Here is a 288,358-nt window from a genome sequence, read left to right as displayed (position 1 = left end):
GAAGTGACCTTAGCTATTATCCAGTTTGTACCTCTTAATATGTGTTTGTTTTTGGTGAGTCGTTTCAGTTGTGTCCGACTCTTTGTGACCCCATTTGGGATTTTCTTGACAAAGATACTAGAGTGGTTTGCCATTTCTTTCTTCTTGTTTCTCTCATTTTATAAATGAAGAAACTGAGGCAAACAGCATTAAGTGACTTGCCCATGTTCTATTCACTGTACCACAAAGCTGCCCCTTAATATATGTATGATAGGACAAAGTTGTCCTGGGACTGAATTGGCACTAGCTTCTGTTACTTGGCTTCTGGTTCATTCAGCCAGGTGTAGTCTGGACCTCTCAGACTTGGTGGGAGCCCAAGATCATGCCAAGTGTCATGCTCTGATGACTCATCAACCAGACATGTTTCCAGATGGAGATAGAGGAGGAGAATCTTAGCCAGAGAAGCTAAGTGACCCTATATCCCTGTTGTACATCCAAGCTGACTTAGGGCAAAGTAAATTGCCTTTGCTAAATGTTCAGTGACTTGTGAGTGCCTCGTTTTGTCTCAACATTGGACTTGAACTAGGAAGGTGTTGTTGGAATTATACCTACAATAATGTATTTATATACATTCATACACATATGCTTACACAGATATATATATATACATATATATGATGTATATAGCATATATATTATATTTTGTTTGCTTGAGGGTTATTAATTTAGTGTTATGAGAAACTTCTTTCGCCTAATGCAGGTCAATACCTTCTCTGCAACTTATAATCTTAGAGAGTTATTTGGGGGCAGTGAGAGGTTACAACTTACCCAATGTTGTACAGCCATTTCCCCCATGGGTGCCTTAATATTAGATGATCTTGGCATGTATAAAGCCCTATTACATGAATATTATTCTCTTGGTCCCTATTTTGATTGGCATTCATTTATACATGTATTTCCATATTTCCTTGAATTCTTCATATATGTCATTTCTGATTGTACAATAATATTCCATTGCATTCATGTATTATGTTTTTTTAGCCATTCCTCAATTAATGAGCTACCATTAAATGTTGCTATAAATATTTTAATACTTATAGGACCTTTATTTCTTGTTGACTTCCCAGTTGTATTTTAGTGGGATTGTTGGGTCAAATGGGTATATATGGCATATATTCCTTTACTTGTATAATTCCAAATTGAAAGCCAGAGTGGTCAGACCATTACAGCTCCACCAACAGTGCCCCAGTGAGTCTATCTTCCCATATTCCCTCCAATATTGATTGTTCCCATCTTTTGTAATATATTTGCCAATTTTCATGGTGTGTGATGAAAGCATAGAATTATTTTAATTTGCTTTCCTCTTACTATTAGTGATTTGGGACACATTTTTCATGTGGTCAATTATCATCTGCAAATCTTTTTTTTTTTTTGGGCAGGGCAATTGGGGTTAAGTGACTTGCCCAAGGTCACACAGCTAGTATATGTGTCAAGTGTCTGAGGCCAGATTTGAACACAGGTCCTCCTGACTCCAGAGCCGGTGCTCTACTCACTGCACCACCTAGCTGCCCCTACAGTCTGCAAATCTTTTGAAAACTTTGTTTCTATTCTTTGTCCACCTATTGATTGGGGAATGATTCTTAGTGTTATAAATTTTTGTCAGTTCCCTGTATATTTTGAATATCAAACTTTTATCAGTGATACTTTATGCAGAGGTTTTACTACTCTGCCATTTCTCTTCTAATTATGTCTCCACTGGTTTTATTCATACAAAAGCTTTTTAATAATATGTAGACAAAATTGTCTATTTTATCTTTTATGCTTTCTTCTATCTCTTATGCGATTAAGAATCTCTTCTCCCAACCCCCAAAAGGGATGGCACTTCCAGACTTCAAATTGTGTTACAAAGTATATAACCTATTTGGTACTGATTTAAAAATAGAAAATTATGGCAATAGGTGAGTAAGAAGAAATAGAAATAATTACCTCAATAATGCAGTATTTGGTAGACCTGAAAACATAAATTATCTAGGAAAGAACTTTCTATTTGACAAGAATGCTAGGAAATGGAAGGCAGTCAGGCAGCAATTAGGTTTAGACCAACATATTACATCAAATACCATGATAAACTCAAAAGGGATCTATGACCTGAATATAAAAATCATATCATTTTTAAAATTTGGGAAAAAACCAGATCAAGTAACTTTCACACCTATGAGTAGGGAATGAATTCTTAACCAAACCAACATTAAAGGATATTATGAAAAATAAAGTCATTTCAATTATATGAAATTGAAAAGGTTTTATATGTGCAAAATTGATGCAACTAAAATAAGGAGAGCAACTGATTAAGAAAACGTCTTTGTATCCAATAGCTTTAATACATTTCTGATATTCGAAATAGATAGATATCTAACAGAAATATGTAGGACCAAAAGTTAGTCCCCAAGAGAGAAGCGGGCAAAAGATATGAACAGTCTTTGAAAGAACTGTCAACTAACAATTTCATGATAGATCGCTTCCAACCACTAATAATAAGAGAAATAGAAATCAAAAGAACTCTGGGGGTCTACTTCATGACAAGCAAATTATCAAAGATCATAAAGGATGGAAACAGCAAATTATGGACAGACAAGATCATTAAATGCATTGTTGGTGATGCTATGAATTATTTCAAACATTCTGGAAAACAGTTTGAAATTACTCAAAGAAAGTGTCTAAAGTGTCCAAACCTATCAATTTAGAGATTCCACTGCTAGGCATATAACCCAAAGAGATTAATGTTAAAATAACATATATCACATCTATATTATGGTATGTATATGTGTACACATATGTGTATATATGTATTCCATATATACTAATATATACTAGCAGCCCTTTTCTGGTAAAAGTTTAAAAAAAACAACCCTGAAAAAAGTAGATATTTACTCCTTAGGGGAATGGCTAAATAAATTATAGTATAGGAATGGAATGGAATGTTAGTATGCTGTTAAAAAGTGTGAATGTGATGAATATTTAGTAGCATAGGAAGACATATGAATTGATGCAAAGAAGTAAGCAGAAGCAGGAAAACAATATATAGTTTAATTTCAAACATGTAAAAGGAATGAACAAGAAAATAATTGAACTTCATTTAGTGAAATTACAACGTCTAACCTTATCTCCAGTGACATAAGTATACATACTCCCCTGCTTCTTTGAAGAGGTGGGGATGATAAGTGTGGAATATTACAGATAATGTTAGACTGTTACAATTATTGGAGGGTTTTGCTGAACTGTTTTCCCCCCTCTTTTATATGCAATGAAATAAGTGATAGTTCTGTGGAGTGGAAGGGGAAGAATAAGTTGGAAATACATGTGATGTAAAAACAAACTGATTTAAAAAAATTCCCCCAACTTATATTTGTCAAAGGTGGTTGATCTTTTTTAAATTAAATTTATTCGTTTATTTTTAGTTTTCTACATTCACTTTTATAAGATTTTGATTTCTAATTTTTTTCCTTTCCCTCTTCTCCTTCCTCCCCAAGACAGCATGCAATCTGATATAGGCTATACATGTACGATCATATTAAACATCATTTATACGATCTTTCATGTCTAAATTCTGTATTTTGGGGAACTTATTATGGTATATGGTATAATATACTAATCTAAACCTAATTTCTGCCAACTTGCTTTCCAGTTTTTCCAGCAATTCTTGTGAAAAAGGGAGTGCTAACCCCTCATAATTTTTGTTCTAGAGTTTGTTAAAAAGTGGACTGTTTTTGATTGCTCCTGTTTCTTGCTTATCTATTTTGGGACTGACGTACTTCTTTGGTTTTTGAGCTATTACCAAATAATTTTGATAACTAATACTTTATAACATATTTTGAGGTCTGATCATTCTAAGTCCCTTTGATTCATACCTTTTCTCATTATTTACTTTGAGATTCTAGACCTTGTGTTCTTCCAAATTAACTTTGTTGTCATTTGGTCTAGTTCTAAAAAAATATGCCTTTAGTAATTTGATTAGTATGTAGTACTAAATCAATACATTAATTTAAGAAGTAGTGCAGTTTTTGTTATTTTCATATACCTCAATATCGAACAGTGAATATCTCTCCAATTATTTGTCTTTCTTTATTTATGTGTAACTTAGTCTCCAGTTAAGCCTGGGGTAGTTTTGCTTGTGGTTGCATATGCAGAGGAAGCTGTAACTACAAAGCAGTTGTAGATGATGAAGATGCTGCAGGATACCTGCCATAAGAGACATGTGAATTGGTTCCCATCACTTTTAGGAAGAGCTCCAGGAAGGTGGTGAGAAGAGAAAGACCTTGAATGGTGGACGGCATCCCTCTGAGCTACTCCATACACGTTCCTTGACTTCTGGGGCCTACAATTTTAGAGACTGAGAGAAGACCACCCTTCGATGTGATCATTTATTCTTTCTTTACTTGAACTAAGATTTTTTCTCACTCCCAGATGAAGAGCTTTTTGACTCTCGTGTATTTTCTGTTACATTCTAATCTGTATATCCTCCAAGTTTTGTTTGCTATTTTGCTTGGATAAATTGGCTACTTGTTATTTATAATGGTCTTTTATATAGTTAGAGTTTTGTGGGGAGGGGCTGAGCTGATGAACATGAGATAAAAGTTACCTTCCTCCTGAAGAAGGATCATGGGAATAGCTTTTCTTCTGAACCTGAACTCATTCCCACACCAGGGATGTTAGACTGAGGCAGATAGATATAATTCTAGCTCGGGAGCCCAGAGGCTAAATTACTTGCCTGTGTTCCCAAATGGCTTGCAGACTATTCATTTACAGAGTTCCTCCAACATAAGGCTACACTTATATGCATATGTGCATGCATGGGGAAGCTAGGTTGCACAGTGGATAGAGCATGTGTATGCATGGGGATTCTAAGTTGCACAGTGGATAATGCCTGGAATCAGGAAAACTCATCCTCCTGAGTTCAAATTTGGCCTCAGACACTTACTAGCTGTGTGACCCTGGGCAAGTCATTTAACCCTGTTTGTCTTAGTTTTCTCATCTGTAAAATGAAATGGGGAAGGAAATGGCAAACTAGTCCAAGATCTTTGCCAAGAAAACTCCAAATGGGGGCACGAAGAGTGGTACATGACAGAACAACAACAACAATGCATATAAAGATATATTTTGTTGTTGCTCAGTCATTTCTCTTTAGTGTCTGGCTACATATGCATATATGTATGTAGATATATGTGTATATATGACACATATTTTTACATGCAGGCTCATAATCTAACATCTGTAATTGGTATTTTGTAGATATATTTCAATAAATGCTGTGTGGGTCTTGACAGATTAAGTACCAGATATGTCATGTATTTTGGAACTATTTGGAACTGAATTAACTTTTTCCTGTCTTTTTTTAGGAATAGAAATGAAATGTTGGTGATTTTTGTGGATTTATTTTGAACTCTACAACCTTGCTCTATCTGTTAATCATCTCAGTTTCTTTACTGATTCTCTGGCATTTTCTAAATATAACATCCTATCATCTTCAAATAGGGTTAACTTTGTCTCCTCTTCTCACCTTTGATTTTGTTTTCTTGTTTTGTTTCTAAGGCCAGCAAAGTCAAACAGTGAAGAGAGGCCATTTCCTTCCCTTTTCTGTCTTTATACTGCAAGCAGTGATAGCCCTTGGTTTTAAATATGTGTTATTGATCATATTAAAGATCTCTCTGGAAAAATTCCTCAACTGAGAGAAATGAGACTTTTTGGGAGAGGCATGTCTATCAACAGGGGTCCAATGACTGTGGGTCAAAGATAGGAGGCTGATCCAAAAGCAAAGAGATTTAACACTATGGAAGATTGATATCTGGATGATAGCATTTCAGCTTCTTAGGGTACAGATTGGGTTTCATAACTTTTCAGGCTTGCTTAAAGTATGCTGCCAACCAATGATATTCCAGTGCAATAAAGTAAAGCATTTCACAAGATAGAGAGGTGTGGAGAAAGAGGGGGGATTAGCCAAGGGAGAAAAGGGGAATATTTGGAATACAACTGGCAGGATTTATTATCAGAATAAGAAAACATTCTCTTTTCAAGGACAGGAAAGAAGAGGAAGAGATAAATATATTTCTAAATATGAAAGAAGTCCTTGCAGACAAAACTGCAGGGTCTCTTATCCAAGGACCTCAAGCAGTTGTTAAAGCAGTGAATGATAGATGATCTACTTACTGTATCCTTGCGTAGGGACTGTGGACTTTCTCATGTTAGGCCATCATGTGGTTGGGGGATTAGTCCATCAAGCTCTTGCAACATAATTGTGGTTCCTATTTTGCCCCAGAGGTCTATCCACCAAAATATAAATAGGAACGGTAGGAATACAACTACAAAACACTCTCTACAGAAATGAAGACAGACCTAAATCATTGAAGAAGTATTAATTTCTTAATTAGGTAGGCTATGCCAGTACTTATTAAATGCCATACCAACCAAAGTACCAAAGGATTACTTTATAGAGCTAGGATAAATAATAATAAAATTCATCCAGAAGAACAAAAAGTCAAGAATTTTAAGAGAAATATAGAAGAAATAGGACTTAAGATGGCATAGTAGGACTAGATATCAAACTACACTACAAAGTAGTAATCTTCAAAATGGTTTGGTGTTACTTAAAAAATTGAGAGCTTGATAAGTGAAACAGATCAGATATACAAAATATAGAAGACAGGAAACATAAAAATATAATATTTGATATACCCAAAGACCTCAATTCTTAGAATAAGGACTTACTATTTGACAAAAACTTCTGGAAAAACTGGAAAGCAGTCTGGCAGAAATTAGGTATGTTCTAGCACTTCATACTATGGTATAAAGAAATCTTATACCAATGTAAGCTCCAAGTGGTTACAGGATAGATGTGAAAGGTCAGAAAATAAATAGAGGAGCAGAGAAGAAAATGTCTTTTGCAACTATGGATAGGGAAAGAGTTCATGATCAAACAAGGAATAGAGAAAACCACAGAAGACAAAAGGAACAATTTTGATTACATAAAATTTAAAAGTTTTTGTGCAAACAAAACCAATAAAGTTATAATTAGAAGGAAACGGTTATGTCAATAAAATCTTTGCAGAAAGTTTCTCTGTGAAAGGTCCCATATCTAAGAGATATAAGGAACTAATTCAAATTGATAGGAACAAGAGCCTTTCACCAACAGTTAACTGGTCAAAGGATATGAGTATGTAATTTTCAAAGGAAGAAATTAGAGCTATCAATAAGCATTAGTCATATTAAGGAAGGGCCCTTTTATAGTTTCAAACGTAAGCACTGCTTTTTTTTGTTAGTACTTTTTGTTATCTTTGAGGTTTATATGATTATGTTAATTTTCCTCTAGTGCTAAATCATTCTTTCATCCTTGGTATAAACATAACTTAGACTATTCCATTTTTGAACTATTTGGATTCTCAGAAAGTCTTCCCTTAAGTTAAAATCAGTATCTCTACAAATTCCAGTCATTAATCCTAATTCTACCCTCTGGAGCCAAATCTATCCATGCACAAACACATACACACCTTCATATACATAAACATGCATATATATTATTATTTATGATATTATAATAGTATTTTCATAAAAATATTTTTCCCTTTTTCATGACAAACCTACAATTGGTGGAAGATAAAAATCATGTACTCCTCAAAGTTCTCCCTTACCTTCTCCAGGCTAAACATCCTTAACTTCTTTGATCATTCACCATATGAAATGGTTTGGAGATATCCTTACCGTCACCAGCTCTCGGCTGGAAAACTCCCATTTATCATCATTCCACCATCATGTGGTATTCTGAACTGAATATGATATTCCAAATGTAGTCTTATAAGTCCACAGAGTCGTAGGACTTATCAATCAGTCAATAAACATTTGTCAAGTGCCTACTATGTGCCAGGAATTTAGTAGGTATAACAACAACGTTCTAGCAGCTACTGTGGCTGCTACAACAACAGCACACAGGAAGGCTGCCAGCACAGATTCTTTGATCTGCTTTTCTAAGGAAAGCAACTTTAAGGGGTTAACAATCTCAGTTTAATCAAACAGATATATATTATTTACTTAGTTCAGGGGGAAATGATCAGCACTCTGAACTTCAGGGCAAATACAAACAGAAATTACAAATATCACAGACCTTGTCTGATCAAATCACAATTCATAGTTACCAGAGAAACACCACCCATCTGGGTTACAAAGCCGGGGTGGGGGCAGCTTCAATGGCTTGCCCAGAGTCTCATCACCCACATTCTTTCAATGAGTGTACCCCCAAAAGTCAAATGCTAACCTTCCTGTACATATACCCTGTTCAGGACCCTGAGGGCTCAAGGCTCACCATTTAGGGTGTGGGAAAGCTCTGGAATCACCAATACCATATCATATACATTGTTTCCAATCAATGACTCTCCATTGTCTTAGTGCTGAGAAACACTGGAAGACAAAAGATCCCACTTTACCTGCCCCAAACAAAGGCCAAACTCATCAAAGGCACTTAAGAGAAGAGCAGCAAAAAATTGTGTCCTGATTACCATCATAGTAGGGAATACAAAAAGACAGTCTGTCCTCAAGGAACTTATAATCTAACGGGTAAGACAATATGCAAACAAATATATACAAAGCAAACTATATATTAGATAAATAGGAAATAATTAATGAAGGGAAAGTATTGGAAGTAAGAGGGGTTGTGGAAGGCTTCCTGTAGAAGGTAGAATTTTAGTTGAGACTTAAAAGAAGTCCATTCATATGTCAACCTATGGGTGCATTTAGTAGTATTAAGGACTGCCAGTGACTTGATTTTACAGATGAGTGAACTGAGACTTGAAGAGATTACAATCAAATGAGACATATACAAACACTTTGAAAAACTTAAAATGCTATGTAAATATTTGCTGTTGTTGTTAAGCACGTTCTTATTTACCTGGAAAGTACTTGTTTGTTTTACTGGGATGTGGCCACTGAGCATGCTACAGCTTGTTGGAGCCAGAGGCGAAAGTTGGGTGACAGGTGGCCACCCAAAAGTGGATGAGCAGCCTGGAAAGGGCTCAGCAAATCCTTATACCAGAGGTTCTGGTCCTCCTTGAACATTCCAGATCTTTTGGACTCCAGCTCCATCTTTCTTCCCTTGGACTCCATGATCTTTCAAAGATCACTAACGTTGTCCCAGTGATCATATCTGCCAGTACTCTCTGTATTCAAGAATGTGGTTCCTGAGGGCTGGGTGAGTTGAATTAATCAAAGGCAGCTATTATCTCCTTACTTATCTTGGACATCCACTCCCAGACCACCATTTTTGTTCTGTGCTTTCTACCACAAAGATGATTTTTCTTGACAGAGAAGGCAGAAGCAAAGTTAAGAATTGAGCAGCTCTGCCTTTTCTCTGCCATTAGTGATCATTATCCCATCCACACTAAGAAACAGTCCTATCCCTTCTTTGATTCTCTTTTACCTTTTTAAAATGAATTTTTTTATTGATAAATTTTGTTTTTACCTCACCTTTTTTTTTCCAGTATAGCTCTCCCCTGGCCCTCTTTTTTCCAAAGCATTCAGTATAATAAAAAAGAAAAAAAAAGCAGTTCAACAAAACCATTCGATGCATCAACCAAATCCAATATTATATGCAATGTTTCCCCGATATAGATTTTTAAAAACTAAGCAAATCACTTTCTGTTAACTGTCAGATGATTTATGGGCAGTGATATGCTGGTAAATTTATAACTATCAGCTTGAGTGGGAAGTGATATATGCAGGACACACTTTAAAGTTAATTTGAATGACTTTCATTTTTCTCCACTTTCTTAAGTCTAGATAAACAACAAAACAATATATTAAACCCTGATTTATAACATTTGTCACCTTCTGAGGTGAAAATGTTCACGGTGAAAATTTAACAATTAAGCTGGCAGTTCCAGCATACCACTGCCTACAAGTGTCTCATTTTTTTTTTCCAATATCAAATCTAAACTACCAGGGGATTGGCCTGAGTCAGGCCTAATGTAGAGTGTCCAAAATTTGAGGAATGGCCAAACAAGTCACAACACATGAATTTAATGGCATGTATTGTTGATCAAATGATATATATATGTATATGTATGTATGTATGTATATACATATATATGCATATGTTTATGTATGTATATGCATATATATACAGAGAGAGAGAGAGAGAGAGAGAGAGAGAGAGACAGAATAGTTGTTTAGTCATTTTAGTTGTGTCTAACTTTTTGTGACTCCATTTGGATTTTCTTGTCAAAGGTGTTGGAATGGTTTGCTATTTCCTTCTCCAGCTCATTTTATAGATGAGGAAACTGAGGTAAACAGGGTTAAGTGACTTGCCCAGACAAAGTGTCTGAGGCCAGAATTGAACTCAGGAAGATGGAGTCTTCCTGATTCCAGACTTGGCACTCTATCCACTTTGCTACAGACTGCCCTGCATGTGTGTGTGTGTGTGTGTGTATACACACACACATACATATATCATTATATAGTGCTTTGAAAACCTTAAAGTGCTATATAAATCTTAGCTATTATTGTAATCTAAAAAACAACAAACTTGACGGATTTTCAAAGATACGATAATAGGGAGTGATATGGCAAAGAAAGAACCAAAAGAACAATGTAAATATTGATTATTACTATATAGTTAAAGACAATAATAGCAAAAAACCAAGTTACATACACAAATAAGGTTGAGAGAAAGTGTTAGATGGAAAAGAAAAAGAGATCTAGGACAGAACTTTGAGGTATATCTACAGGGTTTTTTTTTTCCTTCACATTATCTCTGCTGTATTTTTATTTAGTTTGTTAAACATTTCCCAATTACATTTTACTTTTTCCAATTGTACGTAAAACAATAAAACATTCCTTTTTTTTTTTTTAACAATTTTGAGTTCTGAAGTAAGAATGGAGCCAAGATGGCAAAGCAAAAGCAGGGATTCACCTGAACTCTCCCAAGCTCTCCTCCAAACAACTTTAAAATAACACCTCAAAATGAATTCTGGAGCAGCAGAACCAATGAAAGGTTAGAGTGAAACAATTTTCCAGTCCTTGACAACTGAGAAGTCGACAAGAAAGGTCTCATTGGGGTGAAAGTGGAGCACAGACCAGCACAGGCCACAGGCGCATCCCTGGCAAACCAGCAGAGGGCTTTGGGGGTGAATGATTCAGCAGAGGCAGTTTTCAGAACTCTCAACCCACAGAAAGTAAAGGGTTTGGACAGCTGGTCAGAAGGTGATTACTACGCCATACCATTACTGTGGACCATATTGTCCATAGGGTTTTTTTGTTTGTTTGTTTGGATTTTTTTGGCAAAAATACTGGAGTAGTTTGCCATTTCCTTCTTCAGTGGATGAAGGCAAACAGAGGTTAAGTGACTTTCTTAAGGTCACACAGCTAATAAGTGTCTGAGACCAAATTTGAATACAGATTTTCCTGACTCCAGGCCCAATGCTCTATCTACCGAGCCACCTAGCTGCCCCAGGGTTCTAGGATTACAGAAAGATCTAATTCGAGTTGACATAGATCTAATTGAATATGTGGTTTAGCACAATTTCTGTCAACCTATAAAAGAAAAAAATTTTAAACTAACTCAACTGAGCTAAGCTGTTACTACTGCTTCTGTAAATAAAATCTCTGCTGCTTAATAGAATAGAAAACACAATCTATAGAAAATAGATAAGAGAGATGACTGCTTCACCAGGTAGGAGGATAGAAGCAAGGTGATTAGCCTTAGGGAGGAATGGAGATGTCTTTTCTTTTTTCTTCTATGAACAGAGGGAAGAAGAGGGAAGGCAGTGATCCAGAGGTCTGAAGAATAGAAGAGAGTTGAGGGAGTGTACGTTGGATGGTTTGAATCTCCTCGGTCCCGTGGGAGATCAGGTCATCTTCTATAAGTGTGGGGATTAGGGATATAGATACAATCAAATATGTATGTATAAAATCAAGTGAGCAGAACAGGAGAACATTGCGTGTAGTAACAGCGACATTGTGCAATGATCAGCTATCACTAACTTAGCTTTCCTTTGCAAGACAATGATCCAAGACAATTCCAAAGGATGCATGATGGAAAATGCTATCCACCTCCAGAGAAAGCACTAATATAGTCTAAATGCAGATTGCAGCATGTTATTTTCATTTTCTTTATTTTTTGTGGGTTTTTCCTTTTGGTCTGTTTTTTCTTTTACAACATCACTAATATGGAAATATGTTTTATATGATTGCATATATATATATATATATTATACACACACACACACACACACATATATTAAACCTATATCAAATTGCTTACCATTTTAGGGAGAAGGGAGGTAAAAGAGGGAGGGAGAAAATTTGGAACTCAAAATTTTAAAAAAAGAATGCTAAAATTGTCTTTACATGTATTGGAAAAATATATTACATATGTATATGTACACACACATATGCTATGTATTATATCATGTATCAATAAGCATTTATTAACTGACTATTATGTTGCAAGTACTAGGACAGAAATACAAAGAATGAACGAATCCCTCCATGTAAAGAGCTTACATTGTAGCAAGGGAATTAAATAAATATAGTTCACATATAAGTATATATAGAATGAATACAAAGTCATTAATTACAAGGTAATTATTGAGGAGGATGTAGTTAATTACAAGGTAGTTATTAGGGAGGAAGTGGTTAATTACAGGGTAGTAATGAGGGAGGGTACTAGAAAATGGGGCGAGGGGGATCAGATCGGGCTTCCTGAAGAAGGTGGTGCCTGAGTTGCTAGAAGAGAGGAGGGATTAGATGAGGCAGCATGGAGTAGTAGTTATAGGACCGGTCCTGTACTCAGTAAGACTCGCGTTCAAGTCCTGCCCTTGACACATACTGGCCATTCAACCATGGGGCAGTCTTTAACATCTCAGTTCCTCAGATGACTCTCTAGGAAGCAGAGGGAGTTTCCACACCAAGACACTACCCACATTGATGAAATCACTGGTCCAGAAAAAACACAAAACAAAAAAATCATTACTATAAGAAAATTATCAGTTTCTTAAAATCGATTTTTCTTTCAAGAAATTCTTTTTAAGGATTTGTTGAGTTTTTATTCGTTCTATAGGCTCTCCCCCATTGGAAGGCAACTCCAATTTTTAATGTGAATCAATTTGAAAATATCATCCGCTTAATAGAATTCATTTCACAGCTGTCTTTGCAAGCATCGGCACTTAGAACAGCCCTTTGCACGTACGGAGACGTTCAAAAAATGCTTGCTGAATTGTTGGGTGCCTCTGATGAAATGAGGTAACGCTGAAAGTAATTGGACACGTTCTCCACCAGGTGGCAGACGCTCCACAGCAACAGAACAAACAGATATTTGAGCCTTCATTGTTTTTCACCGTTCTGGACGTCAACCTGTCGAGAAGCCAGGAGGAATGAAAAGCATATTTGAGGAAACCACAAGTATCTTGGCAGCAGGCTGAGTGCTTTGGATCTTTTAAATGGAAGCTGTATTTAGGGCAACGAGGAAACAAGAAACAAGCAATTATTAAGTGCTTACTCATCATGCACAAGGCACTGTACTGAGCACCGGGGTTTAAGACAGAACGGGAAAAAAAGGCTTTGACTTACAAACTCACCTATTACTCATCAATTTCAGAAACATACAAAAATCCACCAGTGAAACTTTAGGCTTAATTTTTCTGGAAGCATCTAAATGTCAAGATGGACTTTTAAAATCGATTTGGATAACAAAGTGACATTTTTCCTATAAGAAAATTAACTTTCCACTCATTAATCCATGTAGTAATAGGAAGATCATTACACATTTATGTAGAGAGCCTTATCATTTTAAAAACACTATCCTCACTACATTTTTCCGCTAGAATGTAAGTTCCTTAAATACAGGGACTATTTTTACCTTTCTTTGTATCTCCAGTGCGTGGCACAATTCCTGGAACATAATAAGTATTTCATAAATGCTTGCTGATTCATTTATTCATTGATCAAACATTCTGGTGAAGTCATATAATTGTCCTTCTTCTTACAGAAGAGGATATAGAAGCAGACAGAGATTAAGTGACTTGGCCAGTTACATAGGTAGTAAGTTGCAAACACTTGGACATAGGCCTTTCAATTACAGTGTTGTTAATTTTTTTAAAAACACTAGAAGAAGCAGAATTTCAGAATACTTTAAAGGACAAAACTGTGTCAATTGATGTGGTGCATTTGCACAAACTGGAGATCAAAGAATGAACATTTTTATTTCAAGGTAAAAATATATCTGCTTGTAATTATTTGTCTTTATGGTATATTTGTACAAAGAGGAGAAATTGTATCAAATTAGAGTAAAATTACAGAAAAAAAATTCATGTGTTAGTTGACACAGTTGACTCTCCTGGTTTTGCTGATGCTGGTTTTGCCAGTGGATGAACAATGATAATTTCACAAAATAATCCGTCCCCTCTCCCTCCTAATCATTGGTAAGTCTCTAGGGAAAGGGATGGGTATGGGTCTTGGATTTCATTGGTATATGGAACACCTGATGAGGAAATACCTTCTACCAACACAGCAGTGAGCATTTATTTAGAGAGTTTCTTATGAACTAAGGTTAAGTGACTTGCCCAGGCTCACAGAGCCAAGTAAGTGTCAGAGGCAGGCCTTGAATCCAGCTCCCAGGCCAGCTCTCAGCTCACAGTGACACCCTGCCTAACCACCTGCCCAGCTGTTGACCAGTTATTTGGAGCAAATGAATAGTGACAGGCTTAACAGGATGGCTCCATTGGGATGTAGCAGATGTGCCTAGAGAAACATTAGTACAATAAAATATAATCTTCCCACTGAGTTTAGTTTCTGCTTTTCAATGTTCTCAGAATTTCTTCAACCCTTTCCTCTGTGGCCTGTCCATCTTCACAACTGCAGTGTGTCCCAGATAATCTGAGTCAATTGACTTAGAAAAGTAAGCATAGGGGATTGATCGGAGGAGCTGTGCGATCAATTTGATGTGTTTAGTGGATATGAGCCTTTGTTTGGGACTTTGATTACATCTCTCTGCAGAGGGGTGGGAAAACAACTTGGGGAGAATTCAGAATGTCTCCTGACCAGCAGGAAGGAAGGATTTGATTGACTCAGGCTATCATGTATCTAAGTTGTGTGTGTGTGTGTGTGTGTGTGTGTGTGTGTGTGTCTTAGGCTTATAAAATGGAGCTTTTGTTGTCTACCCAATTCAAACTTTTTTCCTCTTTTTCACTTCTCCTTCCATTTTTCAGAGAACAGACAAGAAAGCAGCAGAGTTAATAGCAGACCCAAGAAACTAGGTTAGTTGGGGGAAGGGTTCCTCAGCGGGAATGATTGCCTGGAGGTAGAGGCAGAGGGGAGGCAGTGTTCCATGCCGCCTGAGAGATGGGCTCTCTTCTATGAAGCTTGAGAGAAGAGTTCGTGCACCCCACATTCCTGGACTCTATGTGCCCTGGACCCACATTGTAGAGACAGTGGGGCAGGTGCTCATGCTCTTAGCCTCATGACTCCAGGTGAGACAAATGTTGTGACCAATAAGTGGGGAGTCCCTAAACCCCAAATCTTCAGAAAGATAAAGGGAGCTGCTGGAAGGTGTCAGCCTTCAAGTTGCCTTGCTAGTAACCCCAAGTTTGAGATTTTGCCCAAACCAATCCAGTTATGGCAGGGCTTTTTATTTTTAAAAATTCTTATTGATATCCTTTCTTTTTATATTAAATTTCTTCCTGTCTCTCACCTTCCCCATATAATAAAAAAAAACTTTTTAAAGAAAAAAGGAAAAACAAAAAGAGAAAAATTCTAAAAACCTTATCAATATATTTTAAAAATGTGAAAATATATGCAATGCTCCACTCCCCTGGACCTCCCACCTCTGCAAAGGAGTCAGAGAGGGGGACCGAGAGAAGTCATCTCATGTCTCTTCTTTGGGGTCATGCTTGTTCTTCATAATTTTGCAACATTCATTTTTTAAAATTACATTGTGGTTGTTCTTTCAATTTATATTGTTGTAGCTATTGTGTTTGTTGTTTCCTTGCCTCTGCTTACTTCAATTTGTATCAGTTCATATATGCCTTTCCATGCTTCTCTGTGTTCACCATATTCATCATTTTTTGTAGCACAGTATACATTCCATTTCTTTCCTCTACCACAATTTGTTTAACCATTTCCCAATCAATGGACATCTTCTCCATTTCCAGTTCTTTGCTACCACAAAAAATGCTGCTATAAATACTATGGTGTATATGGAGACTTCCTTCTTAGCAATGATCTCTTTGGTTTATATACCTAGTAGCAGAATCTCTGAGTTGAAGGGTATAAACATTTTAATCACTTTATTTGCCTAATTCTAGAGCAAAGGTTTTTAACCTTTTGGGGTGTGCCATAGACTGCTTTGGTAGTCTAGTGAAGCCTATGGATCCCTTCTCAGGACAATACTTTGATTTCTACATTCATAACAGAAGGAAATGTTAAATTTCAACTAGAGGTTAGTGAAAATAAAGATGCAATTTTTTTTTTTTACCAACCAGTTCAAGGACCCCTGAACTCTATTCATGGACCCTTGATCAGCAACCCTAATTTTAAAGAAAGAAGGGAAATTCCTTGGTGGTTCCAGCTTCTTGGAGAAAAAGAATGATCTTGGAATCCAGACTTCTATAGAAATAAAGGGATTTCTTGGGCAGTGCCAATTTCTTGAAGAAAAAGAGGATCATGCATGTGGCCCCCAGAGCTGGGAAGATTAGCGAGAGACTAAAGGCGTGATATGAGGGAGCAAAAAACTCAGTTTTGATCTCTATTATTGCAAGTTATTCAGACAGCACAAGTCTGATAGCATATTTTTTCCTTCCATTCTGGACTTTCCAAAGAAGTTCAAACTACAGGGTGGTACTATAAATTTAGAGCAGATGTTTTTATCTTTTTTTGTGTGTCTTGGTCCTCTTTGGCAGTGAGCCTATGGACTCTTCAGAATAATATTTTCAAATGTATAAAATAACACACATAAGATTACAAAGGAAACCAACTATATTGAAATATGGTTATCAATTTTAAAAAAGTTCACAGACCCTCACCCCCCACCCCCCAGGTTAAGAACCCTACAGGGTTGCAGCAGTCCTAGCAGTAAGGTTAAACTCCTGGAGAAGGAGAATTCTATTGCCTATTTATGGGCTATGACCACCATGAAAGTCATTGAAGATTATAAATATAAGACTGGTGCAATGGACAAAGAAATACTATGAAACTTAATAAGATACTCCAGATTAAAAATCAATGTATCCTTTGATAATCTGTGATTTCAATGCAAAATTTGGAATAGGTGAGGACTGTGAGCAACATATTGGAAAATATAAATCAGGAATAATAAATGAGAAAGGTTAAAGGGTTGTGGAATATAAAGAAGTCATGCCTATACATCATGAAAATTTTCTTTGAGAAAATGATCAGAAGGCACTGGATATAGTGAACACAAAGTAACATCACAGGAAATGAAATTGATTGTGTTTTAACAGGCAAAAACCAATGCATTATTAATGTGAGACTCATTCTAGAACCAACTGTGTACAGTCAGATCACCAACTTGTTAGAACAAAAATTGAAACTAGTATAAAACTAGAAGAAAAAATTAAAACAACTCAATCTTTTTTATGAGTTTTTAATGTCAAAATTTGGATATGAACAGAAGAAAAGATATAGAGACAGACTACATAAACTTCACACTGAAATTTAACCAATGTAACTCAATTACCATAATAAGGAGACCAAAGAGTCTAAGAAATGTTTTAGTTAGCAAACATGACTTTCTTTTTACCAAATGGAGAGAGATCCAGACAAGGGTAATGCCAGTTTAGGATATCAAGTCAACTGTAACATCTTACAACAAAGGATGAAAGAACTTTATGAGCTGCATCCCCCTCATGAAACAGAGAGAAGTAGTGAAGGATAAAATCACTATAAAGAAAGTTTGGTGGGAGATACAGCTATTTAAATTATCACAAGAGCATTTAAAGATAAAATTGAAGGAAGAAAATAGACAGAAGAAAAACAGAAAAGACTTGCAAAGATTTTAAAATTTATATGACACACAGTTTTCACCATTGAGAACACTGTGGCCACTACATTTATACTTAAAAATAATCTTGGGGGTGCTTAAAGAAAGTAGAAAAGGCACTGAAGTAAAGAAAGATGGCAGAAGCAGATAGATAGAACTAATTGCATATAAAGGTGACCTGTGCTGGAGGCAATACAGTTTTGAGGGCTTCAAGGGATTGAATCACAAATTATCTGAAGGAAAGGATATGGGGGAAATCCTGAGCCTTAATGCTGTTAAAAAGTTAATATTTTTAAAATTAAGTTAATACTTAATACTGTTAAAAAATACCATCCATGAGAAAATAACTACTGACCTCTACACTTACGTTCCCATCTATATACAATTTTATGAAAATAATCAGCGACACATAGGCCTTTGAAGATTATATTAGTAGAGAAGTATGTTCTGTCATTCTAGTTGTGTCCAACTCTGTATGACCCTATTTGAGATTTTTTTTTAGCAAAGATACTGGAGTGGTTTGCTGTTTCCTTCTCTAGCTCATTTTGCAGATGAGGAAACTGAGGCAAACAGCAGTTAAATGACTTGCCTAGAGTCACAGGGCTAGTAAGTGTCTGAGGTCAGGTTTGAACTCGAGTTTTTCTAATTCTTGACCTGGTGCTTTATCCACTGAGCCACCTAGCTGCCTTAGCAGAGAAGAGGCAGGTTTTCAAAAAATGATATTCCACAGTAGACCACACCTTTACCATCACATAATTGACTGAAAGATATAAAGAAAACATGATCCCATTGTACTCATTGTTTATAAAAGGCATTTGATTTGGTACATCAAAATGCTACTTTGAAGATTCTATTCCAACCAGGTATCTCTCATCCATACATCAAAATTATATAAGATACTTTAAAAGATGTGACAACCAATCCGATGATCCTCTGATCATCAATATTAGGTAAGACATTAAGACATATGCCTGCCAAAGTGTTTGTGACTGTCATGGAGGCAAACCTGTTCAGAGATCAAGTTGAAGAGGGATTTGTTCTGGGTGATAAGGTCCTCCAGATTCTCCTACTTGTGGGTGATAGCATGCTGGTTGTGTCAAGCCTCCTGGTTGTTGCAGAGCCTCCTGGAAGGAATATGTAACCACTCAAAAGTTTGGCCTAACCATCTACACAGGAATAAAAGTGGAATGAAGAATGCCTATTGTTCAGATTCAGATTATGACACCCAGTGAGATGGAAAACCTACAGAATTGATCCATCAGTATATAGGTCTTGGAGTGATACTGTAATAGGACAATGAGTCGAACCCAGAATTAAACAGCAGAGGGAAACTGGGCCTAAATGCTTTCAGGAAACTACAGTGCTCCGTTAGTAACTCCACATTTCTCCCTGAAGCAAGACTCAGCTTTTTAATGTCAAAATTCTGCCATGTTGTATGGCTGTGAATCATAGAATGTGACACTCTCTGAAGAATTAAAAATAAGTGCCACTGAGAAGGCAAAGGAAAGGCGCGTTGAGAGGTTTTGAGGAGGCTGTGACATATAACAACAGATAAGGAGCTTCAAAGAAGTGGATTAAAGGATATCATCAAAGAAATACATGATTAAACAATATCATCTGGGCATATGGCAAGAACAAAGAATAACCAATACCCAGCATACCTGGGCTCCCATGGTATTCTTGTAATGTCAGGAAAAAAGTAAGGAAGGTCCCTAGCATATTGTGTGAATCCTTTGTAAGAGCATGTGGACAAGAGTTGTGGTGGATACATGAGCAATTGCACTTTGCATCATTGCAGAGAGCATCCATGTTGATGTGAACATATTCATTTAAGTAGTAGAGTTTGGGTAATAGTGCTAAGACAGCCAGGTGGCACAACAAATAGAGAGCTAAGCTTGGAGTCAGGAGGACCTAGGTTCAAATCTGGTCTTAGGTACTTACTAGCTGTGTGACCCTGGGCAAGTAATTTAACCTCCGTTTGCCTCAGTTTCCTAAAGTGGGGATGATTATAATAGCATCTACCTTCCAGGGTTGTTGTGAAGATCTAACGAGATAATATTTGTAAAGCGCTTAGCAAAGTGCCTTGCACATAGTGCTGTGTAAATGTTAAGTTGTTATTATTAGTGTGAGCCTTTAATATTGTTTTTCATTTTCTGTGGGATGACTGTCCCATACCTGATATATATTATTACCTTGAGTGCTTATAAAGGGTACCTTTTGGTGCTATATTATATTTGGTGCTATATTATTACCTCGGGTGCTTATAAAGGGTGCCTAGGATACCTTTTGCTCACATCTGGTTAGACCTAAGACGCAAGCTATATTTGAGATTTCCAAGAGACATCTCTGGGTAGGGGCAATGAGATATAATTTTGGAAGGGTGTCCTTAAGATTGGATTCAGTCCATGTATACCCAGGGATTGAGTGTGTTATATAAGACCATATGTTATATAAGACCAAAAGTGTTCTGTGACTTAAGGCTCAACAAAGGGAGCCAGAAGAAAACAGAATATAATAGAAAGAGAATTGATGACTTCCGATCTAATTCTGACTGCCACTAATTGGGTGTATGGTCTAGGGTAGGGCTTCTTAAACTTTTTCCACTCTCGACCACTTTTCGCTTGAGAAATTTTTACACAACCCCAGGTATGTAGGTATATAAAATAGGTATACAAATCAAACATTTACTGATAATAAATCATAAAGAAACTTATTTTAAAATAACCCTTTGGTGTACATATAATTTACCATTTATTAAAGACAAAAGCAAATTGCTAATGAGATGGATATACCTGTTTATTTTTACATAAAGAATTAAATCTTGGTGAAATATTTGATACTGATATTTTGGTCATTGTGCATTCAGAAACCTTTTACTGCTGCCAGATTTTTCGCAACCCCCACATTCAGTTATGTGATCCTACATGGGGTCATGACCCACAACTTAAGAAGCTCTGGTCTAGGGTAAATTATTTAACCACTCTGGCCTTTGAACAATAATCCTGACCCTCTCCCCATTTCCCACCCCTAGGGTGTACCCTTCCATTTAAGGTGCTAATTGGCACCTTTCACACTCTACTCACACTCACCCTGATGGGGGCACTGGATTCAACAATATTGGTTCTTCTTCAAAACAAAAACATGGTAAGTCACCTACCTCAAACTAGGCCTTCTCAATAGGAATTACAAAACTGTGGGAACAGATAGTTGAATAAGCCTGCTGCAGAATTGGCCACAGACCAGGGAACATTTGCTGAAAGCAAATGAATGACTCCAAAAACAGTGGGAGTCAGTCATCCTGCCAACCAGTAATTCAGTGAGTTCCTCAGATTTGTCCATGGGTGAGCAAAGGATCTCCCAGGGTTTTTGGCACAATCCAAAATGCTTCAATAAGTCGATCAATAAGCAATATTAAGTGCCTTCTATGTCTCTGGCACAGCACGAGGTGCTAGAGATACAAATTTTAAAAAAAGAAAATCTCTGCTCTCAGGAAGTTTATATTTTATCATAGGTGACAACACTTGCATATAAAAATATACAGAATAAATATGAAATAAATTTGCAGTAGTTAGAAGCAGAAGGCATTGAGAGAAGTGAAGATGAGGAAAAGGTTGAATTTGGAACTATGCAATACCCCACTATTTGGTCTATAAACCCAAAGAGATCAAAGAAAGAAGAAAAAGACTGATATGTTCAAAAATATTCATAGTAGCTCTTTTTGTGGTGGCAAAGAAATGAAAACCAAGGAAATGTCCATCAACTGAGGAATGGCTAAACAAGTTATAACATATGCATATAGCAGAATATTATTGTGCTATAAGAAATGATGAAAGAGATGGTTTCAGAGAGCTGTGAGAAGACTTCTTTGAACTGATGCAGAGTGAAGTAAGCACAATCTATACAAAAACAACATTGAAAGAATCAAGAACTTTGATCGATGTAACCAAATCAAAATGGAACCAAATCATAACCCACAATTCCAGATGACTGATGATGAAACATGTTATTCACATCCTGACAGAAAGGTGATGAGATCAGAGTACAGACTGAAACATACGTTTTTTGGACATGGCTAATGTAAAAATTTGTTTTGCTTCATATGTACATTTGTTATAAGAGTTCTGTTTTTTCTTTTATTTTTCAATAGATGAAGAGAAGGTAGGTGAGAGGAAGAGAAAATAATGTTCATTAATTTGGAAATTTTTAAAATTAATTTTTTTTGAAAAGTAGTAGTGCTTGAGCTGTCTTTAAGGAGGTGGGGGATTCTATGAGGCAGAGATGAGGGAGGTGTGCATTCTAAGCATCAGGGATCACTAGTGCAAAAATATGGAAATGGGAGATGGAGTGTATGTGTGTGTGTGAAGTGTATATGAAGTGTGTGAGTGTATGTGAAGATCAGAGAAAAGGCCAGTTTAGCTTGATTGTAGGGCATTTGGAAGGGGGTATAACGTACAAGGAGGCTGGAAAGGTAGGTTGAGGCAAGATTATAAAGAACATTTTATTCATGGAGTCTACTATGAATGTCCCATAGCCTGGACCAAGGTGTCCTTTGTCTTGTTCTAACAGCAGTACCACCATCACCACCTTTCTTCCCTCTCAGAAGCTTTATCTATTTTATATATATGTATACATATAATATATATGTATGTATGTGTGTGTATGTGTCTTCCTGACTCCAAGTCCCATGCTAACAGATCGAGTTGTCTTACACATAGGAGGCACTTAATAAAGCCCTGTTGTAGTTACCTTAATTAGAGCAAGGAGTTATGGTTCTGTCACAACTTCAAAATCTGAAACGTTATAACCATCTAGGACCAAAGCCTCCTACCCCCTGGTATTCAGCCTGACCCAGCAATGATAGTTTTTCACCAATCTGGGCCTCAGGAAGGAGAGATGGGAGTGTCATTTAATTTGATCCAGGTGCAGGAAAGCAATGAAAATAATGGATAGAAGAAGGCCTTCCAGGCCCATTGTCACCTGTATGAACACTGGGTTGTGCATTTGGCTTAAACAGAACTGCTATAGCTTGTCAAATAGACATGAATATCATATTTCAAGAACCGCTGAGCCAAGAAGCAGTTGTTAATCTTCCTAGCATCCTGCTTTACTCATGGAACCCTGCCCAGCACAGTGAATTTATATGGCCTGTGATCCAGGGCCCCAACCAGGACTAGCTATTTGCTAAGTTGGAGGAACGCTCATCTCTGAAGGAAGAAAGGGAATTCCCTGTGTACCTAAGGGGCCAAGGGGGAACACGTCCAGTTCCACTTACAACAAAGAAGCTGTATTGGAGGAGGAACAGTGAAAAACCTACAATGTTTGTTAAGCTTACTAAGAGACAACTCCTGCTTCAGCCCTAGGTTTTCTGCCCTGTCATCACCTTTCATAGAATTGTTGCACAATCCCCACACATTCCATTGTAATCTCAAATCTTCAAATGGATTTGCAGTCTTTTAGATTTAGGTTTAGGTGATGCTTCCAGTGACATAGGTCATAGCTATCCATGTCCACCCATCCTCCTGTGTAACCATATTGTCCCAAAAGTTCACCCTAGGGAGTCCACCCAACATGCTAGAGGCCTTCCTTGTTTTATCCTGACAGCACAAAGAATGAGCACAGCCCTCTGACTGTCTACCTGTTGTCCCTCACTCTTTCCATGTGACCTGCCCATCTTCTCTTGCAGTCATACAACTTCTTCATGATGTCCTTGAGTCTTTTTTCTTCTTCGAAGTTCCTCACCGGCTCTATGTGTCAGCCTGTTCACTCCCATCATGCACCTTTCCATTGCCTTCTGTGTGAGACTCATCTTTAGTTCTTTGGTGGCTGTGGTTTTTTATGTCTTATTGCCATTTGGCAGCATGGGTAAAATGTCAGTTTTGAAAAGATGGGCCTTTGCTTTGATTTCCATTGGACACCAGAGGTATAGCACAAGAAACTCAAGCAAGAATTTATCCCCGACCCTTATGAACAATTCATCTTGCCAACCCCCTCATTTTACACATGAGGAAACAAAGACCTAGGGAGTTGTTTTTATATCACTTTCATATCTGAATATAGCCCTCTCCTATGCCCTACTCAGTGAGCTATCCTTTATAACAAAGAATAAAAAAGGAGGAAAAAAAAGCAAATTAGCAAAACCAATCCACACATCAACTACGTCTGATAGTATATGCAGTCAAAAACTCTATTTTCAAAAACGAGTGAAATGTATATTGCTATTAATTCCTCCCAACAATGCTCTGCAATACTATCATTTTTATTTTTCAAGTAGGGCAGCTTGGGTTCTTACCCAAATTCACACAAGTAAGTAGCAGAGTCTAGGTTCAAACTCAAGATCTCAGACTTCAAATCCAATTTACTTTCTTTCCACTTTGCCATGGGGCAAAATTATCACGAGTGGAGAAGGAGGGAAGAGAGAGAAGACATTGTATAATTCTATGATTTTAATGACAGTTCTTGGAGAATCATCGCTATGTTAATGGATGGCACAGAGAGAGAGAGAGAGAGACAGACAGACAGACAGAGAGAGACCGAGAGACAGAGACAGACAGAAAGAGACAGAGAAACAGAGACAGAAAGAAAGAAGAGGACAAGCGAGGAGAAGACAAGAAAAGAGAGTGGAAGGGAGGAAGAGAGAGAAAGAAGAGGAGAAAAAGAGGGAGGAAAGGAGGCAGAGGGAGAGAGACAGAGAGAGGATAAGGAGAGTGGCTTCTCACAAGTCTCTGTTACCTTCTTAACGCAATCATCCTGCTCCAGGCATGTGACCTCATAGGAAATAGAATCATAGGAAATTATTTTAGATCCACTCTTGGGACTAGAGACTCTTGAAAAATATAGCACTTTTCCACATGCCTATTATATCATACTTTAAAGTTTGCAAACTTTTTACATATATTATCTCACTTGATGTTTGTAACAAACCTATGAAGTAAATATTTAGAAGTATGGTTATCTCCACTTTACAGATGAGGAAACTGAGGCTTAGAGAGTTAGGAAGACTTCCCCACAGTCATAAAGTCAATATTTGTGAGAGATAGGTTTTGATCTCAGGTGTCTACTGACTCCAAGTCACTTTTCTAATAATTTCAAATAACAGCCAGCACACTGCCTCTAACAATTGAGGATTATTATTTCAGCTAATAATTCAAAATTATTCAAAGTATCATTCAATATACTTTATTGTTGTGAACCCACTGATTACTGAGTTAAACATATGGACCCTTTTCCCACCCAGCATGATTCCTTCTTGGAGGCGAGGAGAGGGACAATCATTCAGTCCCACTATTTTGCCAGTTCTGGTGTCGGGCTGTTCCACAGCCTGAGATGCTGTCCAGATGCCTTCCACAAAACCTACAGAGATGAGAAAATCTTTGCAGTCAATCATCTTCTCCTAAAATTAGTGCTATTTCCAAGGTAACTGCTTCAGCACAGATAGGACACATCACGAGTAGAGAGCAGTGACGAAGGATTTCAGGCAGGGAGTGGAAGGAAGAGAAAACATGACAGAAAATCGAATGCTTGCTTTTTATGTATGAGAGACACATCCTGACTCTACCATTTTCTCAGTCTTTGAACTTGAGTTAGTTACTTAACCCTGAGTGGCCCCTTTTGAAAAATCAGAATAATAACATCTCAGAAGGTTATTATGAGGAATTAATAACAAAAGAGATTTAATAGTTTTTTTTTGAAAACAGAGTAGTGTATTGCTTATATTGTCAGACACACTGGCTATGTTGGTTGGTTTTGTTGATGTGATTTTTTCATCTTTTCTTTTTTTATTCTTTTTTATAAGGGATGACTCACCAAGTAGGACACAGGAGAGAGCTATATTAAGAAATGGAAACGATATCAAAACAAAAACAAATCATTACATTTTTTAAAAGAAAGAAAATATAGTTGTAATCCTTGGACTACATAGACTCCCAAACCAGATACACTGTAGATTTTTTAAAAGAAAGAAAATATGGTTATAATCCTTGGACTACATAGACTCCCAAACCAGATATACTGTAGATTTTTTAAAAGAAAGAAAATATGGTTATAATCCTTGGACTACAAAGACTCCCAAACCAGATATACTGTAGAACTTACAAAAAAAGAACACTTATTTTAGTGTTTCTGCAGTAAAAATTTGTCAGATAAAATTGCTGACTTTCCACTACATTTTGTGGGGTATATATCTGGATACAACATGTCAAATAATACGTATGATTCTCAAAACAATGACCTCAGCTTTTCCTGAGCATTTTATAATGACTTCCCAGTGTTGATATTCAATTCCTCAAAAGCTTCATCTATGAATGCAAACTGGTGTTCATTACCGTAGCACTCCACATCTCCATGGTCTTTTTTTTTTTGCTACCACCCAATCTATTTTCCTTCCCTGATCTATGATCCCGGGGAAATCATTTGAATGCCTGGGTTAAAGCCAGGTGAAATGTTATCCAGTGGTCTGCATCTCCTACTTATTTCCCAGAAGGCATGTAGAAGACATGAGCTTCCAGCCTCTGTAATGTGGGCTTGCTGTCTGAAAGCACCACTGGGGGCTGAACATGAGTGATAGGAAATGTGTTTTGATAGTTGCCTTCTCTTCAGGGAGCTGAGGGCTCTCTGTAAAATCATTTTAGGGGAAAAAAATGTCATTTTTGAAGATCGAGTCATTCCTCCCCCAAGGGATGAAGAAAGTAACATATTTTGCCTTCCCTGTGTTCAGGATTCTTTTAAAAAGAATATTCAGGTTTTGCCTGCTTCTGTTGGAGGAAGCTTGTGGCCATTTAAACCAGGTCTCTATCCTGTGAAGAGGGTTGCAGGTTATTCGCAGAATTTGGGCTATGGGTCTGGGATACCTTCGTTGAAGGCATTCCCCAATGGAATGCTTCCCGGTGTTCTATCCTTGAGCAGTGTCTGCTACTATCTCCCAAGAGTGAAACACAAAAGTTTCTGTTTTTTCCCCCAACCAAAAAAAGTGCAATAATAGACAACACATGTGCTACGCCTAACTGAAAGAGGCATAGAGACCTGGTCTTGGAACCCAGATCCAAGCCACATATCATGGCTATATGACCCTGGGTGATGCTCCAGGCAAATTCTCTACAAGCTTAATTTTAGAGAAAGTGACAAAAGGCATGTTAGAATTTCCTACATTAGTGAAATCATGGGCCCAATCCCTCTCCCTGTCCCAGGTATATTGTACATTAAAAAATACACTATCTTATATCAAAGAAGATTCAAATGGTAAATATGGGGAGAGTTATGGATCAGATGGGAGAATCAACATGGTCCAGGACTGGGTGACATCTTTCCTAAAGGCATTCTCCAGGCATGACCAGTTATTGGCAATCACCCTTTACCTCTCTGGCCTCCATCAGCACCATCATTACCCCGGGATCTCTGTCTTATCTTTTTCCCTTTCATATTCTTCATTCTCTATGAGGGTCTCATGGCAAGGAAGAAACTCATGAGACTTTCCAAAACCTAAAAACCTTGGGATCAATTTCCCCTTTATTTCTCTTTATACTCTCTCTCCCCCCTACTGAACAGTACAAACCCTCCATGAGATATTTAAAATACAATACGACTACTTTGTCACAGCGTGAGGACATCTTGAGTCACACTCTCTGCCAGTTGGAACTCTGGATGATTATTCATTGAGTGCATCTTAATGAAGATTAGTAAAACACGGGTTAACAACACAGACTTTATTTTATTTCTTGGTTTCGTTGTAACCCACATAGAGCTTGCTCTTAATTTTCCTGGTCACTATATAAATAAGACCTGTCATATTTCTTGTTTCTCTGTTTTGTCTTTGAGGTCAAACTGCACTCCTGGGAAGCCCCTGACCTGAATATGCTTCTCTGGTCTTCCACTGACAAAAATATATCTTCACTAGGCTTTCTTCCTGAGTCACATAAACCTAGGTCAGCAACTCTAATCCACAGCTCCCTGCCAAGATTTTCCTAACTGGTTCTTCTTCCTAGTCTTCTTGCAGGGATCAAATCAACCTGCTTTCTCAGCACCAGTCTTTCAAACAGTTACTTTGGTTCTTTTCATTTCAAGCCCCGACCAGTTCATACATTCAGGTTCTAGTGTAAAGACCCAAACTATCCACCCCTCCTGGCTTCATTGTCCTCATCTTCTTTACATATGCTTATATCTTAGCCAGAGAGACATATACTTAGTCATTGAATCATAGAATGTTAGAGCTCGAAGAAACCTTAGAAAGCACCTAGTTTAATACTTTTTTCCTCCTTTATATGCATATTTCACAGAAGGAGTTTTCTGTGCAATTCCAAGCCAATCTGGATTATTTGGGACTCTTCCTCAGTCCACCTCCACCAACACCCATGGAAATTTCATTTTTGGTGTTAACTATGGAGAAAGATTTTTTTCTTTTTAAAAATGTTTTTGGGTTTTAAAACAGCCCTTTATTTCACCCCACTGAAGCAGCTAGTGGCATAGTATTGCACCTGGAATCAAGAAGACCTGAATTCAAATTTAGCTTCAGATACTAGCTGTGTGCCTCTGGGCAAACTTGTGTTTGCCTCAGTTTCTTCAATTGTAAAATTGGACCTACCTCCAAAGGTTGTTTAGCACAGTGCCAGCACATATTAGGGGCTATACAAGTTGCCTCGTCTGTAAAATGAGCTGGAGAAGGAAATGGCAAGCCACTCCAGTATCTTTGCCAAGAAAACCCCAAATGGGATCACAATGAGTTGGACATGACCAAAGTAGCTGGACAACAATAACAACAAAATCCTTATTCCCTTCCCTTCTCCCACAGAAAATGCAGAGTCAAACAACAAATATTTATTAAGTGCTTACTGTGTGCCCTTTGTGCTAGGCACTGAGGATACAAGTGCAATGAATGAAGCAAGACATTCTCTCAAGGAATTTAAATTCTAACAGAGGAGACAAGAGATGCACACACAAACACACACACACACACATATATACACAAATATATATTTGTACTGGATAAATATAAAGAGAATAAATACAAAATAGGCAATATGAGAGGGAGTTAGCGGCTGAGGTGATCAGGACAGATTTTCCAAACAGAAAATGGTGCTTAAGATGCATCTAGGAAGGAAGGAAGAGATTCTATGAAGTAAAGGTTAGGAGGCACGGAGACAATAGATGGAATGTTGTGTGAGGAACAAAGCAAAGGCCAGTTTTTGCTGGACCAAAGGGTGAAGAAAAAGGAATAATGTACAGTGACACTGAAAAAAATAATTTTTATTATTGTAGCTAGTATTGATGTAAGACTATGTGCCAGACCACTGTGCTAAGCATTTGATAATTATTATCTCACTTGAGCAATATAACAACTCTGTGAGATAAGTGTGGTCATTATCTCCATTTTATAACTGAGGAAACTGAGGCAGGCAGACTCAGTGGCCTGTCTTAATTATTAATTATTCAGTGGAGATAGAAAAATTAGTATATATCTTGGAATCATCAGCATAGAGATAATAATTAAACTCATGGGACCTGATGAGGTCACCAAGAAAGGGAGTATGTAGTTAGAAGAGGAGGGGGCTGATGACATTGCCTTAGGAAATACCCACAGTTAAGGACCCTGATACGGGTGATGAACCAGCAAAGGAGACTGAAGAATGGGTAGATAGGTAGAAAAAGAATCAAGCGAGAATAGTGGCATAAAACCCAGTGGGGAGAAAGAATCAAAAAGAAAAGAATGATCAACGGTGTTGAATATTGCAGATAGGTCTAGAAGGATGAAGACCATCAGATCTGGCCAGAAGGGGCCATAGGTCATTTGCGAAGGAGCAATTTCAGTAGAGTAATGAGATTAGAATGAGTTAAGAAGGTCTGAGGACTGAGTAAAGGAGAGGAAGTAAAGGTAGGGAGTGTAATTAACCTTTCCAAGGAAGATCTTATTTAAGGTGATAAGATTTAGAAGAAATTATACCTCTTTTGCTTTTATAATAGCCAAGCTTTTAATATATTTATTTGTGCATATGTCTTATCCCTATTAGTATTTTTAAATCTTGGCAGGGAAGGGTGGGGGAAGCCTACACTATTTTTCATCTTTGGATTTCTAGTAACCGCTAATAATAAATAATAATAATGGGTTTGTAAAATACTTTATAAATATTATCTCATTTGATCCTCACAACAACCCTGTAATGTAGGTGCTATTCTTTTCCCCAGTTGAAGAAGACAGAGGTTAAGGGACTTGTCCAGGTTCACACAACTAGTAAGGGTCTGAGGCTGAATTTGAATTCAAGTCTTCCTGTTCCCAGGTCCAATTCTGTACCACCTAGCTGCCGTTGGACTCTGCCCACAGTAGACACTTAGTAAATGATTTATTTATTTATTTACAATTCAGCAAACATTATTTTTTTTTAAACTCTTACCATGTATAGGACCCCATGCTAGGTAGTGGGCAAGATAAAAGTTTAGATAAGGCCTGGTCCCTCCCAAAGCTCATAGTCTAATAAAAGCATATGAGATGTATAGATGACTATAATACAAAATGATACATAATTAATTATGTGAGAAATATAGGTACCATACGAAGTCTGAGAGAGAAGACAATTGACAGCTGGCGGATCAGGAAGGTCTTCCTGGAGGAAGTGGCATTTGATTTGGGCCTTAAAGGATTAGTAGGAATTCTATAGGCTGACATCCCTTACCATCTATAGAAAGGATCACAACATATAACAAAGATTAAGATCTCTTATTTTTTAACTATGACAAGAAGAAATCCATCTCTTCCTACTCATCCTGTGTCATTTTTAGCCATTTCAATTTATTAGTTCCCTACAGAGAATCTATGCAGTATTTTAGAAGCCTTCCTTTAGGCCTGGAGTTCTCAACCTGGGTCGTGGTCCTCTTCAAGAACAAAGAACAAACACAACAACAAGAAAAACAACAACAGTCTTATTTGCTCTCTCTTTTTTTTTTCTCTCTCTCCTTTTTTGGTTTTGTTTCCTCTTTCTCATGATTCATTCCATTGGTCATGGATCCCCATAAAGACCTTGGATAGATTTCTGGGGGAGAGGGGTCAGTGAAGTTGGATAGGGAAAAATTACATCTTTTTTTTCCCCACTACACTGTAACTGAAAGTCAGTATTTCTCCTAATTCTCCTAACGTAGGCAACAAAATCTCATTTTGAGACGGAGTCTGTAAGCTTTATTGGATTGTGAAAAGGGTCCAAGACACACACACACACACACAAGATCAATAACCGTTGTACTGAGTCTTTCAATATTCTTTGAATACTAGTGAAGCACTAATTTACCCTTCCTATATGATCATACCAACCATTCTTGGCCAGATACTTCACATGCTTTTCCTTATACTAGAGTTTCTTTAGTAAAAATGCTTCATCCAGTTCACACTGACAATGCGTCTCTTTTTTGTTTTTGTAATCACCCATAATTTCTCTTCTGTGGAGACAGTAGCATTCCATGACTTATTGGCATGTAGGTAGCACAACGGAGAGAGCTCTAGGCCTGGAGTCATTGAGACCCGACTTTAAATCCACCCACAGACAGTAACCGGCTGTGTGACCTTGAATTGCCTGGGTGACGTCTGATTGCCTCAGTTTCTTCAAATGTAAAATCATAAGAGCACCTACCTACCAGGGTTGTTGTGAGGTTGTTGAGATAATATTTGTAAAACACTTAGCACAGTGCCTGGCACACAGTAGGGACTATATAAATACTTATTCCTTTTACCTAAAGCTGTTTGGCGTAACTGGAAAAACCTTTTTTTTTTTTGGACTGGACCTATGCTTCCATTGATGAAGAAATCTCCTGGTGGGAGAACATTGTCCATAATTACAGCAACACTGCGATGACCAACTTTGATAGACTTAGCTGTTCTCAGCAATACAATGATCGAAGACAATTCCAAAAAGACTCATGATGGAAAATGCTATCCACATCCAGAGAAAGAACTGTGAAGTCTGAATGCAGATCGAGGTATACTACTTTCTCTCTCTTTTTCTTTCTCATGAGTTTTCCCTTTTGTTCTGATTCTTCTATCACAACATAACTAATGTAGAAATATGTTTAATATGATTGTACATGTTTAGCCTATATCAGATTGCATGCTGTCTTGGGGAGCGGGGAGAGAAGGGAGGCAGAAAAATTTGGAACTCAAATTCTTATAAAAGTAAATGTTGATGACGAAACAGGAAAATGATAAATGCTGGAGAGGATGTGGGAAAGCTGGAATACCATTACATTGTTGATGGAGTTGTGAACGGATTTAGCCATTCTAGAGAGCAATTTGGAACTATGCCCAAAGGGCTATAAAAATGGGCATACCCTTTGACTCAGCAATACCACTTCTAGGGCTGTATCACAAGGAGATCACAGAAGTAGGAAAGGGACCCATAGGTACAAAAATATTTATAGCAGCTCTTTTTGTGGTAGCAAAGAATTGGAAATCAAGGGAATGCTCATCAATTGTGGAATGGCTAAACAAGTTGTGGTATATTAGTGGAATGAAATACTATTGTGCTATTAGAAATGGGGAAGATACGGACTTCATAATAATCTGGAAAGACCTACATTATCTGATGCTGAGTGAGGGGAGCAGAACCAGGAGAACATTGCACACAACCACAGACATACTGCTGCTGTGATGACTAACTTTGCTAGACTCGGCTCTTCTCAACAATATAAGGTTCAAAGACAGCTCCAAAGGACTCATGATGGAAAGAGCTATCTACATCCAGAGAAAGAACTACAGAGTCTGAATGCAGATTGAGGCAAACTATTTACTCTCTCTTTTTCTCTTCTTTTCTTTTTGGTTTTGTTTCTTCTTTCTCATGATTCATTCCATTGGTCATAATTCTTCTTTGCAACTTGACTATTACGTAAATAAGTTTAGTGTGAAGGTATATGTAGAACATATATCGGCTTCCATATCATCTTGGGGGGGAGGGGGAGGGGAGGGAGGGGAAGAAAATTTGGAACTCAAAAGCTTGTGGAACTGAGTGCTGTAAACTAAAAATAATAAATGTAATTAAAATACAAAAAAAAGTGAATGTTGAAAACTAAAAATAAACAAACAAATAAATAAATAAATTTTTAAAAAAGAAATCTCCATGAAGGTACTACCACTATAGTTCAGCAATACATAGTCTTAAAGAGTTTCCTGGTAACCTGAGAAATTAAATGATTCAGTGTCAAACAGTTAGTGTTTATGTCAGAAGTGGGACTTGAACCCAGGTTTTTGTGATTCCGTGGCTAGCTCTGGGAGAAGACTGGCGTTAATTATTTTTAGTGAAATAGATACACCCATGAAATAAGCAAACAAGGCAAAGTACCCAGGACTTTATGGATTTTATAAACTGGGGGTTTTAAATTCCATTAACGTCTTTTTTACTACCTCATTAGTTCCTATCTCTGTAAAATTTTATGCTTTGCTTAAAGCATTCGATTCAATCACTTCGGAAGCCACCCCTGACCTTCCACCTGTCACTGTGAGTTATTTCATTTATCCTATTTCTCATTAGATAAGCATATGTAGAGACAAATGAACTGTTCTCAGAATGAACTATTGGACTACTGTCAACATCTTATATTAATTCTTACGAGATTTTTTTACTGATTAAATTCATAAAGACCATTTGAAATTTTATTATTGAGGCATCATTTAGGAAAAAAGAATTCACATGTCCCTCCCTTTCCCAAGCTCCCAGATTTGATGAGAATTCTGTTTCTAACAGGAGTCAGCATTACCTAGACTTATTCAGTATCACTGTGTGCATTCTTGGGGCCAATTGTGTTAAAGGAGAAAATGGAACTGAGGTTTGGGAATAATTTTTTCTGCTGTGAGGTTTATGGCCAGTCCATTTACATGGATTTGATTTTTTTGGTTAGATTTTTCAAAGAGAACTCAATGCAATGAAAGATCTCTTGGAATAACATGGCATTTTAAAATCCATTAATAGCAGCAAATAAATATCTTTGACAGGAATTTTGCTGCATTCCATTTTTATCCACCTAGGTTAGCTAATTAAAAGATGTGTGTATAACAGTTTGCCCTATATGTCAAAAAACTTTGTAAGATAGATGAAACCCTCCAACATTCATCCTTTCCTTTAGAAAACAAACTTCTCTTTGCTTGAGAGGAAACTCCGGTAATCATAAATCTTGCACCCAAGTTTAGTTATTATTCTATAAACTTAAAGTTGCAGCAGCTAGATGGCACAATGATAGAGTGCTGGGCCTGGAGTCAGAAAGACCTGAGCTCAAATTTGGCCACAGACATTTACTAGCAGTGTGACTCTAGGCAAGTCACTTAACTCCTCACTTTCCTTATCTGTAAATTAAACTGGAGAAGGAAATGGCAAATCACTCTAGTATCTTTCCAAGAACACCCAAAAAGGCAGTCACAAAGAGTCAGACATGAATGAAAACAACCGAACAAAAAAATTTAAAGTTATTACTTCAAATTTTCATTTCTCTCTAGAAGAACATCTCAAATGGTCTCGCATACCATTTTTAAATCTTACCTTCACTTCAAATTTAACATGGCAGCCATTGTGTTCCTTTCTCCATTTCTCATCCCTGTCAAACTCTTTTCTGCCACTCACATTCAGAACCAGAGTGTAACAACCACCACCACCACCACAACAACAACAACTAGCAGTCATGTAGAACTTTAGGATTCACAAAGCTTATGCCTCTCGGTTTCTGTTATATGTTGGAGTGAGTTGCCCCATGGTGTCAAGGTCCTAAGGATCTTCAAAGATTTGAATACTTTTAGGGCTCTTACTGGAAAATCTGGATAGTAGGTGTTAAAGGGAGAAAAGAGAAAATAAAACCAAAAAGAAAAAAGAAAACACAGAGAACAAGAACAAAAAATTTTGGCAAGCTCCCTGAAGAAGTCACCATAAAGCAAAAGAAGAAAAAATACATGGAGGAAAACACAGGTCAGAAATCCTAGGCTTTTCCTCTCCCCTTTGGAAGAATGGAATCTCAGATCTCAACAATCATTTCCATCTGATTAATGAGGCCAAATCATCATGGTTTACAGCAAATATCCTGGTGTAAGGGGAAAACGATGAGCAGAAACAGCTTCAGGGACATCAGGATCTCAGCGTTGATGATGATGTCTCTGGCATAGTGTAATATCAATTAAGTTGGGTGTCTTTGATTGAGTCTTATTAGGTGCTAAGCCCCAGGCCCAAACCCATATCTATTAGGTGCTAAGCCTATGAAGACCTCAGAGTCCTAAGGGGAGTTGCTAAGACCAGAGCCAATAGTAAGAGCCTAAGTTCTGGTCACTCACATGATGCTTGATGATGGCTAAAGAGTGCATAAAAAGAGAGAACAGAGCTATTTGCTTAGGGCTCTCACTCTTGGTGGTGAGTTGATGCGGAGATGCTGAGCAGCTGTATTTAAGAGCCCTCCAGCCTTGTAAACCCGGATGTTCAGACTTTGTTAAACTCTGGTAACTATGCATTGAGATTTGAATCAGACAGGGTCTGTCTGTTGATGTTTGTAATTTGTTTGTATTTGCTCTGAAGTCCAGGGTGCTGGCTTTTCCCCCTGAACTAAGTGAATGATATTTGTATGCTGGATTAAAGTAAGCTTCTTAATCCCTTAACATTGCTTTCCTTAGTAAAGCAGATCAAAAGAACCTGGGCTTGCAGCATTCTGTTTGCTGGTTGTTGTTGGTTTCACGCAGCCACAGTAGCTGCTAGCAATATTGTTGAAACACATAATTTACAATTCCTCATGATATTGCAGGATTCTCTCTATGAAGTAGCTTAGAGGTTATAATCCTCTTGTGTGCAACCTGTCTTGGGATCTCAGTTGATACTGAGGCTCTCCCCAGTACTCAATGGTCCTGGATTCACCCACCAAAACTTATTCACCCCTGAGAACCATATCAAAGGGACCAATTCTTTGCCCCCTTAGAGACTTCTGTGGGGTGGCATTCACCTTCTTCCACAGCAGCCAAATAAGGACTCACCCTCACCTTCAGCTAGTAATTTAGAATTGCCACCAAGTCAGCTAGGAGATTCTCTTTCTTTTAAGTATGCATTTATAGTTATGAAGTAATAATTTTACCTCTTTTATGCTGTTAGAAAGCAAAGCATTTTACCTTTTGGAATGTGGTGGAGAAGAGGTTCTTTTATTTAAGAAGATAAACATTTTATGTGTGTGTGTGTGTGTGTGTGTGTACGTATATAAGTATATGTGTGTATAGCAGTATAATCTTCTACTATAACCAGCCTGTCTTCCATCATTCTTAGTTCACCATCTCTTCCCTTTATCTAGCTCCAGCTTCTTTACCAACCATTCTTTCCCTGACTAACAGCCAATTTTTCTCCCTACCATCACTTATTGAATATTTCTGCTTGTGCATCTTCCTCCCCTTCCTCCCATCCCAGAGCTGATCAAGTGGACATTTCCTTCTTTTTATTTCATGTGCTTTTACTTTTTTGGTTGATTCTGATTAATGAAAATAAAAGTTTCTAAATGTAAATTTTATAAGGTGTTCTAAAGAAAAACAAACTGCATACTTGATTATTGAAGAAAAAAGCAAATCATCTCCCAACACCATCTTTTGGTTTCCAAGCCCTTTCTGGGAAGGAGCTGTCTGAATTATCCCAGAGAAAAGGAAATCTTTCAACTGAGGGGTGGCTAAGGTATTTTTCTAGAGCATATAGAGTCCTCTGAGGGGGAAAAGACCTTGGGACCAAGGCAATTCTGCACTGGAAAAGCAATAAGGAAGGTCTAAAGAGTATAAGGCAGAAATACATTGAAAAGCAATCATTTTTTACCGGTAAGTTTTCTTGGAATCTGGATCCAAGAAATTGCTCAACCAAAGAGCTTTCCCCTTCCTAGGGTGGTGTTGATGCATCACAGATGTGGCTTCTGAAAAGTTGTACACGTGTACACATGATCTACACAGCACATAGCTGATGATGCAGCTGTTTGTTAGCAGTGGCAACATCTTGCCCTGAGATGGGAGAATGCCATTTTGCCAATCAGGGGCAGGTTGAAGGCCATTTAACTTAAGTAGTTACTCCAAGTGGCACAAAGAGCCCATCTGGACAACAAAAGCTACATTCTCCTTAGAGCAATCATATAGTTCTATGCCCAACACAACATAGTATCACCATCCCGATATCCAGATTGTCAATGGATCTACTCCTCTGTCATTTTTGGTTCAAAGACAAAGATGACAATTATTATTCTTCAAAATGAGAATTAACTCAACCGATAACTACTTTGTTAAGAACTTAGTTTTTAACAGTGTTTAATAATAAATCAAATACATCGCAGTCATGCAGAAAAAATTGTAGCCAGAAAGGAGAATAAAGCTAAGGATAATGATAGGGTGGTGACATATGCAAACACAGAGATAAGATGCTGGGAACAGAAAAGATGGTTGCAACTTTCAGTGAAATTTTCTCCAGGAAGACAGAACAGAACAATAAAGATATATTTCCCAGAGTCCCATTGGGTTAGTTTTGCTTGGGGGTGTTTTGGAACTCTTAGGCATAAAAATGGTTTCTGAGCCTTTTAGCCCTCAAAAAAAAAAGAGTTCTAAAAAAAATAACTAAGTAATGGTGACAAATGTCCTCTAATCTCCCCTCTAAGACAGAGAAAGAAACGAAGCACAAATGACCTCACTCCAAACAAAAGGCAATGAGAAAGAAGAAGGGGGGAGGGAGACCCTAGATGATACATAGATGGTAAGGAGATGGTATATAGACAGCATCCTGACCCTTTACTTTTCCATGGTAGGTAGATATGTCTCCTTATCATGTGTATGTGAGAGAAAATAAAGATATCATTGACACGCTTTACTTTTCCATGATAGGGAGAAATATCGCCCTATCATAATGAGTGTATATATGGATGGATGGATGGATAGATGGATACAGGATGTTCCAGAACTCTTAGTGTAGTTTTGAGCTATTAAAGCTTAAGACTTTTGGGACAATCTCTGGGTACACCCACCCCACATGTTTATACATATATATGCAAAAATACAAATATACCCACACATGCACATATGTAAACTAAGATATACAGATACATAGAAATATCATATGTATATATGTGGGATTTTTTGCTCTAATGTATCTGTTTCTATTCCAGTATTTTTTGTCTTGCAAACAGGTGCTTTTCTACATATGCAAGTTAGATAGCTGAACAAAAGAGTATTCATTACAGAGGACTCAGGCAACTCTTCAAAGACCAGCTAAATTTACTGTGGAAGCCAGATAAAAGGACACCTGTGGGTACCTATTGTAAACTGTGTTCTGCCAAATGTTGATTTGGAAATTGCAAACTGATCTTATATAACATTTCTGGGCCTTCTTTCCTTTATACTATTTTAATCCTGAGCAAAGTTTGCTTCCAGGACTGTTAATTCCTGCAATATGTCTTCCAGTAATTCAATGACAATTCATAGTCATGTCTGTGGTCAAGAGCAGATTGCCCCTTTCAAGACAGGGAAACAATAGAAAACTTTAGAAAAGTCTTGCTATCACCTGCATGAGGCCATTTCTCCAGTCTTTCCCACTGTTCCTATGTATTCCCCCATTATTATGGCTTCAGCATGTTTTTTATTATCAGTTTGGTAAATAGTCTTCTAATATTTCCCAATGCTTTACTTGTCCCAATGGATTAAAAAAACACTTAAAATACATATTCTTAAGGAGTTTATAATCTGAGTTTAAAGGTAGCACATATACCTCTAAAACAACTCTAGAACATGACAAAATGCAAACAACTAAATGAGGATGTGTGGTACAGAGTAGTCAAAAGTGCTGAAGGATTTCGAATAGTAGAAAGAATCACATAAGAGGTTATTCAGAAAGGGTCCTTGGAAGACGTGAATTTTACATTTATCCTTCTGTCAACTCAGAAATTCCTACAAATTAAGACATATAATCTCAATTTCCAAAGGTTCATTAACTAAACAAGAGTCTTTTAACTAAGAAGCAACATCAAATCTAGTACACAAATATCTACATTCATTCATTCATATTATCAGTGTCTAGGAAGAGAAGATGCAGAAATAGAGTCTTTCAAGTTTAAGGAAAGTGCTTATCAGGTATAAACATGAGCACACAGGCCAAGTATAGTTCTGTAGCAAAGAGATTAATGTTTGCTCAGGTGAAGCTGGTTGTAGAAAACTACATGCTTCTAGAGGCTGCTATTAGTGTTACGGTCAAATGCGTTTTGACTAAGTGAAAGCTCACTTTGTAGGGGGCAGCTAGAGCTATGTGCAAAGAGTATGGTGAAGTTGGAGCAGATGTATTAACACACACCTACCATGGCACATTTTTTAGGTTATAGTGTAGGCAGAAGGCAAATGCACAGAGATGGCAACTGTTTAGCCCAGAACCATGGACAGCTATTTCCAAGTCTTTCCTAACTTCGGTGAATGAAATCTGCCTCTTAGATAAGGTAGCTTTAGGTCCTCTTCTAATGCTGGTAATCTCAAGACCAACTGCCTTAGTTCTGAAGAAGCCAAATAAAAGTGTCATCATCACTGTAGAACATTTATGATACAGGACTTCAAAACTAGAGGACGGTCAGCACTTATGATAGTCTTGGATTCCTATTTCCCTTCATTCTTATTTCTGAGTTGATGTCACTCCTTGGGCTTTCCTTCCGATGGGATTTGTAATCCAGTGAATTGGATTACAGTGAATCCAGTGTCTATCTGTGTTCAATCAATCACTCAAGCAACTGAGTATTGATTAAGTGCCTCCTCTCTGCCAAAGAGAGGAGGAATCCCTTTTTCTCTTGTTGGTCTGTGGGCAGTGGGAATAAGGCAGAGGTGTGACTTCAATCTTCTCAAGTCATTGTAGGAACATCCTATGATGAAATCTGGCCTGAGCTCTGCTGCCTTAGTAGAGTCAGTCTGAGGCTTTCTTTTTCCTTACCATAGGGGGTAGGTATTTTTAGGTATGTGTATCCACCCAGTTCATACATGCCAGCTGAATTCAAAGAGTTAAATCCTGATGAGAAGCAGAGGGTCAGGTCTGAAACATACTTGAAATTTCTGCTGTGACTTTAGAAGTCTGATTCATGCAATCATAAACCACGCATGAGTCCAGAAGACTGGAATCACACCACCTGCCTCCTGCCAGTAAAGTGACAGACTTTGAATCCAGGATGAGACATGCATTTTTGGACACAGCAAATGTGGGAATTTGTTTTGCCAAACTCTGCATGTTTACTGTGAGGATTTTGATTTTTGTTTTTCTTTTCCATTGTTCCTTTGGGTAGAGCAGAGCGAGCAGTGGGAGGGAGAAAGTAATGCTTGTAAAAATAAATTAATATGTAAAAATAAGAAACAATTTCTGCTGTGAGTATGCATGGGTGCTGGCATGGTCTCAGGCTGGATAAGAGTCATCCTTTGCCATTATAAATGCTTCTCAGGCTTCATAGAGTCTTTTTCTTTATCTCAGTGAGGTTATTTTGTGCAACTTTTATCCCTTTTCAAGTATCCTGGCAACTTAGTGATGTTTCCCAACAAACATTAAGAACACACTTAACACAGTTCTTGCTTCAGTGGGATTAGTTAATTCCATTAATGTAATAAACTACTATATTCATATGACATGACAACAATTCATTAGTGATTTATTAATGCAACCTTTACTTTATTATAGTTATTAATATATCAGGTTTTAAAAACTTTTTCTTATTTTTTCAACTAAGAAGCCTTTAATGCATGAGTTATTAAATCATTTCTCTGCTAAAGTCTGACTCTGATGCTTCATTATGGAGCAAAGGTGACCTTGGGTTCCCAAAGCCTATGCCAGTAGCGCATACAAAACCAGAAAGGTCTTTAATAAAGTACCAAAAAGGATTATGGGTCTCTCATCCAAATACTATGTAGCTGTTAGGATAGGCTCATCACCTGGGGAATAGCCCATCAGAGGGTACATTCATTCATTCATTCATTCATTCATTCATTTTTACCTCAGCAATGCATGAAGACAACCTTCTAAGACAGGCAAGGGGTTGTAACCTACACTGGTGGATGGGGAACCCAGATATATATATGAAACCATATATCCATGAGGTTCTAGAGATTTATTCTTACTTACAGCATTTGAAAGAGGTGGCATACTTGGACAGGCAAAGATGACATGGGAGTGTGCTTCAGGAAGAAAAGAAATGGTGAACAAGATATAAAAGTTGAGGTAAGATAGGCATATGTGGTAGATGATAAGTACATGATCTGACTAGAGACTAAGGATGTGTGCTGCTTGAGAGAGACAAGGGAGGGCCTAGAGTGGCCTAGTTCCAGCTCTCTGGTAGCCTGGAGGATATGTCTGTAGAGGATGGGATAAATTTGATGACTTAAAGTATAGAAATCAGAGTACATGACAGCCTAAGGAACATGGACTATACTTCCATAAACTTCCCAATCCTTGATTTAAGAAAGATTTTTTGTTATAATTAATTAGTATCTATATAATATTTTATTTTTTCACAATGCCTTTTTTGGGAGACCAAATCTGTGATCTCTTTGGCATAGAGACCTCTCAATGAAGAAACTCCCTTCATCAATTCAGATCTGCAATTGTTTGATGACATATAATTTTAGACAGTTACTTGGTGGCACTGAAAGCTTAAGGTACTTGCTGAGAGTCACTTAGCCAGTAGATTTTAGGGGCAGGATTTGAATCCAGTTCTTACTGACTTCAGAACTGATTCCCAATCCATTATGCCTGGCTGCCTTATGCCAATATGGGAATTTTTTTTTGCATATTTGTTACAACAATTTTGTTTTTAATTTTTTCCCACCGGTTGGGGGTGGGGAAGGGAGAAAAAAATGCTTGCTAACTCAAAAGATTAAAATTAAATTCTATTAGTGCCAGGCATTTGTAGACTCTAACATTAACCTTAAAGAAGGTAAGATGCTAAATAGGAATAATAATATAAATGTATAGAAGTGGGAATTATGTTAAGTGCTGGAAAAAATAGCTTTTGTAAAAAAAACAACTTAAAATCATGCTACGTCAAAATAATTCATACACATTAGGCATTTTAGATGTGGTAGGGAACCTAAAAATATGATGAAACATAATAGTAAGAGCTTAAAAGAAAAAAAATTTAAGTGGAGAGATTAAAATGAAAAAACAATTCTGGCAAAAGTTAAGGGGTGTGTGTATGTGTGTGTGTGTGTGTGTGTGTGTGTGTGTGTGTGTAAAATACAGACTGTCCTGGAAGTCTTGGTGTTTTAAGCCTTAGTAACTACGTAACTATTAAACTATTAAAGCTTAGCTTAAATAATAGCTTTAATAATTACTAAAGCTTAAAACTGCACCAAGACTTTTGGGACACCCTGTATATGCCTACTACTTAAGCTATGTGTAATAAAATGGGAAATAACAAATCATATAGAATTAAAAACCAGCAAAGGCATCAAGAGGATAAAAGAAGAAAATTTGTGAAATTCAGGATTTAGGAATAAGCTAGACAAACAAGCTGCCATGGGTATTTCTAGTCTAATTTCTAGGGAGAATCTAATTGATTACCAATTTATAAATTTTGCTAATAATTTCCTCTTTTCCAATTGTGTGCCTGTATATTTTCCCCCCAGGGAGTTCTCCTCCAAATCCGAGACTAATCATTGGTATGGAGAGATGCGATTACAGTTATTATTTCTCTGGCTAGATAGGCAGTAATGCTGAAGAAATAACATGTTTGAGCTTCAAGCTTCTAATCATCTGTGTTTTCTCTCCCCCCCACAATATCCCCAAGGGTTGGAACTCAAATGAAAAAGCTATGTAATTGGATTCTTGTAGCACAGACATGTTTTCTTGTATCTCCTCAGAGAGATTTACTAAAAATTTTCCACAGAAAAACAGAATAGAGATAGGAAGATTAAAAGGACAAAATGATGATAGAAGTTGACATTTCCAACGTGTGGTTCTTATAGTTAAATTAAGACTCTGGATTGAGTGTGTCATATTATCCTCGACTCCCCAACCTAACAGGGTACTATGTCTCTTTTTTGAAAGGGTATGCTAGTTTCCCTTTAAAAAGAGAAGCATAAAGATATTTCACTTCCACATAAGGGAACTTTATTTCTACTAGTGTTTAAAAAGAATTATGAAATATCCTTAGCTTATAAAATGTATTTGTTTGAAAAGTTTATTTATAAATTAGTTGTGCAGAACTGGAAACACTTTTTCCCAAAGACATAATCTCATAAATTGTGGTTATGTCCCATGCCAGTCTCCAGCTTCTAATTATTGGGAAGAGTCAGGCCCAATTTACATTTGTAAGAATAAAAAGTCACTTGAAGCAGCTAAGGGGTGGTGAGTTCAAATTTCTGGTTGGCTATCTACTGCATCTGGAAGTCATTTGGTAAGTCATTTACCTCTTGGTAAGTCAGTTACTTCTCTAGGTCTCAGTTTTCTCATTTATAAAATGGGGAGGTTGGGATAGATGATCTATGATCTTATGATGTTAAGAAACATCAAAGTCAATTTGCCTCTACTATATACATATATACATATATAGTGTGTGTATATATGTATATATATACACAAATACATGCACACACACACACACACACACACACATACACACACACCTTTTCTCCACTCACACAGTCACCATCTTAGCTCAGATCCTCATCAACTCTCACACAGACTATTCAAGTAGCCTTCTTTGTTTGCCTGTGGAGGCAATCAACAACCAGAGTTAAGTGACTTGTCTAGGGTCACACAGTATCTGAGGCAAGATTTGAACTCAGGTTTTCCTGACTCCAGGGCCAGTGCTCTATCCACTGCACCACCTATCTGCCCCTTGAAGTAGTCTCTTAATTATATTCTCTGCCTCAAGTCTCTCTGTGCACAGCTGCCAAAATGATTTTTCCAAAGCAAAGGTCCAATTATGTTACCTTTTGATCAATGAACCCCAATTTCTTCCTGTCACAACTAGAATAAAATATAACCCCAACCCCATTTGGCATTTAAAGCTTTTTGGCCTTTTCCTATTTTTTTCGGTCTCCTTACAATTTACTGCCCTCCACCCACTCTACAATCTAGAAGAGTCTAGACAGTGTGTCTCAGTCTATTGTCTCAGACATATTGGCAAACTTACTGTTCCCACACACAGGATGCTCTTAGATCTCGTTGCCATGCCCTTGTCTCTGTCAGGCTGTCTCCCAGGCCTGAAAAGCTCCCTCATCTCTGTCTTTCACAATTTCTGGCTTCCTTTAAGACTTATCTCAAGCACTACCTTCTGCAGGAGGCCTCTCCCAAGACCCCTGGATGATAGAGCTTTCTCCTCCAAGGCCATCTTCCATTTACTCTGTTATGTATCTTGTATGTACCTGTGGTAGTAGCAACACCTGTTGCATAAGCAGGCTGGGTTGGTCCTTTAAGGGGACTCAGAGACCATTTTGTTCCTTTGCTCCTTAAGATATAAAGGACCCAGCCCAGGAAAGGCTGAATCCAGTAACTTCCTCTCTTGCTTCTCTCAGGAATGCTTTTCTGCCTATTTATGGTGTTGACTCTCTAGGAGAAACTAAGGAGTATTCTCTTAACCTTGTATCCTTTTTAATTGATTCTTTAATTCTTAATAAAGTTGGTCTTAATTTTTTATGCTCTGAGTGCTTTTTCCATTTTAAACTTTGAACCTGCATTAGGCTTTGCCTATAATAGAACTTATGTATGTTCATGTTGTTTCCCCCATTAGAATCTAAGATTGTTGAGGGCATGGATATATTCAAGATTACATTCAAATTCTATAAGGATAACAGCGATAACCCTGTTGTGGAGCAATAGACTCCCCCTACTTAACACATGCACTCTCAAGCCCCAATCTGTGTGCTTCCATTTGCACAAACCAGCCAATCACAAAGATGACACTTTTTAGATCTTAAATATTAACACTTACTTTGCAAAAAAAGGCAAAAGGTACAAAATAACAAATTAACCCTCATATTAAAGCAAATGCAGGAATAACAAATACATTACAACACATAAACCTGGGACAAACTTTCTCACCAATGCATTCAGTATCTATAGGGGAGAGTGGGCACACACAGAAACCTGAAAGGGAAGCCCACAAAGGAGAAAACCCATGTACACAGAGTAATTCATAACTCTGGACTATAGGCTTTGATATCATTGGTCCATTCAGAAACATCTGCTAACTGCTTGTCTGCTGGTCCTTACCACTCTCCAGCCAGGCAAATCCTTTCCCATTTTTAAAAAAGTTTTGTTGATGTGTTTAGTTTTTACATTACAATATGAGAGCTCTCATTTAACAAGATAGAACAAATAAGCAAAACTAACAACAAAATGCAACATTTAACAACTGTGGTAGTCCCCACACCTCTCTACTTTTAAAGTAATTTTTAATGAACAGAAACCTATTTTCTCTCCCTCTCACCCTTAACCCACTGGAAAAAAAGAGAAACTTTAAAAAAAATTCTTGTAACCAATATTAGTAGTTAAGCAAAACAAATGACATCTTTGGCTGAATACAAAAACATATAGGTCTCATTCAGTACCCCAAATCTATAACTTCTCTGTGAGGGAATATGTAGTATACTTTAGCATGTCCTCTAAAATCTTGGATAGTCTTTATATTTATCATAGTTCTTAGATCTTTCCAAGTTATTTTAAATGTTGTATATTTAAAAAGTTGTTATGGTATATAAATTATTCTGGTTCTGCTGATTTCACTCTTCATCAGTTTATAAGTCTTCAAAATTATTGATTTTTATAATATTACTTTTGATATGTAATAATAGCTTTAATTGACAGTATTTTTTATCATAAATTAAATGTATCATATTACTTTTAATTAATACAGTATAACTTTTTTCTTTTGGTTCTGTTCACTTCCCTCTGTGTCAGTTTGTATAAGTCTTTCCAAACCTTCTTGAAATCATCTATTTCTTCCTTTCTTATAGTACAACGGTGTCCCATCACATTCATATTCATTCATATGTAGTTTATTCAGCCATTCCTCAATTGACATGCATCTCCTTTTACTTTTTAATTTTTTACCACCACAGAAATAAATGTTTGTACACATCGGACCTTTTTCCATTTCTTTTATTACTTTTTGGTATAGACTTAGCAGGGGTATAACTGGGTTAGAGGGCATACACTCTTTAGTAGCTTTTTTTGTGTAATCATAAATTGCTTTCCAGAATGGTTGCACTTTCACACATCCGTCAACAGTGCATCAACGTGACTGTTTTCCCATAGCCTCTCCAATATTTATCTTTTTCTTTTATGGTCATCTTTCCCACTCTGATTTGAGGCAGAAATCTTGAAATTGCTTTAATTTGAATTTCTCTAATTGGCGATTTCAAGAATTTTTTTCATATGGCTAAGTTTTTTTCCCTTGAGAACTACCTATTCATATCCTTAGACCATTTATGAATGGGGAATAGCTCTTATTCTTATAAATTTAAATCAGTTCTTTATATATCTTGGAATTGAGACTTTTATCAGAGAAACACCTTAGAAAGATTTTTCCTAATTAATTATTTCACTTTTAAAACATTAGCTTTATTGGATTTGTTTGTGCAAAACTTTTAAAAATTTTATGAAATCAAAATTATCTATTTTATCTTATGTGATCCTCCTTAACTCTTGTTTAGTCATTCTGTCCCTTCTATTCTCAAACCAATGAATCATTTAAAAGGCCTGTCTTTCTTTTTGCTTGTACTTGTATTCCCAGCACTTAACACATATTAAGCACATATTAAGTGCTTAATAAATCCTTCCTTCCTTCTTTAAATCCTCCCTCCCTCCCTCTCTTCATTCCTTCCTTCCTAGTACTTTTGCCACCATTCTTAAGAGGACATTGAAAAAATGTCACCATTGAATTGGCTAGCAGTTTTCTTTAACCTAGAGAACTGCAAAGGTCATGGAGCTGGTTTTCTCTGGGTACTACTTACAAGCCTAGACAATTATTTACTCTCAGGATGTTGCAGATCCTTGACCAGATCTTGACAACTTTTCCTTTATATTAAAATAACTGCAAAAATGTTTTCCCTTCTTATGTTTAATCCAACAATTGTTTCTGTTTTGGCCAGAAACCTGATTGATTTTTTTAAAGGTAAAAAAGGCCATTCTTTGATTCATTTCTTACCTAGCCTTAATCACTGAATGGGCATTGCCTCTGTCAAACTGAGACCTTGGACAGACCTTAATTTAAGAAGGCTAAGGTCTATCTTTAATAGGAATGTATACGTAGAGCCTATATCAGAGTGCAGGCTGTCTTGGAAATGGAGGGAAAGGGGAGGGGAAGAAAATTTAAAACTTATGGAAGTGAATATTGAAGACTAAAGATAAATAAATTAACCAATAAGAAAGCCAAGGTCTCCCACTACTTCTGGGACCATCTCCAGTTGTCCTGATTTATATCTGGCCACTGGACCCAGATGGCTCTGGAGGGAAACGTGGGGCTGGTGACTCTGCACAGCCCTCCCTCACTTAAATCCAATTCACTTGCAAGTCATGGCATCACTTTCCTGATGCCCTGGTACTCTTCAAGAACAAAGGACAAACAACAACATCCTCAAACCTCTGAAAGGGGTAGCAAAGAGCAACAGGAACTTCAGGGAGGTCTCACCTCTATTAAACTCTAGGTGGCACTAAAGAACTATAGCTAGAATTAAAGCTCTCCCAGCAAGATTAAATCTTTAGCCAATCAGAAACTAACAGCCAAGGGAATATGGAACATGGTGTGCATACCTAAAAAAGAGCATCAAATACCGATATTTGATGTCTGGTAGATGGATATAATTGTAGCCCAATACCGCTTTTGGGAGATGAGCATGAAGGAACAAGCATTCAGCCACAATCCTCCTTTTGCTCCCTCCAGTGAAGATAGAAATCAGAGTCTCTTTCAGAGATGGGATGAGTCAGATCCCAGATCAACTATCTATCTATCCAGGCCACACTTGGGCCAGACTTTATATTTGATGGCTATCGATCAATTACCTCCTTTTGAGCCAAAGGTTCTGTATCTATGTTCATTAGACCCATTTTTACATAAAAAAGTGAAGTTAACGTGAGGACATTTATCAGGATTACCCAGGCCCCCAAGACATTCATCTAAATAGGGGTTTTTAACCTAGGGTCCATAGACCCACAAGGGATCCATGACTAGATTTCAGGAGGTTATGAATTTGGATAAGAAAAAAAAAATCACATCTTTGTTTCAACATATTTAGTTTCTTTTGCAATGCTATGTATTTTATTTCATGTGCTTAAAAAAACATCATTCTGAGAAGGGGTCCATAGACTTCACCAGATTGCCTAAAGGGTCTGTGACACACATGAAAGGGTTAAGAATCCCTGAATAAAAGGCTGGTTAAAAGCAGGCCAAGTGTTTTAGGCTTAATGATCTAAATAGCTATTTTAGCCAGCCTCCTTACTTTGTTACCTGGGAAAGGCTTCCTCCTCTTTAGAAGGATTTTTATAATGCCATTCCCTACTATCAGATTATGATATCGGATTCTGCTGTATCAAGCTCATTCTCTGAAGAGGCACAGAAGATTTCAGTAATTTTTTATTTATGTTGGCCATATATATATATATATATATATATATATATATATATATATATATATATAAGTTACATGCACAGAATTTACTTAACACAGCATCTCATATTTCCTTGCCTATTTTACTACTTAGGTTTCCACCTCTGGCATAAGAAGGAAATCAAGAAAAAAAAATGTTTTCCCAGAATAATTCCCTTTCCCCAGCCATCACTACTCCCTAGCCCTTGGAAACTGCCAACAGGGAGTTAGCTTAACCAAATAATATTCCCTCCTTGCCAAGACAGACAAAAGAATTCAAATTAAAGACTTCTTGACAGTAACTGGATGAGAAGGAGGTGAAAGCTAGCCAGTGCCCACTCGTCTCTCTCTCTCTCCCCACCAGCAGCTGCTTCTCATCCCATATGTTGATCTCCTTGGCCACCACAGGCCAAGGATTTATGTTTGGTAGGCCCTCCAGCAACACTGCACCAAACCCTAGGTGGGAGTTACCAGCAGTGGGAATTGCAGCAACGTCAACTTCCTCAAATTTCTTCCCTTTATGTCACAGGGACAAAGCAGTGCAATAGATAAGAGTGCTGGCCATGAACGCCTTGGTTCACCTCTGGCCTTGGACACATATTATGATCCTGAGCAAGTCACTTAATGCCTTAGTGCCCCTAGGCAACTCTTTAAGATAAAAATTCTTCCCAATTACCTCAACACCCCCCCCCCCAAACAAACAAATAAACCAATAAAGATAAAAGATTTTTAATCTTTTTTGTGTCTTGGACCCCTTGGGAAGTCTGGGAATACCTAGGAATTTCCCAGAATGATGTTTTTAAATGAATAAAATAAATTATACAGGATTGCAAATGAAATTAGTTGTAAATAGAGATTTTCCCCCCTCATTCAAGTCCATAGACCCCATGAAATGCGTCCATAGACCCCCTGAAGTATGACTACAGATACTTTGGAGGTCCATGAACTTCAGGTTAAGAATCCCCACTCAAGGACCATAATCTACAGAGAAATTGCTGACTTGGGTTGGTAGAAGGCATTTCCTCAGTTGGAATAAAATTACAGACCTAGTCGCTATTCTTATATTATGTGTGCCCTGTGATCTAATAATAATAATAGCTAAAATTTATATGATACTTTAGGGTTTGCAAAGTCCTTCACATGTGTTACTGCATTTGATCCTTACAACAACCCCGATAAACAGATACTCTTATTATCCCCATTTTCCATAAGAGGAAACTGAGTCTAAGAGGTTAAGTGACTTGCCCAGGGTCACACAGCAAGTGTCTGAGGTCTTTCTGATTCTAGGTCCAGTGCTTTATCCATTGTACCACCTAGCTGGCTCTATGTAGCAGACATCCCCCATTGCCTTTTCCTAGAATAGGACCAGGAGGAGTTCATAGATACTGCATAAGACAAGACAGCGTTTGAGCATCTAGCTTTCCATCTTCTCTCAGTACGAAGGAAGGAGAGCTGCAGCACCAGAATCAAGTCCATCGCCTGATCCCTTTATGCAGTCTCTCCAAGATTGGGAACCATCCAATTAGTCAACAAGCATTTTGTTAAGCATTTACTATGTGCCAGGTTTTGTGCTAAGCTCCAGGGACACTGCTTGGAGCTATACACTTGGCCTGATCCAAATCTATTGTTTCTATCACCATTTTTCTATGTATGAGGCCCAGAGCAGCCTCATTTACTATAGATTCTGTCCCTGATTCCAATTCTCTCCTCTCTCTAACCAAGCACCCAATGTACCCACCCTCACTACAAATGCCAGCCCTGTGCCTGCAGTGCCCTTTTTAATGTTTCCTGGCTCAAACTCTGAAAACACCACCAATTTTATAGCTATGTTTAGACGCCCTTAACAAGGCCCCTGAAGTTGCAAGCAGTTGTGACTCCAGTAACTTCCTCCCAGAGGGCTACTTCTTTTCCCCCTCTTAGTCTCAGGGTTCCCAGGTCCTGCCACTTGGCTTTAAAGCCCTAACCTAGCCAGGAATTTAGCAAGCAAGGAAGCAAATAAATAAATAAATAGATAGATAGATAGATGGATAGATAGATAGATAAATAAATAAAAGCAAAACCAAAACAAACACTAAGTTATAAACACCACATTTCAATAACCTGAAAAACATACCCTTTGGTTAGCAGCCACTTGTCGCTTGAGCTTGCTACAGGCCCAATTCCAGGTGGCACTTTCTGAAGGAAATAAAGAATTGTTGAAAAAAAAAGTTTAGGATATGTAGATTCCAAGGAATGTTAGCACTGCTTAACATTATCATGTTTTTTAGGACAGAGAATTTGCAAGATTAACAAAGTCACCAATGCCAATGGACTAAGATGAAACCCAGTGTTCACACTCATCCCCTGGGTGGTATAGTAGATAGCATAGTGGACATTGTGCTAGGAAGACCTGAGTGCAAATCTTGCCCCTGACATTTGCTAACCACATGACTTTGGACAAGTCATTCAACCTCAGCTTTCTTCCTTCCTTCCTTCCTTCCTTCCTCCCTCCCTCCTCCCTCCATCCCTCTTTCTTCCTTTCTTCCTTCCTTCCTTTTTTTCTTTCTTTCCTTCTTTCTTTCTCTCCCTCTTTCTTTCTCTTTCCTTCCTTCTTTCTTTCTCTCTCTCTTTCTTTCCTTCTTTCTTTCTTTCTCTCTCCCTCTCTCTTTCTTTCTCGTCTTTTCTTCTTTCTTTTATCTTCTTTCTCTCTCCCATTCTCTCTTCCTTTCTTTCTCACCTCCTCTTTCTTCCTTCACTTCCTTTGCCTTCTTTCTCTCCTCCTTTCTTTCTTTCCTTCTTTCTTTCTTTCTCTCTTTCCTTCCTTCCTTTTTTCTTTCTCTCCCTCTCTCTCTCTCTCTCTCTCTCTTTCTCTCTCTCTCTCTCTTTCTTTCTTTCGTGAGGCAATTGGGGTTAAGTGACTTGCCCAAGGTTACACAGCTAGTAAGTGTTATGTCTGAGGCTGGATTTGAACTTAGGTCCTCCTGACTCCAGGGCCATGCTCTATCCACTGGCACACCTACTTGGCTTCAGTTTTCTTATTGGTAACAGCATCTACTTCACAGGGTTGCTATGAAGATGTAGTGTTTTACAAGTCTCAAAGCACAGTAGATATTTTATTATTATTTTACCTTCAGTATACCTTCATGTGCCATTTTGAAGTTAATTCCCATTCCACCCCAAAATATCCCTGACAAAGGGTTGATAAGCTATGCATGTATGCAGCATATGACAGAGAAATTATTTATCATTAGACTTAAAACCTTTATTCATAATTTATAATTAATGATAAACTATTATAATGAATATAATGAATTCTAATTGAGTTAAGGTTTAACTTATTATCATAGGACAAGGGAGCTTTCTTTCTACCTAACAAAGCTTTACAGAATAATGATGTAACCTTTGGGCACAAGCTCTCAAGACCCAAGGGGCTGAGGAACACACACACCTCAGAGAAACCTTTCAAATGAACCAGCTCAAAATTAAAATTCCTTTAAGAAAACCTGGCTTTCAATTCAGTCTATAATAATTCACATTTCAATAGCATTTTCTTCACACCAAACTTGCAAGGGAAGTAATACAATGATTATTTTCGTCCCTATTTTACAAATAAGGAAACCAAGCCACAGAGGAATTAAGGTGACTTGCTTATAGCAAACTAGCTAGTCAGTGTCATAGAGCGGATTTAACCCCAGATTTCTTCTCCCAAGTTCTCCCAAATTCAGTGCTCTTCCCCATACTGCCTAAACCATTTGAACAAAAAGGCAAAATGAGATGCAACAAATCATTCAATTCAACAAATATTTAGGAGAGGCAGTATGGCATAGTAGCAAGACTCAGGCTATTAAGATCATAGATTTCACCCAGGAAGGAACCTTAGTGGCCATTTAGTCCAGTCCCCTCATTTGATACATGAGGAACTGAGACATGGAGAGCTTAAGTGGCTTGTCCATGGTCACATAGGTAGTAAGTGGATGAACTGATACTCAAACTCTGGCTGTTTGACTCTCAAATTAGTGGTGTTTCCACTGTCTGGAGACCTGCATTCATAACTGATCTCTGACACTAGGCATTTAACTATAGGCAAGTCACCTACCTCTCTAAGCTTGTTACCTAATCTGTAAAATGATAGTAATGAGATGAATGAAAAGCCTGACAGTTTCTGAGTAATTAATAATCAACATATTGGTTAGGCTAGCTAATAATATATTGATGATCAGTAGTTTCTCTTGGAAAACCAAAGACCCCTCTAATGGACATACTGAATGCTTTAAATACTGTTGTAAAAGGCGGTGACCCTGACAAGAGAAATCAGTTCTGATTGGTGGACATTAATGAGAAATGGGCTAGAAGTCTGTAGAGAACGTGGCTTGATCGGGAGACTCAGCCGCCTCCAGCAATCTCGATAGGGAACTCCATCTTCATTCAGATTACTCTGGTCGGTTTTCTTATTCCTGAACTGGGTTACCCTAAATTCCAGTGGAGGGGGTACAAGGACAGGGGCTCATTGCCTTAGGGCAAGAATTCACCTAGATTAGATTCTGTTTATACTTTGAATGGAAGCAAGGTCTCCTAGTTGGGTGGAGTCCAAGATCAAAGAGCACGTTCCCCAAGGGTTAGAGACATCTCATCAATCAGCCATGTCCTTCAGAAATTGACTAACTGACCCACAGGGGCTGGGCCCTAAATGAGGAAATAAAGGAGAAAAAAACCTGGATCCTAGATTAATAATTGGTTATTAATTGGTAATTAATTGGTATGTATTAATTTATAATTAATGTAATAGCGAAATAATAATTTAATAATGCACCACTAGCTGCTGTTGTGGAGAAAGGAATTTTTAAACCCTAAAGTGATATATAAATGCTATCGATACTTATTAAGCACCTATTATGAGTGATGCTTTGGTGTGGGCTGTTGGATGTTGGATTTAAGCTACCCGATTGTTTCACCTTTGTTTTTAGGATCAGAAATTGAAACAAACACCAGAATAACCTTTGTGGGTCACAGTTATCTTTCTTAATCCATCCCTTTATGTAATCCCATGGTTTTAGAGGAAAAAAAAAATAGTGCAGAGAAGAGCACAGCTCTAAAAATAGGACAGCTCTAAAATTTGCCTGGAGAGGCTCACCCCTCCATCTTACAGCAGATTTTTGTGTTTATGGCCCCTTTGCTTTTTTCAGGAGAATATAAATTCCAGTGAAATTACCCCTACTGCTACAATTCCCCAAAAGTGGTCTATCAATTTCGTTGATTCCTATGCTGGCAATTGTCATTTGGCAAAGCCCAGTGTCTCCTCCTGGAACAATCCTTCTCTAAAGCCGTCCCCTGGCGCTTTAACTCATAAAGGGCAGATCCATAAATGACAGAGTCACCACCAAGATTACAGATAGTCGAGCAAACGGGAATATCAGAGAGGCTAAGACTTGAATTGGCCAAGAGAACGAGCAGACTGGTAGCAAAACAAAGTGTTCAGAGAGAAAAGAAACAAACTGTGGTGGAGTGGAGAGGGCATGGGAGTTGGAGTCACGAAGATGTGGATTCAAACTTGCTAGCTGTGTGATTCTGAAGAAGTCACGTTGCCTCCGTGAGAGTCATTTTCCTCATGTGTAAAATGAGGGAATTGGTTTCAGCCTCTACAATCCCTTCCGGCTTCAAATCTTTGAGCCTATGATTTTATGAATGTCTCCAAGATATCATGGATGCATACACGATAAAAAAAAAATCACCCCGAGAATCATACTGAGCCTAAGACCTATTGTGCCCCCAGGGATCTTGGTATACAGAGGCTGCATTGGATTATCAATGAAGATCTGTGTGCCAGCTGTGACATGAAAGTCTCTATCTAGGCTATTTATGATCAGAGGCAGGTTACATAGCAAGAGTATGGGATCTCTCTGAGTTTTGTACTGGTGTCCATAGATAAGATGGGGAAACCCTTCAAGGTATTGAGAGGATCCTCTGTAGATTACCAAAAGGATATGGACAATAATAGCATAGTATAAGAAGGTATAAGTAGGTTAAAATCTACACCAATGGTGGGAATACCCACACTAAGAAGATCACCAGATCGTTGAAATATTTAAAACTTGACCTTGGTCTGTGTCACCCCAACCTACATTTGTCAAGTCCCTTTGTCATGTATCAGAAAAAGAGAGATTAATGGATGAAACAGGGGTGACCAGGATTGGCCAATGACAGTTGAGTCTGATGAACATGTATAACATGACCTGACTAATACAATTCCCATATGGATTTGAGCATGTGCAGGTATCGTGTCTAGTTGGCTTATCAGGAGAAGAGATGGAGCCCTCTAGGTGGAGAAGAAAAGAAGCTTTCTTATTTGTTGCTGAGATTGTCGTCACTGTTGTTCAGCTCTGCCTGACTCTTTGTGACCCCATTTGGGGTTTTCTTGGCAAAGATACTAGAGTGGTTTACTATTTCCTTCTCCAGTTGATTTTATAGATGAGTAATTGAGGCAAACAGGGTCAAGTGACTCACCCAGCGTAATATAGCTAGTAAGCGTCTGAGGCCAGGCCAGATTTGAACTCATGAAGAGGAGCATTCCTGACTTTAGGGCCAGCACTCTATCCACTATGTCACCTACTTGCCCTGGCTGCAGAGATAGAACTAAGCATATATTCAGGCCAAGGCATTTCTTTTTCTTCCCTGGTTGTGATTGAGGGAAGCCTTGCTATAAGATGGATAGAGAGAGATGCTTCAGGCCAGGTTCATAGTGAGTGGCTATGAATATAAATCTCTCTTCTTGCCTCTTTGCATTTGTTCTTCCTTTGCTCTTAGGTAAAAAGAGTATAAAACTAGGGTGCAACCTTGTGAGCTTCAGAAGATTAGAAAAGCAAGCAAACCAAAGGTTTGAGAGGAAAAGAAGAAATGCTTTGACTAGTTAGTGACTTCTGAATGGATGTCCTGTTCTATTCAGCAGCCAATCAGAAGGCTCCTCTTCTTTAAGCTGAGCAGAAATAATACCTGTGAAGGCTCAAGTCCACAAGCAGAACAGAGCAAACTGAACATGTTCTTAAGGACTGGGCTCTTGTCAACCAGTCCTAGCCATCCCCATTCCCCAAAGTTCTGAGGTGGAGGGAAGGAGAGTATTAGTATGGGTTTATGTGATGGGGAGATAGACAAGTAAGAGTGTAGAAAGCTAGTGTTCAATGCAGCCATCAGGAGGGCTACCTGGCCCTGACCCCGTGGTTGGAGTAGATTTAAACCAGTCAGAGCCAGTCTTGTGGTTTCTCTGGAAACTCCCTGTTGCTGCACCTGGAGCCCACTGCGCTGACTAGATATCTCCACTCTCCGAACCTCCCCAGCATTCTCATGGGACTTTTGGCTATTTTGAAAAACAACTTGCGCAACAGCTTCAAGAGGCTATACCTTCCATGAGACTCCTTCCCTGCTGAAGTGTATTTAAACTGCCACCACTTCTGCCTCTCCCAGGCACTCCAGTACTTTGTTGCTTCCAGAATTGCAATTCCCTTGCCTTGATTAAAGACTCTTGTTGCTACTTTGGCAGTCCTCTTTATTTCAGGTTGACACTAGGAAAAACCAAACCTAAGGGAACAAGCATGAATATAAACCACACCTCAAGTGAAAAGAAGACCAGGAGGGTGGCCGAATCAGATTGGACAAATGTCAGAAGATCCAGGACAGAATGCAGAAGAAAAAAAGACACAAAATAGTTTGAAGTGCATAAAACTCAGGGGATCCTGAGGAAGACAAATTGTCAAGTGACCAGGATCCCAGACCTACAGCTTCCTTTTGAAGAAGAGCTTGGCTCTCCTTCTTCCCTTGGGATCCTAAAGAAGCCATTCCACTAGACTCTGGAAATAGAAATCTAAGAATGAAGATACCACTAGCAGCAATACCTCAACTGTCATAGTATCATAGATCTTCATTTGGAAAGGATCTCAGAAATGCTTCATTATATAGGGGAGGAGACCAAAGACCTACTGAGCTTAAGTGACTTGTCTGATGCAATTCCCATGTAGACTTGAGCATGTGCAGGTATTGTTTCTGGTTGGCTTATCAACAGAGGAGACAGAGCCCTCTATTTGGTAAAGAAGAGAGCCTTCTGATTGGCTGCTGAGATGGAACTGGGTATGCATTCAGAGGCACCAATAGAACCACCCAGGGAGTCTCAAAGCTCAATGCTTGGTGACAAGCCAGTGATTTGACACAAACTCTACAGCCAGGGCCAGACAATAGAAGTAAACAAGATGATTTTTAGACAAATAGGAAGATTACAGTGAAAAACTTAACAAGGCTATACTTAGACATTTCCTTTGGGTGAATAGAGGACTTTGCGTCAGAAATATAAACAAAAGATTTCACCATCATTTTATAGCATTATGTCCCAGTTATTTATTTATAAAATCTAATGGATCATTTCTTGTTATAATAAAGGGGGCAGGGTTAGACACTGAACCTGTGATGCTGTTGGCACAGGGATTTCCCAGATGAGGAAACTCCCTCTACCATTACTGGTCAGCACCTTTTTCTGCAACTTAAAAGTCATGGAGAGATTTGCCTAAAGTAGAGAGGTCAAACACAGGGACTGAGGCCCTTATGAGACCCACAACATTTCTGTGGGCCAAACTAGATTAAAATGTAATTGGGAAACATTTAACAAAATTTGAAAAAATATAATAAAGCATAGAAAATACTACATTTTAAAACCCATTCAATATGTAGCCTGCAAAGATCTTTATGTATAGATTAGCAGCCTCCTCCCCCTTCCTCTCTCCCTTCCTGTTTGAGTTTGATACCACTAATCTAGAGAACAGAGAGAGTAAGAGACCTAAGACAGAGTCATATAGCTGGTATGTTGCAGAGACAGGACTTGAATCCTTCTTCTAAGGTCTTCTAAGGCCAGCTCTCTCTATATTCTATTATGCTTCCTGACCTAAAGTCAGAGGAAAACTATTAGTTCATGATGGTTTATGTGGGTTGTCATGATGTCCCTGAAGAGTATAGCCTTCTAAATGCTAAAAGAGATAGATCTGAACAACCCAGGTGCTCGTTTGAGAAAAATGAGAGACGATGAATATTTTTTATTGCTCTTTCAACCCAGGAAGCTATAAATTTTAGCTGTAAATTATATTGTAGAACTCCCACGTAGGATTTTTAAAAAACATGGCCCAGTGATTGTCGATGCAAGAACTAAAATTTTTCTTTAGGGGCTACAAATTTTTTTTTCTTTCCTTCTCCTGGGCTAAGAACGAACTCTAGGACAAGAAACAAAGGCACAGGATTAAATTAGAACTGAGAGACATGACTGGATCAGTTTTAGATGGCGTGTATCTCATCCCATTTTTATTCTTTTGACCTTCTCTGGTTTTCTTTTAAGAAAAGTCAATGTCCCAGATTTGGGGGTAGGGTGAGAAGTAAGAAGTAGAAAAAGGCTGCCAGGGAAAAAATGCCAAAAGCAAAATGTTGAAAGCTTTCCTGGGGTTTGTGTAGCCTTTGGCCCAGATTTTCCCATAAAATAATATTGAAGTAAGAGGAAACCTCTCTGGGTTTTCTTTCTTTTGTCATGGGAAGGAAGAAAACATGCCCACTATGTGAGGAGTACTTTGATAATCACTTTACAAATATTATTTTATTTAATCCTCAAAATAAACCTGGGAGATTGATGCTATTATTTTCCCATTTTACAGATGAGGAAAGTCAGTGAGGCAAGTTAAGTGGTTTGCCTAAGGCCACAGTTGGTAAGTGCCAACTTCGAGTTGGATTTGAACTCAGGTCTTGCCACCTCTCACCCGGTGCTCAATCCACTGTGTGGCCTAGTTGCTATATGGCCTGGCTACACTCATCTATCTTTTCTGATTTCCTACTTGATAAGATAGAATGAAAATTTATAGATGGAGCCAGTGACCACGAATGGAGGAATCATCTTCGTATTTGTCCCTACAATGAGTTTCTGGAATAAAGATAGGGTAGGATATCAGTGAGATCTATAATGCTAGAGTGTCAATGGGTTTTTTCCCCCTTGTTAAATGTTTTATTGATTTTTTTCTTCTTACATCATTGTCACTTCCCAATGACTCTGCCCTTCACCCATGGAGCCCTTCCTAGTAAGTAAATATAATCAAGGAAAAAAAAACCCATCAGTCATGTCTGAAAATACATGCCTCATTCAACACAAATAGTCCACCATCTCCTTTCTCAGAGATGGGAGGCATGCTTCACTGTCGGCTTCTGAAGTCCTTACGGATTCCCTGCAGTCATTAGACTAAAGTCTTTTTGTGTTTTCTTCAGCAAAGTAAAAAGTGAAGACCAATAACTGGAATTAGAGGACCTGGGTTCAAATCATACCTATGATAATACCCCAGTGACCTTGGGTAAGTTACTTAGATTCTCTAAATCTTAGTTTCCTCATCCATAAAATGAACAGTTTGGGCAGGATGACCTCTGAAGCCCCCTTCAGCTTGAAATCTATGAATATGATTGTAGTCATCATGTGAATCAAGCTTTGGTTTCTTCTTACTTCACTCTGCATCAGTTCATACAAGTCTTTCCAGGTTTCTCTGAATTCATCATAGCCATCATCCAGAGGAGAAATCCTGGTAGAAAGGGAGCCCACCATTCCTGAGACTACAAACACCAATGACAGGGGCTGAATGAAAACTCTGGGAACAGCAGCACACCCAGAAGCCAATGGGCTTCTAGTCCACTCTCACAGCTATTGTACAAGAGAGAAATTCTTGTATAGTTATGATTTGGTAACTACCTCTGCAGGTACTGCAGCCCCTGCCTCCTAGGAACCATTGCTGCTGTAGACCTAGAAAACAAAGTTTTTCTTGCCAAAGTTCTTGGCACTCTCAATTGATTCAGCACCTGGAATTTATAGGTTTTGTCAGAGAAAATGATACTAAAGAAGATACATTATCATCTGTTTTTCACTAGACCCAAAGGGCTGCTAAATTCAGTCTTTTGTCTGACTAGCAGCTGAAATCTCCCATTTGTGTTATTTCCCTCCACTAGAATATGTGCTCCCAGAGAGCAAGGACTCCCATCTTTCTATTTGTATCTCCATCCCTTAGCACTGTGCTTTGTAAATAAATGTTTTGTCATTCACTCACTTAATTCTATTAGCACAATAATGTTTTTATATTTGGGTACCATATTTTGAATATTTTGCTATCACAAAAACAAAAACAAAAAAGGCTTCTACAAATGTATTTGTGTATCAGGGTCCTCTGAAATCCTTGAGGTATATGCTTGCTAGTTGCGTTGCTTAGTCAAAGGTCTGTGGACTCTCTTGGTGAAACAGTTGGTGATCTGAAAATAGACTAAGTGATGAGATGCCCTCATTTTTATCACCAGAGTCTCATTCTTCATCTTTCAATTCCAACCGTGTGTGGGTCCTAGAAAAGTCCCAAATATTGACGTTTTGCCAGAGGCAGTTCAATTTTAGCAAATGAATTCCTCTTGGAAAAGCTGCAAGAAGGAAGAAAGAGCTGGAGAAATTTTTTTAGTGTTGTGTTACCTCTTCTTTCTCTCTCCTTCACAGTTTCTGACCCTTCTATGCCTCCTTTCATGTTTTCTTTTCTTCTACCTCTTCCCTATACCTCATTCCCTGTTTTTCTCCTCTCTTTCGTTGTTTTCTAATTTTCTTCTTCTTTCCTTCCTTTTCTTACACATTCGCCTTTTCTAGCTTTTCTGAATCTTTTTTTTTTGGAAGGGGAAAGGCAGGGCAATTGGAGTTAAGTGACTTGCCCAAGATCACACAACTAGTAAGTGTATCAAGTGTCTGAGGCCAGATTTGAACTCAGGTCCTCCTGATTCCAGGGCCAGTGTTCTACTCACTGTGCCACCTAGCCGCTCCAGCTTTTCTGAATCTTAAGACCATTAATATAGAGCTAGAATTTCTTTTTGCCCTTACTCTGCCTCCAGGCCCAACCCTCTTCTTACTGCTTCACTACCACCTCCCCCTCTTCCTTCTTTTCTTCAATCAATCAACAAGCATTTATTAAGAGCTTCCTTCATGCCAGGCACTGTGCTAAGCCTGGGGATTAAAAAAATAGACAAAAACCCAGATCCTTCCCTCAAGAAGCTCTCATTTTAACAGAGAAGACATTATGAAAATAATTATGTACATAAAAGATTTTTGTTGCTGTTCAGTCATGTCAGACTCTTTGTGACTCCATCTGGGGTTTTCTTGGCAAAGATATTGGAGTGGTTTGCCATTTCCTTCTCCAGTTCATTTGACAGATGAGGAAACTGAGGCAAACAGGGTTAGATGATTTGCCCAGGGTCACACAGCTAGTAAGGGTCTGAGGCAAGATTTGAGGAGTCTTCCTGACTTTGGACCCAGGACTCCATCCACTGCAGTACCTAGTTGCCCCACATAAAAGATATATAGTGTCAATGGAATATAATCTGAGGAGGAAGACACTGGGGGGGGGGGATTGGGGGACCAGAAAAAGCAGAAGGTAAGATTTAAATGGATTCTTTGAGGAAGCCAGGAAAGCTGAGAGGCAGAAGTGAGGATGGGAAGCATTTCAGGCATGGAAACAATCAGTTAGGAGACAGAGGGTCATGTGTGAGGAATAGCAAGAAATCATATCTTGCTGGATGGTAGAATGAATGGAGAAGCATAAAAAGTAAGAAGTCTGGAAAGGTAGGAAAGGGGCAGTTTGTTAAAGTCATTAAAATGCCAAACGGAAGGTTTTCTACTTGGTCCTGGAGGTATTATGGAATCACTGGAGTTTACTGAGTAGAGGGGTAACATGGTCAGATTTGCACTTCAGGAAAATCACTTCCCCTTCCTTTCGTTAGATGATTTGAAATATGATTATTTTCCTCTAGAATAGCTCTCTTCAGGCTCTGTTCAGTAGGTCCCAATGGCTCTGTGAACTTTACAGATTTCTATAAAGAAAATATTTGTAAATACAGAAAAATGCACCTTCTTTGCCATCTCCTACCTACACCAAGGCTGCAACCACACCTGGGATGCAATGCACCATAGCCGTGAGTGGCTGGGACATCCTCACAGCTTCAGTGCCTACTCACTCTGTGCCTTGTGGCTAAGGGATCTTCCACAAGAGATTATGGTGTCATGCAGATATGGGTTTGATCCTGGCGACCTCAACTCCTAGAAGGGTCAAGTTATCTATCAGATTACAGTCTGGAGTAACTTATATCATTAAGGCAAGATTCATGACCTTGAGGATGACCATGAACATACCTGAATGGTTCGGAATCATAAAGTATGAAAAACTCTCTATGTAGAAGGCAGAAGAAGTATAACTCTTATTTAGACTCCAGAGGATCAAATCTGAGAACCAATACTCCCAATTCAATATAGTAGCAATTACATTCCAAAACCAGTAAGGCCACCTCAATGTAGTAACAAGGAAATTATAACACAGTATTATAGCAAGGAACCAAGTCACCCTGTAACCTTCCTCCCTGCTAGGACCTAGGAATCCTAACTCTCTGCTCAGCATTCTCTTCTGCAGCTCTGCCGATGCTGGTTTTCTCAATGTCTGCTCTTCAGCACCCTCTTGATTGATGTCTGCTGCTCTCAATTCTGCTGTTCTCAGTTCTGCTCCTCTTCAGTTCTGCTGCTCTTCAACTCTGTTCCTCTTCAGTTCTCTTCCTCTTCAATTCTGTATTGTCTCACACTCTGGGCTCTCCTTTTACATGGTCCTAGCCGGCATCTGATTGGCTTGAACTTAGGCCTCTGATTGGCTGAATTTATGATTGACTAGAATTCAGTACATATACTGTTGTTGACTCTGGTCTTAGCAACTCCCCTTAGGGTCCTGAGGGCTTCACGCCCACATTGGCTTAAGCACTTAGTAAGTAGGGGCTTTAGGCCTACTTACAAACAAAGATAAAATCAAGCTTTCCCATCTAGGCCCACCTGAGGCCTATTGAATGGGTAAAGAAGATCTTTGATCACATTAATACTACATAACTCTAGGGAGATCTCTAAAAGAAAGCTCATATCTGGGATCTCTTCCCACAATGGAACCTGATGTACAATACAGGGATCAGCTAGTTGATTTCTTTGATCGCATAAAAATGTGCAAGATGAAAAGAACTCTCCCTTCCCCACATGCCCCCAAGGTAAAGACCTTTTGTAGGACTACTGAAGAGTAGTCACAGTCATCTAAAGTGAACAGCTCACAGGCATTATGGAAGGTTGGCAAGGTACAGATCTGCCTGGTCATGCCATGGTTTAAGTCTTTCATGTGTAAGATGATCCTGTTGATTATGTTCTTCTCCAAGAACCATGCTGTTAAGAAAACTTTCTTCCTCTGACAATCAGCACTTGACTCTGAAACTCAGGATCTTTTTAACCAACTTAACAGTTTCTATCCTTTCCTTTGACTACTTTCTAAGCCCTGATATACTGCTCAGAGAAACATCTTTTCATCATTTTCTCCAATCCTCACTGTCCTTCACTACTTTCTTGCTTGACTTTTTGCACATTCTCTTCTTCTTGGTCCCTTTCTCTGACTATCCATGTCATATATCTGGGACCACAAAACAAGGGAAAGAGTTCTTCACCAACGTGTCTCAATTTTTGATTCAGAAAATGTAGTCACCTGGCCAAAAGGTCGTGGGCCCTATTAAGAGAGTTGAGCAAGACTCTCACATTTATATTTCTATTAGCCATATCTTCCTACATATTTTCCATATGGTGTAGTAATTTTTTTTAAATTTTAAAAGTCTTGGTGCAGTTTTAAATTATTAAAGCTGTAAACTAATGAAGCTTAAAACATTACTAAGACTTTTGGAATATGCTGACACTCATAAATCTATCATAAAAAAAAGGAGGGGTCCTAATCTCAAAGCCAGCAGGTCTGGGATGGAGTCTCCTAGTCCTGCAATCTACTAGCAATGTGGCCTTGGGCAAGTCACTTGATCTCTTAGAGCAGGGGTGGGGAACCTACACCTGTGGCCTGAGGCCACACATGGCCCTCTAGATCCTCAAGTGTGGCCCTGTGACTGAATCCAAACTTCACAGAACAAATCCCCTTAATAAATTTGTTCTGTGAAGTTTGGATAAAAGGATTTGTTCTGTGAAGTTTGGATTCAGACATAGGGCCTCACTTGAGGACCTAGAGGGCCACGTGTGGCCTCGGGGCCACAGGTTCCCCACCCCTGTCTTACAGTGTCAATTACCTTGTCTGTAAGATGAGAATAACAGTAATTGCCGTGCCTACTTTTAAAAGGGTTGTCTTGAGGACAGCTCCAGATAGTCACGAATTTTCCACTTGCTATCTTTTTTGTAACAAATATAACACCATTATAACATCTATATATTTAACAGTGTTGCCAAATACATTTTCATTGAAGATACAAATGGAACAAGAATGAAAGAAAGCAAACATCTAAGTACAATTGCTCTCCTTTCTCACTAAGTCTTAGTTACCAATAACTTCACAGAATGCCAGAATGTTAGAAGTACAAAGGACTTCAGAAATCTAGTCCAATCTTTTTATTTGACAGAGAAGGAAACTTAAGATCCAGAAAGGTCATGCAGCTACTACATGAGAAAAATTTGGCTTTTCTTATCTTGGTCTCTCAAGTCAAAATCCAGTGTTTTTTTCACTATATTACACTTCCTTCTCACTCTCCTAATTTAATCCACAGACTTGAATTAGAATGATTTTTAAATAGTTTACTTTGCTTATATTACTATTTTGCCCAAGCCCTTTCTATAATATGTGCACAGTTCTAGAGCTCTGTTATTTCCATTGGTATCAGAATCCCTTTAGCTTTTGTCCTTTCTAGCAGAAGAGACCTAACTGCCTGCTTATGAGCTAATCAAAGAGCAGGTGTTAGTTAACTTTAATAATGCTCCATCTGTTCAGGGTTCATGCAATCTGTTCCTGACAGGGCAGAAGCAGAATGAACTGGAAAAAGCCACATAAGGCATCTTTTCTCTGACAATGTGAAATCCATAGAACTTTTCCCAATCAAAAGTTCTCCTGCAAATGTATTTTTTTGGAAGATAAATGAAATAACCCACCTTAGCATTTTGCCACCACTGAATACAGTTTGAAATTTTCATAAAGTGGCTGTCTTCAACCAAGTTTGACTCTAGCAGCCAGTTCACTCACATAGACACAGAGAAGAAGGGGGAAGAGAGGGAATGATCATTTAATAATAATATTCAGGTACCTGTTGTGTGCCAGGCACCGTGCTAAATGCTTTGCAAATATTATCTCATTTGATCCATACAACAATATTGTGAGGCAAACTTTGCCATTATCATTTCTATTTGACAGTTGAGGAAGTAGGTAAGTCACTTGTCTAGGGTCACACAAGTAATAAGTGACTGAGGCTAAGTTTGAACTCAGGTCTTCCTAACCTAGCACCCTATCCATTGTCACTTTGCTACCTTTAGGGAGAGATGCAAAAGTGTTTTAGGATTTTGTTTAAAGTTCTTGTTTTCTGATGTTAATAGGTGAGAGTCTCGGACAATTTTTTTTTGTTGGAAATGCAGACTAAATTGTTTTAGAAAGGCCTTATCATAGACTTGACTATAATGTCATAGAAGGCTGATATGCAAGCTGCAGTTGCTAGAGTACACAAGGGAGAAACACAGATGTCACTCAGTTCCTGAGGCTATCTTCCCACATATCAGCATATACGTCAAGAATGTGTTTTAGTTTCCTTTTTTCTTCCTCCCCAGATCCCATGATTTCACCTCACTCACACATACATGCTTTCATCCTTTCCTTCAGGCTCTGATAATGAGGTGGCCCTTCTCTTTGCCAAAGCCAATCCCTTTACTTATGCTCTTGATCCCATCCCACCCTCTCTTCTCTAGCAGATTTTCCCCACGCTTCTCTTTGCTCAGTCCCTTGTCAACCCTTTTTAATCTGGCTTCCAATCTTACTGTTTAACTGAAATAGTTCTCTCCAAAGTTACCAGTGATCTCGACTTCCAAATCTCATGGTCTTTCTCACTTGTCACCATCACCCTATCTCTCGCTTTTGACATTACTGACAGCCTTTTCCTGCCAGAAATACTCTCCTCTGGGTTTTATCTCTTTGTTCTTTTCCTATTTGTCTCGATGCTCCTTCTCAGTGTCCACTGATGCCTTATCAACCATATCATACCCCTATCTACAGGTGTTCCTGGACCCCCTGGGCCTTCTTTTCTTTCTGAACATTGTCTCTCTCTTGATGACCTCATCAGCTACCAACACTTTAGTCATCATCTTTATACCGGTGACTCACAGATCTACATATCCAGCTGTAATCTTGCCCACGAACTTCAGTCACTCACCACCAACCAAATTAAGTGACTTGCCTATTGGACGTATTTGCTCTAGTCATCCCAAAGACAATGAGTACAAATCAGATCTCATTATTTCTACATTTCCAACACACCTCCACACTAAATTGCCCTGTTGAATACACCACCATCCTTCTAGTCTCCCAGGCTCTAATATTAGCATTAATATTAATAAATTAATATGTTTATAATAGCATTAATGACTCCATGATGTTGCTCACCCCATATATTCAATCAGTTGTCAAATCTTGCCATTTCCAGAAAATCACTCAAATCTGACCACTTTTCTCCACTTTTTACAACTACTACCTTACCTTAAGCTCTCATCACCTCTTGACTAGATTATTGCAACAGCTTCCTAAGTATTCTCCTTGCCTGAAGCCTCTCTCCCCCCTCCAGTCCATCCTACATACAGCTGCCAAGTAATTTTCCTTAAGCACAGAGCTGATCATGTGATTTCCCTACTCTACCAACTCCCAGAATAGTCTTTTGCCTCTAGGATAATATATAAATTGCTCTGTTAAGCTTTTAAAGCCAGCCAACCCCACCCTCCCAACCTTTCCAGACTCATTGGCCATTACTCTCCTCCCACATCCAGTGAGCCAACCAAACCGCTATTCTTTCTGTTCCTCACACTGGGCCCTTGTTTGGGGCTGGGTATGACTCAGATCAATCTCCTGGTAGTTTAAATTCAAAATGAGACACTTGTGAGTCATTCAATAGTTAACAAAAGAGATTCACTTAGACATAGCAGTAGAAAGCTATTCAGCTAGAATAGGCATTGAGGACACTTTGAATGGATCCAGCTGAGTGAAGCTCCCTTGCATGAGTTACCCATGGTGATCAACCAGCCAAGCATCAAAACTATTCTTCCTGACTACTTTGTACTGAGGTGATGAAGAAGGAAACAGGCAGGAAAGGTAGATATCAAGCATTTATTTTTATTGTTGGTGTTGTTCAGTTGTGTCTGACTCTTCGTGACCCCATTTGGGTTTTCTTGGCAAAGATACTGGAGTGGTGTGCCATTTCTATCTCCAGATTATTTTACAGATGAGGAAACTGAGGCAAACAGGATTAAGTGACTTTCCCGGGGTCACATAGTTAGCCAGTGTCTGAAGCTGAATTTGAACTTGGGTCTTTCTGACTCTAGGCAGGAAGTTCTCTTTCCTTTTCCACCTAGCTGTCTCTAAGCATTTATTAAGTGCCTACTCTATATGCCAGGCACTGTGCTAAGTACTTTACAAATATCATTTCATTTGATCCTGGTAGTTGCTATAGTTATTCCCATTTGACAACTGAGGAAACTGAGGCAGATGGGGTTTAAGTGACTTGCCCAGGGTCATACAGCTAGTAAGTGTCGGGTCTGCATTTGAACTTTGGTCTTCCTGACTCTCAGCCCAGTGCTCTATCTACTAAGCCACATAGCTGCCACTAATAGTCTGAGCCTCAAGTCCCCTGAGCCAACCAAGTATCTCAATGCCTTTCAAAGAAAAACTGCTCTAACTTGCATGAGGGTATGTGTTAGGATACTACTTCCATCCCAGCTTGTTGTTGAGTCATTTTTCAGTCATGTCTTACTTTTCGTGGGCCCTTTTGGGGTTTCTTGGCAAAGATACTGGAGTGATTTGACATTTCCTGCTCCAGCTCATTTTACAGATGTGGAAACTGAGGCAAACAGGATTAAGTGACTTGAATTCAGAAAATGAGTTTTCCTGGCTCCAGGCCTGGTGCTCAATCCACTACCCAACCTAGCTGGCACATAATAGGTGCTTAATAAATGTCTATGGATTGATTTGTAAAACAGAGGGGACAAACAAGATTATCTTTCAGTTTATTATCAGTTCTCAAATGCTATGATTGTATGATTGACCTTACCTGCATAGTTCCTCACTTTAATTCTATAATAATCTGGATAAAAGCTGACCTGTACATGGCAAATTTGAAGTAGAATAGAAAAGGAAAGCCTGTAGTTTCCTTCTGGTCTCTGAGGCAGTGTTGTCCATGGCCCAACAAGATAGTAGGCAGGAAAGGGGTGGGGTAGATATCCCAGATTAGCTCATTCATTCACATCAGGTTTGAATTGGAAAGGCAAACAGAAAATCGACACAGTATGGTAGTGAAAAGGCCAGCTACAAGTCGCAATCTAGGGACTAGCCAAAGGTCCTTTCAATGGTCATTCAACATGAAACACTACACAAAAAAGTTGAACTCAAAGTGGGCCCCAAGACTGGGTTGGATGTCAAGAGGCAAATGGGGCTAGGAGTTGTCAGGGCTATAATCCCACCTTTTCTCCATAACCTTTACAGTGGCAGATGGCTGAAGCCTAAACCTCCAATATATTGTAAAGTGATTTTCTAATCAACTATTCTAGATTTAATTGATAAAGTCATATGCCATGAAAAATAACAATTAAAAGACAACAAAAGCCTCATAGAATGGCTGGCATGTCATGCAAGAGTTGGTCCTATTTCTCCCAAGAGCATAATAAAGTATTTTTAAAACTATATTTGATTTAATTCTTCTCCTTGGGTGAACATAAACATTCCACCCCACATTAATATAAATTAACTACATATTTGGAGAGGGAAAGAGATCCATTATATTGAGCGATATATCCATGGCTCCTATCACCATAAATGTTAAGAGACCATTTACTCACTAAAGATATAAAAAGATGAATCGGTTTAAAAGTGAAGGTTAAATTTCTTTAAATTAGATTCTTGGACTTGAAATATTGAACATTTATGGACTAAAATGGATTGTATAGTGCACATTTAAAAGCAGATTTTTTTGTAAGGTCCATAGAACTTTAAATGCTACATAATTTCCAACAGCATTACTTCCTGTAATTCATGTCAACCCTGTAAGTGATGATGAAAGAATGGGCTTTTCAGACAGCTTCCTTCTAAGAATGAAATTTGCTTAATTAGCAATGAAAACCATGGATCAGAACCACAGTGATGGGCTCCCACAGGTCGGGTTGAGTCTTGGGAGACTGAATTCCTCAGTGAGCAAATTAAAAATGGCAATATGGTGGTGATGAGTTAAAAAACGTGGAAGACTAGGCTCCTGGTTAGTGAGAAAGCCACATCATCATTTTTATTGTGCCCAGGCAGATATGTGAAGCCTTGAGGCCACGTGTGGCCTTCTAGGTCCTCGGGTGCAGGCTTTTGACTGAGTCCAAGTTTTACAGAACAAATCCTTTTATTAAGGGGATTTGTTCTGTGAAGTTTGGATTCAGTCAAAGGGCCACTCTTGAGGACCTAGAGGGCTACATGTGGCCTTGAGGCCACAGGTTCCCCACCCCTGGCTCAGAGCAAGTTTAGGCTTCATAAAGTAACTAGTTATGATTATGATTACTTGGTAGATTTAAATGCTCTGTTATTCATTATTAAATAAAAAAAAACCGAGCCTTAGGCAATAAAATCATTTGCTTACAAAATCCTGTAGCACCTGAGTTCAGCTAGTCAGTTTTCTTGCAAGGATCAGAATACCAATAGGCATTCAAACACAGAATAAGTTTATTAAGAGGAATGTAAAGATTAAAAAAAGCAGGCAGCTAGATGGCACGGTGAATAGAGCAAGGGACCTGGAATCAGGAAACCTGAATTCAAATCTGGCCTCAAACGCATACTAGCTGTATGACTCTGGAAAAGTCACTTAACCATGTTTGCCTCAGTTTCCTCATCTGTAAAATGAGCTGCAAAAGGAAATGGCAAACTGCTCCAGTATCTATGCCAAGAGAACCCCATATGTGGTCAAAAAAAGTTGGATGTGACTGAGACAAATGAATAACAACTACAAAGACTAGAAAAGGTATTTGACTACTATAGGGGCTTGGTTAGCAAAGAATGGTGTTATGGGCCAGGATACTAATGGGAACTGAGGATAAACACTCCCATAACATCAATCAAGGTTGTTGCCCCCCCATCCCCCCTACTAGGGCAGTGCTACCTGAGACTGTTTTCCTCCAGAATCTCCTGCTCTGAGCTTCTCATACGTAAGTGTCTTGGGCATGCAGCATCATGGGAAAGGGTTCTATAAGTAGCTTGAGTCCTCATCCAGATCACATACAAGGAAGGTAGAAACTCGTTTGAATTGTTTTAGAGGACAAGAGTTTGTTTGCTGTACTCATTATAGGTTCCCAAAGTAGCTGATACTGTCCCCTTGAGGGTGCTAGAATGATCCAGGGGGGCAATAGTAACTTTGGGTACAACTGGGGAGTGTTGAATAAAAAATAAGGGGGCAGTGGAAGCATAAGGAAAGAAGAGAAGACAAGGAAATTTTGAAAAATCATTCATACATGTTTCATCTGTTGTATAACAGAGTTAAAGTCATAGTGATTACATTATTTCCAAATAAACACACAAAATGCAAATTATAACCCATCAGTGGTCAAGACTACCATCAGGTCTTAACAAGCAAGTGTTGGCAGGTGAGTGTATCGCACATTGTTGGGAAGTCCAGCATGCATCAGCAGGAATATATGTGTGTAAGGACTTGTTTACAGTACAATACCATATTGATTACAATACGATACCATATGATTCAATATTGTGTCATCAAAATTTCAATGCAGGAAAAACCCCACAAATTTATAATAAATTATTAAATTTAAGATGTGTCATTTAAAAAATTATATATTTTTTGAGATGATGAAAATTTCAAAAACTTGTTAAAGGGTTAAAGAAAGAAAATTTTCAGGGGGGCACTTTAAAATGTTTTTAAAAAGGGGGCAGTAGGCCAAATAAATTTGGGAACCTCCGGTTGTCAGGTTAAGTTCCAGGTAAAAAGAGGAGGGGAAAGAGGGAATGAACATTTATATAGTGCCTGCTTTGTGACAAATAGTATTTCGTTTGATCCTCACAACAACCTTGTCAGGTGGGTGCGGTTATTACTCCTGTTTTATAGTTGAGGAAACTGAGGCAAACAGGGTTAAGTGACTTGCCCAGGGTTGCACAGCCAGCAAGTATATGAAGCTGAATTTGGACTCAGGAAGATGAATCTGCTTGGCTCCAGGCCTGGTGCTCTAGCCACTGTGAGACCTAGATGCCCATGTTATACCCTTCTTACAGATGAATAAACTAAGGTTCACAGAAACTGACCGACTTCTCTAGCTAATAATTCTCAGAGCTCAGCCTTTAAACCAGGTCTTTTGACGCCAAGACCAATATACCAGTGTAACATGTGCCCTCTTATGAAGGAGTTAATATAACTTTCACCCATGGCTCCCAAGAAGTTTTTAATGTAAGCAAATTATTTTATTACCTAAGGCCCAGCCTTTGTATTTAATAATGAATAATAGAACATTTAAGCCATCAAGTAATTGTAATCATAAATGGTTACTTTATGAGGCCTAAACTTGCTCTAGGCACAATAAAAATGAAGGTGTGGTTTTCCCACTAACCAAGATCCTAGTCTTCCTTCCACATTTTAAACTCGTTGCCACTATGTTGCCATTGACAATTTTCTCATTAAGGAATAACAAATCAAGAAATACTGTACAGAAGACCCTGGAGTCAGAAAGACCTGAGTTCAAATCCAGCCTCAGATACTTGACACTTAGTAGTTGTGTGACCCTGGTAAGTCATTTAACCCTAATTGCCACCACCACCCCCCCCTCCCCGCAAAAAAGAAATAATCAAAAAATTGAGGGCTTGGGAAAATGATAATGATTATGGTAATGATGAAGATATATCAATGAAATATTCAAATAATCTTAATTTAGTATATTATGTAAAGTTACTTGAGAGACAGTGTGGCATAGTAGATAGAGAGGCTGGTCTTGGAACCAGGAAAGTCTGAATTCAAATCATCCCTTTGACACAGCCTGACTGTGTGCCCCTGCACATGTCACAACCTCTCAGTGCCCCTAGACAACTCTTCAAGAATATAAGTTGTAGAACAGGTACAGATCAGCATTGGTGGGGGGAGTTTCCTCACCTGGAAGTCCCCTATAGCAGCAAAATCACAACCCCAGCCCCTTGTTTTTATCCCTATAAAGTTACCTCCAAATGCATGAATATGAGAGTTTCTCACTCAAAACTAGAAGTTTTAGAAATAACTACAAACAATTGAAACTGAAATACAGTAGATTAAAAATAACTCCCAAAGCCCGCCCTTTGTGGGTCAGAGCTAACTGCTGAGCACACTGTAATTATGCTACAGTAAATGAGTTACAGCCTGGGCTAATAATACCATTCCAAGTCCTCAAAAGCTGTAATTACCCAGATAGACTATATGCTTGGCAGGATTTTCAGTATTGGGGAGTCTGCTGTCAAGTCATACATCTGGCAGAGTGAAAAGTCCAACTTGGAGGTTATTCCAATCAGTTCAGAGGAATCAATTTGGAGCTTTGTGATTTAAGATAGAATAAATCATATGCCCAAGCTCAGTGAAAACAATTACAGCTAAAAGCATAAATATGGTAGATACTTTCCAAACACTTGATCTCATTCCTCTAGGACCAACATTTATATAAATTCACAATGTGATGTCTGAGACTGCCTCCAATAGCAGCTGTGTCTCATTGAGCTGAATGGCAAGGAGCGTGGAGCCGCAGCATCCCTGGCATCCAGGAGAATGAAATGTATTGTCCAAGGCTGCTGAATTTAATAAACCCTGAGGGTTTATCCCTGACTTAGCACTTTGACTCAGGTTTAACTCATTCCACAAACTTTTTGTGAAGATTTTACACCAGCCCAACAAACAAAGTATTAAACTTTGGCTATTCACTTAGCTTATTTAGACCTCAGTTTCCTCATCTGTAAAATGAATATATTGACTAGATGGCCTCTTTCAATTCCAGAGCTATCATTCTATGACTCTCTTGCTCCTAAGGGCATGAGTTGATCTCTAACAGTTTGGACCTGTTGCTCTGTATTGATAAAATGTTTGTCTCTGATGTACTAGTACTGTTGGCAAAGTCTTATCATCACTGCACATATTTCTCAAATAGCCAAGCCTACCATGGAGTCCAACAGGGTGGTCCACCTGATAAGCCTTGGTTTTTGGATGTGGTCACGTAGGACAGGGTATACTTCAGTTGTTCATGGAATTGTAGATTTTGAGCTGGACCATCTATAATTTGATCTGACATTTTTCTGCCCTGCATAAAGATGGTTGTTATTAATTTTTCTCTGCTATTATATTTATTCATCAACATTCCCCCTAAAAATCATATATCCAAGTAGAAATAGAGATAAGACTTCCCTAAGAAAATACTCCAATTTTCAATTTTTTTGTTAGATTGACATTCTTTTATAAAATCTCATTGTCATACCACTCCCCCAAAATAAAATGCTCCCTTGTAACAAATTAGTGCAAACAAAACAAATCAACTCATCATTAGTGTCTGAAAACTATATTCCATGTATGAACTATGGCCAATAAGGGAATTTGTTTTGCTTGACTATGGACATTTATTTCAATGGTTTTGCTTTTGTTTCACTTTTTTTTTCTCCCATGGGAAAGGTATAAGGGAGAGAAAATAAATGCTTGTTAAATAAAAATTAAATTAAAAAAAGTATGCCTCATTCCACACCATTAATCTACCACTTCTCTCCTTTTCTTCCTCTTCTTCTTCTTCTTCTTCTTCTTCTTCTTCTTCTTCTTCTTCTTCTTCTTCTTCTTCTTCTTCTTCTTCTTCTTCTTCTTCTTCTTCTTCTTCTTCTCTTCTTCTGAAGTCTTGATTGGTCACTGACTACAGGGTGTCCCTAAAGTCTGGACACATAGGCAAAAATGCATATTTTGAAATATTTGGAATATTAACAGACCTTAGCCCCCTTGACTTCTTTTTCTGGGGTGTGCTAAAGAAGAAGGTGTACTCAATGAAAATCACAGATGCAACACACTTGACTGAACACATAAAGAATGAATGTGCTAAAATTGAGTTATTGCATCGAGTTCATGTTAATCTTGCAAAGCCCATCAACCTTTGCATCACAAATGATGGAAATCATGTTGAAGATGTTATTTGTTAACATTCCAATTAAATAAAATGTTGCTGAAAATTTCATTCATTTCTTGAAAATATGCATTTTTTCCTATGTGTCCAGACTTTAGGACCACCTTGTAGATAGACTAGAGTTCTGAAGTCTTTAAACATTATTTTTCCTTACATCATTGAGACCATTGGATAAACTGTCTTCCTGATTCTGCTTGCTTCATTCCATATCAGTTCACAGACATCTACCCAAATTTCTCTGAATTCTTAATATTTGTTTCTTAAAGATGCCATAATCTTCCATTGCATCATATCACAATGTGTTTAGTCATTTCCCAATTGATGGGCATCTACTTTGTTTTCAAAACTTTGTTTCTACAAAAAGTGATTCTGTAATGGTTTTTATTTATTTTCCATCTTTCCCTAGGGCAGTAGATAATATCTTGTATACTGCCCTTACCCTACACCCAGGAGAATACAAATATAACAGAATATACCCATGCATGCTAAAATGTTTATAACAGGTCTTGTTGTGATGGCAAAAAACCCCCAAACTCAATAAAACTATGAGGGGTGCCCATCAGTTGGAGAATGGTTAAAAAAATTATGATGTACCAATGTCACAGAATAATATTGTGCTGTAAGAAATAATAAAGGTTTCATAGAAACTTGGAAGGCTTGTATGAATTGATGCAGAGTGAAATAAGCAGAACCAGGAGAACAATTTACAAACACTACGAAAACAAACAATTTAGAAAGACTTAAAAATCTAATTAATGCAATAAGTAATTATAATTTCAGAGACATTAGGCTACCCACCTCCTTAAAGCGAAATAATAGGCTCAAGATACAGTGTGAGGCATATTTTTGAATGTTGCAGTGCAAGAATTTGTTTTCTTAATTATTCATATTTATTGCAAAGGTTTTATTTTTCCTTTTTTTCAAATGGGGAGGGAGGTGAGAGGGAAAATGTTGTCCAAAAAGACATAGAAGGATAAAACCGTCATTTAAACTTTTTTAACACATAAAAGAAAACAGAAGGAAGGTCAGAGAAAGGAATTACAGACAAGTAGGATGGCTTTAAAAGATACATTCAATTTATTTTATATTTAAAAAGAAAAGCAATATAAACATAATAGAGACTTGCAGTTTCATTTTACAATCTTTTTTTCCTGTCCTACTATGCATGTAGAAACTCTTTTATTTGGTGTTTATTGAGTTCAGAATAAAAAAAATTAAGTAAAATTTATATCCTGCCTACATTAATGTTGGCAATTAAGTACCACAGGTATAGGAAACCTTGCCCTCTCCTTCAATATGAGTCCTTCTTTATAGTTCCTTTGGGTATCTTCAATTCCTTATTTCCTTTATCTTTCTTTGTTTCTTATTAATGTTCTTTTTAAAAACCCAACCTTAAATGCAAAAAAATATTTCATTATACACAGCAGAACCCAAAACGAAGATTCTATAGGAAGCTGGGAATCTACATTTCATACTACTTTTTAAACAGCATTTAATAAATTCTACATGTTACTTTCCAAACTAGCACCTCTTAATTCCAGTGCTTTGCCTTTGTTAATCCTTTCCTATTTGTCCTACATATAGTTTGCTTTATATATATATATATATATATATATACATATATATATATATATGTATATATATATATATATATATACATATTTGTTTGCATGTTGTCTCCCCTATTAAACTCTAAGTTCCTTGGTAGTAGGGATTGTCTTTTGTCTTTTTTTGTATCCCTAGTGCTTAGCACATTGCCTGACACATAGTAGGCACTTAATAAATGTTAATTGAATTGAATTAAAAACTGCCCTGTTTGTCCCTGCTTCCTTTCAAATTCCCTTCTTTTTTGCTCCCATGCAATTAAAAAATATTACCATGGCCTTTTTTTTTTTTTTTTAAAAAGCCTTCCCCACTCCATTAAAAACCAAGAGAAAGAGGGGAGAAAAACTCCTTGCAAAAAATAAGCATGGTCAACCAAAACAAATCCACATAGTGGCTGTGTCCAAAAATGCATGTCTTTGCATTTTGTGTCTATCATCTATCTGGCAATGAATAATGTGCTTCATTATAGGTCCTCTGGAGATAGACATGGTTGGTCATTGTATTAGTCAGAGTTCTAAAATCTTTCAACATTGCTTTTCTTTATAATAAGTTCTTTTTTCTTTTTAAAAATTGTTCTTCTGGTTCTGCTCATTTCACTCTGCATTAGCTCATACTATCTGAAATTCCCTGAAATAATGTCATATGGTTCAATAATGTTCCATTACATTCATTTACCATAATTTGTTCAGTCATTCCCCAGTTGTCTAAGAGACAATCTCAGACTCCTTTTCTTTTTTGGTCTACCTTTTAATCCTTCCCCTCTTCCTCTCTTCCTCCCTCCCTCCAGCCTTACCTTTCATGACAAGCTTTCAACAAAGATCTCTATGGTGGTGCCCCAGGTCTATAAGTCCAAGTTAGTCAAGTGCTAATCTTGGATTCTGGTGCAGACAAACTCTTGGCAAGTGATTTCTTGGACTGTGTAGGTCGTGCTGAAATCCTCAAACCAAAGTATTAGATGCTTTACAGGCATTTGTTTCCCAAGGCATCTAGTTTTCTAGCAAATGTTTTGGGGGATTTCCAGCTTTCATAACCATATGTCTGCACCGAAGCCTTGTCCAAATTTATTCTCACGTGGCATAACTTTGTTTTGGACAAACTGTGCATTTCAAAGAATGCTGGGAATATTTTGATGTTATTTGTCTTCAGGAGTCTTAGCTGGGCTTCTCAAAAATGACTCAAAATTATAAGACAAAACTGAGCTCACACGAGTGACCTACCCAACAGGACTTTTCGCATCCTGCCTCTGATATTTGTGCTTTCCCCAAATTTACGTGATCATTTTTTTTATATATGTGATTTTTACTGACTTATCCCTGCTTGAAAAGAGAGGAGTAAGAGAGAGTTACAGAGAAAAAGAATCACATAAAATAATATTGTCTTCTATTTTCTAAGAAAAAAAAGCAGTATAAAGATTTTTTGTATTTTCTATGCAGCATACTCCTGGAAAACACATCTTTAGTAGTCTGTCATGAAGTAGATTGAGTACTTGAGTATAAGCAATAGTGTTCGTCTGCTCAAATATGTTTAATGTCCTAGGTAAGAACCATCAACTGAGCAAGCAGACAAAGGTGACCAGAAGTATAGTTTATTGGGAAACTTCAAATAAGCAGAGTTCTAAGACGTAAAGCAGTAAATAGTGAAGACCGCCTGTATCAACAAATTAAAGAAACTAACGGACACAGTAGTGAGGGCTTCAGCTGAGGCCATGTCAATCAATCAAACAACTAGCACGTATAAACACCTATATGTACCTAGCACTGTGCTAAACACTGGGGGTATAAAGAAAGGTAAAAGACAGTGCTCTCAAGGAGCTCACTGTCTAAGGGAAAATTTGAAAACATGCCAGAAGCCATTCAAAAGCACAATATGCAAATTCCCATGATACTGGAGCATTCTTCAGTTGCCTCTCATGGTGAAATGGAGATAATCGGCTTATTTTGGGTTCTGCTATGTGTATTGAGGTACTTTTATGTATGTGTTTAAGCCTACCATGTTAAGGTCCTCAAATATAAGCTATTCCACACAAGACCAGGAAAATTAAATATTATCTTCTGTCTTAGGCCAGCCCTGGCTGCAGCATAACCTAATGACTATTTTGCTCAGGACTAAAAAGATTAAAAAATATACCTAAAAACAAAACCAATTATTAATGTAGTTTGGAGCTCTTTAGGAACTGTTGAACAGAAAGTAACCTACATAGGTCTGTTGGGCTGAGAAAAGGCTGAGTAAGAATATTTAGGCCCAAGGGAGGCCTAGTGGATATAATAAAAATGTTTCTTTAATTGATAGTTTCTATTTTGACACAGAAGCAGTTAGATGGCTCAGTGGATAGAGCTCTAGTCCTGGAGTCAAGAATACAGAGAAACAAGGAAAGACGTATATGATCTGATGCAAAGTAAGCAGAGTGAAGAAAACTATTCCCAATGACTACAAAAATACAATGAATAACCACAAAACGATCAAAAGTGAATGTTACAAAGTTACAAAGAACAAGTATGGTCCCTAAGAAGAGCTCTCACGCCATTCCTTTGCAGAGGTGGGAGGTCAATGGGTATAAAACGTTACATATGTTTTCAGATTTTTTCAATGTATTAATCTAAACAGTTTTGCTGATTTTTTTTCTTTTTCCTTTTTATCCCTTTTAAAATGCATTATTTGTTATATGGGGTGGCTTTCTGGGAAGGAGGGGGGAAGGGATACTGGTAGAAATTTTGGTGAGGCAAAAACGGAAGATATCAATAAAAATTTATTTAAAAAATAAAAACAGTGGGTTTTGCCTTTAATAAAAAGTTACCATATTTGTTATTTGCTACTAAAACCCTACTCTGATAACTTACTATGGCAGGGAGATGACCAGACTTTGTGGGGAAGTTGTACCCTAAGTTTGTCTAATTAGCTGTGCTTCTGAAGTGGGAGCTCCTGATCTGGTCAGATATATGGATATGATAGGTACATAGAGATATAGATACATGAAAGATGTGATAGGTATAGATAACTATTTTAATGTAATTGGTTTCCTTCGTAATCCTACGTATTTAAAAACATTCTAAGGAGTCCATAGACTTCATTAGACTGCTATAGAGGTCCATTACAACATTAAGGGATCTTGTGCTAGAGAAATTGACATCCCCATAAAGGCTACTGGGCAGATTAAACTTTGCCAACATGAAGAAAATCTAAGACGGAAAAATGTCCCTAGGTTAAAGAATGCTGTTCTTAGGCAGGATAATATAAAGTACGTGCCAGACCTATAGTACTTATTCAGAAAATGTTCCATTAACTTGGTCTTTGGGTCCCAGTAGCCATATCTTCATCAATCTCCTAACTTTGTATTTTCCTCTCCAAGCATTGTACTACTTACCCCCCACCCTACATCTTTCAACTCTGTACCATCCCCAAGTTATTCTTTGTCTCAGTCTAGGTGTAAGACTATAAATTGGCCATCCGTACTCCACATCAGAGGAGAAGATGATTGTGAGACTGGTATCTGTGTTCTGACTCCCCACTGTGGGCACAAATAATAAAAATGTCTTGATTAAACCAGGAATATACAGAATACAAAATTAATGCTTTAGCATATGACAATGGAGAAAAAACTTTTTTAGGTCCTTCCAAGCTGGAATGGTTTTGAGCATAAGCCTGTTAACAGACTGTTTCTGTTATTTGAGGACCAGCAGAGCTAAACACAGAGAAGCTAATCATTGAAACTGTTGGCCAAGGTAATACTTGTTAAGACCTGGCAGAGAGGCAACTAGGTGGCTAAGTGGATGGAGTGCTGTGCCTAGAGTCAGGAAGACTTCATCTTCCTGAGTTCAAATCTGGCCTCAGACACTTACTAGTTGTGTGACCCTGGAAAAGTCATTTAACCCTGTTTGCCTCAGTTTCTTTATCTGTAAAATGAGCTGGAGAAGAAAATGCCAAACCACTCCAGTATCTTTCCCAAGAAAACCCCAAATAGGATCATAAAGCAGTCACAACCTTGTTTTTCTCACTTTCCTCATCTTTAAAATTAACTAGAAAAGGAAATGGCAAATTATTCCAGTATCTTTGCCTAGAAAATCCCAAATGTGGTCATGAAGAGTCAGACATGACTGAATTACCCCAAGAGGTGTAATACATTTTTTCCAGCCAGAACCAGTGATGATGATCATGTGTGGAAGGCTTATGATCTGTATGGAAAAGTAACTACACTGATGAAAACACATATTCTTGAAGTATTTTATCATACCTTTTGGAAATTAAAGTGTTCCCTTAATTACTATGCTATTCATATCCTCAATCAATCAATCAATATTTATTATGTGCCAGACACTTTGCTAAGTGCTGTGTGCCTATCCTATCCAGAGTGGGCAAGGGAGAAGCCTTAACCTACTGTAAGGGTTTTTAAACTGGAGTCCATGACCATTTCTTAAAAATAAATGATAACTGTATTTTAATATAATTAGTTTCCTCTATACTCTTATGTATTTTATTCTATGCATTTAAAAAACATTATTCTGAAAAAGGGTCCAGAGTTTTTGCCAGAGTACCAAAGGGATTTGTGAAACAAATAAGTTGATAAACCCTGATCTGGCAGATTTACATCATGAGAATGTCTTCAGAATGTTCTGAGGCAGTAAAGTGACCTGATTAAGTGGATGCTACAATGTCACCCACCCTCTGCAACAGTGGGATCTGAAATGTCACCTCATCACATTGGCTAGAGGATCATCAATTTCATCTGATGCTATAACTTCCTTTGTTACTTGGGGACAGGATGGCATGGGCAAGAGAAATAAAAATGGCGTTAATTTAAGCAATTTGGTGGGGGCTGAAACAAATCCAGGCTGACTTCTCCACATGATCTAGGGGCATATTTCACACCTGTTGGTAGAAAGCCTCTTTGATTAGAGAAGAAATTTCACAGTTGAATTATTTGAAGAGTAACAGCTCTGACTCCCAAGGGCAGCAGACTAGAATTGTGTTGAATGTCAACAGATGTTGGCAGCAAATCAGTTGTAAGCTTTTAGCACTCAGCATCTGTTGGAATTTTGTTCTTTCCCCTTCTTCCCAGGTTCTTTCACCTGCATGGTTCATTTAACTGTTGATGACAGTAAACAAGAATTCACCGTATAAGGGAGGCAGCAACTCCTAATGGAAAGAGTATTGGCTCGGGAGTCAGAAGACCTGCATTCAGATTCTGTCTCCAGTGCTTCCTTCCCATAGGATTTTGGACAAGTCACTTAACCTCCATGTTCCCTCATCTGTAAAAGGATAAGGTCGAACTCTGAATTCCCTCCCAGCTCTCTTTATATGACCTATGACAGGGGTTCTTAACCTGGGGGCCTTGAACTTTTTTTTAGTTTTATTTAATTTTATTTACTTTTTGTTACATTTTAAGTTCTGAATTATCTTTCTCCCTCTACCCCCACCCTGCACTAGAGAAGGCCACCATTTCACACACACACACACACACACACACACATGCACGCACACACACAGGCACATGCATACCCACATGCACACACAAACATGTATATGTACATGTGTTATGTTGTATAATATTATATATACATGTAAAACCATACTATGAATACTTCTATTTATCAGTTCTTCCTCTGGAGGTGGGTAGGTCCTTTGTGGTCAATTTGAGTTTTTATAATACTGAGAATAACTTAGTTGTTCACAGTAATTCTTCGAACAACATTGCTGTTACTGCATACAATGTTCTCTTGGTTCTACTCATTTCACTCCTCATTATTTCATGCAAGTCTATCCATGTTTTTCTAAGATAGCCTGCTCAACATTTCTTGCAGGCTCTTTTAAAAAAATATTTTGATTAGTCTTTCAAGATAATTGATTCCCTTTGTAATCCTTCATATTTTAACTTAAACATTTAACAAAGTTATTCTGAGAAGTGGTCCATAGGTTTCACCAGACTGCTAAAGGGGCCCATGGCACAAAAGCTTCAGAACCCTAAATCTAGGAGATGGCTACTGAGATCCTGGCAGACTCTAGATCAACGATCCTGAGAGCCTTTTTAATGATGCACTAATTATTTTCTTATATCTGAGAGGAGGAGAGTTCTATTAGTGGTCAGAACTTTTGGCACTGAATGAACACTAAACGTCATTCAGGACATTTAGCTCTGAATGAATACTTCATATCCCTCAGGGTAGTAAAGCAAAAATAAGAGTTATTTTTACCATTTCTGAAAACTTTACTTTTAGAATCCCTTAGAATTTAAGATGACTGTTTTTGGCCATTACTGCTAATAATAGCTACATTTTCTATACAAAAATCCTGCGAGATAGCTTGTGCAAGTAATGTCCCCACTTTACAGATGAGGATATTGCAGATTTGGAGAAATTAAATGACTTGTCCCTAGTCACCTAACTAGTAAATATTGATGCTTGGATTTGTTTTATGATGAACCCACCTTTTGTTATGCTACAATCAGTGCTTTTTCTATAACACCATCCTCTGTCTTTAGAGGAATCATTAATAACCCCTCCAGCTTCCAGGTCCCACGAAGGCCTTTTCTTATTTTTTGATTCATTTCATATTTAAGTCTGTCTCTGGTGAATTTTCAGGGTCCTTTATTCATTACCACTTATTTCTCCTATTAGAGAAGACCATCATTTTTTTAGGACTTTTCCACACTAACAACTGGTACAATATATTTAACAGTCAATAAAGAATTTCCTTTAAGAGGTACAACTTTTGCAAGTTTCCTCAGAGTATAATACTCACTCTTAAAGACCATAGAATTAAAAACACAAAAAAGAGAGAAATGAAATGTGTTTGTATGGCAAAATCCAACACTCAACTGATATGGAACTAACTCAAGGCTGAGAAACCAACTCAGTTCATTTTCATTGTCAAGGTCAGACTGCTGAGTCAGTCTAGTGTCAGTAGTAGAAGCACAGGCATACACAACCATTGCTGTCACAAAATGAAAACTTCAAAATCATTCCTTGTCCCAAGTAATTTGCATATGTCTATGACAACCCTAAGTCTGTTTCTTCATCTGTACATCAGGGAAGTTGGACTAGAAGGGAATCTGTAGACAGGAAAAATTGTTACCCAATACCCTAATATTTTAAGTAAGTGCCACAAAGCCAGGATGTTCACATCATTACATAAAAATTATAAAGCTTATATTCCTAAAGAAATGAAGGTCTGCCCTAGGAGGAGAAATAAGCAATAATGAATGCAGGACCCTAAAAATTCACCGGAGATAAACTTAAATATGAAATTAGTCAGGGAAATAATATTTTACTGTCAGAGAACTTTGTGGTATATTAGTTGTAATTTTCCATCTCAATGTTCCCTGGATGACTTGAATAAGTAGTTTCTACCAGGTTTGGTTTTCCCTCGGTACATTTAGAGCTGTTGCTATTCACAGTGAATAAAAAAAATCATGCAATAGACAAAATTTGTGAACAGAACCCACAGCTTCCCTCTTTTGTTTATTTTTTTTCCTCTTAATGGAGTCTCTTTTCTCCTGTGTAATCCATCAAAACATATTGGGTATCATGGATGTCTTATATACCCTTAGTGTAAAATTTAAGTCAACAATTTAAGCCTCTTCTATGGGTCTTGACATTTTCTTTCCCTGCGTGATGAAAGGCCTTGTCTACTGCTAAATCAATTTCAGCCATCAGGTCTGGGGTAGTTATTTCAAAGGGGTGAAAGACCCATCCCCAAATCATAGCACCCTGAAGCTGCCTGGTATAGGAGCAAATGAGAAAATATGTGTAAAGCACCATGTAAATCTTAACAACAACAAATCTTAAAGCACTACTTAAAATGCTAGCTATTACTACATTGGAAAAGACACTGGTCTGAGAGTCAGAGGACCTGGATTCCAATCCTTGCTCTGCAACTTACTATCTGTGTGAAGGGGGGCAAGGCATTTAATCTCTCTGGGTCTTAGCTCCTCATCTACAAAATCATGGGGTTGGACCACATGGTGTCTGGGGTCCCCTCCAGCTCTAAATGTTGGTTTGAATCTTGGCTTGGACACTTAGCAGTATAACTGGGACAACTACTTTACCTGGCTGAGCCCTCCAGCTTGCTAATGTCCTTCTCACACCACAGTGACCAGAAATGAACATGATATTCCAAAGGAGGTCTGACAAGGACAGGGTACAATGGGACTATTTGCTTCCCTCTTCCTGGAAGCTGTACCCTCCTCCCCCCTCCAATTTAGTCCAAGATTGCATTAGCTTTTTCGTCTGTCACATCATATTTCTGACTTATATTGAGCTTACAATGCACTAAAATCCCCAGATCTTTTTGGAACAATTGCTTGAGGGACAGGATAAAACATAATGATTTTTTGACAGCATTAAACTGGAGGTAGGTAAGGGTCCCAGACTAATAATAGAATTTTAGTACCATTTGGGACCTTAGGGATCATCTAGTCCAACTTACTTGTTTTCCAGATGAGGAAACTGATACCTAAGATAGAAAAATAACTGGCCCAACCTGATGGACCTAGTGAATGGAAAGACTAGGATTTGAGTCAGGGTTTCTGACCTTAAATTGAATACTATTCCTGCAGTGTGCATATGCACACTTAAAATAATAAATACATGGCAACAGATCAGCAAGTGAACAGAGTATATCACTGTTAATATAAGTTCTGCTGAGGTTTTCACCCACCTTCCTACTGATTTCCTTATAGTTTCCTGGACTCTGGGGAATAAACTAAACCTTTCCAACAACCTTGCATCTTGACCTTTCTGTTCCTTCTCTGATGAACCAACTTCAATGGGAATCTTCAAATTTGAACTCTATCATAATCTGGACAAAGTCTGTCTTGTGACTACTGCAGCAAATGGAAGCCAGGTCTGGTAGGGCTCCTTGACAACCATTCAGTAAAAATGTTCGTTATCACATGGATTAAGATGAACAGTATTAAAGTAAAACAATAAACTTTTTAAAATTACATTGATTACTTAATTTGCCATTCTTGATATTTTCATAGTCTATGAAAAAAGTGCGGTGCCAAGCATAGATACTAGTAAAACACAGTTTTAAAGAATTTTCTGGGGTACTGAGCAATTAAGTGACTTGGCCATGATCACACAGCTAGTAGGTATTTAGAGGGAGAAACTAAACCTGCCTTCTTCTTAAGGCAGACTTACTAGCCACTGTGCCAAACTGATTATTAGGTTTTTACTCTGTGGAAAATATTTGGGGTGACTGTACTATTTCTTCCCATTCTGGGGAAATGCTGTGACTGAGTGGTGTCCATGGTGCTGATTGAACTTTCCAGTTTGGGAAGGAAATAAGAAAATCCAAGAAGTTTCTTGTTAGCATGGAGGAGGGAAAGCTAGGTGGCAGACTCTGCTAGCCCTTCTCTACACTCTGGCTAGGGCTGCAAATGAGTGGTATTCTTGGAACTGACTAAACCCTCTGGTTTGGTGGAAAACAGGGAGAATCTATGAAATCCCTTTTGTATATGGGGACTAAAGAGTCAAGCAGAATCACATGTAAACAAGCCAAGATCAAGAACTGGGGCAGATAAGGTGTGGATCTCAAAGAAACAGAGGTGTCTAAAGAAGGAGCAGGATCAAAATCAGAATTAGAAGAGCCAGTGAGGGCCAGGAAAAAGTTACAGGTGTCAAAACATGTTTTGTAGTCACACTCAAGATAGTTAACAAATATAGCAGCATAGATTTAGAGCTGGAAGGTACCTTAGAGACTGTCAAGTCCAACTTTCTCATTTTACAGATGAGAAACCTGAGACACAGCGTGATTAAATGAGATCACACAGATAATAAACAGCAGAGCTGGAATTTGAATCTAGGTCCTCTGATTCTAAACCTATCTCTCTTTCCACTGTGCTACAAAAGGTATCTTTCAACTTAATTTGCTTCACTCAGTATTACTGTGAATCTCTATATGTAGTCACATAGTCCTGCCTTTCCATACCTCCTGAGCACAGGTGAGGAACTTTTGCTGATGCTACAGTTTTTTTCCCATAGCTCCCATCGAATCATGGTGGAATTGGACAGTGACAATGGATGCCACCATTCAAAGACCTTGGCTTGGGTATGTGAACTTCAAATGTTGATTTTTGTATTTTATATTTAATTCTGTAACTCTGTTCTGTATTTGATGTAAAACCCCAAGCCTCTTCTCCAAGTAAAAAAGTGCTTGAGTTCAAAAATTCAGTCTTTCTCAGAGTTAGATGAAAAAGCTTTAAACTTTTGCACAATCATTTTAGTTAAAGAGAAATTCTGAGCTTGAATTTAGAAGCACAAGCTCTCAGAAAATATTCTAATTCTATGGGAATGTTATCTCAGCAACACCTTTAAATTACTCCTGCCTAAGGAAGCTTATTCTTTTGTATAACTTCAGTTTCTGAGAAACTGAATATCTGTGTGCCATCCTTGAGAAATAGACGAGCTGTCCTTGTCCCATCTTAAGGCCCCATCCTTGTAAATTTTAGTTAGTCCCAGGCACCTATGAGTCTGGTGCTCCTTCCTGCTATTAATATGTAACCAGTCATGTTGCCCTCAGCCCTATGATGTTGCCAACTTCATAACAAATAATAAGATGTCCTTACTTTGTTCTTTGTGCTATACCTATACAAAAAGAGTTTCATCTCCAATTCTAGATCTTTTGGCTATTTGAGGCTGTTAAAAGATATCATTTATTGGTTGGTAGTGCCCTTGCTGATAAACCATTACCTTATTTGGAGAAACTTGACTCAGTTTACCTTTTTGTTAAATTTCAATCACAATTAAGGGTGAAGTAATAACTATGAAGAAAAAATTAGCTAAGAACTCATAAATTTAGCTTAGTGATCATCTAGTAATCCTCTGAGGAAGTTGAAACACAGAGAAGCTGATCTGGAATTAGAACCCAGGACTTCTCATTTCTGCCACACAACACTGCCATTGAACCTTCCTAATTGTGGAGGAACTGGGTATTACAAGAGAAAAAAATATAACAGCTGAAGACACAGCCATCTGGCTATTTCATTCCTGGATCTCACTGTGTCTATAGACTTGCCAGAGATTTCCAAGAGCTTCTGTTCTGCTCTCCACCCTGACTCTCTGCAGTTCCTACTTCAGCTGATCAGCTTCCAGAGTCTCATACACAAATGAGAAGTAACTAGTGCCAGAGAACTATACAAATGCTGTCTTTCTTAAACTAAAAATACCAACCCAATTATTTTAACAGGTAAAACATTGTGTCAAAATGTTTTATGCACCAGGAAAAAAAATGTTACTTAATGGAAAAGAGACAACATTTTTGGTAGTAAAAAATAAAATATCTATAAAAACAACATACCATCGTTTGCTACATAGCTTCTCCGAAGCCAGAATCTCAGCTCCTTTTTGCAAATCGCTTTAGGTGCCATAATCAAAATAGAGACCAATTGAAAATATTTTCCCATTTTCCCATTTCCCAGTTTGAATTTCCATTAAGTAGGAAATCAGAACTGAAAAAAAAGAAATCTTCCTAGCTCCTAAAATTTGTTATTGGTTTACTTATTTAAGGGAGGAATTGTAAATATGAGAGCTTTACAACTTAGTAAGATATGAAATGCTGTTTTCTTAAACTAGATCTCCTTATCTAGCCCAGGCTGGAAGTGCAGTGGCCACTTGCATGTCAGATTCCAGTACTGATTGGCATGGGAGCTTTGACTCATTCCATTTCCAACTGGGCTAGGAAAACCCTCCTTAAGCAGACTGGTGGCTTCCTGCTTCCAGGGGCTTATCAAACTAGTGCTGGACTTAGTATAGACATCAGATTTGCTTAGTCCTAGCATAGCTCAAAGCCCCCAAACCGAAATGATCCACCAGCTTTGGCTTCCCTAGCAGCAAGATTACAGGCATGGATACCACACATAGCAAAATGCCATCTTTTAAGCAGTATGGCACAATGGAAAGAGCTCTGGCTTTGAAGATAAAACACTTGGTTGAAGTTCCCCATGTGACTTTGAGCAAACCACTTTTAGCTATCAGGTCTCAGTTTCCTCAACTGTGAAGTGAGCAAGAGGTCTAGAAGACATCTAAGATCCCTTCTATAATCCTAAATATTGAAGTTATCCATTAGAACATGAACTCCTTGTAGGAAAGGACTGTGTTTTTATCTTTCTTTGTATCCCCATCACTTAGCACAGTGCCTAACATGTAATAAGTGCTTAATAAATGTTTGTTGAGTGAATAAGTGAAATACAATGGACTCATCAAAAGAAGCTGCATCAGTAGAAAAGCAAGCTTAAAATGACATATGTAAAGCCTTTGACCATTCAGGTAAAGCGAGAGTTAAGCAATTCCATAGCAGATTTGATCATTGCTAAATCTAGGTTTACAATACCTGGCACACAATAGGTGGTTAAATGATTTTTGGTGGATTGATTGTTAACAACTAATCTGGACAATTTAGAAAAAGACATTCTTGTCTCAATAGCATTTTAAAAATTCCAAATTATCCATGCATTCATAGATAATTCTCAGAGCTGGAAGGCACATGAAAGGTTATCTAGTCCAACTCACATCTGAAAAATAATTTCTTCTGCAATGTTGCTGACAACTGGTCCTCCATAAAACCTCAGACAAATAGACTTGACCAGAGAAAATAGGCATATTTTTTGAGCAAAAAGTGCCCCAAAGACACTGACTTGGAAACCTTACAGTACCTTGAAGGTCTCAATGCTTCTGAAAACCCTTGAAGTTTTTCCCTTATCCAGACTCCCTGACTCTCCCTCCTCTTGGTACTGCTGCATTGACCCATATAAACCTGCCTTTTTATCAATCTTCGGATATTTTCTGAGGGGACAGCCCTTTTATTAGGAAGTAGTCAGCACCTTGGCTAGAGGTAGCAACGGGCAGAATGCTAAGATTAGCAGAAAATAATGGGACCAGTGAAGCTCCTGTTGAGATAGCTCAGGGAGGCAGTGCTATGGGCTATATTTGAGTAGGAAAGGCTGTTATAAATTTCTAATAGATTTAACTTTGATGGCCAGTTTTTGAGCTTTTAGTGAGTTTGGCTTGACCATGGAAGGAGAATAAGACCCAGGTGAATCCCTGGGGCTTAGGACGTACACTGCATGCTGTATTGTCTGGGTTTCTAAAGGGGAAATTTCCCTTATGTGGGCACGTGTTTGTGTCTGTGACTTCCCCATGTACTTATCAGTTGGGATACAGCCAGGAGAAAATGCATATATGTTTGTATCCCTTCCCAAAATGTGTGCTATGCTCAGGCAGTGCTTGATAATCATCTTCATGTCACAAGGGATCAATTTACTGGTAAAGGTAAGACAGCCTTAGTTGTATTTCATCCTTAATGCATATCCATCCCATTTGCTCTGAGCCTGCCCTATCACCATAAAGGTATGTTTGAGAATCCAGGTATAACATTAGGGCTCTAAGATTTATTTTCTAAGTAACATTATAATTTAACATATGCTAACTCATTAATGGGGCAGCTAGGTGGTGCAGTAGATAGAGTGCTGGGCCTGGAGTCAGGAAGATCTGAGCTCAAATCTGACGTGACCCTGAGAAAGTCATTTAACCCTTATTTGCTTCAGTTCCTCATCTGTAAAATGAGAGCACACTGGAGAAGGAAATGTCAACCCATTTCAGAATCTTTGCCAAGAAAACCCCTTGGACAAAAGTCCATGGGGTCATGTAGAATTGGACATAACTGTATGACTGAACAGCAACAATACATTAATGGTCACTGGTAGCTTAATGGACTACCTTTCTAATGTGATACCTTTGTATCTGTTTTTTGTTTGCTTTTGTACCTCCAGAGTTGCAAACTTGATGGGTAGGGCTGATTTGTGTTCGGGCTTTGAAGTCCTTTCTAGTTCCTTTTTTCCCCCAGACCATGCTTCAGCGACTGCCACCATCACTGTATCTGGGTCCTAGTTTTGGCTTCACAAACAAAACACAGAAATTATTGCCTTTTTATCTGCCTCACAGGGCTATCGTCAGGAAAATGTGCTGTGAACCATAAAGCACCACATGAATTCTTTATTATTTGCCCCTTTTTTTCCTTCTAATATTGTGAGCCAACTACTTTGTCTGGGTGGAAGGTGATATATTCCCTTGTATTTTTGCATATGGCATGTTTCACTGGGTCCTTATCAGAGATAGCTTCCACCTGCCATTGTAGGCGAAAGTTTTATGTATAAAAATTATTTTCCTGCTTAATTCAGACATGTCTTTTGTACAATCTTTTATAATTGTCTAATTTTTCTCTGTAACAAAAATATAGTTGCTATTACTCAATAAAATATTATCAGGCAAATTAAAATTTCAAATTATAGGTAACTAACAGTGATGTTTCATAATAAAAATTAATTGTAGTCAATTCTGTGAAAAAATTTGAAAAAATGTCCTTTTAGACAGACATACAAGGAGGTATATGCCTCATCTATTAAACTGTGTGTGTACCAATTGCTACTATTTATGATAGCAATATTATATGCATAGTTACATGTTATGTATCTATACATATATATATATATATATAGCAATAATATAAACTTATACTTTAGCTGCTTTAAAGCTACGGAATTCAAAGGAAGGCCCCTTCCACGGCCTTGCACAGAAAGTGTGATGGACAGAGAACTGAATTACAAACTTGCATATTAAGTATGCAATAGTATTATGCCTAAAAAAAACCAATGTACATACCTTAATTAAAAAATCCTTTATTGCTAAAAAAAAATGTTAATCATCATCTTAGCCTTCAGAGAGTCAAAATCTTTTTGCTGGTGGAGGGTCTCGCCTTGATGTTATTGGCTGTTCACTGATCAAGGTGGTGGTTGCTGAAGGTTGGATGGCTGTGGCAATTTCTTAAAATAAGACTATAATGAAGTATGCCACAGAGATTGACTCTTCCCTTCACTTGAACACTTAGTGGCCATTGTAGGGTTATTGATTGGCCTACTTTCAATATTGCTGTGTCTTGGGGAATAGGGAGGCCCAAGCAGAAGGAGAGAGATGGAGTCTGTGGAGCAGTCAGGATACACGCAACATTGATTAAGTTTACCATCTTATGTGGGTACAATTCACAATGCCCCCAAAACTATTACAATAGTCACATCAAAGATCAGTGATCATAGATCACCGTAACAGATGTAATAATGATGGGAAAGTTTGAAATATTGTGAGAATTACCAAAACGTGTCACAGTGACATGATATCAGCAGATGCTGATGTAATGAATGATGCTGATAGACTTATTCAACACAGGGTTGCCATAAACCTTCAATTTGTAAAAAAAAAAGAAAAAAAATGCATTATCTGCAAAATGCAATAAAGTGAAGTACAGTAAAAGGAGGTCTCCCTGTAGCTAAATCATATATGTAGAAGTGTCTGAGTCTAAATATGAACAGGGATCCTCTGCCTCCAAAGTCGTCCTTTCCATTGTGCCGTGCAACATTCTTAAGATTTAACTCGATGTTTATTTCACCGTTATATACTGACACTCATTCAGCAAGACAAATGTCTTTTTAGATGAAATAAAAGAGAACTCTATAGTGAGTTTCAGCTAGATTCATATTTATTTTTTGAATTTGTATAACATCACAGTATCATGGGAATTTAAGAGACAGTAGTGGCATTGTGGACAGAAGGCTGGGCCTGGAGCAAAAAAGACCTAAATTCCATGTTTTGAACTGCTCCTAGCTCATAGTGACCATGGACAAGAAACTTAACCTCTCAGTATCCCAGTGAACTTTCCAATACTACAAGTTCCGGACAAGTTGCTCCTCTGCATAAGTGGGAAAGGTTTTCCCACACTGATGAAATCGCAGGGCTAGACCAAAGATTTAAAAATCAAAGACGTTTATTCTCTCTACGACCGTATTCATATTCTTCTCTCTCTATAGAATGTCCTCCCTCATGGTCACAGGTGCCAAAAACATGGCATGGGCCACTGGCAACACTCCTGAGTACAACTGACTCAGATAAAAATATAATTGGGAGGGGCAGCTAGGTGGTGCAGTGAGTAGAGCACCAGCCCTGGAGCCAGGAGGACCTGAGTTCAAATGCAGCCCCAGACACTTGACACACTTACTAGCTGTGTGACCTTGGGCAAGTCACTTAACCCCCAATTGCCCTGCCTTCCCCCCTTCAAAAAAGAAAAGAAAAATGTAATTGGGAAATATTTAATACAATAAATAGAACATAGATAATGTTAACATGTGATTTTCTAATCAGTATGTGATGTAAGGTTAGGTAGCCCCATTTCTATTTGAGTTTGACACTACTGCTCATAGCCACCCCCAATATCCAATAAGAAGAAATTACTCCCATTATGTTCACATTATTTATTATAACATATATTTATAACTATATTTTAAAATTTTGTGATATTGTAACATTTTATCATTTTTACTATTTTACTATATAAATTATAATGAGGAAAGAAGAGGAGCAAAGTTCTACGGGAATATGGAGTAATTTCTTCTTGTTGGAGAGTGGGGGTGGCCATGATCAGTGTAAGGGGGCTATTTAACCTTACATAAGGATCCCTGCTGGGCTACATATTGGCTTAGAAAACCACATCTAAATATATTATAAACATTAATAAATATTAATAGATTTATATGAACATAACATCAATGTATAATTATTATATGTACATGTATATATGGGCACTTAGGTGGCCCAGTGGATAAAGCACTAGGCTGGAAATCAGGAAGACTCCTCTTCCTGAGTTCAAATCTGGCCTCAGCACTTAATAGCTGTGTGACCCTGGGCAAGTCACTCAACCCTGCTTGCCTCAGTTTACTTCTCTGTAAAATGAACTGGAGAAGGAAACAATAAACCACCCAGTAATCTTTGCCAAGAAGACTCCCAAAAGGCAGTCACAAAGAGTCAGACATGACTGAAACAACTGAACAAGAACAAATACACATATATGTCATCTCCCTAATAAGCTCCTTTTCAAATGTACCAATCTAAGACAAGTAGACCCCATGCACTTTCAAATATACCAGTTATGAAGAGGTTAGGTAAGGATGAATACAGGGGTGCTAAAATCCCTTTGGTGTTCAGAGGCTAAACTTAGGGATTCCCCCATTATTCTAGTATTTTTCTCTTCATATTCACCTTCTTCCCTCTAGGGGCAAGATTTCCTAATCTGTGGTTTGTGAACAACTTCTTTCTCTTCTTCTTCTTCTTCTTCCTCTTCCTCTTCCTCTTCCTCTTCCTCTTCCTCTTCCTCTTCCTCTTCCTCTTCTTCTTCTTCTTCTTCTTCTTCTTCTTCTTCTTCTTCTTCTTCTTCTTCTTCTTCTTCTTCTTCTTCTCCTCCTCCTCCTCCTCCTCCTCCTCCTCCTCCTCCTCCTACATATTATATAACTGCATTTCAATATAATTGGCATCCTTTATATCCCATGTCCTTTATACATTTAAAAAAAATCATTCTGAGAAGGGGTCCAGAGGCTTTGCCAGACTGCCAAAGGTAGTCATGACTTGAAAAAGATTGAGAACCCCAGGGCTAGAGAAAGGGAAATCCCTTTCCCCGGATATAGTTTTGATGGAATCCTAATAAAGCTGCCCCCAGCCTCAATATTCTAACTTCCTTATAGGCCCCACTGAACAGAAGGTGCACTGCCCCTACCTAGCCACTCACCCCCCACACATACACTCAGTATCCTAACTTCTTCTTCATGTATGCCTCATTACTCACTAGAACCCATATGGACCACAAATCTGCCTCTTTCTTAATGTCTAGTCTTGCCAAACCATACAGATGAAGTCTAATTCATTCCTTCTCATGACGGCCCTGCAAAAATATTTGGAAATAGCTATAATATTCTCCCTAAGTTTTCCCTGGAATAAATGTCTCCAGTTTCTTTAACTCTCTTTCGCAGGGCATGGTTTTTAGTCTCCTCCCTATTTTGATTCCCCGCCTGTGGTTGCACTCCAATATTCCTCTTAACATATGGCAGCTGAACACAACACTCCAAATATGTTCCCACTAACAAAGACATTATAGTATCTAATACTAATATTAGCTAATAATAGCAGTTAGCATTTGTATAATGCTTTGAAGTCTGCAAATTGCTTTACATATATTTTCTCATTTGATCCTTGCTAGGGAGGTAAGTACCGTTATTAACCCTTTTTTACAGATGAGGAATCTGAGGCAGATGAAGGCTAAGTGACTTACCTAGGGCCACACAGCTACTAAGTGTCCAAGGCAGAATTTGAGCTTGAGTCTTCCTGATTTTAAGTCTAACAACCAATCTACTGTGCCACCTGCCTGCCCATTACAGTGGGACTTTTCCTTCCCTTGCTCTAGGATACTATGATGTATTAATAGAACCAACAAATGCATTTATTTTTGTGGCAGTCACATTGCACTATTGATTCATGTTGAGTTTGCAATCAGACAAAACCTACTGGTCTTTTTCGTGTGAATAGCTCTCTAATCAGGTCTCCCCATTCCTCTCCTTGTTTAATTGTCCTTTTGGGATGTCAACGTAGACCTTTTCATTTATCTCTATTCAATTCCATCTCATTCGATTCCACCTGTCATTCCACTCTGTTGAAATGCCTTTGAATGCCAATTCTGTCTTCCAATATATTAGTTATCCTGCCTAGCTTTGCAAAATGGCACTATGATAATACAGTGAAAACCTCTCTCAAGGTTGACCTTGATTGATTCTATCAACATTCCTTAGGTGTGGCTGTCCAACCAGTTATAGATCCAGCTGTCTATTATAGCTGTAACCTGTGCCCCAAGGCCTTCACATCCTGGGCTACAATGAACCTAGTACTTTTAATGAGACCTTAAAATATACCATGTACTTCAACTTTTGGTTTCAAAACTCCCTTTAGCTAAGCACAAATAGAATGCAAATTGGGAAAGGAGGAGGCTTAGACTCTGGGTTAAAGCTAACAGAAGGTTTTAAAAATCACCATCAAGTTAGAAAAAAAATTAGAGCCATAAAAATCACCATCAAATTGAATCAAAAAGCAAGTCAACAAAGAAGCTTATTGACCATTAACCAGTGTAGGTAGGAAATAGCAGGTTCTAATTTTGGTACAATGATTAATTAGCTTTGTAATCTTATGCATAAATGACACCTTTTCTCAAGGTTTCATTCATAAATTCAAAGTGGAGGGCTAGATGATCTCTCAGGTAGGTCCGTTCCAATTTTAACATTTTTTCTTAATCTGCCTGGAGGCCAAACACTTTGGGATGAGCAAGAGCAGGAAAAAATGATCTCAAGAGTCTATGCCCCCAATTAGGTTGGGGAAAGGAGGCAAGAGCTCTTCTATTAAAAGATAATTAAAGATTTAAATAATAATTAATAATATAATAAAATATATTTATATATATAAATATCAAAATAATAAAAGAGATGTCACAGAGAAGATACTCCACACATATTCAACCAAACATTGCCTGTTTTAGACAAGGGGAATTTAACATAGATTTTTAGGGCAGTGAAAAACAGTTTAAACAGATATTTAAACTAGAATTGTATTTGAAAAGTCCTAATCTTTAAAATCTTCTAGCTAGATACATGATGGTCCTAGGTTAAAAAAATTTATTGGATTTTTGTGGATATCTTTGTTTTTCCTACATTTCCCATGGTAATCTTTCCCCTTTGCCTCTCCCAGAGATCCAACCTAATAACTAAGTTTTCTTTTTAACATAAGGGTGTGGAAATCTGCAAAATCAATCAATACACTGGTTCTTGTTTGGCTTGTCCTGGGACCTGAGTCCCTATCACTGGGCTACTCCTGGGGAGGGAGATGAAAAGAGGTAAACAGTATATGTATTTGTCAGGTTTCAGTGAGGGAGCAAAACAGGAACATAACCTCCAAGAGGGAGCAGAAAAAGAGGTAGATGGTGGTAGGAGGAGCAAGTCTTTAGCAATGTCTTCTGTAGCTGTTGACCACAAGATTGCTTTTGTTCACACAGTCAACTCCAAAAAGGAATACATTAAAATGATAAGAGCAACTCTTTTAGCTCTATTCTCTGTCTCTCTGGCTTAGATTCTTCTCTCCATCACACTAGAACCCTTGTGATAACTTCCTTACCAATTGTTCATGTTCAACAAAGCCATGTCATGGTATGTTTTCGAGGAAATTTATAGAGAAGTAGGGGGCTATGGGCATAGATTGTTGCATAGACTGTCAGACTCAGTCATTGCTTAAACTTTTCTTTGTTATAAGGGAGGGTTCAATGTGTGGCCAAGTTGGAAATAATTGCAATGTTAAAAAAAGGCATTTATGAAACTACAGAAGTAAAAAAAACAAAATTAAAAGTGTTTCATAGAAGGTAAAGACAGAAAGGAAGGATGAAAGAAAGAATGAATGGAAGGAAGGAAGAAAAAAAAGAAAGATAGGCTTTGCAAAAGCTTGCTTGTGTTGAACTGGAGAGTTGACTGACAAGAAATGGACTGAAAGGGGGCAGATGAGATGGTGCCCAGGAAAGCTGGTAGAGAGACATAATAAGGGAGTAAAATCTGAGCAAAGGATATTGTTTATTAAAGAAACTGAAAAGGTAAAAAGAGGAACCTGGAAGAGTTCACATTAGTCATGGAGGTATCAAGAGCACTTTGGGGAAGTTAAGTTTAAAGTTCCTTCTTTGAGTGCAGGAAATCAGGCGAGGGTGCTGAGAACCCAGCTAGAAGATGCTAAGACCCATCTCCTCACTATTGTGTAAATTGGACCTTGAGAGTGGTTGAGGCAACTCCATGTTTTCCCTTCAGGCTATTCAGGTATTTGGGGCAAGGGAACATAAGACACCTCCAAAATGGGCCAAGCCTCCTGAGGAAATAGGTAATCTCTTTAAGGTTGAGGAAAATTACCCATGCCAAGGTGGGACCAACCATCTCCCACTGCCTTGTCTTCCCAAGTACACCACCTGACCTTCTCAGGTGAAGACTCCCAGAACTTGGCAACACTACCAACTTTATCATTTTCCCTCTTATCTGATCTTAAACCATTTGTGGTTCTCACCCTTGTATTGATGCAGTCTTGGTCCTAAAGCCCATTGGTATGAGACTCCCCATTGATGGAGATAAATGTCCTGCCTTGCATGTGTGTGTGTGTGTGTTGGGGAGGAGGGATGGGCAGGGTGGGCAGAGCAGAGTTGGAGAGAGCCAGAGAACTCTACCCTTCTTCAGTCTTGTTTGAGACAGTTTTCAAGTAGCTGAATTTCTTCAGATTTCAGTTTCTGGCTTCCAGCTTTGAGAGTAAAGATGGAAGAGGCCAATCCCACTTCATATTTAAGGGAGCAGATAGATGTAATTCTAGCCTTGTGGTCTCTGACCCCAACTTTCTGCTTCCCATCCTAGCAGAAATTAGAGTCTCCCTTGGAGAAGGGTGGAGAAAGCAGAGGCTAGAGACATCTATTCTGTCTCCCTTAGAGTCACACAATGACACCCACATGCTACATGTGGAGGGACAGGCCTTTGAAACACATGGGACCTTTCTACACTGACTTTATAATTTTCTAACTAGTTGAGTCTTTTTTTCTCTGGTGAATCACACTCTTGTCAGACAACCCCCTTCCCTCCCAGGCCAAGTAGTCATCAAGTCATACAATCACCAGTCCCCCATCATACCACCCATTTGACCACAGCCCACTCAGAGGAACTGAAATCAGCAGCACCTGTGCACCAAGGGACCCAGCCCAACCCAGCCTAGCTGAAGGAATGCCAATACTCTTGGGGTGGGGTCTAGGGTTCCAAGATGTACAGTTCTGTTTTGCATTTGGGTGGGGTTGGGAGCAGAAGCCAAAGAAGACCTAACGAGAGGAATCAGGCAAATGTTACATGACTTGCCCAACGTCACACAACTAGTTAGCATCTGAAGCAGGATTTGAAACTAGGTCTTCCTGATGTTGGGTCCAGTGCTCTATCCACTAGGTCATGCATTTATTTGCCTTTCTGTATGCAGTTTGTTTACTGAGATTCTTTGCTCTGGTAGTTTCTTGCTAAGTGTCAGGCTAAGAGTGACAGGCCAGATGATTCACTCTGGAGGAGAAAACAAAATAGCATAAGGGGAAGGGCTGGGTTTCCAAGGCTACCACCTAAAGAAGAAACTCTTTTAGATAGCAGGAGTGTAATACAGTGGAAAGAGTGTTAAGTCAGAGGACCTGGGTGTGAATTGCGCTTTTCATTCTTACCACCCACGCAAAAATGGTCAAGCCACTCATCTCCCTATGCTTCAGTTGCCACATTTTTCAAATACATAAGTTGAACCAGGCAGCCTCTGAGGTCTTTTTCCACTGTAGATCTATGATTTGTGACTCCTGAGATAGGGACAAAGATTAGACCTGCGGTTTCATTGGTGTAAAGAACCCTCAGATGAGGAAAACCTTGCCACCATTGCATTTCAACAACTGAAATTTCTGCCATTCATAGTCTTGGTGACTTCCTGAGCAATGGGAGGTTATGACTTGCCCAAGGTCACATAGGCAATGTGTGTGTATGTCAGAGGTTAGATCTGAGCCCAGGTCTTCCTTGGCTCTCTATCCAACTATACCACACTCCCTCTCTTCAGTATTATATTGCTATAATTAATTCAGAAATAGGTTTTCATAGAGGTTGGCTGTAGAGAGTTGGAAGGGATTAGTCCTTGGGGTCAAGGGAGAAGACGTCATGAGAGCGGAAAGAGAAAGGTTGGTGTAAAGTACTTTACAATTTTTTCTAGGACTCAACTTCTACAGTTCTGCTTTTGCTAACAACTCTTCCTGCCTTCACTTTCACCTTCATCCAATTTATCCTTCCCATTATTGCCAGACCACTCTGCTTTTTGTATAGATTTGCATGGAACTTTTGAGCCTCAAACCCTTCAGCAACTTCCTAACCTTTGAGGAAAGCTCCAACACCTTGGCATTGTATCCTAGGTCTTCTCTGATTTGACTCCCACACATGCCTTTACTGCCCACAACATACTCCACACTCCAGCCAAGGGTCACTTGCTATCTCCTGTATGTACTCTATATGCTATAGTCTGATCAACTCTGCCCACCCAGGGACGCCAAAAATTGTTTCAGTTTCATGACGTGTTGTGGTGGAACTGTCTCAAAGAATTCAGAGTCAGACCACCTCTAATCCAAGTATAGGCGTTTATTAAGATTGATGCCTCTCATGAAGCAGGCTAAGTTTCAAGAGGAACCAGCAGCTTCAGAGAAAGCAAGACGGATTTTTATAGAGTAAAGATGCAATTATATAACAGAAATTATGAATATTAAAAAGGCAGGAGGGGTTTGTTAAGGGATTAGGTAACAGGGGAGGGGTCCCAGCCACAGTGGAACTGCTCATGTGATTACCCACAAATATATGCAGAAAAACCTATTGGCGGGGTATGTACGTATGACAATGATATTATAATAAGCCTCTCTACATCATAAATTCACTCTAGGTTAGTTCTTTACTATTACTGCACAGGTGCCTACTTAGGGAAAGTCCCTTCTATTGTTTTGGGGTCCACATCTTGTTTGGGCATCCTGGTGGTGCTGCTTTCTGATTATCTGAGTATTGTGGTCCTGCCTGAGACTAGATGGATGTGGTTGTGGTTGAGTGCATGGACACACCTGCTGCTTCTATGGGAAATATGAGGAATGGGTCTGGGGGCAGTGACTAAATAGAGGCAGTGGCTGGGATGCCATGACATGGACATGCCTGCTGTTCTGTGAGAAATATGACTTCATGGACACACCTGTTGTTCTAGTGAGTAATGAGGCGTATATGAAGAAGTTTCCCTTTCTCTAGCCCTGGGGTTCTTAATCTTTTATAACAATTCTAGCTCTTCAAAAGTGGAATGCTCTGCATTAATAGAGAGTGACTTTCCCTTCATTGGAAATACTCAGGCTGAACATCTAGGACTACTGCCATACTGGAATCTTAGAAAAATTCCCAGAGACATAGACCTATACAATTCCTCTCAGGTCTATGATTCTATAAAGAATGAAGATTAAAATGGTTTCAAAGAGATGTGGGAAGACTTGTATGAATTGATTCAGAGTGAAGTGAGCAGAACATTCTGAACAATAAACTCTGTTAATAATTGGCAACATCTCTTTGTTTCTTGATTCCTTATCCGAAAAATGAGAAGATTGGTCTATATTAGGGGTTGTAATCCTTTTTTATGTCATAGACCCCTTTGGTAGTCTACTGAAACTTAGGGGTCCCTTCTGGGTATAATGTTTATTTCCTGTGTTCATCACTGAACAGAAATTTCAGTTAGAGGTTAATGAAATAACAGATCAACTTTATTTCTCATCTAGTTCTCAGACTTTTGGAATTTATCTATAGACCTGTTGGGCATCCATGCACCACAGCTAAAGAATCTTCGGACTACATGATGTCAGAGGTTTGCTAAAGCTCTAAGTCCCATCATTCCATGCTTCGATAGACAAAAGAAAAAACAGTGTGCTACCTATTTCAGATTGACCAACTGTTCATTTTTCCTTTCCAGAGAGGCACCAAAGTAGAATGGAAAGACCACTAGGTCTGGAGTCAGAGAATGTGGGTAGAAATCCTGCCCCTGTTGCTTATATGTCTGGGTGAACTTGTGAAACCTTTCTGGGCCTTAGTGTCATTGCCTGGAAAAGTGGGAGTTCAGGCTAGGCAGTTTCCAAGGTTCCTTTTAAACTCAGCTAATATGTTTGACAAATGTCGAGTCAGTAATTTATCCATGGGGTACATGAGTTTTTGCATCATGTATCTTACGTAGGAATTAAGTGGTTTGCCCAGGGTCATATAACTAGTATCAGAGACAAGTTTGGGGTGTATATTGAAGTGGGGAAGGAGAACAGGGAATAAGGAGAGGGGGAAGGGAACAGGATTTTATATAGTGCCTACTTTGTGCTTTATAAATCTCACCTGATCCTTACAACAAACCCATGAGGTAGATGCTATTACTTTCCCTGTTTTATGATTAAGGAAACTGAGGCAAACAGAGGTTAAATGATTTATCCACAGTCACAGCACTAGTATGTATCTAAGTCAGGGTTTAAAATCAGCTTTTCCTGAGTCTAGGCTCAGTGCTCTATCCACTGTAGTGTTGTTTGATATGGACCTAATCTTCTTGATTCCAAGCCTAGGGCACCATCTACTATTCTAGGCTTTCTCTATTCATATCCGTGAAGTAGGCAGGATATATGTATATAAAGTACTATTAGCTCCCCAAACTTGGAGAAATACCTTGAGTGTGGATATGGTGATGGTGGACAGGTAGGTGGCACCATATTGCATAGAGTGCTGGGCCTGGAGTCAGAAAGATTCTGAGTTCAAATCTGGCCTCAGACACTAACTAGCTGTGTGACCCTGGGCAAGTCACTTAACCCTGTTTACCTCAATTTCCTCATCTACAAAATGAGCTGGAGAAGGAAATGGCAAAGCACTCCAGTAGCTCTGCAAAAGAAAACCCCAAATGGGGTCATAGCCAGACACAACTGAAAAATGACTGAATAATAAAAACATGCCCTACCCATCTACCTTTGATGATGTAAATGTAATGATATAAAATACCCAAGTATTTCCTTTTCTATTCCTTCTTTAAATCATTCAGTGATTGGGAAAGAAAATATCTATTTTTTAAAAAAGAAATGGCCAAGCTTTGTCCAAAGTTGAGGAAAGAAAAAAACTTCACTTTGCTTTTCATAAAGCTTTGGGTTGTGTGCTCCAATTTACAATTGTTTCCTTCCTGAAATTTTGTCCAACCTTTGAACTTGGAAAGTTAAGAGGAAAAAATCTGTTGTTGCTGGAAGAGTATGATCTGAATAGACCTAACAGTGTCCTCTTTTTCCAAAAGTATGTAAACTAGTTTACACAATCAGGCACTCAGTTGTTTGGCGTAACACAGTATCTGTTCCTAATAGAGAAAGAAAGGCTGGACAACAATGTTGGGGAGATATAGCTAGACAATGCAATAGCTAAGAAAAAGAAATGGGCTTTGGGTGGAATGTAGGGTAGATTTCTTGTGGGGGAATGGTGTGACATGGCAGCCCAAACTGTTGGAGATGTTAAAGTGGATGGAGTATCCAAACACAGTCATGGAGAGTCATTCTGTCTGATGAAAAAATTGTTTTCTCCTCTCCCTGCCTCAAAGACACAAAAGAAAGGAGAGGAGAAGTGGAGAGGGAGGGGGAAAAACAGGAATGGAGAGGAGAGATGAGGCAACGGGGCTATTGGGTGGACTGGTTAAAAATCTTTATGTAGGATTTGTATTGATGTGCAAAAAATAAGAAAAAAAAGTATTCCTTTTCTGATATGAAAATGAATCATGGAATAGGAAAAGAAAATTTATTTTCTTAAATAAATATAAAAATATATCTTAAAGATATAAAATATGAAGTTTTAAATTAAAAAACTCAAATTAAATCAAAACAAATAAAATTCATATATATCATATTACTATAATTAACATTGTAGTAAATGTGCACAAGATGCAAACTTGCAAATTGCAACACTCTTATAATGCAACATTTAAATTTAACTACTCAAAAAATGCAACAACTTTTCATTTTTAGGAGAATGCTAAATTTTTATAATTTTGACTTAATATCTTATTTATTTGAAAAATAATTAAAATAAAAATATTTTTCAAGCAGATTGTATTTCTGTAAAATGTGTATATGGGTCATTTAACTTTTTGTAATTAAAGAATTACTAAGATTTTTAGATATTTTATTATAATAAAATTATATCCAAAATTCCCAAATTGTAACTTTATTCATTAAAAAAGCAACATTTTTCAAAACAATCAATTCAGGAAACTTTAACTCCTCCTAATGAGATGAAACTACATTGTCATACTGTCAAAGTTCAGGAGTGGATATTGATATGGAGACAGAAATATTTAATACATGGCACAAGGACACAAGCTATTAATTATTCAGAATAATGCATGTGTGGAAACATGAAATACATATAAATTATACATATTAGAATTTACATATTATAATATATTAGAATTCATATATAAAAATTCCATCAAAATATAATTATATTTTATTTTTAATCTGCAATTAGCAGTTCAGTTGATTAAGGATATCTATGCAGATGATTCTCAGATTTATTTCTCCTTCCCTAACCTCTCTCCTAACCTCCAGTCTCGCCATTCCAACTGCCTATTGGACATCTCGAACTGAATCTAGATATCTTACATTCAAAATATCCAAATCTAAACTCATTATTTTTCCTCGCAATCCCTCCCTTCTTTGTAACTTCCCTATTACTGTTGGGGGTGAGGGGTGTCATCTACAGTCATCCTGATCTATATCTGGCCCCTGGGCCCAGATGGCTCCAGAAGAGAAAGAGAGACTGGTGATCTTGCACAGCCCTCCTTCACTCAAATCCAATTCACTTTCAAGTCATGGCATCCATCCTGTTCCTGATGTCATGGTCCTCTTAGAGAATGAAGGACAAACAACATTACTGTCAAGGGACCTGCCATCCTCCCAGTCACTCAAACTCACAAGCTCTTCACTCTTTCTCCTCCAATAGCCAATCTGTTGTCAAGTGCTGTTCATTCTAGCTTTGTAATGTCACTCCTAACTCCCCTTCTTTGAAGTTGCCACCACCCTGGTACAACACCTAGCCTGAACTATTGCAATAGCCTTCTGATTGGTCTCCCTTCTCCATTCCATCCTCTGCTCATCTATCAAAGTGATCTTCCTAAAGTGAAGGACTGATCCTGTCACACACCCCATTCAATAAGCCCTTTAGTGGTTCCCTATTATATCTAGGATCAAATATAAAATTCTCTGTTTGGCTTTTATAGCCCTTTATATCCTGGTCCCTTCCTACCTTCCTAGTGTTCTTACATCTTACAACTCCACTCCCACGTATATTTCAATCCAGAGACACTGGCTTCCTCATTATTCCTCTCACAAGACATTCCTTCTCCTGATTGCGATTTTTATTGTAATGTTTTCCCTCCTTGTCTCTACCTCCTGACTTCCCTGGCTTCCTTCAAGTCCCTTCAAGTCTCAACTAAAACACTGAAACTTTTCCTAATGTCCCTCTAAATCTCTAAATGCTAGTGGCTTCCTTCTAAGGTTTCTCTCTCTCTCTCTCTCTCTCTCTCTCTCTCTCTCTCTCTCTCTCTCTCTCTCTTTCTGTCTCCATATGTACATATAGGTACATATAATTTATATGTACACAGTCATTTGCATGTTTTTCCTCCATTAGAAATTGAAAGCATGGACTATTTTTGCTTTTCTTTTTATAGTCAGCGCTTAGCACAGTGGGCACTTAATGTTTGTTGATGACTTGACTCTATTGACAAATGACTGACAGAATTTTGTATATGATTATTTTCTTTGAAAGATGCCAATCTTATAATGTTTGTAATGAACAAGTCATGAAACTACTGAGAAATACAAAAACATGTATATCAGGCCTCAGCCCCTTTCTGGACTGCTGAGCCCCAGTAATTTGTACCAGCTCTCCCTCACCATCGTCCTTGTTGGCCCTAGCATCCATAAAGAGAGATGTAGTGGTCTTGCTGTATTCTGCCATAATCAAGCTGCCTTTGGAGAGTATATTCAGTTCTGGGCACCACATTGGGGAAGGATCATTGGTGGGCTGATGGGTATCCAGGGAGAGTGAGCAGAAGGTAAGGATTAAAGAGCATGATATGATAAAAGTGTCTTTTGAAGGAATTGGGGACATTTGGTATAGAGGAGAAAAGACTTGATGGGGTTATAGCAACAGCTGTTAAGTGCTTGAGGGGATATCACACAGTGGATAGACTGGACTTGTACTTGTTAAGTCCAGAGGGTAGAACTGTAAATAATATATAGAAGGTACAGAGAGGCAGACTTCATTTTGTTGTCAGGAAAAACTTTTGAACCATTGTAGCTATCCAGAAGTGGCTACCTCAGGAAGGATCTTCCTTATGAGAATATCCCCTTCTAGGGTAAGCCTGGAGGAATACTTACTGGGGATGCTATGGAGAGAATGCTTGGTTGGGTTATAGACTAGACTAGATGGCCTCTGATGTGCTTTCCAACTCTGAGATTCTATGAAATTATCTTGTGCGTATGTGTGTGTGTGCGTGTGTGTGTGTGTGTGTGTGTGTGTGTGTGTGTGTGGTTTGTCCTTCATTCTCGAAGAGGATGACACACCTTGCAATTGACTTTGGTTTGAATGAGGGAGGGCTGTGCAAAGTCACCAGCCTCAGGTGCAAATGAGAAGACTAGATTTAAAAATTTAGCACAAGGGGGAATTCATTTATTACCCTTTTCTGCTTTTAAAAAAATTATTCTTCAATTGCAAAAGAACACACAATATGAGGAAGTTATTAGAACCAGAAGAAAAATATATGTAATGACCACCCTGGAATGGAAAAGAACATTGAAATCTTCAGAATTCTGAGGAATTCAGTGGCCAGTCACAACTTGAAAGGACTGATGGAAAGGTATCATACCTCCTGCCTCTTGGGTGAAAGGAAATATGGGTAGAATCAGGAACACACTTTCCAATATAGTCCATGTACTGCTTTGCTTTGCTCAACTGTAGCTTTTATTATGGGGAAGCTAGGTGGCGCCATAGTGGATAGAGTGCCAGGCCTGGAGTCAGGAAGACTCATCTTCCTGAGTTCCAATCCAGTCTCAGATAGTTACTAGCTGTGTGACCACGGACAAGCCACCTAATTAAGCTTGTTTACCTCAGTTCCTCATCTATAAAATGAGCTAGAGCAGGAAATAGCTAACCATTCCAGAATCTTTGCCAAGAAGACCCTAAATGGGGTCATGAAGAGTTGGATACAACTGAAATGACTGAACAACAACAACAAAGGTGGTGCAGTGGATAGAGTGCCAGGCCTTGGGTAAGGAAGACTCATCTTCCTGAATTCAAATCTGACCTCCAAACACTAGCTGTATGGCTCTGGGCAAGTCACTTAACCCTGTTTGCTTCATTTTCTCACCTGGAAAATAAATTAGAGAAGGAAATGGCAGTTCCTGGCACATAGTAGGCACTTGATAAATGCTTGTAGATTACTTAATTGATTGATTTGTTACAAGAGTGGGTTCATTGGGTGGGGGTGGGGGAGAGAGGAATGAGAAGAGAGCCATTGGGTAGTGACTGTGATATAAAAAAAAACAGAAAGAAAAAGTCATCAACAAAATATTTGAAAAGAAAAGTATATGCAGGAGATGTTCTGTACTGTTCTTTTGCATCTTGGTATTATACTGTATACTCATTTATACTATATTTTAAAGAGCAATTATGCACACAGTTGTTAAGTGCTTGTGCCCTGCTCACTCAGCATGTAAAAACTTCAAATTACAGCCCATTAAGGTGTCAGTGGGAAAAGGAACATTCCAAAAATAAGATGATTTTTAAAAGCACATTAGAAAGTGACTAACCTCTACTTTACCTGTGGGTATAGGCTTATTTTCCCTCAGATGAATCTTTCTCAGCACCTCTTGTTAATCAGTTCAATTAAACAAACATTAAATTAAATGCCTATTAAATACTGGGCATTGCTAGGCACTAGGGTAGACAAAGATAAAACAAATAATAATCCTTGCTCTCAAGGAACTTGCATTCTGAATCAAACTTATCTATAACTTTAAAACTTTTATAACTATAAAAGTGAGTCAACAGCAATTCTTTTTTTGGTAATTATTTCATGTTTATTGCCACTTTAAAAAGCTTTTCTTCCAGGAATGCTCTCTCTCTCTCTCTCTCTCTCTCTCTCTCTCTCTCTCTTTCTCTCTCTCTCTCCATATACATAAATACATATATATATATAAAATATTTTATTATTTATCCAATTTTTTAACTTTTTAAAAAAGTTTTGAGTTTCAAATTCTATCCTTCCCTCCCCGAGATGGTAAGCAATCCAATATAGGTTATAAGCATGGTTATGAAGTAGGCAAAGAAACTTCACTGTACTTAAAGGCATCATAGGTAATAAACAATATCAATACTTAATATATATGAAATGAATAGCATAGAATCTAAGGATGTTAAGGAAAAGTTACTTTAATTACCTGAAGAAATATCAAAATTATAATTACTGGAGGCCTCAACTCTTCTTCCATTGATTCATATGTCTAGCCTCAATTCTTTGATTAGGACTTTGTACCAGGGACAGGCTCTGCTCTCTCTCAAATTTTCGAATGGGTGGCATGGGCCCAATTTGGCCCTGTCCCCTCTGTAGTATGGATGATGATGGATTTTCAATCCTGAATAGGTACCAAGTAATAGACTTCATCCTTTGCCTCAGTTTTTTTCTTAGTTTCCTGGTGGTACACTGTGGGGACTGGTCTTGGTTCGCCTCCATCTCCTTTTCCTTGAAAAATTCCCAATTGGGAGTTGGTTTCATCCCCTCCTAGAGTCCTAAGTATCTCCATCTGATTGTTAGAAACCAACCTGAATTCAGTCCTCCAACACACAGGTACCCAGTAATGTGATGGCCCTGTCTTCTTCTGTGGTTCCCAGTATTCTAAAGGTTAAACAGCCAGGCTTTTGTCTCCACTCACAGTGATCTCTAGGGATTGGTTCTCCCTCCACTTCTGTTCTGACAGGACAGGATTAGGATTTGGCTTCCAGCCTGATTACTGAGATTTCACAGGCTTGTGAACTCCCAGGAGTTCGCTGTTCAGAGCCCTTACTGATGGCTTCAGGTCCATTTATCAGAGCTTGTGCTGGCCTCCTTGGCAGGAGGCCCCTGCCCAGCCCTGGCCAGTCTCAAACATGTTTACTGGAGCACTGACTTCCCTAGCATGACTCGTGGTTTCTTTTTTAGATAGTTCTGAAGTGGATGAAGGAATTTACTTGTGTTTCCCTTTGGTTTTCTTTATCATCGTTCTATCTAGGGTCTTTTTCAGATATTTATTGGGTGGGGTGTGGGAGAAGAGGGGCTCCTCTACAATCTTTCATATCATTCTCATAACCAAAAGTTTGTGCACCATACATTTTTAATAAGTACTTATTGAATAAATGAATAAACAACATGATTTCTAGGGGCTTTTGATTCACTTTGGGTTATAAATCTCTCCCTACTTAAAATTTCTCCTGCTTATCAACTCGAGCTGGTTTGAGAGTACTATTACAAATTGCATCCAAAGTGGTTTGGGTTCCTCTAGGGATACGTCTCTTGTCTCTGCACAGACTCACCTGGTTTTCTAAGCTTCTATCCATGCTGTTAACATTAATCATGTAAGATAGCTACCTTCTTACATAAGGGGAATATGTACCTCCTTATGGCCAAGAAGACTAATAAAAAGTCTGGTTTTTCCTACTTAAGAGAGACTGAAGGATGATAAAAGGCACAAGCTGAGGTGGACTAGGATGCCCTAGAATGTTGGAGGCCAGGGGAAGAGTAGAGGTGTCTGGGAGAGGAGACATGTCATTGCCAGCCAGTGTAGACTAAAGGATGCTGCTGCCTGGAACTAAATATAATCATGAGCACTTGGAACATTGTCTGGCTCTCTGATCCACCTAAGGAGTAATCTGCCTAGATGGAATTGGGTGGTTTCCCTAACTGTGGCTGTTACTGGGATTTGGTGAATTTACCTCCTCTCCACTTAACTCACCTTAACTACCTCTATTGCTGTCTAGACAGCTGGTATTGCTTAACTTTGCAAGTTTCCTGCTCTCTTTAAACCTTGATTTATTTGCTGTCTTTACTTTTCAATGGATTTCTTCTCCAGATAGAGAGAAGTTGGTTTTCACTGCATTCTCAGTGAGTGTTTGCTATAAATGCATGGAATACAAAATGGAGGAAGGATGAAAGAAAGTCCATGGACTAAGATCCCAAGACTTAACCTTGAGTCGGTATAGAAGTTCACATTCTTTCTTCCTTTCTCTCTGACTCTCTGTCTCTTTTCTCTCTGTTGTCTGTCTCAGAAGCAAATGAACATCAGCAAATGAAAGAACAATGAGCATAAAAGTAAGAGTAAAGGTCATTTGGATATTTGCAGAAGCAGAAATTGGCTTTTTTTGATTGGGAAGGAGGGAGCAGCAAAACTCTGAAGGAGTGGGGCAGTTAATGAGTGATGCCCTTAGCCCCAGTGAAAAGACAGGAGAATGAGGGAGCTATTTCACTGTCCATGGCTGTCAGTTTGGGGCAGTCTTTTCACATAACAATGAGTTCATCACCACCAGCAGCAGAAATAGCCATAGATATAGGCTCATCATAGTCTATCAGAAGGGAAAAACTGGAGAGCAAAACATCAGAATCTCCTTTCTGCGTACACAGTCCCTAAATGGAAGACATACTCTCCAACCACGAGCTAATGAACTCTCAGCCGGGACTCTTCCTCTTATAACTCCTAACTCCCAGAAACTTCCCAAAATAGCCCCAGAAGTCTCAGTTTCAAAATGTCACTAGCTGATGGATTCCAGGAAAGCCTTTTTCATCTTAGGTGGCAATACACTTTTACATATAAGCATTAGCTTTTACAATTTTTCCTAGAGTATGTGAATATTTACCTCAACTCTCAACCACATTTTGCACATTTAAACATAACCATGGCCTCAATAGTCAGCTAAGTGCTATAGTGCATAGAGTATCAAAGGTTGAAAACTTCAAAGTGCTATAGAAATGTTAGATATTAAAACAAAACAAAACAAAAAAGCCAGGCATGATAGTGCAAACCTGTAATCCCTGCTTTGGGGAGGCCAAAGCTAGTGGTGCCCTGGAACTCAGGCGTTCCAACTGAAATGTGCCCCACTAAGTCCAGTACCAATATGGTGAGCCCCTGTGAGCAGAGAAAGGGGGAGCTACCTAGGCTATCTAAGAAGGGATGAACAGTCCCAGGTTAGAAATGGAATAGGGTTGTAATGGAATACTATTGTGCTGTAAGAAATGGGGAAGATACAGACTTCATAATAACCTGGAAGGACCTACATGATCTGATGCTGAGTGGGGGGAGCAGATCCGGGAGAACACTGTACACAGCCACAGACATATTGATTCTGTGATGACTAACTTTGATAGACTTGGCTCTTCTCAGCAATACAAGGCTCAGAGACAGCTCCAAAGGACTCATGATGAAGAGAGCTGGCTACATCCACAGAAAGAACTGTGGACTCTGAATGCAGATTGAGGCAAACTATTTGCGCTCTTTTTTTTTCTCTTCTTTTTTGGTTTTGTTTCTTCTTTCTCATGATTCATTCCGTTGGTCATAACTCTTCTTTATAACCTGACTATTGTGTAAATAAGTTTAATGCGAAGATATATATAGAATCTATATCAGACTACATGCTGTCTTGGGGAGGAGGGGGGAGGGGAGGGAAGGTAAAAAAATTTGAAAGTCAAGAATATGTAGAACTGAGTGTTATAAACTAAAAAAAAAAAAGAAAGAAACGGAATAGGGCAAAACTTCTGTGCTGATCAGCAGATGGATTGGGCCAGTGAGTGGCCACTAGTATTCCAGCCTGGGCAAGATCGGGACATCCAGGCTTTAAAAAAAATTCCTTGAGTCAAGGAGATCTGAATTCAAACCCTCTGTTAGAAGTTTACTAGCTGCCCAAGCCCAGGCAAATTATTTAACCTCTGTGTGCCTCAGTTTCCTCATCTGTGAAATGGGGATGATAAAAGCACCTACCTCACAGGGTTGTTGTGAGAATCAAGTTAACGCCATATATGTAAAGTGCTTTACTAACATTAGTGTTATATCAATGGCAACTATTATGTTACTATTATATCTAGACGTGAGTGGATAGGAATCTAGAATCATCATCCTTCTGACAAAGATTAAAGGCTTTTGGAGTTTCCTGAGCACAAACAGGGCACAGTACTCTTCCTATGATACATTTCAATAAATATTGTTGGCTGTCATCTATGTTAGAATATGCTTAAATACGGCCTGAAGGAGCTTCACTAAGTAATTTTCTAGATCGTAAGCTCCATGAGGGCAAAGCATAATGTCTTAGTTTTTAAAAATCTTCCAACCACCTATCAAAGTACACCTGGCTTAGTGAGCACTTAGAAATATCTACTGAATGGAACGGAATGAAGGAATTAGGTAACCAGGTGCCTCAGGGGATAACGCATGGGACTGGGAGTCAGGAAGTCCTGACTCAGAAACTTACTGGCTGTTTGACCCTGAGCATATCACTTAACCTTGCTGTGACTCAGTTTTCTCATCTGTAAAATGGAGATGATAATAACACCTATCTCCCAGGGTTTCTGTGAAGGTAAAATGAGATAATTTTTATAAAGTATTTTGCAAATCTTAAAGTGCTACATAAGTGCTAGCTACTGTTATTACCATCACTGCTACGATTATTGGCAGCTAGGTGACACAGTGGATAAGGCACTGGACCTAGATTCAGAAAAATCTGAGTTCAAATCCCACATCAGACACAGCCTGGGTGACCTTGGATAAGTCACTTAACCTATCTGCCTCAGTTTCCTCATTTTTAAATGGGGATAATAATAGTACCTACCCACAGGGTTGTCATGAGGATAAAATGACATATTTGTAAAGTACTTTGTAAGCCGTTAATGTGCTATATATATTTTAGCTGCTATCATCATTGTCGTCTCATAGGAAAAGACTGAGTTATACAATTGTTATGAACTTAATCAATTTGAGGCACACTGGGGACCACAAAAACTCAATGCATTAGAAGCTGAAGAAACTCTTATCATCACGGTGCAGTGGAAAGGTGAGTGGATTTGTGGTCATGAGGTATTGGTTCAAATCTCAGCCTTCGTTTGAATCTCAACTGTGCCCATTTCAATTAATAAGTTAACAAGTATTTATTAAGAGCCTTCTATATTCCAGATATTGGGCTAAGCTCTGAGAACGTATGTACAAAGAATGAGTAATGCCTACTCTCAATAAGCTTACCTTCTAATGGGAGAGAAAATAAGTACCTATGAAAGTATATCCAGCATAAATATAAAGTGAATAAATACAAATATGTAATAAAATCTAGTACCTATTATGTGCCAGGCACTGTGTTAAGTGCTTTATTAATTATTATCTCATTTGACCCTCACAACAACCCTGAGAGGTAGGTGCTCTTATTATCCCCGTTTTGCAGTTAGGGAAACTGAGTCATAGGGTAAGTGACTTGCCCAGAGTCACATAGGTAGTAAGCGTTTGAGGCGGGATTTGAACTCAAGTCTCCCTGACTCCAGGCCCAGCTTTCTATCTACTGTGACACCTTGCTGCCTATTAACAGGTGTGTATATTATATTGTATAATATATGATAAAATAAAATATAAAATATTCTATATATGTAATATATTATGTATAGTATAGCTTCTATACTCATGTAATATATACTCTATATAATATATTATATACGTATGTAATACACACACAGAGAATGGTTCAATACAAGGTAATTTAGGAGGGAGAATCAGGAAAGGCTTCATGAAGATGTTGCCTAAGCTGCATTTTAAGGGAAGAGAAATCATCTATCGGGCAGAGGTAACGGGAGAATGTTTTGTCAGACTCATAGGGTGGCCACAACCAAGCTACTGGAGATCGGAGATGGAATGTTATGCGTATGAGGAACAGATGGGGATGAAGGATAGAGAAGGAAAGGCAGAGGGAGCCTCAAATGAGGCTGCAAAAGATTGTTTAGGTCTGGGTTTAGGGCTTGCAAAGCTAAATAGAGTTTTGTTTTGTTTTATATTTTAAATCCTAGAGTCAGGGGCAGCTAGATGGCCCACTGGATAGAGCACCAACCCTGGAGTCAGGAGGACCTGAGTTCAAATTTGGCCTCAGATACTTATTAGCCAGGTGACCCTGGGCAAGTCACTTAACCCCAATTGCCTCCCCACAAACAAACAAACAAAAACTTAGAGGCAATAGGAACCCACTGAAGTTGGCTGAGTAGGGGAGGTCATACAGTCAGGTCCATATTTAAGAAGGATTCCATTGACAACAATACGGAGGATGGTGGATAGAGACTTGAGTCAGCTGTTGAAATAACCTAGGCAAGAGAAGATGAGGTAGAGGGTGGAGACTAAGGTGGTAGATGTGTGAATGGGGAAGAGGAGTCTGATCTAAGAGATCACAAAGATATAGACATGGTGTCTAATTGTATTGGCAGTATGAAGAAGAGTGAGGAATGGAAGATGATGAACCTGGAAGACTGTCTCCTACCTTCAGTTTTCTTATCTGAAATGAGAGACGTGTTGCTACTTATGTTACCTTCTACAAGTCTCTTATCCTTTCCATACCTTAGTTTCACATCTTTTAATGAGGGAGTTGGATAAGTGGCCTGTGGAGTCCCATCCTGCTTTAAAAATATGATCCAATTATGTACTCCTAGGCTAAAATTTTGACTCATTGAAGTGTATAATTAATCACATTCATAGTTCAAAAGACACTAGGCACATTTAATTAAGGTCAGAAAGTTGAATTGTCATGCTATTCAATTTAGGCCCCACAATTAAGCTGAATTGAATTATGTAAAAAAAAAACAAAACGTGATACACATTTGAGAATATGGCAGTTTAATAGTTGGTAATCTGAAGGGGGACTATGAAATAAATGCCACATTGATTTAGCCCAGCGTTCCATTTAGTTCATTATGTTCTATGAGATTTCATGCAGAACAAAATATAAAAGAATGCAGACTTCATTAAGACAATAGTTTAACAATAAAACTTTGGCTTAAAGAGAGCAGTAGTTTGTTGAAAAGAGGATGCTAGACTCAGGAGAGACTAGGTTCAGATATTGATTTTAACCCTTTTTAGCAACGTAACCACACCACATAACTTCTCTAAGCCTCAGTTTTCCAATCTGTAAAATGAAAAAACAATTATTGTAGGACTATATTGTTCTAATAAGGTTCTAGGAATCAAATAATAATGTAATGTATTAGGCCATTTAAAGACCTAACATCCAAGATGTAAAAAGTTGTTTATAAATAAGAGCCATTCCCCAAGGGATAAGTGGTTGAAGGACATGAACAGATATTTGCAAATGAAGAGAATATAAGCTATCAGCAACCATATGAAAAAATACTCCAAGTCACTAATAATGAGAGAAAAGTAAATCAAAACAATTCTGAGGTTCTATCTGATACACATCAGATTTGCAAAGACAACACAAGGGGAAAATAGAACTACGGAGAAGGCAATCACATGTATTGTTGATGGAGTTTTAAATTGGTTTGACCATTCTGGAAAAGAATTTAGAAACATAGCACAAAAATCACTAAATTATACATGTACTTAGATCCATAGAGACTACTGTTAGAAATTCCAAGAAACTGGGATAAATGTCTGTATAGAAATAAACTTCTGTATAGAAATTCCAGAAACTGGAATAAATGTGGTATTCTATCTGAACCTCTCCCTAAGAAGGAACCACCTGAAGATAAGGGGAGACCTCAGCTTTGATCTGGGTTAGGTTTCTTATTCCAACTCATTCCTTTGCCCTGGACAGAGAAGGATCTTTCAAGCATTGAGAATGCTAGATTTCCCAACCTCCCAGAGGTATTTCAAGATTAACAACATCTGCATCATAGGAAGCCAAGTAAAAATTGGACTCATGGAACCCAGCAAAGAAATCATACCATGCCTAAGGTATGCATATGTATATATATGCATATACATATATGAGCATCCCACAAATCAGGGAAAAGAATGTCCAGCAACCAAAAAGGGGTGAGCCTCTGTGGAACATGTATTCTCTTGAGCCTATTCTCCCCTGGACTCTGTATGTACTTATGAGAGTGTGAGTTACAGATCTTTTTCTTGAGGGAGGCATGTTTTACACCAACTATTCTTTTTTTTTGGAGGGAGGAAGGCAGGGCAATTGGGGTCAAGTGACTTGCCCAAGGTCACACAGTTAGTAAGTATGTCAAGTGTCTGAGGCCGCATTTGAACTCAGGTCCTCCTGACTCCAAGGCCGGTGCTCTACTTACTGTGCTGCCTAGCTGCCCCAACACCAACTATTCTTACTGCACCACTTTAGTAAATAACACTTTACAAAAGTTTTCAATCTATATCCTCCCTCCTCTCAGCAAGGATATCAAGGACAGAGGGAAAGGCCTATGTAAGAATAGTTATAGTGTTTTTTTTTTTGTGTGTGGCAGCAAAGAACTGGAAGTTAAATAAGTGCCTACCAATCGGGGAATGGGTGAACAAATTATTATATGCGAATGCAGTGGAATTTTGTGGTTGCATAAGAAAAGAGAAGTATGACAGATTCAGAGAAAAATGCAAAGACTTGCATGAACTGATACAGAATGAAGACAGCAGAACCAGGAAAACAGTTCATACCATCTACCACACAAACCAAAAGGGAGAAACTAACAAAAATCAATAACTGAACATGACTTCAGAAGACTGATGATGAAGTGGATGTACTTCCTGATAGAGAAGTAATAGACTAAAGATAATAACAATAATAATAATAATAATAGCTAGCATTTACTCTGTGCCAGACGCTATGCTAAGTGCTTTACGAGTATCGTCTCATCTGATCCTCACAACAACCCCAGGAGGTAGGTGCTATTATTCTCTATTTTACGGATGAGGAAATAGAGACAGAGTTTAAGTGACTTGCCCAGGGTCACACAGTTAGTATGCAGCTAGTAAATGTCTGAGGTGGAAGGGTTTGACTTCAGGCCCAGCGCTCTATCTACTGTGTCACCTAGGTGCCTAAGGAATGCTGCTGGGGTAAGCCTGATGCTAGCATCCTGTCAGTTTAGGTTCGATTTGGGGACTTAGTGGGTTATTAGCAAGTTTTTGAAAAGTTAACAAAAAGAGGTGTATTTAGCTCTTACTAGGATGTGTAGCAAAGATACAATGATACAGTTTCTATAGGAATGGCCTCCTTTGTTTCATATGGAAATGGATCTGCTCAGTGGGAAGGATGTGATGACTTGCATGGTCTTCAGATATGCATCATGTTGAAGGGAGCCCCAGCTTCATGTAGGTGGGACTTTTTATGCCCGCAGGTGACCAGAAAGCTATGTGAAGAAAGGGACAGCTTTGCTGCCTTCTAGGATTAACTAACCCCTGTGGCTGAGAAATAGGGAAGCTATTCTCAGATACAGTCAATATCTTGATTTGTTTTTCTTATTAAACATATTGGTTATCAGAAAGAATTTCTATTTAGGGAAGGTGGGTTGGTGGGCAATAATAAATCTGGGGGAAAGAGTATTATTAAAACATTATAAAAGGTAAACAGAGGGAACAGCAGGACAATACAGAAGGGGTCGAAATAGAACAATTTATTACTAACTAAAATATGTATATGCATATATATACATATGCATATATAAAATGCTTTTTAATATTAGAAGTTCATATTTTCTTGTTCCTCCATATTCTTTATGTCAAGAGAAGGTGTTGATCAGCATTTGTAGAGAAAGGTTTTGCATTGAGAGCTCTCTACCCACCAGGCAATTCTCTAAGTTAAGACCATAGGTTACAGAGGAGATGCTAGCTTGCATTGGTAGAGGGAATTTCCTCACATGGGAAATCCTTCTACCAATGAAACCTCATGTCTAACCCCAGTCGTTATCTGTTTCGTTGTTGTTAAGTCGTTTCAGTTCTATCTGACTCTTTGTGACCCTAGGCGAGGTTTTCTTGGCAAAGATACTAGAGTGGTTTGCCATTTCCTTCTCCAACGCATTTTATAAATGAGGAAACTGAGGCAAACGAGGTTAAGTGACTTGTCCAGGGCTGCACACCTAGTAAGTGTCTGAAGGCAGATTTTAATTAAGGAAGATGAGTCTTCCTGACTCCAGGCCCTGTACTCTATCCACTGTGACACCTAGTTGCCCCTATCCCTACCTGTTACTTTTGATAATAATGATAGCTAACATTTATATAGAGTGTTAAGGTTTGCAAAGAGCTTCACACATGTTATCTCATTTTCCCATTTTATGGTGGAAAAAATTTACATGCAAGTTGCATGTAGAACACTATACCTTGCTGAGAATTTTACCTTTCTGTGAAAATATTGGCTGAGATTGTCTAACCTAGAATGCAAAGGAACACAGTCCACTCTTGTGAAACTGAGGGACATAATTTCCCAATGCTAGGTAGCAAGGGCCATAATATAACAGGGATATTCAGCAGATTATGGCAACAAATGGAATCATGGTTGGTTATTAAGTGTGGAAGTTATATGTTCAGACCTGCACCTAAGAAAAAACATTTTGGTAGTTGGAAGATGGATTGAGGAGGGGAGACACTGGAGATACAGAGACCAAGTAGGAGGCCACTGCAACAGTACAGGTGGAAAGCAATGAGAGCCTGTACTAGATGCCCTTTTTCACGTGCCACATTGTCCAGGTCAGCTGTTGAATGCATCACTGTAGAACAGCTGGGTTTTAAATTATTCACCAAATTAGACCCTAAGTATACTGTAGTGCATTTCCCCAAACTCACCTAGTTTCTAAGTGTAAAACAGGAGAAAGGGACAGAAAGGGACTTGTGTAAGGGCAAGCAAAGTGGGACTTTTTACTGTTTTTTGGGGTGCTTCTCAGAATTAAGGCAATCAAGTGCCTTTGATTGAGGCTTACCTTTGTTTGTAGGAAGGCCCATACCCTTTTGGTAATGAGGTCACTAGAAGTATGAAGCCCTTGGGCCCTGAAAAAGAGTGTATATACCCAGAGGATAGCCACTGAACTCAGAATCGAGAACTCTCAGAACTGTGAGAGGTGAGGTTGTGCTTTGGGGGCTCACTCATTGGAAGAGTGTTGGTGTGGAGACTCTGGGTAGTCGTTAAATGAATGATATATATATATATATACACATACATATATACACACATATATACACACACACACACATACACACACACACACACACACACATATATATATATATATATACATATATATATGTTTAATTAAAGTGAGATTGTAAACCTCTTTCCTTAGAAAAGCAAATCAAAGGCCCTGTGCTAGCAGCCCTCCTATGCGCTGGTGTTATTGGTCTTACATAGCCACAGTAGCAGCAAGTAGCATTGTTGTTACAACTTGATACACTACGATATCTACCACTAAAGGAAGGAGTTGGGATATTTCTAGGTAGAACATATGTCAAGATCACCTATAGCTGAGTCAACCTGCTCATATTATTAGCAGATGACAGACAGGTTCCGGGACCATAAAGTTCAGGGGTGGAAAGCACTTCAGAAGTAATAAGGTTCAATAACTTTGTTTTACTGAGAAGGAACCTGAAGCTCATAAAGGGAAAGCAACGAGCCTTCCTATGCCAGCTGGAGGAACAATGATATAGAACTGGATCTTGAGTCAGGAGGATCTCAGTTCAATTCTAGCCTCAGACACTTAACCAGCTGTGTGATCTTGGGCAAAGTCACTTAATCTGTCTGCCTCAGTTTCCTCATTTGTATAATGGGGATGATAATAATAGCATCTACCCCCCAGCACTGTGGTGAAGATAAAAATTAAATATATATAATATACATATATAGTGTTTTGTAAAACTTAAAGCGATATATAAATGCTATTATTATTAGCCTGAGATCACCCAGGAAATAAGTAGCAAAATCAGTATTCAAACCTGGATCCTCTGACTCCAAATTTAATATTCTAGTCACTACAGTGCATTCTATCTCCAAGAATTTCCACAGAAAATATAAAAGATAGAATCTAAACTAAATAGCATTTGAACCTGATGCCCTCTAATGCCTTATACCAAAACCATAATTAGTATGGAACCACTTGGGACTTTGCCCCAGGGCACCAATCTGGGTGCTGGGAATCTCTTGGGGGAGAGTGCTTCCTCTTTATTTTGGTTCTCCTTACTACCTACAATAACCACCTTTGTTCTCCCACCAGCTTAGAACTGACACAGGCAGACTATCCTCTGCTCCCCTACTTCCTACAGTTCCCCACCTTATACCACTCAATTGAATTTGGCCCCAGGGTACCAGAATTCCCAGCATATATATTATACCACTGTCCCTATTCTTTTGAAAAAAGCCATGTCAGGAATTTCCTGAAACTGGCAGCAGTGTTCTGACGTTTAATGCAGGACCCAGTAAGGAATTACCTGGCAAAGCAGAAGAGAAAATTGTAAAAACAAATAGCATGATTGAATTAAGGAAGAGATCACTTTAAGCTTAAAATGAGAAAGCACTTTCTGACAATAAGGATTATTTCAGTAGAAAGGACCCCCTGAGGAAAATAATAGAAAGAACAGAAACTAGGAAAAAATTAAAAACTGGTTTCTGTCAAATATATCAGCAGCCATATTTTTCCCTTCCACAATAATACTGAATCATCTCTGATTTAGATTCTTAGCCTACACAATCTAATAAGAAAGAGTTATGGCATAGAAATGATCATGAGTCATAGAGTTCTTTGATAAGAGAGTTTCTAAAAGAAAATACCGTATGTTAGTAAAATCACATTATTAAAATGTTATGAATCACTATTTATCCATCAATCATGTAATGGTCAAATGGGAATTTACCAGGCAATCTGTGGACCATCAAGAATTAGATGTTTTTCAAAGAACTAATTAAATACTAACAATTCCGAAAATGATATATTTATACAACAGCTAATTGACCATGGTTCTAACATGTGCTGGTTTAAACAAGAGCCAGCTGATTATGCATCAGTGACTAGACAACAAATATACAATTTAGCTGTAACAAAGCTGGCACTTTTCAATTATGTCACTGATCCAATGTCAAATATGCTGATTACTGAGATGACAGAATATTGTATCCAGAAAGAAAGATGTTGTTTCAATGGATGGGCTACATAGAATTTTTCATTTATCTAAAACTTTCATTTTTTTTTTCCAATTTTTCCTCTACCACTCTTATCTTTTTCTTTAATGCTTCCAGGAATTTTTGTTGGGCTTGGGTCCAATTAGCATCTTTCTTTGAGGCTTTGGTTATAGGTATTTTCACATTGTTGTCTTCTGAATTTGTGTCTTGGTCTCCTCTTCTACTGCAGTAGCTTCATATAGTCAAGTTCTTTGTTGTTGTTGTTTGTTCATTTTTATTTTAGCCTATTTCTTGATTTTGAACATTAGAGCCCAGAAATAATATTTCAAGAAATTGTCAAGGAAAATTACCCTGATACTTTAGATCCAGAGGGTAAAATAAAAATGGAAAGAATCCACTGATGGGGGGGGGGGAGTGGAGCCAAGATGGCAGCTGGAAAGCAGGGACTTGCGTGAGCTCCATGCCATGTCCCTCCAAATACCTATGAAAAATGGCTCTGAACAAATTCTAGAACTGCAGAATCCACAAAATAGCAGAGGGAAGCAGGGCTCCAGCCCAGGACAGCCTGGATGGTCACTGGGCATGGAGCTGGGGGTGGCGGCAGGACCAACTAGTCCAGGAGCCGGGTGGAACGGGCCCTAGCACCCTGAATCAGAGAGCTGCGGCAGTTACCAGACTTCTTAACCCACAAACACCAAAGACAACAGAGAAGGTTAGTGGGAAAAGCTGCTGGGACAGAGTAGAAGGAGTTCGAGGTTCGGCGGCCGCCCCAGGGGCAGCGGGGGAGGTGCAGCTACAGAACTACAGCTGCAGTTGCTTCCAGCCCCAGGCCCACCTGGTGGGAGGAATTAAGTGGCAGATCAGAGCAGGAGTGCACAGCCTGCTTAAGATCCCAGTCAGGATCTGGCTGCGTTCTTGGGGAAGGAGGAGTATTAGTGTGGCAGAGCTGGCTGTATAGAAATAGCTCTGAAAACAACAGTGCACCCCCTCAAGCTCAGAACAAAGTACTCTTTACTCAACAAGCAGTCATACCCTGACAAAAAACTCAAGGGTCAAGTAAGTTGGCTGGGAACATGGCCAGGCATCGAAAACGCTCTCAGATTCAGACTCAGACTTTGGAATCTTTCTTTGGTGACAAAGAAGACCAAAATATACAGCCTGAAGAAGTCAACAAAGTCATAGAGCCTACATCAAAAGCCTCCAAGAAAAACATGAACTGGTCTCAGGCCATAGAAGAGCTCAAAAAGGATTTGGAAAAGCAAGTTAGAGAATTAGAGGAAAAATTGGGAAGAGAAATGAGAAGGATGTGAGAAAACCATGAAAAACAAGTCAATGACTTGCTAAAGGAGACCCAAAAAAATATTGAAAAAATACTGAAGAAAACAACACCTTAAAAAATAGACTAACTCAAATGGCAAAAGAGCTCCAAAAAGCCAATGAGGAGAAGAATGCCTTGAAAGGCAGAATTAGCCAAATGGAAAAGGAGTTCCAAAAGACCACTGAAGAAAATACTACCTTAAAAATGAGATTGGAGCAAGTGGAAGCTAGTGACTTGATGAGAAATCAAGATATTATAAAACAGAACCAAAGGAATGAAGAAGTAGAAGACAATGTGAAATATCTCATTGGAAAAACCACTGACCTGGAAAATAGATCCAGGAGAGATAATTTAAAAATTATTGGACTACCTGAAAGCCATGATCAAAAAAAGAGCCTAGATATCATATTTCAAGAAATTATCAAGGAGAACTGCCCTGATATTCTAGAGCCAAAGGGTAAAATAGAAATTGAAAGAATCCACAGATTGCCTCCTCAAAAAGATCCCAAAAAGAAAACTCCTAGGAATATTGTCACCAAATTCCAGAGCTCCCAGATCAAGGAGAAAATACTGCAAGCAGCCAGAAAGAAACAATTCGAGTATTGTGGAAAAACAATCAGGATAACACAGGATCTAGCAGCTTCCACATTAAGGGATCGAAGGGCTTGGAATACGATATTCTGGAGGTCAGTGGAGCTAGGATTAAAACCAAGAATCACCTACCCAGCAAAACTGAGTATCATGCTCCAAGGCAAAATATGGACTTTCAATAAAATAGAGGACTTTCAAGCTTTCTCAGTGAAAAGACCAGAGCTGAATAGAAAATTTGACTTTCAAACACAAGAATCAAGAGAAGCATGAAAAGGTAAACAGGAAAGAGAAATCATAAGGGACTTACTAAAGTTGAACTGTTTTGTTTGCATTCCTACATGGAAAGATGATGTGTATGATTCATGAGACCTCAGTATTAGAGTAGCTGAAATGAATATGCATGTATATGTGTGTATGCAAATATACATATGTGTGTATGCATGTATATATGTAGGTGTACATATACATATATAGACAGAGGGCACAGGGTGAGTTGAATATGAAGGCATGATATGTAAAAATATAAAATCAAATTAAGGGATAAGAGAGGAATATATTGAGAGAGGGAGAAAGGGAGAGATAGAATGGGGTAAATCATCTCACATAAAAGTGGCAAGAAAAAGCGGTTCTCTAGGATGGGAAGAGGGGGCAGGTGAGGAGGAATGAGTAAATCTTGCTCTCATCGGATTTGACCTGAGGAGGGAATACCATACACACTCAATTGGGTATCTTACCCCACAGGAAAGAATGAGGAAGAAGATAAAAAAGGGGGGACAATAGAAGGGAGGGAAGACAGGGGATGAGGTAATCAAAAACAAACACTTTTGAAAAGGGATAGGGTCAAGGGAGAAAATTCAATAAAGGGGGATAGGTTAGGAAGGAGCAAAATATAGTTAGTCTTTCACAACATGAGTATTGTGGAAGGGTTTTACATAATGATCTGCATGTGGCCTATGCTGAATTGCTTGCCTTCTTAGGGAGGGTGGGTGGGGAGGGAAGAGGTGAGAGAATTTGGAACTCAAAGTTTTCAAAACAGATGTTCAAAAACAAACAAAAAATGATTTTTACATGTAACTAGGAAATAAGATATACAGGCAATGGGGTGTAGAAATTTATCTTGCCCTACAAGAGAAGAAGGGAAAGGGGGATGGGAGGGGAGTGGGGTGACAGAAGGAAGGGCTGACTGGGGAACAGAGCAACCAGAATATACACCATCTTGGAGTGGGTAGGAGGGTAGAAATGGGGAGAAAATTCGTAATTCAAAGTCTTGTGAAAATCAATGCTGATAGCTAAATATATTAAATAAATTAATAAAAAAAAAAAGAAAAAAGAATCTACCAATCACCTACTGAAAGACATCTCCAGACGAAAACTCCTAGGAATATCATAGCCAAATTCCAGTGCTCCCATGTCAAGGAGGAAATACTGCAAGCAGCCAAAAAGAAACAGTTCAAATATCATGGAGCCACAGTCAGGATCACGCAAGATTTAGCAGCTTCCATGTTAAAAGGTGAAGGCTTGGAATATGGTATTTCAAAATGCAAAGGAGTTAAGATTACAATTGAAAATAACCTACCCAGCAAAACTGAGCATAATCTTTCAGGGGAATATATATTTAATGAAACAGAGGACACTCAAGCATTTCTAATGAAGAGATCAGAACTGAATAGAAAATTTGACTTTCAAATATAAGACTTCAGAGAAGCATTATGAGGTGAAAGAGAAAACATGAGATTCAATAAAGTTAAATTGTTTGCATTCCTATGTGGGAAGATGACATATGTAATTCCTAAGAACTTTCTCATTTCTAGGGCAGTTAGAAGCAATCTACATAGACAGAGGGCACAGGTGTAAGTCAATTATTTTGAGATGATCTCAAAAAAATGAAGGGATGAGAAAGAGGGATGCACTGAGAGAAGGGGAAAGGGTGAGAGAGAGTGGGAAAAATTATCTCACATAAAAGAAGTGTGAAAGAAAAAATTTTTACAGTAGAGAGGGAGATGGGGGGGTGGCAATGCTTGAATTTTACCTTCATTAGAATTGGTTCAAAGAGGGAAGAATATATTTACATATATACTAACATCCACACACACGCACACACACACATATACACATATAAATACATGTCCATATACCTACATTACATAGATACACTCAGTTGGGTATAGAAATCTACGTTACCCACCAGGGAAATAGTATGGGAAGGGGATAAGAAAAAGGGGAGGGGATGATAAAAGAGAGGGCAGATTAAGGGAGATAGTAGTCAGATGAAAAACATAAACAGAAGAAAATGTATGGAAGGAAATGCACAATTAGTAATCATAACTGTGAATGTGAATGAGATGAGCCTACCCATAATCCATTGCAGAATGGATTAGAAACAAAAAAGCAACAATATGTTGTTTACAAGACACACACTCGAAACCAAAAAACACACACACAAGTTAAAATAAGGAGCTGGAGCAGAATTTATTATGCTTCAGCTGAAGTAAAAAAGGCAGGGTTAGCAATCATGATCACAAAGCAAAAGCAAAAACAGAATTAATTAAAAGACAATGGGGAGGGGGGCAGCTAGGTGGCCCAGTGAGTAGAGCACCGGCCCTGGAATCAGGACCTGAGTTCGAATGTGACCTCAGACAGTTGACATACTTACTAGCTGTGTAACCTTGGGCAAGTCACTTAACCCCAATTGCCCTGCCTTTCCCCCTCCAAAAAAACAAAACAAAAAGATAATCAGGGAAACCACAAATAAAGTAATAGCAAAACTTTTCATAATGAGTTTCTTTGATAAAGACCTCTTTTCTCAAATATATAGGGGACTGAGTCAGATTTATAAAAGTAAGAGCCATTTCCCTAACTGATAAATTGTCAAGGGATATGAACAAGTAGTTTTCAGAAGAAATCAAAACTATACAGTCATATGAAAAAGTGTGCAAAATCACTATTGATTAGAGAAATGCAAATTTAAAAAATATACATATATACATATGAAACAATACACTATATACTTCTATATATCAGCTCTTTCTCTGGATGTGAATAGCATCTTCCTTCATAAGTCGGCTGTAGTTAATTTGCTCAGAATAGCTCAGTTATTCATTACTCTTTGAACAATATTGCTGTTACTGTATACAACGTTCTGTTGGTTCTGCCTGTTTCACTCTTCATTATTCCACGCAACACTTTCCAAATTTTAAATCAACCTGCTCATCATTCATACAATGCAGTAGTATTCCATCACAATCATATATAGCCACAACTTATTCAGCCATTCCCCAATTGACAGGCATCCCTTCAATTTCCAGTTCTTTTCCACCATAAAGAGAGCTGCTATATTTTTATATTATTATATATTACATCTAATATATATGTATATAATTATTATAAATATCTTTTCCTTTTTCCCTGATCACCTTGGGAAACAGACCTAATAGAGGTATTGCTAGGTCAAAGGGTATACACAGTTTTATAACTCTTTGGGCATAATTCCAGACTGCTCTCCAAAATCAAAGAGCAATTCACAGTTCTACTAACAGTATATTATTTTCCCACATCTTTCCACATTCACTCCAACATTTGTCATTTTCCTCTTCAGTCATTGATAGGTATACTCCCAGGTATTTTATATTGTGTATGGTTATTTTAAATGAAGTATCTCTTACTATCTCTTCTTGTGGGCTTTGCTGGTGATATATAGAAATGCTGATGACGTATGCAGGTTTATTTTATATCCTGCTACTTTGCTAAAATTATTTCAATTAACTTTTTAGTTGAATCTCTAGGATTTTCCAAGTATACCATCATATTGTCTGCAAAAAGAGATAGTTTTGTTTCTTCATTGGCCATTCTGATTCCTTCAATTTCTTTTGCTTCTCTTATTACTATTGCTAATGTTTCTAGTACAATACTGAATAATATTAGTGATAATGGGCCACCTCAAATGCTCTTGCTCCCTGTGGTCCCTGACAGCAAGCTTCGGCTTGCTCCTCTGCCCTGGAACCAGAACCAGGGACTCTGCTCTCCTGAGAGTGACCGCAACCAGCCGGCCCTCCACCCCTCTGCCAAGGCTCATCTTCCTTACCTGCAGCCACAGCCTGGGATCCGGTCTGGTTATTGGGCCCTGGCCCCAAGTCTAGAGGGTCCTTCCATCTTCCCCTCAGCAGTGGGCCACCCATACCCTCCATGGAGTGAAAGTTCCCAAGAAGAGGCTGCCCCTAGACCCAACTGCCCCCAGGGCTTGCTGTTTATTGACCACGCAGCTTCTGCTCAGAATTATCTGTACTTCACTCAGGCCAGGCTTCCACCCCATAGGTCAGATCTTTCTTAACATCCACTCAAGTTGTCTTAGGCTGGATGACCACTTTACCCTGACTTTTAATTATTTATGTTGCTCTAAAATTCACTGTAAGGCATTATTTGAAGTTATTTGGGGCAAGGTTGGAGGTGCAGGATTTGAGAGAATCAGTTCCAGTATTACTCTGACCTCTTCCCATAATTCCTTTCATTTCCTTTTTTTTTTTTAACCAGGTACTAAACTCCTGCATTAGACAGCAATCATCCCCATTAGATTGTAAACTCCTTGAGAGCTGGGACTGTCTGTCTTTTGCTTGTTTTTTGTATCCCCAGCACTTAGCACAGTTCTTGGCACATAGTAGGCACTTAAATGTTTATGGATTGAGTGATAGCAGATGAGGGGAGTGTCGTAGCTGTACTTTTGCTAGATACTGCCAAAGTATTTGATAAGTTATCTTATACTATTGTTATGGAATGGATGTAGTGATGTGGACTAGATAGTCTTACAACAAGGTGTATTCACTATTGCTTGAATGTCCTGATCCAAGCCGAATCTTTAAGGACTCTGGGGTGACTCAGCCCTGGAGATCTCCAGGGTAGAGCTCTGTTTGACAATTTTATCAGTGACTTGGATTAAGGCATATATGGCCTTTATCCAAACTTTCCAAATTTGCAGTTGTCACAAAGCTGAGAGGGATGCCTTAATGACAGGCAGAATTCACAAGGATCTTAGACTAGCATTGCTTTGAATCTATTCAGACAAAACTCAACAGGGAAAAATAGTCTTATACTTGGGTTTCAGAAGTCAATGTCACAAATACAGGATGGGAGAAGCATGGCCAGATGACATTTTTTTTTCTGATAAAGATCTGAGGCTTTTTGTGGATTGTCAGCTCAATAAGAGCGAGCAGTGTAACAAAAAGGTAATGCAATCTTGAGCTATATTAAAGGAGGAATCACTTCCAAGAATAAGGAGACGACAGTTTCTCTCTATTCTGCCTTGGTCAGACCACAAGAGCCCAGGTACAACAGCATTCTCCAGACCACCAGCCATGTTTCTGGACAGAGATCAGGGAAGCAACCCTTTTGGAGAATGAGACTTGGCAGCCACAGCTACTAAGACGAAGAAAAAAAGTTCTGACCACCAAAGTCTTCAGCACTGTTAAATGACTGAACATAATAAAACCAACATGGTTTTATTAAAGGAAATGGCATGAAAGAAAACATACTACCAACTACTTTGCTGTTGTACTGTAAAGACTACAAGGCCTTTCCATCTAACTCACAGCTGAAATCTACTGTATAAGGAGTCCCAAAATTCTTAGTGTACTTTAAAGATTTAATATCCTTTTCCTTCCTTTCTTCTCTCCCTATTCTTTTTTCTTCCTTCCTTTTTCCTTCCCCCTTCCCTTCTTTTGTCTTCCTTCCTTCCTTCCTTCCTCCCTCCTTTCCTTCCTGCTCCTTTCCTTCCTCCTTACTGAGAGGTGAATGCAGAGTGGGACGCATTTTGGGACATACATATGGTCAATATGGGAATTTGTTTTGCTTACCTTTGCATGTTTTAAAAAGGTTTTATTTTTATTTTCCTTTTTATCTTTTCTTTTTTCTCATTTTTTCTTTCATCCTCCCTTGCTCCTTTTCCATCCTTCCTCTCTCCATCTCTCCCTCCCTTTTATCCTCCTTCCCTCCCTCTTTCTTTCTTGGCAGGTACCCCCCACCTCCTTTTTAGCCTTCTTTCATATATCATTGTCCCCCATTACATAATGTAAGCTCCTTGAGGGTGGGGGCTGTCTTTCTGATTATTTTTATATTCCCAGCCCTTAGCCCAGTACCTGGCACATATTAAATGGCTTAATAAACGCTTGTTGACTTGACTAATGGGTTGGACTAGATAGCCTCTGGGGTCCCTTCCAGTTCTACAGTTCTTTGATTCTGAGATTCTATAATGGCCTCATTGGGTTGCAGAGGTGATGGTCTGGTCTGGGTTGTGGAGGTGACAGTCTGGGTTTCTAAAGGCTAAAAAAGCATGTTTCTGTTTTTGTTTCTCTAAACACGAATATCCTTCCAGTGATGCTATGTGGGAATGAATTACAGAAAACCATTATCTTAAAAGGATCATCGTGTTTCTACATGGTTGGTGTGCATAGGCTTCCAGGATATTGTTAAGGATGTCTTGCCCGTAAGAAGCAGCATAAAACACATTTGGGGAAATGCAAAGGAGTTTGAGCTGGCCACATAGCAAGAGGGAAGGATGACAGCCCAGGTATTAAACTGGTATCCACAAAATGAACAGGAACAAGGTTCCTGATGGATTGGGTAAATGCTATATTAAGAACTTAAGGAAAGATGTGGACCAGGAGAAGAATGTCCAGACAGGTTGTAACTTGTACCAAGGATGAAAGTACCTAAGCCTGTGAGATTACAGATCCATTGAAATATTTATTAAAGTACACTGATAATATATAAGCTTTCTAAAAATAAGGACATTTTATCTATTTTAAGCCCTTTTTAAAAGGATTGTGATTATATTTCAAATTTCTTCAGGTAAATTGTTTCTTAGTAATTTTTTCCCATAATGAAAATCTAAGCTGATGTTTATAGACATTCTAAAAAAGCCCAACAACTCTGTGTCACCACTAACCTTTGATGGCTTTAAGAAACCAGAGGTAGGTAGGTTATAAATTGTTCCTTCCTGTAATTAAGTCATTTCCTCCACTAAACAGCAAGCTAGGCAAGCCCTTACTGTAGTACTTTCTCTAGTCCCAGGCTCCACAATTTTAAGGAAACCTAAAAGTATGGATGAGGACTTGAAGGAGAATGCAAAATGATTAAAGGATCTATTAGAATTTTTACAAGACCTATTTGAATTTAAAGAACTGAGATGATGATACAGTAATTAGCTTGGGGCCACTTAGTCTGTGTAAGGACCAGGGTTGTATACAGGAACTTTGTACTAATGGGGCCCCATAAATTGTTATGGGGCACATAAAAATGCGAACACGAAAGAATACTTTGATCTGAAATGTCTTCTATGGTTTTAACTGGTGATTTTGTTTTGGCTGCTTGGACTGAATTCAACATTCATAAGGTAACATTCTTTATTACTGGTATGAGTTTCCTGACCCATGAGGGTCCCTGTACCAATAAAACCATAGATCCAGATCCTAACCCTATATACACACATATTCTCAACCTCAATAATTGTCACTAGCCCTTTACCTTCACTAAGAATATATGCATACTTTTCCTTTTAGTTACTCTAGTATCTTTCACTTGAGAGACCATTTCTTGCTTATTTTTTTTTTACCACCCCTAGTTCCTTACTATAGCTCATTGCATAGTGAGCTCTTTAATGATGAAGAAATGAAAGCATAGGTTCCACAATCCCCCCTCCCCAGATAAATCAAGGAATTTCAGCACCTCATGCAAATTCAGCTGAGAATTCTTGGGGTGGGGAGAGGAGTGGCAAGCCTTGACCGCTGCTACTACGGTGTCAATCACTGAAGTTCCAGGGAATCCTGTGTTCATAAATCAACATTTATTAAGCTCCTACCAGGAGTGTCAGGGACTGTGCTAAACACTGGGGCTACAAAGGAAGGCAAAAGATAGTCCTTGCTCTCAAGAAGCCCACAGTCTAATGGGGAAGACAATATAGAAACAACCTATGTACAGTGTGGCACAGACCTTTTGTCCACCTGGGGTGGAAGTGGTAGGACCTGGTGAGGAGGGGGAAAGAGTGGAGGCTTAGAATGGAGCAAGAGGGCAGGGTCAGAGGTCCTGAAATATGTCAAAGTTGTAAGTGGAGGAATAAAACATGTTTAATTGAGATAACAGGGTAGCAAACCTGCCACCCTGGGCGATGCCCCACCTGTAGACTCAGGAAAAGGTTCTCATACTTAAGAAAAGGCAGAGGGAGTCACATTAGTTATGGACATCTGGTTATTCCATGCAGGCTACCCTCCCCAATCTGAGCAAGGAAAACCACTTCCTTCTGGCTGTTTCGCCTTTCATGCAACGAATCACAAAGGAAGGGGGCAAGGACATTAGGAGCTGCTTTGGAAACTGGTCTAGCTCAATCTGGCTTTGTTTACTGGATAAGATCCCAGGGTGGGACTTAGCCTGTGTTTCAGTTCAGCCTAATCGGGAGGAAATAGCTTAAGAGCAGGATTGCAAAGACATTGAAATTCTGACATTACTAGGATCCTTTAAGAGGAAGTGGCAGTTTCAACAATTTTCTGTCATTATATTAACAATTTTCTGTCAAACGGAAGGGAGTGAACCCAAATGTCATCATCCTGGGGTAAGGGCCTAAAGCGGTTTCTCCCACTTCCTCCAAATATGTCACTTTTTTTCATTTGTACTCTCTCTCACCTTTGGTTACTTTCACCCATCTCTCACTTTGGTTACTTTCACTCTTGCGTAACCCTAGAACTATCAAGCTGGAAGAGATAACCAAGTTCATAGTACTGATCATAGCCAAAAGGGACCACAAAGGTTAAACAGTCCAGTGGGATCAAACTGAACTAGAAAACAGGGGGGAGAGAACTAAACTGCACAAAAAGATCCCTGGGAGCAGCATATTGACTTAATTTTAAATTATATTATCTAGGTTTTATTGTTTTTTTTTAAATCTTCTTAAAGATTTCCCAATTACATTTTAATCTGGTTCCTGCCAGTGTTGTGGGCCACGTATGGCCCTCCAGCTGCATGTTTGACTACTCTGCCCTAGTCCAATGCCCTCCTTTCACACATGAGGAAACAGTTAATTCAAGTCTACACTTTCCCCCAAGTACAGGGAAAGTGTCCAGCAATATGGCCAGCTAGTGACAGATATAAGTCTAGAACTCAAGTGTCTTGGGTTCTACTCTAGTGGGGACCCTACATACTCAGTGCCTTCTTTCTCTCCATCCTCCATTCCTGAACTATCCTACCTTGGGCTTTTCTGTGCTCCCTCTCAACTCCTCTACCCAAAAAATCAATAAAGGAATAAACAATAGTAAGTAAAAAATGTTAAAATAAAAATGAACCGTGAAAATGACATCTTACCATGTTTACATTTGCCACAGAGCAGAAGTTCACAAAGACAGTCTTTGTTTAATTCTGTCTGGTTTGATTGATCATCCAAAAAACATTTATTACGCACCTACTCTGTGCCAGGAATTGTGTTAAGCACAGGGAATACAAAAAAAAAGAGTTAAAAGAAAGCCCCTGCCTTCAAGGAGCTTCCAATCTAAATGGATTAGTAACATAAATTATAAAAAGCATCAAAGTTGAAACAAGGTTGAGGCAAAAGAGGTATTAGCTTTAGGAATGTAAAGCTAAGGGCACAGAATACAAATGAAACATGTACTTACTATCCCCATAAACATATTATCTCATTAGGATGGGGGGAAGCCACACTTTTATATTCTTTACTTGGTGGTGAAATTAGCTATGTACAGTGTTGTTTCCTATTTACTAGTTACGCACTAATTAGGTGGTAGAATGCTTAGAGTGCAGAGCCTGGAGACAGGAAGACATGAGTTCAAATTTAGCTTCAGACACTGCGTGAACCTGGGCAAATTTCTCAGTTTCCGCATCTATAAAATGAGCTGGAGAAGGAAATGACAAACCACTCCCATATCTTTGCCAAGAAAATCCCAACACAATTGAAACGACAGAACAACAACAAAGGATTAATTTGAGAAGTATGGAAGTATAGGGGCTACACAGTCTGCCACGAAGTTGGGAAGACCTGTTTTAAATCTAACCCTAATGAATCCTAGCTGGTCACCCTCGAATTTAGGAAAACTTCGTTTTAAGTTCTACCTGGATAAATCCTACCTGGGTAAATGGCTCAGTGGCTCCAGAGAGCTAACAGAAGTGCAGATATTTATGGATGGAGGGAATTTCCATACTGTGAATTCCCTACACCTATGAAATCACTGTTCCAAGTTTTTTTTTTAACAAGTTGATATGCTCTTAATAGGAGTATTAATAAAAATGTCCCATCAGCAGCCGTTTACCAACCGTTTTTGAAATCCTTAAATCCCTTTTTCAGTGCCCTGGGAGATTTTATCTTAAGTCCACCGCAGCTCTAATTCCATTTAAGGCTTATGGTTTCAGTTTTGCAATCACTTCCTCGGTTCTATTAAAAGGTAGCAGATGTAGAGGGCTGTTGTAGCTCAGGACAAAAAGCTTTCTAGATTTAAACGTATTTGATGCACATGGTAACTGCAAAACCAGGGCAGGTGACCACCATTTCCTAGGCTTTTTTACTTTTTTTTTTTTTTTTTTTTGCAGAACCGTTCTGGGTGGTGGTTCTCGGCCAGGCTCTAGGAGAGGCCTGGAGGTTTGGCTCCCGCTGGGGATGTTCGGACAATGTCACCTACGGCCGGAAGACAGCCCCCACCCCAGGGCGCCTGAGTCAGCAGCAGCGTTAGCCGGGTGCGGAGCGCGGGGGTGGCCTGGGGCTCCCCAGCAGCCGGAGGGTGACCTCTGCACCCCGGGCTTCCGACGCCCTCAGGGCGGGCCGGTCAAGGTCGGCGCTGCTAGTTTTCTAGGTCAAAGTCATTTTCTCGCGCTGCGTGCCCGCCCCTGCGGGGCTACGGGCGGGGCCATTCGGCGTAGCCTGCGGGCGCCCAAATCCTAAAGGGCACACCTAGATAGACTGACAGACAGACACGCGTACACACACGCACAAGTACAAACACACCCTCCGGCGCAGTGCAGCACCTGCCCGCACGCCCGAACTCCAAACCCCGGCAACTAAGCAAGAGGAGAGGGTGGGGGAAGGAGGTGAAAGCGACCGCTGCGCACCGCGGCGCATGCGTAGAGCGCGGGGAGCCCTCCGCGCCGGGCGAGGCTAGGGGGCACGTCACGCAGGGGGGTGGGGGGGGGGAACGGGGGAAGGGAGCGAAGGGGGCGCGAGGCAGGCGCGCGGCGTCCTCGGAGGCTCGCGCCCGCCCTCCCCTCCGCTCCGCGCGCCTCGCGCGCCCCGCGAGGGTGAAACGCTTTCTCCCGGCATGCAGCGGGGGGAGGGATTTAACACCAAGATGGCGGACAGCCCGGATGAGTACGAGAAAGAAGCGGGCTGTGTCCCCATTCTCCATCCCGAGGTGAGGAGCCGCGCCGAGGCGGGGGGTTGGGTAAGGGGGAGAGGCCCGGGCCCGTCTCCCCCGTAGCTTCCCCCGTAGCCTCCCCCTCCCTGAAGCTTCTCTCTTCCCGGGCACTGTGTGAGCTGCTGTGTGCGGCGGGGCGCTGGTCCTGGAGGAGGAGGAGGAGGCGGAGGAAGGAGGGGGAGGCCCGGGCCCGAGGGAGGGAGGGAGTGGGGCGGCTCGGACTGACGGGGGTGGGGGGAGCTGGGGAGGGGAGCCCTGGTCGAGGCGGGGAGGGGGAGGGGGAGAGATGTGGGAGGGGGGCGGGCCTGCTGTTGACAGCGGCGGCCGCTGAAGCCCCTTCGGGGAGGGAGGGGGAGGAGGAGGAAGAAGAAGAAGCAGAAGCTGCGCCTCGGGCTTTGGCTTTTCCTCTCTAGGCAGAATGACAGCCAGACTCTCTGGATGGAGGGAGGAGGGAGGAGGGAGCATCATGAGCTTCGCAGGATCCCCCCTCCCCCTTTTGGACCGGTTATTCTCCATCTATTAGGTAGGGAGGTGTAAATGAGTCAAGTCAACAAGCATTTATTAAGCGCCTACGGTGTACCAGGCGCTGGAGGTGCAAAGAAAAGACAGAAACACCTTCCCTGGCCTCAAGGGCAACAAGCATTTGTTAGGCACCTACTATATACCAGATGTTGGGGGTACAAAGACGAAAATAGCATCCCTGCCCTCAAGGTCAACATGCATTTATTAGGAGCCTGGGTGTTGTATGCCGGTGGCCAGGCACTGCTGTATGTATGCTGAGGGCTAAATGTTCAAAGAAGGGCAGAAAAACACCTTTCTAGCCCTCAGGCCTAACAGGCATTTATTAAGGGGCACTGTACTAAGGGGTAGTGGGATCCTAAGGAGGCAAGGAAAACTACAACAGTTCCTGCCTTGGAGGAGCTTTTGAAAACTTGGGGGGTCGGCTACCCGGGCTTGAGGAAGCACCCTTTTTCGGAGACCTGCCACATGTTTCTCAGATCTTCTTCCCCCTGTGAGCGATCTGCTCCTACACCCTCCCCTTAAGCACTTGTTCATTTCTGAGTCTTGTGGCTGAGTAATAGATGGCACTCATATAGCCTCGAAGGTTGACAGAGCATTGGCCATAGATCATCTCATTTTTGGTCCTCATAGCAAACCAGTGAGGTGTAACAACAATATTAATAACAATTATAGCTTTCATTTACATAGAATTTGGGAGCAGCTAGGTGGTACAGTGGATAGAGTTGCCTGTCCTGAAGTCAGGAAGACTCATCTTCCTAGGTTCAGATCTGGTTTCAGACACTTACTAGTTGTGTGACCATGGGCTTAACCTTACTCTTTGCCTCAGTTTCCTCACCAGTGAGAGCAAATGGCACACTACAGTATCTCTGCCAAGAAAGCCCCAAATGGGGTCACAGAATCGGTCACAACTGAAAAATCACTCCACGTCTTATGTAGAACTAAGATATATTTCGTTTGATCCTCGCAGCAATCCTGGGAGGTAGCAATAATACTAGCTGGCATTTATATGAGGCTTTTACATTTGTAAAACTTTTGACATTCTTGGTAGAGACTTAGTAAGCTGGACTATTTTGGGGGGAAGGGAGCAACTATAGGTAAAGTTTCTGTGTTTTATTGTCTGAAAAAACTTTAAAATCTGGGGATTTTTATATTAGAATAGTTTCATTGGTCTCTAAATTTTGGTCTATGGAAACTTTCATTCTAGTCCAATTCTGCAAATATTAAAAGCCTACTATGTGCAGAATGCCTGTGCTAGGTAGGTGTTAAGGATGTCACTCTTATGCGCTAAGAGCTTACTTTGTAGTCAATTAAATTAAAACAGCATTTATATGCCAAGTACTGGGAAAGGATAAGCCTTCAGTTGAGTTAAATGTTTAGGGCCATTATCTATTCAGTGTTATCTCCGGGTATAGAAACTCTCTCTTCCCTTGCAGACCTACAGCTCATCTGCAATTGACAGTCTTTAAGAGTTGCCTTGAGCTCTGAGTAGTTAAGTGACTTGCCCTGTCACATAGAGAAGAGTTTCCCTCTGTGGTGAGACTTGTATTCAGGCCTTCCTGGCTCAAAGGCAGGCCCAAGATGCCATATTCACACACATTCCTGTTGTTTTCTAGTAGAATGCAAACTCCTGAGATGGGACTGTTTCATTTTTTCCCCCATTATGTCATTAGAGATTATTGCTGTGCTTTGCATGCAGTAGGTGCTTAACAAGTATTTGGAGTTTGATCTCAAACAGGGATGACTTGTTCTTTGTGAACAAATGAAAATGACAGTAGAAGTTTCTGTCATGCTTTAAGCTTTGCAAAATATCTTAATCTTATTTGATCCTAGCCACACCTTGGTGAGATAGGTTCTACAAATAGTATTCTCATTTTACAGATAAGGAAACTGAGTCTCAGAGATGTTAAATAACTTGCATAATTAGTGAGATTTGAACCCAAGTCACTTATGACTCCAAATGCAACATTCTTTTCAGTTTCTTAATGTTATAATTTAATGTTTAAAATTTTCAAATAGTGAGCATAGTTCTTTATTAAAAGATGGTCTTTCAGCATTTCCTTGTGTTCTTTTAAAAAAATAAGATTGCTAATAAATTATGGAAAAGCCAGTAGATTCTGTGTATCTGAATTTTAGCTAGGCATCTGACAGTCTTTTGTAATATTGTTGTGGACAAGCATCAGATGTGGGCACCGGATGATAGTATTATTATGTGGATTCATAGCTGGTAAAATGACTTTCATCAAAATATTGATCAAGAGATGTCAAGAGAGAGGGAAAGTTCTGTTGCTGTAAATAGGACCCTTTCTTGGCTCCTGGCCTTGGTGAGCATTTTGTCAGTGACTTGAACGAAGACATAGGAGAGATACTTATCAAAACTGGTAGGGATAGCTAATGTGTTGGATGACAATGTGGATTCAAAAAACTATCAGGAAACTGAAACAAGGCCATACTGAACTAGACTGATTCATGCAACTAGCATTTATTGCCTACCATGTGCCACTACATACAAACAGAAAAATGGTCCTTGTCTTCAGGAAGCTTCCGATATATGGAAGGGAAACATAGAAAACTAAATTCAAAATAAATACACAGCAATGTCTGGTGAGAGGACACTGGCCACAGTGGGAATTAGGATTGACTTGTAGCATTAGATAACATTTGATCTAAGATTTGCAGGAAGCTAGGAGTTTGAGGTGGAAGTGGAGTAGGACCTTGTCATTGTCATTGGTCCTTCATTTTCGTAGAGGACCAGTGACTTCGCTGGTGATGTCTTCACTTGCACAGGATTGGATTTAAGAGTCTGACACAACTGAAACAGCTGAATAAAACAACAAAAGGGACCTCATTACGTTCATCGTATTCCCAGTAAATACACTCATGACCCTGGGCGAGTCATTTAACTTCTCTATACTTGAGATTTTTTTCCTCTGTAAAATGAGGTGATTGGACTTGAAGGTCTCTAAGTTTCCTCCCAGCTCTAAAATTCATATTTTTATCCTATGTAAGTTTGTATTTGAGTCCTGAAAGCAAGAGGGATGCTTGAAGAGGGGCAGACTTTTGTTGTAAGAATATTAATTTGACAGATATGTGGGGAATGAATTGAAGAGGAGCAACGTGTGGAAACAGGCAGCCTAACTAGGAGGATTTTGCACTAGTCCAGGCAAGAGGTTATTGGGGCCCAAACCAGGCTGTGTGAGTAGAGAGGAGGAGATGGATGTAAGATGCAATGTGGAATTAGAATCGACAAGACTTGTTAACTGTTTGGCTGTGATTGGTGAGAGAGAGAGGTAAAAGTTAAAGATGACATTGGCATCTTCCATGAAGATGAGGGGTACAATTTAGGGCATATAATGTGTTCTGTTTTTGGACATGTTTATTTTGAGATCCAGTTGGAGATGCCCAAATGACAGCTGGTTATATGACTTACATTCAGGAGAGATATAGTTTGGATATATAGATATGAGTGTTTTTCATAGAGATGGTAGGTGAACCTAATGGATCTGGTAAGATTAGCAATAGAGAATGTAGAGCTCTAGAGAATAGAGATAAATGTAAAGGACTGCATTTAGGTTTCCCAAGTCTATAGTGCAAGTACAAGATGGGGGAGGACTAGTTAGATAATAACAGTTTGTGTGTGTGGGAAAAAACCTTAAAGATTTTAGTTGATGGTAGGATGAGGTTAAATCAGTATGAGTCAGGTTGGATTAGAAGAACTATAATGTTTAGAGCAAGGGAAATAACGATTGACTTTTGAACTATACCAGAAAACATACGGCATTTAATATCAAAGTGCCTCACTAGCAAACTGGACTGTGTCTACAGATACTCAGTCATGATATTGAGGGGTTCTGATACCTTGTTCTGTGGAATCACTAAAACAAACAAACAAACCTCTGGGATGTTTAGGCTGAATAATTATCATTTGTGTCAACGGGCTGTCTCTAGTGGAGTTCATAGAGAGTTGGCCTTCGAAGGAAGACTTACCCAGGTTTAAGTCTTGGCTCTGACATGTACTGGTTGTTTGAACTTGGGGAAACTCCTTAACCTCTCTGGTGCTACCAAGTAACTCTCTTAAGTTGTTGATCTTTGTTAGAGGTATTTTCCTCGCTTGAAATCATAAGTTTGGTCCCCAAAAAATTGATCATGAATAGAGAAATGGATGGGTCCTTAGATGCCATATTGTTCAGCCCCCTTATTTTACATAGTAGGAAACAGAGGCCCAGAGAGATTAAGGTGTTTGGCCAAGGTTACACAGGTAGTGATGGGGCAAGATTTGAACCCAGGTCCTATGACTTCATTGCTAGTGCTCTTTCCTCTGTGATGATTACATGATTTTAATTGCTCCTTTGATTATAGGTAGTGTTGTTCTCTCCACTTTACAAGTTAGGAAACTGAGGCCCACACAAGAAATAAGCAAGTGTCAAAGTTGTGACTCAGAAGTAGACTCTGACTACAGTCATCACAGTTGTCTTACTAAAGCACAGAGACCCAAAGGATAGGCTTAATAGGATAGAATTGTCTTAAAGTATTTGAAGGGCTGTCATGTAGAAGAGGAATGAGACCTGTTCTGGACTGTGGATTCACTGAGTGTCCAGACTGCATTTTTTAAAAATTATTTTCATTTTTAGTCTACAACATTCAGTTCCATAGGTTTTTGGGTTCCAAAATTTCTCTCTCTCCCTCCTCCGCCCAAGACAGCATATGATCCATTGTAGCTTCTGCATTTACCTTCACATTGAACTTATTTACATGATAGCCCAGTTGTAAAGAAGAATTATAACCAATGGAATGAATCATGAGAATGGAGAAATGAAACCAAAAAAGAAGGAACAAGAAAAAAATAAAAAAAGAGAGCAAATAGTTTGCCTCCATCTATATTCAGACTCCATAATTCTTTTTCTGGATGTTCATAGCTTTTTCTGTCATGAGTCTTTTGGGCCTGTCTTTGAACCTTGTATTCATGAGAGGAATCAAGTCTATCAAAGTTAGTCCTTATAGATACCATGTGTCTGTAGTTGTGTATATTGATCTCCTGGTTCTGCTCCCATCATGCAGCATCAGTTCATATGAGTCTTTCCAGGTTATAGTGAAGTCCATCTGCTCTTCATTTCTTATAGCACAGTAGTATTCCATTACATTCATATACAACAATTTGTTTAGCCATTCCCCAATTGATGGGCATCCCCTTGATTTCCAATTCTTTGCCATCACAAAAAGAGCTGCTATAAATGTTTTTGTACATATGGGTCCCTTTCCCACTTGTGTGATCTCTTTGGGATACAACCCTAGAAGTGGTATTGCTGGATCAAAGGGTATACACATTTTTATAGCCCTTTGGGCATATTTTCAAATTGCTCTCCAGAGTGACTGGATCAGTTCACGACTCCACCAACAATGTAGCAGTGTTCCAGTTTTCCCACATACTCTCCAGCATTTATAATCATTTTCCTGTTTTGTCATGTTAGTCAGTCTGACAGGAGAGATGTGGTACCTAAGAGTTGTTTTGATTTGCATTTCTCTAATCAGTAGTGATTTAGAGTATTTTTTCATATGCCTATAGATATCTTTAATTTCTTCCCCTGAAAATTGCCTATTCATATCCTTTGACCATTTCTCAATTGGGGAATGACTTGTATTCCTATAAATTTGGTTCAGTTCCCTGTATATTTTAGATATGAGACCTTTATTGGAGACACTGTTTGTAAAGATTTTCTTCCAATTTTCTGCTGCTCTCCTAATCTTTGTTGCATTGGCCTTGTTTATACAAAACCTTTTCAATTCAACATAGTCATAATTATCCATTTTGCATTTTGTAACGCTCTCTATCTCTTGTTGGATCACGAATTCTTCCCTTTCCCATAAATCTGACAGGTAAACTATTCCTTGTTCTCCCCAGACTGCATTTTATCTAAACTTTCTAGCTCTTCCTAGCATACAATTCTCCATTTACATTAAGTACTTAAGAAGTTGGTTGAATTGACAGCTTGGCATATTCAGTGAGGAGAACACTTGGATTTGAGTCCCTGCTTTGTCATTTACTAGCTATGGGATCCTGATAGATCTCCTCTAATTTCACAGTGATCATAATATGATTTCTCTGGGCTTCAGTTTCTCCATCTATAAAAATGGCTTTGGAGCTGGGAATTGGGTTCAGATCCTAGCTCTGCCACTTACCACCTCAGTGATGACTTTGGTCAAGTAACTTCCCCTCTCCAGTCTCAGTTCTTATCTATAAAGTGAGGGGAGTGAACTAGACGGCCTTTAAGGATCCTTCCAGCTCCAAATCTGTAACTAATAAGTTTGAGCTCAGGATAATCAATCAACCCTTTAATTGTCTTTCTGAGGAGTTAATAAAGAAAACAAGAATCTGGACATGAAGTACAAAGAGGTGATAGTTGAACTCATCCAATCTGATAACATCACCAGGAGAGAATGTTAGAGAGAATAGGGATAAATGTTGGATGGAACATTAGTTAAAACTTGGTAGCTGTTTTGCATTCCTCTTTGGCTTACAGAAGTTTGTTAATGAGTAAAAAAGATCAAGGACAGCTAACTATAAAATACTTTACTCAATAAAGTCTAATCACTGTTGTAGAGATGACATTTCCTTACTGCCCTTCTAACATTGGGTCAGGAGGAGGCGTGGGTGGATTCTTTCCTCCTTGTTGCCAGAGTCAGAGCCAATCTCTCTTCTTTGTTGCACTTGTACTCTGATCCTCAGGTCATCCTCATTTTTTTTTCCTGTAGTAATAAACGTAGTTTTTTTTCCCACCCCATCGCTTTCCCTCATACTTGAGAACCTCAATATGCACATTTTTATGGTACTCATTGTCGTTGTAGTAGTTGTCTCAATTTTCAGGGAAGAAAAACACTACTATATACTTGCCTTTTTGAGAAAAAATTTAATAATTTTCATGATACTATGAAAATGTAGCTTTAAGTTTTTGTCTTAAGAGAATAATATTATAATAATATCTAACATTTATATAGAGCTTACTATGTAAATGGATAAATATGCAAACCAGCTGTATCAGTGGGTTTTTTAACTACTACATTAGTATACAACTTAACATCAAAAGTTGTTCTTAAAACCTATGCATTTTAAGAAATAGTTTTCCTTCTTTTCTCTCTCCTTCTTACCAGCTTACTTACATCCTAACTAGCTGAGAGTTGGGGAGTTGAGGCTGCTAGTGTGTGCAGGACAGTCTGAAACAAATAAGTTAGTCTCTACTCTAATTTTGTTTGAGAAACAGAAATCCAGATGGACTGGGGAAATATTTTATCTTTTCATGAACATTTGCTTTTCTCTGGATCTGTATAGATTTATTATTTTTTTTTCCTTTGTATTCACTTATCTGTATACATATTGTGCCCCCCAGTAGTAGAAGTTAGGAGCTGTGACACTTTTATAATTGTTATCCTTAGTGATTAGAATGGTATATGTAGTAGGCACTTAAATTTGTAGTAGACTTGTTGATTGATAGACTGAGTTCTTGGAGGCCATGCCAAAGGAGTTAGAATCTCTGGCTGCTCCTACTAAATTGGAACAGTTTCAGTTACAAATCCAGTGATAGACTATGAGCCTGTTTTCCAAGGGACAGCATATCTACCTCTAGAGAGGCTTATTAACAGGGTAAACATGGGTGACATTTTCTTCTTTACTAATTTATAGGGAATATATATTGGAAAATTTTACAGACCCTTGAAATATTAAAGTATGGGTTCCTTTATCATCTCTACACAGACTACTCCTGTGTTTGTATGTCCAATTTTAGTATCTCTCCAGAGCTCCTGTTTCACATCCCTAGCTACTAATTGGACATTTGAACTGGCTATCCCACTCAACAGGTTAAAACAGAACTCAATTTCTTTTCCCTAAACTCTCCTCTTCCAAACTTTCTACCCAGGTTTGCAGCTTTGGAGTCGTTTTCATTTCACTCTCCCTCATCCCACACACAAAATCATTTACAATGTCTTGTCAGTTTATATATCTTGCATCCTTTCCCCTTTACCCACATGACTGCCACCCTCGTAATCACTCTCCTGGACTATCACATTAGCCTTCCAAATGGTATTCCCACTCAGATCTCTTTGCTTCTCTAATCTATCTTTCACACAGATGCCAAAGTGATTTTTTTCTGAAGCACAGATCTGACTATCTTCAACTCAAACTCTGTGGTTCCCTATTACCTCTTATTCTGATTTACATTTAAAGCTCTTTATGAATTGACTCCTGTCTTTTCCAGCCTTGTTACAAATTACACATCTTAATTGGAGCCAAACTGGATTTCTCTCTGTCAAACAGCATTCCAACTTTTGTCTCCCTTCATACAGCGGTCCCCTCATGCCTGGAATCTATTTCCTCTTCACCTCTGCCTCTTAGAATCTTTACTTATCTTTAAAGATCACTTCAAAAGCAACTTCATACATAATAAGCCTTTCCTGATAGTCCCAGCTGCTGATGCAGAGTTCATGGGTCTAGAGCTAGAAAGTGCTTCAGAGGCCATCTAAATCAATCTCCTCACTTTATAAAAAAGGAATCTGAAACTCACAAGAACTGACGGACTTGCTTAAGGTTACATAGGTGGTAAGCATCAATAATTGGGTTTAAATTTTAGTCCTCTAATACCAAAACCAACTCTGTGCATTGTACTGTTGTACACTAAAATGTATGTTTGTTTTGTATGGAGACAATGTGACATATTGTGCAGAAAGTCATCCTTCAAGGAAGAAGACCTGGGTTCAATACCCACCTCTAACAAATAATGGTTGTAAGATGCTGGGCAAATCACTTAATCTTTTAGTGCTCCCCACAGCTCTGACAAATGTAAGCTCTAGATCAGGGGCAGATCTGTGTTGGTAAAGAGAGCATTTCCCTAACAGAAGTTCTCTATACCAGGGAAATGACAGGTCTTTTTTTATACACATATTCACATATTGTCTACTGTGGTAGAAAGTAAGTTCCTTGAGGGCATAGACCAGGGGGTGGGGAAGTTGTGGGCCTTGAGGCCACATGTGGCCTTCTAGGCCCTTGGGTTCGGCCTTTTGACTGAGTCCAAGTTTTACAGAACAAATCCTTAATTAAAGGGATTTTTTTTTGTGAAGTTTGGATTCAGTCAAATGACCGCACTTGAGGACTTGAAGGCCTTGAGGCCGCAGGTTCCCCACCCTTGGCGTAGACTGTTTTGTTTTTGTTAGTCTACAAGTATTTATTAAGCATTTATTACGTGCCAGGCATTGTGCTGAATGCTGGAGATATAAAGATGGGTAAAAACATTGTCTCTACCATTATGGAGCTCACATTCTAATGAGGGAGATGATATGTAAGTAATTATGTGCATATAAAATATTTACAAAGTGGATGGAAAGTAAATTCAGCAGGAAGGTATTAGTAGTGGAGGAAGCTAGATAAGGTGTAGTAGAAGGAAGGAAACTTCAGGTTAGGAGAGTGGGATAGCCAGTGCAAAGCTTTGGAGTCAGGAAGTGAAGTGTGGAATATTAAGTAGGCCTGTTTAGCTTGATAGTACAGTTCTTCATGGAGGAGAGTAAAGGTTAAGAACACTGTAAAGGTAGGAAGGCGCCATGTTGTGAAGAACTGTAAATGGCCAATCAGAAAAATTCGTATTTGGTCCTGGAGGTAGTAGAGAGCCCTGGAATTTATTGAGTAGAGGAGTGGCATGGTTATATCTGCACTTTGGTAGCTAAGTGGAATATGGATTAGAGTGAGGATATGAGACTAATCAGAAGACTATTGCAGCAGTCCAGGAAGAGGTGATGAGAGCCTGCCCCGTGGCTGTGTGAATGGAGAGAAGAGGTTGAATAGTAGGGATGTTCTGGGAGTAGAAATAAAATTTGACAAATTGATTATGTGGGATGACAGAGTCACTGAGGCAGTAAGCTTGGGTGACCTTCAGGAACATGATGGTGCCCTCAACACCAGTAGGAAATTTGGGAAAGGGAGAGGATTTGAGGGGAAAGGTACTATGCTCTGTTTAGGACATGTGGGGTTTGAGATGCCAGTGGGACTTTCTCTTTGAGATGTGCAAAAAGCATAATGATGATGTGGGAATGTAGCTCAGGAGAGATACTGTGGCTGAATATGTTACTATGAATCATCTTCAAAGAGAGATTGCTGATGACATCACTCAATTTTGAGAGTATAGAGCAGGGGTTCTTAGCCTTTTTTGTATGGATTCCTTTGACAGTCTAGTGAAGCCTATGGACCCCATCCCAGAGTAATATTTTTTAAGCGCATAAAATAAATGAGATTATAGAGGAAGCCATTTATATTGAAATAAATGCAGGTTCACTAACTGCAGGTTTAGAACCCCTAGCATAGAGGGAGAAGAGGTGACAGCCCAGGACAAAGCCTTGGGAGACACCAACATTTTACAGGCATGATTTGAATCCAGCAAAGAAGATAAAGAACCTGTAGTCTTACAGATAGATGGAGAACCAGAAGAGAGCAATGTCTTGAAAGCCTAGAGAGAAGAAAATATCCAGGAAGAGTGGGTGATCAGAAGTTTCAGAAAGGTGAAGAAGGGGAATTGAGAAGAGGTCATTAGATTTGACAGTTAAGACATTATTGGTGATTTTGGAGAGAACAGTTTGAGTTGAATGCTGAGGAGTCTGAAGCCAGATTGGAGAGGATATAGAATACAGGAAGTGGAGGCACCGAGTCTAGATGATCTCAAGGAGTTTAGCTGAGGAAAGAATTAAAGGATGATAGCTAGTTGGGATAGTAGAATCAAACAAGGGCTTTTTTTTTTAAATAGGGGAGACATGGAAATGTTTGTAGTCAAGAAAGGAGCCAGTGAAGATTAAGGGAAGACAGAAGATTAGAGAGAGAGAGGTGGGGATGGTAGTGGGGGTAATATGCTGAAGAAGATAGGAGGGGATGGGGTCAAGGGTACAGACAAGGGATACCCTTTGATCAGAGACAGGAATGAAGGAGGAAAGAATGTGAAGATGACTGAGTGATGTGGGATGAAAATGAGGGGAGAAGAGGGAGCTCTCATCAGATGACTCCTGTTTTTTCAGTGAAGTATGAGGTAAAGTTCCCAGATAAAAGAATGGAGGGGGGTGGGGTGTGTGGAGAGAGGCTTGAGAAGGGGCTTGAATAGTCCCTGTGGTGAGTACACTATCTCCTTGATTAGTGAGATGTGAAAGGATTGTCACGCAGCAGTGAAGACACAGTTCACACATGTCCTCAACTTGTTGTTGACTCGTTTAGCACAGTCTCATGATTTTTTCCAATTTCTTGCAGCACATGAACAGTGGCAAATGAGGCAAATGGTGAAAATGATCCCGGGTTGGGGTTCAGCAAGAAGTGATCAGCATCGTGAAGAACTGAGGGGTAGAGGGAATGGAGGTCTTGGTGAGCATAAATAGCAGGATTAGGGAACTGATTGTAAGGCATGGAGAGATGGAATGATACAATAGTATGTTCAGATACAAGAATTTCTGAGTTTATGAACATGGAAGTAGACCAGTTGTGATGGTAAGATCAGTCGTGTCATTGAAGGCTCTTGATCTGACCTTTGAAGCAAGCTAGGCATTCTTTGAGGGGGAAGTGAGGAGGAGCAGGAGGAGGAGGAAGAGGGCAGTCCAGGCATAGAAGGTGTGGGGTCTCATGGGAGGAGAACTGTAAACAGGCCAGTTTAGTGCGCCTGAAGTTGTAGGGTACATGAAAAAATGTGAAATAAGCCTGCAAAGCGAGGTTCGTTCCAGTTGATCTCTGACGTTAGAAGACGGGTTTCCATCTTACCTTCAAGGAAAGAGGAGCCACTGGAGCTGCTGGAGAAAAGAAGCAACATGGTCAGATGTCTTCAGGAAAATAAATTTGGCAGTTGTGTAGTGGATAGATTGTCAAAGGGAGAGAATAGAGGCAATGGAGAGATTTGGAGTAGGCCAGTTAAGAGATGATAAGGGCCTGAATTAAGGTGGTAGCTTTGTCAGTAGAATGAATGAGATGGATGTGAGAATACATTATGGAGGTAAAATCAGTACATTTTGGCAGCTGTTTGGATGTGGGGGATGAGAGTCAGGGATGATTGCACGGTTGGGTAACTGGAAAGATGGTACCCCTAACTGAGAGGGAAGTGAGGGTAAGGTTTGGGGAAAAGATAAAGAGCTGTCAGTTGCTGTTATGTCCCCCTCTTCTGGCCTTCACCCAGGGCAGCTAGGTGGTGCAGAGTGCAGGGCCTGGAGTCAGGAAGACTCCTCTTCCTGAGTTGAAATCCTACCTCCCTAACTGTGTGACCCTGGGCAAATCATTCAACCCTGTTCGCCTTAGTTTCCTCATCTCTAAAATGAGTTGGAGAAATAAACAGCAAACCATTGCAGTATCTTTGCCAAGAGAACCCCAAATGGGGTCATGAAGAGTCAGACACGAGTGAAAAACAACTAAACAGCAAAATTATCCTTTACTGACAAGATGTACTAAGGAAGATGCAGAAAGAGATCAGAGCAGAACAGGTTTCTTTGTTCTGTTATTTATAATCCTAGTAAATTTTGCTCTGGAGCTTTAGGAAATAATTATTAGTATCAGTAATTATCTCAATAAGTAATTTCCTTTTAAGTCAGAGTACATGCCCTATAGCACTACTGTGGTAAAATTATAGAAAACCAAGGGGTGTGGTTACTGGGGACTTTAAAGATATGAGCATGGTAAAATGATAAATGTCTTGTATTATTATTTAAATGTTTTACTTCTGTAAATCTCACTTCCCTCAGCTAGATAATAAGATTCCTGAAGCTCCCCTCTATTCATAAGCTACCACCTTAGTTGTGGCCTAGATCATTTCTTGCCTGGACTATTGCAGTAGTCTTCTTTTTGGTCTCTCTGCCTTAAGCCTCTCTCTGCTATAGTCCATCCTTCTGTGGGATCCAGCTGTGGGAGTTATTTTCCTAAAGAGCAACTCTGACCCCTATTCAATAATATTATAGCTTATACATGTCCATGGTTGCTGCTTTGATGGAGGGAGTTTTTTCTGATCTGCTGTCATTTAATTGCAAAGAGGATGTCGGAGAAGGAGACCTGGATTCTAGTCCCAATAAATTTGGTTCATCTTAGTTGTGTGACCTTGGCTTTACTGCTTGGTTTTGACTCTGCCATTACCATTCCCACCCTCCCCCCATCCTTCCGAGGATTAGCTCCTTAATGGGAAACTCATCATCACAGATAGCTTCAGCTTTGGTACTCATACAAAGGCAGAACAGAAAACTCTAGCCAGAGGCTCCCTTTAAAGGGGGTCCAGGACCTCCCACAACTCTTCATTTCCCACCAGTCGCACTGCTTTGGTTTTGACTATCATTGTGTCCCCTTGCTGAGTACCCTCTGCATCTCCCCTTTCCAGCTTCCTTTTGTGTGTTGTCTTTCTCTGCTGGATGCAGCATTATCCAGTGGGCCACCAAGCTGCTTATAGTAAATTCCAGTGGCTCCCGGTTAACCTCCAAGATCAAATACAAGGTTATCTGGCATATAAAGCTCTTAACAACCTGACCCCTTTCTACTTTTTCAGTTTTCTTATATTTTATTGCCCACTCCAAACTCTAAAGCCTAGCCACATTGGCCTTGAATGTATCTTTTATATACCTAGTGTCAAAGAAAGCATTAATGCAGTGCTCTGTGTTTTAGGCAGATAATTGTCAATAATTTAACATCATGCTAAATCCAAGCCATTTCTAAGAGAAACGTCCAAACTAGAATAATCTGTCCTCCCTCTCCCCTGCCACCTATGCCCTTTGGACATATCCCTCCATCCCAAGACAAATTGAAGTAACATTTTTTAGGAATCTTGAACTAGGAAAATGTAATAATCAGTTAAAATACAGTTTGAGCCCAATATTCCCTACTTAATTCCTTCTTGGACCATTCCCCTCAAGGCATAATAAGGCTCCTCTCTCTGATCAATAAGACAGTCCTTTCTTTTATGAATATAAGAAGAGGTCACTTCCCTTGGGTGAGTCACTGCTTAATAGCTTCAGAGGATGAGGAAGGCTGGGGTGGACTCTAAACTAGACCTTAGTGTTTCTTGTTTCCCTTAATGAATCCATTTAAGAAGTCAGGCCTTAGCTTTTGTTCTACCCACTTTCCTAAAGGGTGAGGAGTCAAAGGATTTTAGGCTGGAGAAAATATTCTCAGTATTAAAATTTGAACTAAAAAAGAGCTTTGAATATGATTCCACACAATTTTTTTTTCATGTTTGTCTCCTTCAATTAGAGTATGAGCTTCTTGAGAACAGGTGCTGTTTTTGTCTCTTGTATATTCAGCGCTTAGCATAGTACCAGGCACATAGTAAGTGTTTGTTGCCTGTGTGATTTGAAGGTACTACCTTGACATAAAGTACTAGGGAACTAGGTATGCAGTAGGGTGGTCAGTAGATACTTGATGAAGTGATGATGCCATGAAGGCCCAAGCCAGCTGACATTGACCAAATCACCGTCCGTGAGAAGTTTTGTTCTTAATTCAGACTTGGCAGTAACTACTACCTACTAATTTAGCATCAGAAACACTTTCTTTTGTTAATACAGGTTAAATTTCACTACACAGACATGATGACAGTTTCATTCTGTGGATGCATAGGGACTGCCTTAGACACAATGCTCAAAGTTACAAATTCTACTTTTAGAATTTAAAATTTGGAACCAGTGGTTCTTCTGACATTATTCTACACTAGGAAAAAAAAAGACCTGTGAGTGAGTTGTTTGCATTACAAAACAAGGCAAGCACTGATGAGCTTTCTTGTCTAGTTTACTCTTCTTTTGGCCTGCTGTCCTTTATAGCTCATGACCCTAATTAATCTCACCTCCTTCTCCCTGCCAAGATTCTAACAGTCAAAACCAAATTCAAACTTCCAAACCATTTACCAAGAGAAGATAATTCAGTTGGGAGAAAAGTGTATGCAGAGTAATACTCCCTTCTCTGCAAGGGCTCAAAGTATTTTTCATTTTCTGATTAACTAGAGAGTATGAGAATAAATTCCTGGCAGATAGAGATATTTCTAGTGATGTACTCCTTTGAACAAAATTCCATTACTGAAAGCAAGGGCAGTTTCTGTGCAAATTTACTGTATGCCAAATATGAACATGATATTAAAACACAAAGAAAAAGTGCAAAGTAGATAAGAATGCTGAAGACCAAAGTGGGTGTTGCAACTGTCATTTAACCTCTTGGAGCTTCCGTTTCCTTATTTGTAAAATAATAATAATTTTTTATTATAAGGATCAAATAAGAGAATTATATGAAATAATATACAAATCCATTCATTTAAACTCCTACCAGCCTTCCAAAAAGTATTCAGAGTACTCCACAATACTAATTTTAATTCAACAATATGCAAATTATTTTTCTTATGGAATTTGTTAAATTGAGTATAGTTGATATAGACTTGAGTTATTAATATTGTCACTCATCTGGCCCCTACTAAAACTCTCAAAAGTGTGTCTTCTCCTGCTCTTCTCCCCTGGAGCAGAGACTATCTCACTTTTTGTATCCCTCTGCTTAGCTTTGTGCCTGGTGCTTTGTAAGCATTTAAATGCTATTGATTGATTAATTTTAGAGCCAGAAGAGACTTCAGAAAGCATCTTAAGAGCATCCCTGATTAATCTTTCAGACAGGGCTACTGAAAATGACTTTGTGTGAAATAAATCTAGAAAACATATTGGAAGCCCCTGACAGTGAAGCAGAATATCCATGTATGGGTATAGCAAGACTATTAAATTAGACTTGCCTTCTTTTATTCTGTTTATGGCAAAAGGAATTCGTAAACAAATAGCCAAACAAGATGATTTGTTTAGCTACTTTTCAAGTAATATCACACTAACCATTTACAAGCAGAAAAATGAAAAAATCTAGATGTGATCATTTTTAGAGGTAGCTATGTGTTGCAGCAGTGGATAGAGCACCAGCCCTGGAGTCAGGAAGACCTGGGTTAAAAAAATAGCCTCAGACACTTAATTAGCTGCTGACCCTGTTTGCTTCAATTATAGCACCTACTTTCCAGGATTGTTGTCAGGGTCAAATGAGATAATTGTGAAGCACTCAGCACAGTGCCTGGCACTTAGTAAGCACTATATAAATATTACATGTTATTATTATTATTCCACTAGTCTTTTCTCATTTCTAAGGCTAACTGTTCCACTTGTGCCCTTAATTTTATCCAAACCTTTACCTTCTCAGTATTATAGGATAATAAAGTTAGAGTTGGAATGGACCTTAGAAGTTATCTAGTCTGTTCCCTTCTCATTATATAGATGAGTAAACCGAGGTCCAGAGAAGTGGAATGACTAACCTAAAATCACCTAATAGTAAGTTGCAGAACCAGAATTTGAACCTAGCCCCTGTCTCCAGATGAATCACTCCATAATTCCACTGAATTATGTTTCCTTGTTCATTAGGCTACCCGTTCTTGCACCTTTAATCTTTCCCTTTTGTACTTAAAAACTTTTCTTTGCTTTTAAATTCATTCTCCTGGGGCTTTCTCCTATGTTAAAAAAAGTTGCTTAGGCTATTATTTTGACCCCCCTCCCTTCTTCTTCCTGAAGCATTTCAGTCAGAGTCTTAAGAGTCAGAAGGGTCACCTAAGCCCAATACCCACCCCATTCATGAATTTCTTGTACGTTTTCCACAGCGGTCATCTAGACTTCTAGAACATTGCCAGTAGTAGGAAACTCATTGCTTCATGAGGCAGTCCATTCCATTTGAGGATAGTTCTAATTATTAGAAGTTCTTTTTTTTTAACCAAAATCTGTTTTGTTGTACCTTCTGCTCACTGGTCCTAATTTTGTCTTCTGGAGCTAGATGCAACCCAGAATTCCAACCTTTTGATTTAGGGGAATCCTGTTTCTTTCATCTGATGTATTAGCTGTCTCATCTAGCCTAGCCTTTTCTCTTTTACACATTTGATAATTCTGTGTTCTGTGTCTTTGAGTTATTGATAACAAATTTGGATCCATTGTAGCATGCACAGTGGCCACACCTTGGTAAACCACCTTGGCAGAAAGGTTGAACCAGGTTGAGGGTAACTCATGGCCCACAAAGCTGTTGGTGAGTAAGGGGAGTGTCTATCCCAAGCACGTGAAGACTTCCTCTGGCGGAATGGGCTGATGAGAACAATTTGTTCCAATGGCCATGTGTAACAACAATGTTGCTAGCAGCAGCTGTGGAGGTGAAAGACCAATGACAAGACCAACAATAGGAGCACAGAGGAGGGCTGCTAGCATAGGTTCTTTGATCTGCTTTTCTAAGGAAAGCAACTTTAAGGGGTTTACAATCTCACTTAAGTCAAACATACATATATCTTTCACTTAGTTCATGGGAAAAAGTCAGTACCCTGAACTTCGGAGAAAACACAAACAGAAATTACAAGCAGAAATTATAAACAGAGCAAAATAACACAAAGCAACAGACAGGCTTCTCTCTGTCTGACCATAGCAATACATACAGTTACCACATTTACATACCAGTCTTAGTCTTTTCTCTGAGCTTTCTTTCCTGAAAGTTTCATCCACTCCCATAACATAAATAGACTTTTGTGAATGAGTCCCAAATTTATATCCAAGCACCAGCATCTGCGTTTTCAAAGCTGGGGGTTCCTTACCCTCTACCCAGAGTCTCATCTGGTGAAATCACAGGAATCCGCTTCCAATGAGTGAGCCCCAAACAAAACGCTAACCTCAGAGTATTTATACACTTCTTCAGGGTCAGAGTGCTTCACACCTCTCCAGGGTCTCTTGAGGGTTTCATACCTCTCCTGACCTAAGTAGCAAAAGGGTATGGGCCTTCCTACAAACAAAGGCAAAACTCAATCAGAGGCACTTGATTGCCTTTGTACTGAGAAGCACTGCGAAAGAAAAAAACAGTAAAAAGGCCCACTTTGCTTGCCCTCACACCATGAAGGAGACTGAAGCAGGTGCTGTGGAAGAGCTTGGTCAGATACCTAAGACACCAAGGTCATCCATTGCATCCTGGGCCCTTGCTGGTCATCCTGACTTGTCTTGCCAGTGAACTTCAATGACTGGCAGAGAGTGAGGCTGACAACTTCGTGCAACTCTGCCTCACTTAAATCCATTTCATGCACAAGTCAAGACATCGCTCTGTGATGTCATTGGTCTTTGAAAATGAAGGCCAAACAACCACAAATTTGGAACAAGGCTTTCTTTGATTTGAGGGGGATGTGTTAATCTCCTGGGTCTATGGTCATTCAGTCCATTTGAAATTCCCCTGAATTACCCAGCTTATTTCTCCATCTTATTTCTAAGGGGAAAGAACTGCCTTGCTGAAATTTAGGTATATGATATCTCCAGCATTGCCCTCACTTTACCAGTTGCCTTCAATTTACATATTCCCTAAGGTTCTTGCCGGAGCAAGAGTCTTAGTCTTTTCTCTGAGCTTTCTTTCCTGATAGTTTCATTCACTCCCATAACATAAATAAACTTTTGTGAATGAGTCCCAAATTTATATCCATTTCATCCTTTCCTTTGAGCCCTAGAGCATTCATAGCTGTTTACGAGGTATCTCTACCTGAATACCCCCTGGTGCCTCAAAATCAAACATTGAAGTTATTTCTGCTAAACTATCTCCTCTTCCTATATTCATTTCAAGTATTTCCACCCTAGCCATCTCACCATCTCTCCTCTTGTTGTACTGTCTAGACCACCAGACTGCCAGAGACCATACCCTAGGGACTTAATCTATTCACTTTTGGAACTCCTACCCTGGCCACAGCTCTATTCTGATTGGTGAGTGCATGAACATAAACTCACATAGATGGCCTAATGTATCTCTCAGATCCCAGCCATGATTTACAGTCCAACTTGGCCATCTTCTTGCAATATGCCCTACTATTTTCCCTGCTTTCTTTGTATTATCATAAGCCAATCTATTCTGCCATTGCTACTGGACACAGTTTGTTGGTTAACTGCTATTTCTCTACTATTCATCCCAGTGACTCCCCCTCCTCTGATGTATTGTCTCCTGCATTAGAATATAGGCTTTTTGAAGGCTATCGTTTGGTTTAAGCTGTTTAGATTGGCTTCCTAATATTGCCTGCCAATCTAAACTTCTTACTTAGCCTGGCATTTAAAGCCTTCCTCAGTAGGTCACCAAACTTCCTTTTCTGCCTTATCCCACACTGCTTCCTTTCACATACATTGCTCTTAGCCAGATGCTACCATTTTCTTCTCCTAGAAGGGGAGGGACAGCATTTGATGGTATCTCTTTTGGCAAATGCATCCTAGCCTACATTCTTATATTATGATGCGATTTAGAAATAAAGGCCATCCTGTATGAGTCCCTCATTTTGCTAGAGAAGAAACAGCCCCAGAGAGGTTAAGTGATTTGTCCACATTCACATAGCTAGCAACTTTTTGTGGCAGAAGTTGAGGTTGAGCCCATGCCTTCCTAATTATGAATTCAGTGGCTCTCTATGTCTACTAATGGTAATTTAGATTTATGTAATGCTTTTTACAAAGGTTTGCAAAGTGCTTTCCTCAGAGCCCTGTTAGGGCTGGCCTGTGATTGCATTTGCATAGGATTTACCAAAATATTGGAGGTCTTCCTTTAGAGCTTCTGACATTTTGTGCGTATCAAAACAAACCTCAGACCATCCAATGTCCCTCTTTCTTGCTGTGTGACTAACCCATCTCCTATATTTGTCATACATTTCTTGGATCTCTTCTGCACAGATCATCATTGGAGTTATTCTGTTTATTTAAGCCTACTATATGTCTACCTTTTGGGTTATGCACAATTAAAGTATCCCATGTTTTGTAGTCTTACAGATAAAATCACAGGGAGAATATTGGTGTTTTTTTGTATGTGACAGTGAATAGTTTTAAGATTATTGAAAACACTTATCTTAAACGTAATCCAACTATCATTTTCAGTTTTAACGTCTGCTCATTGTCTGTATATCTTGCCTTGTCAATATATGTATCTGTACTGCTGAACTGGGTCCATGGACTGCCCATTTAAACTGTACTTTCTAATCTGGGCCATTGGTATTCTTATTAGTTTAGTTTTTCCTGTGTTGATTGTTAGGTATGACTCTTGAGTGGTTTGGGGATCTCGTTCAAAAGGCTCTTAAAAGCACTTGGGGAACCTCAGTATCTGTTGGGAAAACCTCTTTCCTTTGGACTGCACAATCCATGAAACAAAGAAATTGTAAAATGGGAATAAAAGGTGCAAAAAAATGTACTATGTGAGGTCTGATGGGGTAAAAAAGATGGTGATTGCTAACTTTTATGATCCCAAAGGGCGTGAAAGGAGAACATTTGCATTAAGCTTTAAAATATGAGTTATAATGGATGGGGTTGCCAGTTATAATTAGCAAATTGGGAATGAAGAATAGTTTTATGAAGGACTTGAAGTCATAAAAGGTGGCTTGACCTTTGGTTTAGATTTGATGTGGAGGCTAGTGAACTGGGGAAGGGAGAGATATACACTGGAGGAAAAAAGTAGAGTCAAAGAACAAAGAGATTTCTCTTTTTAATGGACTCTTCCTCTGGTTTGTGTTTAATTATTGCCCTTTAGGCTCACTAAAGCCCCTGTAGGATATATTTATATTCAATGGAAACCAGAGAAATAATGTTTCTTTGTTTTCTTAGGGAAAGAAATTTTGAGGCATTTGTTGATAGCTTGAAAAAAAATCCTTTTTCAATCACACTGCAATAAATTCTCCTCTACATAATCCAATAGAATAAATACTTATTTTTGAGCACTTGGCCATTATAACAAGTCATTCTAGTGGAAAAAAACAATGAAAGTCCGGGGGGGGGGGGGAAGAGATAAAGAAACATACCGCCTCCCTAATTGCATAGAGATGAGGATTATTGGGACAGAATATTATATGTTTTTTCACCGGAAGTCTTTGGATTTCTGTTTTGTTTTTCTTTTATTATTCAAGAGAAAGCATTTCTGCTCTCCTAGTGGCTGGAAAGACCAGACTTCAAGTAGTGGCACCAGCTGGCTGTGTGACTGAGCAAGTCACTTAACCTCTCTGTGCCCTAGGCACTATTTTAAGACTGTGTTGCTGAGATGGTGATGACCTACATTGGTAGATGGAGTTTTCTCTTCCAGAAATTCCTTATACCAATGAAATCAAAGGTCCTTCCCCTTTTGTCACAAAAGAGGAATCAAACTGAAGGGATGCATGCATGAAAAATAACTGTGATAATAGACAAAAAGCATCGATAAAATGTGTTTATCAAAATTTTAAAATGATTGTAATAACATATTCTTAGTTTTTCGACTTGTTTCTATCCTATCCCTACCCTAATCTTCAAGCTATCTACCAAAAAAAAAGCCAAACTCCTCATCTTAAAGTGATAATGTAACTTGAATGAGCGTTTGAATGAAGGGAGGAAGCTCTAAAATTGGAGCCTGATAACCTGAATCTGAGCTCTCGTACTCATTACTAACTGGGTTAGTCAGAGTTTCTCTGAGCCTCTATTTCTGCATCTGTAAACTGAGGAGTTGGACTGTCACTAAGATTCTGATTAATTTTTCCACTTGCTAAGTAATTACATCCTTATGCATCATGAATTTTGGTAGTTTGGGATTTGACTTTTAATTTAAAATAGTCATTTCAGCTTTCTTTCCAAGGGCCAGTAAATGGAAAGGTTGAGGTCTGTTACTAGAAATGTACACTTATCTCCTCATAGCTAGTAAATGGATATCTTTAGAAAATCACATCCCTAGGATATGTAGGACTTACCAGACTACTTAATGTCTATTTATGGGCTAGTGCCATACTTGAGTAAATAATATAGATATTTGAAGTGTCTTTGTGACATAAAATATTTTTATTCCCCGGAAAAAATTAATTTGTAAATGAGCATCTTGCTTTTCTGACTTAGAAGCATTCTAGCTTCTCAACCCTGTTCTCTTCTCCAAACTATATACTTTTTTCCACCCACAATTTGCACATTATTCATTTTACTCTGTCCTTCTTTACCCTTCTCCTAGAGCATTTATTGAATAGGGTACCACCCTTGCTTCCTGCATTTTATTTACAAAACACTAGGAAGGCAATTGTACTTATTTCTTTTGTATCATTTCCCTGTCGTTCAACAAACATTTATTTAGTGCTTGCTGGTATTAGATTCTGGGGATACACAGGAAAAAAAACAAACAGTCCCTTCTCTCAAGGAATTTACATTCTACTAAGAGGATAAAATGTGGATGCAGATAAGTAAGTAAAATTAATTTGGAGAGGAAGAGAATATTAAGTGGGAGATGGAAGTTTTCAGTAGATCTCACGCCTGAGCTGAGAAAAGAAGACTCCAAGAGATGGAGAGGTATTGAAGTCCAGGCATAGATGGCTTAATATAGCACCCAGCATTGCTGGGTGTAGTAGCACTTGGTATAATTAAGCATTTAACGAATATTGTGGAAATATTTGCATTATATTTTTAAGATTAGCGATAGATACTCGACCTGTGATTCTTTCCTTTTTTTTTTTTAACAGACTTTAAAACTCCAGTAAAGCATTTAATTTCATAATAAATAATTTCTCAGGCTGTTCATGAATATATGAATACATAATTGTTTTTTAGTTTTCAGTTTTCTTCAATTTTTTTTTTTTTTTTGCCGAGGTAAAAACTTAAATGTGCACAAAATTAAGTTAATAGCCTAATTAAATTAGAACCCTTTTTTGAAGAGCTGCTGAAAAACATTAAGGAAGTAGTATTTCCCTTCTCCCACTTCTAGCCAGTATTGTTGTACTCTGAGTTATATAAGAGGTGAGTAAGGGTGTTGAAGCTTCAATAACTGTCAGCCTTCTTTCTTACTCTCTCCATCCCTTTTCCCTGCCATTCTCTTCACATTTCTGAGCTGGAGTAAGGGTAATGGCAGCTGTAGAGAATCTCAAGCTGGTAACCTGGTATTTATGAGTTGATAGATGCTATAGAATTTCTTTTGATTTTATCATAACACACTAAAGGAGAAAACAAACTGTTTTATAGGGATACCATCTTCCCCACTTTAAAAATGCTTGAATGCCATACATTTTGTAAAGTTCAATTCACATTAATTTTATTTTGCAAATTTTGCTAAAACCCTGAAAACAACTAGACATGCCACAGAATAAATTTGGAAACCCTTTTGCTTTTGCTGGTTACTATCTCTGTTCTGCTATCATCAAGTAGTTAGAACTATCATTCTAGGAGGTAGCATCTTCTAATGAAGTACCATTGCCACAAATATTCTAATCAGAACCTTGATGCTGATTTAATCTGTAACATTCTGCCTACTTAGCATTATAAATTTAGAGCTAGAAAGGACCTGAAAGGTCATCTCTAACTACCTCATTTTACATTTTACTGTGGCCCAAAGGAGTGAGAAATTTTAAGAACCAGTGTTCAGTATCAGAATTAGATGAAGAAAAGAACAGGGACATGAGTGAGATTTAATTTTCAATTATAAAATGACTGGAATTCCACTTCTCTCCCTTTGTGAAGTGTAGGAAAGTATAAGAAGATACCATGGGGGTTAATACACTATTGACCATGATAACTGTGAATGGGGGTGGGATTAACTCATCAGTAAAATGGAAGAGGAGCAGAACCCAGTACTATTTCATTTACAAGAAACATTTAAAACGTGAAGATTCTCATAAAATGAAGGACTGGAGCAGAATTGATTATGCATCAAGTAAACCCAAAAAAGCAAGGATCGTAAATATGCTGTCAGATAAAGCAACAATAAAAATAGACATGGTTAAAAGACATGAATAGGAAAAGTAAGTATTGTTCTTAAAGACAAAAAGATAATGAAGTAATATCAGTGCTTAATATATATGCACTCAATGGTATATTATCTAAGTACTTTAAGGAAAACTATAAATTACAGACAGAAATAAACAGCAAAACTATAATAATTGCAGATTTCAGTATGCCCTTTTCAGACCCTAACAAATCTCATAACAAGATATAAAAGGAAGAAGTTAAGGCTCTGAATAGAAATTTTAGAAAAGTTAAATATGCCGGGTCTCTGGAAGTTATTGAATGAGAAACTAAAAGAATATACATATTTATCAGTTGTTCAGTGTTCCTTTACAGAAATGGTTGATGTGTTAGACATAAAAGCCGAAAGTAGGAATATGAACACATCCTTTGCTGACCACAATAAAATACAACCAATAAAAGGCAAAAAAGTAACAGGATATAAAATGAATCCAGAAAATCTGTCAGCCTTTTTTGTAGATTACTAACAAAACTAAACAAGAAATAAGAAAAAATCCCATTAAAAATGACTATTGAATATATTCCAAGATACATAGGAATTATGTGACTAAAACTATAATAAGCTTTACAGAAATAAATACATGATTAGAGAGAAATTATTTGTTCCTGGTTTAGCCATTCTAATGTAAAAATAACTATTACTTAAGTTAGGGATTTAGTATCATACTAATCAGCTTACCAAAGGATTACTTTCTAGGACTACAAAACAATAAAATTCATTAGGAGGAATAAAAGGTCAAGATTCTCAAGGGAAAAAAATGGGAAGAAGGGAGCCCAGCAGTATCACATTTCAACTACACTCTAAAGCAATAACCATCAAAGTTATTGGATACTGGTTAAAAAACCAGAAAAGATTATTGAAACAGATTAGGTATAAAAGATACAAAAGCAATTGAACATTGTGTCTGATAAATCCAAGGACTTGATCCACTTGAGGACTCTCTATTTGATAAAAAAAGGCGGGGAAAGTTGTGTGAAAAAAATTTCTCTCCTCTGCATTGTAAAAATCTGTCAGAGACAATTTATATAAATATTTCCAACTGATAATAAGGACAAACAAGAAGTTTCCTCCGCTCTTAGTAATTCTGGCCAACACAGGTATTTTCCACGTATATTGTATAGAACATTTCACAGCAAAGTAAAACAAAGGTAGTAGTTTAAGTTGAGGATTTTTAATTTAAAGAGAATAGTGGTATTAATGGCAATTTATCCTTGGAGAAAACATCTTCCCCAAACCAATTATTTCTCCTTAACCACTCCTTACATTCTTGTCAGAGGTGAACAGTTTCTCTTAATTAAATTAAAGATATTTCCCCTCTTAGTTTGGTCACCAGCCCAAGATTAAGTTAAGTTTTAGAGAATCAAGATCTAAATAAAACCAATTGAAAATCAATTTGGGAGTAATTAGGCTTAGGGTTATATCTCATAGTATATATCACAATAAGTTCTAAATGAGGGGTTCATGTGTCATGCAGTCTGGTGAAATATCTTTAAATTTTTAATAATTTATTTTTAGTTTTCAACATTCATTTCCACAAGATTTTGAGTTCCAAATTTTCTCCCTCTCTCTCCCCCCTACCTCCCCACCCCAAGATGGGATGCATTCTGATTACCCCCAGCTCTTTTCTGGTGAAACTTCTGGAAGCGGTCTCAAAATAATGTTTTTAAATGTATAAAATAAAATACGTAGGACTACAAGGGAAGCTAATTATTAAAGAACTTAAAATATTTAAAAGCAAGCTAATGGACCCTAGGTTAAAAACCCTGCTTAAATGGATACACGACCTAAATATAAAAGGTCATAGCATAAATTAGAGGAAAGGAGGAGCTACCTATAGGTAATTTTTTGTTTTGTTTATACTAAATAAGCAGTAAAGATGAAATGGGATAGGAGATATGAAATTAACATTTTGATTACATAAAGAGAAGAGAAACAGTTAACTGGGAGAAATCATTATAGGAGGTCTCTCTGGTTAAGGCCTAACATCTAAGATGTAATATTTGTAAAGATCGGAAACTGAGGTAGTACAGTAGACAGAGTACTGGACCTGAAGTCAGGAATATCTGACTAGATCCCATGCCTGGAATGTTATACTTCCTCAGCTCCCAAGGCCTCTTAATTTTAGGGCCTTCTCTCTGTTAATTATTTCCCAATGATCCTATATCTAGCTTGTTTGTTATATTTGTTTGCATGTTGTTCCCTTCCTGCCTTAGATTGTAAGCTTCTTTAGGTCTGAGACTGTCTTTTGCCTCTTTTTGAATCTGTGCCTGGCATATAATGGATGCTTAATAAATGCTGATTGATTGATAGATTTGACCTTGTCACTCCCATTGTCAATAAACCTCAATGGTTCCCAGTTACTTGTAGGAATAAATATAAAGTTCTTTGGCCATTTAAAGCCCTTCCTGTGGCCCCTTGCTACCTTTCTAGTCTTCTAACAAGAACTAAGAACAGTGTAATCCAGCTACACAGGCTTGCTTGCTGAACCTTTCACATAACACTTATCCTGACTCTCTTTATCCTAGCTTCACCCATGCCTGAAATGCTCTCCTTTTTCAACTATATCTCTTGCCTTCCCTGGATTCCTTCAAGATTCAGCTCAAATATAACTTTTGCGGAAGGCCTTTTCTCCATCCCCTCTGCTTCTAGCTCATTCCCTCTGAGATTACCTTCCATTTACACTGTATATATGTTGTATGCACCTAGTTATTTGCATATTGTCTTCCTTGTTAGAATGGGAGCTCCTTGAAGGCAGAGACTGTGTTTTTTTCCTTTCTTTCTAACCTCAACACAGGGGTTGGCATGTAGTGATCACTAACTAAATGCTTGTTGACTGACTCACTTAGCTGGAGCTTCACCAGCAAATTGGCGAAGATAGGAATAGTGTTGTAGGGAGATAATACTGTGCTAGAAGATAATCACACTAATACACTTATAATTATGAATTGGCCCAACTATTCCGGAAAAGCAATTTGGGATTATGCTTTAAAAAAAGTGACTGAAATGCCTACGTGCTTTGACCTAGAGATTCTGTCGTGGGGTATATACACCAAATAGGTCCAACACATAAAGAAAGGTCTCTTATGCTCCAAAATATACATAGTAGCATATTTTTGTAGTAGCAAAGAATTATAAAAAAAAGTTAGTAGCAAAACAAACTGTAATGTGCAACTGTAAAGGAGCATAGTTATTGTATTCTTTTTATGCTTATACCTTTTTTAAAATTAATTTTTAATTTTATTCTGAACACCAACTATCAAATGAGGTAACATTTGTAGAAAGCACTTAGCACAGTGCCTGGCACATTGTAGGTGTTACAGAAATGTTTATTGCCTTCCTTTCCCCTTACAATGGCATATTTCTGCGCCATTAAAAAACAACAAATATGAAGAATTCAGAGAAGCATGGAAAATTCATGAACTGATATAGAGTGAAGGAAGAAGAAACAGTAAAGCAATATGTACAGTGACTAAACAGTGTTAATAGAAAGAACAACAACAACAACAAAAAACCCCTGTGCTGTGTAATTGTAATGACTAAGCTTGGCCCTGAAAATGAGTTGAAAATTATGTATATCCTTTCCCATTTTGTAGAGTGAGGGGACTGTTGGTGGAATAGTTATTGCATGTACTGTTAAATATAGCTGATGTGTTGGTTTTGCTGAATGACTTTTTCTTCTTTTTTTTCCTCTTTGTTAAATTACTGAGTAGTAGAGGGGAGAACAGTACGCTCAGAGATGAACACAGTTTAAAAACAAGAAGTATCAAAAATAACAAGAAAGCAGAAGAGGTCAGACTGGCTGGTGAGATTCTTTCAGAAGGCTGCCTGAGAGAACTCTGAAAAGTTGAGAGATTTGTAGCCCTAGACTTGGTACGCACTCTAGAATTGGGAGGTTGTTGATTGTTGAAGCATATCTTATGGAGTTGGGAGTGTTAGGAGGAAGGTGGTTTGTCAGATTGAATGAGGAAGGTGGTGCTTTTATTTGTAGAGGTGCTCTTAGGGCTCTAGTTACCTCTATTCCCTTCCTCTGGGATCCTCTTCTGTTGGAACTGCTATAGAAGAGAGTTAGTGAGATATCCACCTTTATCTAGTGGAAAAGCCACAGCTGCAACTGAATTGAGTTTTTATAATTACTCAGGACTTATCTTGCATCTGTTTGTGATGATATAGGAAAGCAATTTAGGTTTTTGCTTGGTGGTTTGGCAGAGACATGGATGGATAAACTACCAGAAGTTTGTAGAATGTCCTCAACTATAAATGGAGGAGGTTGAGAACGATATGGGAAAATAGTTCCTTTTTCATTTTTCCTAGGGAAGTTGGTCAAGGCTAGGGGAAAAATAAAAAGAAATAAAATTCAAGCTGGCTTGTCCATTTTTCCTGGTAACCATGTGGTATTTAGTGGTAGTCTGAAGTGGGCTGCTTCAGAACGTAGTGGGTACCCTTTCATTGAAGGTCCTTAAACAGAGTCTGAACGATAACTTGTCAGTGTGTTGTACTGGGGATCCTTTTTCCACTATGGATCGAAGTAGATGGCCACCGAAGTCTCTTAAAATTCTCAAGTTCTGTGAGTAACCCTGTATTTATTGCTGACAACTATGTTCTTTTCTCCATGACATAGAGTAACTTGAATGCCTTATGATGTATACACACTTGGTCCAATTTTTGTTCTCAGTAGTCTCACTAAAGGAGCAATTGCTTACATTCCTACCATAACTCAGACCTACCAATCCTTACAGGATGAATGTTACATGAACGCCACGCAGAGGCACAAGCTGCTTCATCTTGATGTAATCAGTGAATTGTCATTGGAAAAAGGAAGCATCTGGAGTCCCTCACCAGGGAATCTCTCTCTCTCTCTTCCATTTGTACTTGCCCTGGGTTTCCCCCATGACAGTGGCAGACACCTTTGACAAACAGATGTCTCCTTGTTTTATGACTTGTTTGATATTAATAATCAGAGGGTCAGTGAACAAAGCTGCTCTATTGTTTGGCCTTTCAATGAGTCTTTAACATTGGAGGCACCTTGGTGGAAAACTTTTAAGGCTGTATTTTGTTCTATCAAATCAATTTTTTTTAGTAGCCAGTAAACATAATAAAATCTTGTATTCACTACACCTTCCAGTCAGTTATTGGGGGAGGGGGGAAGCCTTATGTGATTTTCTAAGAAACTGAACCTATGATTTCCATGTGAACTAGGGAACTTCCAGTGATGAAAATCCCTTTACCAATGCATATTGACTATTGTTCTGTGACTTATCTTACAGGCCAGATAACTTGCCAAGGTCACAAAGCCAACTTGTGTGAGAGGTTGGACTTGAATGAACCAGGTCTTACCCTGACTGAGGTGGTCTTTGTAACCATTTTACAGCTCGAGTTCTGAGGTTTTGCCTCACACTTGCGAACTAGCAAAAATTAAAACAGCCAATGGGCAATGTTATTTGGAAAAAATGTTTTCTTGTCCCTATTTAATATTTTTAAGGATACTCTGTTATATAAATTCTCATAAAGGTTTTAAAAATATTAAAATATCACTGACATTCCCAGATATAACCCCTCATGTAACAGAAGGCACTTAAGGAACAAGTGTGTCCCACATTTTGCTCCTTTCCCCTCATCTGCTCCCTTTCTGCCAAGAAGAGGGAGGTAGTTTTTATTATCTCTTCTCCAAGTTTAAAAGTGATCATTGCAGTTATTCAGTTAGTCTTCCTTTTGTTATTGTCATTTATATTGTCATCAGTGTGTATATTGTTTTGGTTCCTTTTACTTCATTGAGCATTAGTCACATTACCATGTTAATCTGAATTCCTCACATTTATCATTTCTTAGCACATAATAATACTCCATTTCTTTTACATGCCACAGTTTGGCCATTTCCTAGTTGATGGGCACTTTTTAGTTCTTTTGGTACCATACAAAGTGCTGTTATGAATATTTTGGTGTAGGCTTTCACCTCCGGACTATTTGCCTGCTGGTTGGTCTCTCTGACATAATTCTTTTCCCATTCCAGTCCATCCTTCACTCTGCTGTCAGAGTGATTGCCTTTAGTTTATTCAATTCAACTCAGTAAACATTTATTAAGAAACTTTTGTGTTCCAGGTACAGTGCTAGATGCTGAGGATATAATTAAGAAAAAGAAAGACTCTACCTTCAAGGAGCTTACAATCTAATGGGAGTGGACCACATACAAAAGGAAGCTGGAAAGGGGATTTCGAGGGTGGGACTCCAGGGGGTACTTGGCTCTTGTTCAGCGGAGTTGAAACCAAGCAGAGCTTCAGCTGGAAAGTGGAGTGAGCTGTAAAATCCAAATCGTGCTCTCAGTAAAGGAAAACTTTGGGAGGAAATTCGTGCTCCACCCTCCATGTCTGACTGTGTCACTTACCCTATTTAGTAAACTCCAGAGGCTTCAGGATCAAATACAAAATACTTGTGTTAGTGTTTAAAGCCCTCTATGACCTGCCCCCCTACTCACTTCAGTCTTATATATACTCAGACCTCTTATACCTTACACATCTACCACCCCACATACATTGTCTCTGATTCAGTGACAGTGGCCTCCTTGCTATTACTTAAACAAGTCACTCCATCTCCCAACTCTGGGAGACTCCTGACTCCCAATTTTCATTGGCTGTCCTCTGTGCCTGAAGTGCGTTCTCTCTCCTTTTCTCCACCTCTCCTGTCTTCCTTCCATTTCTAGCTATAATCCTACCAAAGAAGTCTTTCTCAATTTCCCATAATTCTGGTGCCTTCCCTTTGTTTGTTATTTAAAATTTATCCTGTATCTATCTTGCTTATATTTAGTTGTTTGTACTTAGTTGTTTTCATGTTGTCTTACATTAGACTCTCAGTTCCTTAAGAGTAGGGACTGTCTTTTGCCTTTCTTTGTATCCCCAGTGCTTAGCACAGTGCCTGGCACATAGTAGGCACTTAATAAGTCTTTCTTGACTGACACACTGACTGATACATGGGGCCTTTCTGTCCATCTTCTTGGGGGAATGTATGCAGTGATATACTGGTAAATGTTTAACAATGGGAAAAATATATGTTCTCTGGAAAAATATATATGCAGTACAAACTTTTAAGTTTAATTTGCCTTATTAAAATTTTCTATGTCACTTTCTTTTTTTTTTGTAAATAATATTTTTCCCCAATTACATGTGAAGATAGTTTTTGAACATTCATCTTTTTAAAATAAGATTTTGAGTTCCAAGTTTTTTCTCCCATTCCTCCCCAAGCTGGCAAGCAGTCTGATATAGGTTTTATGTGCTATGTCACTTTCTTAATACTAGACAGTCAACAAGAAATAAATCAAGGCTTGATTTGTAGTTTCCTGATTTCTGAGGTGCAAATGCTCACACTGAAAATTTAACAAAACCAGCATCTACTCCAGCACACCCCAGGCATGTGTGCAGTATGATTGCTGGGCCAAAAGTAAGAACAGTTCAGTCACTTGTTTTGAATTACATTTTTTTTCAAGAATTGTTGGACCAGTTCACAGGTCCTCCAATAGTGCATTAATGTTGTCTGTAGTAGCCCTTCCAGCATTGCTCACATCCTTGCTAAAAGCTCCCTCTTCCTTTATTCGTGGTATGGAGCATTCTCACAAATATTTTGTAAATATGAGAGTAAGCATACCTATAAATTGGTAGTTGTTGTTACCCTCTTGATCTTTTTCAGTAGTAAAAATATATGAGCTCTTCCTCTCTTTATTGAGAACTGATCCCTCAGATTTCTTCAGATTTTCCCCTCCAATATAAACCTCCATTGTGGAGTTTTACGCCATTCTTGGCATAGTCTAACTGCCCCTTCCATCTTTGTTTTCTTTGGTGCTATTTCTGCTTTTTCATGCTTCCTATCAATGATTATAATGTTGAGAGATCAAATGCAGTGGCTTCACTCTAATAGCTGAAGGAAATGGTATGTTGTAGAGATGTTGATGTATCTTTTCCCACTTGGGGTCTTTTTGTTACTCCTCAAGTTTTGTTTTTCCTTTAATGCTTTAGGAGTAATCTCTTTTAATTGGGCTGCATACCAAGGTTTCTATAATTCCTTTCCCCAATTTTTCACATTAAGATTTTGTACATGAGTTTATATTCTCAACTGGTATTGCCATTTGGCCTTGATTTTGATTTTTATTGTCACAAATCAGTGGTGTAACTGCAGAGAGTTGATTCAAGAATACTCTATATCATCAACTAGTTAATTTCTGTCAATTAAGAGATAGTCAATTTCATTTTTAATGCTGTTATTTAATGTTCACTTTCTCTTGTGCCTTCTGGATTTTTGCTTAAAAGAAGCATTTTATTATGTAATTGTGTAGTGTTTTAGCTTCTTTCAGTTCTCGATTCTGAGCCATATATTTTAATGTTTTATTAATGATTTTTAATCACTTTTATTTTTGCAGTGTGTCATGTGTCTGAGGGCAGATTTGAACTCAGGTCCTCCTAACTCCAGGGCCAGTGCTACTCACTGTGCCATCTAGCTGCCCCTAATCATTAACTTCTTGGTAGCACTTTCACACGTACCCCTGTAACAAAGAAGTACTGTCAAGTACAGTGACTTTACATTCTATTTGAGAGTATATGCTTCATTTTGTACCTGTATATATTTCATCATTAGTCCTCTGGAGTTAAGATTTGATTCTCTACATTCCTCATATTTGTGGTTTCCAATATACAATACTATATTCATTTAACATAATTTGTTCTGTCATTTCCCTAATCAGTGGGCACCCACTCTGTACAATTTTTCCCCCACAACAGAGAGTACAGCCTGAATATTTATTTGGTGCATATGAGAACTTTCCCTTTCTTTGTGACTACATGGTAACATATGCCTAGAGGTGGGATTCAGTAAGCTTTTATCATATAAAGATAAAACAGAATAGTCCCCGCACTCAAGCACCTTATAGTCTACTAAGGGGACACAACTTATACCCAGATAAGTACATTATAGTCATTTTAACAGGAGTGGGGCTGGCTAGGAAAGGAAGCTGTCAATTCAGGGTAGGGTTAAGGAAAAACTCTTAAAAGAGGTGACTTTCCAGCTGAACCTTGAAGGGAGCTAGGAATCCCAAGAGTGAGGGGGGGGAGGGAGAGTCTTTCAGGCAACTTGTGCAAAGGTGTGAGGGTAGGAGATGAAATGTTAAGGACGAGAAACAGCTATTAGACCTGCTTGGCTGAATCATAGAATGAATGAAGGACAGTAACATGAAGTCCAGTTGCAAAGACTAGAGCCAGTTTCAGAAGTACTTTCAATGCTACAGTAATTTCTATCTTAAAGCAGTGGTTCTTAACCTTTTTTGTGTGTCATGGATCCCTTTGGAAGTTTGGTAAAGCTTAGAATAATATTTAAATGCATAAAATGAAATTAGTAGGATTATAAAACAAATCATTTATATTAAAATACAATTATCAAAATATTAAAGAAGTGCATGGATCCCAGGTTAAGAATCATTGGCTTAGCTGGTGTTTTTTTGTTTTAGAGTGCCTGCTGTATAGTAAGTGCTTAGTCATTGCTTCTTGTTAAATGATTGATTGACCATTTGACATGAATTCAGTAATAGAGACTGAGCAATAGCCCCTAGACAGAAGAGTCAAGAAAACAATTTCAGGAAAAAAAAAAAACAGGGAGAAGAGAATGTCTAGGAAAAGGGAATGGTCAATAGTGTGAAATGCTGTATAAGGATCAAAAAGAATGGCAACTGAAAAAAGGATGTTAATTTGGCAGTTAAGAGATCATTAGTGGCTTTAGTGTCAAGAAAGGAGAGGTCAAAGGCAAAGAAACCTGTTAGGAAACTATTGCTTCCAGACTTGATTTAGCTATTCTGTTAGAGAGGGCCTGTACTAGAGTAGTGGGCAACTGAGGAGAGAGAAGAAATCTTTTGGAAGAGGTGTGGAGGTAGAATTAGCAACTGATTGGATATGGGATGAGGGAAGGGAAAGAATCCAGGATGATTTTAAGATGTTAAACCTGGGTGACTAAGTGAGAGAAGGCAGTGCGTTTGTTTTGGACATAATGAATTTGAGGTGCCTACCTGACCACCCAGTTGAAGGTGTTCAAGAAATTGGTAGAGTAAGACATGGAGATGAGAGTTGAAACCATGAAATCCAGTAAGGTCACCGTGAGGATGTTGATAGAGACGAGCCCAAGACTGGGATATACCTATTTACTACTGTAATATTCTTCTAATTGGGCTACCTGCTTTAAGCCTCTCCACCAATCCACCCTCCACATAGCTGCCAAAGTGGTAGTCCTAAAGCACGAGTCTCCCAGTGTCACTGCTGTGCTTGGTATTAACTCTAAGATCAAATACAAATTCCTCTGACATTTAAGTCCTTTAAAATAGGGCTCCAACATAAAGAGGTGTCCTTTCTCCTTGCCAAGGCAAACCCCTCTACATGCCCAAGTAATCCCATTCGATTCCATCTTCTCCGGAATGTTGCTCCCTCTCTCATCCCAAATTTCTTCCCTACTTCATACAGATATACCCCTGTCTCCCTTATTCTCTCCCCCCACTTTATCCTTCCATCCTGTGAGCCCTATATTTCTTCTCCTTTTCATGGCTAAACTTCCCTGAGAAGGCCATTTATATAATCAGTGCCTCTACTTCCTTTCTTTTCACTCTCTTCTTAACTCTGCAGTTGGGCTTCTGCCCTCATCATTCAACTGAAACTGCTCTCTCCAAAGTTAGCAATGATCTCTTCACCAAATCTAATGACTTTTTCCCCCATAATCCTCATCCTTCTTGACCTCTCTAGCCTTTGGCAGTGTCAATCATTCTCTTTTCCTTGATAGTCTCTTCTTTCTGAGTTTTTGTGGAATCACTCTCTCCTGGTTCTCCTGCTACCTGGCTCCTTTGCAGGACCTTCATCCAGGCCATCCTCTCCAAGTGGAGGTGTCCCTATAGGCCCTCTCCTGGGCCTTCTCCTTTCTCCATATGATTTCAGCTCTCTTCTCTTTTTCTTTCTAGGTTATTTTTCTTAATGAACTCATCAGCTTCGGTGGATTCAGTTAATGTCTCAGTGCGTTGTCAGATTTGTTTGCCCACATCTAATTTCTCTCCTGACCTCCATTCTTGAACCTTCACCTGCCTATTGGACATCTCAAACTGGATGTCCTATAGACATTTTAAATCCAGCACATCAATTACTGAACTTGTTATCTCCTCCCTGCCCCCCACCCCCCCAATCTCCTTGTTACTATCCAGAGTACCACCATTCTCCTAGCCACTGAAACTCAAAACCTAGGGGGACCTCCTTGACTCCTCATCCTCCCTCCCCCATTCAGCAGTCAGTTGTCTGGACTGTTGGTTGTAATATCCTCCTGTTTAATTTTCCTGCCTCAAGTCTCTCCCCACTCCATTCTGTCTTCCACTCAGCTATCAAATTGGTGTTCCTTAAGCCCAGGTCTGACCTTGTCGTCTCTCCTCCTTCATATTCATTAAACTTCAGTAGCTCCCTGTTACTTCCAGGATCAAATATAAAATCCTCTCTTGGGCATTCAGAGACTTTTGTAACTTGGCCCTTCTTCCTTTCCAGTCTTCTTCTGCCTTACCTTTTACAACACCCCTCACCCCTCAGTGCAGTGACTGCCCTCCTTACTGTTCCTGGCACAAAACACTGCATTACCTGACTTGCAAGCATTTTTCTCTGGCTGTCCTCCATGCCTGGTATTCTGTCCCTCCTTACCTCTGTCTCCTGGTTTTCTTCAAGTGTCAGCTAAAGCCCTGCCTCCTACAAGAAGGCTTTTCTAGTCCCTGTTAATGTTAGTGGCCTCTCTCTGAGCTTATCTCAAATTTATTCTGTTAAAGAGCTTGTTTGTACATAGTAGTTTGATTGTTGTCTCTCCCTCTGGACTGTGAGCTCCTTGAAGACAGGGACCTTTTTTGTTTCTATTTGGGGGTTGAAGGTGCATTCCTCTGTATTCCCATCGCTTACTCAGTGCCTGGCACATATTAGGCACTTTAGAAAGGTTGTTGATTGACTTTCCAGCCTCACTATGCAAATCTTCCCTCCACAGATTCTATAGTCCAGTTTAACAGACCTTTTTACCCTCCTGGCAGAGGGTCATTTCTCTGGGCCTCATCCATTCTTAGTGGCTCAAGTTTCCTTCATATATTGGCTTAGATGCCATCTCTTAATTAAAGCCTTTCTTAATCCCTTCACAGCCATTTGTTGTCTATATTTTGTATGTGCTTCTAAGTAGACAATCTAACCCCTTCCACCTTGAGGGCATTCAGGAATACATGGATGTGTCTATTTTTCCTTGAGGCCAGTGTTGAATTTTGTTGTTTTTGTTTATTTTTATCAACTTGATGGTTATAAGGGAGCACCTCATGGTTGTTTTGGCTTGCAGTTTTTTATTATAAAGTGGCACATATTTTGTATATTCATTTATAATTAATTTCCCCTTTTGTGAATTGTTTGTTCATTTCCTTTTCAATTGTGAACTGGTCAAATTGGATATTCTTATATATACTGTGAGTCCTGGATGCCAGACTTTTATCTACTCGATTCACTGTGGAGATTTTTTTTTACCCCTTATCTTTTATTTTTTTCTTGCTTACATTGTATTTTTCATGTACAATTAAATTTTTTTATGTATCATAGTAAATCCCTTCCACTTGTTTGCAGTAATTTCACTTCGGTGGATAAAAATTTAAAAACATAGAATCATCGATCTAGAATGGGAAGGAATTGTAGAAATCTTCTAGTCCAGTCGTCCTCATTTTACAGATGAGGAAACAAGCCCACCTCAGTGCAGTGACTTGCCCAGGGTCACACAGGTAACCAGTAGGTGGCAGAGTCAGGACTTTGGTGACATCAAATTTACATTGCACCAAACCATGTTGCCTTTGTATGTTTTTAATAGAGTTATTTTTTATTTTTAGTTTACAGCATTCAGTTCCACAAGTTTTGGGGTTCCATATTTTCTCTCCCTCCCTCTCCTCTCCCCTACCCCACAAGATGGCATGTAATCCAATAAAGGTTCTACATATACCTTCACATTGAGCTTATTAATACTAGTCTAGTTGTAAAGAAGAATTGTAACCAGTGGAATTAATCATGAGAAAGGAGAAACAAAACCAAAAAAGAAGGAAAGGAAAGAGAGCAAATAGTTTGCCTCAGTCTGCGTTCAGACTCCACAATTCTTTCTCTAGATGTGCCTTGCTTTTTTCATTTTGAGTCTTTTGGGGCTGTCTTTGAACCTTGCATTGATGAGAGGAGTCAAGTTTATCAAAGTTAGCCCTTACAGATACCATGTGTCTGTAATTGTGTATAATGATCTCCTGGTTCTGCTCCTCTCACTCAGCATCAGTCCATGTGAATCTTTCCAGGTTATAATGAAGTCCTTCTGTTCCTCATTTCTTATTGCACAATAGTATTCCATTATATTCACATACCGCAGTTTGTTTAGCCAGTCCCCAATTGATGGGCATCCCCTTGATTTCCAATTCTTTGCCACCACAAAAAGTGCTGCTATAAATATTTTTGTACATGTGGGTCCCTTTCCCACTTGTGTGATCTCTTTGGGATATAGCCCTAGAAATGGTATTGGTGGGTCAAAGGGTATGCACATTTTTATAGCCCTTTGGGCATAGTTCCAAATTGCTCTCCAGAATGGCTAAATTTTTCCACATCTTCTCCAGCATTTATCATTTTCCTGTTTTGTCATGTTAACCAATCTGGCAGGAGAGATATGATACCTAAGAGTTGTTTTGATTTGCATTTCTCTGATCAATAGTGATTTAGAGCATTTTTTTCATATGCCTATAGATATCTTTAATTTCTTCCTCTGAAAACTGCCTGTTCATATCCTTTGACCATTTCTCAATTGGGGAATGACTTGTATTCCTATAAATTTGGTTCAGTTCCCTGTGTATTTTAGATATGAGGCCTTTATCAGAGACAATGGTTGTAAAGATTTTTTTTTTCCCCAATTTTCTGCTTCCCTCCTAATCTTTGTTGCATTGGCTTTGTTTATACAAAAACTTTTCAATTTAACATAGTCAAAATTATCCATCTTGCATTTTGTAACGCTCGCTGTCTCTTGTTGGGTCATGAATTCTTCCCTTTCCCGTAAATCTGACAGGTAATCTTTTCCTTGCTCTCCCAAATTGCTTATAGTTTCAGCCTTTATTCCTAAATCATGAACTCATTTTGACTTTATTTTGGTATACGGTGTAAGATATTGGTCTGTACCCAGTTTCTGCCATACCATTTTCCAATTTTCCCAGCAGTTTTTGTGAAATAGTGAATTCTTCAGAAATAGTAAATTCTTAACTCGGAAGCTGTGTTCTTTGGGCTTATCAAAGAGTAGATTGCTGTAGTCGTTGACTATTGTGTCTTTTGTACCTAACCTGTTCCGCTGATCCACCATTCTGTTTCTTAGCCAGTACCAAGTAGTTTTGATGACTGCTGCTTTATAATACAGTTTGATATCTGGTATGGCTAGGCCACCTTCTCTAGTATTTCTTTTCATTAATTTCCTTGATATTCTGTACCTTTTGTTCTTCCAGAGGAATTTTATTATTTTATCCAGCTTCATAAAATAATTTTGGTAATTTGATTGGTATGGCATTGAATAAGTAATCAATTTAGGTAAAATTGTCATTTTTATTATATTATCTCTGCCTAACCATGAGCAACTGATGTTTTTCCATTTATTTAGATCTGACTTTATTTGTGTGAAAATGTTTTGTAATTATGTTCATATAGGCCCTGGGTTTGTCTTGGCAGGTAGAGTTCCAAATATTTTATAGTGTCTACAGTAACTTTAAGTGGAATTTCTCTTTCTATCTCTTGCTGTTGGGCTTTGTTAGTAATATATAGGAATGCCAAGGATTTATGTGGGTTTACTTTGCATCCTGCCACTTTGCTAAAGTTTTTTAATTATTTCAAGTAGTTTTTTACTTGATTCTCTAGGATTCTCTAAGTAAATCATCATATCATCTGCAAAGAGTGATAACTCAGTTTCTTCTTTGCCTATTTTAATTCCTTCTTCTCTTATTGCTAAAGCTAACGTTTCTAGAACCAAATCGAGCAATAGGGGGTGATAATGGACATCCTTGTTTCACCCCTGATCTTATTGGGAATGCATCTAGTTTATCCCCATTACATATAATGCTTTGCTGATGGTTTTTTTAAATTTATTTTAATCAGAACTTAAGAAATAAAGCAAGCATTTCTGTAAAATAGAATAGAAAAAAAGATGATTGTATATGAAATTGCACATCTGTTATGTACAATTTTCTATTCCTTTTAAATATATAACAAAGTTATTATCATGTAAATTTCTTTTTCCCCTTTTTTTCACCTCCTCACTCCTGTCATACCATTAGACACAAATAAACACACACACACACACAACCATTCTATACACACTTCTATTTATCAGATCTTTCCCTGAATGCGTATAGCATCTTCCTTCATATATCCTTTTTGGTTAATTTGGGTATTTATAATAGTCAGAATGACTTGATCACTCATAGTTGTTCTTAAAACGATATTGTTGTTACTTTATACAGTGTTCTCTTATTTCTCTCAATATTCTGCTTATTGCTCTCTTTATGATTTTGTGCAAGTCTATCCAGGTTTTTCTAAGCTCATCGAGCTCATAATTTCTTATAGCACAGTACTATTCCATCACAGTCATATATCACACTCTCCAATTGACAGGTATCTCCACAATTTTGCCACCACAAAGAGAGCTGCTTACAAATATTTTAGAACAAATAGGTTCTTTTTCTTTTTCTGTGGTCACCTTGGGAAGCAGACTTAGGAGTGGTATTGCTGGGACAAAGGTATAGGCAGTTTAGTAACTCTTTGGGCATAATTCCAAAATGCTCTCCAGAATGGTTGGATCAGTTCACAGTTCGATTAGTAGTGAATTAGTATCCCAATTTTTCCACATCCCCTCCAATATTTGTTGCTTTCCCCTTCAATCATTTTAGCCAGTCAGATAGGTATAAAATGATATCTCAAGGTTGTTTTAATGTGCATTTCTTTAATCAATAATGGTTTAGAGCATTTTTTCATATGACTATAAATTGTTTTTATTTTAATTTTTGTATTTTAATTCAATTGAATAATCAGTCCATCGATAAAGAAATCTCTATTAAGTGTTTATTATGTGTGAAGCTACACCAAGTATTGGGGATGTTTATGTCCTTTGAAATTTTGAGTATAAGAAGCTGCTTGTGCTGTGGGCATAAATGGGAAATGTACTTGGGTGAGATTCATTTGTTAGAATACAGTGTCCAACAGCTTTATCTTAGGCATAAAAACAGGGCTGTGACAAAAATAAATTATATGGTAAGGCCATGGTCATCAATAAGGTTTATTTATTGGAAGCTTTCTGTGATAGAGCCTTGACTATCGCATACCTCTTTTGAGGCTATTTATGAATTTTTTTTTTAAAATGAAAGACTTGCATGCATTGTATAATAATGATTGACAAATAGCCTTTAGAATTGCAAAGGCCTTTACATAAATTATTGTCTGTGAGGCACTATTATCTCCTATCTACAGCTCGTGGAAACTGAGGTATGGATAGTTTAAATGGCTTATCATAGTGACACAGCTAGAGGTAGAATATGAACCGAAATCTTCCAGATTCAGAAGTTCTGAAAATACCTTCCAGGTCTAAACTGTGATTCTCTAACCTCTCTGGTGAGAAGATTGAGATTTAAATTCAAGCTTTGCTACGTCACCTTTTTGATTATAGGCAATTCCTTTCATTTTCCTTGGAGTGTACATATTTGTAAGAAGAAGGAACAGGAGTAATTGTCATCGGAAGTTCTAAGTCTAAAATCCTGTGATGTTAATTGAAGTAGATTTAATTAGATATCTATGTATGGTGCCATCTGCTGGTAAGATGAATTAATTGTCTTTGGAAAAGAGTAAATGTAGTAGTTAATGATTTTCAAATGCTTATGCTTATCTTCTCAGGTCTTGTTTATGTGTCTAGTAATTCTCTCTCTCCTATAAAATCTTTTCTATATCCCCTCCACCCTTTCCTTATCACTAAGAGTCATTTCCTTTCCTGAGAAATCCAAATATATTTAGATGTAATTATTTTGAGAAATACCCTAGCCCAATACATGACTTGAACTTCTTTTAAAATTATCGAGATTGTTTTTAAATATGGACTGCTTGCTTGATTGATATATAATAATAACTCTCAGAAGAAAATTTGGAATTACTATGTGTTATAGGAACAGATTAACTTTGTGTATAGGGCAGTTTAAATTCGTCTGATCTCCCCCAAATGTTTTGATTTACTCATATGATATAGATTAATCCCGTATTATTTCTTTCATTATACTCCAAACCCCTTCCCTTCTCTCTCATATTCATACTACCTGCCTTTTCCATTTAAAACTGCATCTGAGACATATTCGTATTTCCTCATCCATTAACTTGTGAAACTACTATAACTTGGAGTGACCCTGCTTGTCAACTTCAGGAAATCCTTTTACATTAGTTTTAGTTTACATACTACAGTATAGAAAATCTTAGAATATAGGCTTGGCAGTTCTTAGACATTATGTAATCTGCTACAGAAACTGTGGCCTAAACAGTAGGTTAAGTGACTTCTCCAGTACTACACAAGCTTTTAGCAGATGTAGGTCTAGGACCCAAGTAGCAGGTGGCATTGTTAGATACCAGTCTTGACTTAACAGGGAGTTTAGTTTCTAGTGATTCACTTTACTCATATTATATGTATGTGTCTATATACCATACTGCAAAGTTTCAGGAATATGATTTCATTAATACTCTTCCTTGTGCAGCTGGGGGGAAACTGAGGAACAGATAGTTTAAGTGGTTTCCTTATGGTGACATAGCTAGAGGTATATCTGTACCTAGGTTTTCCAGTTTCAAAAGTTCTGAAAATCCCTTCCAGCTCTAAATCTATGACTTGCTAATCTCTCTAGTGAAAATACTTGGTTTTAAATTCAAGCACTGCCACTTAACCTTTGTCATACAATGCGGACTGCCTTCTTAATGCAGACTAGATTGGCATCCTGGTTGCTGTGGGTAAAAAAAATGTACTTGCTGCTATTCAGCATTGTAGTGAAGAGCCTATCCCTACTTAACTAGGTTTTTCCTTAGATGACAGACACCACTAGTATTGACTCTATTAATATTTTAGTTTGCAGGAGGTGGGCCTTTCCTCCAAAGAAATCCAGATGGTAATAGGACAAGTAGCTACTACTTCACAGGCATTTTTCATGTATTTAAAAAGCATCCTCAATAAATTAATTAATTCCATTTCAATAAGCTAATTTTGTTTTAAACTTCTGGTGCTATGTGATTCTCGTTCATAGGAAATCAAGCCTCAAAGCCATTATAACCATGGATATGGTGAACCTCTTGGACGTAAAAGCCACATTGATGATTATAGCACATGGGATATAGTAAAAGCTACACAGTAAGTGTTTATTTACTATTTTGATTTATAGGATTATAAGTCCTTCTTGAACTTGTAAATAGCTTAACATTCTTATAATTTTTTTTATATGTATAAAAATTTAAGCATAGTTTCTTCTTAAATCCTACTCTTTGTACTTTGATAAAGCAAAGAACAATAAGAATTAATTGAACAAATTATTTGGCATTCCAAAAGAAAAGTTTGGTATTTCTCTCCATTTCCCTCTTTATCATTTAGTGGTATCTAGAAAAGCATTTGTATGATGCATTGAGTGTTGTGACTTTCAGATATGTGAAATTTTAGGTAAAGAACTATGTCATTACCTCATTAAGTATTTTTAATTACAAGAAAAACTCACCTTTGTAAGACAGAAAGCATCCAGAGGAGGGCAGCCATAATGCTAAAGGCCCTGAGATCTTGTCATATGAGGACTGATTGAAGGAACTTGATGATGACGTTTGTCCTGAAGAAAAGACTTAGGGGCACATGATAGTCATCTTTAAGAAAAAACTCATATCCTATGTTGGTTGATCAAGAGAATGCTAGAAAGATAATATACTTATAGTTCAACAAAGCTTTTGACAAAGTCTCTTAATGCTATGCTTGTAAATAAGATGGGAGAGTTATTGGCTGGATGATATTACAGTTAGGTAGACACAAAATGTAATGATGTAATGGGGTCATTATCTTGGAGGAAGGTGTCTAATGGAGTAACCCATGGCTTTGTTCTGTGTAACATCAGTATTAATGAAGGCATGGATGGCATGCCTGCCAAATTTACAAATGACAACAAGCTTGGAAGGTATAGCTAACATGGATGATAGTCTTGATCTAATTAGATCTCATATGAGACTAATTAATAATATGACATGGAAGTCAAAAAAGCTCTAGGCTACATTCATAAAGGCATAGTATTCTGAATGAGAGAGATAATGATTTTGCTATATTCTGCCCTGGTCAGGCCTCTTCTAGAATACCATGTTCAATTCTGGGTACTGTATTTTAGGAAAATGTAGACAAGCTAGAACATTTCCAGAAGAAGATAGCCAGGATGTTGAGAAGACTGGAGAATATGCCATATAAGCAATGATGTGTTTTATATTGTGAGTAGTAGAGAGCCATTGGTTTTTTGAGTAGGGAACTAACAGAATTCTGCATCAGGTAACTTATTTTGGTAGCTATGTGAAGGATGAATTAGAGAAATAACAAAAGAGACTGAAGATAAAGAGATGGATTAAGAGGCTATTAAAATATATTCATGCAGGCCTGAATTAGATTTGTGGCAGTATGCATAGAGAGGCAGGTAGGTAAGAGATAGAAGAAAGATTGTTGAGGTAGAATTGAGAGGACTTGGCAATTGATTGCATGTGGGGAGGCAGGGTGAGGGTAAAAGTTTAAAAAAATGACTGGGGTTTTGAGTTTAGGGGACTAGATGTCATCAACTATAGGAACAGAGAAGTTGATAAGAGAAACAACTTGGAGGAGGAGCAGAGGTGATGAGTTCAGTTCTGGACGTAGTGAGTTTGAGATGCCAGCAGGACATCCACAGCCTTTGTGTCTGTTAGGCAATTGTAAATGTAGGACTGAATGTCAGGAGAAAAATTAAGACTGGAGATACAAATTTGAGAGCTATCTGTATAGACTTGGTAATTGAAATCAATTAACTCTTAAAGGAAGACTATAGAGAGAAGAAAAGATGGTCTTACAGCCTTGGTGGACACTTAAGGATCCAGTAGAGAAATCAGACAAGAAGCCTAGAGAGGGTACTAAGAAACAATCAGATGGTAGGAGGAAGCCTAGGGAGGAGAAAATACTAAGAGAAGAGACTAATCATCAATGTCATATTCTACAGAAAAGTAAAAGAGATTAAGTGGGGACTGAGAACAGTCTTGTATATTGTCATCCACACCAATCTTAAATGGTGGTGAGATGTGATAGTTAGCCAGAAAGTAGGGAACACTAAAAAAGTGGGGAGGAGTGGATAGTGTGAGAATTAATTCTTGATCATGCATTTTGTATTTGATTTTACTCTATAAGAGATTTTACTCTGTAACCGTATTTCGTATTCCATGTAACAAGCCTAAACGTCTTCTCTGTCTTTGAGTGAAGAAGCTCACGCATCCAAAGGTTCAGTCTCTCTGAAGTTAAATGCCAAAGGCTTATGCTTTCCCACAGTCACTGTTCGTTAAAGAAAAACTCTGTTCTCAGTAGTCTCATAAAACATTGTCTCAGCATTCTCTACAAGGTTTGTGTGTTATCCTGGAGAAGCTGAACTGATTGACCTTGCCCCGTATTTCAGAAAGGGGGTCTTATGTAATCCTCCAGTTACCAGTAAGTCCACATACTTGGATCCCTATTGGTGACCTCAGGATGCGGCTGAGACCCGTAAAATTGACAAAAGCATTCCTTAGACACAGAGGTGGTCATCATCCAAGTGGGCTATGCCCACTTTCCTTGATGTAAACAATTATGATTCCCCAGCCCTAAAATGTTACTGATCCCATAACCAGAGATATAATTTTTATTCTGTTCTTTGTGTTCTTTGCTTATAAAAATAAGTTTCATCTTCAGTTCTGGGTCTTTGACATAAATGAAGGCAAGCCATTGACCTTTTATTATCAGATTACATTTCCCTGGTAAGAAATTATATGTTATGCAAAGAAATTTGCCTAACTTTTTGTTAGATTTCATGTGCTATAGTAGGCTTTTCCTTAAGGAAGTGAGTGCCTAATATTTGACTCTGAAACAACATAAGATTAAGATTTTTGAGTGTTGTGAGGGTCTTGATTTATCTTTGAGAAAACATTCTGTACTATTGTGTGCAGAATTTACTTAAATGTTGTTTTGTCTAATTTCCCTTAAAATACAATACTTATTTTTAGTATAGAATAATATCAGTGTTTCCTACTATCTGTTAAATTCTAGAATATGATTTTTGATAGAACAGCAGTGTTGACTAATAACTTTTTAGCTGATTTATTGATATTTTTACATATTATTACTATAAATTTGCTTACTTTTTATGGTGACAGTAAATATTGTGAATGTATTTGCAGAGTTGCTGATTAGTAAAGCAGGAAAGTTTTACTATTCCAACCTTTTTTTTATGACTCTCTATGATTAGTAATGCTAAATGAGCAGCTAGGAGGTTATGTTTTGTTGTAGTCCCTAGGAAATGACTTACTATGTATGAAACATTTCAGGCTGTGTTATGCATGTGAATTTCTAAAAGTAAAAAATTTTTCTAAGAGGTCTAGCATAATGGCTAATAGCAACTTCTTTATCTTTTTAAATGTCTGCATTATTTTCTTTTTAGCTTTAAATTTCCTCCGAGGTAATAACATTGTCACCAGAATTTTCTTTTTCTTTAAGATACGGAATATATGAACGCTGCAGAGAGTTGGTGGAAGCAGGTTATGATGTGAGGCAACCAGACAAAGAAAATGTCACACTTCTCCATTGGGCTGCCATAAATAACAGGATAGACCTAGTAAAGTATGTGTTTTTGATATTTATGAATATTAGTTGGTTTTATTTTAGCTGTGACTTTCTTTATAAAGATCTCATTGCTTTTAGTATTTTTCATTTTCCTGTGGCTTCATTTTTGTTTCTTGTTTTCTTTGTGAAGAGTTCAAATCAAATACCATATTAGCAATTGTTATTTCAGAATTCTTATTTTAAATTTTCTTTTTCATGAGGAACTTGCTAATCAACAAACAGACAAAAGGTAAGTACATTGTATACATATGCAAAAATAGTTGTCAGTTTCTTCCTCTGTAAACGGAACATCTGTGTCCCAGGTTTGTTTTGAGAATAAACAGAGATAATAATATTTGTAAACTGCTTTGCAAAACTTAAAGTTCTATATAAATGCCTAAGTTCTATATAAATAAATGCTAGCTAGCTAGCTAACTAGTAGTTGTGGTGGTAGCAATAACAATAATAAAACTGTTCTGTATTTTATATAATAATTGAAAGTGCTCATTTATGGCCAGTGCTAGTCATTTGTATGACTAAATATCACTTACTAATTGGGATCACAAAGGAGAATTGTTTGGGATCCTTTTTTATTTTCTTTGAAATGTTCTTCTTTCCTAATTTCCCCCTTGCAAGGTTGAAAACCATTCTGAGTCTCTTGAATCTACAGTTGCCCATATCTACCTACCTTTTTATTTGGTGCTGTGATTGTGACAGAGTGACACAGTAGCAAATGAAGTTCTTTGGAGATGTTCTCACATGTCCTAGCGCTTAAAATTCTCTACGTTCCAGGACTTTGCCTGCTCCTGCTACCTAATAGTGAAATCAACAAGCATTTATTATTTAACAGGCACCTGATATGTTCCAGGCACTGAGGTAGGCATTAGGAATACAAAGAAAGGCCAGAACACTCTTTGCTTACAAGGAGATCACAATCTAATAGGGCCGGTCAGAATGGAAACAACTATGTCCAGATAAGATATAGACAGGACAAATGCAGTCAGTCAACAAATATTTATTAAGTGCCTGCTCTTTGCCAGGCACTGTACTAAGTTCTGGAGATGCAAACAAAATAGATATTCCCTGCCTACAAGGAGCTTATAATCTAATAGGGGAAGACAAGACACAAAAGGAAGCTGAAAACAGCAGTTGGTTGTGGGGAAGGTGTACAACTCAGGGAGTGGAGAAGTCTGAGAAGTTCCAAAATAGTGCAGACAGGTGAGAAATGAGAAGATTGGAAAGAGTCATTGAAGATAGGGGAGATACTAATATTAAGGAGGATAAGGAAAGGCTTCTTACAGAAGGTGGAGTTTTAGCTGAAACTTGAAGGAAATCAGAGAATCCATAAGTCAGAGGAGAGAAGGAAAAGAATTTCAGGCCTGGAGGAAAGCCTGTGAAAATGATCAGTCAGGAGAATGGAGTGTCTTGTATGAGGAGCAGCAAGGAGACCAAAGTTACTACATCATAGTGGAAGGAGGGAGTAAGGTATAAGATGATTAGAAACGTAGGAAGGAGCCTGTTCGTGGAGGCCTTTAAATCCCAAACAGAGGATTTTATATTTGATCCAGGAGACACTAGGGAGCCCCTGGAGTTTATAAATAAGAGAATGACATGGTCAGGCTCGTACTTTAGGAAGATCACTTTGATAGGTGAGGTGAAACTAGCCTGGAGTGGGGAGAGATTTGAGGCTTGTAGGCCAACCAGAAGGCTGTTGCCATAGTCCAGGCATAAAGTGATAAGGCCCTGCACCAGAGCATTGTCAGTGCCAGGGAAGAGAGTGGAGTGTATAAAAACGATATGGGGGATCAGAGAGTGAGGAGTCAGGGATGACCTAGGTTGCAAACATGGGTGACTAGGAGAATAGTGGTCTTGACAGTAATAGAGAAGTTAGGAAGAGGGGTGGGTTTTGGGGGGAAAGATAACCAGTTTAGTTTTGGACATCTTGAGTTCAGGATAGCTATAGGACATCCAGTTTGAGGTGTTGATTAGAGAGTTGGAGATGTGAGACTGGAGGTCAAAAGAGATGTTAAGGCTATATAAATAGACCTGATGATCATTTTCATAGAGGGATAATTAAAGAAGCTGATTACAAGGAGAAGAGAAGGCTGAGTTTAAGTAACATAAACTTGGGGTGGACCCAGTCATCATAGTTTTGTGATTTTCTCCAATTTTATGAATAAACAAGACATGAATAAGAGAAAAGGCAGTGTATGGTGGGAGTAATCTAAGTCATAACAGGAAAAGAATATCAGTAGAGTAAGGGGGCAAGGGACTCAAGAGAGGAGGGTAGTTAGTATAGAGTTGAACATCAAGTAGTTAAGATGGAAAAGGGAAGAGAGAGAGCCAATGTGGTAGTGGCATCCTGAGAACCAGCTGAGAGGGAGAGGAATTGGAGATCACCATGAGAATGAAGAACAGGATTAGGGATATGTAAAGCATAGGGAAAGGCAGAATGACAAAAGAGTATAATCAGATAAAGGAATTTCAGAGCTTGTGAACTGAGAGTAGAAAACATATGGGTGATGGCAAGAGCGAGAATATGACCATCTCTCTGCTGGCCAATGGGATGGAGTGGTAAGTCATGGAAAATGCATAAATTAAGGCAGTTGGGAATTAGGGTGCTTGAGGTTGTCAGATATGTACATTTGAAGTTCCCTTTTATGAAGGCTAGAGTTGGGGAGGAAAGTCAGAGAAACAGTCTCTGAACTCACTGAAGAAGGGAGAGTGTCCAGGAGGGTAGGTAATTAACATCTGTCAGTATCTTGTTTGGGTGATAGAAATCAATTGAATGACCATCAGAGTAAGAGAAGTTACTTAGTGATGGTGGTAGAGGGGAGAGAGAGTCAGGAAGTGTCAAGGAAGGGGCAGCCATCATCCACTGCCATCACCAGTGAGTTTGGGAGGGATGGTTATGAGGGAAAGTACAACTAGTGCTGATGAGGATGGTCAGGGGGCCTGTTGTCCAGAGGGAGCCAGGTCACAGTGGGGAATGAGAAAGAAAAAGATTTAAGGTGAAAGTAAGTTTGTTACTCAGACATTCCTGAGGGCATAGTGGAAGAGTAGGTAGATCTTGAATAGGAAGTTGTGGGGGTCAGGTTGAGAGGAATGGGAGCTAGAGTGCAGGCAGTGGCGGATGGGGCACGAGGTTTGTACAATAACAGCTGGGGGGTTGAGGATCACTGGCATGGGAAAGTTATGACAGGTAGTTTGCTAATTATTAGGAATGAGTTCACACAAGCTATTGTCATTCCCAGGGGGTCTAGACACCTTGGTGTGGAGGTGGGCTAGGCTGGAGGGTAAGCCTTGAATTTAAGAGAAGCTGTCCTTACCAAATAGAGGTTTTTGTCAGAGACTCAACAGTAATTGGCTCAGGATGGAGTCATTCTAGGCCCTGCGCAACATGTGTAGGTGGAAAGCTGGGGGTGAGGGGGAAAGGAGGGCCGGTAAAGGGTGGTGAGAGTGGTGGGAGAGCAGTCTTCTGGGAGGGCACACAAAATGGCTGATCCAAGGAAGGATCTCAATTCGTGCTTTGTTGCTTTTCTTGTAATACTGAGTTCTTTAATGAAACTTTTTTCAATGATCAGAAAAATCTCCGTGTATTTCTAGTACAGATTGTAGTGATAAGTTACTGGTTTAAATTTGTTAGATGACTATCAAAAAAATCCCTGATATATCATAAAAGCTTCAAAGATAGAAGGAATAAGGCTTTCTTTGTTTTATCTTCCATATAATTTCACAGTTTTTAATGTGATTATAATAGTAATAAAATTGCTAAATTCTTTTTTTCTTCATAGATATTACATATCGAAAGGTGCTATTGTGGATCAACTAGGAGGAGACCTAAATTCAACTCCACTCCACTGGGCCACAAGGTTAAAAATCAGTTTTGGATTTATTTGTTTATTTATTGGTTTATAACTGAGCTGTTGTGTTCAGGGGTGTTAGACCTCCAAATTATTAGGAAAATTCACATAGTAGTAACTATAGGTTTTATATATGAATGAATTTCTGTCTTTTATTGTCTGCTTTAAAAGCCAGTCTCTTTTTTTTTTTTCTTAAATGCCCAATGGCAAATTTGCAGAATGTTATTCTATTTATACAACTGGCACATATTTTTTTTCCATTTGCAAAAATGGGAACTTCAATGTTTAACTAATTTTCCACTTTTATATGCAAGGTGAGCATTTAATTAATAGTAATTTGTCAAGCTTAAGTATCAACTATTAATCTTGATTTAGAAAGTTATCATTATCCTGAATGAAGTATTTAGTAGTGCAAATTCATGAATGTGTTCTGATAAATATTTAAATAAAAATGAAACCTAGTTTTGTATTTAGGATTTTCAGTGATTATAGTCATTGAAAGTGCTATTTTCCTTGTTCAGAAGAGCTTGATATTCCTCAGTGTTCATTCTTTTTCGTTTTAGACAGGGCCATTTATCCATGGTTGTACAACTTATGAAATATGGTGCAGATCCTTCATTAATTGATGGAGAAGGATGTAGCTGCATTCACCTGGCTGCCCAGTTTGGACATACTTCTATTGTTGCTTATCTGATAGCAAAAGGACAGGTAAAAATACTTTGTTGTTGTCGTTCAGTCATTTCAGTTGTGTCCGACTACATGATTCCACTTGGGGTTTTCTTGGCAAAGATACTGGAGTGCTTTGCCATTTCCTTCTCCAGCTTATTTTACAGATGAGGAAGCGAGGTAAACAGACTTGCCCAGAGTCACACAGGTAGTGTCTGAGGCTAGATTTGAATTCAGATTTTCCTGATGCCAGGCTTGGTACTCTATCCACTGTGCCACCTAACTGCTTACTTACATTATATTTTTATTAAATACTTTTAAATAATTAAATTTTATATTCTTAGCATCATTATGGAGATTGTAATTGAAGTTTACCTGAGAATGTAAAAAAGAGAAAAACAAACTTTATTGGATCAAAGATTCAGCCTTTGAAAAAAGTACCAAATATATGTGTATTTGGATGTAGACATACGTATCTGTAAAGTATTCCATTCTCTGATCTTACAAGTCCTTTTCAGTGCCTTATTGTGGAAGTGATACTGTTCTCAAAGTCTTTGCCAGCAAAACACTCCCTAGTTGTTAATAATCTCTCCTCCCTAAATTATCCTGTATTTACTTATATACGTATATCTTTTATTCCGTCAGTTGGATGGTACCTACTTGAAGGCAAAGATGATATCATTTTTGCCTTTTTACTCCCTAATTCATAATTGCACCTTGTAAGTGCTTAATAATTGTTTGTTGAATTGAATTGAGTGGTTTTTAGATCAAGACATTGATTTCATTATCTTATTACCAAAAGAAGTAATTTAACTAATGGTACTATTAATTGGTAAACATTATTGCTTTAACTTAAGGATTCATCCCAGGGATAGGGAACCTGCTGCCTCAAGGCCACTTGTGATCTTCTAGGCCCTTGGGTGTGTATCAGTAAGGCAATAATAATAATGTAGATGATAATTGTCAAAATTCCTATGTAATTCTGTATTGCAAAGTATGACAGACTCTCCATGAAGTAGGTAGAAGTATAACATTTATTCAGACACCAGAGAACCATATCCCATAACCAAATGTTCAGCTCCCACAGCCAGTTAGCCCACTTCATCATAGCAGCAAGAAACCCAAAACACGATATCACAACATGGAGCCTCGCCATCCCAAAACCTCTCCAACCCCCTGCTGGGGTCTTCCCAAAGACAAACTCACAGTACAGCTAAGTCAGCCTGTTCAGCTCTAACAATCACGAGGGTGGCCATTAGTGGCCATTAGCAGCCATAACTGCGCGCGCGCTCTCTCTCTCTCTCTCTCTCTCTCTCTCTCTCTCTTTCTCTCTCTCATATTCTCACTGCATTTTCCTGTGACATAGCTTCCTTTTCCTGTCAGGAAGCTCGTCTTACCACATGTGACTCAGGCTTCCTATGACATAAGCCCGTCACATGGCCTATTAATGAGTGGGAAAGATCTTCAATCTAAATTGCTACTATAGGGTGTGGCCTTTTGACTAGGTCAAGGTTTTACAGAACAAATCCTTTTGTTAAGGGAATTTGTTCTGTGAAGTTTGGATTCAGTCAAAAGGCCCCACTTGAGGACCTTGAGGGCCATATGTGACCTTGAGGCCACAGGTTCCTGTAGCGCCAGTGCAATACCCATAGCAGCTATGGCTCCTCTGAATATACCAAAATAGCAGCCGGTGTAGTTTTGAATCACAAAATATAACAGACTCTCTTCATTGAAGGCGGAACCAAAGCATTTATTCAAACACCAGAAAGCCATATCCCAACATTAGAAAGCCAAATCCACCATAGCAACAAAGAAATCTACACGTTATCAATTCAGGGGGCACTGATATCCCCAGGCCTTCCCTCCGTCAGGCACAAATCAAGCTCCCTTAGGCAAAAATGCCCCTCTCTTGCCCATGTTAGTTGCTCTGTTCTCTGACTGCCTTGTCTCTCTCCCAGCTCTGCCCCATACCAAGTTCCTGTTTGACCCCTTTGGCAAGCTCCTCCCACCACAGGCTCATGTGACTCCGACTTCCACGTGACTCAGACAAGTCACATGGGCCTATTACTGGATGAGAAGATCTTCACATTCCATTACAGTTCCTCACCCCTGATTTATTCTGATTTAATAAAATTGTTATATTGCTACATGACATGATATTGTGTTGTATTGCAATTGTATTGTATTGCAATATAATATTATAATGCTATATTTTTCAGAACTTTAAAAGATATTATTGACAGTATCAAGCAAAAAAAGTTGAATATTATATGTGAAAAGGTTACAAATTAAGCAGATTGTTCAAGGAAGTAATGATTTAGCTATTCCTACTCTATCTTTGATTCCCAGGCTGTCTTAATTTAAGTAAGCATTAATTTTGTTTGCAAGTATTTTTTAACACTAGTTTCATAATGTTATCTATAGGTCAGGATATTCCTTTTAACTAGGAGTGATAATGCTATCAAATGTAACCCTTTACATAGTAAAGAATAATGACTGACCTTTGGGGCAGGGCTTTTCTTCTTATGTAAAAGAGACTATCAAGAATAAATTGATAGCACCTTTTTGTTGAATTCATTTCAACTGACATTAAATTAAATGTCTGTTGAGCTCTGAGCTTCCTCCTAGATGTTGGGGTAAAGTATTCTCAGTTATGTTCCCAGACAGATTTCTTAAAAGTAGATTATCCCTTTATGCAAATGCAAAAGCTTAAGAATTTCATGGGAAAACAAACCATTATTTCAGAAACAAAATTTGAATCTTGAAAAGAAAAGCCATCAAGCTATTTGCTAGTACCAAGAGAACTGTTAAAGAACCCCTTTGCATTCAAAGGGTGGTGATTGGTAATGACTTTTTTGGTTCATACAGTACATTGGAAATGTGGGGGAATGAAAGAGCAACAACAGCTGTGATTAAACCTCTTGTAGAAACCCTTGTTTTTCTCATCTCTCTTACTTACCTAAGGTTCACATCTCTTCCCCCTTTCCCCCCAATTCTTCTGTTTCATTCGTTTCTTTCTCTTCCTCTGCTTTAAAACAAATATAGACTGAGCAGATTGTCTCGCAGCAGTACACACCCCAGAAGTTAACAAGTAAAAGAGCATGTCTTTTGGGGATTAGTGCTGGGTGAGGAGGTTATTGCATTTTGATGTAAAGAATACTGTCCCAAAATGTTAGACTTGTGGCTTCTGGTGTGGGTTCTGCCAGTTAGGGGTTGTATGATATGAACAGATCTGTTTACCTCTCCTAGCTCATTTTTCTTACTTATAAGGTGAAGATAGTAATCCCTAACCTTCTTACTTCACAGGACTATTGTGAGGAGCCTCAGAGGTAGTAATTCTGAAAGCACTGTGGACACTTGTAAAGTACTTCACGATAATCTTATTTAATTATTGGATTGCAAAGGATAACAAAAATGACTCATGAGCAGTAGGAAAAAAAAGCTGATCTGAGTAGGGAGAAAGTAAGAGAATTTGTACCTTTCTTCAATAAGGCTGTTTTGACAGCCTCAAAGGAATTGAATCCTCAGCAACTGAAATAACTGGCTGAGGTGACTGCTGAGTTACTGCCAGTGATCTGTGAAAGCCTCTGGAGAACTAGGGTGATAGCACAAAAGTGGAGAAGGACAAATGTCTTGATTTTCAAAATGAAGAGAACATTCTAAACTAGAAGCCAGTGAGCTTGACTTTAGTTCCTGGCAAAACTCTAGTATATATTAGGTTTCTAGAGGTCTGTGAACGTCTAATGAAGAGACTAATGGTTACAAAGAGCCACCTTGATTTCATTAGGGATAGGTTATCCCAGACTGACTTTCTATCCTTTTTTGAGGGATAAGTTGGCAAACCAGAGAAGTACTATACATATGGTTTACTCAGGTTTTAGCAGATGATCTGAAAAAGTCTTTCATGCTCTTCTTAGTGACAAAGTAGAGATGAATGCTTGATGATAGGGTAAATGACAGAGGAGTCAGAACTGGTTGGATGACCTGATTCAAAAGTAAACATTAATGATCCATATCAGCTTGGAAGTTTGTCTCCAGTGAAGTATCCCAGGCTTCTGTGCTTAGCTCTGTACTGTTTAACATATTATAAATGACTTTCACAAAGTCATAGATGACATTTGTCAAATTTGTAGGTGACTTAATGCTGGAAGAGCTAGTTAGCTAGTACCTTGGATGACTGAGTCAGGATTCAAAAAGGTTTTGATGTATTATATATTTGTTTGTTGTCTTCCCCCATAAGTTTGTAGTCTCTTTGAGGGCAGGGACTATCTTTCGCCTCTTTTTGTATCCCCAAGACTTAGCACAGTGCCTGGCACTTAGTAGATGCTTAATAAATATTTCTTGATTGATTGATGGATAGACTTAAACATTGGATTGTGTCTAGTCATATTAAACTTAATAGAGATAAATAAATTAGAAAAACTTAGTTTCAAAAAAATCAGTTTTGTAGCTATATAGGAAGCATAGGTAGATAAATATCTCTGAAAAAGAACGGAAGATTTTATTGGCCTGCCCTTCTATGTACTCTGCTATGGTGAAACTGTACCTGAACTATTTTGTTCCAAATTTTAAGAAAGAAGATAAGCTGGAGAGCGTTCAGCATGATAAATTAGGAGCTTGAAGTGATACCAGAAAAAGATTGGTTGAAGGAAGTGGAATTGTTTAGCTTGGAGAAGATTGACAGGGGATGTTATGATTGTATCCAAGCATATGGAAGGCTGTCACATAGAAGGGGGGAGTTAGTATTGTTTTTATCCCAAAGGACAGCTGTAAAAGCAAAGTAGAAGTTTGGAAATGCTGCAAGTTTAGGCTTGATGTAAGGAAAAACTTCCTAACATTTATAGGCATTCAAAAGTGTAGTGCCAGTGCAGCTAAAATGAGGAAAGAATTGAGTAAATGGGAAAAAATATTAACAGCAAGTTACTCTTATAAAAGTCTCATTATATATAATATATAATATATATATAGTATATGTATATGATATATATATATAGACAACTAGTTCAAATTTATAAGACAAAGGAGAGCCATTTCCCAGCTGATAAATGGTCAGAGTATTAGTAGTCGTATAAAAAATACTTTAAATCACTGCAAATTAAAACAACTCTGAGGGACCACTTCATACCCATTAGATTGGCAAAAATGACCAAAAAAGGAAAATGATAAATGCTGGAAGGGCTGTAGGAGAACAGGTGCATTAATGATCTGTTGGTGGCTTTGTGAACTGGTCCATTCATTCTGGAAAGCAGATTGGAAACTATTCTGTAAAAGCTATAAAATTATTCATTTAACTTGATGTAGTGATGCTGCTACTAGATCTGTATCCTAAAGAGATCGAAGAACGAGGAAAAGGACCCATATGAAAAGAAACCATATGTATTTATGGTAGTTCTTTTTGTAGTGGCAAAGAATTGGAAACTGAGGAAGGTCCCATCAGTTGAGGAGTGGCTGAACAAGTTATGGTATATGAATATTATGATAAACTATTGTGTTATAAGAAGTAATGAAGGTCATGGTTTCAAAGAAACCTGAGACATATATGAACTTAAACAGAATGAAGTGAGCCGAACCAGAACAGTTTTAACAAAATAAAAACAATAGTGCAAAAACAAACAACTTTGAAAGATTTAGGAACTCTGATCACAGAGGGCTCAAAAATGCATTCTGCTTAACCGCTGATAGAAAGGTGATGCCTCACTGCAAATGGAAACTTTTTCGAGGGGGGGTGGGGCGTGGAGTGGGGGATGTCCAATGTGGGAATTTGCTTTTCTTGAATATACACATTTGTAACAGGAGTTTTGTTTTTCTTTCTTTCTCATGGTGGGGGTGGGGCAGGGAGAGAGAGAATGCAGATCTTTGTTAAAATTGCTGTGTGTGAGTGTGGGTGCCTGCATGCTTGCTCTCTTTTGTTAGAATTAGGAATCAGTCTTATGATAATATGAGCTTTGCTTTCAGTATGTTTGGTACCAACTTTTTAAAACCCAAGACAGAGGAAGAGAAATTTCAGTTATGTCTTTCGCATCTCTATAATTGACATAGTTTCAAGTTCTACATTTTCTTTTTGACAGTAACCTTCTTAAATTTGAAAACCAGTTGGTTCCCCTCCTCCAAATGCCCAAAAGATTCCTTTTTGACATCTTATTTTTTTTTCTAATTCAAGCTTTTAGGCTTTATGTTGAAAGGAGGGTTGTATCTTTTATGTGAAATTAACCGTCAGGTATATTTCATCATTTGTAGTTTTTTGCACATTAAATTTACACATAAGTTAATGAATTGTATTATCATTATTAGAGTAACTTTTTCTAACTTCATACTACAGATAATTTGAAAGAGAAAATACATACTCTTACTGTAGTCAAAGATTAGGCCTTTCTACCCAGCTTTTAAAAATGCCTTAGAACAAAAATCAGTCACGAAACAACAAGATGTAATATTACTTAAATTACCTGAAAATAATCCTGGGTCTCAAATAGGTAACAATTATTGATAAAGTTAAAAACTTCAAAGAAAAATCAATATCTGAAAAGGGAGAACTGAAAAAGCATGTGCTGATAAAATTAATAAGAAATTTAGTGAGGCAAAGTAGTTAATTCAGCTGTTTAAGTAACAGCAGTGGAACAATTTATACTTATTAGTTACCTGGACTAAATTACCTTCTGTTATGTAGGTTTGAACATTCATATAATTCCCCAAATAAACTTAGCATATTTTTAGTACCTGACTTCTTTTTCTCTTTATTAGGATGTAGATATGATGGATCAGAATGGAATGACTCCTTTAATGTGGGCAGCTTACAGGACACATAGGTATGTGCTCCTTGTAAAATATTTGTTCAAACTGCTGTCAGGAGTTTTGTATAATGGATAATACCTGTAAAATTTAGTGAAGGGAAAGTAGACTCCAAGGGCCTTGAAGGCAGGGATTGTCTTCTTCATCTTTTCATGCTCTTATAGTATTTAACAGTGCTTTGCACACATAGTAGTTGCTCAGTAAAATACTAAGGAATTTTTTATTATTTTTTAAAAAATTAATTACTTTCCCTCACTAAATTGTCATACACATACCTTATTATGCGTGAATTTAATACATGTTTAGACGCTTTGCTGTTTTAAAAATGAGTAGCTTTCATATCGTTCCACGCATTGCTAATTGGAATACTTTTCAGACTTTTTCGTATTTTTTCAGAAAAAAGATATGATAAAGTATCTTTTAAAAGGATTGATTTGTTTTTGCATGTGACTTGAGAATCTAATGTTTTACCATTACTTATTATTTTAGTTCTTAAAAATACTGGCCCTTAAACAAGAAGTGGAAAGTTTTCATGAAACCACAAACTTTTATGTCCTGAAGAACTATTGATTCAGTTGGTGTTGCTCATCCTTAGTACTTAAAGATAGTGCAGTGTTTAGAGTAAGGTGGAATTGTGCCACAACAGAATGTGTGGCCAAAAGCCATTTACCTAACATTTCTGTTTTAATGTCTGTATTTCAATTACAGTTTTGTTTCTTCCCCCAGTGTGGATCCAACTCGATTGCTTTTAACATTTAATGTTTCAGTTAATCTTGGTGACAAATATCACAAAAACACTGCGCTACATTGGGCGGTACTAGCAGGAAATACTACCGTCATTAGTCTTCTTCTGGATGCTGGAGCTAATGTTGACGCCCAGAATATCAAGGTAAAAATACTTTTAAAATATTTGAGAACATGAAAAATGCACTATTAAGTGCTTCAAAGAATGTGGGTTTTGGGTTTTGAAGTTTTAATGAGCTTGGTGTATTATCAATAACCTTGTAGTTTCTTTATTTGAAGTATTGAAGTCATTTTCATATTTTGGTTATGTTTATTAGTGCACTGGAGCTCTCATTAAGAAGATTAAATAATTTTTCTTTTTGATTGATTAAATAAAAGTTTCTTTGAGAATTCTAATTTTCTTGTGGGTCACATCCAAGAAAGATAAAGAATAGGAATTTAGAAGAACCCAGTTTGTATGTAAATGGGAAAAGGTTGTGTTGCTATTCTTATATTTAGATTAACCATCTTTATAGCTGCTAATAGTTGTTCCTGAATACACTAAATTTCTCCAGTTACATTTGTGAATTTGTTTGCATGAAATTCCTTCAAACTCTTAAACCACAGTGCCTTCTATTAATAATGTATATTCATAAATAACTGTTCTTTAGTGAAAATGTGCCCTATTTTGGTCTACTTCCTAGGTTATTTTCTGAATCACATTTCTTAAATTTCTGAGTGATTTGTTAAAAAACAGATATTGTCTAGTTTGAGTCATTTAAAGAAAACTCCTAATCTGAAATAGCCAATCAGAAAGTAGGTCATCATCTGCTGGATCAGGGTATCTTTAATGTTCCCATGAATTGTGCTTATCTTACATGAAATATAGAAATGTGTAAGTATAAAGTCACTTGTCATTACAGATGTAGCAGTTTTAATTCTATTAAGTGGCTGCTACTTACCTAATTATAATATAAGAAACTATTACATTAAAAGAATTTTGTGTATTTAGTCATGTAATTTTAGGAAGTCCATTACTTCTCAGTGAATGTAGTAAAATAAAGAAATAGATGAGCAAAATAGCTTCATTCTTAAAAAAAAAATAAGAATGTGGCAGAATCATATTTTGATCTTAGTACAATTTTCTTTCTCCATATTCCTTTTGGAAGAAACTCTGACTGAAGGTTTTGAGTAGAAATTGAGCTAGGAGATAGAAACTTTCATTTTGCATTTACCTATGCCTATTTGGGTTTACAGTCTAGTTGATTAAAGATGTAAAATGAAGTTTTTGGTACTAAATTATGTGATAATTTGAGGTTTTTATGGGTTTTAGATATGTGGGTCACAGATTACAGTTGAAATGTGCCTTAACAGCGCTTTTGTCTAAATTTTATAGCTTCACTGTGTAGCATATTTAAATGTACATAAGATATTAAATGAATGTTTACTATGATTATCATATAGTGCTCATTCCAAATCCTTCCTTTGTTATATCCCTCTAGGTGTTTTGCAAAATAGAGTGAAAGTAGATTTTTATTAGTTGGTGGTTTTAGACAGAACTTTTTGATCACCTTTTGTTACAGCTTAGTTGCTTTTGAGTCCTTAATGAAAAACTTTGTTGAACAAATAATCTGACAATAGCTTTTTACTTCTAAATTAGCCTCCTTTAATTCATATGATGTTGAAAACTAATAAAATTTTGAGACAATGGCCGTAGCCTGAGGAAAATTGCCCTATGGGAGTTTCTTAATAAATTCCTTAAAATGTTATAACCAAACCCCTTATTTGAATGTTGCCAAACTCCTTTGTAATATTCACTATAAATCCATTCGCTGAAAACCACGTTAATAATCCTTGCCTGTTGTTGCATTTAGCTCAGCTCTGTATTTGCCTCTTGCATTCCGTTCCTCACTCCCTTCTTCTCTCTTTTCTGTCCTACCATTTCATTTCCTCGTGCCTCTATTCATGTAGCATCTAGCAGTCTAAAGGCCAGCTCAGCTCCAGTACTCAATTGGATTCAACATAACCTTCAGTGGCTAGGTCCATTAGTTCTACCATGCTCAACCTAGCCCTGCTCCAAGGCCATAGTATCTTAAGCTCCCTGTGTGTGTTCAGTTATTTTTCAGTCTTGTCTGACTCTTCATGAGCCCATTTGGGATTTTCTTGTCAAATGTACTGGTTTGCCATTTCCTTCTCCAGCTCATTTTACAGATGAGGAATCTAAGACAAACAGGGTTAAGTGACTTGCCCAGGGTGACACAGCTAGTAAGTGTCTGAGGCCATATTTGAACTCAGGAAGATGAGTCTTCCTGACTTTGGGACCAGCGCTCTATCTACTGTGCCACCTATCTGCCCTCTTAAGCTCCCTACCTCTAGCTGAGCTGCTGAATCCATTACCTTCCTAGGTCTTCTCAGAGCTATCTCAGCATTCCTACCCCTTTTTCCCTATGATCTTGTTTTTACCTGAATTAAAGTCTTGGTAGAATCAGTTGATGTTAAGCTGACTATAATTTTAAATTCCAAAGCCCTTGGAAAAGTTTGCCTCATTTTTATTTCTTACTTAAATCCTGTAAGAAAATTGATTAAAGCCATTAAAATAAAATAAAGAAATCTTACCCAGTTTTCTTTACAAGTAGACTTTTCTTGGTGACAGGAAGACTTACATTTTGTTTATTTAAAGAGTAGCTACACATTAAACTTCCAAGATAAATATTCTTGTACTTTTATAAAAACAGATTATGCTTCATCTCATAAATGTAGTCTACCTAGAGGTATCATGGTTCTCTCTCACCACCTCTTAGAACTGTCAAAAACCTTGCAAATTTTAGGAAAAGAAATAAGTAAAATAAAGTAATATGTTATATAGCTGTCCCTTGTTATATCCCAACTTGACCAGCAAAAGTTCATAATTATAGTTAGTTCAAATCAGTAAGCACAGTACCTAGTGTGTTCAGAGCACCATGTTAGACTCTGACAGAATTTCCAGATTTAGATAAAACATTATCCCTGATTTCATGCTATAAAGCATAGTAAGTCAGTCAGCATATTACTTGAAGACTCAGAGATTTAGAATTTTTGAGACCCTCCCCATAGCTGTTTTTCATCGTTCCGAGCCCTTTTTGGTATTGTAATTTTAGTATTTGAGTTTTTGGAATAGGTATAGTGATATTTTAATTAGATATTTATTTGTATTTTTGGAAGACAGAAGAATGCTGTGCCTACTTGGTTAACCATATTTCTTCTTGTTGAAATGATATGATAAAGGGAAGGGAGTTTGCTTTCAGAGGCTCATGTGGAGTTGAGATGAGGAAGGTAGAATTTTATCTAAAGTTTTGTAAAGTGTCCAAGGCATAAAATAGTGAGACCCTTTCCAACTGTTCTTGGCATCAGCAGAAATGTACTTCTAAAGAGACTGTGACCCATGAATGTATGTGAATAAGTGGAAAATTGGTTTGGATGCTAGTCAAATTCCATCACAACACAAAATGAAATTATTTAGATTTGCACACAGCAGGCATATTGACTATAATACAGTTCTAGTAAAGCAACAGAATTATTATTCAAACTCCCAGTAATTTTCTAGGCAATTTTTAGAAACATATCAGTTTTCATAGATAGATAGACATCTATAAACCTGTAGAACTTTGTACAGTGATAGAACCAGAATATTAAGTGATGGACATTTGATCAATTTCTTCATTCTCTTTGTCAGCCATTCTTTTAAGTTTCCTAAGATCTAAGAGGAGGAAAATTTGGGGGATACATTTTAGCAGATGAGAGAAGCAAGAATGGAGAAGAGGATAGTGTGATACAGGATAAATAAAACATCACTTGTATATTCTTGAACATACATTTTTTTTTGAAAGGCCTTTATATTCAAGTATCAAGTTGTATTTAAAATAGAGAGTTAATAAATCGGAGTAACATAGTTTACGTATGTTTCCAACACTTTTGATTCCTGCCATCCATGTTCTACACACCTTTCAAAAGTAGTGCTTTAATTAAGTGTTACCATTTAACAATACAATTGAGTTTACACTTTGCTTGATAGGACACTGGGGATAAAAAGATGAAAATGAAATTGTTTCTACCCTCAGGGAATTTATTATTCTGATTATCCTACACCAGTGAAAGGGCTGTAACCTAAAAAGTGACACACTTCTGATCTCCCTCCTTTTTAGTTGTTATGCCAATTTCCCTTACACTCTGATCAGGCTCTATAATGAAAGAAGACTAAATTTTATACCATTATTTAGCTGAATGATTCTTAACAGTGCCATTAAGTAGGCATGCCTTAATGTTGCTTTATTTTCTAATAGCTTGAAATACTTAGGCAACCTCCAGACTTTTGGAGGAAAAAATCTTTAGTTTAGATTTTCTTGCCCCTTCCTTTATGTTGGAGAGAAAAAGTTGGATTTTTTGGTTACGATTTTTACCCCTTTCTGCACATCACCAGTATAAGATCTTGATGTTTCCACCTGGAAGCTGCCATTTCTGACATGACTCGATGTAAATCATAGATTTTTAATTTCAGTTAATGGGAAATATCTATCGATCAAAGGAATCCTGCTGATCCTAAGAATTTAGAATTATGAATCTTTTTTTCCAGTATAGGTCTTAGAAGAGTTAGAATGGCAAGACAGGGAAATCATTTGGGTCTGTATAAAGTAAGTCTTCATTGAGGGATGTTACCACCTAAGTTTTTAAGTTACAAAGATTATGGTTGATAAGCTTGAATTATTGTAAGATGTATTTTAAGACTAATTTTCTTGTAGAAATGACATTAATGAATCTAAATTCATAGACTCATAAGCCATTACATTTGGAGACATTTTTAAGACCATCTAGTTCAAGCCTCTTATCTACAGATGATGAAACTGAGACCTTCAGAAAGGAATTTGTCCAAAGAGCCAGGATTTGAACCTGGTCTCTTCCCTTCTATCCCCTGCTCTTTCTGTCTTCCTCAGAATTATCAAGATTATACAAAACCTTTTATAATCCATTTGTTGATTTTTTTTTTGCTTCTATATGGATAGAAATATCAGTGTTCCTTTTATAGTATTTCCCAGTAAAATAGAGCTTAAGTCTTATGAAAATTTCTGTCTCTTTTCCAGTTACATAAAGAGATTTTCCTGTAAATAATCAATAGCATACGTAAAGAATTGATAAATTTTTTTTCAATCTTTGTGAAAAGACAAAATAATGGTAGAAAGTACAAATAGCAGATCTCTATGCAAAAATAGAGAAAACAAGCTTTTATTATATGCCAGGCATTGTGCTAAGCATTTTACACATATTATCTCATTGGAAATAATATTCTGAAAGCATTGAGTAGAGAGCTTGTTTGTATTACCGGTTTAAGGTTGTTGTTCTAAAGTTGTTTTAAATTTGCGTATTTCAGATTAGAACAGTTCTCACATAATTCTCAAATGATTATTTAGGATAGGTTAAATTCTTAGCTTTAGTAAGATACAAACATTGTATGACTTACATAGTAATCTCAGTATATGGGATCCTAGTATATGGCTTGGTCTCATTTATAAATTTTTGAAAAACATATTATCCCCTAAGTAATTCAACCCTATGAATTAATTTATAGGATTTTTGCTTTTGTTATGCTTTTTAGGAGCTCTTTATACATATACTACCTTTTTAAGGAATAAAGGGTTTTTTTTAAGATTATAAAAAAATTACTGATCTAGCTCTGTTAATATTACAAGCAAATCTTGATGTGGTTTCTTGGGATGAAATAAGAAAGTATTATCAGAAAAGTTTCCATTATGTTTTAAGTTCCTGACCTAGAAGGTCACCAAAGGAGAATTTTCCCTGGGTTTGAGAATGAAATTCAATCTTAAGCTAAAGTTCAAGTGATCCACTAGCTTAGCCACAGTGTTCGTCAGGCCAAAACGCTATTTTCTACTACTAGTTGCATAGTATTATATAACCTCCATGTCAATTCTTGTTTCCTGCTAATACATGGAGTGATTAACTACATACATGAATTCAGATCCCTGGTTTCATTATAACTATTAAAATTATTTAATTGTTTATTCATACTTCCAGCTGAATATAAAGAATACACTAAAATAGTCAGATAATTAGAAGATTAGTTGAAAGATTTCTTAAAGCTCCCTCAATTTTTTTATCTAGGCAATCCTTAGGTGTCACATGGCCCTCTAGTGGAAGGGATGCTCAGCTGGACCCCGAGGCAACTGCAGGATTTTCTCTGGGAGTTGTTCCCCCAAAGGGATTGCTTTTACACAGGTAATCTTTATAGTTTGGATTAATTAGCCAGTGTTAAATTTAGTATCTGGATTTTTTGAATAGGTAAGGTATTTCAAATTAAGGACCTATTTGTATTTGTAGAGGATTGAGCTAGATTAGCCTGTACCCTGTTGTGTGTGACACCTCTTTTTTTAATTAATAGGTTTTTTTCTTGTATTTTGAGGAGCCTTTTAAAAAAAATTAGGTTCCATCCCTCACAAAGATAAAAGGTCCACAAAAGTTAGTAAAATGCCCCTAGAATTGCATATAATTTTAATGTTTTTCCCTTTGATCTTTTAAAAGACAGTCCTAGCAGTTTTCTTGCCCTTTTTTTGAGGAAATATGAATCTATGAGAAAAGACTTTAAAAAATTTTCTTTTTTTATTCAAAGAAGTTTAAGTGGGAAATTTTAACTCATTCAAGCCTCTAAGTATTTTATAAAAAGAAATACTTTGATAGGAAAGGGTAAAAGAGATAATTGGAATTCTGACTTGTTTCTCACTTCCTTTGCACTTTATCACTGTAGAGTTCTTCATGTGTCAGGGTAAAATCAGAATTATGGACTTTTCTAGAAGGACAAAGGGATTTGTTATAGGTTAAGAATGCCAACCCAACCTATAGTAAGATGAGTTAGGGATTGACTAATAGTGTTATTTCTCTATTCTTTTTCTTCAGTTTCTTCTTAGAGCTCTTGGTATCACCATGATGAAATTGAGAGAGGTTTAGTATGATGGAACATTGTTTTGTAATAATTCCTTCTCATGATCTCCTCCAAGATTGTGACATAAATAGGGAATAAACACAGATTAAAATACCTATGATCCAGCAAGTATTAATATACCTACTTTTTGATTTGCACAGCAATTCAGAATATGATTAAGGATTGAATTTTGTAGATTAATTATTGAGTTTTGAATACATTTTTTCTCATTCTTAAGAAAGAATAGTAAACATCTTAATGAAATAATTTAAAATCTAACCAAAATAACTATTGTTTCTGATGTCAAAGTAAGAATTAAAGTGATACTGGAACATGTAACTTTATTTTCTCTGTTTATGGATAGGATGGGAAATAATAAAAGATGCCTTTTTTATTTTTAATGTGAAGTTCTTCTATTTTTGTCATCCATCAGGGAGAATCACCACTTGATTTGGCAAAACAAAGGAAAAATGTTTGGATGATCAATCATTTACAAGAGGCAAGACAGGCAAAAGGGTATGACAATCCGTCTTTCCTCAAAAAACTAAAGGCTGATAAGGTAAAACTCTTTACTGTGTGTTTGTTAGTCTTTCCTTTTTAAATTTGATTTGTTATCCTATATTTCTAATATAAGAATTATCCATTTTAAAATCCTAACATTATAATGAATTTAGGGTGCCTAGCAAAGGTTCCTAGGATAGTTTTTTTGTTGATTGACATGTGTAATGATCAGGAGGGGCATCAGTTTTGTTTTGTTTCATTTTCTGAAATTCAGTAAGCTATTAATAAAAGTTGATTAATTGATTCAGTTGATCCTGGGATGTTGTAGTGATAAAAAAATCCTTCCTGACTTACCTATAGGTACTATTTCTGTGGTGAACTACAAAAAATTGTAATTCTCTTCAGTCCATTACCTTTGTTGTTTTCTACTAACTCCTTTCTCTTAGCCCTAATAACAGGATTTTGCCAATTAATTGATGTTGAAAATTGTAGCATTGTTCTAATTGAAATTTAGATTTTCAGTTATATAAAGGTTGACTGCATTACCTGCTAGCAATCTGTAATGTAAAAAACCAATCTTCAGAAATCTTCATAGTGCCTACAATGTGCTAGGCTCTCTGCTAAACACTTTACAGTTATTCTGTGGTATAGTCCTCACAACCACTCTGGGAGGCAAGTGCTATTATTACCCCCATTATATAGATGGAAAAACTGAGGCAAACAGAGATTAAGCGACTTGCCCAGGGTCACACAGCTAGTGTCTGAGACAGAATTTGAACTCAGGTCTTCCTGACTCCAGGTCCCTCCTGACTACCCACTGTAACACCTACCTGCCCCTTTGCAGGAGATCATTGCATCTTGTAGGAAGTATTGAACCATACTATTTTTAAGGACCTTCAAAATTCTAATCATAATAGTAACTCACATTTACATTGAAATTTAATGTTTGTAAACAATCTCACTCACAAAATCCCTGGTTTGTGGAGGTTGGGTCACATTTGAATATGTCCAGGAGGGAAGTGGAGGACATTTCATGAGTGTAATGGAATGAATAGCCAGAGGTACAAGGCTGCAAAGTATATGCCTCAGTAATATTTTACATTTCCAGAATTTCAGAACTTCCTGGCCAGAAACTAGCCTTTTAAGTGAATCCTTGAGCAATATCAGCCTAGAAGGAATAATATCCAGTTAAATTGGAAAATCTTTGGTTTTTTTATATGTGGCAATTATTTTATATGGCTTAAATAGCAAACCAGTTTATTCCAAAATAAAAGCAGCTTAAATTTGACAAATTTTTGAAATAAGCAAAAAAAAAAAAAAAAACAAAGTTAAATCTTACCACTTAATTAAATTTGATTTGGAATCATCTGTGATTCTTTTCCCTTGTTCCCCTCTTCCAATCAGTCTCTAATACTATTAATTCTTGAAAAATGGAGGTTTTCTCCTGCTATAACATTAGTTTAGGCCCCTGTTACCTCTCATCTGTGCTCTAATAGTAGCCTCTTAAGTAATCTTTCTATACTCCCACAACTTCTCCTTCATCCATTGCGTACAACATTCTGTTCCCAAATGAACTATACATTTCTAATGGTTACTCCTCTAGATACATTTTTATTTATTCATGTTTTCCTTAAGATGTGATACCCAGAATTGAACACAGTAATTGTAGATTTTATCTGAGCAGCACGGAGGAATGAAAAAGCATTTCTTAAGTTCCTGCCATGTGCCAGGCATTGAGCTAGTATATGAAAACAAAGTAGTCTATGCCCTCAAGTAGGATTTCACTTTCTTTATATAGCCTATCTTCATATAGCATGAGGTATTCTTCTGGAGCCAAATAAGTCTGTTGACAGTTATCAAATAAACTGTTGACTAAAATTTGCCCTCATCTTTTTTATATGAACTGACACCAAGTTGAGGCTCTCTCACTGTGTACTTCTGCAGTTGATTCTTATTAAACTAACTACAGTTTACCTTTTTTCCTGGTAAATTTAATTTTGCACACTTGAGGCCTTCATTCTACTCTGAATTCTACTTTGAATCTTGATTTCTTTCTGTGTTACATTAGCTGTCCCTCCTGATTTTATGCTTTGTACAAATCTGATAAGCATGCATTTTTTGTTTTCTTTCAAGTTGTCAATAAAAATATTAAACAGGACAGTTTTATATCATTCCATTTAGAGATATACCTTTTGGTTGTCACCATTTTTTTTTTATCAGCACTCTTTTGATAAAGTTGTTCAAGACTGTATGGCCATCCAGCCTATATTTCCCTCATCTTATCCACAATGCTGTCATGATAGAGTTTGTCAGATTTCTTACTGAGATCTAGTTGTACCATATCTATTGAATTCTTCGTTTGTACGAATCAAGCAGCACAATTAAAAAAAAATGAAGTTAGTTGGGAATGATTATTCCTTAGTGACCTCCTGTTGCCTGCTACTGATAATTGTATTCTCACAGTTTCTCTCGAGTGTTCACAATCTTTTTAAATATTCTATACTGAAATTTTGTTGGAGATCCGCTACAGATCTACTAATCTATAGTTTCTAGAATCTACCCTTTCCCCTTTAGAAAACTAAATAAACATTTGCTTAGCTCCAGTTTCTTGGAGCTTTTGTTTTCTGATTTCTTTTACTGACAGCGTGTCTGTGAATCACATTTGTCATTTTTTTGACACTGAAATTTGGGTTTGGAGACATTGAGTAAATTGAAGTAGCTAGATGTCATCTAACCAGCTCTTTACTTTACTTAGTCTTCAGTGTTTCCCGTGTGGGGTTTGGACTGCCCTTTTTATTTGCAAAGGATATTGTCCTTGCTGAAGAAGACAGAAGCAAAGTCTCAATGCAGTATTACCATTACATTATTTCCCCCGGGCCTTTTGATTTCTTCTCAGTCTCAGAACAGCTTTAAAGACTTTTTGGGTAATCTTTAGCATTTTCCTCTGCTGATTTATTCTGTACTGTAGTCTGCGTACTGTTCCTACTACTGAGGCGATGACACCCTGTTTGTATCCTTAAATCGAATCATAAAATACCATATAGTGATGTTATGTTTATCGCCAAGTTGTCTATAACTCTCTTTACATCTATTTTCACCTTATTTTTTCATGATGCCTCTTTTCTCCAACTGCCTGAGCTGTGCGTTGAGTAGGTTAGAGAGGGTTTTTTTTGTTATAGGAGGTGGGGGAGATCAGGAAATGATAGGAGACATCAATTAAACTTTTAAAGTAAATAGGATAGTTTTAGCTGCCACTCTAGGGTAACACTTAGTAAATGGCTTTTTTCTTAGTAATAACATTGCTTTGAGGAAGCCCCTTAATCTTTGTGGTTTTTTTTTTCTTTTCAAATATGTAAATTTTTTTGCATTGTTATTTTAAAATAAAAATAATATTGTATAATAAAATTTAAAATTATATTATAAATTCAAAATGTTTCATTAGGTCATAAATTTATCATTGTAGCAGCGATTATAATTTAATTTGTGGTTATATGATGAAAGAAAGCCATTCTAAACTACTGAAATGGCATGAGCAAAGCCACGTGCGTAGAAGAATATAATGCAGTTGAAATTATTTTAAGTCATCTAGTATGGATGGAATATAGGGCATGTGAGATAAAACTAAAAAGTTGAGACTGGTTTGTGTAGTGCTTTGAGTGCCTTTTTAGCACTTCTTATATTCTTCCCCATCTTCTTAGAGTAGAAATTTCCCTAAATTCGCTACTGAGCCTTCCTCCTCTTAACCTGTTCTCTTAGCTATCTCATTCACTCCCACAGCTTCAACTACTACCTGTATGCCTATAACTCCCAGCTCTCTATTTTCAGCTCTGACCTCTCTTTTTAGTTCCAGACTTGCATCTCTAACAGCCTACTGGATATTTCCACCTGGATGGGCTCTTTTTACCTCAGACTCAGCATGTCCAGAATCTAGCTTAATATCTTGCCCTAAATCATATCCTCTTTTTAGCTTCATTATTTCTGTTAATGGTACCTCCCAGACTTCTGTGTTAGAAAATTTTCTGTTATTTTTGATATGCCTCTCTCTTTTGCCATTTGCATCCAGACTGTTATCAAGTCCTTTTGATCCTACCTGTGCAACATCTCTCACATTTGTCCACTGTTTTCTGTTCCTGTTGCTACTATACTAGTATGGAGCTTACTTACTACCTGCTTAGAAACTTAAACTTACACTTTTCCCTGTTTCTTGGTCTATTTTGAATGGCAGAAGTCTTGCCTTTTCCAGTTCTTGCTTTATGCCACTGCTAAGCTATCTGGTGCCTAAGTTTGGTCATGGCATTCTTCTACTCAAAAATATACAAGTGGCTACCTGTGATCTACCGAGTAATCATGTTCAGATTTCTTTGGCATTCAGAGCCCTCCAAAATTGGGTGCTACCCTATCTTTCCATCTTCCATCCAAATTGGACTACTCTCTATCCTCTGAATTAACTCTGTGCCTTTCCACTGCCATGCTTTTGTTCATGTGGTTTTATGTCATTCCTCCCTCCACCTCTTAAATTTCTAACCAATTCAAATGTTGCATTCTCCATTGAACTCTTTCTGATTTCTTCTTTTCCAATTTTGACTGTAGTGGCCTTCCCCCAATACCTCACATAGTACTTTTATTTTGCACCCATTGAAACACTTAGGTAAAATTGCTTAATATATTTATCTGTATATATGATTCCCCCAAAGAGAGTGAAAGCCATGGAAGGGGTCATATCTTTATTTAAACTCTTATTTCTACCAGCACCTAAGACATTGCTATCCCAACAGTAGGTGACTGACACATGTTCATTGAATTTTGGAGTTAATAGGTAGTCTGGGCGGTGTCAGAAATGCATCACATTTTTATTTTTAGCAAGGGGGTTGACTGTCATAATATCCTTATGAATAAGATGGTAAAATATGGCTTAGATGATCATTATTGGATGGTTTTCTAGGTCATTGAACAAGAATGCTGAGCTAGTAATTGTTAGCATGCAAGTCTTCTTAATGTTTTCTGTAGTAGTCTGTCAGTGAATAGGGGTTTAAGTATAATCATAAATAAAATGTAAAGTTAGGAATTTTTATTTTTTAAGAAATGAAAGCTTATAGAAGAAACTTAATAGGCTGTCATGTGGAAAAGACCTTGGAATTTTAGGTGACAGTAAACTCAGCATGGGCCAGTAGTGTGATACAGCTGTTAAGAAAGTTAATGTGGGCTTTGGAGACCTCATCATAAAAGGAATTAAAGATATTTGTTTAATCCTAGAGGAGAGGAAAGGGAGAGGTGATTGCAGTCTTCAGATATTTCAAGGATTGTTTCCCGTTTGGAAGAGAGGTTAAATTTCCTTTGTGTTTCTCCAGAAGGCAGCATGATCAGCAGGGATGCTTAATAGGTGAAAGTGACAGGGAAACACTTTCTGCCTAGAGCCATTCAACAGTAGAAGAGGCTGCTTCATGAAGTAATTCATTAGTTCCTTATCACTGGGAGTATTCCAACAGAAACTGGAAAACTAAAGCTAAAAGACAGCAGCAGAAGGTAGAACTAGAAGACCTCCAAGGTCTCTTCAGATGTTGACTGCTTTAAAATTGTGTTTTGTTTAATGTCCCCGTGTGTTATTTAAAAATAAAATCCTAGCTTAATGTTGTTATAACTTAAGTTTTATAGTTCATCCATGTCTGTCAAATTCTCTCCACTACCAGAAAGGAATGGAAGCAATTCTAATGCCTCTTCTGAAACTCACTGCTCTTCTGAGAGGCAGTATTGTTTAGTGGGTAGGGGGCTAGAGGTGGAGTCTGGAAGGGTACCTCAGATACTTACTAGCTTTGTGACCCTGGCTAAATTATTTAACCTCTCCATGCCTCACTTTCCTCACCTGTAAAATGAGAGAGTTGGACTTGACAGCCTCAAAGATCCCTTCAAGTTCCCAATTTATGATCTGTCATTTTTATTTTATTAGAAACAGAAATGAACAATTTGGCATAATGCTGGTATCCGAGAGCATGCTTCAGGAGACAGTAAAAACACTTTTCTTCCCTTTGATACACGACTTTTGCTTTTCTTTTTGTCAGGTATTAATGTTCCAACAATAAATGTATGTAAAATTGCAAAGATTGATAACACATATTTGTTTCTGTGCAGGAATTTCGGCAGAAGGTAATGCTAGGAACTCCTTTCCTAGTTATATGGCTGGTTGGGTTTATAGCAGACCTAGATATTGATTCTTGGCTCATTAAAGGGCTAATGTATGGTGGTGTTTGGGCTATGGTCCAGTTTCTTTCAAAGTAAGTGTTGTTTTAAACTATGTAATATAGCTGTAAATGAAAGGATAAGAATTTTCTCTCAGGAAAAAAGTCAATTAAAAAAAGTGTCATTGCATTTAGAAAAAATAAAAAAAATTTTTAAAAACTTTGATTAAACAAAGATATATTTTCTATAGTATTTTAAGCAATATTTTATCTTTGGATATTTTAATACTTTTGTGATCAGTGGTCTCATCAGTGTGCATACTTTCTACAGCCTTACAAGGATTAACTAGGAAGTTGTTGTTAATGAGTGAGAAGACCACATTCATATTTAATGCCAAAATGTGTATGTGCATGTGCACGTGTGCGTGTGCGTGTGTGTGTGCGTGCGTGTGTGTGTGTGTGTATATTTATACATATATATATATGTGGGAGCTTTTACACACCACAAGCACTTTGTACACACACATGCATGTGTACACTTTGGTATTAAGTATTTATATACATATCTATATGTAAACATATACATATACATACATATATATACACACACATACATACACACATGTATAAGATTTGGAACATTTCTGTTGAAAAGAGTTTAGGGTTTGACCTGTTTTAACTGAGTAGCTATAGTACAAAATAATTTGTTATTCATTTTTCATAAATAAACAATATTCCCCTTTAGAGCTTAAAGTGGAGCCATGTTTGCCTATTTGGCACCAGGTTCTCCAGTCACAATTTGGGAGGAAAAACAGAATTGGTGAAAGCACTGGCCCTAGTCAAAATAGTGAAGGCAGCCAAGTCTCTCTTATCTATGTCCTGCTCCCCTGTCTGCTTTCCCGCTTCTTCTGCCCTCTTCTCAAATGGACTCTCTCAGGAGTCCATTACCCATTGGCCTTTCTCTTCTATATACCATCCAAGTCTATGCTTCAGTGGCTCTGCATTGTGTTCTTCCTTCTCCTAGGGAAGTTTCCTTCAATGCTCTGCTAGAATTTAAGGAGGAAGATACCTAATAAAGCAATTCAGATTATTTTAGCTGTGAATGCTGGTTAATAGGTTATTACTGTGTTAGCCCTCAAGTATTTGAGGTTTAGGGAGCAGGTTTGATAATTTGAATTTTAATAAAAGAAACAACTCAAAATGAACTGTAATGGTAACAATTACAGTGGTTGAGAGAAAGATGTTATGACAGGGGCACCCAGTCTCTGCTTAGCCATGCAAAAGGGTGACTATGATTAGATGACTAGCAAGTACCTAAGGTTATCAATAACAGTAACAACAACAGCAACAACAGTAGCTAGACGGGTGCTTTAAGGCTTACAAAGCCCTTTACAAATATTGCCTCATTTAATCCTTAGGACAGCCCTGAGAGTTTGAGGAATAAGAAAACTGAGGGAAATAGACAGTAAGTGGTTTACCTGGGGTTATACAGCTAGCAGAGGTTTGAAATAAGACATGAACTCGAGTCTTCTTTACTCCATATCAGATTTCAGGCTGGTTGAATTGTGCCTTCTAGTTTGCTGACTTCTACTTGACTTTTAAAAATTCATTTAATAAGATCTCCTACTGGGGACTATAGTACTAACATACAGTCATTAAACACCTGTTAGGAATTAATTTTAAATTAAAAGCTCACCTTTTAAAAATACCAAAGTTTTTGTGATCTTTTGCACAAATTGGTCTTTACCTCCTTCATATGAGAGGCCGTCCTTGTTATTTCATTAAAAAACAATGTGTACATTTGAGTTGGAAAAAAGTTGAATACTGATGTGAAAAATTAGTGGTTTTAGTTTTTTAAAGTCTTAAAAGATTTGGGATTGCAGTAGCACAGTGGAAAGAGTACTAAATTTGGAGTCAGAGAACTGGGATTCATATCGTGGCTCCAACACTCAGGATTGTCTGACTAGGCAAATCACTTAACCTACCTGGGCTTCAGTTTCTAAAGCAATAAAATAAGTGGGTTGGACTTCAGTGACCTCTAAGGCTCTCCCTTCTAGCTTTAAATCTATGATCTTATGATCCTAATTTTATATCTATGTACAAACACATGTGTTTACTAAAATGCTGCATTAATTTGACTCATTTTGGGTGCATTAGTAAATGCTCATATGATTGATTTTTTACACTTGAAGTGATGTACCTAAATTCTAACATTATATAGAGAAACAAACTTTTCACAGAGGAAAAACTGGAAGTCACTCTTAGATATGTAGCAGAAAAGTATGTGTGTGTGTGTGTGTGTGTGTGTGTGTGTGTACACCAGTGTTCACTGAATAATCAATGGTATATTAATTTGCACACAAAAGTGAATTGTTTGTCTAGGGTGATTGTGGAATCTAATGTTTTGGTGTGACTATTCTAGTTGAAGGAATGTGATTTTTTTTTTGACGTGCAGCTTAAATTTTCTTACAATTAAAAAATATTAAACTTATTTGGAGTAGATGGTTCCAAAGGCACTCTACGACCTTGCAATAAAATGGAATTGTCATTGTGATTATCGTTTATCATAGGCTATGCTTTCTAAATTGCTATTTGTTTTCTCTCTGTTATAACCACTTTGCAACTTAGTAAATGGTCTTTCCAAGTTATATTGGCTGAAAAAATTAATCATTCTGTGACCAGCCTGGTGGTTATATTCAGCAATGCTGGTCCTGGGCTTACACTTAAAGCCCTTCCATAATCTGGAACCTTGGGTCACCTGCATGCCACAGTGAGGCAGCAGTAATAGACTTTAGAGAAAGAATCATTGTATATTACCATTTTTAAAATCCTAGTTATTTGGATTCTGGTTAAATGATTTCTGTGTATCAAGTATGTCTAATTTTTATCTTTTACTTAAAGAGTAAATTATAATGAGATATTAAATTCAAACTAAATAAAATTTATGTCTTACAGATCATTTTTTGATCACTCAATGCACAGTGCATTGCCACTTGGAATATATTTGGCAACCAAATTCTGGATGTATGTGACATGGTTCTTCTGGTTTTGGAATGATATCCTTTCTGTCAAAAAGTTGATAGTGTCAGTACTTTTCATTAGTTATTTAATGATAAAATTAAAATATAATTAATGAAATTCCATAACAACAAAAATTTATCAGGAAAAAGTTCTTAGGCATGAAATATATCCATGAACAGTTGCTTTTTAACAACTTTTAAATTCTTAATGCCTTTAATTTCTTTTATAGGTATTTTAAAAGCATAATTTTATTATTTTAATATGATTGCTTTTATTATATTTCTTTTCTAGAAAATGGAAACTTAATGATGTGCAGTCCTGCCCCCCCCCCCCTTTTTTTGGTTCAAACATGTATCAGTAAATCCTATATGCAGACTGTCTGCACCTACTCATGTCTAGCTTATCTCATAAGAGTGTTGCTGAGGAAGGCAAGAAAAGAAGTGCCATGGCCTTGATCACAGAGTTAGAATGTGACAGAAGCAAGCCTTGAGCCCAGGTCTTCCTGATTTGAAGACTGACCTTCTGTCCACCATGGCATTCTGCTTCTGATTAGGCTTTATCTGCTCAAAAATGATTAAGTCTGTCTTTAGCTTTGTGACATGAACCAGAGTTGCTTTATGAAAGGCATGTATATGCCATGCTTTAATAATTATGTAGCATATGCTTAACTAGAAGCATATGTAATAATTAACAAGTATTCATTAAATACTTACTATGTGCCAGGTCCTGGGGATACAAAAAGAAAACAAAAACAGTTCTTGCCCTCAAGGAGCTTACAGTCTAATGGACGTGGGGTGGGGTGGGGTGGTGGTAGTGGTGAACGACAACAAATATAAATCAGTACAGCAAGATAAATACCAAATCAACGAAAGGTAGCCTTAGAAGGGAAGGCCTCAGCAGCTAGGGGGCCCAGGAAAGCCTTCTTGGAGGAGGTGGTACTTAAACTGAGTCTAAAAAGAATCCAGGGATTATTAAGTTCCTAATACAGTACTTAATGAAGTCATTTGGTCTTTAGGTTTTTTTTTTAATACCCCTTATTTTCGTGAAAATGAGAAAAGGCAGAAAAGATCTAAAACATGTTATTTTGTGATGACCTTTATACAGAGATGATGGTGCTGATCTGTTATGTTAAGGAGGGTAGGTAGTTCTGGTACAGCGAAAACAGGATCACAACTTTTCTCTTCCTCAGCTGCCTTGGGGAGAGAAAAGAATAGCTAACCCCCATGGCTGGTAGGTTATCTGTAACTTGGCTAATTGTTGTTGCTTCTTGTTTTTTAAACCTGAGTCTGCCTAAATTAGGACAATGGCAAGTGAAAGCCTTCATCATTCTGGTAGTGTTCTGGTGATATAAGTCAGCATTGCTATCAGTTTGTATGTATCTGAGAGGGTGCTGCTTAAAGGACATTATTACAGTTGTGATTATGATCTCACCACACTGTGTACTTGGAACTAGAGATGCTTCCATGATACCTGGAGGAGACCCAGTAGACCCCAGATATTTAAGGGCAGCCCCTATTGGCTTGTGACTTCAAGTCTGGATTTGACATTTTGTTGTGGACACTATTTCGACTACTACTTCTTCTAAAACCCTACTTAAAATATTACTAAGAAGAATTGTAAATGTCAGGCATGTCAGTAATAGAGAAAAGCCTTAAAGCTGAACCTTGTTTATTAAGTCCCACCATCCTTTTCAGGATATCTTGATGGTATTCTACCAAGTTCAAAGAAAAGATGTGGTCTTTCCCTTTTTAATGATTGGTACTGGCCAAATGGCACTTAAATGTACTAAAAACTTACCCGACTCTTAAGCTAAACTGAATTTAGATTTATAATTCTAATTTGTAGTAGACTCTAGTATTTATTATTGCAATAAATTGAGAAATGCAGTTGTCAATGTTCAACACATTGAAGTAAAAATGCATACATCAAAGGTATTAGAACAATTTAGAATTTTGACCTTTGTTATATCCTTTATCATCACTCGTGATAAAGATTTTTAGCATCTAATTAGATTTTTAAAAAATCAAGATAATTTAGACTCAGAATATTTTAATAAAATCGCAGATTTCATAAATGTTTACTAAATCTTCAAAAACTTCACTATAGAAAAGTATGCAAATTTTATTTACCTATTGATTTAATTTTGAGCCTGGGTCTCTCTCTGACCTGGGCTGGAAGTACAACAGGCATTCTTAGGCTCAATCCCACTGAACAGCTGGTCAGCACTGAACTTTTGACATGTTGTGTTTCTTTCTTTTGGGGAGGGGGCGGGGAAGACAAGGCAATCTGGGTTAAGTGACTTGCCCAAGGTCACATAGCTAGTAAGTGTCAAATGTCTGAGTTCAGATTTGAACTCAGGTCCTCCTGACTTTAAGGCCAGTGTTCTATTCACTGTGCCACCTAGCTGCCCCTGACATGTTATGTTTATGACCTGTGGTAGTTTGCCCCCTCCTCAGGTAGCCTGTTAGCCTTCTGCTCCTGGGGAGAGAGCGAGGTAATCCCCATGTTGGAGCTAGAATTAGTTCAGCTCAGAACTCATGAGTTCAAGCAATCCACCGGGCTTCTCCTGCCCGAGGATCAGGGATTACAGGCATGTACTACCTCATCCAATTGTAAAATACATTTTTAATGGTCTAAAATTGTGGTGACATTGATTACTATTACAAACATTATTTAATTGTTATCAAGTACCCTCTATGTGAAATAGTTACTTTGATGTGATCTTTTGGCAAAATTGCCCAGTCGTTTAATTTCAGCTTGGGGGACTGTACTCATTTTGTTTTTGAGACATGAAGCAAAGAATTGGAACAAAAGCTTAAAATTCTTATATTTAAACAACTTTATATGCTTACATTTCAGCAAAGCACAGTTCCTCTTTTTGCTTTTGTAGTGTAAGTAAGGTGATACCTGGTGGAATTCCTCCATGTGGCAGTTTTCACCACCTCATTCTGGTCATGTGTTATACTTGGACATAAAAACTGCCCCTTAAGGATTCATTAGGCATTAGAATTGTCTTACTGGAACATTTGGTATGACTCAAACAGATATGCTTATTTTTATTACCTCATCTACTTAAAATGTGCTTTTTAAAGTAGTGACTTGACCTCTGAAGTGACTTCAGTAGACTAGAGGTATTTCTTAGCAGCATAACATTCCGCTGCCTAAACGAGACATTGAATTTTATACTGAAGTGGGGAAAGTTCATATTTTCCTAAAATAATTCTTTGTTGTCCAGTGCATGAATTACTTCTCAGCCCTAATTGGGGAAGAGGAAAAAATATTGTTAAATATTAAATAAATAATGAAAATGTCATTCTAGGCAAAAGTTTAACTTTTCTCTATTCTGAAATCTTTTACTAGACTGTTGAATAGTGGCACTTAGGTGGTCTCCCAATTGCATACAGTGCTGGGCGTGGAGTCTGGAAGACCTGAGTTAAAATTTGCCCTCAGATACTTACTAGCAGTATGGCCCTGGGCAATTCATTTAACTTCTGTTTGCCTCAGTTTCCTTAACTGTAAAATGGAGATTATAAGAGCATCTACTTCCCTGGGTTTGTTAGGATAAAATGAGATATTTATAAAGTGCTTAGCACAGTGCCTGGCACATAGTAGGCATTATGTAAATGTTAGCTCTTATTGGTAATAGTAGTAGTTAAGTAGATGAATTTGCATTTCTCTCCTTTCTTTGAAGAAAAAATAATAATTAAATACAGAGAAGTTAGCAAGAAGATCCCAGGTCCAGGAAATTCAGCAGAATTTGGCTGTAAAACATGACATAGAATACTCCTGGTTTTTATGAATTAAAATAAACTTTTATACTACTCATGTAAATCTTGGTAAGTTAATATTTAATTTATGTGATTGTTCATTTATATTTTTGCTTTAACACAATGGGATATGCTTTAAAATTTAGGCCAAGGTTGGTCCTAATGTTACTGTAGTCAATTTGAGTGGAAAGGATTGTGTACCAGTTAGCCAAGTAGGTAACAGAATTCAGATTCATCAATATTTCAATTTTAGGTAAAATGTACATGATAGGAAATTTGAAGGACTGGATATTCTTGTTCAAAAATTTTTCCCCTTATTGTTCCGAGACTCATATAAGTTTTATAAATTTTGTAGATTGCAGTGTCCTAAAGAATGCATAGTTTTCATTTTACTGTTGTGTCACAAACTTATTATCTTTGAGTTTCTTTATTTACTTAAGTGCATCCAATTGGGGAATTAGATATATTATTAATTTATGCTTACAAAATTTTTAATCATCTCTGTCTACAGACATAACCAACTTTTAACAACTGGTTTTAGAATCTGTAGTTTTTACATATTTGAATACATGTTTGATGACCTTCTTGGAGTGGAATCTTAGCAGTTTCACACTATTAACAGAATTTAAAATTCTAGATCCTTAAATAAAAATGGAAGAGTTTCATTGACTTTCTTTTCTATAACATAGGCATGTCTCCAGCCTTCATGTCATGTATTGGCCATGATGATGTTGTTACATAGGTTAGCCTGTATATTAATGAGAGTGATGAGTCCTCTGAAATGGTTGCATTATTTGAATCCACACTGACTACTTCCTTTGAGTTAGAAGCAGTTACCATATTTTACATAGCTATAACTTTAAATAGTATGAATTCGAATACATGTGACCTCTTCATGGTATTCATTATTCATACTACTTGTGACCTAACTTTAAAGTAGTCTGAGGAAGTAGGAAGAGCTTACAAATAAGCCATAGAAGGAGCAAATTAAAAAGAATCATGAAATTTTTTTCATTAGGTTTTAAGATTGTGGAAAGAAAAAGAGGCAGCAACTGCCCTAGGTAATCTCTGTTGCATCCTTCCTTTCTGTTGCTTTTTCTACCCTCCCCATACAGATCAGAACCACGTAAATAATCAGATCATCTCAGATTAGACTAAATATGAAAAGGGGGCACTAACTACAGTAGAGCTTTTCTGCTGTGTACGACTGCCTAAGTGGATGTTTAATCAATACTTCTAGATTCTAAGTTGTTAGACCTGAATAGGAACTTTAGAAATCAAGTCTATCCCCTCTTACAGAGAAACAGTTTAATCATAACATCTCTTGTTCTGTAATGATTTCTACCACCACCACCACCACCACCACCACCACCACCACCACCACCACCATGCATATCAGTTTATCAGACATTCTCTCACATTATCACAGTGGCAATCAATACAGTTTTTTTTACTCTGCATTTATTCTTCCATATTGTCAACCACACATTTACAAAAAGGCTACTGTTTTAAAGGAATAAACCAAAATCTATATTATGTATATTCCAAGATGAGGTTCATTGTACCCACCTCTTCAGTTTCATAAATATATAAACATAAATCCATCTGTGTTAATTATCAGTGGCAGTTATTCCATAATGGACAGAACACTGAGTTTTGAATCACGGGATCTAGGTTGATGTCCTTGACAAGTACGTTAAATAACTGGGTGGCTTTGGACAAATGACTTATTCTTTGCTTGCCCCTGTTTTCCCATCAGCAAAATAAGACTAATTATAATTGCACCATGTACTTTACTGGCTGGTATTGAGAAAAGTGTTTTGTAAGCCATAAAGCTTTATATGAATGTCAGTTATTGCTTTTTAATATTTGAATAAGAGAGATAGCATGGCATTGTATATAACCAGCTGGCCTTGTCCTACCTATGACTCGTAATAGTTATGTGATTCTGGGTATTCTCAATGCCCTGGGCAACTCTAAGACTATAAGTTGCAGATCAACTAGTTTAAATTGGTTGAGGGAGTACCTATAATTTTAAGTTCCCCTGCACTAATGAAATCATAAGTCTAGGCCCTTCTACCCCCAGTTTTTAATACATTTTTCTTGCTACTTTTGGGGGAAATGACATATAGCAATTGCTATAAATAACTTAAGACTTTTACTAGTTTTTAAATACTTTTCCTTTTGAGTTACTGATTTCCATCCAGAAACAGTATTTTAATTTGTACCAACTGAATGCCATAGGGTTCTTAACTAAGACTTTTATTTAAAAAGCAGCTTTATTTTCTGCTTATTGTCATTAGAAGACTGTCTACACATAAAAATGCCTAACTACAAAATTGAGAGCAGTAATCTTAGATAATACTTCCACCCATGTAAAAAGCTTAGAAATAGTTTTTATGAGTATTCCAGATGTTTTGGGTTTCAATAACATACTAATGCTCTCACAGTATGATTTTACTTCCATCTTAATATGTTCAACCAATTAAAGTGTAAAGCCTAGTATCCATACTTTCATTCTTAAATTTTTTTAAATGAATAAGTTTTTTTGTTTATAATTTTAAAATGTAAAATGATGCATTACTATCCCATATATAACTGGGTGAAAAAATAAGATTTTGTAAATATTAGTGAACATGAAAATATCTTTTAAGCTAATGGATATTTCTAGTTAAAAATGAAAGCCAAATGTGCATTTTAGATGTGAGCATATAAGAAGAGGGGTTGTTGTCTGTTAAGAATATCTAAGAGCTGCTAGAAGACTTCTTCTGTGCCTTCCTATTGAACTTTTAGGCTGTTTCATTTAAGAAATGCTTCAAGACTTGAATAAGATTTTGATTATTTTAATATAGTTGTATGGATGCTATTATTTTTAGAACATAACAATAATAGCAATAACTAGCATTTACAAGGTTCTTTAAGGTTAAGTACTTTACATTTTATCTTTACCGTACCCTTGGAGGTAGAAGCTATGGTTATCATTGTTTTACAGATAAGGGAACTGAGGCAAATAGAGTTTATGTCTCACAACATGTAAGGGTCTGAGGTAGAATTTGAACTTAGATCTTTCTGACCCTAGGTCCAGCCCTCTATTCACTGTGCTGCCTAACTGCTTCAGGGCAAATTACAGTCTTTGGAAGTTAAGAAGCCAGGTGGTTTACTTTTACATTTTTTATGGGACATGCATCATTGAATTGATTTAAAGAATGAACTTACTTATTACAACTCAGTTGAGAACTTAAAAAATATTTGAGATAAAGATTTAGTATATCCTTTGTAATATTATATTGTGATTTTTAAGTTGTAAAGTTACAGTGATTATCATTCAACCAGTCTTTTTCTTTAACTTTCTAGATTTTTGAAAATTGAATCCTTTGAGGGGGGAAAAAAGGAACTTTCACTATTGTTGTCTATTTCTTTAGATTCCTTAACTTTAAGCACATCTCAACTTTTTATTCATTCACCTTCCATTCCTTGCCAATAGTGTTGCACTTTTCTACAATTTTGGAAAATCTTGGAAATCAGACCCAGGAATTATTAAAGCTACAGAAGAGCAGAAGAAAAAGGTAACAGGAGATGAACCAGTTTACTTTTTAAAATTGTGTACAGTTTAAAATTCCTGTTGATATTTATAGCCACTGTGAAAATATGATGGCAAACAGTTATATCATGAAATATTGCAAATTAAACTGAGAAAATGTATGCTTTTTTCTGGGTTTAAAAAAATTATTGATATATTTTGTTTATCAACTTCTGAATATATTCCTTCACTTTTACCTCCTCAGAGAGCTCTCCTCTATAACAAGAGAATTAGAAAGAAAGAGAAAAGGGGGAAGATTCAATAAAAATAACCAGCATGTAAACTGGAGCAGATAGTATATTCAGTGTTCTACACCCATAATCCCCCACCCCCTCGAAGAAGGGAGGGAGGCACATCTTATCCTTTCTTTGGGACTATGCTGGATCATTAAAATTACACAGCATTTTGTTGTGTATTGCTTTTCTTCTTTTTCTTTACATTGTTAACAGTGTGTCTCTCATTTCTCTGGTTCTGCTTAACTTTATATCAGCTCATATACATCTTCCGTTTGTATTCTTCGTATTTATCATTTGTTAAAGGATAGTGCTATTCTTTGAGAGTCACCTACCACAATTTGTTCAGCTGTTCTCCAATAGATGGGCATCTGCTTGTACTATATGCTTATTATAATGTTAATCGAAACAGTAATGAATCTGTGCATTTATATGCTTTGGCTAAGCAGTAAATGTGATCATTCTTTTTAATGAAACCAGAATTAAAGTCACTATTAATGACTTAAATTAAGGACATGGCATTTTATTGTCATATGTATAAAATTGTAACATTTTAATATTAAGGGGGAAAGATTTTTAAAAGCTTTTTTTCTGACTACTGTTTTTGTGGAATTTTTTCCCATCAATTATATTTCCAAAATTTCTGTCAGTATAAGGGTCTTCCTCTTTTAAAAAATAATAGAAATGATATATAATAGAAATAAAATTCATTATTAGTAAAATGGCTACTCATTAAAAGTCCACATGTAATCAGTCAACAAACATTTTTGAAGTGCCTACATTGTGCGTTGGCACAGGATAAAAACACAAAAGAAATAGTCTTTTCCATTAAGCAGCCTGTGTAACTAGTTTGGAAAGATAACATGGACATAGATAGGTATACACCAAAATAAATATATGGTGACTTTGGATGGAAGACAACTAGAGGAGTGAGGAAAAGTTTCATGTAGAAGATGGCCCCCAGGGTGAGCCTTGCAAGAAGTTTGGGATCCTAAAGGGGGAATCAAGGAAGGAAGGAATTCCAAGTGTCAGAGACAGCCAGTATAAAAGCTTGGAGGCAGGAGATAGAATGTCATGTGTGAGGAATAGTGAGAAATTCTGCCTCCTTGTTTGGGCCATGGCATGCATGAAATAAAAGTGCTATGTACTTATAATGTATAATAAGCCTGGAAAGATAGGTTGGGGCTAGATTGTAAAGGACTTTAAATGCATAACAGAAGGGTTTAGATTTGATCCTAGAGGTAATAGAGAGTCACTGGAGTTGATTGTGTAGAGAAGTGTCATGGTCTGATCTGTGCATTAGAAAGGTCATTTTGGTGTGTGAAGGACAGAGCAGAGAGACGATGCTCAGAGACCCAGTTAGGAGGCCATTATGGTAGTCTGGGAGAGAGCTTAACTAGGATGGTGTCTATATGAGTGGAGATAAGAGGAATGAGTGCATGCATAAATAAATACACTAATCAATGAGTGAAGTATTTATTAGGCACTTATAACGTGTAAAACACTGTGCTCATTGCTAGGGATACAAATAGAAAAGTAAAATGTTCCCTATTCTCAAGGACCTCAAATTCTAATGGGGGAAACAATACATATGGAAGGTTTCAGTGGAGAGTCAGATGGAAAGGTTACATAGTCGTTAGGGAGCAGTGGCAAAGCTGATGGCAATGTCTCTTCTTTAATATCATTTCCACAGATCAAATGATATCACTTTCTGATGTTGAATCATTTGACAATACCAAGGACAGTTTCAAGAAGAGATATGGTAGAAATGACAAGATCTGGCAGCTCATTGGACACGTGGGGTGAAAAAGAGTGAAAGACTGAGGATGACCCTGAGGTTATAAATCTAGGTGACTGGAAAGATGCTGGTGTCCTCAACAGAAATAGGGAAGGCTTTTTGTTTGTTTTTAAATGGAGAGCAGTGGATTTGGGGCAAATGATAATAAATTCCATTTTAGATATTTTGAGTTTCAGATGTCAATGGATATTTAGTTCAAATGTCTACCAGGTGATTGGTGATGCAGGAACCGAAACTGAGGACATAGGCTTGGGTGTGCTGCATATGTGGAACTTGTAGCCATCAGCATAAAGATGATAATTAAATCCATATGGTCTGATGAGGTCACTAAGGATGGAATGTTGATTTTAAAAAAGGGGTCCGTGAGAGAGCTTTAGTGTACATTCGCATTATGGGGCATTATATGAATAATGATAACTCAGTAAAGGAGCCTGGAAATGAGTAATCAGACAGCTAAAAGGAGGTCCCAGAGAAAGTATAAGACAACCAACATATGCAAAGAGCATTTGGAAAACATTTTAAAAAATTTTTTAATTATGCAGAAGTTCACTTTAAAGAAAAGGGGTAGAGTTCTGATATAAAAATACCCTTCACACTCTACCTGCTTTTTACTTAGACCTCCTGCTCCAGAATTCCAGCCAAATAGAGAGTATTAAGTGCTTGCTAGGTCAGAGATGTCTGAATGAATATGAACGTGGGAAAAGAGTGATGGAGGCTATGGATAGGAGCTGAATAAATGAGCATTAATTTAACACATAGTATGTACTAGCCACTGGCATTAAGGATTAAGGTAAAACTTCAACTTATTATTGAGTCGTTTATCCATCCCTAACAGCACTTGCTTTTCAGCAAATTCAAAACTGGAAGTCAAAGGTAAGAGCCTGAGCGAGGCAAGGTACATCCTCTTTGGAAAGCAATGGACAAATAGGCAAGCTAGCTTAGCAGACTATAAATTCAGAATTATTAAAGGATTATTTCAAGCCCATGGTATTCTGGCTTGCTCTACCTTGTAAATCCTACACCTCTTACTGTATTTAGGAGTAGCTTTTGGATTGCCAAAGCCAATTGGTAATTGTCTCTTCTCCCTCCTTTTTTTTTAATAAGCATTTATTTTCTTTCCCTTCTTCCATTGAACAGTAATAAAAGAAAGAGAGAAAACTAAAACCTGCCATTAAAAAAATCTGTGGAGTCAAGCAAACAAATTCCCATAGCTGTCATGTCCAAAAATGCATAGGTCTTCCTTTATTGTAAGTTTGTTACCTTTCTGGCAGAAGATGGGTAACATGCTTCATTTTCAGTCTTCTGGAATCATAGTTTATCATTGAATCAGTCAGTTCTAAAGTCTTTCAAAGTTGTTTTTCTCTATAGTGTTGTCATTGTGTAAATATTTTTCCTCACCTTATTCTGCATCATTTTATAGAGCTCTTTCCAGTTTCCTCTGAAGCTGTCTGGTTTGTCATTTCTCATTGCACAATAACGTTCCATTACATTCATATACCATAATTTCTTTAGCCATTCCCCAACAAGTGGGTACCCCCCTTGTTTCCAGGTTTTTGCTACTATGAAAAGAAATGCTTCAAGTATTATACATATGGATCCTTTTCCTTTCTTTGATATCTTTGTGGTGCAAACCTAGTAGTGGTATCAGTAGGTCAAAAGGTATTCACAGTTGAGTGACTTGTGGGACGTAGTTTTACATTGCTGTCCAGAATGGCTGGTCCAATTCACAGCTCTACCAGTAGTTCATTAATGTGCTTGTTTTCCTACAGCTTCTCTTTTTTGGTCATCTTTGCCATTATGACAAGTATGAGGTGGAACCTCAGAGTTGCTTTAAATTCATATGGTTATTGATAGCTAGGATTTCTCTCTTTGAAAACTGCCTGTTCATACCTTTTGACCTTTTGTCAATTGGAGAATTGTTTTGATTCTTATAAATATCTTGGAAATGAGACCCCTATCAGAGAAATTTGCTGCAAAATTTTTCCCGTTACCTACTTCCCTCCTAACTTTATATTGCTTGTGCAAAAACTTGTAAATTTTATATAATCACAACTATTTTATTTTCATGTAATCTCTTGTTTGGTTAGTTAACTCTTCCTACATCCATAGATCAGAAAGGTCATTTTATATTTGGTCCTTTAATTTTCTCATGACACCACTTTTTATATCTACTTCATGTATCCATTTGGAGTCTCCCTCTCCCAAATTCCATCTCCTCCCCCCTCCCTCCTTATCTTTTCTCTTCCTTTTTTCCTTTTCTTTACCTCTGTATCTCCCTCCCTCTTTTTCGTTTTCCCCCTCTCTCCCCCCATCTCTCTCTTTTTCTGTCTCTCCCTTTCTCTTTCCCTTTTCTTCCCTCTGCCCCTTCTCTTTTTTCACTATTAGGTTAATAAGTGCTACCTCCCTTACACAAAAGATTGATGGTGAGGACAGCTTTCTTTTTTGAGTCTTAGATAGTGGCTATAGCATCTACATGGGTAGTTGAGTCAGCAGGCTTCATTTCCATAGGGGTTGCTTTCCAGAATGATAGCTGTGCTTACTTTTTTAATAAAATATTACTTGTGCAAAAGTTGACTTTTAAAGAAAAGAGATAGGGTTCTGATACAAAAATACCTTGCACACTGCCAGCTTTTTATTTACACCCATTACTCCAGAATACCAGACAGACAGTATTTAGTAAGTACTTGCTAGGTTGGAGGTCTCTGAATGAGTATGAATGTAGGAAAAGAGGCATTGGTATTCCCATGGCTTCTTGGCTGTTTCCATCAAGGTCATAATAATAGAAGTTCAGCTTGCCTGACCCACAAATCGCAGAAAAGTCATATCCTGGTGCCTCCAATATATATTGGGGGGATATTTTGTTGCTACCATTTCTCACTGTGCCATCTTTTAGTAAATTCTTTAGCCAAAAGCTACTTAATATCTATTACCTGAATAAGTAGAAATACTTCTGTATCTACTGCTGCTACTACTACTACATACTAAAGTAGTATAACATCACCCATTGGCCTTTTGGCTAAGATCAAGTACAGCTCCACATACGGGGTTATCCTTAGAAGCCAAGGTAACAGACATCATCTGGGAGTATTGTATAAAATTTGTGTAAATACAAATGATGGAGCAGCCTAAAGGATGTACAACATTTAAAATAAATTTTATAAGAGTTTATTTGCTTCCTTTTCTTGATTATTTAAGTATTATTCAGATCAGTATTGCATTTCGCTACAATACAGTAATACCCTTAGAGGCTACTGAACCACATAGGGCTATTTGGCCTAACAGTGACCCTAATCTGTTATGCATTTTGAGTATTTTCATGTGCTTTTGTATGGATTTTCTGCCTTCTCCCTCACAGTCAGCTTTTTCACTTTTTACTGCTGCTAGTTTATTCTTCTCTGGCAATCCATATTTCTCTCTTGATTTCTAGTTTTCTGCTTTTAATCTAATATGGAGTGGAAAACCAGATAAACTAAACTTGTTACAATTTGTGTAAAATGGACATTGAATGAGAAGCTTAATGGCTGTCCTTGGAATAAAATTTATGAGCTTTAGAGCACTGACTTTCTGACATCCATTTGAGAAGCCTAACCTCTTGATTCTTGGTACTTAACTGTGTTTTTGGAAGTTTAAAAGTTTCAGAGAAGAAACTTCAAGAAACAGTTGCAACTCATAGCATGTACAGCATTCCACATCCAGAGTCCTCTCCCTCTTTGCTGAGGGGGTGTTTTATCATCTGTTCTTCAGAGCAAAGATTAGTCATTACAGTTAATCCTAGTTGAGCTGCTTTTCGTTATTTTCATTTATGTTACTGTGTTTATTGGTCTCCTGATTCTGCTTCATTCTGTATCAGTTCATAAAAGTCCTCCCATTTTTATCTGAATTCCTTAGAGCACAATAATATTCTGCTAATTTACACTCACATACTACTGTATGTTCAGCTGTTCCCCAATTGAGAGTACCCTTTTTGTTTCCACTTTTTGCTACCACAAAATGTTATCATGAATATTTTGGTAAACTAGAGCCTTTCTTATTCTCTTTGACCCTAGGGGTAATGCATGATAGTGGGATCATTGGAGCAAAGAGTATGAACAGTTTAGTCTCTTTTGTTGCCATAATTCCAAATTGTTTTCCAGAATGGTTGGATAAACTCACACCTTCACCAGCAGTGCATCAGCTTCTCTATCTTCCTGTAGCTTCTGTAACGTTGACTCTTTTATCATCTTTGCCATTTTATTAGATATAAAGTTGAGCCTCAGAGTTGTTTGAATTTTCTTTTCTGTAATTTTCAGTTATTTGGAGCATTATTTTATATGGTCATTGGTAGTTTACAATTCTTCTTTTGAAAATTGTTCGTATTCTTTTACCACTGATCTATTTTAATGGCTCTTGTTCTTATCAGAGATAGTGAAAGATCATTATCCCACTTGTTAGTTTCTCTTATTATATAGCTGCTTTGAATTGTTCATGCACAAGTTTTTCCTCTGCCTCTGACTTTGATTAAGACTCTTCCTGCTGGCCATAATTGTGAAAATTACTTCCTTTCATTTTCATCTAAATATTTTTATGTCCTTTTATATTTATATCCATTTGGCGGTTATTGTGGCAGTTGACTTAAAATGCTGATCTAAAACAAATTTCTGCTGAATTGGTTTCCAGTTTTCCTAGCAGTTTTATCCGATAGGAAATCCTTCTTCTAGTAATTTGTGTTCTTCATTTCATCAAATGTTGGACTAATATTTTTAGTATTTCTCAGTCTTAAAATAGTTCCAGTGATCTGTTTTTTTTATGTTTTCAACCAATAATGTAGCTTTGATTATTATTTTATAATCTGGTTTTTAGAGGCAGGATTATATCATTTGTAGAGGATTAGCTTTGGAGTCAGGAAGACCGGATTCAGGTTCTGCCTCTGATCAATATTGAGTTGTGTGACTGTATGAGTCCCTTAGTGTCTCGGTGGAGGCAATTTCCATATCCAGAGCTCACCATGCCAATGAAATCACACGTGTAGACAAAAGTAAAGAATTGATCTCTTTAAACACATACTGCATATGTGGATAAACTTCTTTTGTTCCTCCAAATGTGTTTCATATTTGTGGTAACTCTTAACAAAAGAAAGCATACTCTTTTCATCCAGGTGGCAGGCACTCAGTAAGGAATGACAAAAGTATGGCTAACACATCTTCCCTTCTCTGTAGAGGGTTAGACTATTATATATGCTGTCAGACATGATCGTTATGTTGTTCAATTTTGTGGAACTGCTTTTTCTGTCTGTTAAATTTTAGGAGAAGAAGGAGGGCTGTGTGCAGAAATAAAGATGTCAAAACAAAAAGTATTGATAAAAAGATAAAAAAAATTTAAAAGTAAGTTTGGTTAAGAAGTGAATTTTACCTTCATTTTTTCACTAAATTTTTTCTAGTAGTTCCAATTTTTAAAATTTCATCTTCTGCTTCTTTAGGTGTTTTATTATTTTAAGCAGCTAGGTGACAGAGTGGATAGAAAACCTGAGTTCCTATCTGGCCTCAGAACTTACAAGTTGTATGACACCAAGCAAATAATTTAACCACTGTCTGCCTCAGTTTCCTCCGTTGTAAAGTGGTGATAATAATGGCACCTACTTCCCAGGTTGTTGTAATGATCAAATGAGATAATATTTGTAAAACACTTAACACAATGTCTAGTAGGTGCTTGTTCCCTTTCCCTTTCCTCATTCTTTTAACCCAGCAGGACAAAACCAGTGGATTTGCAACAGTCATTATTTTACATCAGTAAACAATGATTGCATTAATTGTTTTGTGTGTAAGTAAAAATGTTAAAAAATTGGCTTATCAAAGTGCTGCAAGAAGAAAACTGACTTTATTAAAATTTAGAATATCTATAGAAAGTTTATTCTGTATATTGACACAAGCCTAGGAGAAGCTACAGTTGACAAAGAGAAATGTGTCTTTATGGAGCAGGTGGCTTTTAAATACGGGCCACTTCCCACCAGTGTTTCTAGGGGGGTAGTTTGTTGTGTTTAAGGGGAAGAAATATGAAGATTTCCTAAATTGTTTATCTTATGTTGGCCTTGGGGTCTAAGACAGTTTGAACTTACCTTACTTAGTCTTTGTCATCTGCAAGAACAGTTAGGGTAAAAGAAAGAGAAACATGGAGTTAGCCAAAACCACCCATTTACTCTGAAAAGTAGGCTTATTCTTTTTTTTTTTTTACTTTGAAAGGCAGTTAGGGTTAAATGACTTGCCTAGGGTTACACAGCTAGTAAGTATTTGAGGCCGGATTTGAATTCAAGTCCTTCAAACTCTAGGGCCACTCCTCTATCTACTCTGCTACCTAGCTGCCCCAGCCTATTTTTTTATGACCTTACTGATTTCAAGAAAAGTAGAATTCAGAGATCCTCCTCTGCCACCATAGTTGTATATATGTTTATACACTTAGGTAGTGTGTTTTAAAGATAGCACTTCTTTCCTTTGGTCTGCACATGTGATTTCATTGGTACGGTGAGCTCTGGATATGTACGTTGCCTCTGCCAAGGTAGACCACAATTCATCTGCAGTCTTGGAAAGACATGTAAGACACTGAGACACTGAAGGACTCACACGGTCACACAGCTTTACTGGCAGAAGCAGAACCTGAATCCAGGTCTTCCTGACTCCAAAGCTAACACTCTACAAATGACATAATCCTGCCTTTAAAAACTAGGTTATAAAACAATAGTCAAAGCTCTGTTATTGGTTGAAAATATAAAATAGATCATTGGAACTGACTATTTTAAGACTCAGAAATACAAAAAATATTAGTCCAATGTTTGATAAAATGAAGAGCACAAATTACTAGAAGAAGGATTTCTTGTTGGATAAAAGTGTAGGAAAACTGGAAACCAGTATCTAAAACGATACAACCTTGCTTCTTAAAGCTGTGTTATAAAACTGTAATAAACAAAACTGTGTTATTAGTTGAAAATATAAAAATAGATCGTTAGAGCAGACTAAGACCCAGAAATAACTGAAAATATCAGTCCAGTATTGGGTAAAGTGAAGAGCATAAATTATAAATTACCAGGGGAAGAGCTCTCTTTTTGGACAAGACTGCTGGGAAAACTGGCAACCAGAAATTGGCAGAAATTAAATTTAGATCAGTTTTAGATTTCTTTAGAGTTCAGGTGCTGAGTTGCATTTTATTTATAAAAAACACTAATAGTTGGACTTTGTCTGCAAGATGCCAGCAGTTCTGTACTTCTGGGCAATGGATTTCCAGCAACTTGGATTTGTACTTCAGTATTACAACTGATTCTAGTCATGTTGTCAACTCACTGCAACTTAATGCAACATGCTGGCATTACACAAATTAACTTTAGTCAGTGCGTTTCCTGTTGTGCCCCTGGCCCCATAGTTTATCCCCCAGTCTTGCATGGTTTCTTTCTTTGAAGACTCTTGGCTCAGGGTGTTGACTCAACCTCTGCAAAGTGTATTGTGGATGGAGGAGAGTCGTTGCTCTATTATATAAGAAGCAGATGAGGGGAAAGAGAGAGCAGCAGGGCTCATGTGAACAAAGCATTAGTAGGGGAGGATGCAGAGAAGTATGGGAAAAATGGTATTAGCTTATGAAATGAACCCAGAGGCACTTCCAAAAGCAGGTATATCAAATGCTCTTGAAGACTAAAATTATGTTTTGATGCATAGTGTAGTAAATCTGGGAGATGGACGATCTTGGTTTTAGTGTTAATTTTGAGATAAGGGGTTAGTGACCCTAGCCAATTTATTTTGCCTCTCTAAGCCTCAGTTTCCTTATGAAAAATAAGGGAATTGGATTTAGGCAATCTGTAATATCTCCGTAAGCTCTCAGTCCTGTGACTTACTCTCCACATAAGTGTCCAGCTTCATAAGGAGACTACTTTGAAAGACAGCGTCCATTTGAATATATAAATTCTGTGGCCGTGCTATAGAAATGGCTGCATTCCACCATTCTGTGTTAAAAATGGACAGGCTTGTGATTCTGTAGATTTAAGATGAATTTATCAAGAGACTGAGTTCGATTCAGCACTTAGTAAACATGTACTTATATGCGAGTCATTGTTCTAGCCACCGGGATACAAAGAGCAAAAAAAAGGGAGTCTCTTCTTTCAAGTAGCTCACAGCCTGAGGAAAGATATAGAACATGTACGCAGAGTATATACAAAGTAATTTCTAGAAGGAGAAAGCTTTGAGACTTTCACACTGAGAAGCAACAGAATGGCAAGTAATCAAAGGAAGAAAAAGTCAGTACAAATAAAACTTGGGTTGTCCATTTTTTTTTAAAGGTAAGATATCTTTATATCAGGGTGAAAGGCAAAGATAAGGCTGAGAAGATGGCTTTTCAAGAAAGAAAAAACATAAGAGTGACTAACAATTTAACCTCTAAAGTCCTATGCTGTTGTTTAGTTGTGTCCAACTCTTCATGACCCCGTGAACTCTAGCCCACCAGTGCTGTCTGTGGGGTTTTCTTGTCAAAAGTGGTTTGCCATTTTCTTCTCCAGTGGATTGAGGCAAACAGAGGTTAAGTGACATGCCCAGGGTCACACAGCCAATAAGTATCTGAGGCTGGATTTGGACTCAGGTCTTCCTAGCTACTGGTCCAGTGCTCTATCTACTGAGCCACCTTGCTGCCTCCATCCCCATAGGGTTATTTTTAACAGGAAAAAGAAGGTAGTAAAACATACCTTAAAGTGTTTCTCTAAAAACCATAGTTTGTCCCCCTATTCAAAGACACCTAGGAAAACCTCTCCAAACAAGCCCTGAATTCCATGACCCTGACAAAGTGTTTCCTTTACCTTCTCATTGGTAAAATAAAAATAAGTTTTAAAAAATCATAAAATAAGAGGTATAGTTTATACTATCTTATGTTAAATCCAAATTTATTCCTTTGATTACTGTATTAAGCTATTTTTTTTTTAAAAATCCAGTTTGCTTTATAAGTCTTTTTGACAGTCAGAATCCAAAAAAGATAGCAGGTTAGAACAGTGAGCCAAATCTAATGAGATAAAATGTAATAAGGATACACATAAAATTTTATACTTATGTTAAAAAGTTATATAAATAGAGAGTGGGGAGATGTAGTTAGATAATTGTTTGTAACAATGAAGAAGATTGAGGCTCTTTACACACTTCACCCTTGAAAAGAATCTTCAGTGTCATGTGGCAGGTAAAAAAGCTGACTTTAGGCTGGACTAATAGAGGTGTGAGATTCAGGACAAAAGACGTTGGGGTCTTGCCTATTGTGCCCTGGTCAGCACACGTCTGTGCTATTGGTTTTAGTGCAGAGGGCAATTATTTGAAGAAGGGCTTTGATAAATTGTAATGCATCTTGAAAACGGAGAGGCCTGACAACCATGCCATGAAAGACTTGGGAATAAGCTTTTAAAGAGGATGTCATAGCAGTCCTGAATTCTTTGAAGAGCTGTCATTTGGCAGTGGAATTAGACTTTATTTTTGGGGTCCAGAGGGTAGAACTGGGAACAAGGATTGTAAGCTACAGTGCTAACAGATTTTGGTTCAATATAAGGAAAACTTTGCTAACATTACAAGGGGGATAACCATTCTGAAAGGGGAGATGGCTGCCTAAGGAAGTAGTGGGCTCCCATTACTAAGAGAGTTGTCTTCAAGTTGAGAAAGGCTAGATGAACACATTGTGCTTGCTTTTCTATAGTCTGCATAACAATGAATCTTCTTTACTCTGTTAATTTGGCCTCCAAATATAGCAAAATCCCATTTTTCCTTCATCTTGCTGAGCTTAGTTTCTCTTCCTGTTGCTTAGTTTCCCATTTTCTAAACTTAAAAACTTTAACACATATGAATATGTGTACATATATACATATATGTTCATATATATATAATGTGTGTGTATATATGTATATACTTTATTAAAGCTGGTGTTTGCAATTATTATTTTAGTGGAACTGTGATCTTACTGACATGGGTACTCCCTGCAGTGATACAGATTACAATCTATCTTTGAAGTGGTCACATATATTCAACTTGGCACTATTTGGAATGATAATTATATAAAATATGGTAATTGATTCCAGGCCAGTGGAAATGTATATCACTAGATCTTTTGTGTGTGTGTGTGTGTGTGTGTGTGTGTGTGATAGACAGATAAAGATATATATTTTTTGCTTTAAGTTATAACTGAGATAATATTCATGAAAGCATTTTGAAAACTGTAAATCACTACATAAATGGTATTATTAGTGGATAGAGACTGCATATGTCATTTCATTGATATAAGGACCTCCCAGATAAGGAAACTCCCTCTAGCAATGCAACTTGCTACAACTTGAGATCTTAGAAAGTTGCCTGGAGCACTGAAAGGTTAAATGACCTTCCTAGAATGTCTGAAGTGGAACTTGAACCTGATCTTCATGGCTCTGAGAGCAACTGTCCACCCCACCAGGCTGCCTTTCATTTATTACTATTGATCCACCAATCAGCTAGCATTTATTAAGCACCTGCTGTGTGCCAGGCACCATGCTAAGTGCTGAGGCTACAAAGAAAGGCCAAACATTGTCCCTGCTCTTAGGGGACACAGCATGCAAACTACATACAGGATAAATTGGGAGTGGTCTCAGAAAGAATGCATTCATATGAAGGAGGACTGAGATCAATTTGTACTAATCTATTTTCACACATTGGTGAACTAGTTACACATAGGGCTGAAGTTGGTGGCAAAAAACCAATAAACTGATCTATATGGCAATAGAACCTACAAACTTGGCCTCCCTTAAATCATCTGAACTTCATTGAAACTCTTTAGCAACATTGAGTTTTTCAGAGAGCAGATGAGAGCTTGGCACATTTTGCAGGTTTATTATGCATGTTATGTTTTAATGTTCTTTTAAATGTTTGATTTGGTTCAAGGAGCCAAGAAGTCAACTTTGGAGGATTTTAATAAAGTAAATAGAAAGGAAAGTATTCTTTTTCACATAAAAAGTACATAAGTACATAAAAGTATTCTTTTTTTTTCTTATGTATCCTATTTACAGATAATGCTAATCTTTCCCCCTTTTTTTCTTTTCTCCATCTAAAGACCATAGTTGAACTTGCGGAGACAGGAAGTCTGGACCTCAGTATATTCTGCAGTACCTGTTTGGTAGTATTCTCTCTCTCTTTTTAATCTAAAATATAACATAGTATGGTGAATGTGGAAGCATTTTTAAATCAGATTTGAGTTATAATAAAAAAAAATTGGTTTTTTTTAAATGTACTATTTCTTTTTCAAGCACAGTAGTAAATCAATCACAGATTGAATGGATAACTTTAACAGTAACACTTTCCCAGAATGGATTAGATTTGGATGGCATTTTCTTTAACTGCTCAATGCAGTTTCCATCATTATCCTGTCATTAATATAAATCACCATCCAGAACCCATGTATGGTTAAGCTGTTCAATTCATCCAATTTTGTTCCTTAGCATAAATGAGAAAATAATGTTGTTACTGTTTATCTGTATTAATTTTGACCAAGCTATACAGTAGCTTTTTAAATGGTAGTATTATTTTCTCATATTTTAATTATTTGATTCTTATTCCATCATGTTTGTGTTTAAAGTCCCGTGTTATTTACTATACATTAATCTGAAAATATTTTCGATTTTCATGTTAAATTTATGTTGTTGACAAGATTCTTTTGTATTTCCAGACATGCTTACAAAAGGTTTTTGTAGGCATGCTCATTTCCTCTCTGACTGTACATTTAACAAAGACTGCAATTTAAAAGACTATCCTTTTTTCCTCAGCATTTACAACCAGCCTTTCTTGTGCTGCTTTTCAGTGGAAATATTGTTTTGTCCACAAAACCAAGAACATGTTGCCAGCACAGTTCCCATATGGTGAACAAATTATTTATACAATATTTCAACGTGAATAACTTTAAAAAAATACATATTTAGTGGCAAAAATGAAACTTTTTGTTGGTCATTAAATAATATGAACCCAATATCTTTAGTAAGTTATATACTGGTTAGTGAACCCAATGATAACAAAATTAAGAGCTTACCATAATAATAACAGGAATGTTCATTTATTAAGTGTTGAAAGCCTTCTCCTCCTTCAAATTTCACCTCTTTCAAGAAACCTCTCCTGAGAACTCTCCCCATCCAGACCATTCCTTTCTTTGGATGCCCATGGCATTTCATTTGTAATTCTTCTATAGCAATTTTGTCTCAGTGATGTTGTGGTTATTTGTGCATAGGTCTTATCCTTTCAGCTTATTAATCTTTTTAGCTTTTTAATCTTTGAATTTTGGGGAATTAGAATTTTGTGATACAAATTTATGATTTTGTTTTGTTTTGTCAGCTAAAAATCTTGACATCAGAGACAAAGTCTTAAAAGTAATTTTTTTTTCACATTTGTATTTTTCCAAAATAAAGAATAAGGACAGAGAAGGTATTTTCCCCATTATCTCCCCCATAGTACCTAGCACAGTGTCTTCCGTGGGTGTCCAAAAATTTCTGTAGACTTTAAAAGACAAAAAGTTTTCCTGAAAAGTATTTAGATCAAGGTTTTATATGTTTTAAAAAATCATTTTTTAGGAACCAAAAAACCCTGCATTGGATTTTTTTGAAAGCAGATTTTAATTTATCTATTTTATGCATTTATATTCTTATATACAATTTTTGCCTTGGAGCACCTCCTTGAGAGGAAAAAATAATTCTTTGGCATTTGCTAAGGTACTTTTACTTGTTTTTTATTTTTTATTTTACTCTTTACTCTCAGTAGGTAACAGTTTTCTATGGGTGGTTACATTTAGGTTTCGCCACTCCTTGAAATTATATGATTCAATGCAGTGGATGTCAAACTTACGTAGTCCACCGATTTGTTTGGCAGTGCTACTCCACAGACTGCCTACCTCTCTCATTCTTGCCACAGAAAAATAATTTTAAAACTGCATCCATATTAATGGTGTCTTATCAGTACTTTTATCAAACATTAGTGAGAAGCATCATAAGTAAAATTTGTTCTGGCATACATTAGGAGTAAACTTGTCATACATATTGATACTACCAGAGACCAGCCTTTTCAGAACATGAGTGACTCATGTACATTCTTTAACATTGTTATTTGTGATGGCTTGTTATTGCCATTGTTCTTAGGAGTTCTCTCAGCTTCATGTAGTTTCAAATATTAGAAATAGTTTACTAAGTAATAGAACATTTTCTTTCCTTACCTGTTGAGATGAGTCCAGGTTTTTTATTTTTTTCCATAACTCAGTAATGTCCAAAGCATCTCTAAAACCTGAGCATTTTTTCTCTACTTCCTTAGGTGTTTGGGAGCTTCCGCAGGAGAAATGCTGTTTCTTAGGCTCAGGTGTTGAGAGGGCAGATAACAAGAAACTGATATGTAAAAAAACATTGTCGTCGTAAGATTTGTTAATTTAGAGAAGTTGTTTACATTTTTAGGGACTTGGACTCAAATTCTTTTTTATATTATAGTTTTTTCCCCTTCGTTCTTTCTTTTTTATTAAAGTGTAAACTGATGTGCCCACTAAAGAAAGTGCAAACAAATTTCACTGCCAGCTTTCATCAAGAAACAGTTCGCAACTTTGGTATGTTTTTATCTTTCAGAAGTTGAAAGATGTGGATAAATTGTGGTAAATCAAACAGTTTCCCTTCAATTCAACAAGTGTGTTCAGGGCACTGTGCCAGGTTCTAGGGGAGATAAAAAGTTTAGATGAGTTGGGACCTGATGTCCTTAGCTAACATTATCTTTTTTTTTTAATCTTTTGGTTTGGGGAAATTAGAATTTTGTGATACCAGTTTACAATGATTTTCTTTTGTTTTTATCAGCTATAAATCTTGGCATAGTCATAAAATTAATTTTTTTATTTGTATTTTATTAGAGTAAATATAATAAGTTCTTTAGCTTTTCCTTTTCCTTAACTACAGGGCTTATAATTCTACTTTAAAATATACCTTTTAACAGATACGGAAGCCAGTGAGGTCCAAACATTGTGGTGTATGCAATCGATGTATAGCAAAATTTGATCATCATTGCCCTTGGGTGGGTAATTGTGTAGGTAAGCATATTGGTAATTGTTTAACTATGTTGCCCATTTTAATTCAATGAGCATTTGAAGAGAAATATTAGAATACAAAGTACCCAAGTTTCTTGGAGATCATCTATTCCCGTTCCCCCCACCCCCATCCCCAACATACACATTAGCAGATAAACTGAGCTGCTGGGCCCTATCAGTGTTCAAGAAGAGTCTTAATTTGGGGGAGAATTCAAACATTGCTATACCCTCATATGATGCCTGGATTCTCATTATTTTGTACTATTAATAATGAAATTACAAAGAATGAAAATATAGTGTTTATTAAAAGAATAATATTCTTGGAGAAAGAAAAGAGCAAAAGAAATAAATTTGTTAAATCTCAGTATGTCAGTCAGAGTGGAAGAAGATTGGTCAGGTATTGTCAGGAGAACTCACCACCAGAAGAGTGTTACATAGCAGAGAGAAAGCAAATGAAAAAGAAAATTGATGGCAATATAGGGAACAGGGTATCCAAGAAAGGCACAGAAATGGAAAGAGAAGCTTTTGAAAAATTGACTAAAGAATTTCTATTTAAATAGTGTTAATTACCTTAGCTCTTTCCCTCTCCCCCAAGAGTAAGAGACTGAGACTCTTTAGAGTGTTTTTTCTTTGCTTCATTGGGAATATTTTTCCGGTATGAACGTGATAGTTATATTTTCATATGTAATAATGAAGATTTCTTATTGCTTTGAGAGCCTTCAGATCTTTGTTTGTTTTCAAAAATATTATTATAACATAGCATAACAATTGTAATAGTTGTTTCTGAACTACCTCAACTTTGTATTATATGCCAAGAAAATTTATCCCTCTTTTGGTTGATGTTTGAATTTTTTCTTAGGGGTAGAAATTGATTGCTTCTGTGTTACTCCCTAGGAGCTGGCAACCATCGCTACTTCATGGGCTATTTGTTCTTCTTGCTCTTTATGATCTGCTGGATGATTTATGGTTGTATTTCTTGTGAGTAGAAATATTGTCCTACTTTCTTTAAAGTTAAATTTCTAAGTATTTGCTTAAGTACTGTTGGATTGTATGTCCATATTATTAAACTGTTATGCTAATTGCTAATGTTTATGCACGGTATCTTTGTGAAGGTTTCTGCATGACATAACTAAAATTAAGTTTATATTTTTTAAAGCCTCAGAAATCATGAAATGAACAATATAGTTTGTTTCGCATGGTCATCGCTAAAGCAACAAAAAAGTGACCAGTCACTTTCTTTTTAGAGGTAGTAGTACCTTTTGAATGTAGTTATGACCAAGTTTAGTCTCAAAGAAGAGTTGAGAAACTGCATCTCCCTCTATGGGCATGGACTGTCATAAATGTTGTTAGATACAGTTGATATTCTGGTTGATATTGCTGAACACCCCCATGTTTTACAAGTAATGACTTATTGGGTGGGGGCAGAATATATTTGAAATAACAATCAAAGATATCAATGAATTTGATGTGACAGAATTTAGAAAAACTTCCTTGAATGTTCTTGAAAATGAGGCATGAGGTTAAAATTCGTTAGCATAAAAGAAAAGTATTTTTTTAGCATCAGTTTTAGTTCATCTGATAACATTTACAGTATCATAAAGGAAATGTCAGAAGGATGGGTCATTGTCTTCTGAAAATAATGAAGAAGTCAGTTATGATACTTCAGAGAGGTAGATAGCAAAATTTGACAGCAACTGGCATAGAAAGATGTGTTTCTGCAAGGTTTGAAAAATCTGTGCAAGGCAGTTTGCTAAACTGTTTCTCCCCGCCCCCCAAACAAGTAAGTCGCATCTTCTAAATGAGATAAAGCCACAATCCCAATATATAGTCCAAGTTATAAAAGCTTTACTTAGAAATGGCTGCCATAATGAGCAAATGAAAGTCTTTCTTCTCCTCTGTATAATGAGCTAATAGGCTCCTAGGCAAGCCTGAAGCATCTTTTGGTTTATAGAAAGAAAACATAATTGCAAACTTTCTCCAAGCACTTCATGTATGCAGCTCAGATCAAAACTATCATTCCATGACAAAAAGGAATAACTTATCAATTTTAAATGGCTTCTAGCCTCTAGTTATATTTTTAATACTTTTTCTATGAATATATCAAAACTTTTTTATTAGTAATAGACATGTACATTGTTTATGAAAAATGTCTATAAAAAAAGCTTTAATAGTATCTTCAGAACAGTGCTTACCAACTTCTGCTTTTGCTTGGTTACAGATTGGGGCATCCACTGTGAGACTACTTACACAAAGGATGGATTTTGGACATACATCACTCAGATTGCCACATGTTCACCTTGGATGTTTTGGATGTTCCTGAACAGTATTTTTCACTTTATGTGGGTAGCCGTATTACTCATGTGTCAGATGTATCAGGTATGAGAAAGCCGTTCACTGTGATTCAATGCTATGCTGCTTGGGAATTCTTTAAGATTGTTGTAGTCGTTTAACAATTCCTCTTTATATATTTCTGATTTATAAAACCTTTTTCTTACAACAATCATGTGAATGAGGCATGAATGAAGGAATGCATGTTTATTAAGTGCTTAGCATTTGCAAAGCATTCCATTAGGGTTAAGGATACAGATAGAAAAGCAAGCCTGTCTATCTTCTCAGGAAGTCACATTTTCATAGAACAGAAAGTCCATCTATTGCTGCCCCAGTAGTTACTGGCCAATACAGTGAAACCACTAAATGTCCGAGCCAGAATTCGAACCCAGGTCTTCTGATTTCATTATTCATCACCCATTCCACATTATGCTTGCTTCTCTGCTATGTTTCTTAATAGACTTAAGCTCCTCTTCCCATCCTCATCCTAAACACCATCCACCCCCACCCCCGTGGATCAGCCTCATTGTCTTCCTCTTTTTATTTTAATAATGCCCCAGGTTATTAATTGTTTTTAAATTTTATTTAGAAAGAAACACATTATTTGCCTGTCTGCTTCTTTGAAGAAAAACCATGAAGTTGGATTGTTTGTATTTTTAATATTACATGCTTTATATTGCGTTTATTTTATTCAGTCACTAGAAGTTAAGAATCGTTTATCTCCAAATGTAATTTGAGATGGTAGTGAAATCTGTATTATTTAAATATAGGTTAACATCACATTCAGTGGAATGGGAAGTTTCATTATTAAAAATGACTAGATAGACAAACTTCTGTGATAGTTTTAATTTGAAATGTTTCTGTACAGGCATAAATGCTTTCTTTCTTCTTGTCCCTTTGACTCAAGGAGATGCCTGTGCCTTGATGATAGACTTTTAGAAGTGATTAACTCTCTCCCATGATTTCTTCTCTCATCTTTTTAAGTTGCTTTTTATTTCTAAGAATTAGTTTTCCTACTGAACTGTATTTTTTCTCACTCTTATATTGTATGGTACTTATGTAATAGGTACTTAATAAATGTTTGAATAAATTAATGAACAGAACAGACTTTAACATCGTCCTGGGTGATAATTACATAGATTCAGATATGAATTGCCTGGGTTTACTATGCCTGTTGCTTGACTAACTAGATTATTTTCTTGAAGTAGGATTCTAATTGAGTGAGAAACCTCACAGTTTGACACCCATAGGTTGTGTCTACATGGCACCAACATGGCCATTGGAGATGTAAAAAGCCAAGGGAAGGAACTCGGTGGGGATATAAGATTCTAGATTAAGAGTTTGAGAACTGCAGGGGTCATCTAGTCTAGCTCTCCTTGTTCTACATATGAAGTCAAAGAAGTAATGTAACTTGCCCAGGATCACATAGGTAAGAAGTAGGAGAGTAAGGATTGGAATCCAGATCCTTTGATTCCAAAGCCAGGGCCCCTGCTCCACTGTGTCATTTTCCTTCTATCTAAATGACTGTTTTAATCCAAATCAACCAGGATTTTATTGTGATCAGTCATGAGTTTATCATGATATATAGGAACATAGTTTTAGAGCTAGAAGAGACCTTATAGGACAACCAAAAGCAAATAAATTTAAATAGATTTTTTCCCCTCTAATCTTTATCATTTTGGATATTAATCTGTTAAAGTACTTTCTTAATTGTTCTCCTTGCCCTACTCACATATTTCCCCTCTCTAATCCTGCTTAGCTGCTAAAATGATGTTCTTAAAGCACAGATTTGACTATGTTACTTCTATATTTAGGCCAGCTCTCCCTCAGTCTTTAATAAAAAGGTTGCCCTTCTCCTTGGAAAGGCGAGTCTTTCTAATGTCCACTTGATCCTCTCCTCTCCCAGTTTTTCCAGTAGATTGCAACCTGAATCATCTACCCATGTCTCTAAGTCTTCATCCTGTCTTAGGATTTTTTGTGTAAGCATGTAAGCTCCTTGAGGTCAAACTGTTTAGCTTCTGTATCTCCTGCATCTGATCCATTGCCTCCCCCTTATTAATTAAGAACTTAAGAAATGCAATGAATAATTTACTTTTTTCTTTTTCATAGATATCATGTTTAGGTATTACTACAAATGAAAGGATGAATGCCAGAAGATATAAGCACTTTAAAGTTACAACAACATCTATTGAAAGCCCATTCAAGTAAGTAAATATTAATGTATTTTATATATTTTCCTTTATTTTGCTAGATATTTGTAAGGCTTTTTTGACTGTTTAGCAGATTTCCTATAGATAATTCAGATAATTTAGCATCTGGGAATTTATGTCTGAAGCAAAGCTGTAAATTGTAACATTGGAAATTTGCTTTTCCATGGGAATACTTCTTTTTGCTCATGTTATTGTAATATAAAATTTCTTGCTGAAATATTGCTAGTATTCTGTAAATTTTCCCTCAGAATTAATTGCATTTAATTTAATGGTGCCTGTTGGCAGAAGTAAATTCAGATTTTATGATCCTGTCAGTAACGTATTTTGGTATCTGAAAGTGAATGACTTCCATTATATCCCTGAGTGTTAGCTTGGGTTCTTTGTATTTAGGTCCGCTTTGTTACCATCTGCATCTTCCTTCCTTTAAACAAAGACTAAAAGCTAGTAGACCTAAGAAAGCAAAACTGAAAAAGGATAAGACTTCTCTCCTGGGGAGAGCTGATTATGCAAATAAACCAACTTCTTTTGCAGTTATAATTGGGAGTTTGAACTTTGTGTTCTTGTACCTCTTACTGTTTTTTTATTTTCATTTGTTATTTTTTTAACTGTCTGCCAGGTGCATGTTTCTGCATTTTTTTGTCTTATACATTTTACCTAAGTTTTAAAGAAATTTATTTTCTTCAGTTGCTAAAATCTTTGTGACTTTTTTTTTTTTGTTTATCGGGATTTTTTTTCTAGGCCAATCATTTGATAACCTGAGAAAGCTGTTATGCAACTCTTTTTGAAATAGTATTTGACACAACCTAACTATTAAAGAAATTTATATTAAAACTGTTTATGGCATTGTTATATACCTATTAAACTAGTAAAACTAAGAAAAATGATAAAATTGAATTTTGTGAGTGATTGAGTGAACATACTTACTCATTGTAAATTGGTTTTGTCTTTGTGAATAGCAGTTAGGTAACATTTAGCACCTAGGTGGCCCAGTGGATAGAGTTGCTGGGCCTGGAGTCAGGAAGACCTGAGTTCAAATGTGGTCTTAGACGCTTAATAGCTGTGTGACACTGGGCAGGTAACAATCCTGTTTGCCTCAGTTTCCTCATCTTTAAAATGACTGTTTTTGTAGCTTTGCCAAGAAAATTCCAAATGATGTCATGAAGAGTTGAATACAACTGAAACAACTGAACAAAAAAAAAAATTAACAGTGTAACAACAAATTGTCCATTCTGGTGGACCCAGTTTAGCAGTTGCTTTTTGATAGACTAGATTCCCAAAGAAAGAAGGAAAAAGGAGAAAAATAACTTACAAATTACGTAATAGTTGATGATTTTAAAGCCCTTTATATGCTGTATGTTCTCTCTCTTGATTCTTACCAATCTTGGGGGATAGCTGGTAAAAACAGAATTCTTCTTTTATAGTTAAGGAAATTGAGACTTAGTTTAAATGACTTGTTCAATGTCACACAAGCAGAAAAGGGCTCTAACCTAGGACTCCTGATCATAAATCCTAGTGCCCTTTCCGTTGTACCCTGTTGCCTCCCGGAATGGTATATAACTATACGCCCTCCATTTCGGAAGTAACTGAAAGACCTGCCTGAAAATCTTTTTACTTATATAAAGGAGTTCACCAATATATCTGTCTTTGAATAGCTGCCATCATTAGTTGTTGAGAGTAAGGAAATTTGTTTTATAATAGCTACAACACAATATACATTTTAAAAATTGGTAGCTTTTATTTTTATATAACCTTCATTTCCAGAGTTACCCTATTGTAACATATTTTTTAAAAAATAGGGGGAAAAAAGAGAAAGTAGTTCAGCAAAACTGACCAACACATCACCCAAATCTGGTAGTTCATGCCTTGTTACATGCCCCTAGTATGTGTCTCTCCCCCATCTTCTCCTAGTTTTTCTCTTCTTTGGTCCATGCTTAGTGATTGTAATTATCTGGTGTTCCATTTTATCTGACAGTAGCCATCATAAAGGTTGTAAAAGATGCTTAACAATAGATAGAGTGGTTCTTTGGGCACCTGCAGTGAAGTATTGCTCTAATGGACATTTTGTGCTTTTGTTTCCTAGCCATGGATGTCTAAGAAACATTATAGACTTCTTTGAATTCCGATGCTGTGGCCTCTTTCGTCCTGTCATTGTGGACTGGACTAGACAGTATACGATAGAGTACGACCAAATTTCAGGATCTGGCTACCAGCTTGTGTAGCATCCCCTTTATCCTGTGAGCGAGTCTTCTCTGAAGGACGCCTGGAAATCGTGTCTGTCTGTTTCTCTCACTCGAATCCACACCCTTTGAACAATAGCATGCTCTGTGTAGGGCTAACCCTGAATCTTACAGCACCTTCTCTTCGTCCGCTTTATTAATAAAAGCAAGCGTGGACAGAGCACTGCCACTGCTGAAGAAGGAGAAGAAAGACCATCAGTAGGACAGGTCTCGTCTTCATGTGGGATTTCACCGTGGCCTCACCTTTTTGGTTTTCATTCTTGTAATCCTCTACACAAGAAGTACCACTTGATAAAAAGTTGGCATACACTACACAGATCAGAAATACTCGATTCAAGTGAAGTTAAGATTTGTAGTGAAATACTGTATTTGATGATGCAGGTTGATGTTAAGAACATTGCATTTAGTTCTAGTGCTGGGGTCTTAATTCACTTGAATATTATGTACATTGAAAAATGTACATTTGAAGACTGATGAAAATCATGTCATTGTATTTGGGATCCACTGTAAGACTGCTATTGAAGAATGAATGGCACAAGAAAATAATGTTCACAAGAAACGTGCTGCATATGGTTTATTCTTATCAGCTGATATAAAGCTGATCTATTTATAGTACAGTGAAATAATTGTAAACACTTTTTTCTGAGGTGTGGTCTGATAATACCTTGCATGAATACAGTAAGTCAGTTTCCTTTGTTTAAGCTTAAAAGCCCTTTTACACAGTGCATGATGCGCCTCTGAATGTGTATGTTAGAAGATACGATCCAATGAACAGTAAATTGGAATTTAATTTGATATGTTGAATATCATAGCAAGTTTTCAAAATTATGTTACCTGAACACTAAAATAGTCCAAATACAAAAACACACGCAAAAAAAAAAAAACAAACCAAAACGAAGGAAAGGTGACATTTTCAAGGAAAATCAAATGAATAGAATCAAAGAAATAAAAAAGCGCAGTGACCTAAAGAAATGGCTTTCTTTCCTTTCAGTTCCATGTTGCAATATAAATTGTAAGCATAGTAATGAAATTCAGCCAAAGGAGATGATCCCTGCAGATAGCATATGTGAATAACAGAAAACCTGCTGGTTCATTCTGATAACGATGGCTTTTCAGCGAGTGGAATTTAGCCTTTAAATATAGCTAAATGTTCACAAATTGAATATTTTTTTAAAATAATTTTTAAGTTATCTGAAGGAATTTCCGAAAGCCTTTTTGCTGTTTGATGCGGTGCACTGATCATTTTTGGTTACAGCGTTTCATCATACTCACGGTGAACTCTGATTCACTGCTTTCTTAACTGTTGTTTACAGAGTGAGACTTAGTTGAGTCCTCCTAAGTGCTGTAGCAAACTAGTGGTTCGAGAAACCTGTGAGAAGAGACGGGGGAGGGGTGGGGGGAGGGGAGGCTGGTAACAGATCCTAGACCCGTGTAAAGAATGTGTATCTGTACATAGATAATTTATCGAGTAGCTTTCTCTTTGTGAGTGTGTGTGGCAGCATATTTAACGTTGCTCATTTCATTTCACCCAGCCCAAAAGAATAGGAAAGTACTCAATGAGCTTCTAGTGACGTTCGGCATTGCTGTGAATAGGCGCTATACCCCACAGGCTCACTGCATGTCTTATGCCTGGTAAAATTAGCATTTCCTGTGACATGGACATTACAGGTATTAAAGCAATCTAGTGGTATTCCCGCCCCTTGCCTTAGTAAGAGGAGCAGTGAAATTGTAAATAGTTAATGTTCAGTATTTGCAAGTACCATTTTTTTCTCTAGCTGTTTCTTTTATCACAAGACACACAGCAAAAATGCAACCTTAAGCCTGAAAGTTTTAATATTGGAAAATTGACATCTGTATTTTATTTTTAGAAAGGGAAGCGATGTGTAGAGGGGTGGCAACAGAGCCGTACCATTTTGTCATAGAAGGTCAAACAACTGGTGAATTTTAAAAATGTCTCTGCTATTTTTAATTATTCATTGGGGGAAAACCTCAGATAATTTTTTTAATTCAAAAGTTATTTATAAAATGCTAGAATTTATTATTTTAACTTTTTATATTTTGAGTCAATTCACATAACGACTCAGTTGCAATTTTTACATTTTTATCAATGGTTGAGAAACAATGTATAAATGTAAGTGGTTTGACCAAATTTGGATGAGTATTGTTACCATGGTCTTTCTCTGTGGTACAATATTCTTTCTCTATGTTTAAAAAAAAATAAAAAGACTTAGATGAGCTTGTCTTTCAGAATAATAGAAATGTCCATGGAATTCACAAGTATGTAGAAAAATATTCCGGATTTAGGGCAAATGCTGATATTTATCTTTCATCTCATGGTACAGTGAGATCTCTAATCCTGAAATGGTCAGAAGGCCAAGAGCCAACTATGCAGCAGCGTACCGTCCATATGATTATTTTAGGGGCCTTATTTGTAGGGAACCCACCTACCCACTTCAAAATTTTGTGTGAAGTTGATCCAGACCAAGAATAGTTCAGATCAGCTGCATTGGACATATTTTAAGTAAGTAGGAATTTAGTCAGTCTCAGCCCTGAATGTGTATCATTTCTTTGAAGGTTTTTATGTTCTCGTGCCCACTCGAGTTAATTTGAAATACTAATGTGCACAATACTGCATCACTACATCTTAGCTATGGATATTTTGGTTTTATATTTTGTTTATTTATAACTGTGCCAAGTATTATTTTACTACTGTCAGGATCTTGTTGTGTTACATTGTGGAACAAAAACCCTGTAAAATGTTTAATAAATTAGCTATCCTTACATAAATTAAATCTGTCAGATTTTTGTAAATTATTAATCAAAATAAATATTGACTATTAAATATATGTTTGCCTTGTGATTTCATTATCCCTCCCCCCCAAGATTCAGTATGGTTTCTTTGGCCAAGCAAAATGAAAGATGGATCTTTTTAAAAGGACCAGTATGTGAAATTCTCATATTCATGTATTTGTGAAGTTGAAAATAAATTTGTGTGTGAGGAATTTTGAATTGCTGTTACCATCCATGGAACTCTTGGGTTCCTTCCATGGGCCATTTTGGGCCCCTGACTTTCCAACCTAAATATCAGTAATTAAGCTGAGGTTAAATACATAACTTTTTCCAAATGTGATAAAGGCTTATCCTCTGTTTATTGGGAAAGTATACATGAGTCTCTACCCCACCCCCCAAAAAAGGCATTGAGTCAGTAGGAACCTGGTAGAAATAGTGAAAGTACTATCTTAACCCTTATATGGTAGGTAGCCAAGCAAAGCTTGTTAATGAAGGAAGAACGAGGCACATTTTCAGTTTGGAACAAAACACCAGCAAGAATTTAAGTGTGCTAGGGGATACAAAATGTATGACAAGAATGGAAGTGTGCCTGGGGAAACACACAAAAGACAGTCCCTAACCCCAAAGAATTTTGTGTGATGTCATACAAATAAGCTATATACAAGATAAATAGGAAATAACAGAAAGAAGACACTAGAATTAAGAGGGGTTGGGGAAGAATTCCTGTAGAAGGTAGGAATTTAGTTGGGACCTAAAGGAAGCAAAGGAGGTCAGTATTTGGAGTGGAGGAGGAACACCATCCCAAACATGGGGGACAACCAGAGAGAATACCCAGAGCCAAGAAATGGAGTGTCTTGACTAGCTAGGAGGCCAATGTCACTGGATCAAAGAGTATGTATGCATTGAGGTACAAGGTTTTAAGAAGTGTAAAAAGACTGGAAGGAGGAGAGTATATTATGAAGGGCTTTGAATGCCAAACAAAGCATTTTGTATTTGCTCCAATAGGCAGTGGGAAGCCACTGGAATAGCAGATGACACGATCAGACCTGCATTTGAGAGAAATCACTTTGGTGACTTATTGAAGAATATTGGAGCAGGGAGAGACCTGAGGCAGGCAAATCCACCAGCACGGTGTTGTAATTGTCTCTAAGCAGCAGGGTGAGGTTGTCCAGCTTTCCAACCATGCGGAGCTAGGTTCAAACAATGCAATAAGGTTTTCTCCCAATAACCACAACTGAAGTTTTCTTACAAGACACAAGTTGGACTAGACCCATAACTGAATAGAAAGGGAATTGAGCTAGCTCCGGAACTGAGTGATAAGATGGAGTCAGTGTGATTCACTCAATTCCCACTTCCATTTGCTGTCCTAATCCCCTCAATTCCCTCACCTGCTAAGTTTTAAACTTTCCCTAGGCAGATTCAGCTCTAAGAAACTTCCATGAAATATATACCACCCCCCACAAGTATTTTATTTCCATGTTCAAGTACTCCCAAATTTTTCTGATTTTTTTTTCATTCTCTCTCTGCCTTACTACCCATATTCTTTGTCGGTATGACCTCCAGTCTCTCCACCCTCAGGACTTTCGAGGGCCACCAACTCCTGCTTCTCGCCACGCTCTCCTCTCTTCCCAGTCTCAACCTCTTGGTGAACCAGTTCCATTCTATCATCTCCTCTTGATTCCTTTGCTCCTGAGTTGTCTTAGAGAGTCACCAAATCCCAATCCTGTATGATACCATCACCTGCATCCTTCACTATTACATTATTGCTAAAAGCAACTGAAGGAAGTGACTAGGTCCAGTAAAACTTCTCTCTGGACCCTGACTATGTAGCAAGACAATCCTACTCCCTCCCTAATTGATTCTTTAGCCCACTCCCTATAGAGGCTATCCAAAACTTATTTCCTTAAAGCCTCCAGTGCAACCCTCTCCCCTTACCTTGTCAGCTGAAGACTTTGCCTCTTAGTGAAAAAAAAAAAAAAAAGCTGTTTACTGTGAGCTCTCTATTCTCTTTGTATTCTTTCACATCCCTCTGACATCATCTCCTCTCTAATCTCGATGTGGAAGTGGTCCTCAATAAGACCAACCCCTTACATATGCCCTTAAGCTCGTCCCCTTCTGTTTTCTCTAGTGAATTGCTCCCAATATTCAAGCCTCACCCTACACTGCCTTAAAAACGCCCATCTCCTTATCCGTAACTGTCACAAAATCCTACCAACCCCACTGGCTATCATTTTTCCTCCCTTTCTCAGCCAAAGGGGGAAAAAATCCAATCCATCCCTACATTCCTTCTCTCACTCTCTTCTAAACCCTCTGGAGTCTGTCTTCTATCCTCAGAATCAAAATAAATATTCAGCTGAAATTGATCTTTGCGGACTTAGCAATGTCTTAACTGCCGGATCTAGTGACCTTTGCTCAGTCCTCTTTGTTCTTCTCTGCAGCATTTCACACTGTTAATCTCATCCTTGACACACTCTCTCAGGGTTTTCCTCCACTCTGTTCTCTTGGTTCACCTTCAACTTGTCTAACTTTTCAGTGTTTTGCTAGATTTTCATCCATGCATGCACACCCAGTAAAGATGGATGTACCTCAAGACTCAGCCTTGGCCCTCTTCTTTCTCTATTCTTTCCCTGGGCAATCTTGACACCTATCACAAATTCAACGTCCTTTGCAGAGGACTCCCATATCTATAAACCCAGGCTTTCCCTCTCTCAAGACTCAAGTTTCACTTTACCAACTTACTCTTGGACACATTGAACTAGCTGTCATATCAAGACCTCAAACTCAACTTGTCTAAACAGAATTATCTTTCCCCTAAATCCCATGCCTCTTCCAAACTTCCCAATTACTGTGCTGGATATCACCATCCTTCTTACCCCCTCCTTTCTTCTTACACATCAATGCCTTCTAGGAAATCTATGGTTTAGCCATTCTGTCCCACTTGCATTCCTAACACAAAGCTCTATCTCCCATCGACGTGCCTTGGTGCTGTCGTCTCTCCTTGAATTGCTTTCTCTCCTCACATTTATCAGTATCTGTCTTCCTTCAGGACTCAGCTCAACTGTCACCTTCTGCAGGCCTTTTCTTGTTCCTCCATTGCTACTGCTTTCCCTTCAGGGGTTACCTTGTACATTCCACGTTTCCTTGTATAAACTGGTATGTATACATGTTGCCTCTCTCATCCAAGTCCGTGGGGCCCTTGAAATCTAAGAATCCCTAGACTTAAATGATCTCTAAATTTCCTTTCTAGCTTTAAAGTCTATGATCTGCATAATCATAAAAGTCATCACACCTACTGGACTCACTTTGATAATGGGGAAGCATGGGGTAGGGACAGTTGCCATTTTTACCCAAGAATTATAGCAAGACTTCGGGAAAAAAAATACAACTGAAGATCGGAAGCGATAAGAAACTTTATTTAAAGAGCAAAGGGTCTTTAAAAAAAGCTAATTAAACACTATATGTCGTTAGATCAGAGTAAATACACACTAAAGCAGATTCAATGCGATGCTTTCTTCCTACAAGTTAGTGTCTCCAAATACATAGTAACAAACAGTACACATATGCTGGTATTGTTGGTATAGTTTTCACAGTAGTTTACTATTAAGAGATTCTCTGTGCCTTGATACAAAGTCTCAGTGCGTGGCGCTGTGGTTCTCATGGTCTTAGATGTCTTCGCCTTTACTGTGCATGGACAAGGGCTCCTGCTCCTTGGCCGTAACCAAAACCCTTTGGTCCAAAGTTCTTTGCATAGCAACCTGTGGGAGACATGGTAACTATGAATAAATCCATCAAGCTTTGTTAGGGCTTTTTTTTTAGTTGTTTAACCTCCCCACCCCAGGACCCAAGTGTACCAAATTACATAAGAATTCCAAGATGTTATGCTTTACGTGCCTAACATATCCAAGACCACAAAATATACAATGTAGTGAATGCTTACCCCCAAACAAGTCAATATATGTTTACCAGAATTTCACTTCTGGCATTAGGGAGCATGATAGGTAAAGCGGAATTTATAATACTCTCACGCACACACACGTGTGTGTGTGCGTGTACGTATACATGTGTGCAAATATATGAGTATGTAACACACATATAACAACACACGATTATGTACATATACAATCGCACAATATGATTATATAATTACATGTATAACATGCAATACATAATTATACATATAATTACACATACAATAAATAAATACACACATATATATTCAAACTGTTTAAAACTCGAAATAGCAAGAAACAGCCATCTTGATGTAGATTAGGTTATCTACCACAAGGCTCTTTGGGTATGTGTTTTCATAAGACTGATTCTGTATCCTACCCCACATTCTCAAAATGTTGCCCCCTAACCATTTATGAATGATCATATCTAGCAGTACTGAGGCCAGGTTCATTTTTCCACTGCATTCTAGCAGACAAACAATTATTGTATCCCATAATTTTTCAGTTACAGGGAGAACCCATGTGGAGCATTTATCTGTGTAACAGTAATTAAGCAAGTGGTTAAGCAGTGTTCAGTCTTTTTACCTTTGCAATAGATTTCCCCTTCTTTCTCGGTCAGAGTTGTTGACTCAAGGCTCTTTCCACACTTAGCACACCGGAAACAATTTTTGTGCCAAGGCTAGAAAAGACAAAAACGGTAGTTACCCATGTGAGAAGCTTGCAGCCCTGGATACAACCATACATTCTGTAAGAGAACACTTCGGGGTCAGACACCAACTCTGCCAATACTGTGACTTGTGGGAAGTCATGTAACCTCAAATCAGTTTCCATATCTATAAAATGGGCATGATAATACTTGGATTACTTATTTCACAGTTGGTTCTGAGGATCAAATGGAAATGTAACAATTTTAGATACATTAACAAATGTCAATATGACTTATGAGAAATGGGTGTGTAATGTTAAAAGGGCTAAAATGAAGCAGATTGTTGCTATCCTTTCTTCCTCTGCTCCAGGTCACTGAAGGAGATGCTTTGCCAGGGCCAACCTCTCTACCGGGGTTGGCCAAGGCAAGCCCTTCTCTATCATGTGGCAGCTTGGCCAGTTGCTCATTCCTACTGTCTTACCTAAAATTTCTCCCTGCAACTATGCTTGACTCTGCCATACCTTTAAGCTCTCCTCATAACCTTCTCCTTCTCTTTCACTGCCAAACCCCCAGAGCCCTCTTCTTGCCTGTTTCCTTTCACTTGCCTCACGACCCATTCAGTTCTTAACCCTTTTGAATAGACCTGCACAACATATGGCCTGTAGGCCGCTTGCGGTGGCCCACGGGCCATATATTGTAAAGGCCTGTTTTACTTTTGCTGGCCACCCAAAATCCTTTGGTGGGCTGCAAGTGGCCCACAGGCTGTATGTTGTATAGGCCTGCTTTTGAACCTGGCCAGTACTTTGCTGGGACTCTTCTCCTGATCTCTTTACTACTAAATCCAATTGTTTCTTCTCAGTCCTCATCCTCCTCCTCTCCACAACTTCTGACTTCATCAATTATCTCGTCCTCCTCCATGCGAGTAGCCTGGACCACTGTGGCAGCTGGATGAAGTCTATGCTCTTTGTCTCAGAATAATGTTTTTAAATCCATAAGATAAAATACATGGGATTATAAGGGAAACCAATTATAGTCAAATGTAGTTACCAAAATTAAAAAAACACCTTGACACTACGTTAAGAATGCCAATCCTCGATATTCCCTCCTTCCTTGGTTTTCATGCCATGATTCCTATCCTTCTTCCCACCTTTTCTGACAACTCAAGTTTTCTAAGTTCAACTTTAGTTGGTTCATCATCAACCTCCCATCCCCTAAAATTGTTTGTCCCCCAAAGCTGAGCACTGAGCTCTATCCTCTTCTCTCCGTACTGTATCCCTTAGTGATCACACTGTTTCAATGAATTCAATAATCGTCTCTATGCAAATACCCCACGATCCATCACCTAGCCCCGATATGTTCCCCGAATTCCAAAAGGCAGCTACTAGGTGACACTGCAGAGTGTGGGGCTTGGGGTCAAGAAGACTTGATTCCAATCTACCTTAGCTACTTTCTAGTTGTGTGACTAAGTAACTTTAGTTTTCTCAGCCTCAGCTGCTTCATGGAGAAAATAATAGCAGTGATGGCACAAGGTTGTTGTGAGGCTCAAATGAGATAACATATGTAAACCTTAAAGTGCTATATAAATGCCAGCTATAATAATGCAATATAATAAATAATTTAATAAATGAATTATGATGATGATGTCATCTTCAACTACCTAGAGGAAATCCCTTCCTTTCCTTCCTTCCTTCCCCTCTCTCTCTCTCTCTCTCTCTCTCTCTCTCTCTCTCTCTCTCTCTCCCCTCCCCCCTTTCCCTCTCTCTCTCTCTCTCTCTTTCTCTTTCTTCCTGCAATCAAGGTTAAGTGAATTGCCCAGAGTCACTCAAGCTAGTAAGTGTCTGAGGCTGACCTAAAAGAAATTTCCACAGATATTCCACTAGCATCTCAAATCATCATGTTCAAAATTGCCACAAAAAAAGTAAGTAAATTTGACAGAGAGTATCTTACCTTTCCTGCTCCTATTACTTTCTCTGCGGCATACACTGAATCCCCACATCTGGAACACTTCTCAGCTCCTCCGAATTTCTGAGCAAATTTGGAAGTATTTGGATTTGTCGTGGGCCTGTGAGGTTGCACACTTCCAGGAGGTGAGAGAGAGAGAGAGAAAAAAATCAGGTCCAATTTCCCAAAAGGCACCATAAGAACTATGCAAAGAAAGTGATTAAAGTATCACTACTCTTTGACTCAAACATTTCATTGCTATGCAAATACCCCAAGGAAGCAAACGACAAAAAGAATGGCTTTATGTACTCCACAATTTTTATAGCAGCATTTATTTTTTTAGCAAAGATCTGAAACAAATTTGAAGTTCATTGATTGGGGAATGGCTAAACAAATTGTGGTACATGAATGGGATGTTGTAAGATACAAGGATTATGATCAACACAGAAAAGTATGAAAAGACAGAAACTTGCAGAAAGATCTGAACTCAAGCAAAGTGAAGCAGGCAGAACTCTGAAAATATTCATAATCATTACAACAACATAAATGTAAATTTCAAACAATGACAGAAGAATAGAAACTAAAGACTGAAGTAATAATGTCTCAGTTTGGTCCCAAAGAAGAAATGTGAGCAGCTACTCCCTTGCCTTTTAAGCAAAAGTAGGGGACCATGGACACAGAACTCTGCCTGTAATGCCAGACCATTTAATGTGTTGGTTTTGCTGAACTGTAGTTTTCTTTTTAAAATTAATTCTCTGTTGTAAAGGATGGATCTTTAGGAGGGCATATGTTGCGAAGTACAGTTGATGTAAAAACCAAAAGATAAGAATAAAACTGTATTTTTTTTTAAAAGTACACTAAAAGCCTAATGAGTGGGAAGTATCCAACTATGGGTTACGTTGTTTGGTTGTTTCAGTTGTATCTGACTCTTTATGACCCCACTTGGGGGTTTTCTTGGCAAAGATACTGGAGGGGTTTGCCACTTCCTTCTCCAGCTCATTTTACAGATGAGGAAACTGAGGCAAACAAGGTTAAGTGACTTGCCCAGGGCCACACAATTAGTGTCTGAGGTCAGATTTGAATTTAGATCTTCCTGACTCCAGGCCTGGCACTTTATCCACTGTGTCACGGTTGTAGCAGAACATTATGAGCTTCATGTCCACAGAACTGGAGTCAGAGAGCTAGTTTTATTGGACAGTCTGTAAACTGATACAAAATGAACAGGGAATCTGGAAAACATCCTTTAAATACACTAGGAAGCCATAAATTGTACCTTACTCTTTTCCCCCTCCTTAATTTATTACCTTTTTTTAAACATTTCTTTCTTTTTAAATTTTGAGGTCCAAATTTTCTCCCTCCCTACCACCCCTCCCCCACCTACTGAGAAGGCAAACAATATATCAATTATACACATGAAATCATGCAAAATATATTTCTATATTAGTCACATTGCAAAAAAGCAAGAAAATTATACTTCGATTTGCACTCAGAGTTCATCAGTTCTCTCTCTGGCAGTGGATAGCATTTTTTCATCATGAGTCCTTTGGAATTGTCTTGGATCATTGTATTCATCAGAGAAGCCAAGTCTTTCAAACAGTGCCTGTTCTTTGGCCCACTGATGTCACTATAAAGTACATACCTCCAAAGTCAAAGCCAAAAGGAAAAGTCCTATGTATACAAAAATATTTATAATAGTACTTTACATGGTGGCAAAGAACTGGAAGGAAAGTGGGTGCCCATTGATTGGAGAATGGCTAAGCAAACTGTGGCATATGATTATCAGAGAATACTACCACACTATAAGAAATGTGAATGTGAAAAATTCAGAGAAACTTTGGAAGATTTCAACAAACTAATGCAGAACAAAGTACATACGCAGGAATAAGATAACTCATACAATGACTAAAGTAATGAAAAAAGAAAGAAGAAAAAGAAAACAATGACTGATTGTGATTCTTCTAAAGACTGATAGTGAAAGCCTGCCTCTCATCTCTTGGTAAGAGGTGGAAGACCATGGGTGTGAAATATCACAAACCTTCTCAGACATGACCATGTCTTGCTTAACCACACTTCTACGTCTTGAGGGTTTTATCGAATTTGGTAAGGGGCAGACAGAGATGGTGCAGTGGAAAGAGTGCCCAGCCTACAGTCAAAAAGACTCATCTTCTTGAGTTCAAATCTGGTCTCAGGCACTACCTAGGCAAGTCACTTTACCCTGTTTGCCTCAGTTTCCTCATCTATAAAATGAGCTGGAGAAGGGAATGGCAAACTACTCCAGTCAAGAAAACCCCAAATGGAGTCACAAAGAATTAGACATGATGGAAATGAGTGAAGGGCAACAAAAGGGAAGTAAAGAAGTGACATCAAAATTAAAAAAAATTAAGACATTTGTAGAAAATATAAACAAAGAAATCTGTTATTTAAACCTTAAAGTCAGTCTTTTCTATAAACCAGTGCTGGGCTTCAGAGTCCAAGGCCAATGACAATACCTATTTTTTTTAGCTTGTTGCAAAAGTAACCTTATATCCTGTGCACACTTACAAGTAACTTCCAACTTTAAAAGGAAGGATAAGGAGGAGTCCGTATTCCGCTGGCAGTTTTAGAAACAAAACCACTGGTTCAAGAAGGCTTTGTTGCATTGTTTGTCATCTTTGTATCCCCTAAGATAGTGCCTTAACTTTTGTTTTATTTGTAAATATTTATTTTTTACCCTGGATCACCTTACGAATGATATGGGTATTAAAAAAGGAGTGTGGGGGTGGGGGTGGGGTTGCTGCTAATTCTTCAAGTCTGATTTCCAGGGATTGCTACAAATGATGAAAGCAAATTTAAGTCACTCAGGAAACTTCTAACACTTGTAAAAAAAAAAAAAAAGCATTTCCTTAGAGTGAACAAAAATAGAATCCATATGGTGGGGAATGCAAATAAAGGGGATACAGTTGTGGTGGGGGGAATAATTTATTAAAAGTTCAAAGAAAAAATCTGAACTTATTGTTTTTGAAGTTTGAGGATTTCTATTCCCCTTTGAAAGTCTGCTAACCAGCCTGACTAAAATGAATTTAGAACATAATTTATTTCCAAGCAAATGTTTGTTTTTGAATTTAGCAGCTAAAAGATAAACTAATTGTTAATTACCTAGTTTTAAATTAGACAAAGCTTACGCAGTTCTCATGCCTATTCTCCTTAAATAAAACCTCTCAACGTCCCAGGGAATTCTCTTACAAAATAAAATTTGTTTAAGTTAATTTATACATTGGCAGAAGGATTTTCCACATCTGGGAGCTCCCCCATACTGATGAAACCCCAGCAACCAAAACAACAACAAAAATAACTTAGAACATTGGCCTGGCTCTATGTAAGAGAAATTCCCAGCTTCATATATGATCTTCTTTTGTACCACCTGTATATGGAAAGGACTCATTTGATTTGGGTTTTTTGTTTTGTTTTTTGTTTTTAGTTCAGAATAAAGAGCTGCAAAGGATGGACAGGCCTGGATTGGCTGTGATCTGCCCTGGTGGAATAAAGAGCCTTGAGGAGTCCTACAGTGTTTCTACCACCACTGGTAAGTCACTGACCAGTTTGAGTGAAAATATAAGGTTTATTTTGGTTTTTGTTGTGAGTGAAGAATTAAACAAATGATCCAAATACCTCAGCTGAGGTATTTGGACCAGGACTTCTTAAACTTTTTCTACTTATGACCCCTTTTCTGAATTTCAGTACATTTCAGCACTGTGTGGCCTGAATGCGTATGCAGTGCAAATTGAGCATGCTTTGTGTTCAGAACCAAGCCTACAGTGAAGTTGCATGATGCAACACTGCCACGTGCTGCCAGAAACACCTCAGATTCATTATGTGTTTGATTTTTAATTAATTTTTGGTTTGTTCAGAAACCTTTTATTGTTGCCAAATATTTTGTGACCCCATATGGGGTTGTGACCCACAGTTTAAGAAGCACAGGTCTAGAGAAGGAAAGAGAAGCCAAAAGAAGGGGAAGACACAACCTCTACCCTACAGGGCCTTCTAGGCCATGCTCAACAGTTGTGTAATAACAATGACAATGACCAAATGAAGGAATGAGGGATATTGGAGGAAGATTCCAAGAAGTGTTGCTGAAACCTAGAGAAAAGGAAGAATTCAACGTGAACTGGGGAACTTTCAGGCAAAGTTCTTGGGAGAAGAAAGTCTTGAGTAGGAAGAGTGTTAAGAGATAGTTGAGCTGTGTCTCTTTAGGAGAGGGAAGGGCATTCCAGGAGTAAAGGAAGAGAGAGGCAGGTGTTTGGAAGACAGGCCTAACTAGAACAAAAGGTTCATCTGAGGGGTTAGTTTTGGTTAGATAAGCAAGAAAGGGCCAGACTGTGGTCCCTTGGCCATAAGAGTTAACCCTTTCCCATGAAGTGTTAGGGTTTTTTTTAGTTTTGTTTTAAATAAAGAGATGGGTGTCTCTGAGAATAGGGCCAGAATTCAACCAACTAAGAGGCAAATTGAATTTATAGAGCCAAATACAATTTGCATCAAAAGGAAAAGGAAAACTTAGCAAAGAGATGAAATGACTAGGTTATAAAGCAGAAAAGGATCCAAGTGCCATAAAGTGGGTGAGTGAGATGGTTAATAAAACAATCCCCTAGGCCTGACTAACACCGGAAGGGATGTATACAACCCATAAAGAAAACTGTAGTAATCCATATGCTCTTCAAGGCTTGTGGTACCCTTGGTGGAAAGGCAGCTAAAATGGTAAGAGTACTGAGCCTGGAGTTAGAAAGATCTGGGTTCAAATCTTGCCTCAGAACCTTACTAGCTGAGTGACCCTGGGCAATTCACTCAACTTTGTTTGCCACAGTTTCCTCATCTGTAAAATGAGATGGAGAAGGAAATGGCAAACTAGTCCATTGTCTTTGCCAAGAAATCCCCAAATGGGGTCATGCAGAGTCAGACATGACTGAAATGACTGAACAACAACACGTATGCTGGTAACAACAGCCATGCTGGCCCACTTGCTGTCCCTCCCCCATGATGCTCCATCTCCCATCTCTTTGCAGTTGCGTTGGCCGTCACCCAAGTTTCGAATGCTCTCTCCATCCCCATCTCCACCTCTTGGAATCCCTAGCACCCCTTTAAGACCCATTTAAAGTGCTACCATCTACATGAATCTTCCCCTGATTTTCCCCAGCTCCTAATGCATTTCCTTTCAAAACTACCTTGAATTTATCTTGTATAATTCGAATGGAAGCTTCTTGATGGCAGAGGCTGATTTTGCTTTTTCTGTCTTCCCAGTGCCTAACACAGTGCCTGGCACATAAGTAAATATTTAATAAATCCTTTTGATTGAATGCCTAGAGAGGTTAACTACATATAACTAACAAATACAGACTTTTAAAAATATGTGTGGAACTCTTACATGCTTATTCATCGACCATCCATTTTCTGAATTTGCTTCTGAAGACAACACAACTTTCCACTTACTTCTCAGGTTTGATGCCCAGCCTCTCTCCTCTGTCCATGTTAAGTGTGCCTGCTCCTTGGCCATAGCCGTACCCTTTGGGTCCATACTTCTTTCCATAGCAGGATTTGCAGTAGACCTCATCGTCATGAATCGCCACAGTTGTGCTGTCTAAATTTTTCCTGCAAACCACTGGAGAGGAAAAAATGAGACTTGAAAAAATGTCCCACAGGGGCTCATTTTTCTTAGAACAATGACAGTATACACAATTAGCTACAAATGTCAAAAGGCACCCTTCCTATCGTGCTAATTCACTGTGTGCTGTCCCAAAGCCAGAGAACAGCAGTAGACTGGTAAGTTACATTTAGCCCTAGAAATAAAGAGAGGGCTCTATTCTACTCAGGGGCTTTTGGGGATTTGATATTAAATCATGGAAATTCAGAGTTCACTTGGAATAGCCATAGGCTTTAAACCAGACCTAACAATTTTGGAGTTCCAAGATATTTAATAGTTAGAAACATGACCTGCCTCCCCATATTGTGACTGCTTCTCACCTTTCTATATCCTCATCCCACCTGCCTCTCCAGAATGGTCTAGTGGAAGATGTATTGTATGTAGAGGGAGAAGAGACCTGGGTTTGAATCCTGCCTTAGACACTTGCTAGCTCTATTACTATGGACAAGCCACTTAACTGCTGTGAACCTCAACTGCCTTACCTCTAAAATGGAGATAAAAAAGCACCTCCTTTCCACAGTATTGTTGTGAGAATCAAGTGAAATAATGAATGTAAAAAAGCTTTGCACATCTTAAAGTGCCATATGAAGGTTAGCTAGTGTGTGCGTGCATGTGTGTGTGTGTGTGTGTGTGTGTGTGTGTGTGTGTGTGTCTAGACCTATGATACCATCAGTATAGGAAACTCTTGGTGAAATGTTTCCCTTGGGCAGACCACTCTTTATAACTTGTAGTCTTGGAGCAGGGTTCTTAACCTTTGTTTGTGTCCTGGACCCCTTGGGTGAAGCCTCTGGACACCTTCTCAAAGTAATGCTTTAAAATACATAAAATAAAATACACAGGATTACAAAGGAAACCAAAGATATTGAAATTACAGTTGTCAAAATTTTTTCTTGTTGTTTAAAGTTCAATGATCCCAGTTTGGGAACCCCTTGGTTAAAGAATTGTTTGGGGTACCTGAATGGCTAAGTGATTTGCCAGAGGCACATAGTTATAATATATCTTAGAGGTAAAACTTCAACTAAAATCTCCCTGATTTCCAAAAACGGGCCACAATCCATTTCAGCACACTGACTTTTATAATAATAATCCTTATCTTATGAACGGTAAAATCAAGCTTGGCGTCCCCTAACCAGTCCTACCTCTCCCGAAAACCGTTACTAGAACTAGAATTCCACTGTTTTAGAATCTGAAAAAAAAAATCCCCTTTTGACTCCCTTCCAGCTTCCACCAGCACTCATCATAATTCTATGTCCACAAACTGTCAAGGAGAATAAGCCCCCAGCTGACATCTGGGAGACCACAATCCCCATTTGACTTCTCCTACTCACCAGCTATGTGACTTCATGTCTCTGGGCCTGTTTCTTATCTACAAAATGACAGGGTTGCTCAAGCTGGTCTCTAGGGTCCTTAACAATTCTACTGGTCTCCCTCTTAGCTAAAAGTCTATATTAAATTTCTTCTTGTAGTAGCACAGGAGGGCAACTGCTCTGATTGGTTCCTTGCCCCAGACATCTGTATTCCTTATGCAAAACCAGCATGTCTTTCTTCCACTATTATTACACTTTCTAAAGCTTAAACGGAGTTTGAGAAAGAGGTATTAGGAACTCACTGGGGCCCCAACATGGCAACAGAAAAATCTCTAACGACCAAAATATTAGTTTAGTAGAAAAGATGCTTCTACCCATGACCCATCCTGGTAGAGTTGAAATTAAATTACAGTAGATGGGCAGCTTCCACAATTGGCAGGCTAAAGAGTTTAGAAATTATTTTGGTGGAAGAATTAAATGGTCTTCTCTGTTCTCTGACTGCCCATACATTAGATAGAAACATATCACTTACAAATTGGTGACCTGCATATAAAATGAAATATGGTTAACTGCCCAAGAACAGAAAAAAAACCCCCAAAAAACAATGTTGCCTTAAAGTTCAATGGTTGACACAGTGTTTACTGAACTGAACTGATATGATAACATAAAGGAAAGGGCTATGCAGCCTATCTTCGGCCACACAAATTACTGGTTAAAAATAGCAACTCAAAATAGCTATGTCTTTTAAAATGCTGAGCTTTTCCTTTTGGTCCAGTCTAGTGATGTCATTAATGTAGAGAGCTCCAAGTATGGAAAATTCCTCCCACCACGCAGATCTATATTTAATCTAGATACAACTTCAAAGTCTCAGAGCTGCCCAGGGCCCCTGAGAAGCTGAGCCCTCCCCATTGTCATCTAGCGAATATCCATCAGAGGTAGGATTTGAAACCAGGCGTCAGCCTTCCATCCATGGCCGTGGAAGGCTGGGTAGTACAGTGGAAAGAACATTTGATTTTTGATTCAGAAGTCCTGTTTGAATCCTAGCCCCACTATTGCTATCTTGTGACTCTGGGAAAGTCACTTATCTTTCCTGGGTCTCAGTGTTTCCTTATCTATAAAATGGGAGGGTTGGAACAGACCCTTTCTAGGTCTAAGGGAGGGTATCATCCTATGGTAGCTTTCACTCTGTCAGCTAGGGACAGCTGAGGCAGCTAGATGGCTAGTGGGGAGAGAGAGAGCACTGGGCCTGGACTCCAGAGGACCTGACGTCTAACCAGCCTCAGGCACTTACTGGCTGGGTGACCCAGGGCAAGTTAGCTTCTGCCTCAGTTACCTCATCTGGAAAATATGGATAATAACACCTACTCCCCAGGGTTGTTGGGAGGATCAAATGAGATATTTGCAAAGTGCTTTGCTAGCCTTAAAGCTGTATACAAATGTTAGCTATTATTATTAGGGGCAGCTAGGTGGCACAGTGGATAGAGCACCTTTCCCATGAGGAAGAGGAGGAGGAAGAAGAGGAAGAAGAGGAGGAGGAAGAGGAAGAAGAGGAGGAGGAGGAGAAGAAAAAGAAGGAGAAGAAAAAGGACTGGAATGCAAGTTTTCCTGGCTTTGAGGCTAGCTCACTACCCACCAAGCCACGCTTCCTCTTGTTATAGCCTCTTGAGAACAGGACTGTATCTTGTTTCATCTTTCTATTTCTAGCTCATCACATATAATACATATTTAAGAAATCCTGGCGTTTTTTTCTTTCGAAAGGATAGCTAAATCCAATCTGCAGAGAGAACTTGCAGCTATGACAGAGAAATGGGCAGCAGTGAGGATTTTCTGTAGGGCATTCAATCTTATTGTGCCCAAAGGGGTGAATCTAGAAACGCTTCCAGACAATCTAATGAGCTGGGGCCAGCTCAGGAAGGGTATTATAAGCCTTTTAAAGAGTAGCTTAAGAGTCATGAGGTTGAAGAAACCAACTAAATCTTGGTTTCAGTCCTTTGTTGTGGAAAATGTCCCTAACATATATTTGCTGTCTTTTCCTTATATCCCATACTAACTAAATACACCAGAATAAGTGCATTTTTTTTTTACTAAAGAAAAAAGATTCTTGAAATTGGGTCAAATCGTTACTGAGCTCAGGAATTTAAAACTTTATTTTAAACAAATGAGACATTTCTTTCTCTCCCCTTTAAAAATGCAGTAAAATTACTATTTAATTGAAAGTTAGAATTAATTGAGATTTTTGCCCCTGGGACCTATGACATTATTGGTATGGGATACTCCTGGTGGGAAAATTACCTCTACCCACTTCAGATTGGCACCTTTTCTGGAGAGAGATTCTTAGCAACTTGTCTGGGGGCACTAAGAAGGTGGTCTATGGTCCCATAAGTATTATGAGTCAGAGGCAGGACCTGAACCCGGTCTTCCTGTCTCCAAAGCTAGCTCTCTATTCTCATCACACCATACTGACAATCAAACAATAAACATTTCTTAAGCACCTACTATGTGCCAAGCACTGTGCTAAATGCTAGAGATACAAAAAGGGGCACAAGGTGGCCCCTGACCGCAAGGAGCTTACAGTCTAATGGAAAGACGACATACAAACAAATATATGCAAAGCAACTACATACAGGACTAAAAGGAAATAACTAACAAAGGGAAGGCACTGGAATTAAGAGGGATTGGCCTCCTGTAGAAAGTGGACTTTTGTTGGGACTTAAAAGGTCAGTAGTTGGAGCAGAGAAGGGAGAACATTCCTGGAATGAGGGGCAGCCAGAGAGAAGAAAAGTGAACATCTAGTCTACTGTATCTCTCATTAATCTTTACCATCTTCATGGTATACAGGAAAATTTTCGAACAGTCTGTTCATAAATCTGTTACCATGCTGGTTTGGGAATACACAAGTTAGGATTGCCACCCCACACTGGTATGGCACCCATTTTTCAAAATATGAGTGTCCTTCAATGCTCAGCTCAAATGGCACCTCCTACACGAAGCCTTCTCCAATGTTCCCAGTTACTCCTCATAGAATGTTGTATTTACTCATTGGTGTACAAGTTGTACCCCCAGGAGAATCTAAGTTCCTGTTTCACTTTTGCACTTGCAATCTCAGCACCAAGGATTGACCTCGTTCATAAGGCTTGCTGCATTGAGGCAGAGAGCACAGGTTACTGTTATACAGTTAATTAAGGGCAGGACCAGAACTAGAACTTGGGCCGCAACACATAGTCTAGCCCTAATACTATGACCATTCAATGAGATAAGAGAGAGCTCTACAATTTAAGTTACAAAGCTTAAGACTTTTAACAATTGGAATATTTCTCCATCAGGTCTCTATCTAGTCCATCCTCTACTCAAGGGTCAAAGTGATCTTTCTAAAGCTCTGGTCTGACTATGTCTCTCCTCTGATCTACAAACTTCATTGGCTTCCTATTACCTCCAAAATCAAACAAAATCCTCACCCTGGTGTTCAAGCCCTTTGCCACCTGGATTCTTTCTACTTTTACAGTCTTCTTACACCTTACTCTCCACCTCGTACAAAGGCACGCTTGAGGTTCCTCACAAGGCACGCCATCTCCTGACTTCAAGCATTTCCCCTGGCTATTCTCCCTCATGCCTGGAATGCCCTCCCTCCTCGTCTCTACCTCCTAGCTTTCCTGGCCTCCTTTAAATCTAGGCTAAAACCCCACTTTCAAACAGGAAGCCTTTCCTCATCCCCCTTAATTCTACTGCCTTCCCGTTGTTAACGATCTCCACTATATCCTGTATAGCAGCCAGATGATGCCGTGAATAGAGCACCAGCCCTGGAGTCAGGAGGACCTGAATTCAAATCCAGCCTCAGACACTTAATAGCTGTTTGACCCTGGGCAAGTCACTTGACCCTGTTTGCCTCAGTTTCCTCATCTATAAAATGAGCTTGAGAAAGAAATGGCAAACCACTTCAGTATCCTTGACGAAAAAATCCCATGGACAGCACTGATGTGCCATGGTCCACGGGGTCACGAAGAGTCAGACACGATTAAACCACTGAACAACAGCAACAGTAATATGTAATATTTTAAATTGCCTATGTGTTATTGAGAATCAGCATAGAGTAAATAGCGGGTAGAAAGCTAGCGTTGATCCCAGGAAGACTTGAGTTCTAGTCCTATCTCTGACACATCCCAGTGGTGTGACCTTGAATAAGTCACTTCTCTTCTTGGTGCTCTCAACATCTAAGACTAGGTTACAGAGAAGGCACCACCCTCCAGTGGTAGGGGAAGTCCTCACCAGAAGCTCCCCACACTGATGAAATCCCCAGTCCACCCCTTATCTTGAAATTGCCTGCCAGTGTGCCATAGCCCCTACAAGACTATGGGCTCTCCAGGGAAAAGAGCACCTGTGTCCCTTATCTCTCCATCTCTTCCTGTGCTTAGCCTGGTAAGTTGCATGAAGTTGAGTCATGTTGTTTACCGAGTTGGTCAGAGGAGATAAGGAAGCTTGGTGCTTACCATTAACAAGTCCAATCCCCATGTCTGGCAGAACTTACAGAAATACCCAAACATTGTAATGTCTCAAGGGGTGAAAGTATCTTTGGCTTTGTGGACTGCATAATCTGTGTGTGTGTTTGTGTGTGTGTGTGTGAGAGAAAGAGAGAGAGAGACAGACAGACAGACAGAGTGAGCGCTCGTTTCCCTCCCAGAGTTAAAGAGGCTCCTATTAGAAGCTGTAGAGGTAGTCATGATTTATCACAGCCATGTGCCAGCAGAGGGCACAAGCTCTTGTATATCCTCCCAAGCTAGTAATGCTTCAAGGATGGGGCTGTGGACAGACTATTACATCAATCTTACCAATAAATGGGGATAGATCACTAGGCTTGGAATTGGGAACACCCAAATTCAGATCTCACCTCGGACACTCTTAGTAGCTGTGTGACTCTGGATAAGACGTTTAACATTTGTCTGTCTCAGTTTCCTGAGGACCATGGGGATCATAACAGCACCTACCTCCCAGAGTGGTTACGAGGCTCAAACAAAGAAGGGGAAAAGGATTGTTAAAAATATGACATAGCTTGATGGAGTAGAAATTGCCACCAGATTGAGTTAGAGGATCTGGGTTCGAATACTGACTGTCAATACTAGGGTGACCATGGGCAGGTTGCTTAATTTTGAGGGTGAACTAAATAGCCTTTAGAGTCTCTTTCAGCTTGAAATATAGGCTCCTACCCATGTAACCTTGGGTAAGTTTGCTTCACCCCCTCTGGACTTCAGCCACCTCTCCTGTAAAAGTAGGAGATTAAACTGGATAGGAGACACTTACAGCTCCTTCCAGCTCTGTCTAGTAGGAAGAACATTTGATTTGAGGTTAAAGGACAAAGCATCCAAACCTGGCTCTGCTGTTTACTACCTATGTGGTCCTGGGTGGAGGTGTCCTGGACAGGTTGCTAGCCTTATCCCCGCCCTTCCTTGTTTACAAAATGACGCAGTTGAACTAGTTGACTTCAAACGTCAAAGTCTGGGTCAATTATCCCATGAGAGTGGTCCATAACCTGCAGGGCTGGAGGGAGCTCCCAAAGCCAGGAAATCATACCCCTTTCAAGTATTCATTGAAGTAAAGTGAATAGGAAGGGAAAGGAAAAGAATCTGGGATTTCATTGGCAGAAGGAACTACCAGTTGTGGAAGCTCCCTCCACCAATGCAATCAGTCAGTAAGTCAGTCAACTGTATTATTTAAAGAGTTTGACTATGTGCTAGGCAAAGGGCTAAGTGCTGGGATACAAAGAAAGATAAAAACACTGTTCTTGCCCTCAAGAAGCTCCCATTCTGGTAGGGGAGACAGTAGTCAGTAACTCTGTGTGTGTGTGTGTGTGTGTGTGTGTGTGTGTGTGTGTGTGTGTGATGCAGAGAGAGTAAATGAATGGAAGGGCCATTTCAGAGGGAAAGCAGGATGGGAAAGGCCTCCTGAAGAAGGTAGGATCTGAGGTGAGGTGGGATTCAAAGTCAGACCTGACCTCAGATCCTTCACATTCTACTCTCTATACCACCGGACCCTTAACAGATAAGGCTACAATAGGGAAAGGTTACTTACTGCACAGAAAACAGCATCTGTGGAAGCTTCTTCCATCACATTGCACCTCTTCAGCATGGTACACAGTTCTTCCACAGGCCCCACATTTGTTACCACCTCCCCAGTTGGGCATTTTGACTAGAGAGGAAAAAGCAAACATCTCTGTAATATCTTGGTAGTCAGATATTAACTAAAATGCAGAAATATAACAGTAACCTCAAATAACAGAAGATAACTGGAGATTTAACTTTGTTTACCACCCTTCAAAATAACATCATCTTTTCTCATCCTAGGCTGCCAGGTCATTTCAGAGAACTTTGGTTTGTTATACAAGACTGCTTCTCCAAGACAAAGGATTTTGTTTAGTGAAATAGTCCAGGCCTGCAGACAAAAATGCGTGCTCCCCACGAATTCATTCCTGGCCAAGGAAGGTGGTGGTGGTGGGGGGTATTGGAGCAGGGGCAATCCACCCATCCAGCCCTCAAGCTAAAACTTGAGAATCAGTGGGCTTGTTGAAGGAAAGAGTTTAATCACTTGTGACAGAGCCAAATTCATACCATTTAGTGGAAAAATGCTAGGCTATACTTTGTAGGGGAAGCAGAGACCATCACACTGTTCTTCAAAAGCATGGTTTCTATTTGTTAGCTCAAGCTTTAAGGTAATTGTATCATCAATGGTTGTAGCTGTGACTAGTCCATTTGCATGCACAAAGGTTTTACTGTAACTACAATAAACACCCGTCCAGATGGAGATAATTTAAGTTTCTATGCTTCACTAATCTGGGGAATTTTTCCCGGGTAGAAGTCAACGAATGGCGCCAACAGTAGGGCTTTGTCCCTTTTCTAAGTGTGCAGAGTCCAAAATTCACTTCATAGCATCATAAACCATTTTGTGAGCACGTCAGGATGGTCCCTGAACAAAAGCCTGAAGTCACCAGGAGGCTGGAAGCCCAGATCCTCAGCTACCTTTGCATGAGCCAACATTCATGATCCTCCCTCCCCACATGTCTACTCAGGCAGAAAAAAGAGGCCCTATTTCCTAACAATCAGCATCCAAACATACAGACACACAGATCTTAGATAATACACTAAGTTGTTCTTGCACAAGCACAAAAATCTGTTCTTGAAAACAAAATGAAAAGCCAGTACCCCTTAAAAATCAGCCTGAGTACAGTCAAAAAAGAAGCCAGTCTTTTGCTTGTGTGTTTGTTTAACTATCGGCTTGACATATTTGCCTTTGACATTACTTCAAGACCAAGCTCAAATCCCCCCATCTTTAAAAGTCCTTCTTAGTCCCTTCCTCCCCTGACAGCCATCACACCAATAGTGACTTCCTTCCCAGATTGCCTCCCATTTACAAGGTATAGCCTACAGGCTATATAGTCATTTGCATGCTGCCTGCATTATTAAGATATGAGCTCCTTGAAGGCAGGGAACTTCTTCTGGCCTTTCTTGTATCCTCAGGGTTTAGCACAGTGCCTGGAATACAGTAAGTACTTAATAACTGATTATTGTCTGTTGATTGACTGTGGGACCAGCAGGTACCCACAAAGACCTATTTGTTACGTCACCAATTTCAAAGGCTGCTTCATCACTACAGAAAAAGAGACCATAAGTCCCAGACTTCTCAACCTTTTTCTCTGCCATGTCCCCTTTTGGCAATCTGGTGAAGACTATGGACCCTTTTCTGAGAATAATGCTTTTAAATGCATAAAAGAAAAATGAAGGGTTACAAAGGAAATCCTTTGCAAAGGAAACCAATTACATTGAAATATAATTGATTGTGAGTTTGTATGTGTGTGTGTGTGTGTATACACAGAGACATAAAATTCATAGACCCCCCCTCAGCTTTAAAGAGACTTCCTAACAGCTTTTTTACTAGATGGGACTACATCAGATGTCAGTGCTACTAACAGAAATGAAAGAAGTCTTCTATGCCAGGTAATGCAGTGAGTGAATTTCAGTACCACTATTCTGACCGGTTAAGATGAACCCAGCATGATCTATTGTCATTCTTACAACACATAATGGTATGCATTAGCTTTAAGGTCAGGCTTCTCCTGGGAAAGGATCATCAAATTAGTCCAGGAAGTTGAGTTCAGATAATGACATCCCCTTCCGACTTAAACAATCCAGTTTGATTTGATATTCGCTAATGGTGTACATTCCTAGGTTAGTATTTTTCATACTTATTCATGAGTAATTTAGTACAAGAAGCAGGACCAAACAGGTGATTTTCAGGATTCAGAAACAGCTACCATTCCATCGTTACATAAGCGATAAATATACCAATGTCTGAAAACATGAAATTAAATCCGGAAGTTTTATTTATTCTTTTGGTACTATAAATCACTCTTACTTTTTTCATAAGACAGGTGTCCTATTGTTGAAACTTGGAATGAAACTCGATCTTGATTGTAAATGGCGAGATACAAAGCTTGGGCTTTTCAGCCTGCACTGGGAACACTACAGCTATTTAGTTAGGTGCATAATCCATGACTGTAATCAGGTGTTCAGTCCTCCAGGCTTCAAGGTCACCCCTACCCTTATACACCCTTTGGCTGACTGAGCTCAGTCAACAATCTCTAGCATTCCTGAAGTTCATTCAGTAGGTAAAACGTCAGGTGAGTAGGTATAGCCATTCAAAACACTTGCAGGAAAGGCACACTTGGAAATGTATGAAAAATCCCAACAATTCAGAGTGGCTTCCCAGGTTTTATATGCTTACCCAGGCGACTCTCACCAAAGAGCCTTGAAAGAATGCCAAAGGTGCCCTGGGGTGCAATGGATAGAGCGTTGACCTGAAAGTCAGGAAGACCTGAGCTTAAATTTAGCCTCTGATGTGTGACTTTGGGCAAATAATTTCTATTTGTCTCAGTTTCCTCTTCTATAAATAATTATAATATTCCTTATACTTCCCAGAGTTGCTGTGAGCATAAAATAATAATTATAAAGGGTTCTGCAAATCTTACATGCTGGCTTTTTTTAAAAAAAATCATTATTATCATCACAGAAAATGATCTGAGGTTTTTTTTTAAAAAATACAATTTCTCTTAGAACACCCCAATTCTAAAGTAAATATTAAGTAATCAGATTAGTCATTGAACAAAAAGCACTGATTTGGGGTTTGAGTTGGAAAGAACATCTCAGGGGATCATTTAGTTCATCTCCTAGAGATGTTATTGCCAGATAATGAAATTATTCATGATCATGGCCCTAGAGCTAGAAAGCACCTCAGAGGCCATCTAATCAAAATTTCACATTTTTGCAGATGAGGTTCAGGGATGATAACATAGTCATTGCTCTTTCCACTGTCCCATACACCTTCCCTTTGGCCAGGGTCATCACAGAGTTAAGCTAAGATTCAAACCCACATGCTTTGACTCCAAATTCATTATTTTTTCCACTAGTCACTCAGCAAAGCATTGATTAAGCACTTACTATACATCAGGCACCGGGCTAAGCCCTGGGGATGCAAAGAAAGGCAAAAACAGTTCCTGATTTTAAGGAACTTGCATCCTAATAGGAGTGATCACCTGTAAACAACTGTATTATATACAGAAATAATTGTGATAATCTCAAAGGGAAGGCACCAGCGATAAGGAAGGCTAAGAAAGGCTTCATGAATGAGGTAGGATTTTAGCTGAGGAAGAAATCTAGGAAATCCAGGACATGGAGTTTAGGAGGAAGAGCATTCCAGCATGAGATAGCCATCAAAAAAATGCATGCTCTAGCATGAGTCTCTCTCTCTCTCTCTCTCTCTCTCTCTGTGTGTGTGTGTGTGTGTGTGTGTGTGTGTGAAGGTCTTTATCAGACTTGTCATTTCCTCACCATGAGCAACTCTAATGTAGAAATTACTTTCACCAATGCAGACGGGCTACTCTCTGTAACAGGGAGTCTTAGATTTGCTTTAGTGACCCTAAAGATTACATGACTTGCCCAAGGTCAAACAGGCCAGTATGCCTTAGAGACAACACTTTAATATGAGTCTTCCTGACTTTGATACTTCCACCTATTGACAGCATACTGCTTTTCCACAAGCTAAACACACGGTGTCCCTAAAGTCTGGACACATAGGCAAAATTGCCTATTTTGAAATATTTGGAATATTAACAGACCTTAGCCCTTTGACTTCTTTTTCTGGGGCATGCTAAAGGAGGTGTACTCGGTAAAAATCACAGACGCAACACACTTGATTGAATGCATAAAGGGTGAATGTGCTAAAATTGACGGCAATGTGGAGTTGTTGCATCGAGTTCACCTGAATCTTGCAAAGCACATCAACCTTTGCATCACAAATGATGGAAACCATATTGAAGATGTTATTTCTTAATATTCCAATTAAATAAAATGCTGAAAATTTCATTCATTTCACTTCTTGAAAATATGCATTTTTGCTTATGTGTCCAGACTTTAGGAACACGTTGTATTTAATCCCAGAATCCCAGATTTAGTGCTAGAAGGAACTTTAGAGGTCATTAAATTCAACAGTCTCATTTTACAGATGAGATATTATGAGCTCCTCAAGGGTTGGTTGACGATGATATTTAGTTGCTTTTCAGTCATGTCTGATTCTTTGTGACCCCATTTGGGCTTTTCTTGCCATTTCCTTCTCCAGCTCATTTTACAGATGAGGAAACTGAGTCAAACAGGATTAAGTGACTTGCCCAGGATCACACAGCTAATAAGTGTCTGAGGCCAGATTTTAATTCAGGTCTCCCTGAATCCAGACCCAACACTCTATCCACTGTGCCACCTAGCTGCCAAATGAGAAGGAAGAAGAGAAAATTTTGTTCAGTTATTTCTCAATCATGTCTTTGCAACCCTATTTTGAGTTTTCTTGGCAAAGATACCAAAATGGTTTACCATTTTTTCTCCAGGTCATTTTTAACAGGAGAGAAAACTGAGGCAAACGGAGTTAAGTGACTTGTCCAAAATCACACAGCTAGTAAGTGTCTGAGGCCAGATTTGAACTCAAGTTCTCTTGACTTTAGGGCTATGCTCTATCTATTGCACTACCTAGTTGCTCCCATAATAATACTAAGGTATTTTAATTTCTAATACAATAAATATTGATAGTGATAAGCCACATGAACAAAGGCTCTTTGGGGGCTGTTCTTAATAATGTATTAATAAGAGTGTAAAGAAATCTTGAGGTCAAAAAACTTGGGAACTGCTAATCTAGTCCAATCCCTTCATTTTAGGGTTGTGAAAACCAAAGTCCAGACCAGTGTGTGGTTTGCTCAAGGTCATATATGCTAATATATGGCAGAGAAAAGATTTTAACCCAGGTAGATCCTCTGAGTGCAAATTCAACATTTTTTCCATTGCATCTTGCTGCCTCCCAAAAAGGCCTGGCTGGTGAGTCCCAAATTCAAATGAACTCTAATGGAATTTTATTTAAACCCACATGAAAAAGTGGGACCATTTTTCTGTGTATGGCAGGGACTCTATCTTCAGGAGTCAACGTCAGTGAAACAACATGAAATTCAGCACTCTGGACCCTTTGCACTTGGTAACAGCCAGTACACCCATCTGCCATTTCTCTGGCATTCTTGGCCTTGCTCCACAGTACAAAAGTTGAGATTCCATTTTTTCCATACAAGTGTCTGGCCTTGCTACCCCACCACAGCTGACATCAATCATGGCAAAAATGGATTCTCACTCAACAAATCTGGCCCACATTCCTTTCTCAAATCCTTGTGCATCAATTTACAGAATGGCAAGGAAAAGCTCACTTTATATGCATCTCAGAGAGTAACCCAAGTACGAGAATGTTTCCACTTTCTGGGCCTGGCCTTTTGTTTTCAATATCTAGAACTGCCAATTTAGTTGGGGGAATCTGTCACCATGACGAGTCATCAAGTTTTAAAAGGCTTAATTTATTTCTGAACACCCATGGGCATTTATCCAGTATGGGTTTGCTTAGAATCCACCTAGAATTCAAGGGAAGAAAGGCCCAAAGACCTGTGTGGGGCAAAGAAATTTTCTATGAATTAGAAAGCCTGAATCTGACTTCCCTAATGGTGAGGTTACTGGAATGTTACATCAGCCTCTCACTACAAAACTCAGCTGTAAAGCACCAAATCACCATCCACCACGTACATACTTAGGCTGAAGTCACTGACATGATTTAAAATCTGAGGGACCCAAATCTACTGAGTTCAACAGTACATTTGCCACTCCTTCAGAAGATAAACCACTGGGGTGATGATAAAGTATTTTCTGGCTGGATCGAGCTTACAGACTAAACACCAAATGTTTCTGGAAGCTGTTCTTTTTTCTCAACAGGAGACAGGGTTTTAGTATTTGCTTGTAACCTTGACAAGATGAACTTGTCAATATAAAGTGGGTCCTGATCTTCGACATCTTCATTTTTCTTAAAAAATTCTTCTTCTCTTGTTTTTTAATCTTTATTTCCCACCCTTAACAAGGAAATTATCCCTTATAACACTGTTGTTTTTTAAGAAGAAAAAAATCCCGTTAGCAAATGAAACCACACATTGATACTGGAGGCAGCTACTGACATAGTGGCTAAGAGAAATAAACCTGGAGTCAGGAAGACCCGAATTCAAATTCAGCCTCAGACACTTGCTAGTTGTGTGACTGTGGACAAGTCACTTATCCTCTGCCTGTCTTGTTTTCTCAACTGCGAAATGGATGTAATAATAGCACCTACTTCACAGGTTGTTGTGAAGATCAAATGTACAGTGCCTAGTATACAGTAAGCACTTAATGAATGCTTGTTCCCTTCTCTTCCTTTTCATAACAGTATATATAATATTTGGACTCCTTCTTTCAAAGGAGTTCCATTTATTCACCAAGTAGGCATCTAACTACCTACTCTGTACTAGGTGTTAGAAAAAAAGCAAAATAATTCTTGCTCTTAGGAAGGTTTGTCCTACTGGAGGGGAAAACAACAGGTATACAAAGAAGGTAATATACATAATGCATGCAAAATAAACACCAAGTAATTTCAGGCTTTGGGAGAGAGGGCTATAACAACTGGTGAATAGGGGGAAAGCCTCCTGGAGTTCCCCTAGAGTTGAATCTTGAAACAAGACAGAGATTAGTTGAATAATAAAATCATTAGCAAGGCCACATAATCTAGACCTCAAGGCATCATTTTAAAGTCATTTTGAAATCAAGCTTGTTCTAGGGTACCCACTTCTGGACAGAGGTGCTAGACTCAAGATCCAGAATAAAATATACATATTTGGATTGGGCCAATATGGGAATTTCTTCTGCTTAGTGTTGAATATTTCTTCTGTTTTTATTTCAAGTTGGGGAGGGAGGCTGAAGGGAGGGAGAAAAAGCTTGTTAATTGAAAAATAAAGTAAAATTTAAAAAAAATTAAATTTGTTCTACAAATATCCAGAGAAGACTCCTCTTCCCTACTACCTGCTCAGACTTCTGTCTTCTAGATGCCATTATGCGGAAGGAAAAAAAAAAAGCAAATTACTTAATTTAGCAGTTGGGACTGGAACTAGATCTTCAAACTTAGCAAGGCTCTTCATCTACCTTCCTCACTCCTCTAAACAGATACTGCCCCTAACAAAGCCATTTGCTGGTCAGCCTTTCTTGCCTTCTTCCAACTCCACCCAGCACCTCTAGGCTAATTCTTGGCTTTAGGTGCCTCCAAAGGTTTGAACTAGGGTAGGAACAGGTGAACTCTACCTACCCTGGTCAGGTTCCGCTGCCCAATGATCTTGGCTTTTTCAGGAAAAACCCAAGTGTTAGAATAGAACATCATCCATTGTCTCCTCTTTCTCTAGGCTTCCTCGCTCGATGACCTCATCCATTCCCATGGCTTCAATTATCACTTCTCTACAGATGACATCCAGACCTCCAGCCCTAACCTCTCCCCAGGGCTCTAAGTGAGACATTTCTAACTGATTGCCTGGCTTCTCAGTCGTCATCACCTCAGACTTGACATGGTCAAAACAATTTATCATCTTCTCCTAAAAACTGCTGTTCCTCCAAACCTCCCCATGCCATTTGATGGCAGCCCTGTTCTCTCAGCCACCCAAACCCTCACCCTCACCCTGCCACATCTAAGTCTGGCTAATTCTCCAAGATTGGGCTCCAACCTAGCTTTCCAGCTATAACATACACATCAGTGCCCTTCATGTACACTATATTCTGGCCAAACCAGACTATCCTCTGTATTGCCCTGTTTCATCCCCACTCCTCTAATTATGCCCTTTAGAACTTCTAGTTCCAATCTCCCCAGGCTTGTCTTAGTGATGGATCGTTTCTTGAACGTTCATATCACTCTGTTTGGACTTCTCTCTAAGTACTTATATTATAACCTGTATTATAATTAATTATTTTATTTTTTCTTTGGAGGGAGGAAGGCAGGGCAATTGGGGTTAAGTGACTTGCCCAAGGTCACACAGCTAGTAAATGTGTCAAGTGTCTGAGGCCGTATAATTATTTTAATTAAAAAATCATTCTATGTGCACAGAAATGTGTTTGTGGAAGACAAAAACCAAACAAATACTCTCTACCCTCAAAGAGTTTACATTTTATTTACATTACTTGTAATATGCCCTCCCACCGCACCCCACATAGATTCCAAGCTTTTGGAGAGTAGGGAATTTACCTGGTTTCACCTCTGCATCCCTGTTGCACACCAGCACAGTATACGGAGCCCAATTACTGCACTGCCTAAAACACTCTGCAAGTGGAAAAACACCTTCCTTCTCTCTGCTATCCCAAACTCTCTCTCCAAAAGAGAGCTCACCCTTTCCTAGGATTAACCCCAACCCATTCCAGTGTCTCCTCATACAGGCAGGAAGACCTGAGTTCAAATTTAGCCATAGACAGTTACTAGCTGTATGACCCTGGGCAAGCCCCTCATCCTTGGCCTGCTTCAGTTTCCTCAACATAAAATGGGGATAATAATACCAAGTACTTCCGAGAGTTGTTGTGAACATCAAATGAAATATCTGTAAAGCACTTTGAACGGTGTCTGGTACATAGCAGATACTTAACAAATCACTGCCCTCCCTTTCTTCCTTCCCTTCCCCTTTGCTCCCTCTCTCCCTCCAATCTTTTCTTCCTTCCTTCCTTCTTTCCTTCCTCTTTCCAAACTTTCCTCCTTTCAATCCTTCCCCCCTCCCTCTTTTCAATCCTCTCCTTCCTCCCTCCCTCCAATCCTTTCTTTCTTCCCTCCCTCCAAATCCTTCCTTCCTTCCTCCCAATCCTTCCTTACTCCTTTCAATCCTCCCTTCCTTCTTTCCTCTCTCCAATCCTCCCTCCCTCCAATCTTTCCTCCCTCCCTTCCTGCAATCCTTCCTCCCTCCAATCCTTTCTTCCTACCTCCAATCCTTTCCTTCTTCCCTCCCTCCAATCCTGCCTCCTTTTAATCCTTCCTCCCTCCAATCCTTTCCTTCCTCTGCACTGTAATTTATGACACAGCCAAACACTGTCAGATCACAGTTCATTAGGTGATTTGGCTATATACTTTGGGTCAAACCAAACTCTAAAGACTAATTACAAACTAGGTACTAACTGCTTAAAACCAGTGGTGCAGAGAATTCTGTTATGTATTTTGTACATATTGTTTCATTTGTCTCAATTCATAGCATGGTAGAGTGAAAAATGTGCTGGATTTGGAATCAGAGGGCCCAGATTCAAATCCTGTTCTTTTAACTTTGTATTTCTGTGACCTGGAGTTAAGTCAAGGAGTATTTATTAAGTGCCTACTATGTGCCAGGCACTGTACCAAGAGCTGGTTATACAAAGAAAGATAAAACTAGTTCTTGCCCTCAGGGAGCTTACATTCTAATGTGGGAGACAATATGCGAACAACTACATATAAACAAAATCTATACAGGATAAATTGGAACTATCTTAGAGGGAAGGTAGTAATATTAGAGGGCAGCTAGGTGGTGCAGTAGATGGAGTTCTGGGCCTAGAGTCAGAAGACTTCCTGAGTTCAAATCAGACCTCAGACACTAGCTGTGTGATCCCGGACAAGTCACCTAACCCAGTTTGCCTCAGTTCCTCATCTGTAAAATGAGCTGGAGAAAGAAATGGCAAATCACTCCAGCATCTTTGCCAAGAAAACCTCAAATGGAGCCACAAAGAGGCAGAAGTGACCCAAGAACAGCTAATATTAAGAGGGACCAAGAAAGGTTTCTTTCAGAAGGTGGTGCGTTAGCTGAGACGTTAAATCACTTAACATCTTTAGGTCTGTTTTCTCTTATATAAAAATAGGGGATTATACTGGAAGACTTTTAAGGTCACTTTTAGCACTCTATAAGGATCCTGGGATGTGTTCGTTGCTCTTTCAATACTGATTATTTCTTTCTCTTCCATAACCATGGTGTCCACAATTCAGTTCCGAAGTAGTCACTTGGTACCCAGAAAATGCTTGTGAAAATGACTAATTTGTTCATTGCTTTGGCTGTTCAGATGAACACAGGATCAAGCCCTGGTACTCGGGAAATAATGGTGCATTTGGAAACATAGTCCCTGGGCTGTACTGCCAGCTCTGGCTCTTTCTTTCTGTGGGACCTTGGGCAACTTGCTTGACATCTCCAGGCCTGTTTCCTCAACGGAGACATGAGGGATGTGGACTGGAAGACCTGACCAGCTTGAAATGGATTACCTTCCAGGTAAGGAGATTGAGGCCTAAAGAGGTTAAAAAACTTGCCTAGGCTCACATGGCTAGTAAGCATCAGAGGTAAGAGTCTATCTTCTTTACTCTAAATCCAGAATTCTATCTTCCACACATGATGCTGTGTTTCAGACATGCCAGATTTGGGTTTACATAGGACAGATGTCTAGTTCATCCCTAAAGGTTTCCCAGGAATTGTAGGCATGCTCTAAGGGAGGTCCTGGTGTAATTTCTCAGTGCCAGCCCTCCCCAAAATCCCCAGATTCCACTGAAGAGAGCAGTCAGGGAAATGACTTAAAGTCATTGGGAAATGGATCCAGGTAATACTAAACAGATCTTCCCTGGGGCTGATGGGGGCCCACAGAAGCCCTCTACCTTGTATCACAGGCCAAGTCTGGCAGAGAACCAAACTTGTTGGATTGGGTGGGGTAGGATGGTGTTTGGGGAAAGTACAATTCAAATCACTATCTGGCTTCCTGTTGGAAAGTACCTATCTTTACCGCTGTAGGATGCCAAACAATTCTCCCAGAAATCAATTTGTCTTTGAATTTTCATTAGGACCTAATTCCAGTCAACATTCCCTTCTTAAGGAGTCCAACAAGAAGCTTACTCTATCTGCTGGTGAAAATAGCTTGTTTTGGAAAGTTAAGTAATCAAAGGTATAAAAATAGCAATGTAAGGTCAGTCAGTTAATAAGCACTCATTACCCAAGTGAAATTAAGTACAATTCAAACCCATAATCCCAAATAGACAACCTTCTGAAGTGAACTCATGCTTCTTCCTTAGAGGTTGTACCTTGGTCTGTAACTCTTTTACCAAATGACTGTATAGACACTTAGAACTCAGCTATGCTGGGATCTTATCAAAGTTCTTAGCTCTGAGTGGGTCAGATTTTTAAAACTGTTTCAGGTGCTAAAGATTCTCTTTCCCCTTTGTAATTCTCTCTCTCTGTCTCTGTCTCTTTCTCTCTGTCTCTGTCTCTCTCTCTCTTTCTCCCTGTCTCTCTGTCTGTCTGTCTCTCTCTCTCTCTCTCACACACACAGACACACACACACACACACACAGACAAAATCTGGTTTCCAATATTAAATGATCATCACTCTGAAAAGTGAAAATGTTTTCCATTGATAAGCTCCAAATAAAATACGTTAAAAAATAATATTAAAGGCAGCCTGGTTGAGTAGATTAGAGAGCTAGTTAGTCAAGAAAAACTTGAGTTCTAATCTAGTCCCTGATACTTCCTGGCTGTGAGATCCTAAACCAAGTCACAACCTCATTGGGTCTCAGGCAATTTTCCTACTTTATCTACCACGTCATAGACAGGTGGGGGAATGGAATAATTCTCATTCCTGGGAACCCTAGATTGCTTACAAAGTACTTTAGAAACGTCATCACAGTAACTGTGTGAGGCTCATAGGTGATACTTTTATCATTCTCATTTTATAGGTGAGAAGACTGAGGCTCATTGAGGTAAACTGAAAAATTGGAAGCCCAAGGTCACCCAGCTAATGAGCTGTAGGGCCAGGTTGTCCCAGTCCAAATCCAGTGCTCCAGCCATATTGTGAAGAAGGAAGAGAATCCATTCATTCAACAAATAAGAGTTAAAATTATAATGGAAGTCCCACGTTCCAGCAAGATCATGGAGGGGAGAAGCAACTTCTTTCTACTTTATCACAATTACTTTCTGAACTGTCAGAAGCTCAGGAATCAATAGCCCTTATTAAAAGTACCTGTGGCAGAAAAATCACCCAACCATACAGCTTGGAATTCAGGATTGTTACCAGAACCCCAAGGCATCTAAAAAATTCCACAACAGCCTAATTAAATAGTTCCAGCACAGTTCTCCCCTCCCCCCCCCCAAACCCCCATTCACAGCGCTGCGGAGGAGAAAAAGGTCCCATTTCACCGAGCCAGGCCCCATCCATGATCATTATCATCCCAGAAAGACTCAGCATCTACGGGGTCTGTTGGGGGGGGGGGGGGCGCGGAGACACCAGGCGAAACCGGGAATCTGGCGCCGAGAATGGAAAGCTGGGGGAGGGGAAAGCCCGGGGGATTTTCGTAAATTCGTCCAACAAGGAGGATTAGCAACACTAAGCTTTGGTCCTTTCTCCCCGCCCCACCATCCCCTCCCCACCTCGCCCCACCACCCTACCCCGTACACATGCACCCCTCCGGGCGTCCCTTAGCACTTAAGACAAAACCAAGGGTTCCTAACCGGAGCAAATTGTCCATCCGGCAATCGCGGCTCTGTTGGGAGAGCGAGGTGCCACGGGCAGGTGGGGGTGGGGAGGGGGAGACTGAAACGAAGCGAAGGAAAGAAGGGAGTCTAAGCCCGAAACGGGGCGGGGGGGTGTGGTGGCGGGAGGACCCAGACACTTCGATCCAGGATGGCAAGACGCGGGCGGGAAGGGGCAGCCAGAGAGGCTGAAGGTTCGCAGTAAAGCCTGTACCTCTCCACCCCGCAGCGATCCTCGGGAGCGAGGCCGGAGGTCTGCTCCTCTCTCAAAATCCCGCACCTTCCCTCCCTCCCCTTCTTCCTCTTAGCCCGAGGAGGCTGCGGCGCCTACCAGACACTCCCGGGGGACCACTTACTCCAGGCGCAGGCGGGAGCCCCGGGTTCAGAGCCTGTCGGATGAGAGCAGGAGCCAGCTACACACCCGAGGGCTGCAGCAAAGCCAAGCAGCGGGGTTAGGTGGCGGAGCAGGCTGCTGCGTTTTTAAAGGCTAGCTTAAAGATGGGGCGGAGATCCGACAGGAGGCCCGCCCCCACCTCCTGCACCCCTCCCCCCTCTGCCTGCCTCCCTCCGGCCCTAGTAGCCTGCGGAGGTGTCCAGCCAGCACTGCGCACACCCCCGGAGCCCCCAAACGCTAGCACACCAGACATCCCGCTACCGATTGCTACCAAGGAGCTGGGGGCAGCAGGGGCTTGGGGATTCCTCAGCCCCCCTGGCACCTACTGACTCCGGTGGCAACTCCGTGACAGTGAAACAAAGGACCCGATTCCCTCCACGCCTCTCCCACTTTTCTGCGGCTGCGGCGGAGCGTGCATTCGGCCAAACCCCGCTCCCAGGGACCGAGCCTGCAGGTCAGGCTGATGTCAACCTGGAGACATCTTCCCACGTTAGACATGCATCCATGCATGGATGCATGCCAAGGCCTTCCGATTCCTTCCCAGGCCCCCACCCCCATGCACGGGATGAGTGGAGTTGCGAGAAATGATTGTGAACTGGGAAACAAAACAAAGGCAAACAAAAGCCGCACTTCCTTAGACACCCACCATCCCATTCCAATAAGGCCCAAGCAGCAACTGGTTTTCCTTGTTGGGAAAAAAAAGGGGGGGGGGCGACAAGAACGACAAAACCAAAAGATCCCTACACGGCAGCATCATCAGAACAGCCCCCAACACCCATGATTATCAGCAGCTCTCGCTTCCGAAGAGGTTGATGCAGTCTGGAGGGCTTTAATAAATAGAAAGCTAGAACCAAAGTCCCATTAAAAGCAAGCAAGACTAGTCTTTCTTTTTTCTTTCTCTCCTCTCTCCAGCTTCTCCCACGGGGGAAACTTCATTGAGAAAAAATGTGTTTGGTTTTCCTCACAACCAAATATTTTAGGTCTGTTTTCCAGCTTCTGGGAATTCACAACCTCATGTTCCTGAAGAGACATTTCGCATCTAGACTAAATATGTGACATTATCAAACTCCTTTAGTCTGGAAGTGCTGTGTTTGCCCTCCATCAAACAGAGCTTCCTCCAGCCAAGACACAGCAACGCTGGGAGGGAGGAAGTTCAGGTTACCATCAGGGAATTCAAGAAGGCAGAATCATAATACAGTACTTACAAAGCCCTTTATATAAGTTATGCCATTTGGTTCTCACAACGGCCTTGTATAGAGCTGTAACTAGGGTGTTGCCATCAGAGCCTTGCTTCAAGGGGGTTCTCCTATGTTAGAGATGTACTCCTTGGTGCATCCCCAGGATGCAGCTGAAGAGAGGATGAAGGAGCAGGTTAAGGGGGCATGGGAAAGAGGAGAGAAGGAAGTATAAGGCTTTGCCTTCTGGCAGTTTAGACAGCCATTTACCCTGCTTCCCAAACTCCCTTCTACTCTTAAAAGCTCCTAGTTCTGCCTATAACCTTGTGAGGTAATGTAATTGCTATTGTCCTCACTTTATAGGGGAGGAAACACTAAGGTTAAGTGAGTTGCCCAAGGTCATACAGTCTGATCAAATTTGGCTAACTTACTGGGATCCTAGAATCATAGATCCTGATCTGGATAGGACCCTAAAGGTCATCTTTTCCAACCTCTTTATTTGGCAGATGAGGAAATAGAGTCATAGAAAGGTGAAATGAACATGCTTGAGATTACATAAAAGTGGCAGAGCAAAGATTTGAACTTTGAAGCCCTTTCCAGGGCACCAGGTCAGATTGGGGGAGGTGTGAGGGAGGAAACAAAACATACGGGATAGCCCACTGATAGGTTTGGGGTGGCTGTGATGCATGTATGGATCTAGACTAAAGAAGACCTAGGTTCAAATCCCCATCCTGGAGCTTCCTATCTAGTGTAACTTCAGACTGGTCACCTCATACCCTGTATCCAATTCCAGAAATATCTATGAAATAAATGCCTTTCCAAAGTAAAGCTTCCATTCTATTAGGGAGGGATACCAAGGTAAGTAAACAAGCTAGTGGAGTGCTTACATTCATTGCACTGGGGGGTACCATATGTAATAAGAGCTGCTGACATTTCTATAGGCTTTAAGGTTGGCAGATCACTTTACACATGTTATCTTAGTTTATCTCCTGTTATCTAGACAGGTAAGAAAATCTGAAGTAATGAGAGGACTCTGAGAAAGAAGCTTTAAGAATGGGGAGGTGAGATGAGAGAAGGCCCAGAAAAGGAAGGGACACTGGAATTTAGCCTGGAAGGAAGATAAGAGACCGGGAAAGAGCATACTCTAGAACTCGAAGGGATCTCACACATCATCTAATTCAATCCTCTCATATTACAGATGAAGCAATTTAGGTCCATGAACTTTTGCCAAGAGTCACACAAGTAGTGAGCACGAGAGACAGGAATTGAACCCAATCTTCTAACTCTAGAACTCTTTCTACTCTATCTTCTATGACGTTCTAGACACAGGAACAGCCTGCTGCCAAACTGAGGGGTGCACTTAAGTGTACATTGAAGAGTATATATTGTTGTTGTTGTTGTCCTTCCTTCTCGAAGAGGACCATAGCACCGGGAAGGTGATGCCATGACTTGCAAGTGAATTGCATTTAAGTGAGGGAAGGTTGTGCAAAGTCGGTAGCCTCACTTTCTCCTCCAAAGCCATCTGGGTCCAGTGGCCAGATGACGATTGAGTGGTGATGGCCCAGGATGCAGTGGGAGACCTTGGCCTTTTTAAGCCAAGGTCTTTCCCAGGTCTCAGTCTGATGGAAGCAATGCCCATTCAGTGATTAAGGCTAGGTAAGAGATAAGACAGTGATTGGCCACTTTTACCTTGCCAAAAAACAAACAAACAAACAAACAAAAACCAATCTGGGAGGGAAAGATCCTCAGGGTTTCTGGCCACAACAGAAACAATTGCTATTTCTATTCACTCTGAGCCATGTAGGCCCAATGACCACTAAGTGGGGCTTGGGCTGGGACCCGTTGTTGCTGGTCAATCAATGAGAGCCAGAGTGAATTGGGATTAAGGCATGGCCCTTAAGAAAGAAATCTAGCCCATAGACCCCAAGATATCTTTCCAGGTTTCAGTGATCAAAATTTATATTCCTTTGGGCTGAGCACCTGAAGGTAAGGGTGGATACCCTATGTAGACAGAAGGAGAGGAAGGAGGAAAGGCAAAGAAAGGAAAGGAGGAAGAAGGAAGGAAGGGAGAGAGGAGCTGCATTGTCCAACTGGACCAGGACAGTTGGGTCCCCAGTGGGGCAGCCGGTACTGCTCACAGAGTGTACATTAAGTACTTAATGAATGGTTGTTGCTTGTTGACTTTATATTTTATCCTAAAAGCAATGGGGAATCATGGAACACTGTTGAGCAGAATGATGTAGTTGGACCTGTACCTCAGGATGATTTTAGGCGACTGTATGGAGTATGTCTTGAAGAGAAGAGAAACTAGAAGATGCGAAAACAATTATAGGAGGCTATTTAGAATAGCCTCCTTGAGGGATGAGGAGGCCCTGAACTGCAATAGTGGTGATGTTGGTAGGGAAAAGGGAACATAATATGAAAGGGCTTAGGGAAGTAGAATTGACAAGACTTGGCAACTGATTCAGTACCACAGTTTCCTCCACTCACTACCTCCTGGGGTCAGGGTTAGAAAAGTTCTTTGTAAACGTTAAGTGCCCCAGGGGAATGTCAGCTAATAATATTTCAGTACGGAAGTAACACAGAGCCCACACAGAGACACAAGTTTCCATTTTAGTGTCATGGATAAAAGCTTAGGTAAATAACAAGCTGTACATGTCTGAAATTGTTGACTGTACAAAATAGTGTCAGTCAGCCAATGAGCATTTATTAAGCTCCTACTTTGGGCCAGGCATTGTACTGAATGCTCAAGATACAAAGAAAGGCAAAAGACAATCCCTGCTCTTCAGAGGCTCCCCATCTCATGGCCTGGGGTGGGGTGGGGGGGCGGGGCGCCACATAGAAACAACTGTGTACAAACAAGATACATACAGAATTAACTGGAGATAATCAACAGAGGGAAGGCACTAACAGGGAGGACTGGGAAAGGCTTCTTGGAAAAACGTGTGAATTTTGCTGAGGTTTGAAAAAAGCCAGGGAATCCAGGAATCAGAGGTGAAGTGAGAATTCCAGGCATGGGGGACAGCCAGTTAAAATGCCCAGAATCAGAGGATAGATGATGAAATGTACTAACCATTACAGATAAGTGATTGATTTAGGGTACAGAATGAGATATATTTCTGTGTCCAGCCATTGAGGGAATTTATTTTGCTTGGCTATGCATGTTTGTTACAAGAAATTTATTTTTCTTTCCTTTTTTCAATGGGGTGGGAGACATAAAAGATTTCTGTTCATTTTTAAAAATGTAGATAAGGGAGAGTGTTACAGCTCTGAAAATTCTCACGTATTTTCAGATGTGGTTGTTGTATTACTTGCTTTACTTTGTTAGGAGGTCTCTCTGGGTAAGAGCAATACGTAAATATTGGTAATATAAAAGCAAAACATCAACGATTTTTTTCTTAGAGAAAGGGGCTCTTAACCCCAATTGCCTCAAAAAACCCCAAAACAAACCCTGACTATTGATGTGACCCTGGGTAAGTCACTTAATCTCAATTGCCTCGAAAAAATTTTTTTTTAAAAGAAGGAGGCTAAAAACCCTGACACTTATGAAGAAGAGGGAAGCAGGGAAAGAAAATTGAGTCAGGAAATGGAGTGTTGTGTGTGATGAACAGCAAAGAAACTGGTGTCACTAGAGGGCAGAAAATAGAGAGATATAAGAAGATTGTACGAAGAGTCCAGCTTCTAAAGGCTTTAAGAGTCAAATGGAGGTTTTGGTATTTTATCCTGTAGGTAATACTGGAGTTTACTGAAAAGCTGTGTGACTGAACTGATGCTGAGTGAAGTGAGCAGAACCAAGAGAACACTGTACACAGTAACAGCAACATTGCATGATGACCAACTTTGATAGACTTAGCTCTTCTCAGGAATACAGTGATTTAAGACAATTCCAAGAGACTCATGATGGAAAATGCCATCCACATCCAGAGAAAGAACTATGGAGTCTGAATGCATACTGAAGCATGCTCTTTTCACTTTTTTGTCTTTTCTTTCTTGTGTTTTTTCTTTTTTGTTCTTATTTCACAACATGACTAATGTGGAAATATGTTTAACATGATTGTACATGTGTAACCTATATCAGATTGCATGCTGTCTTGGAGAGGGGGAAGAAAAATTTGAAACTCAAATAAAATGTAATCGGAAAAAAAATAAAATATTTTAAAAAAGAGAAAAAAAGAAAAGCCACGTAACTAGGTCAGACTTGCACTTTAGGAAGAGCAGTTTGACAGGTGAGAAGGGGATGGATTGGAGGAGTGGGGGGAGACTTGAGGCATTTGAGATCCACCAACAGGCTGTTGCAGTGGTTCAGGTATGAGATAATGAAGGCCTGTACCATGGTGGTTGCAGTGTCAGAGGAAAGAAGGGGGCATAGGTGAGAGATATGGCAAAGGTAGAAACAACTGGATTTGACAAGAGGTTGGATGTGAGGGGTGAGAGGGAGTGAGGAGTCAAGGAAGACACTTGGATTGCCAACTGGATGGTTGAGAGAATAACAGTAATAATAATAATAGCATTTATATAGTGCCTGATATGTACCAGTGTAATGGTAATTAGGGTGGGACTTTCTTTTTTTTTTACTGTTTTCTCTTTTGGAATGCTAAGGCCATCAAGTACCTTTAATGAGTCTTGCCTTTGAGGCAGGTAAAGTGGGACCTTTTGTTTTGGAGTTTCTCAGCACTGAGATAATCAAGTACCTTTGATGGGTCTTGCTTTTCAAATATAATGGCAAGCAAAATGGGGTCTTTTGGGGTGTCTTTGAGTCTTGTCTTTGTTTGAATCAAAAGTCATTGATTGGAAACAATGTATACGATGTGGTGCTAGTTATTAAAGATCTTTCCCACACCCCTTTTTGCTAAGTAGGCACTGAGCCCTCAAGGCCCTGAACAGGGTATATGAGCTATGAGGTTGGCATTTTGCTTTTGGAGGCACACTCATTGGAAGAGCGTTGGTGTGGTATATTAGGAAGGCAGAATTTATGATTTCAAAGAGAATCTCATATGTGCCTAAAAGGTCCGGAACCACAGGATATAAGGAATTCTCTAGGCAGAAGGCAGGAGAACTAAAGCATGTATTTACACTCCACAATAACAAGCCCACAAACCAGCGTCCCCATTTTGATATTTTCATCAAAAGCTTCCAGGCCCAATAAGTCAGAAGGCCACAGAGAAGCGAGATGGTATAAGGCAAAATCGTATACATGCTTCCCCTCTATGGTAAGAAGATTACCCACTAGCCTCTAGACAGCTCTGCTACCGGCAGCTCAGCTTCGGCTGTAGGTGTCTCTGGCTCCAACCGGAAAAGGAAAGGAGGATCTTCAAGCTGTCTTCTCCCCTCTTATAGAGTTTTTGACATCATCAAGCGCCGCCTGAATGACCAGGGCCGATTGGTTCTTGACTTGGCCCCTCCCCCAGCGTAGACCACATTAACACACCTCCCCTCAGCCAGCGCCTCGACTCATCAAACAGGAAGCTCTGGTCCTGCCCCGGAAGAGCAAGCCCCAGCGTCCAGGGAAGCTCAAGGAGGCGAGCTGAGTCATTCAAAGAAAACAAAGTCCATTCTGGCTACATGTGGAGACTCTGGGTAGACATCAAGGAGTGCCCCCCCCCTTTTGAAAACCCAGATGTTGGTGCTTATCTCTCTCTGGTAACTATGTATGCTATGGTCAGACAGAAATGTGTCTGTTGATTTGTTTATATTGTCTCTGTTTGTAATTTCTGTTTTTATTTGCTCTAAAGTTTAGGGTTCTGACATTTTCCCCTGAAATAAGCGAAAAATATATGTATGTTTAATTAAAGTGAGATTGTTAACTCCTTAAAGTCAATTTCCTTAGAAAAGCAGATTAAAGAACCAGTGTTAGCAGCCCTCCTGTATGCTGGTGTTGTTGGTCTTACACAGCCACAATAGCAGCAAGTAGCATTGTTGTTACAACAAGGCACTGTGCTAACCCCTAACAACAACACTGGGTGGTAGGTGCTATCATTATCTCCATTTTACAGGTGAGGATTCTAGGGTAGACAGAGGTTAGGTCAGGGGTGGACGTGAGGACACGTGGCCTCGAACCTGCAGGTTCCTCACCCCAGGTTAGGTGACTTGCCCAAGGTTACATAGATAGCGTCAGAGGTTGGATTTGAACTCAGGTCTTCTTTATTCTAGTACCAGCCCTCTATTCATTGTACCACCTAATGGGGAAGTTATGAAGAGAGGAGGTTTCTCAGGAGGAAAAGATAATGAGCTCAGTTTTTGGACATGGTGAGCATATTTAATCTATAGAACATCCAGTTTGAGATGTCCAATAGGCAGTTGGGGATGAGAGACTGGAGGGCTGGAGAGATGTTTGAATTGGATAAATAGATCTGAGAATTATCTACTTAGAGATATCACTAGGAAGAGTAGGAGAGTGATTGCTAGTATTCACAGCTTATAAACAATAGTAACATTTATAAGGCACATTGATAGATACTCTGTGTATGTTCTTAGGACCAGCTTAGCTAAGTTTAGAAAGGCACTTCACTAGGTTAAATGCAGATTGTTGATTTTTTTCCTGCCATAGCAACTCACAAAGACTGCCTCCTAAGGCAGTGGTTCTCACACTAGCTTTGCTTGGGGAATAGTATTCTTTGCCCTGAAGAATCACAGAGTACCAAATAGTTAAGTTGGCAATACTCCAGGAGAATCAGGATGTATCCAAATAAGATAAAAAATTTCTTGGCACATTTAGCAAAACTCATGCCACACCAGCATGTGCCACAGCGCACAGTTTGGAGAACCATAGTCCTGAGTTATAGGAGGATTGTGATCTAGGTGGTAGGCAGTGAATGCACATCTGAAATGACCCATTCATGAAGCAGACACACCAACAGTAACGGCAGCCTCTGGTTTTTGTCTGTGGTTGCTATTTGCAGAATCAATTCAAAATATAATTGCTTTGCTTCCTAAACTTGATCAAACCTATTATCCAGTTATTATGATAATACTCTTATGTCCTGCTGGTCAAGTACATCACAAATCTATTCCCTCACCGTTTTACAGATGAAGAAACTGAGGCCCAAAGAGATTAAATAACTTGTCCAGGATCACACAACATTTCAGAGGCGCATTTAAGACCAGATATTCCTAACATTTTAAATTTATTTCTTTTATCTCTCTTTGTTGTATTTGTCTCTACTTCAGTTACCTTTTAATCCTGGGTCCATGAACAGCCTGATTTTAATAAATTCATAACTAGAAGAATGAGTTTTTCACCTACTGAGTTGCCAGCATTTTCTGACATATCTTGTTGTGTCTGCAACCACTTATTAGTGCCAGTTGTCAGAAAACACTGAAAAGAGCTTTGGATTTTTAAAATATTTAAATAAGGCTATTTGATGGTTGATTGATTAAAACTCTGTTTGGATTTCTTTGGGAAAATGGAAATTGTAGAGCTCAATCCCTTCTTTCTTTTGTCTTTGCTAGAACTTGGCTGAAAGAAAGTCCTGAGTACTTTGAACAGAATTAGGACCCTCCTTAGTGAAACTGTGTACCTGGCAAAGGGCTCAGGAGGCAAATCTATGCCCTTGGAGAGGAGTAATAGAAGTGCTGCCAGTGGAAGTGCACCAGGAAGAATAATACTAATAATAAGCAGCATTTATATAGTTCTTCAAGGTTTGCAAACTGCTTTATAAATATTATCTCATTTTATTTTCACAACAATCCTGAGAGGCAGGTGCTATTATTACAGCCATTTGATAGATGAAGAAGCCAAGGCAGACTGATGTTAAGTGACTTGCCTAGGGTCATACACACCTAGTAAGTAGATGAGGCTGGATTTGAACTCAGGTCCTCCTGACGCCAGGTCCCGAATTCTATTCATTGAGCCACAAGTAAAACTTTTCCCTGTTCTTCCCTTTAGGAATGCTAAGACTATCAAGTCTCGCCTTTGTTTGAATTGGTGGGAAACATTTTGCTGTCTTTGTTTTGGAGTATTTCTCAGCAGTTTCTTAGCACTGAGGCAATCAGGAGTCATTGACTTGTATATGATGTGATCCTGGGGATGGGGAACTTTCACACACCCAGCCTGGGTGAGCTCAGAGCAGTCAGGGCTCTGAACTGGATATAATTGAAGGGATGGTGTTTGGCTTTTGGGGCTCACTCATGGAAGGAGTGCTGCTCCGCAGCTTTGCTAACCCAGATCCATTGGTTCTTCTCTGGTAACTATGTATTGTGATTTGATCAGACGAGGTCTGTCTGTTGATGTTTGCAATTTCCATTTGTATTTGCTCTGAAGTTCAGAGGGCTGATCTTTTCCCCCAGAACTAAGTGAATGATACATGTATGTTTGATTAAAGTGAGATTGTTAACCCTTTAAAGTTACTTTCCTTAGTAAAGCACATCAAAGAACCTGTGTTAGCAGCCCTTCTGTATGCTGGTGTTATTGGTCTTACACAGCCACAGTAGCTGCTAGTAGATTGTTGTTACACACACTCTCTCTCTTTCTCTCTCCATATGTGTGTGTGTATTTGTATGTATGTATGTATGTAGATATATATATATGTGTGTATGTGTGTGTGCACGCGTGTGTGTATGTGTAAACACACATAAGTCTCTTTATATTAAGAATCACAGTTATTCTATGTGTCAGTGTGCCAGCCCAATAATGTGTAAATGTTCAAAATCTTTGCCTTTTAGGATGATAAAGGAAGGGTTCTCAGAGCTATTTCTTCTTCTTGGTGATAAGGAGTTTTATCACGCTTCCCCCCTCCCCCCATATTCCTTTAATCCTCCAGAATGTGCTGATCAGCTTCCAAAGATATTTAGCATTTAGGCTAGAGATGGCCGCTCCACAGAGGCCCCCAGGGCTAGCACCCTCCACCTCTCCATGCCTTTTACCTCACCATTGCAGTTGGATTGGACGTCTCTGTGGGATTCTGGCTTCTTAATAGGGGAAGCAGCCTCCTCATTCTTACATTTACTGCCTTATCACCCTGTTCCCATCTACTTTAGGGGCCATTCTATTTTTGGTTCTAGTTTAAGGTTTCCCCTATAAGGGAGAAAGTAAAAGAGGCACTCAGTCTACAAACGTGAATCAGGTACAGGACAAGAGATTTATTCTTATTGGAAGAAAGCCATGATAAGCATAAAGAGAATCATAGTGCATGTTACAGAATGCTTGGAACCAAATTTAGTAGCTCATAGTCTACTAAAAAGCTAATATTCAAGCCTCCTTGGGACATAAACAGTTTTTGCAAGATTGCTAATTAACTATGTCACGTTTAACCTCCCTTGGCACTGTCCAATCAATCAATGGAGCTTGCTCTTTCTAATGACTGTTCTCCATGGTTACCTCTTCCCTTGGTGTCAGCCCACTTTTGCTGGCACTTCTCCTTAACAATCTAGGGGCTGCCCTCCTGGCAGAGATGGTGCCAATATGACTGGAAGTCTTCAGGCTATTTGAGATAATTAAATCTTTACAATGGTTTCATTACTTTTCTTAGGGAAAAACTAGACCACATGGCAGGGACCTTATGGTCTTCTTGGGCCATGTGTGGTGAATTTCTAGTGAAACCATGAAGCCTACTGCCAGGTTCCAACCAAATATTGCTCCTAGCAAAATAACTTATAATTTGTTGAATAAAATATATAAATTAGCTTTAACAAATTATACTAAATATCTTATTTCTTTATATGTGATTAATTTTTTTTGATCACAATATATCATGAAAATAATCTACAAAGAAGTAGAAAGTCTGCAGGGGAGAGAACACCCACTCCTTTGAAACCTCAGATTCTTTAAGTATATATGAAATGCTCATTAAATGATGGAAATCTACAAAGTCATAGTCAGGAAGAAGTACCCAAAATATTCATAGCAGCACTTTTGTGGTAGCAAAGAGCTGGAAACAAAGTAGATACCCATTGATAAACAAATTGTGGTATATAAATTTAATGGAGTCCTACTATGCTGTAAGAAATGATGACTATGAAGAATTCAAGAAGCATTAGAAGACATGTGAACGGATGCAGTAGAAATTCAGCAGAGCCATGAAAACAATACACGCAATGGCTACCACAATGTAAATAGAAAGAGCAGAAAAAAAAAACTGTGTGTGATTATAGATACCAAGCTTGGTCCCAGAGAAGAGTTGAGAGGGAGGGGACTATCATTGTGGAATATTGCTTATGCCATAGGAGTTGGTTGACATATTGGTTGATTCTTAATAAACTGCTTTTTTCGGCCTCTTTTCAAAATTCTCCATTATAAGGGATGGCTTGCTGAGAGTGGGGGTAGGGATATATTTGGAAATGAAGTTGATACAGAAACAAAAGTACCAATAAAAATTTTAAAATAAGATGATAAAAAGGACTTCTGTGCTGAATAATTTTTTTAAAGTGAAGCATACTTTTAAAATTCAAATGATCCATCCCAACTGCTAGGGAGGCTAAGGCTGGTAGATTGCTTGAGTTTGGGAATTCTGAGCTATAGTAAGGTTAAAGACAGTCAGGTATCTACATTAAGTTCAGCACCAATATGGTGAATTGCCAGGAAGAGGCAGGCCAGCAGACTGCCTGAGGAGGAACAAGTTGATAGCTTCTATGCTGATTGGTGTTGGTGGCTGATGCACATCAACCATGGGTGAAGTAGGCCAACCCAGTCTAAAAATACCCAAACATCAAATAATCACTAACTTCTCTTTTGTAAATATGGATTTTGTAAATGGTGTCAAGTTTTCTAAAAGTGAAAGTTACCTGTACTTCTTCAGGAATGCAAACATACTCCTTAGGGCTGGCTCAGATCTCAGTATTTTCTCTTTTCTAACACCCAAGCAAAATTTTCAGAAAGACCTCCCTTCCCTTTTGTTCTTCATGAAATAAACAGAACTCTGCTGGATAGAGGCCTCTGCTTTTGTTAGCTTCTCATGTAAGGGGAGGGGCTATCCCTGAAGCATTTACATGCGTGAATTTGAACAATCAAGGACAAATTGAAAGACGTATCTCTGATGATTGTCTGTGCTGAGACATCGTAGTTGACTGTGAACTATTCAATAGAGCCTAGCATGACTACAGTCCTCTGCTGAAGATAATAAGTGAGACGGATTGAATTGCCAGTCAACAGCACATCAAGGAGGCGCCAGCTGCACTTGTTAGACATCTTTCTGTGTCTGCCAAGACTGTTCTGTGGTGAGGACCACAATGGATCCTAGTTTCCTTTCCTTTCCTTTCCATGCAGTATTTGCTGAAGGCAGCATTAAGGGAGAGAGTGAAATAAAAAGTAGGTTTGAAACTACAGATGCAGGAGATGACACGGTTCACCTCCATGTCTTTGCAAAGGACTTTGCGGGGTGAGGGCAGAGGGCTAGGGAGGAAATGTGTTAAATTAATGTTCTGGGCTTTTTTTATGGAGTAATTACTCAGCTATTGACACTGATGGAATTTCCAATTATGTTAGTCTCTGAATCAGGAACGGTGAGAGTCCTATGGAAAAAAAATAGCCATTCTTAACAGATTTTAAGAATCAAAAAGCAGACATCCAATATTTTCCTGGTATTATTAGAAGACAATATAATTAAACCCATTACAATAGCTATAGTAAATGAGACATGTCTTCATTTTATTTTTAAATAACAATATTGAAATAAAAGTCTATGCTCTAAGAAAGGTTTTTGGAAAGCAGAGTGAAGTAATGATTTGAAGTAGGAGCTCTCATATTCCCTGTTTGAATCAAGACCTTAATCTGCATTTACTAATGACAATGACACACAGAAATAGAGAGCCAGGGTTCAATTAATTTCAACAAGTACTTATCAGGCACTTAACAGAGTGTCTGGCACATAGTAGATGCTTAATAAATGTTTGTTGGCTGACTAATGTGCTATGCACAAGACACAAGACACTGTGAATACAAAGATAAGAACTAAATAATCCCTGCCCTCAGAAAGGTTATTTTGTACTGGGCCTAGGAGAGGGATACTCAATATTTACACAATAATTCACTAACATTATGACCAGTAGAGAATTGAATGCTCTTTCCCAGAAATGGGTAGTAGCATAAGTTAACTATGATTTCACCATACAGTACAGGTAGGGACATGCTGGTAAATGTTTAACAACTGGTTCTGGGTGGGGGGCAGGAAAGGACACAAGACACATTCTAAAATCTAATTAGCAGTATTAACATCTTCATCACTTTTCAAAGTCTAGACAGTTAACAAAATCTTAACTCAAGCCCTGAGTCGTAGCATTTGCCAATAACCAAGATGTAAATACTCATACTGAAAATTTAACAACCAGCTTTTGTGAGTTGGTTGGAATTGGCTCTGGCACATCCTGGAAGTCTATACCTACATCTCAACACTTTCAAGGGACCCAATGCCAGAATATTTAAACTGCATGCTGCTGAACATGCTAGGCTTACTGAACTGGGAACGAAAATCTCAGTGAGTTAACGCACAACTTTCATAGTACATATGTGTGCAATTTCAGCAAGAATGATGCCATCTGATTTATACCATATCTGCTGATACTTGGATGAAAGCCACATTTACCATTTAATATATGATTTGGAGTAGTGGGTCTCCAATTTGTGGTCTGGGGGGGTCTTGAGGTTAAAATGCTTTTCACATAAATACTAAGATGTTATAATTTCTAATATCAGTAAATGTAGCTCACATAAACAAAAACTCCTTGGAAGATCTTCAATAACTTTTAAGAGTTTAAAGGGGTCCTAAGACCAAAAAAGTTTGAGAACCACTGTTTTAGATTCTCTGAGGAGGGAGGACCACAGAGATTCCAAACCAGTACAATCTCTTAGCTAAGAGAAAAGCTTAAAAAAAAAAGCTTACCACTTAGCTACAACTTCAGTTCAGAAGAGGACTGTCAGAAATAAATGATAATATGATTCTTAGTTTCTTATGACCTTCAACAAGAAGTTTTTTTAAAAAATAAGTTTTTATTCATGTATTTTGTTTTATTTTAATTCACCATAATTTCTCTCAGTATCCTTCTCCCTCTCTGACATACATCCCATATAAAAAATAGTATTTTTAAGGATTAAAAAAGGGAGAAATCAATATAACTGATTAATACATAAGGAAAAATCTGAAAATGTGTGCAATGTCCAACTTTCTCAATCTGATGGATGTGAGGAGCTCCTTTCATTTGCTTTCCAGAATGGCTGTACCAATTCACAGCTATTTTAACAGTGCTGACTTTTTCCTAATGAAGTCACATTCATGTTAATGACCATTTCCCTGCTGTGCTCACAAACTATTCTTATAATTATATTTGTTTTCCCCCCCCTAAGAATTGAAGTCAAGTGAACTGTCCTGTGTCTCAAAAAATCTATCTTCTTTTCCTTTTCAAAAATTGGGATCACATTTGCCTGTCTATAGTCCTGAAGTACACCTTCAACTTCATAGCATTTCAAAGATCATTCATAATCGTTTGGATCTCCCGTTCGCATGCTCTTTTCATACTTTGGAATGTATGTAGTTCATTGAGATCTGATGATTCATACCCATTGAGGGTATCTAGCATGCTCTCTTACCATCTTTTCATTTATCATTGGTCCCAATTACCTGTTAATTTTTGTAGATGTTATTCTATATATCCCAGCCTAGATCATCCTCTTTCAAATAGAAAACCAGAATAAAACAGAAGTTGAGTCATTCTGTGTTTTCATTATCATTTTTATCATTATCCTGACTTCTTAAGCAGCAATCCCATCTACTATGTTGGATTACGATGTCATTTAATTACAAAAATTGAGTGTGTACACAACTTTTTAGAAATGTATCTATTGCCTAAAGAAGGTATCATTGTGTTTAAAAAGAGACTGGAAATAAGAAATGAAGATTGAGAGGATGAAAACCAACACTAAATAGAAGATTTATTGCACTTTAATGAGAAAATGTAAATTTACTCAGTTTCCCCAGATGCGATTCTATTATGATATCCTGTAGCAGTAAGGACATATTATCAAATGTTTGTGGTGGTGGAATTTGGTGTGTACATTCCTAGAAATCACATGAGAAAAAAATAGTTAATAGCTAGCGTTTGTTTGGTAATTTAGCAAGTAAAAAGAAGAGCCTTGAGCCCAGTGAGAGGATGATATGTGTGTGTCTATGTATATACATATATACACACATAGACACACATAGACACACATATGCATATCTGTATGCATATATAAAATTTTATGTATAATGTACACAGCCACATATATATACCATATTAATACATCACTCTA

At 38.3% G+C, this 288,358-nt stretch overlaps 2 protein-coding genes across 2 annotated transcripts; one reads left to right on the top strand and one right to left on the bottom strand.

Annotated features, from left to right (window-relative positions):
- The first annotated feature begins 132,152 nt into the window (after nt 1–132,152).
- Nucleotides 132,153–238,246, top strand: ZDHHC17 (zinc finger DHHC-type palmitoyltransferase 17). Its single transcript, XM_036759674.1, has 17 exons — nt 132,153–132,283; nt 174,886–174,989; nt 178,362–178,484; nt 182,261–182,338; nt 182,893–183,037; nt 189,737–189,801; nt 190,511–190,673; nt 197,905–198,030; nt 204,099–204,241; nt 207,101–207,201; nt 214,375–214,499; nt 227,603–227,665; nt 230,497–230,590; nt 231,482–231,565; nt 232,806–232,963; nt 235,025–235,119; nt 237,206–238,246. The coding sequence occupies exons 1-17, from the start codon at nt 132,191–132,193 to the stop codon at nt 237,342–237,344; spliced, it is 1,899 nt and encodes a 632-aa protein (XP_036615569.1). The 5' UTR covers nt 132,153–132,190; the 3' UTR covers nt 237,345–238,246.
- Nucleotides 238,247–243,547: 5,301 nt separating this feature from the next.
- Nucleotides 243,548–273,019, bottom strand: CSRP2 (cysteine and glycine rich protein 2). The gene is made up of 6 exons (XM_036760467.1): nt 272,928–273,019; nt 259,728–259,844; nt 252,150–252,318; nt 246,696–246,825; nt 244,688–244,781; nt 243,548–243,907 (listed from the first exon to the last, which is right to left on the bottom strand). The coding sequence occupies exons 2-6, from the start codon at nt 259,837–259,839 to the stop codon at nt 243,831–243,833; spliced, it is 582 nt and encodes a 193-aa protein (XP_036616362.1). The 5' UTR covers nt 259,840–259,844; nt 272,928–273,019; the 3' UTR covers nt 243,548–243,830.
- Between the last annotated feature and the right edge of the window lie 15,339 nt (nt 273,020–288,358).

This window comes from Trichosurus vulpecula, chromosome 5, assembly GCF_011100635.1.
Source record: "Trichosurus vulpecula isolate mTriVul1 chromosome 5, mTriVul1.pri, whole genome shotgun sequence".
In the NCBI taxonomy this organism is placed as follows: domain Eukaryota; kingdom Metazoa; phylum Chordata; class Mammalia; order Diprotodontia; family Phalangeridae; genus Trichosurus; species Trichosurus vulpecula.
This window is presented reverse-complemented; position numbering and strand designations above follow the sequence as displayed.

What these genes read in the sequence shown, in the direction of transcription:
- CSRP2 (XM_036760467.1), bottom strand. Translation starts at nt 259,839, where the DNA reads ATGCCCAACTGGGGAGGTGGTAACAAATGTGGGGCCTGTGGAAGAACT. An exon ending in CAGATGCTGTTTTCTGTGCA is followed by an intron (nt 252,319 to 259,727) that starts GTAAGTAACCTT and finishes TTTCCTCTCCAG; the next exon opens with TGGTTTGCAGGAAAAATTTA. An exon ending in AAGTAATAGGAGCAGGAAAG is followed by an intron (nt 244,782 to 246,695) that starts GTAAGATACTCT and finishes TGTCTTTTCTAG; the next exon opens with CCTTGGCACAAAAATTGTTT.
- ZDHHC17 (XM_036759674.1), top strand. Translation starts at nt 132,191, where the DNA reads ATGCAGCGGGGGGAGGGATTTAACACCAAGATGGCGGACAGCCCGGAT. An exon ending in ATGGTCCAGTTTCTTTCAAA is followed by an intron (nt 204,242 to 207,100) that starts GTAAGTGTTGTT and finishes TATGTCTTACAG; the next exon opens with ATCATTTTTTGATCACTCAA. An exon ending in GATTTATGGTTGTATTTCTT is followed by an intron (nt 231,566 to 232,805) that starts GTGAGTAGAAAT and finishes GCTTGGTTACAG; the next exon opens with ATTGGGGCATCCACTGTGAG.